At 37.9% G+C, this 288,358-nt stretch overlaps 2 protein-coding genes, 1 long non-coding RNA gene, 1 other non-coding gene and 2 pseudogenes across 8 annotated transcripts; 5 read left to right on the top strand and 1 right to left on the bottom strand.

Moving 5' to 3' along the window:
• Positions 1–21,154: 21,154 nt before the first annotated feature.
• On the top strand, positions 21,155–21,685 carry LOC100520415 (proline-rich protein 13 pseudogene; annotated as a pseudogene).
• Positions 21,686–22,955: 1,270 nt separating this feature from the next.
• On the top strand, positions 22,956–27,239 carry LOC100520879 (PWWP domain-containing protein 2A-like; annotated as a pseudogene).
• Positions 27,240–53,577: 26,338 nt separating this feature from the next.
• On the bottom strand, positions 53,578–54,610 carry LOC100520228 (small integral membrane protein 1). The gene has a single exon (XM_003135213.5). It carries the CDS (start codon positions 54,466–54,468, stop codon positions 54,229–54,231), a length of 240 nt encoding a protein of 79 aa, XP_003135261.2. The 5' UTR covers positions 54,469–54,610; the 3' UTR covers positions 53,578–54,228.
• Positions 54,611–64,118: 9,508 nt separating this feature from the next.
• On the top strand, positions 64,119–64,225 carry LOC146394673 (U6 spliceosomal RNA). Its single transcript, XR_014835960.1, has one exon. It is a non-coding gene; the product is annotated as a U6 spliceosomal RNA (small nuclear RNA).
• A 3,546-nt stretch (positions 64,226–67,771) lies between these two features.
• On the top strand, positions 67,772–234,517 carry BRWD3 (bromodomain and WD repeat domain containing 3). Of its 5 annotated transcripts, none has more exons than XM_085006785.1 (41): positions 67,772–67,995; positions 68,122–68,180; positions 68,384–68,413; positions 68,818–68,877; positions 83,427–83,577; positions 85,738–85,836; positions 124,802–124,962; positions 126,811–127,032; positions 130,153–130,253; positions 130,774–130,844; positions 133,161–133,261; positions 136,221–136,261; positions 139,275–139,379; positions 141,355–141,508; positions 152,051–152,185; positions 153,358–153,486; positions 154,543–154,768; positions 157,788–157,955; positions 160,764–160,947; positions 163,577–163,670; positions 166,032–166,181; positions 169,481–169,557; positions 170,148–170,316; positions 172,342–172,455; positions 176,571–176,678; positions 178,335–178,459; positions 189,567–189,649; positions 191,021–191,132; positions 206,269–206,330; positions 206,433–206,588; positions 207,236–207,356; positions 208,403–208,528; positions 208,616–208,694; positions 211,597–211,653; positions 213,475–213,615; positions 215,027–215,101; positions 217,040–217,192; positions 219,007–219,170; positions 219,781–219,878; positions 220,448–220,606; positions 234,400–234,517. In XM_085006785.1, the coding sequence occupies exons 1-41, from the start codon at positions 67,965–67,967 to the stop codon at positions 234,432–234,434; spliced, it is 4,686 nt and encodes a 1,561-aa protein (XP_084862911.1). In that variant the 5' UTR covers positions 67,772–67,964; the 3' UTR covers positions 234,435–234,517. The 5 variants fall into 5 exon arrangements, 3 of the variants coding, with proteins under 3 accessions (XP_084862911.1, XP_084862910.1, XP_084862912.1); XM_085006784.1 differs by lacking the exon at positions 234,400–234,517 and adding an exon at positions 225,998–231,994; XR_014834757.1 differs by lacking the exon at positions 191,021–191,132.
• On the top strand, positions 93,867–98,009 carry LOC146394672 (uncharacterized). The gene is made up of 2 exons (XR_014834760.1): positions 93,867–94,260; positions 94,633–98,009. It is a non-coding gene; the product is annotated as an uncharacterized LOC146394672 (long non-coding RNA).
• Positions 234,518–288,358: the final 53,841 nt, after the last annotated feature.

Genomic DNA, 288,358 nt, shown 5'->3' with positions numbered 1-288,358 from the left:
AGGTGCAAACATATCATTAAAATAAAAAAGAATCTATATTTTCTTACTTACCCACATTGTATGATTTTGATGTCTTTTTTTAATATCTTCATGTTTAGATCTGTATGCTGGCTTATTTAAGCGACTGCTTTCCAATTGCGGTTTCCTCCACCCTAGTTCTCCCTCCTTTTTTTTTTTAATTTAGAGAAAGACTTCCAATATTTCTTTTAGAATGGGTTTTTTATTGCTGTACTCTTTTAGCTTTTGTTTGTTGGAGAAATCCTTTATTTTCCCAACTATTTTAAATGCTATTTTTGCTGGGTAGAATATTCTAGGTTGCAAATTCTTTTCCTTTCAGCACTTTAAATATATCTTGCCACTCCCTTCTGGCCTGTAGTGTTTCTGTAGAGAAATCAGCTGATAGCCTTATTGGGGTTCCCTTATAATTAATGCTTTGCTTTTCTCTTTCTACCTTTAGAATCCTCTCTTTATCTGTAACTTTTGCCATTTTTATTATAATATGTCTTGGTGTGGGCCTGTTTGGGTTCAGTTTGTTTGGGGCCCTCTGTGCTTCCTGTATCTTGATATCAGTATCCTTTAGATTTGGAAATTTGTCAGCTATAATTTCTTCAAATATATTTTCAATCCCCTTTTCTTCTTCTTTTCCTTCTGGAATTCCCATTATACATATTTTGGCCCACTTTATATTATCCCATAGGTCTTTTATATTGCTTTTTTTTTAATTTGGTTTTCTGTCTGCTGTCCTGTTTGGGTGATTTCCATTATTCTATCTTCCACATCACTAATTCGTTCCTCTGCCTTATTCATTCTGGTCTTTATTGCCTTTAGCTCAGTTTGTATCTCTGAAAATGAATTTTATAGTTTTTCTTGGCTCCTCTTTATACTTTCTAGTTCCTTTCTGAGGGAATCTGCATTACTGTTCATATACTCTCTTAATTCCTTCAGTATTCTCACTATCTCCCTTTTGAACTCAATGTCTGTCAGACTGCAGAGGTCTGTTTCATTGTTGACTGCTTTAGGTGAATTCTCCTGTTGCTTTAACTGGGAATGGTTTCTGTGCTTCTTCATCTTGCTTGTGTTTTTCTTTTTCCATGAATTTGGGGAAGCCAAACTGTAGTTTGGCACAGAGCAGGACTGGCCAGTGGGAGGCCTCTCATGGGCGAGTGGATGTGCCTGGAGCACTGCAGGCCAGGGGGGTGCCTCCCTCAGGTGGGCATGGGTGCACAGAGTGTAGTGGGCCAGCAGGCAGCCTCCCACGTGTGGGCAGAGGTGCCCGGAGCACAGCAGGCTGGCAGGTGGCCTCCCACATGTGTGGAGGGGACTGGCCCACAGCAGATGGCAAGTGGCTTCCAGCCATAGGGGATGTTGTTGTGCCATGAATACTCCTCTGTCTGTGAGCCAGGAGGCATGCATGCACACTGGGGTGCAAGGTGTATTCTGTGTCAGCCTTCCCCTCCTCCTCTCCCCTTCCCAACAATGATGCCTTGTCTCTACTGTGGGTCTGGAACTTCTCCTGGGTTCCCTCTGCCATGGCTTTCCACTCCCCAGCCCTTAGCATACCACACCCCCCACCCATGGCTTACTGCTCCCCAGTCCCTTAGGCTGTCTCCACACAGCCAACCCCAGCCAGCTCCCGGGGACTGACCCCCAGAACCTAAGTCTCAGCATGTAGCTGCCACCTGAGCATCTCAGGCTGCAGTGTCTGTGCCAGTGGTTCAGATGATCTCTGTGTCTCTCACTCTGTTTTTTGGTTCTTAGACCTGCTGCTGCACTTTTCTCAGCATCTTGTAGATCCCTCTGACTCAGCTGTTTCATTAATAGGAACAAAATACTGGGATTCTTAGCAACATGGATGGACCTAGAAATTATCATGCTAAATGAAGTCAGTCATACAATGAGACACCAACATCAAATACTTGCACTGGTATGTAGAATCTGAAAAAAGGACAGGATGAACTTATTTGCAGAACAGATACTGACTCACAGACTTTGAAAAACTTATGGTCTCTGGAGGAGACAGTTTGGGGGTGGAGGGATGTGCTGGGGTTGTGGGTTGGAAATCCTATAAAATTGGGTTGTGATGATCATTCTACAACTATAAATGTAATAAATTCATTGAGAAATAAAAAAATAAAAATAAAAATGAAATAAAAAAGAATATATTATGCCCTAGATAAATGTTCCATATTCTAGAAAATGTGTCCACACCACCTAAGAATATTTTTTAAGGATATTACTAGGTTTAAGACTTTCTCCTATCCATCTTAATTTATTTTTCACTTCTATTATTCTGACCTCTGACATATTTATCACAAACTTTAGATCATAGCCCCTGACTTCAAAGAGATTGCAATATACCTGAAAGGATAAGAAATGCATTCAGAAAACTCTACTATATTATAAGTGCCATGAGGAAAAGATTCCTGTTCAGCTAGTTCAATATTGGGTCTCTTTCACTCAGTTCAACACCCAGCAATACATGAAAAAAGAATCTTGGAGAAAACCATAATTTTAAAAGATGCATGTACACCAATATTCATTGAAACACTGTTTGCAGTGGCCAAGACATGGAAGCATCCTACATGTTCATCAGCAGATGAATGGATAAAGAAGACATAGAATATTTGTACAATGGAATATTATTTACCCACAAAAATTAATTAAATAATGCCATTTGCAGCAACATAGATGAACCCAGAGATTATTATACTAAGTGAAGTAGCCAGAAAGAGAAAAATATCTTATGATACCGCTTATATATGGAAGCTAAAAAATGATATGAATGAACTTAATTACAGAACAGAAATAGACCCACAGATATAGGAAAAAACTTATGGTTACCGAAAGGGAAAGAGGGGATAATTTAGAAGCTTGGGATTAACATATAAACACTGTTATATATAAAATAGATATGGGGGAAAAACTGTAATTGTAATGTATACATGTAAGGATAACCTGACCCCCTTGCTGTACAGTGGGAAAATAAAAAAAAAAAAAGAAAATTGACAGAACACTGTAAACCAGCTACAATGGAAAAAATAAAAATCTTTTAAAAATGTAAAAAAAAATAAAATAGATAATCATAAGGGCCTACTGTATAGCACAGGGAAATATACTCAATATTTTTTAATAACCTATATGGGGAAAGAATCTGAAAAAATAGATATATAAGTTTGTATAACTGAATCTCTTTGCCTTAAACTGAAAATAATACAACATTATAAATAAACTATGCTTTGATTTAAGAAAATATTAAAGAAAATCAATGAACAAGGTACAAAGTATATGGTCATATGAAAAAATTAATGATATAGGATTGGGAGAAGGGAAAAATAAGTATACAATTCAGTATTGAAAAAAGTCAGGAAAGTTTCCTTTAAAGAGTTAAACATTAAATAAGCATGAAACTGAGCTGCTAGAGAGGAGGAGAGTGGATGTTTCAGAGTGGAAGCAATATACTCAAAAGCAAAGGAATAGAAATGATCTTGATAGTAGAAGACTGACATTAAAGTGTTAGTGTTCAGGGTTCTTGGCCTTCTTAATCAATAGAAATTGATAAGAGACCAGGCAAAAATTCAGAAAAGGCTTTATTGGAGCCCTGCTGCTGCGGAGTGAGGTGAAAATGAGCAACAGTTTCTCTTTTTTGCACAGTCCTCAAGGTGGCAGGGGGCAAGCTAGCTCCTTATATGTGGTGGAGGTAGGGACAGGTCCAGGGGTCAAACCAGAGGGATGACAAGTGGTTTGCCCACCCCTTTGGTATTACTTTATGCAGAGGGCCTGTGTAGTACCCTGCTTTTGCTCACAGCACCCCACTTCTGCTCTGAGATCCTCAGAAGTGGCAGTTGGTTTTTTTAGTCTTATTGCATCTTGTCCAAAATTTACCCCAACTGTCATGCATGCAGTTATTTTTAGTCCTTTGTGGTCTCTTTGTAGTTTGTTGCTCAAGTACATGTTTATTTAGGTACAAGTACTGCATCCACTGCAGCAAAAGGTCCCAGGTCCCAGGTCCCAGGTCCCAGCTTGCCTCATTCTCCCCTGAGAGATTCTACACCCCTTATTCCTAAGGAGTTAGGAGCTGAAGTTCTCTTCTGAAACTTTTTCCTGCTGGACAGGGGCTGTGGACGCTAGTCTGCCCTAGAGATGTAGAAATCCCTTGCTGACTGTTCTAAGGATCTGTAGGGACCTAAGCCACACTCTGCTGGAATGAGCTGAGTTCCTTAAGCCATCGTGAGTCTTAATTGAAATTGTTGGAACATAGAAGAAACAAGCTTAAGCAAATGTTTGAACAAACAAGGGCCAAAAAGGAGATGAACAACAGTAGTTAATAAAGGGCCTATAAAGGGAAGGAATCAGCTTAACTTTGAGAGAGCTTCCTTAATTATTGACCAGACAGTGGAAGTGATATTGCCCCTGATAAAACTGTGAAGCCAGTCAGCCTGGCTGTATGTTTCCTTAATATTAACCTCTATCTGTCCTATCTCATTAATTCAGATACAACAGGAAGTATTTTTATAGCACATATTCAACTTGTTCTGCCAGTAGATACTCAAATGCTAGATTATTGTCACTATAATATATATCCAAAAAAATAAGAGAGGTCTTAAGTCCTGTTAAGGCTTGTCTCATCTATTCTATCATATAACCAAGCTGTCTGATGAGATTTCTCATTGTTGCTTTATGATAAGTAAAGCTATCCCATGGAGCTTCCAGTCCTATGGCCAGTTCTGCCATGCTAAGATCTCTCTTAGTGCTTTCTGGGTTTGGTGGTGGCTAGAGTGATCCCGTTATAGATAAAAATCCCTCTTACCCCTATAGCACACTCTCATATGAAGTGAATATTATCAATGCATTTAGGGGCTGTAGCTTGGTTGGAAAAGAACAAGGCCTGGCCATAATTCCATAACATATGATGGTTTGGGTATCCACAGAGAAAAACAAACCCTTCAGGGATACAGATATGAATGTCTGTCTCATGGTTATTAAGAGCCAATAGCCCTTAGAGTTCCTGTTGTGAAACAGGTGGTTAAGGATCCAGCATTGTCTCTGTGGTGGGATGGGTTCAATCTCCAGCCTGTCATAGTGGGTTAAGGATCCAGCATTGCTGCAGCTATGGTGTAGGTTAGCTATGGCTCAGATTTTATCCCTAGCCCAGGAACTTCCATATGTTGATAGAGTGGCTAGAAAAAAAACAGCACACACAGTGCTTGAAGGACATAATTCTTAGTACTTAAACAGTTAGGAGGCAACAGACATTTATATTGATAATTTCGTGTATAAAGCTCTACAATATTTTTAACAAGATGTTCATGTATGTTCCTGCTGAGTACAAGAAGAATCACAACTAGGTGTCCAACCCACTACATCATTTTACTTATCTGTCAATGGTGCCTGTCTTTTTTTTTTTTTCACTTTAACCATTTTAATTTTATTTTATTGGAGTGTCATTGAATTACAATGTTGTATCAGTTGCAGGTGTACAGAAAGAGGATCAGAATACACATAAATATATCTATTTTTCCCATAAAGGTTATTGCAAACTATTGAGTAGATTTTTCTGTGCTATACAGCAGTTTCTTGTTAACCATCTATTTTATACAGTAGTGTGTATATGTTATTCCCACCCTCCCAATTCTTCCCTCTCCCAACAGTTGATTTTTTTAACTGTACGGTTCTGTGGAATTAAATATATTCACATTGTTGGGAATCACCACCATCCATCTCCAGAAATTTTTCATCATCTAGAGCTGAAACTCTGTTCCCATTAAACACCAACTTCCATTCCTCCCTCCCCTCAGCCCTGGCACCTACGATTCTCTTTAGGTCTCTATGAATTTGACTCCTACATACTTCATGTAAGTGGAATCAAAGAGTTTTTCTCCCTTTGTGACTGCCTTCTCTCATTTAGAATATTGACTTCAAGGTTCATGCATGTTATAACATGTTCCAGAATGGCTCTCCTTTTTAGTACTGAATAATATTCCATTTTATGTTTAGACCACATTTTGTTTATCCACTCATCTGTTGATGGATAGTTGGATTGCTTCTATCTTTGGCTATTGCGAATGTTAGGAACATTGGTGAGCAAATATCTGTTTGAATCTTTGTTCTCAATTATTTTAGGTATATGCCCAGAAATAGCATGCTGGATAGTATGGTCATTCTATTATTAATTTTTTGAGGAACCACTATATTGTTTTGCATAGTAAGTACACAATTTTACATTCCCGCCAACAATGCACAAGTGTTCTTATCACTCCACATCATCCTCACCAACACTTGCTGTTTTCCATTTTGTTTTTGTTTCTATAATAGTCATCCAAAAAGTATGATGTGGAGTTCCCATCATGGCGCAGTGGTTAATGAATCTGCCTAGGAACCATGAGGTTGCGGGTTTGATCCCTGCCCTTGCTCAGTGGGTTAACAATCTGGCATTGCCATGAGCTGTGGTGTAGGTTGCAGACACGGCTCGGATCCCGCGTTGCTGTGGCTCTGGCGTAGGCTGGCAGCTAGTTACAGCTCCGATTTGACCCCTAGCCTGGGAACCTCCATATGCCATGGGAGCGGCCCAAGAAATAGCAAAAAAAAAAAAAAAAAAAATACAAAAAGTATGATCATTGTGGCTTTTTTTTCCCCCCACTGTACAGCATGGGGATCAAGTTCCTCTTACATGTATACACTTTTTCTCACCTTTTGTTCTGTTGCAACATGAGTACCTAGACATAGTTCTCAATGCTACTCAGCAGGATCTCCTTGTAAATCTATTCCAAGTTGTATCTGATAACCCCAAGCTCCCAAACCCTCCCACTCCCTCCCTCTCCCGTCGGGCAGCCTCAAGTCTATTCTCCAAGTCCATGATTTTCTTTTCTGTGGACAGATTCATTTGTGCTGTATATTAGATTCCAGTTATAAGTGATATCATATGGTATTTGTCTTTGTCTTTCTGACTCATTTCACTCAGTATGAGAGTCTCTAGTTCCATCCATGTTGCTGCAAATGGCATTATGTCGTTTTTTTATGGCTGAGTAGTATTCCATTGTGTATATATACCACCTCTTCCAAATCCAATCATCTGCTGATGGACATTTGGGTTGTTTCCATGTCCTGGCTATTGTGAATAGAGCTGCAATGAACATGCAGGTGCATGTGTCTCTTTTAAGTAGAGTTTTGTCCGGATATATGCCCAAGAGTGGGATTGCGGGGTCATATGGAAGTTCTATGGATAGATTTCTAAGGTATCTCCAAACTGTTCTCCATAGCGACTGTACCAGTTTACATTCCCACCAACAGTGCAGGAGGGTTCCCTTTTCTCCACACCCCCTCCAGCACTTGTTATTTGTGGACTTATTAAGGATGGTCATTCTGACTGGTTTTAGGTGGTATCTCGTGTGCCTGTCTTTTGAACAGGTATCTTAGATCTTCCACTGGCTCAGAGGTGTATAGTCTTTCCGTTGTGACCTGCGGGGATTCTGGAGGTAAAAGCCTTAATCTGGACAAATGAACCCAACTAGATATGCCTTGTGGTTTGACAGCAGTGGGGTTAACTAAAATTACTTTATAGGGGCCCTTCCATTTTGGAAATAGTTGGGGGATGCCTTTTTCCAGGTTTTAAGAAGGACTTGATCCCCAGGGGTTATTGGTGAAGGAACTACTTCCTCTGTATTTTTATTGGGAGTGGGTAATGCCTGAGGGCATAGTCCTGGGTAGCCTTCTGAACTTGTCCTAGATTAATAATATATCTCAGAAGGCAGGATCAAGATGGTGGAGGACATACTACTCACTTTCTTCCACAAACACATCAAAAAAATATATATGTAGAACAATTAACACAGAACATCTACTGAACATTGGCATAAGACTCCAGACTTCCAAAAATGGCATGAAACCCTCCACATAACTGGGTAGAACAAAAGGAGAAAAAAAGAAAGAAGAAAAAAAATGAATTGGGATGGGACCAGCCCTCCAGAGCGGGAGCTGAAAAAGGAAAGGAATCTGCACTCGCTGAGGCCACTTAGCTGATGGGGAGATCAGCCAGGATGGAGAGAGAGCCTCAAATCTTCAGAGAAAAGCACATCAGATGGACTGAGAAGGGCAAAGCAGAGAGAGCCACACAGATGAGCAGAACCACTGCCCAGGGCACCACAGCCTGAGACATTCAGATGGGAGCTAGGTGCTAAGACTCAGGTTTCACAGGTCAGTTCCATGGAGAAGACTAGGACTGGCTATGTGGAAACAGTCTGAGGAGGCTAGGGATTGGTTCGCCACAGCTGAGGGAGCTCTGGAGGACTAGGTCCATAGGAGAAGTAAGGAACCATTGTTGGGCAGGGCAAGATGAGGAGGTGCAGGACCACCATAGGAATTTTTTCTTTTGCATGGGCTCTAGGGGCTGGCAGAAACCACTGCGGCCATTTTGGACTCCTGAGGTGAGTACAGCCTGCCACCACTAAGGGTCCAGTGAACAGGCCCTGCCACCGGCTTCAGTCACCTCATGTCACAGAGGTATTGCAACTGAGTACTACCCATTGCTCTCACCCTCCAGGAATGCACATGACCCACCACTGCCTTGGCCAAAGGCACTGGGTGCTACCCCCACCTCCATGAGGGTCACTGCCACTGCCCAGGGGCCTGCAACCAGGAGAAGCCTGCCACCCTACCTCCCTGTGAGTCCTCACCACTGCCAAGAGCCCAGCAACATGGTACCACCTAAAGGCACTGGACATTGCCCCTACATCCCTGGAAGCATGTGCAGGCCATACACCTGCACACCCTCCATCAAGGTGATAATGGCCTGTACACACTGAGTAAAGAGACAGCAAGCATACAAGTCAAAAGCAACCCTCAGAGTTCCCATTGTGGCACAGCAGAAACAAATCCAACTAGGAACCATGAGGTTGTGGATTTGATCCCTGGCCTCGCTCAGTGGGTTAAGGACCCAGCATTGCAGTGAGCTGTGGTGTAGGTCACAGATGGGCTCAAATCTAGCATTGCTGTGGCTGTGGCATAGGCTAGCAGCTGTAACTCCAATTCGACCCCCAACCTGGGAACTCCATATGCTGCAGGTGTAGCCCTATAAAGCAAAAAAAAAAAAAAGCAACCCTCAAGCCAAAAAAATAGTAAGCCCTCTCAAGTTACCTAGGGATATTCCTACATGTAAATAGCCTTCCAAGACTACAATAGATAATTGTTTTTCCTAAATTCACAGAATAAGAAAAATATAAGCAAAATGAAGAAGCACAGGAATCATTCCCAGTTAAAAGAAAAGGATAATTCCCCTGAAGACATGAAAAAGGAAACAAGACCTTTGCAGTCTAATAGACACTGAGTTCCAAAAGAATGTAATGAAAATACTTAAGGAATGAAGAACTAATATCAGGAATTCCTGCTGTGGCTTACCAGAAATGGATCTGACTAGTATCCATGAGGATGTGGGTTGGATACCTGGCCTCGCTCAATGTGTCAGGGATCCAGCATTGCTGTGGGCTGTGCTGTAGGTCACAAACGTGCCTCAGATCCCATGTTGCTGTGGCTGAGGCATAGTCCAGCAGCTGTAGCCCCAATTTGAACCCTAGCCTGGAAACTGACATATGCTGCTGGTGTGGCCCTAAAAAAGAAAAAAATAAAGAAATCAAAAGTAATGCAGATTACTTTAAAAAGGAACTAGAAACTATAAGGAGGAGTCAAGAAAACAGAAAAGTCATTTGCAGAGACAAAAGCTGAGTTAAATGCATTTAAGAGCAGAATGAATAATGCAGAGGAATGAATAAGTGATCTGGAAGAGAGAATAACTGAAATCACCCAATCAGGACAGCAGACAGAAAATTAAATGTAAAAAAAATGAGAGCAATATAAGACATCTAAGGGGTAATATAAGGGGTGCCAGTCTATGTGTAATAGGTTCTAGAAGGAGAAGAAAAACAACAGGGGATTGAAAATATATTTGAAGAAATTATGGCAAGATATATTCAAAGTTCTAAAAGGGAAAAATCTGAGGCTAGACTACTCTACCTAGCAAGATTATCACTTAAAATAGGATAAATAAAGAATTACTCAGACAAACAAAAACTAAAAGAATAAAACACTACTAAACCCATTCTAAAAGAAATGTTGAAAAGCCTCCTCTAAATAAGAAAGAAGGAAGAAGATATGGGATAGAGGAAATTGCAATTGGAAAGCAATCACTCAAGTAAGCCAGTATACATATTAAAAAAATTGTGCAAGTGATAATAAACACAAGGAACAGCAAAAATGATAGTTATTCAGAGGTCATAAAGGACATCAAAATCATAAAATGTGGGGAAGGAGATTAAGAAAATCTAGACTATTTTTATTTAGATCATGTTTGAGTCTATATGACTATGGGTCTAAAACAGATATAGGAAGGGATTAACATACATGGAAAACAGGGCAACAAAAAATCAGAACCAAACAATACATTCACAAAAACCAAAAAGTAGAGGACACAGGCATAAAATAAAAAGAAATCATCAACCAAAAAAAGTAAGGAACAAAGGAGAAACATAAAATCAAATAGAAAACAGTTTAAAATGGCAATAAATATGTATTCATCAGTAATTACCTTAAATGTCAATGGACTGAATGCTCCAATTGAAAGACATAGAGTGCCATACTGGATAATAAAAAAGCTTACAATATGCTGTCTATAAGAGACCCACGTTAGGGCAAAGGACACATATAAATTGAAAGTGAAGGGATGAAAAAAGATATTTCATGTGACTGGAAATGACAGGAAAGTGAGAGTCATAATACTCAAATCCAACAAAACAGACTTTAAGCAAAGACTATAAAGAAAGATAAAAGGACAATATTTAAGGATAAAAGGACCCATTCAATAAGAGGATATTACACTCATCAATATATATGCCCCAAATATAGGGGCACCCAAATACATACAACGAATACTAAAATACATGAGAGGAGAAATTGGTGGGAATACAATAATAGTTGAAGAACTTTAACACTCACTCACATCAGTGGACAGAATCTCTAGATGGAAAATCAGTAAGGCAACAGATGTCCTAACAATAGAACAAGGAGACTTAAGTGATATTTTCAAGACATTACATCAAAAAAAAAGTATATATATTCTACTCAAGTGCACATGGAACATTCTTAAGAACTGATCACATACAAGGGCATGAAACTAATCTCAACAAATTTGAGAGTATAGAAATTATATCAAGCATCTTTTGTGACCAAAACAGCGTGAAAGTAGAAATCAACCATAGAAAAAGAAATGAGAAAAAACTGACTATATGGAGACTAAACAACATGCTATTAAAAAAAAAAAAACTAATAGGTCAACAAGGAAATCAAAAAGGAAGTTTAAAAATAACTTGGGACAGGAGTTCCCTTCATGGCTCAGGGAAGAAGGTGACCCCAGGGCATTTGGCACCAAAGGCCAGTGGGGCTTGTGTGCAGGAGTTCCACAGGACTGAGGGGAGCAGAGACCCCATTCTTGAAAGGCACACATAGGCTCTCATGTGCACTCGGTCCCAGGGCAAAGCAGAGACTTCATAGGAAACTGGGTCAGACCTACCTGAGGCTCATGGAGGATCTCCTGAGAAGAGAAGGAGTGACTGTAACTCATTATGGGAGGAAGGACTTTGGAGGTAAGATCTCAGGAACAATCATCAGAGTGTGCTTCTATAGAGGTGACCATTTTGGAAAAAATCTGTCCCCACCCATCAGGGCTGAGAAGCCACAGGCCAAACAACAAACTGGGAGGAACACAGCCCCATCAATCAGCAAACAGGCTGCCTAAAGATCCCTCAGAGAAACAGCCAGATTCTACTCTCACCCAGACTCAATGCCCCACACACCAGAGGGATAAGAATCAGCTCCACCTACCAGTGGGCAGGCACCAGACCCTCCCATCAGGAAGCCTACACCAAGCCCCTTACCAACTTCAGTCACAAGAGGGCAGACAACAGAAGAAAGAGGGGCTACAACTGTATTGTCTTTAAAAGGAGACCACATTGAAAGTCTATACATAATGAAAGGTAGAGAATTATGACTCAGATAAGGGATCAAGGGAAAAAAAAAACAGAAAAACAGCTAAGTGATCTGGAGATTACCAACCTCCATGAAAAAGACATTAGATTGATGTTAGTAAAGATGATTCAAGATCTTGGAAATGAACTGGAAGCAAAGATTGATAAATTGCAAGAAACACTGAGCAAAGAAATATAAGATTTAGGGATTAAGCAATGAGAGATGCAAAATAAAATAACTGAATTAAACAATTCACTATAAGGAAACAACAGCAGAGTACAGCAGGCAGAAGAATAAAAAAGTAAGGTGGAGGACAGACTGGAGGAAATATCCGACATGGAACAGAAAAGAGAAAAAAGATTGAAAAGAAATGAAGATGGTCTAAGAGAACTCCTGGACAACGTTAAATGCAACAACACCTGTATTATAGGTGTGCCAGAAGGAGAAGAGACGGAGAAAGGGCCAGAGAAAATATTTGAAGAGATTAAAGCTGAAAACTTCCCTCACATGGGAAAGGAATCACTCATTCAAGATCAGGAAGCACAATGAGTACCATATAAAATAAACCCAAGGAGGAATACCCTGAGACACATATTAATCAAAATGACCAAAATTAAAGACAAAGAGAAAATCTTGAAAGCAGCTAGGGAAAAGAAACTAACAACATACAAGGGAACACCAATTATGTTATTGGCAGATTTTTCACTCTGCAAGCCAGAAAGGAGTGGCATGATATATTTAACGTGATGAAAGGAAAAAAACTCCAACCAAATTACTCTACCCAGCAAGGCACTCATTCAGATTTGACGGGGAAGCCAAAAGTTACATATACAAGGAAAGGCTAAGAGAATTCAGCACCACAATAGCAGCTTTACAACAAATAATTAGTGAACTTCTCTAGGTGGAAAAGAAAAGACCACAACTAGAAACAAAAATATTACTAATGGCAAGGCTGACTGGTAAAGGCAAGTAAAGGTAGGAGATAGTCCACATACAAATATGCTACCAAAAACAGAAATCATGAGAAGAGGAAGGTACAAATGCAGGAAACCACAAGATAAAAAAAACAAGAGAAGAAGGGAAAGGAAAAAAAACAAAATCAAATCAAAAACAGTTAATAAAATGGAAGAAAGAAATTATACATCAATAATTGCCTTAAATGTAATTGGACTAAATGCCCCAACCAAAAGACATGGATTGGCTGAATGGATACAAAAACAAGACCCATATATATGCTGTCTTCAAGAGACCCACATCACTTCTACGGACACATACAAATTGAAAGTGAGAGGATGGAAGAAAATATTTCACGGAAACTGGGATCTAAAGAAAGTTGGAGTAGCAGTACTCATATCAGACAAAATAGACTTTAAAATGAAGAATATTTTAAGGGACAAAGAAGGTCACTACCTAATGATCAAAGGATCAGTCCAAGAAGATGTTATAACAATTTTAAATATCTACGCAGGTTCACCACAATATATAAGGCAACTGCTAACAACCTTAAAAAGACAAATTGACAATAACAAAACCATAGTGGGAGACTTTAACACCCTACTTACATCAATGGACAGATCAACCTGACAGAAAATCAATAAGGAAACACAGGCCCTGAATGATGCATTAAACCAGATGGACTTAATAGATATTTATAGGACATTTCATGCAAAAGCAACAGAATACACATTCTTCTCAAGTGCACATGGAACATTCTCTAAGATTGAACATATCCTGGGCTACAAATCCAACCTCAGTAACTTTAAGAAAATTGAAATCATATCAAACATCTTTTGCGACCACAATGCTATACGACTGGAAATCAACAACAAGAAAAAAACTGCAAAAAACACAAACACGTAGAGACTCAACAACATGCTACTAAACAACCAATGGATCACTGAAGAAATCAAAGAGGAAATTAAAAAATACCTAGAAGCAAATGACAATGAAGATACGACACTCCAAAACCTATGGGATGCAGCAAAAGCCGTTCTAAGAGGAAAGTTCATAGCCATACAAGCCCACCTCAGGAAACAAGAAAAAGCCCAAATAAACAAGCTAACTTTACATCTAAAGCAGCTTGAGAGAGAAGAACAGACAAGACCAAAAGTTAGTAGAAGGAAAGAAATCATAAAGATCAGACCAGAAATCAATGAAATAGAAACAAGGAAAACCACAAAAAAGATCAATGAAACGAAAAGCTGGTTCTTTGAAAAGATCAACAAAATCGATAAACCCCTAGCCAGACTTATCAAGAAAAAAAGACAGAGGACTCAAACCAATAAAATTAGAAATGAAAAAGGAGAAGTAACAATGGACATCACAGAAATACAAAGGATCATAAGAGACTGCTCTACGCAACTATATGCCAATAAAATGGAAAACCTAGAGGAAATGGACAAATTCTGAGAAAAGTACGATCTTCCAAGACTAAACTGAGGTGAAATAGAAAAGATGAATGGACCAATCACAAGAACTGAAATTGAAACTGTGATTAAAAATCTTCCAAGAAACCAAAGTCCAGGACCAGATGGCTTCACAGGCGAATTCTATCCAACATTTAGAGAAGAGCTAACACCTCTCCTTCTGAAACTTTTTCAAAACATTGCAGAGGAAGGGATACTCCCAAACTCATTCTATGAGGCCACCATCACCCTGGTACCAAAACCAGACGAAGACTGCACAAAAAAAGAAAACTACAAGCCAATTTCACTGATGAACATCGATGCAAAAATCCTCAACAAAATACTAGCGAACCACATCCAACAATACATTAAAAGGATTGGACATCATGATCAAGTGGGATTTATCCCAGGGATGCAGGGGTTCTTCAATATCCGCAAATCCATCAGTGTGATACACCACATTAACAAATTGAAGAATAAAAACCATGTGATCCTCTCAATAGACGCGGAAAAAGCCTTTGACAAAATCCAACACCCATTTCTGATCAAAGCCCTTCAGAAAGTGGGCATAACGGGAACGTACCTCAACATGATAAAGGCCATATACGACAAACCCACAGCAAACATCATTCTCAATGCTGAAAAGCTGAAAGAATTCCCACTGAGATCAGGAGCAAGACAAGGATGTCCGCTCTCACCACTACTCTTCAAGATAGTTCTGGAAGTCCTAGCCACAACAATCAGAGAAGTAAAAGAAATAAAAGGAATCCAAATTGGAAAGGAAGAAGCAAAACTATCGCTATTTGCAGATGACATGATACTATACCTAGAGAATCCTAAAGACTCTACCAGAAAACTGTTAGAGCTTATCCACGAATTTGGCAAAGTCACAGGATACAAAATCAATACACAGAAATCGATAGCATTTCTATACACCAACAATGAAAGAGCAGAAAAGGAAATTAGGGAATCCATCCCGTTTACCATCGCATCCAAAAGAATAAAACACCTAGGAGTAAACCTACCTAAAGAGACAAAAGACCTGTACTCTGAAAACTCTAAGCCACTGATGAAAGAAATCAAAGATGACACAAACAGGTGGAAAGACATACCATGCTCTTGGATTGGAAGAGTTAATATTATCAAAATGACTATACTACCTAAGGCAATCTACAGATTCAATGCAATCCCTATCAAATTACCAAGCACATTTTTCACTGAACCCGAACAAAACATTTTAAAGTTTGTTTGGAAGTACAAAAGACCCAGAATAGCCAAAGACATCCTGAAAAAGAAAAATGGAGCTGGAGGAATCAGGCTCCCGGACTTCACACTATACTACAAAGAACAGTCATCAAAACCATATGGTACTGGCACAAAGACAGACATACAGATCAGTGGAACAGGATAGAAAGCCCAGAATTAAATCCATGCACTTACAGCCAGCTAATCTATGACAAAGGAAGCAAGACTATATATACAATGGAGAAAGGACAGCTTGTTCAATAAGTGGTGCTGGGAAAACTGGACAGCCACATGGAAAAGAATGAAAGAGGAACACTCCCTAGCACCATACACAAAAATAAACCCCAAATGGATTAAAGACCTAGATAGAAGACCAGACACTCTAAAACTCCTAGAGGAAAACATAGGCCAAACACTCGCTGACATAAACGACAGCAACATCTTCTCAGATCCACCTCTCAGAGCATTGACAATAAAAACAAAAATAAACAAATGGGACCTAATCAAACTTCAAAGTTTCTGCACAGCAAAGGAAACCCTAAACAACATGAAAAGACAACCCACAGAACGGGAGAACATCTTTGCAAGTGAATCCACTGACAAGGGATTAATCTCCAAAACTGGTAAACACCTTCTGCAGCTCCATACCAAAAAAACAAACAACCCCATCCAAAAATGGGCAGAAGATCTCAACAGACAATTCTCCAAAGGAGACATACAGATGGCCAAAAAACACATGAAAAGATGTTCAGCATCACTCATTATTAGAGAAATGCAAATCAAAACCACGACGAGGTACAACCTAACACCAGCCAGAATGGCCATCATCCAAAAGTCTACAAACAACAAGTGCTGGAGAGGGTGTGGAGAAAAAGGAACCCTAGTACACTGTTGGGATTGTAAATGGGTGCAACCACTGTAGAAAGCAGTATGGAGATTCCTCAGAAAACTAAACATAGAACTACCATGATCCAGCAATCCCACTCCTGGGCATCTATCCAGAGAAAACCACAACTCGCAAAGGCACATGTACTCCAATATTCATTGCAGCACTATTTACAATAGCCAAGACATGGAGACAACCTAAATGTCCATTGACAGAGGAATGGATCCAGAAGATGTGGTACATATACACAATGGAATATTATTCAGCCATCAAGAAGAACGAAATACCAGCATTTTTAGCAACATGGATGGACCTAGAAACTATCATGCTAAGTGAAGTCAGCCATACAATGACACACCAACATCAAATGCGTTCACTGACATGTGGAATCTGAAAAAGGGACAGACGGAACTTCTTTGCAGAACAGATGCTGACTCACAGACATTGAAAAACTTATGGTCTCCAGAGGAGACAGTTTAGGGGGTGGGGGATGTGCTTGGGCTGTGGGATGGAAACCCTGTGAAATCAGATTGTTATGATCATTATACAACTACAGATGTGATAAATTCATTTGAGTAATAAAAAAATGAAAAAAAAAAAACAGGAGAAGACAGGAATGGGAAAAAAAAAACATAATCAAATCCAAAACAGTTAATATAATGGAAGAAAGAAATTATACATCAATAATTACCTTAAATGTAATTGGACTAAATGTCCCAACCAAAAGACATAGACTGGCTGAATTGATACAAAAACAAGACCCAGATATACCCTTATCTTCATAGACCCACGTCTGTTCCAGGAATGCATACAAATTGAAAGTGAGAAGATGGAAGAAAATATTCCATGCAAATGGAAACCAAAAGAAAGCTTCAATGGCAATACTCATATCAGACAAATTAGAGCTTAAAGAATATTATAGGAGAAAAAGAAGGACATTACATAGTGAGCAAAAGGTGAATCCAAGAAGAGGATATAAAAACTTGTAAATAAATACACACCCAACATAGGATCACCTTAATATATAAGTCAACTGCTAACAACCTTAAAAGGAAAAATTGGCAATAACACAATAATAATGGGGGAATTTAACACTCCACTTACAACAATGGACAGATCATCCAGACAGAAAATTGACAAGGAAACACAGGCCTTAAATGATGCATTAGACCAAATGGACTTAGTATAAATTTATAGAACATTCCATCCAAAAGCATAAAGATCACATCAGAGATAAATGAAGTAGAAATGAAGAAAACCATAGTAAAGATCAATGAAACTAAAACCTGGTTCTTTGAAAAGATTAACAAGATTGATAAACCCTTAGCCAGACTCATCAAGAAAAAAAAAAGAGAGAATTCAATAAAATTAGAAGTGAAAAAGACTAGTTACAGTGGATAGCACAGAAATACAAAGGATCATAAAAGACTACTACAAGCAACTCTATGGTTCAGTGGAAATGAATCTGGCTATCATCCATGAGGATTCAGGTTAGATCCCTGGCCTTGCTCAGTGGGTTAAGGATCCAGCATTACCATGAGCTGTGGTGTAGGTTTCAGATGTGGCTCAGATCCCGTGTTGCTGTGGCTTTGATATAGGCCAGCAGCTGCAGTTCCGACTGGATCCCTAGCCTGGGAACTTCCATATGCCAAAGATGTGGCTCTAAAAAGACCAAAAAAAGGAGAATTTACAATAGACATTACATAAATACAAAGGATCATTAGAGACTACTAAAGCAACTATATGCCAGTGAAATGAACAACCTAGTAGAAATGGACAAATTCTTGGAAAAGTACAATCTTCCAGGACTAAGCCAAAACAAAATAGAAAAGATGAATGGACAAATCACAAGTACTGAAAATGAAACTGTGATTAAAAAACTTAGAACAAACAAAATTCCAGGGCCAGATGGCTTCATAGGTAAATTCTATCAAACATTTAGAGAAGATCTAATACTGATCCTTCTGAAACTATTCCAAAAAATTGAAGAGGGATACTCCCAAACTCATTCTATGAGGCCAACATCACCCTGACACCAAAACCAGAAAAAGATACCACAAAAAAGAAAATTATAGACCAATATCACTCATGAACACAGATGCAAAAATCCTCAATGAAATACTAGCAAACCAAATCCAACAATACATTAAAAGGATTGTACCTCATGATCCAGTTGAATTTATCCCATGGATGAAAGGATTTTTTCAATATCCACAAATCAATCAGAGTATTATACCACATTAACAAACCAAAGAATAAAAACCATATGATCCTCTCAATAGATGTAGAAAAAGCTTTTGACAAAATCCAACACCCATTTCTGATTAAAAAAAAAACCCTCAAGAAAGTGGGCATAGAGGGAACCTGCCTCAATATACCTCAACATAATAAAGGCCATAATGACAAACTCACAACTAACATAATTCTCTATGGTAAATAGGTGAAAGAATACCCACTGAGATCAGGAACAAGACAAGGATGTCCACTCTTGCCACTACTATTCAACATAGTTTTGTAAGTCCTAGCCACAGCAATCAGAGAAGAAAAAGAAATAAAAGGAATTCAAATTGGAAAGGAAGAAGTAAAACTATCACTGTTTGCAGATGACATGAAACTATATGTAGAAAATCCTAGACCCTACCAGATAACTGTTAGAGCTCATCAATGCATTTGGTAAAGTCACAGGATACAAAATTAATACATATAAATTGACTACATTTCTATGTACTTCCAACAAAAGTCCAGAAAGAGAAATTAAGGAAAAAATCACATTTACTATCACATCAGATATAATAAAAAACTTAGTAATAAGCCTACCTAAATATACAAAAGACTTACACTCTGAAAACTATAAGATGCTGATGAAAGAAATCAAAGATGATACAAACAAATGGAAAGACATACCATGCTCTTGGATTGGAAGAATCAATATTGCCAAAATGACTATACTACTCAAGACATTCTACAGATTCAATGAAATCCCTATCAACTTATCAAGGACATTTTTCACAAAACTCAAACAAAATATTTTAAAGTTTGTTTGGAAGCACAAAAGACCCGGAATAGCCAAAGACATCCTAAAAAAAAAAAAAAAAAAAAATTGAGCTGGAGGTATCAGGCTCCCTGACTTCATACTATACTACAAAGCTACAGTCTTTAAAACCATGTGATACTGTCACAAAAACAGAAATATAGATCAGTGGAACAGGATAGAAAGCCCAGAAATAAGGAGTTCCCGTCATGGCTTAGTGGTTAATGAATCTGACTAGGAACCGTGAGGTTGCGGGTTCAATCCCTGGCCTCACTCAGTGGGTTAAGGATCCGGTGTTGCCAGAAGCTGTGGTGTTAGTCGCAGATGCAGCTCGGATCTGGCGCTTCTGTGGCTCTGGCATAAGCTGGCGGCTACAGCTCCGATTGGACCCCTAGCCTAGGAACCTCCATATGCTGCAGGTGCAGCCCTAGAAAAGAAAAAGGTAAAAAAACAATAAACTCACACACCTATAGTCAACTAATCTATGACAAAGGAGGCAAGAATATACAATGGATGGACACACACACACACATCTCCATACCTAGTTCAAAAAAAATTAAAAAAAAAAAAAGAATATACAATGGAGAAAAGACAGTCCCTTCAGTAAGTGGTGCTGGGAAAACTGGACAGTCACATGTAAAAGAATGGAATTAGAACACTCCCTAACACTATACACAAAAATAAACTCTAAATGGATTAAAGATCTAGGTAGAAGACTGGATACTATAAAAGTCTTGTAGGAAAATATAGGTCAAAAACTCTCTGATATAAACCTCAACAATATCTTCTCAGATCTACTTCGTAGAGTAATGACAACAAAAACAAAAATAAACAAATGGGACCTAATCAAACCTAAAAGTTTTACACAACAAAGGAAACCCTAAACAAAACAAAAAGACAACTCACAGATTGGGAGAAAATATTTGCAGATGGAACAACTGACAAGTGATTAATCTCCAAAATATATAAACACCTCCTGCAGCTCAATACCAAAAAAACAAACAACCCCATCAAAAACTAGACACAAGATCTAAACAGACAATTCTCCAAAGAAGAAATACAGATGGCCAAAAAAACAAATGAAAAGATATTCAACATCACTAATTATTAGAGAAACGCAAATCAAAACTACTATGAGTTTTGGGATGGAAATGGTATAAAATCAGGTCATGATGATCATTGTACAACTATAAATGTAATAAAATTCATTGAGTAATTAAAAAAAAACTACTATGAGGTACCACCTTATACCACCCAGAATGGCCATCATCAAAAAGTCTGCAAACAATAAATGCTAGAGAGGGTGTGGAGAAAAGGGAACCCTAATACACCGTTGGTGGGAATGTAACTTGGTGCAACCATTATCCTCAAAAAACTAAAAATAGAATTATCATTTGAGTTTCTTTCTTTCTCCATTCCTGGGTGAGAGGTCCCTTCATTGCTGGGAGCCAGGGTCTCTACTTGTCCTTTTTAAAGGGGAAGAGGGTGTGTATAACTATATAAGCATTTGAAGATCTTTCCTGAGCTGCCTTACCTTGTTTCGCCCCCAGGCTGGAGAAAACCCCTGAACATGTGAACATGTGGAACCCCAATGCCGGGCAGCCAGGGCCAAATCCATAACCCCTAAGGTCAGGTACCCTGGAGGTTGCAATCCTGCCTATCCACCACCTGCCAATCCTCCCTTTCCTCCAGGCCCCTTTCCCACTCCCCTGGAAGTGCCCCAGGGGAATCCAGCTTTTCCACCTGGTGGGCCTTGTTATACTATGCCATATCCAGGGCATCCAGGATGCCAGCCCTCAGGTCCCTACCCACCAGCTGCCTATGGCAGGCCTCCTGTGAATCCATTGGCTCCTGGCATGGTAGGACCAGGCATGGTGATGGACAAGAAGATGAAGAAGAAAAAAGAAGAAAGCTCATAAAAAGAAGTACAAACACCACAAGCATGGCAAGCATTCCACCTCCTCCTCCTCTTCCAGCAGTAACTCTGACTAAATACAGGGCCTGGACCCTTCCCTCAAGTCTCTCCAGTTCTGCTCTCCCATCAAGCTTCAGATGCCATCTTGCCCTGGGGGAAATTAGCCCTCCTGTCCTACCCTTCCACCCTCACAATCTGGGCCTCACTCAGCTGTTCATCCCTCACTGGCTAGAGGAAATGGGGAAAGAATTGCCATAAGCTAGTTTGGATAGAACTTTTAGCTGATGAGTTTTGCAGGAGAACTATTTTCTGAAGATGGTGAGAACTTTGGGCTAAATGCAGAATACAAGTCTGAGATCTGTAAAATATGATTCTTTACTCTTCCTTTGTAATACTAACGATTGGGGAGATGCTGTGAAAATTTATTTATGGAAAAAAAGTCTGTACCTTTTTTGTGATTGTGGCATACTTGGGTGATTTAGTGGCAAATAAATGTTTTGCAGCAAAAAAGAAAAAGAAAAAGAAAAAAGAATTATCATTTGATCCAATAATCCTACTCCTGGACATCTATCCAGGGATAACCATGACTCAAAAAGGTACATGTATCCCAATGTTCATTTCAGCAGTATAAGTGATAGCCAAGACATGGAAGCAACCTAAATGTCCATCACCAGAAGAGTGGATAAAGAAGATGTGGTACATATACACAATGGAATATTACTCAGCCTTTAAAAGGAAAGAAATAATGGCATTTGCAGAAACATGGATGGACCTAGAAATTATCACGCTAAGTGATATTAGTCAGATAGTGAGACACCAACATTATATGCTATCACTAACATGTGGAATCTGAAATAAGGACATGATGAACTTCTTTGCAGAACAGATACTAAATCACAGACTTTGAAAAATTTATGGTTTCCAAAGGAGACAGTTTGGGGGGTGGGGGGATGTGCTGGGGTTTAAGATGGAAGTGGGTTGCGACCATCCTTGTACAACTATAAATGTAATAAAATTCACTGAGTAATAAAAAAAGGATACAATGAACTTCTTTGCAGAATGGATACTGATTCATAGACTTTGAAAAACATGGTTTCTAAAGGAGATAGGTTGTGGGGGAGGGATGGGCTGGGGGTTTGGGATGGAAATGTAAAATTAGGTTGTGATGATGATTGTACAACTATAAATGTAGTAAAGTTCATTGAGTTAAAAAAATAAAAAATAAATAAATCCAATAACACATAAAATGGTCATATACTACAACCAAGGGGGATTCATCCCAAATCTACAAGGATGGTTCAACATATGCAAATCAATCAACATCATATATCACATTAACAAAAGAGAAGTCAAAAACCACATGATCATCTCAACAGATGCAGAAAAAGCATTTGACAAAATCAACATCCATTCATGATAGACATGGTCACTGAAGTGGGTATAGAGGGAAGATACTTCGACATAATGAAAGCCATTTATGACAAACCCGTAATCAATACAGTACTTAATGGAGAAAAGCTGAAATCCTTCCCACTAAAATCTGGAACAAGACAAGGATGCCCACTCTCACCACTTTTGTTTAACACAATGTTGGAAGTCCTAGCCACAGCAATCAGACAAACAAAAGAAATAAAAGGCATCCAAATTGGAAGAGAGGTAATAAAATCATCAATATGTGCAGATGACATGATACTATACATAGAAAACCCTAAGGACTCCAGACAAAAGCTATTCAAACTGATAAACAAATTCAGCAAAGTAGCAGTATACAAGATTAACTTTCAGAAATAGGTTGCATTTCTGTATACTAAAAATGAAATATTATAAAAGGAATATTAAAAAACAGTACCTTTTAATATGCCACCCCACAAAAAATACCCAGGAATAAACCTACTCAAGGAGGTGAAAGACTCATATACTAAGAACTGCAAAACATTAATCAAAGAAACCATAAAAGACCCAAAATTGCCAAAGCCAATCCCGAGGGGGGGAAAAAAAAAGCAGGGCCGGTAATTCTCCCAGACTTCAGACAATATTACAAAACTAAAGTAATCAAGACAGTGTTGTACTGGTCCAAAAACAGTAATACAAATCAATGGAAGAGAACAGAGAGCCCAGAAATAAACCCACACATAGTCAATTAATCTTCAACAAAGGAGTCAGGAATACACAAAGGGAAAAAGACAATCTCTTAAGCAAATAGGGCTCAGAAAATGGATAGCTGCAAGTTAATAAATGAAACTAGAACACACCCTCACTCTACGCACAAAAATACTCAAAATGGCTTAAAGACGTAAACATAAGACATGACACCATAAAACTCCCAGAAGAGAATATAAGCAAAACATCCTCTGACATCAATTGTACCAATGCTTTCTTAGGTCAATCTCCCAAGGCAATAGAAATAAAAAATAAATAAATAAAGCAATGGGACCTAATCAAACTTACAAGCTTTTGCACAATAAAGAAAACCATAAAAAATAAATAAATAAAACATGCAAAACAAAAAAAGAAAAGACAACCTAAGTGTTAGGAGAAAATTGTTGCAAAGATGCAACCAACAAGGGCTTAATCTCCAAAATATACAAACAACTCATATAACACCACAACAAAACAACAACCCAATTAAAAAATGGGCAGGAGATCAAAATAGACATTCTCCAAAGAAGATATACGGATAGCCAGTAGGCACATGAAAAGATGCTCAAAATCACTAATTGTTAGAGACATACAAAAATACAAATCAAAAATACACTGAGGTACCATCTCACACTGGTCAGAATTTCCATCATTAATAATTCTACCAATAAAAAATTCTGGACAGGGGTGGAGAAAAGGGAACCCTCCTACACTGCTGATGGGAATATAAATTGGTACAACCACTATGGAAAACAGTATGGAGGTTCCTCAGAAAACTAAAAATAGCATTAGCATAGGATCCAGCAATCAACTCCCGGGCATACATCTGGGAAAATAAATAAATAAATAAATAATTCAAAAAGATACATTCAAGCCACTGCAGCGTCCCCCAGAGAGGGGGCACCAGAAAGGCCCAGATGGAGATGGAGCCCATTCCTGGCAGTGAGGTGGGCATTGACCCCCTCGTGGCCGCAGCCACTGAAGCATCTGTGCCTGACGCCAAGGCCAACGGGCAGCAGTCCTCACACCTCAGGCCGAGGAGTCCCCACTCCGGCTGCCACCGTCGCCGCCTGGAGAGCTCGCCCGCAGGTGGCGGGGCCAGAGCTGGAGGTGAAGGAGCTGCCTGCCTGAGTGGTCCAGTGGGCTGCAGCGGTGACTCACGAAGGGCCTGAGACCTTCCACCTTCCCCTGCGCCGCCACCCCAGCAGCTTCCGGCTCCGGAGGAGCACCAAGAACCACCGCTGCCCCAGCCCACAGTCCCAGCGCAGTGGGCAGGGAGTCCGGGGTGTCGCAACCAATCCCCCACTCGGAGGTGCAGGTCACGCTGGACCACCTCATTGAAGATGCGCTCATTGTGTCCTTCCGCCTGGGGAGAAGTTCTTCGGAGTCCTCATGGATCTGTCCAAAAGGTTTGGGCCACATGGGACCCCTGTGACGATATTTCCCAAAAGGGAATATAAGGATAAACCTGAAGCCATGCAGCTCCAAAGTAATACATTCCAAGAAGGAGCAGAAGTGAAGTGTGAAGTGAATGGTGCTGTTCCCAATGTCTCTTCTGTACCGCCTCCCAAGCTGAGCTTGGCTGAAAGCCTGTGGACTTCCAAACCACCGCCTCGCTATCCTCCCCCTTTGTTTATCAGAGACACATATAACTAATCAATACCTCAGCCACCTCCTGGGAAAAGTAAGCGACCCAAGCGAAGACTGTACACGGAAGAACCTACTGAGTTTAATGAATGCTATTAAACTACAACCCAGGCAAGTCTTGTGTGACAAATGTAAAAACAGTGTTGTTGCTGGGGAAAAAAAAGAAATTAGAAAAGGTAATAGTGCAAGTGACTTTTCTAAATATGAAGATAAAAAAAGGAGAAATGAAAGTGTAACTACTGTGAACAAAAAACTGAAAACGGACCATAAAGTGCATGGGAAAAACCAAAACGAAAGCCAGAAAAGAAATGCTATGGTTAAGGTTTCAAATATTGCTCAAGGCAGAGGCAGAATACTCAAAGTTTCTGCTCAGGCAAATTCATCAAAAGCTTGGTTAAGTACTAAAAAAGCATTCCAGGAGTTCCCGGCGTGGCACAGTGGTTAACAAATCCGACTAGGAACCATGAGGTTGCCAGTTTGATCCCTGGCCTTGCTCAGTGGGTTAAGGATCCAGTGTTGCCATGCGCTGTGGTGTAGGTGGCAGATGCAGCTCGGATCTGGCGCTTCTGTGGCTCTGGCATAAGCTGGTGGCTACAGCTCCGATTGGACCCCTAGCCTGGGAACCTCCATATGCTGTAAGAGCGGCTCAAGACAAGGCAAAAAGACAAAAAAAAAAAAAATTAAAAATTAAAAAAATAAAAATAAAAAAGCGCTCCAGAGCAAGAACATGGATCGTGCAAAATCTTAGGAAGTGTTGAAAATTGAAAAAAGGCACAGAAAAAGCAAAGACGTCTCTATGTCCAGAAATGTTCATTCAGGAGTTTCCTTCGTGGCTCGGTGGTTAACGAACCAGACCAGGATCCGTGAGGATGTGGGTTCAACCCCTGGCCTTGCTTAGTGGGTTAAGGATCTGGCGTTGCCGTGAGCTGTGGTGTAGGTCTCAGACATGGCTCAGATCCTGCGTTGCTATGGAGTAGGCTGGCAGCCGTAACTCTGATTTGACCCCAAGCCTGGGAACTTCCATATGCCTCAGATGCAGCCCTTAAAAAAAAAAAGGCAGAAATGCACATTCAAAAGTCCATTTAACACATGGTTATCAGAATCCTAGGTCAGGTTCCCTTCCACCCCGGGTTCATTTAAAACCACAGAGGTACAGGAATGAAGAAAATAACTCTTCTCTGAAGAAAGGAAGGACTGGAGAAAATGCAGAGTGGCAAGATGGCACACAAGCCCCAGTCCAGCTGCACCTCTACCTGCTTAGCCAGCAAGGCCCCTTCAGAAAATCAGAGTCCTTCCAAAGGCCCTGAGGTTCAGGACACAACTGAAGTGCTTGTCCCTGGTAAACATGATGAACCACAGACTCTGGTGAAAAAGGCCAATGAAAGCAATATCTCTGTTTACATGACCCCAAATCGAAAGCAATCTGACTCTTTCAGTGCTTCAGTGTGTAGCATTTATAGTACAGATGATTTGAAATCTTCCAACTCTGAGTGTAGTTGTGAAAGCTTTGATTTTCCTCCAGGGCATATGCATGCACCTTCCACCTCCTCCACTACCTCCTCTTCAAACGAAGAGAAAAAGCTCAGTAATTCCTTGAAAATGAAAGTCTTTTCCAAAAACATCTCTAAGTGCATCACACCAGATGGCAGAACCATATGTATAGGGGACATTGTTTGGACCAAGATATATGGCTTCCCCTGGTGGCCAGCCAGTATACTTACTATAACTGTGAGCCAGAAAGATAATGGCCTTTTAGTCTGACAGGAAGGCCATATTTCATGGTTTGGGTCTCCAACATCTTTCCTGGCTCTTTCAAAATTCTCCCCCTTTTTAGAAAACTTCCAGTCATGCTTTAATAAGAAGAGAAAGGGCCTGTATCACAAGGGTATCGCAGAGGCAGCTAAGGCTGCCAAGCAGCTGACCCCTAAATTTCGGGCTCCGTTGACACTGTTTGAAACATGAACATGGGAGTTCCCGTCGTGGCACAGTGGTTAACGAATCCGACTAGGAACCATGAGGTTGCGGGTCCGTTCCCTGGCCTTGCTCAGTGGGTTAAGGATCTGGCGTTGCCATGAGCTATGGTGTGGGTTGCAGACGCGGATCCCACGTTGCTGTGGCTCTGGCGTAGGCCGGTGGCTATAGCTCCGATTAGACCTCTAGCCTAGAAGTCTCCATGTGCCAAGGGAGCAGCTCAAGAAAAGGCAAAAAGACAAAAAAAAAAAAAAAAAAAAACCATGGACAGCAAGGTAGGCACGAACCTTTGGAAGGCACCACAGATTTTCTAGTCTATGAAATAGCTTGGCCAAACTGGAGAGAGAAATTGCACTCGGTTGGCTGCTTTTTTATTCTTAACCTTATAGCCATTTTTAGATTGAGAAGCTTAAACTGAACAAGCAATCAAATTTTGTCTTAAGGAAGTGAGGTTTTAGCAGTATTTTTCAGTTTTGAAATCTAAAATCATCCCAAGGCATAGGAGCCATAGCCTCAACTGAAAATGAATTTTTGCAGGGACTGTTAATTTCCATTTCTACCTAGTACTGTGTATATGTGTATATCTACACATAGATACATAATACACATACAAAATATAGCCTGTCACTGCCATGGCATATTTGGGATCATAGTAAGGGCAGGTGAGCTGGGGGGGAATAGTGTGGATGTTTAATGACTACTTGTTTTTTAATTAATGAACACTTAGCTGTTCTATGTGCTAATGGCACAAGAGTTTGATACTTTGTAGTTCCACGAACTGAGATGCTTGCTCTTGAGTTGCCGACTGAGGAAATAGCCCAGTATTGGGGAATTAAGGCTATCAAGGCTGGCTAGGTTTGAATTATCACTCTCTTTTGTCTAATGGAGGTTTAAAAACTTTCAAACTTCTGGGTTGGGAGTTTAGATAGGTTTGTCTTTGGATATGTTAATAGTTGACTGCTAAATTTGGTCAAATTTCTCCTGATGAAAGATAATATGAGAAAAAGAATGTGTGTGTATATACATATATACATACGTATATGTATGACTGGGTCACTTTGCTGTACAGCAGAAATTGGCATAACATTGTAAATCAACTGTATTCTAATGGGACTTACAGACTTCCATAGACTTTTCAGATAAGTTTTGGAAGGTTTCAACCCATCCTGTGAAAGTATCAACAAATACCAGAAGATATTTATATCCTGATGGTGGGGGCATTTGGGTGAAATCTAATTGCCAGTCTTCCCCCAAATATGCCCCTCAATGTTGAATTTGCCTGAGTAACAGAGGGGGGATTGGATGGGTCTGTGGGTTATTATGGCACATAAATTACAAGCAAGAATTTCTCATTTTCCTGTTCTTTTAAGCCCCTTTCCTAAAAAGGCCTTTTGCATCAAGTCCTATAGGGCATCTCTCCTGCAGTGAATGGCATCGTGTGAGCTCTTAGTGAATTTCCATTGTTGGGCCTCATGGATTAGAGCCTTACCCTCTTTTTTATACCAGCCTGTGTGTGCTTCCTTTAATATTGGCGAAGGCTAGGGAGTCGGGGTGGCAGGGGGCGGGGGAGGTGCATTTCCTAGGCCCATAATTTGCTCAAGCTCCTGCAATCTAAATATCTGTTTTGCAACTTCATCAGCTTTCCTGTTCCCTTGACACAAAAAAAGATCCATCCTCTGATTGCCCCTACAATGGATTACTGCTACCTGGGTCAGGAGCTGTACTATTTCTAAAAGAGCCAGAATCAAATCTTCACGTTTTATGGAGGAATTTCTATCAGTTAACATTCTTCTTTCTTTCCAGATGGCAGCATCAGCATGTAGCATTTAGGATCAGTAAAAAAATTTAATTTCTTATCCCTCCTTAAATTGTAAGGTTCTCATTAAAGCAATTAGTTTAGCTTTCTTGAGTGATGTCTGGGATGGCAGGGCCTTGGCTTCTATTACTTCATCTAGACTAACTATGGCATACCCTGCCTTTCAGATTCCCATTTCTATAAAACTACTCCCATCACTAAACCACTCGACCTCATTGTCATTTATTAACTATTTCAGATTTGTTTTTGTTGGTCTTTTTTTTTGCCCCTTATCTCTTATTCTCTTCTCTTGTGGTTTGATGACTTTTTTTTTTTTTTTTTTTTTTTTTTTTTTTTTGCTTTCTAGGACCTCACCTGCAGCATAAGGAAGTACCCCAGCTAGGGGTTGAATTGGAGTTATAGCTGCCAGCCTGCACCACAGCCTTGGCAATGGAGTGAGGCCAGGGATTGAACCCACATCCTCATGGATACTAGTCAGGATCTTAACCCACTGAGCCATGATGGGAACTCCTTCATGACTATCTTTAGTGTTGTATTCAAGTTGCTTTTTCTTATTTGTGAGTGTATCTATTGTGGATTTTTGGTTTGTAGCTACCCTGAAGTTTTGATATAGGAGTCTATAAATATACAAGATTGTTTTAAGATGTTGGCCTCTTAATTGCAAGTGCACCTCCAGTGTCCTGCATTTGCACTCTCCTCTTCTCATGGTTTCTGATGTTGGTAGCATATTTGTGTGTGGATGATTTCCTACCTTTGCTATATGTATCCCTTTACTGGTGAGCCTTGTCGTTTGTAATATTTTTGCTTCTAGTTGTGGTCTTTTCTTTTCCACCTAAAGAAGTTCCTTTAGTATTTGTTGTAAAGCTGGTTTAGTGGTGCTGAATTCTCTTAGCTTTTGCTTGTTTGTTAAAGCTTTTGATTTCTCCTACAAATCTGAATGAGAGCCTTGCTGGGTAGAGTAATTTGGTTGGAGGTTTTTTCCTTTCATCACTTATAGTATATTGTGCCACTCCCTTCTGGCCTGCAGAGTTTCTGCTGAAAAATCTGCTAATAACCTTTTCCAGGTACCCTTGTATGTTACTAGTTTCTTTTCCCTAGCTGCTTTCAGTATTTTCTCTTTGTCTTTAATTTTGGTCAGTTTAATTAATATGTCTTGATTAATATGTGTTCCTCCTTGGGTTTATTTTATATGGACTCATTGTGCTTCCTCTATTTGAGTGAATGATCCTTTACTTGTATTAGAGAAGTTTTCAGCTATTATCTCTTCAAAGGTTTTTTTTCTGTCCCTTTCTCTCTCTTTTCTTATGGCACCCCTATAATACAGATGTTGGTGCATTTGCCATTGTCCCAGAGTTCTCTTAGATTGTCTTCATTTCTTTTCTTTTTTCTCTTTTCTGTTCCACGTCAGTGATTCCTGCTAGTCTGTCCTCCACCTCGTTTACTCATTCTTCTGGCTCCTGTATTCTGCTGTTGTTTGCTTCTAATGAATTTTTTATTTCCATTATTTTATTTTGCATCTCTGCTTGTTTAATCCTTAACTCTTGCATTTCTCTGCTCAATATTTCTTATAATTTATCACTCTGTGCCTCCAGTTTATTTCCAATGTTTTGAATCTTCTTCACTATCATCAGTCTAAAGTCTTTTTCATGGAGGCTGATAATCTCCACATCACTTACCTGTTTTTCCCAGGATTTTTCTTGCTCTCTTATCTGAGTCATAATTCTCTGCCTTTTCACTTTGTATAGATTTCTGTCGTGGTCTCCTTTTTCAGACAAATAGAGTTGTAGCCTCTCTTATTTCTGATATCTAACCCCCCCCTTGTGGCTGAAGTTGGTATGGGGGATTGCTGTAGGCTTCCTGATGGGAGGAACTGGTGCCTGCCCACTGGTAGGTGTAGCTGATTCTCATCTCTCTGGTGGGTGGGGCTTTGTCTGGGTGAGATTTAAGGTGGGTATGTGCCTGGGGGGGCCTTTAGGTAGCTTGTTTGCTGATTGGTGGGCCTGTGATCCCTGGATTTTTTTTAGATTTTTGTTTGGCCTGGGGCTTCTCAACACTGATGAGTGGGGCCAGATTTTTCCAAAATGGCCACCTCTGGAGGAAAACATAATGATGATTATTCCCAAGACCTTTGCCTCCAATGTCCTTCCCCCACAACAAGACACTTTCACCCCCTGTTTTCCCAGGAGATCCTTCAAGAACTGCAGCCAGGTCTGATCCAGATTCCTATGGAGTCTCTGCTTTGCCCTGGGACTAAGTGCACATGAAAGCCTGTGTGTGCCTTTCAAGAATGGGGTCTCGGAGCTTCTGTCATGGCTCAGCAGTAAACAAACCCAACCAGTATCTATGAGGATTCGAGTTCAGTCCCTGGCCCCACTCAGTGGGTTAAGGATCTGGCATTGCTGTGAGCTGTGGTGTAGGTCGCAGATGTGGCTCGGATCTGGTCTTGCTGTGGCTCTGGTATAGGCTGGCAGCTACAGCTCTGATTATACCCTTAATCTGGAAACCTCCATAATGCCATGGCTGTGGCCCTAGAAGAGACAAAAAAAAAAAAAAAATAGAACAGCATTCCAGGAAAACTTTGTTCTTTTATGAGAGAAAGAAACCAAATCCAGTCTTGTATAGCCTACTCTTAATAAAATTCATTTAATACAACTTTAGAAAATCCTGGAGTTCCCGTCGTGGCGCAGTGGTTAACGAATCCGACTAGGAACCATGAGGTTGCGGGTTCGGTCCCTGCCCTTGCTCAGTGGGTTAACGATCCGGCGTTGCTGTGAGCTGTGGTGTAGGTAGCAGACGCGGCTCGGATCCCGCGTTGCTGTGGCTCTGGCGTAGGCCGGGGGCTACAGCTCCGATTGGACCCCTAGCCTGGGAACCTCCATATGCCGCAGGAGCGGCCCAAAGAAATAGCAAAAAGACAAAAAAAAAAAAATAGAAAATCCTGGCCACTTATGAAACTCTTTCCCCAATGTTCCTTTTCTGCAAACCTTCTGCAACTTCCTGTAGCATTATTTTGTCCCTTATTCTTTTCCCATTCAGAAACAGCCAGCTCTAGGACAAACTCACCCTTTTCCTTTCAATAAAATGCATTTCCATTCTTCATACCTTATTTTATGAAAATACACATCCTACTATCCATAAGCAACCATGAATTGTCTTTTACATTAGCATTCTGTAGATTGGAAGGGAACATCTCAAGGTGGCACCGAACATCTTTAGTTTTTCCCTCATAAGAAGACAAAAGCAAGAGTTCCCATGGCTCAGCAGGTTAAGAAACTGACTAGTATCCATGAAGATGCAGGTTTGATCCCTGGCTTCGCTCAGTGGATTTAGGATCTGGCATTGCCCCAAGTTGTGGTGTAGGTCGCAGTTGTGGCTTGGATCTCATATTGCCATGGCTGTGGTGTAGACCAAGAGCTGCAGCCCTGATCTGACCCCTAGCCTGGGACTTTCCATATGCCACAAGTGCAGACCTTAAATGGAAAAAAAGAAAAGACGAAAGTAGATAAATTTAGATCTTTTTAGCAATTAATGTTCCAATATTTTATCTTATTGAAATGGCTTGGATATTCAGTAAATTCTTATCATTTAACTTAATTTAGCTTCAAGTTATCAATAATTGGAGGGACTGTTTTTTTTTTTTTGGCTGAGTCCAGAGTTTATAGAAGTTCCCAGGGCAGGGATTGAACCCACAGCTACAGCAGCAACCTGAGCTGCTACAGTGACAATTTCGGATCCTTAATCTGCTGCACCACAAGAGAATTCCTGGAGGAAATATTTTAGATGGACATTTCCAAAACATAATTATTCCTGTAGAGTTTACAAAAAAAACCTCTTATCTCAGTAATATTTACTTTAAAAATTAATCAAATCAGATTATTTTCCTAGTTGAAAGATTTTATATCAGAAATAATATACACTTATTGACTTTCAGTAACCCTAGGTACAATTCAAATATTATACTTGATGATTCCAAAGATAGGTTTACATTAACTAAACCCACAAGCTTAAGCTAGCTTTAATACCAGATACTAATTCAACATTGAATATTTCCCATATCACATGAACCTGAGATGTACTCTGGTGAGTTATTTTTATATTTATTTCTGAGAGTTTATACAAATATTCAATTTCCTTTGTGCCAAATAAAAATAGATACAGCTCATTTACAAGTTAATTTTACCTAAAGACAGACAGAACCATTGTAAATCAAGTATAATAGAAAAAAATTAAAATCTTTTTAGAAAAAAAGACTATCAGAACCAGAGATCTCATAGTTTTTCCACTTGAATTTAAAAAGGCCTCAGAATTCCCATTATGGCTCATTGGTAACAAACCTGACTAGTATCCATGAGGATGCACGTTCAATCCCTGGCCCCACCCACTGTGTTAAGGATCCAACATTGCCATTAGCTGTGGTGTAGCTTGCAGATGCAGCTCAGATCTCCAGTTGTTATGGCTATTGTGTAGGCCGGCAGCTGCGGCTCCTATTCAACCCTTAGCCTAGGAACTTCCATATGCTGAGGGTGCAGCCCTAAAAAGACAATAAATAAATAAATACAAATAAACAGGCCTCTTTTTCCCCCTCAGTATAAGTACTACATACAGATGGATAAAATAGTTCCTGAACCCCCATGCAGAATAGTTTCATTGAAAAGGCAGAAGAGTAGGAGTTCCCATCCTGGTGCAGCGGAAGAGAATCTGACTAGGAACCATGATGTTGAAGGTTCGGTCCCTGGCTTTGCTCAGCAGGTTAAGGACCCAGCACTGCCGAGAGTGCGGTGTAGTTTGCAGACTTGGCTCAGATCTGGCATTGCTGTGTCTGTGGTGTGAGCCAGCAGCTGTAGCTCTTATTCAACACCCTAGCCTGGAAACCTCCATATGCCACAAGCGTGGCCCTAACACACACACACACACAAAAAAAAAAAAAAAAAAAAAAAAAAAAAAGTAAAATGCAAGTTCCTCATTTTGTTCTTTTTTTTTTTTTTTTTTTTTTTTTAAGGGCTGCACATGTGGCATATGGAAGTTCCCAGGCTAGGGGTTGAATTGGATCCACAGCCACAGCAATGCTTGCGGGATACCTAACCCACTGAGTAACACCAGGTATCAAACCTGAATCCTCATAGATACTAGTCGGGTTAGTTACCACCAAGCCACAATGGGAACTCTTTTTTTTATCTTTAAAATCCCATTAGGTAACCTAAGGCTGGAGTCTCAGGCAATGCAGGCTATGTTTGTATTTCAAGGCTTAAGTGCTCCACCGTGCCCACAGTCTTGGCATAGACTAGCAGGAGCAGTTGGACAAACAAAGTTACCAATGACGAAACTTAAAGACACAAGCAAGAAGTTTTCAGGATCAAGTGTATCAGAGTATAGGGTTGAGGAACAAGGGAGAGATAAAGGGAGGAGGAACAGAAAAGACTGAAAAAGAGAAAGAGACGTAAAGAAATTGCCATTTTAACCCACCCCCTGCAGGTGTCTATTCAAGCACCAACTTGTGTGCTTCCAGAAAGGGCCAGTGAAGGAGGAAGTACCCTGTCACTGCCCACCGGGGTGATCAAGCCAAGAAACCACCTAGTTGTATGTCACTTGTGAGACTGCAACCCGCAGGTGGGACTCTCATCCATGCATACACCTGTCACCAGTATATAGAAGTCTGCCATTTCAATCTGTTCCCAATGGAACTTCTCTTGGTGGTAGCAAAATACAAGTGAGAATATTAGGACAATCAGACTTCCAGCCAGTACACAAAATGAGGTTTGGACCTCTATCACTCTCATAAATCTCCCACCAGGGAGAGCCTCCTAGACCAGAATATGTATGCTGTAAGGCAAGCCTCTCCCATCTCTGTTTGTCAACCATCAATGTGAGCAGTTGCCAGCCAGAGTGAGCATGATCTCACAGGCTGAAAGGATTGATGCTGTAACTGCCCACTGTCCACTCGCTCAGAGTAGGACAGAAATAGGAGAAGAGAGAGAGAGAGATTTCAGGAGAGGAAAAGGGACCAAGGGGAAAGAGAAAATGGTGAGGGAAAGAAAGAAGAAAAAGGGGGTGGGGAAGTTCCCATCATGGCACAGCAGAAATGAATCTGACTAGGAACCATGAGGTTTCAGATTCGATCCCCAGCCTCGCTCAGTGGGATAAGGATCTGGTGTTGCTGTAAGCTGTGGTGTAGTAGCAGATGCGGCTTGGATCCTGCATTGCTGTGGCTCTGGTGTAGGCTGGTGGCTACAGCTCTGATTCCACCCCTAGCCTGGGAACCTCCAGATGCTTTGGATGCAGCCCTAATTAAAACAAACAAACAAACAAACAAACAAACAAAAAAAAAAAACAACGCAGGTGCAGGAGTTCCCACTGTGGTGCATTGGGTTAAGCTTGGGTCACTTTGCAGATGTAGATCCCCAGCCTGATGAAGTGGGTTAATGATCCAGCATTGTGATAACTGTGGCTCAGATTCCCTTCCCCCCCTCCCCGACCCTGCAGCCCAGGAACTTCCTTCCACATGCCCCTGGTACAGTCATTAAAAAAAAAAAAATGCAAGTGCAAAGGAGTTCCCTGGTGGCTTGGATTTGATCCCTGGCCCAGGAACTTCTGTATGCTGTGGGTGGAGCCCAAAAAATAATAATAATAAAAAGAATACAGGTTCAAAACCCCTAATTCAACAGTGTATTAAAATAATAATATATCATCCACAAATAGAGTTTAATACAAGAATGGAAGGATTGTTTTATCAGGAAATCTATTAATATGTAACATCATATCTATGTTATTCACAGAGTATCATGTTCCAGAAAGGTTTTTTGTGTAGCTCAAAAGAATACAGGTGATAAGATAAATGTAGAGGAGTTCCCATCATGGCGCAGTGGTTAAAGAATTCAACTAGGAATCATGAAGTTATGGATTCAATCCCTGGCCTTGCTCAGTGGGTTAAGGATCTGGCGTTGCTGTGAGCTGTGGTGTAGGTCGCAGACAGGGCTCAGATCCCGTGTTGCTGTAGCATAGGCTGGCAGCTACAGCTCCGATTAGACCTCTAGCCTGGGAACCTCCACATGCTGTGGGAGTGGCCCTAGAAAAGGCAAAAAGTCAAAAAAAAAAAAAAAGAAAGAAAAATGTAGAATGTGTAGGAAAAAAACACGAAACAAGGAATATAAAAATGACACCAACACCATCATTTTAAAAATGACTAAAAATAAAAATCTAGGAGTTCCCATCATGGCGAAGCAGAAGTGACTCTGACTAGGAACCATGTGGTTGCGGATTCGATCCCTGGCCTCACTCAGTGGGTTATGGATCCAGGGTTGCCGTGAGATGTGGTGTAGGTCACAGACATGGCTCAGATCCTGCATTGCTGTGGCTGTGGTGTAGGCTGGCAGCTACAGCTCCCATTTGACCCCTAGCCTGGGAACCTCCATATACCTCAGGTGTGGCCCTAAAAATACAAAGGCAAAAAAATAAAATAAAATAAAATAAAAATCCATTCCTGGTTTAAAAAAAAAACAAAGAAAACAAAGAATAAGTATGGCTTTTTTAATCTGACAAAGAATATCAACCTTAAATCAATAGTCAATATTATACTGAACACTAGACATACAATAAAACAATGGATTTTTTAAAGTTATAACCATTATAATGGTTGCAAAATTTTTACTAAACACAGTTAGGAATGTTTTGATAATTGAGATAAGACATAAATTAAAAATAAGTACAAAGATTGTAAAGGACTTTAAATCACTAATAACATGAATGAACACTCTACCTAGAAAGCCTATCAGTTGGAAAAGTATTAGAATGCCATTAATAATAAATATTTTGTTAGTGCTTACCATGTGCCAAGTACTATCCTAAGTATTTTACACCTCATCTTATTTAGCCCTCACAACAATTCTTTAAGGTAGATACTACTATTATTTGGAATGCACACAGGAAGAAATTGAGAATTAGAGATTAAAAAACTTGCTTCTAGAATACATAATAAGTATCTGATCTTAAATACAGCTTGATTTAAGACAGCTTGACTATATAGAAAATGCTCTTAATTTCTACATTATACTTCCTCAGAATTAATAGTTTAGAAATAAATATTTAGGCACTGTACACTAGGCTGTCCTCAGATATGTCTCTAGAGACATATGTCTTCAAAAGTGTCTGCAAGGAACAGCTGCAGTCTGGTGAACCTGCATCTCCCAGTTTCCTATAGCTATCTCTCTCTGGACTTTTTTTTTTTTTTTTGCCATGCTGGCAGCTTGTGGAAGTCCCTGGGCCAGAAATTGAATCCAAGCCACAGCAGTGATGATGCTGAGACCTTAACTGCTAGGTCATCAGGGAACTCCTGGACCTTCTACTTTGATCGAAAAGATATGGTGCCAGAGAGTGTGGACCAATTCCTCTTTTAATTTATTTTTTATTGTTATTTCCCCCAACACACTTTTTTTTCCCACTGTACAGCATGGGGGCCCAGTTACATATACATGTATGCATAATTTGCCTCCCAGTGTTGTGTTGCGATGTATCTAGACATAGTTCTCAATGCTACACAGCAGGATCTCATTGTAAATCCATTCCAAGAGCAATAGTTTGCATCCCTTAACTCCAAGCTCCCAATCTATCCCATTCCCTCTCCCCCGCTCTTGGCAGCCACAAGTCTCTTCTCCAAGTCCATGATTTTCTTTTCTGTGGAAAGGTTCATTTATTCTGTATATTAGATTCCAGTTATAAGTGATATCATATGGTATTTGTCTTTCTCTTTCTAACTTATTTAACTCAGTATGAGAGTCTCTAGTTCCATCCATGTTGCTGCAAATGGCATTCTTTCATTCTTTTTTTATGGCTGAGTAGTATTCCATTGTGTATATATACCATACCTGCCTCATCCAGTCATCTGTCAATGGACATTTGGGTTGTTTCCAGCTCTTGGCTATTGTGAATAGAGCTGCAATGAACATGTGGGTGCATGTGTTTTTTGCTTTTGTATTTGTGGGGTTTTTTTTTTGCCATTTCTTGGGCTGCTCCCATGGCATATGGAGGTTCCCAGGCTAGGGGTTGAATCAGAGCTGTAGCTGCCTGGCCTACGCCAGAGCCATAGCAATGTGGGATCTGAGTCGCGCCTGCGACCTACACCACAGCTCACGGCAATGCCATATTCTTAACCCACTGAGTAAAGCCAGGGATTGAACCCACAACCTCATGGTTCCTAGTTGGATTCGTTAACCACTGAGCCATGATGGGAACTCCCACATGTCTTTATTATGTAGAGTTTTGTCCTTATATATGCCCAAGATTGGGATTGCTAGGTCATATGGTACTTCTATGTTTAAATTCTAAGGTACCTCCATGCTGTTCTCCATAGTGGCTGTACCAGCTTACATTCCCACCAACAGTGCAAAAGGGTTCCCTTATCTCCACAACGCCTGCAGCACTTGTTATTTGTGGACTTATTAATGATGGCTATTCTGAGTGGTGTGAGGTGGTATCTCATGGTAATTTTGATTTGAATTTCTCTAATCATCAGGGATGTTGAGCATTTTTTCATGTGCTTGTTGGCCATCTGTATCTCTTCCTTGGAGAAATGTCTATTTAGGTCTTTTGCCCATTTTTCCATTGGGTTGTTGGCTTTTTTGCTATTGAGTTGCATAAATCGCTTTTATATTTTAGAGATTAAGCCCTTGTCAGTTTCATCTTTTCAAACTATTTTCTTCCATCCTGTAAGTTGACTTTTTGTTTTCTTTTTGGTTTCCTTTGCTGTGCAAAAGCTTGTCAGTTTGATTAGGTCCCATTGGTTTATTCTTGCTTTTATTTCTGTTGCTTTGGGAGACTGACCTGAGAAAATATTCATAAGGTTAATGTCAGAGAATGTTTTGCCTGGAGTTCCCGTCGTGGCGCAGTGGTTAACGAATCCGACTAGGAACCATGAGGTTGCAGGTTCAGTCCCTGCCCTTGCTCAGTGGGTTAACGATCCGGTGTTGCCGTGAGCTGTGGTGTAGGTTGCAGACACGGCTTGGATCCTGCGTTGCTGTGGCTCTGGCGTAGGCTGGTGGCTACAGCTCCTATTGGACCCCTAGCCTGGGAACCTCCATATGCCGTGGGAGCGGCCCAAGAAATAGCAAAAAGACAAAAAAAAAAAAAGAATGTTTTGCCTATGTTCTCCTCTAGGAGTTTGATGGTGTCTTGTCTTATATTTAAGTCTTTCAGCCATTTTGAGTCTATTTTTGTGCATGGTGTGAGGGTGTGTTCTAGTTTCTTTGCTTTGCATGCAGCTGTCCAGGTTTCCCAGCAAGACTTGCTGAATAAACTTTTTCCCATTTTATGTTCTTGCCTCCTTTGTCAAAAATTAATTGACCATAGGTGTCTGGGTTCTCTATTCTGTTCCATAGGTCTGTATGTCTGTTTTGGCACCAGTACCATACTGTTTTGATGACTGTGGCTTTGTAATATTGCCTGAAGTCTGGAAGAGTTATGCCTCCTGCTTGGTTTTTGTTCCTTAGGATTGCTTTGGCAATTCTGGGTTTTTCATGGTTCCATATAATTTTTGGATTGTTTGTTCTAGTTCTGTGAAAAATGTCATGGGTAATTTGATAGGGATTGCATGGAATCTGTAGATCACTTTGGGTAGTATGGCCGTTTTTACAATATTAATTGTTCCAATCCAGGAGCGTGGACTATCTTTCCATTTCTTTACATATTCTTTAATTTCCTTGATTAATGTTTTATTGTTCTCGGCATGTAAGTCCTTTACCTCCTTGGTCAGGTATATTCCCAGGTATTTGATTTTTTGACGTACAATTTTAAAGGGTATTTTATTTTTATATTCCTTTTCCAATATTTCATTGTTAGTATACAGAAATGCAACTGATTTCTGAATGTTAATCTTATATCCTGCTACTTTGCTGAATTTGTTGATCAGTTCAAGTAGTTTCTGGGTTGAGTCCTTAGGGTTTTCTATGTATAGTATCATGTCATCTGCATACAGTGACAGTTTTATCGATAGATGCAGAAAAAGCATTTGACAAAGCCCAACATCCACTTATGATAAAAACTCTCACCAAAGTGGGTATAGAGGGCACATTCCTTACAATAATCAAAGCCATTTATGACAAACCCACAGCAAATATAATACTCAATGGAGAAAAATTAAAAGCCTTCCCACTAAAATATGGAATAAAACAGGGATGCCCACTCTCACCACTGATGTTCAACATAGTATTGGAAGTCCTAGCCACAGCAATCAGAAAAAAAAAGAAATAAAAGGCATCCAAATAGGAAGAGACGAGATTAAACTTTCACTGTATGTAGACTACATGATACTATACATAGTGTGGACAAATTCTTGGTGAAGAAGCACAAGGGCTCCAAATGTCCCTTGAAGATATAAACCCAGTGTAGCAGCCAAGTATGTGCAGAAACCATCCTAAGACATGTGGGGTTGCATGCTGGATACCAAGGAATCTACCATGGCCCTGGAGAAGAACCTTAACCAGGTCCTGCTAGATTTGCATACCTTGGGTTCTTGAGCCACACATATCCCCATCTCCATGACTTTCTGCAAAATCACTTCCTGGTAGGAGCTGAAACTTACTAAGAAGTTGGGCCACCACATGATCAAGCTCCACAATCTGACCAGCCTCAAGTCTGTCTGGTGGAGAATCTCTTGGAAAAAGCTCACTCTCAAGTTTGGTAACTAGGAGCCTCCCAAGCCCAGTGTCCCCACCATCACCTAATTCCCTTAAAGTGGGGCTTCTGCCAGAGCCTCTTCCTCCAGCAGAAGACATCTTACTACCCACCATAGAACTCTCTCAGTCCATGGACCAAGTGGAAAAAATAAAGCTTGTTTTGGCTATCATAAATGAATAAATTATAGATAGATAGATAGATAGGATGGATGAAATATTTTTAAAATAGTTTTTCTAGCTCCCAGCAATAACCAATTAAAACAATAGAAAGCATATTTGGGAAAGACCACTTCCACAATAAGAAAATTAAATATTTAATCAAGGGAGTCCTGATATTAAATAGCTTTGTGGTCTTGGACAAGCCACTTAATCTCTCGGAGTCTTCGTTTCTTTATCTCTAAAATGGGGATGATAAATCCCTACTATGCAGGGTTCTTGTGAAAATTACTAATAATACATATGAACATATGGTCCAGTGTTTAGCACATAAGAGGTACAAAACAAAATGTATTTATCTGGATTCCAAAGGAACTAAGATTATAAACTGAATAATAATTTTAACAGGGACCATATAGAATCTTTATAAAGAAAACTTTACTGGAGTTCCCATTGTGGTGCAGCGGAAACGAATCTTAGTAGGTTAAGGATCCAGCATTGCCATGAGCTGTGGTATAAGTCGCAGACAAGGCTCTGATCTGGCATTGCTGTGTCTGTGGCATAGGCCAACAGCTGTAGCTCCAATTAGACCCCTAGCCTGGGAACCTCCATATGCCACAGGTGTGGCCCTAAAAAAGCAAAAAGAAAAAAAAAAAGAAAAATTTACTAAGAGGTATGAATGTGTAAATAAGTGAGTCAAGAAAAATGACATACATGGCACAATTGCAATCAATAACCCAATGTAAAATTTGGGAATAAAAAGGGAAAATGTAACAAAATTTTCCTGAAGTTCCTCTGAAAAATTAAATAGCTTAAAAATAGAAAAAAGGAGTTCCCTTGTGGCACAGAATGGTAAGGATCTGGCGTTGTCATTGCAGAGGCTTGGGTGGATCCCTGGCCCAGGAACGTCCATATCCCACAGGCACAGCCAAGAAAAAAAAATGGAAAACAGAAAAGAGGTGTGCAGGCTAGTCTTGTCAGATGTTACAATTTAATATAAGCTAAAAAATTAAATCAACTTGATATTAGCACAAGAATGAAAAGACAGATTAATGGAATAGAGCAGATACCAAAGAAAAAAATACTCTCATACCATACAAAATAAATTCCAATTAGGAAAAAAAAGTAGTGATATGTAAAAAAAAAATCAAATTATGGGAGTTTGCATTGTGGCTCACTGGGTTAAGAACCTGACTAGTATCCATGAGGATGTGGGTTAAATTCCTGTCCTTGCTCAGTGGGTTGGGGATCTGGCGTTACCCGATCTTTGGTATATGTAGATCACAGATATGGTTCAAATCCTGAATTGGCCAGCAGCTGCAGCTCCAATTTGACCACTAGCCCAGGAACTTCCATATGCCTTGGGTTCAGCCGTAAAAAGAAAAAAAAAATAAAATTATGAAAAAGAAACTAATGGAAGGAAATGTTGATTATGCAATAAATCTCAGGATAAAAGATTACTTTCTAATTTTAAGAACAATGGGAAATAAAGCATTAAAAATTAAGTTTGACTTTTAAATCATCCACCATTAAAAACAACAAATTGAAGTTCCCACTGTGGCACAGTGGATTAAGAATCCAACTGCAGGAGTTCCCACTGAGGTGCAATAGGATCTGCTGCGTCTCTGGAGCCCTGGGGTTCAGGTTTGATCCCTGGCCCTGCACAGTGGGTTAAAGGATCTGGCATTGCAGCAGCTGGGACATAAATCTCAGCTGTGGCTCTAATTCAATCCCTGGTCCAGGATTTCCATGTGCCACAGGTGTGGCCATAAAATTTTAATACATACATACATACATACAAGAAAAAACTTGCTACAAATATGACTGGATAATGGTCATATTCTTAACATATGAGTGGTTCATACAAATTGATAAAATTCCAAAGATCCAGTAAATAAATGGGTGAAGGATATAGATGATTAACAAATTCAAAGATGATGGAGTTGCCGTCATGGCTCAGTGGTTAATGAATCCCACTAGGAACCATGAGGTTGCTGGTTCAATCCCTGGCCTTGCTCAGTGGGTTAAGGATCCGGCATTGCCGTGAGCTGTGGTGTAGGTCACAGATGTGGCTCAGATCCCGCATTGCTGTGGCTCTGGCATAAGCTGGTGGCTACAGCTCCGATTAGACCGCTAGCCTGGGAACCTCCATATGCCGAGGGAGCGGCCCAAGAAATGTCATAAAAGACAAAAACAAAACAAAAAACAAAAACAAATTCAAAGATGAAACATCAATGGCTAATAAACAAGTAATAAATGTTTAATTTCACTAAACCAAGGAACTTCAACTAAAAATAAACGGTAACAATATCAACTAACAAATTAGCAAATTAGGTTGGTGATTAGGAACATTCATACACTGACATTCATGCACTGCTGGAAGGAATATTACAATTAGTAGGAGTATAAGTTAATACATTTCTGAAAAGTAAATTGGCATTTTGAAGAGCCTTTAAAAATGTTTATACTTTTCAGCCGGTAATTCCGGTTTTGTGAATCTATTTTAAGGATATAATCCAAAATGTAGATAAAGATTAATGCTTAAAGATGTAATGTTGCTTTAGTTTTGATAATGAGGATGGAGAAATCAAATATAGGATATTAAGGGAAAGGTTAAATTATTTATAATTCATCCAAACAATGTAGTTCTATACAGCTATTAAGATGATTAACAAATAATTTTTAATACATGAATAAACATTTATGCTATAATGTTAAGTGAAAAAAGCAGAAATTGGGCACCATTGGAAACAAAATTGGCAAAATGTCAGGTTGGAAAGAAACATGACAAAATATTAAAAGTAGCTGATTCAGGGAGTTCCTGTCATGGCACAGAGGAAACGAATCCAACTAGGAACCATGAGGCTGCGGGTTCGATTCCTGGCCTCAGTCTGTGGGTTAAGGATCCAGCCTTGAGCTGTGTGTGGTGTAGGTCGCAGATGTGGCTCAGATCTAGTGTTGCTGTGGCTGTGGCATAGGCAGGCAGCTACAGCTCCAATTCCACCCCTAGCCTGGGAACCTTCATGTTCCGTTTAGTGCAGCCCTAAAAAAAGGACAAAAAAACTGTGGCCAATTCTGAATAGTGAGATTTTTCTGTTTTCCAAAAAGCTCTGAAATTTTTATTCATATAAAAAAGGCAGGAGTTCCTGTCGTGGCGCAGTGGTTAAAGAACCCGACTAGGAACCATGAGGTTGTGGGTTTGATCCCTGGTCTTGCTTAGTGGGTTAAAGATCCGGCATTGCCGTGAGCTATGGTGTAGGTTGCAGACGCAGCTCAGATCCCACATTGCTATGGCTCTGGCGTAGGCCGGTGGCTACAGCTCCGATTGGACCCCTTCCCCATATGCCACGGGAAGTGGCCCTAGAAAAGACAAAAAGACAAAAAGACAAAAAAAAAAAAAAAGGGCAAACACACTTACTATTACAAATATTTTGAATAGGAGTTCCCATTGTAGCTCAGCAGAAACGAATCCGACTAAGAACCATGAGGTTTCGGGTTCAATCCTTGGCCTTGCTCAGTGGGTTAAGGATCTGGCATTGCCGTGAGCTGTGGTGTAGGTCATAGACATGGCTCAGATCCTGCATTGTGGTGGCTGTGGTGTAGGCCAGCAGCTGTAGCTCCAATTCTACCCCTAGCCTGGGAACCTCCATATTCTGCGGGTGCGGCCCTAAAAAGAAAAAAAAAAAATTTGAATAATCCAGAATATTGAAATAGAAAAGAAAAGTTTCTGTTCTACCTCTCATCCTACTACTTCCCAGAAGTTCTTACTGTAAGGCTTCTTGTATATAAAAAAATCATTACCCGAGTTCCTGCTGTGGGGTGGGGGGTTAAGAATCTGACTGTAATGGCTTGGGTCACTGCAGAAGCAACAGTTTGACCTCTGGCCTGGTGCAGTGGGTTAAAGAATCTGGCATTGCCCAGGTGTGGCATAGATCACAGCTGAAACTCAGATTCTATCTCTGGCCCAGGAACTTGTATAGGCCAAGAATGTGGCCATTAAAAATTTTTTAAAAAGAGATCATTACCTTATCATAAGTTTACTTTGAGACTATGGTACATTTATTTATATTTCCAGGTAAAATTGTAAACACAATATGTTCTATATGCTTAGATTACTGTATAGGACAGATTGGCATTGATTATTGCTCTACAGGAGTTTACAATTTATATTTCTACTGTTTCAGAGTACAGAACAATTGGTAATTATATTAATTACTACTGACAAAAGTGAAAATGTGTGTACTGAATTAATTTTATATACCAAGAGACAAACAAGTCTAGGTTCTGCTACTATATGTGTGATTTGAGCACTTAAGAATTTTAGACTCATTTTCTTTATCTGTAAAACTATAAGGTGTTTTGATTAGATGATTTCTACTGTTACTTGTAGCTTTATAATCCTTGATTTAACTAATCAAAAGATAGCAATTTATGCCTGTTTTCCTTGAACATAGAGACTCAGTACATTAAAAGAATTTAATTTTTAGGAGTTCCCATCATGGCTCAGAAGTTAATGAACCTGACTAGCATCCATGAGGACGAGGGTTTGATCACTGGCCTCACTCAATGGGTTAAGGATCTGGCATTGCCGTGAGCTGTGGTGTAGGTCGCAGACATGGCTTGGATCTGGCATTGCCGTGGCTGTGGAGTAGGCCGGCGGCTATAGCTCCAATTAGACCGCTAGCCTGGGGACCTCCATATGCCGCGGTGTGGCCCTAAAAAGACAAACAAATTTAATTTTTAAAAATAATCCAATTTTAGTCAACTGTAGGTTGCTTTTCCATTCTGTGTATTTCCCCTTGCCTTATTTCTTCCATTATTCAGTTGGGAGCACAAAGCAACATTAGTAGGAAAGGGCCAAAGTAAGATAGAGTAACTGTTACAGAGAAAATATGTCAATGTGTCCATGTATGTACTTGACTGGCTGACTGACTATGACTGAATAACAAAACCCAGTATAAATAATTTCTATATTACTTTCCTCTTTTGTTTTTCTGAATCTTGGATTCTACCTAGTATTTTAGACTTTTGGATAATATCTACTATTAGCAATAGAGGACAGCACGAACTATAGAATGTCAAGTTCCCATTGTGGCTCAGCGGGTTAAGAACATGATTAGTATACATGAGGATGCAGGTTCAATCTCTGGCCTCGCTCAATGGGTTAAAAGATCCAGCATTGCTGTGAGCCATTGTGTAGGTCACAAGAGGCAGCACAGATCTGGTGTTGCTGCAGCTGTGGCATAGGCTGGCAGCTGCAGCTCCAATTAGACCCCTAGCCCAGGAATGTCCATATGCCATGGGTGCAGCCCCCCCCCCCAAAAAAAAGAGTAGAATAGGTTTTGTCATTCTGTTGATTTTAAAGGCCATTTATTTTAGTTAGGCTGGGCCTGGCTTAATTTACGGTAATTAACTCCTAAATTAGGGTCTTTCTTTGAAGAGTCATTCACAAATTGCCCACTTGTCACAAAATTTACTATTACTTCTCAAAATTAAACTTGTTTTTCTTCTCTTTTCTTTTTTTAATGGCTGCACCCACGGCATATGGAATTTCCTGGCCAGGGACTGAGTCTGAGCCACACTGCCACCTTCGCCCTATCCTTTAACCCATTGTGCTGGGCCGGGAATCAAATCTGCACCTCCAGAGCCACCCGAGCTACTGCTATAAGGTCCTTAACCCCTGCACCACAGTGGGAACTCCAAACTTGCATTTTTATAATCACTATTATTCAAGTTTGAAATATCAGTAATCTATTTTCAAAATGGATGTAAATTTATTACTTTTAGTATAATCTTTCTAATTCTAAAATGTGCATTACATATTTATTCATTTATAAATTAATTTCCTATTTGTTCCAGAAAATATAGATACTGATACTAGTTTACTAACGTTCTATTTTTTTAGGAATATAAATGGATGATGTTCAAATATCCAAATTAACCAGAGGGTTTTGAACCAAAGTACTCATTTAGTTAACTGAGAATTTAAGTTTACTCTTCCACTACATGCCCACTAGGTTTTTTTGTTTGTTTGTTTTTTGTTTTGCTTTGTTTCATTTTGGCTGCACCCACAGCATGTGGAAGTTCCTGGGCCAGGGATTAAAATCAGGCCACAGCAGTGACAATGTCACTTAACCTGCTGAGCCACCAGGTAACTCCCCCACTAATTTAGTTTGACTTCTCTTTTACATTCTGGAAAATTATGTAGAAACACACAGTACATTATATATTGAATGTTTATCCTATATCAAAAGAAATGCCCTCAGGAAAAAATATGGCCAACAAAAAATATCAAAAGTTATTTAAAAATGCTTCCATTTGAAGATAGGTTCATTTGTGCCGTATTTTAGGTTCCACATATAAGTGATATATGGTATTTGTCTTTCTCTTTCTGACTTACTTCACTTAGTATGAGCATCTCTAACTGCATCCATGTTGCTGCAAATGGCATTATTTGTTCTTTTATATGTCTGAGTAGTATTATATTGTATATATGTACCATATCTTCTTAATCCTTTCATCATTTAGGTTGTTTCCATGTCTAGGCTATTATAAATAGTGCTTAAATTAACATAAGGGGTGCACGTATCTTTGTTGATAGACAACATTAGCTTAGCTCTGTTCTGCAGTGATAAGAGAAAGTTGGGATAAAAAAGTCCCAAAACAACTGGCATACTTACTAGTGTGTATGAATTTTAGAGACTGCTGTAGACATACTGAAATGCAACCAGTAAGACAGGTAAAAATTGGAAATTTTTTTTCTTTTTTTGTCTTTTTGCCATTTCTTGGGCCACTTCCCACGGCACATGGAGGTTCCAATGCTAGGGGTCTAATCGGAGCCATGGCCACCGGCCTACACCAGAGTCACAGCAACGCAGGATCCAAGCTGCGTCTGCAACCTACACCACAGCTCACGGCAATGCCGGATCCTTAACCTACTGAACAAGGCCAGGGATTGAACCCGCAACTTCATGGTTCCTAGTCGGATTCGTTAATCACTGAGCCATGACGGGAGCTCCTGGAAATATTTTAAATATTATAACTTAAAAGGGAAAAGAGTCTGAAAAAGAATATATATGTATGTATTTATAACTGAATCACTGCTGTACAATTGAAACTAAAACAACACTGTAAGCCAACTATACTTCAATAGAAATAAATACAGAAATGCTAGGGAGTTCCCATCATGGCTCAATGGAAAGCAATCCGACTAGTATCCATGAGGATGTAGGTTCCATCCCTGGCCTTGCTCAGTGGGTTAAGGATCTGGTGTTGCCATGAACTGTGGTGCCCCCACACTGACTTGAGGGCAACAGTTGCATTTTAGTTTTCCTAGAATCAATGTCAGTTCAGAGCCAGAGTCCAGTAGTTCCCAAAAGTTCTGATTATTTTCCTTTCCCCAATATGCAGTTACCTTGGTAAAATGCCATATGTCCCTTTATTTATGGCTGATAGAAAAATGAGCAGTATAATTTTTAGTAGTGTACCAGCCCTTCCTTGAAGCAATGTGCTCTCCCCTTTATACAAGGGTTTCTGGGTCTGTAAACTTGCCCATCTTAATTGACTGAATGACTGTTATCATATGTTTTTATGGGTTAGACTTTGCTTTACTTGACTTAGAACGTTGCTGCTCATATAGACCATGTAGGGTTTTAGTGGGCTTTCTCTCTTTCACTTCTAAGAACACCAGGATCAATTAGCCAATGCTATAGGTCTGGGCAAGTCATACTTTTGTAATTGCAGCTTTAATTTTTTTTTTTTACTTTTTGTCTTTTTGCCTTTTCTAGGGCCTCTCCTCAGCATATGGAGGTTCCCAGGCTAGGGGTCTAATCGGAGCTACAGCTGCTGGCCTACACCAGAGCCACAACAACACGGGATCCGAGCCATGTCTGCAACCTACACCACAGCTCATGGCAATGCCAGATCCTTAACCCACTGAGCAAGGCCAGGGATCGAACCTGAAACTTCATGGTTTCTAGTCGGATTCATTAACCACTGAGTCACACGGGAACTCCCTGTAATTGCAGCTTTAAGTCCTCTGTCCATTATGGAAATCATGCCCACATTCCCTTTAATGGTTGAGTGCAGCCACTTGGCTTCTGTCACCTGGGGATCCAATTATTCCCATTGCATTTAAGTTTCCTAATTCAGTGACTGTAGTTCCCACTCTGAGGTCTAGCCTGCAAAGAAAGAGTGCTCAGAGAGCTCTTTAAGGATGCTGTAACTCTCCTCACAAATGTATGCCTCAGAGCACTAGTGAAATGTGTCTTTTGGACCCTCCCAATTTGGGTGAGTTCGTCTTAATTGACAAATCCATTCCACCATTAAAATCTCTCAAAGCCCTAAACCTTTGTAGCCCTTCCTCTACATTAAAAAAAAGCACTTCCAATTCACTCATGCTGGTTACCTTTCATTCCTACTAAACCACAAACCTAACTGTTAGAGCCCTTCCTAAATCCTCAGGTTGCAACATTAAGCATAGGGTTTTTGTTTAATGAGCCCATATCAATAAATATGATCTGATTCATTATGTTTCATCCACCATTATCCACACACTTCATATCCATTCCCACATATGCTCCCAGGATTTCTGTTTGTATAAATTAGAAAACTCAAGTAGTTATTTTGGAATACATACACCTTCTCATGGATCACACATTGTACCTCTTCTTTAGGGGCTTGCAGGGACTTAAGTCTAGTTATAGGTCTAGAAGCAAAGAGTGGTGGTAGGGGTGGGTCCTAAGGAGAATCACCAATGTCTTGCATGGAAAGTGCCTCAGGGGAGGTCTTTAGAGTTTCCTTGGGCAATGCATGGTTAATCCCCTTAGGTGGAGGAGGAAAGCCTGATACTGCTATTGGTTGAAAAACTGATACCAATCAGGGTGGAGATGCTATTGCCTGCTGGAGGTGAAAGGCTGCTTAGGATGGGGGTTGAGAAGACAGTTCTGCTGAGATAATGGAGGAGTCTTTCCACTGGTGGTAAAAAAAGATTAATCAGAATTTGAGGGTCCAGTGTCCTCAGCTTCATCAGAGTTCTCCCTTATGTCCCCATCCCAATTTATTGGATCTCATTCTTTCACAGGCCATGCATTCACTTTATTTATTTATTTGCTTTTTAGGGCTGCACCCATGGCATATGGAGGTTCCCAGGCCAGGGGTCAAATCGGAGCTACAGCTGGTGGTCTACACCACAGCCACAACAACACAGGATCCTTAACCCACTGAGCAAGGCCAGAGATCGAACTTGCATCCTCATGGATGCTAGTCAGATTCATTAACCGCTGAGCCACAGACAGGAACTCCTAAGCCTTCACATTAACAATATATAACCTGAGGAGTTCCCACTGTGGCCCAACAGGATCTGTGGAGTCTCTGCGGTACCAGGACACAGGTTCTATCCCAGGCACAGAGGGTTAAAGAATCTGTTGTTGCCACAGCTTATTAGATCGCAACTGTGGCTCAGATCTGATCCCTGTCCCGGGGAACTCCATATGCTGTGAGGCCACCAAAATAAGAAAGAGAGTAGACACCCTGCAAAACTGGGAATTCCACTTGCATTGTAATTCAGCCAGTCACAGGATGAGATTCTGCTTTTGATTTTCAGCAATTTCAGCTCTGTAGATTCGAGATAAAGTCTCCTTCATGGCACAGGAGAAATTCTTAAGTTATTTCTGTGCCTCTTGACTGTGAATTTGAATCCCTGAGTTCATCCTTTTCTTTCACTGCGATGTCCAGTAACATTAGGAGCAATTAACCAACATCATTATATTTATTAGTTTTCTAAATATAGTGGAAATAATCATACACAGACTTATGTAGCTCCTTGCTCATTAGCATCTTTGAATCTAATCAGATTAGAGGGTCAATTCCCCAAACCCCAGAACCACTTCAGAAAAGAAATCCTTAAAATTATTTCCCTCTAAGAATTGGCTAACATGAAGTCCCATGATCTATTATCTCCAGCTTGGAGACAGTGATATAACACTCTAAATTTGAAGCCCTGAGAACTAGGGGAGCCAATGGTGTAAATCCTAGTCTGAGAACAGGAGACGATGAGATGAGATCTTGCAGCTCAAGGAGTGAAATGGGAAAAAAAAGGGCAATTTTCTCCTTTGTCTTTTGTTCTTTTTAGGACCTCAATGGATTGAGTAGTGCCTACCCACATTGGGAAGGGCAATCTACTTTACTGAGTTCACCAATTCAAATGTTAATCTCATGCCAAAACACTCTCAAAGACACACCCAGTACTGTTTAATCTGGATACCCTTGACTAGTCCAGTTGATACATTAAAATTAACTATCACAGGGATTTCCCCTTGTGGCTCAGCTGAAATGAACCCAACTAGTATGAGGATACGGGTTTAATCCCTGGCCCTGTTTAGGGGGTTAAGGATCCAGCGTTGCTGCTGAGAGCTGTGGCTCAGATCTGGCATTGATATGGATGTGGTATAGGCCAGCAGCTATATATACAATTCGACTCCTAGCCTGGGAATTTCCATATGCCACAGGTGTGGCACTAAAAAAATTAAATTAAATAACTATCAAAATATTCATGGGAGATATTATCTATAGTTTTCTTGTGATATGTTTGTTTGCTTTTGATATCAGTGTAATACTTCACAGAATGAGTTACAAAGCATTATTTCCTCTTCAATTTTTTTTGAGGAATTTGAAGAATTGCCATTAATTCTTCTTTAAATGTTTTCTAGAATTCAAGAGTGAGCTTAGTGGTGTCTGGGAAGTTTTTCGATCGCTTTTTTTCCTGTGAGCTTGGCAATAAACATCTCATCTTTCATTCTTGATTTTAGTAACATGAGTCCTATCTCATTTTTTTCTTGGTCTGCCTATCTAGTTTTGTCAGTTTTGTTGGTTGCTGCACATTATCAACTTTCGTTTTCATTGATTTTTTCACTATCATTTTTCCATTCTCTATTTCATTAATTTTTTCTTGAGTTTTCATTACTTCTTTCTTTCAATGTGTTTTGCAATTTAATTGCTTTTTTTTTTCCAGTCTATTATTGTGGAGGGTTAGGTTAGTGATTTTGGATCTTTTATCTTTTTTTTTTTTTTTTTTTGTCTTTTGTTGCCTTTTCTAGGGCTGCTCCTGTGGCATATGGAGGTTCCCAGGCTAGGGGCCTAATGGGAACTGTAGCTGCCCGGCCTACACCAGAGCCACAGCAACTTGGGATCCAAGCCGCATCTGCAACCTACACCACAGCTCACAGCAACGCCATATCCTTAACCCACCAAGCAAGGCTAGGGATTGAACCCACAACCTCATGGTTCCTAGTCAGATTCGTTAACCACTGTGCCAAGATGGAACTCCTCTTCCTTTTTAATATAGGCATTTACAACTTTAAATTTGCCTCTAAGAATTGCTTAGATGTGTTTCATAGTTTTTGCTTCATTGTCATTAATCTAAAATGATTTTTTTTGCTTTTTGGCATTTTCTTGGGCCGCTCTTGTGGCATATGGAGGTTCCCAGGCTCCGGGTCGATTCGGAGCTATGGCCACCAGTCTACACCACAGCCACAGCAACGTGGGATCTGAGCTGTGTCTGCAACCTACACCACAGCTCACGGCAATGCCAGATCATTAACCCATTGAGCAAGGCCAGCGATCAAACCCACAACCTCATGGTTCCTAGTCAGATTCGTTAACCACTGTGCCATGACGGGAACTCCAAATCTAAAATGATTTTTAAATTTCCCTGTTTGTTTCTTCTTCCTTGGTAATTCAGGAGTGTGCTCTTTAATTTCCGCATATTTGTAAGTTTCCCACTTTTCTTTGTTATTGACTTCAAAATTTATTCCATTGTGATCAGAGAACATAATTTGTATTACAGAATTTCCTTGACTTATGATGGAGTTGCATCCAGATAAACTCATAAGTTGAAAATATTTAAGTCAAAAATGCAATTAATACATCTAACCTACCAAACATCATAGCTTAGCCTACCTTAACTTAAACATGCTCAGAAAATTTGCATTAGCCTACACTTTGAATCAAAAGTGTTTCACTTCTAGACTGCATATAGTTGTATTTTTTTATGGTGACTATATATAATTTTTTTGTTATTTCCCCAATACAATTTTTTTTCTACTGTACAGCATGGTGACCCAGTTACACATACATGTACACATTCTATTTTCTCCCATTATCATGCTCCATCATAAGTGACTAGACATAGTTCCCAGTGCTACACAGCAGGATCTCATTGCTAATACATTCCAAAGGCAATAGTCTGCATCTATTAACCCCACGCTCCCAATCCACCCAACTCTCTGCCCCTCCCCAACCACAAGTCTATACTCCAAGTCCATGATTTTCTTTTCTATGGAAAGGTTCATTTGTGCCATATATTAGATTCCAGATATGAGTGATATCATATGTTATTTGTCTTTCTCTTTCTGACTTACTTCACTCAGTATGAGACTCTGGTTCCATCCATGTTGCTACAAATGGAATAATTTTGTTCTTTTTTATGGCTGAGTAGTATTCCATTGCATATATATAGCACATCTTCCTAATCCAATCACCTGTAGATGGACATTTGGGTGGTTTCCATGTCTTGGCTATTGTGGATAGTGCAGCCATGAATATGTGGGTGCATGTGTCTATTTTAAGGAACGTTTTATCAGGCTATAAGCCCAAGAGTGGGGTTGCTGGGTCATGCAGTAGTTCCCTGTTTAGATTTCTTTTTTTTTTTTTTTTTTTTAAGTTCAACAGCCGTTTAATGACTGGGTCTGGTCCTCCTGCGGGGTGTGGGTAGAGGGGCCGGGCGCCCGCAGGGCCCACCCCGCCAGGTGGGCAGCCCCAGGGAATATGCCCACCTTCCTGGATCCTGGAGGGAAGATGCAGCGGGGGTGGGGTAGAGACCCTCCCCATTTTGGTCAGGAAGGACTCAGCCCCCGGGGAGGGCGGATGGACAGAGGGACACGCAGCCCCCTCAGAGCCATCCTTGTACAACGGGGGTGTGTCCTGTAGCCCCACCCAGGCTGGGCCCCGTCTCCCAGCCAAGGGTGCCCCTGGGTGGTGGTGGGTGCCCCTGGGTGGTGGTAGGTGCCAGGCGTGTACGTGTGTCCGCGTGTCCTTGTATACCCGTGTCCCTGTTTGGTTGTAATGTAGGTGCCTGTGATACTGTGCCAGCTGGTGTCCCAGGTGCCCCTGGAGCCTTGGATGCAGGTTGGGGGGGGTCTGTGTACATGGTGGGGCTGTGAACAGGGAGAGGGGTCTGTGTACACGGGGGACAGCGTATACACGAGGTCTGTGCAGATGGGGCTCCGTGCACACGGAGGGCCTCTCGCGTCCCTCGGAGCCAGGCCGGGCGCGTGCTGAGCAGTGCTTATTTGCACTTGTGCACGTAGTAGCCGGTGATGTAGCCCAGGATGAACACGGCCCAGAAGAGGGCCACTCCGCCCAGCACCTTCAAGGAGATGCCCAGCTTGCCGGAGCACAGCTCCCGGGAGACCCTCGCCCAACCCGAGGCCTCCTCCGCGCCGGGCCCGCTGGCCACGCTGACTCCATCCCGGCTGCCGCCGTCCTCCCACCGGCTGTACTGGACGCTGCTCTCCTGGGGCTGCATCTGGGCCGCGGGGCTAAGGAAGAATCCTGGCTCGGGGACGAAGCCGCTGCTGCCCGGGAAGAAGGTCAGAGCCTGCCCAGTGGATCTCACCTCCTCCCAGCCTGCACTTCGGGGTCTGAGGGGCCTCAGATGCCTCCAAACTTAAAAAAAGAAGATAAAAGGTCCTGTTTAGATTTCTAAGGTACCTCCATACTGTTCTCCATAGCGGCTGTACCAGCTTACATTCCCACCAACAGTGCAGGAGGGTTCCCTTTTCTCCACACCCTCTCCAGCATTTGTTATTTTTGGCCTTATTAGTGATGACCATTCTGACTGCTGTGAGGTGGTATCTCATGGTAGTTTTGATTTGCATTTCTCTAATCATCAGGGATGTTGAGCATTTTTTCATGTGCTTGTTGGCCATCTGTATATCTTCCTTGGAGAAATGTCTATTCAGGTCTTTTGCCCATTTTTCCATTGGGTTGTTGGCTTTTTTGCTGTTGAGTTGTATAAATTGCTTGTATATTCTAGAGATTAAGCCCTTGTCAGTTGCATCATTTGAAACTATTTTTCTCCCATTCTGTAAATTGTCTTTTTGTTTTCTTTTTGGTTTCCTTTGCTGTGCAAAAGCTTGTCAGTTTGATTAAGTCCCATTGGTTTATTCTTGCTTTTATTTCTGTTGCTTTTGGAGACTGACCTGAGAACATATTCATGATGTTGATGTCAGAGAGCGTTTTGCCTATGTTCTCTAGGAGTTTGATGGTGTCTTGTCTTATTTTTATGTCTTTCAGCCATTTTGAGTTTATTTTTGAGCATGCTGTGAGGGTGTGTTCCAGTTTCATTGATTTGCATGCAGCTGTCCAGGCTTCCCAGCACCACTTACTGAAAAGACTATCTTTTTCCCATTTTATGTTCTTGCCTCCTTTGTCAAAGCTTAATTGACCGTAGGTGTCAGGGTTTATTTCTGGGTTCTCTATTCTGTTCCATTGGTCTGTAAGTCTATATAGTTGTATTTTTTAATTCAGTATGACAAATTGCCTTTCTATTGGCTTGTTTAATCTATTCTTATGTAATGGCATCATTGATATATTTGGATTTAAATATCATTTTATTTTCCCCCAGCTTTATTGAGATATAATTGACATCTAACACTGGGTACTTACAATGTGATGATTTGATACAAATATATACTGTGAAGTAATTATCATATATGGTTAGTTAACACATCCTTCACTTCACATTATTACTATTTTTATTGTTATTATGGTAAGAACGTTTAAGATTTAGTCTCTTAGCAACTTTCAAGTTAACTATAATCACTATGTTGTACATTACTGTTGAGAATTTAGCTAAACTACTCCAAAATATTGCTGCCTTAGGTTCCATTTTGCATGGGCAAGTGGCCTTCAAGGCTGTTGAACTGACATTAGCTCCTCTTGGGAGCATCTGCCCTAGAAACAACCTGTGAAGTCACAAGCAAATATAAGTTCCTGATGCTCCCCCAAAGCCCCTTATTATAAACAGTCCCCATCAGAGTCTTCCTCTTGTGTAACCCTTAGATGAAACCTCTCAAAAGCTTACCAAATACCTGCTTTTCTTGGTGCAAATTGATCAATCTGGCTTTAGTCTGGGAACCCCAAAGCACTTCACCCTCAGATCCTGATAAAGGTGTGTATCTTGGGTTCTACTGCTCTCTCGGCCTGCACCCTGCCTTGACCTACTTTCTCAGAGGCATGCTGTGAACCTCCTCCAGGATCTGTGAATAATAAACATGACTTTTTTTTAATTGATGTATAGTTGATGTACAAAACTTCTCTATTATATTTAATTTTTTTTCTTTTTGGCCGCACTGGCAGCATATGGACATTCCCAGGCAACACCAGATCCTTAATCCATTGCACCACAATAGGAACTCCAAAAAAACTTCTCTATTTTAATTCCCTTGTGGTTTTGTTTTTTTTTTTTTTTTTTTTTTTTTTTGTCACACCTGAAGCACAGGGAAGTTCTCCGGCCAGGGACTGAACCCATGCCACAGCAGTGACAACTCAGGATCCCCAACCTGCTGCACCACAAGAGGTCTTTTGTTGAACTGAAGCACACCATCCTACACCCTGGGATTCTACTTAAAAGCGAGAGCTTGGGGAGCTCCCGTCATGGCTCAGCAGTTAGCAAACCTGACTAGCATTCATGAGGACTCAGGTTTGACCCCTGGCCTCAGTCAGTGGGTTAAGGATCTGGCATTGCTGTGAGTTGCAGTGTAGGTAGCAGATGCAACTCTAGATCCCACATTGCTGAGGCTCTGGCATAAGTCGGTGGCTATAGCTCTGATTGGACCTCTAGCCTGGGAACCTCTATATGCCAGGAGTGTGGCCCTAAAAAGACAAAAAGACCAAGAAAGTAAAAAGATAGCCTGGAGTTCCCTTGTGACTCAATGGGTTAAGGATCTGGTGTTGTCACTGCTGTAGCTCTGGTTATAGATATGGCATGGGTTTGATTCCTGGCTTGGGAACATCTGTAAGCTGTGGGTGTGGCCGAAAAAAAAAAAAAGGTAATGAAACTCTGGTTCAATAAAGCTTTATCAAGAAAAATGGTAACGAAAATTCCCTTGTGGGAGTTCCTGTCGTGGCTCAGTGGTTAATGAATCCCGCTAGGAACCATGAGGTTGCAGGTTTGATCCCTTGCCTTGCTCCGTGGGTTGAGGATCCAGCATTGCTGTGGGCTTTGGTGTAGGTCATAGATGCGGCTGGATCCTTTGTTGCTGTGGCTCTGGTGTAGGCCAGCGGCTACGGCTCCGATTGGACCCCTAGCCTGAGAATCTCCATGTGCCATGGGTGCAGCCATAGAAAAGACAAAAAGACACACACAAAAAAAAAAAAAAGAAAAGAAAAAAGAAAATTCCCTTGTGGCACAGTGGGTTAAGGATCCAGCATTGCAGCAGCTGTGGTGCAGGTTGCCACCACGGCATAGGTTCTATCCCGAGTCCATGAACTTCCACATGTTGCATGTATGGCCAAAAAAAAAAAAAAAAAAAAAAGATAAAATTACAACAATTGCATTTCCAGAACTTCTTTATCTTGTAACTAGAAGTTTGTACCCTTTGACCAACATCTCCTTATATTCCCTTTGTCCCAGCAACCACCATTCCAGTCTATGTTTTTATGAGTTTGGCTTTTTTAGATTACACACACACACACGTTTTTGTTGGTGCTGCAACCACAGCATATGGAAGTTCCTGGGCCAGAGACTGAATACGAGCCACAGCTGCAACCAACAACACAGCTGCAGCAACAGCAGATCCTTAACCCACTGCACCAGGCTCAGGATTGAACCTGTGCTGCCTCAGAGATAATGCCAGATCCTTAACCACTGTGCTTCATCGGGAACTTCCCGTATACACATGTAAGTGATATCATATAGTATTTGTCTTTCTCTGTCTGACCTATTTCACTTAGCCAAATGCCCTCAAGTTTCATCCATGTTGTTGCAAATGGCAGGATTTCCTTTTTTATGGGTTAATAATATCTCTTCCTCTCTCTCTCTCTCTATATATATATATCCATATCACATTTTCTTTACCCATTCATTTGTTGATGGACACTTAGGATGCTACCCATGTCTTGACTATTGAGGATAATGCTGCTATGAACATGAGAGTGCAAATACATGTACAAGAGAGTGATTTAATTTGCTTCAAATATATATCCAGAAGTGGGATTGCTGGATCATATGGTAATTCTATTTTTAACTTTTGGGTAACCTCCATACTGTTTTCCATGCTGCCTGCTGCACATATTTACATTCCTATCAACAATTGTTATCATTTTACTTTTTGTTTCCTATATGTATGTTGACCTTTTCCCCCCCTCTATTCCTTATTTACTGGTTTCTTTTGCATTAGAGTGAATATTTTCTGATGCAGAATTTAAATTTCATTCATGATATTTCTCCTATATTTTTGGAAGTTATTTCCAGAGGGATTGTTCCGCAGCTTACTATATATACCATAATGCATCAAAATTGGCTTAAGATTTACACAAAATTAATTCCGCTAAGTTATAGATATATCACTTATAACTCTACTTCATCCCCCCACTTTTGTGGTGTTAATGTTAAACATATTACATTTATAAACTTGTCAATCCAAACAATGTATTGTTATGGCATTACTTTATATAATTTAATGTCTTTTTAAAAACTTAATGTCTTCTAGAGAAACTAAGAGAAGGAAGAGCTAGTATTATTTATAGAGTTTGTTACTATTATTATTATTATTATTTGCTTTTTAGGGCCATACCCATGGCATATGGAGGTTCCCAGGCTAGGGGTCTAATCAGAGCTACAGCTGCTAGCCTACACCACAGCTCATGGCAACACCGGATCCTGGATCCTTAACCCACTGAGCAAGGCCAGGGATTGGACCTGCAACTTCCTGGTTCCTAGTCGGATTCATTTCCTCTGTGCCCTGATGGGAACTCCTAGATTTTGTTATATTAACCTGATTGTCATTTCTTGCTCTCTGCATTTGTTCCTACAGATTTGAGTAACCACATGGTATCATGTTCTTAGCCTAATACAGTTTTGTTCTCTCTCACCTTCCTTTTACTGTATTGGCAAATATATTACATTTCTATATGTTATATGCCAAACAACAGATTACATACACATTATTTTATTTTATACAATTAAAAATAATTCAAGGAGTTCCCTTTGTGGCTCAGTGGTTAACAAATCCGACTAGGAACCATGAGGTTGTAGGTTCGATCCCTGGCCTTGCTCGGTGGGTTAAGGATCTGGCGTTGCCGTGAGCTGTGGTGTAGGTTACAGCCGCGGCTCAGATCCCGCGTTGCTGTGGCTCTGGCGTAGGCCGGCGGCTAAAGCTGTGATTCGACCCCTAGCCTGGGAACCTCCATATGCTGCGGGAGCGGCCCAAGAAATGGCAAAAAGACAAATAATAATAATAATTCAAGAGGAATTCCCGTCATGGCTCAGCAGAAACGAATCTGACTAGGATACATGAGGATGCATTTTTGATCCCTGGCCTCACTCAGTGGGTTAAGGATCTGGCATTGCCGTGAGCTGTTTAGGGCTGTGGCTGTAGCTCTCATTTGACCCCTAGCATGGGAACCTCCATACGTCAGGAGTGTAGCCCTAAAATAAATAAATGAATAAATAAATAAATAAATAAATTTAAGAATGTAGGAGAAATGTGATTTTACTTTTTTAAAATAATTACAATATTTATCTTTACAATTGCATTTTGTTTTTCATGTGGATTTGAATAATTTGAGTTTTTGTCTGGATTCAGTTGCTTTCAGCCTGAATAATTTCCTCTGATACTTCTTGTAATGTGGGTCTGCTAGCAACAAATTTTCTCACTTTTTGTTTATCTGGTAATGTCTTTATTTCACCTTCATTTTAAAAGATTGCCTTCTTGGATATAGTATTCTCCTTTCTTTGATTTTTTTTCTCTTTGAGCACATTAAATGTGTTTTCCCACTGCCTTCTGGCCCCCATCATTTCTGGTGAGAAATCAGCTTTTAATCATTCTTTGTAAGGTAGGAATAATTTTTCTTTTGCTGCTTTCAAGTCTGTCTTTCAGAAATTTTTTTGCTATTATATGACTATTTGTGGATCTCTGTGTATTTTTCCTACTTGCAATTCACTGAGCTTCCTGCAGAGAGTAATATTTTTCAATAAATTTGGAAAGATTTCAGTCATCATTTTTTTCTACTATTTTTTTCTACTCTCCTTTCCCACTTTTCTTTCCTTCTAATACTCCCAATCCACATATGTCAGTACTCGTAATATTGAGACATGTGTGTCTCTAGGGCTTTCTTAATTTTTAAAAATTTTTTCTCTATTCTTCAGAGTTTATAAATTCTATCATTTTCATGATGATTATTTTAAAATTATTTATTGAGGTATAATTGACATACAACATTATAATAGCTTCAGGTATACAACGCAATGATTCAATATTTGTATATATTGTGAAATGATCACCAAAATAAGTCTACTTAGCACCTGTCACCATCCAGTTACAAATTTCTTTTCTTGCCATGAGAACTTTTAAGATGCACTCTCTTAGCAACTTTTAGATGTGCAGTACAATATTATTAACTATTGTCAGTATGCTGTACATTACATTCCCATGATTTATTTATAACTGAAAATTTGTAACTTTTGACCACTTTCACCCATTTCACCCTCATCCCATCACCTGCCTCTGGCAATTCCACCAATCTCTTTCTGTAAGTTCATTTTTTGTTCGTTCTTTTAGATTCTACATGTAAGGTCATATGGTATTTACCATTCTGTCTGACATTTTACTGAGCATAATGCCCTCAAAGTTCAGCCATACGGTCACAAATGGTAAAATTTAATTCTTTTTATGTCTGAATAATATTCAAAAACACACGAAATTTCTTTATCCACTTATCTGTCTGGGGAGAGTTAGACTGTTTCTGCCATTAGCTATCGTATATAACGTTGCAATGAACATGGGGGTGCACATATCTTTTTGAATTAATGTTTTTATTTTCTTTGAATAAATATTCAGAAATGGAATTTCTGTATACTCTATTTTTAGGGTTTTTGTTTTCGGTTTTTTTGGCTGTGCTCATAGCATGTGGAAGTTCCTGGGCCAGGGATCAAACCTGAGCCATACCCCATACCTGTAACCTGAGCCACAGAATTGACCACAGAAGTGGTGGCCTTAACTTCTAGGCCACCAGGTAACATTGCCTTTTTTTTTTTTACTATTACTATTATTATTATTTATTACTATTTTGTTATGTATATTGTAGCTATGCAATATGTTAAAATATATTAACATATTATAATGCAAATAATATATTTACAACCCAATAATACATTGTTTTAATTATTACACGATTTTGTTATTTTAAGAAACTGACACAGGGAAAGTGAGCAACTACTTATTTACACAACTTATTATATTAATCTTATTTACCACTTTTGTCACTCTTTAGAATTTTATACATTTTTTTTTGTGGCCATCTTGGGGAGAACTGTTAAATTTTCAACTTTGATCTTCCATTAAAATGTGATTTTTTGGTGTTCCTATCCTGGCTCAACAGTAAAGAACCTGACTAGTATCCCTGAGGACTCGGGTTCAATCCCTGGCCTTGTTCAGTGGGTTAAGGATCCAGTATTGCCATGAACTGTGGTGTAGTTTGCAGATGCGGCTCGGATCTGGTGTTGCTGTGGCTGTGGTATAGGCTGGCGGCTCTAGCCTGGGAACTTCCTTATGCCATGGGTATGGCCCTGAAAAGACAAAAAAAGTGATTTTTTAAAGCATTGAATTAAAATAAATGATTTAGTGATTTAATTATGTATCTTCCAAAAGATATGTCCATGTCTTAACCCCCAGTACCTGTGAATATGACCTTAAATGAAAATAGGATCTTTGCAGACATAACCAAATAAAGGTTCTCAAGATGAGTTCATTCTTGGAGTTCCCATTGTGGCACAGCAGAAAGGAATCCGACTAGGAACCATGAGGTTTTGGGTTTGATCCCTGGCCTTGCTCAGTGGGTTAAGGTTCCGGCGTTGCCATGACCTGTGGTGTAGGTCGCAGACATGGCTCAGTTCTGGAGTTTCTGCGACTGTGGTGTAAGCCAGTAGCTGTAGCTCCGAATAGACCCCTAGCCTGGGAACCTCCATGTGCTGCAGGTGTGGCCCTAAAAAGACAAAAAGACGAAGAAGAAAAAAAAAAGATGAGATCATTCTGGATTTGGGATGAGCCAAAATCCAATGATTGGTGCCCTTATGAAAAAAATAACAAAAGAAAAAAAAAAGGAAAAAAAGGACAGAGATTTAATACAGGGACAAACAAGGAAAAAGACCATGTGAGGAAGAGATTTGAGTTAGGACACCACAATTTCCAGCAATTTTCAGGAATGCAGGAGTCACCAAAAGCTGGAAGAAGAATTTTTCACTAGAAATTTTGAAGGGATTCTGGCCTGTGTTTGATTTCAAACTTCTGGCCTCTAGAACTGTGAGAAAACAAATATCTGTTGTTTAAGTCACCCAGTTTGAATACCCCTATCAGGCAAACATTCCTGATTTTTTTCTACATAAATCCATATCTGCTTTAGTTTATAAACATTTCCTTCCCCTCGGAGTTAAGCCTTTGGCCACAGGGTTAAGACTGGTGATCTTGTTTTCTTTTTTGGTTGCCTCATGGTATATGGAGTTACCATGGCCCAGGGATCAGATCTGAGCCGCAGTCACAACCTACAAAGCAGCTGCAATCATTTAACCCACTGCATTGGGCCAGGGATTGAACCTGTGTCCTGGTGTTGCAGAGACACCATTGATCCCTTGTGCCACAGTGGTGATTTTTTTTTCAGCCACCTCTGCTGCATATGGAAGTTCTTGGGCTACAGGTCGAATTGCAGGTGCAGCTGCAGGCCTATGCCACAGCCACAGCCACAGCAACGTGGGATCCGAGCCACGTCTGCAACCTACACCACAGCTCACGGCAACGCCGGATCCTTAACCCACTGAGTGAGGTCAGGGCTTGAACCTGCAACCTCATGGTTGTTAGATTCATTTCTGCTGTGCCAGGACAGGAACTCCATACATATATTCATTTTAATAAGTTTCTTTTTATCAAACTCATCATTACAGTAAAGAAAATAGTAGGGAAGTTGTGCCAGTTTATTGACTTGTTTATCATCTCCAAATCCTTCCTTATCAGCTGCTCTTTGAAAGTAGATACTGGGCCATTTAAACATTTTCCCTTTGGTTGGTGAAAGCTTAAGCTTTGTCAGTAGAGGGAACTGGAAATACAGTTTAGGAAGAAAGGGTTTTGCATCCTGTTTCTGGTGTGCTTACTGGGTAGGCTGCTCCTGAAGCTTGTTCAGCTTTCTCTAGTGCCTGGCTCCTTTGGTGCATGGTTTTGGTAGTACCTAGCAGCCTTCTCTGGTACCCTCCCTCTGGTGCTTTTGTAGTAAAATGCCTCTGGTGAGACACTTCTCTGTGAACATATTTCCCAGGTACCTTAGAGGATTGATGCCAGAGGGTATAGGCTTCTAGAAAATTCTAGAAGTTGGAGTTTCAGCAAGTTCTGCCTGCAAGGTACCATAGCATCTTTCCTGTCATTTAATGAGCCTTAATGGGTGTGTCCTCTCCAACAAGATTTGGATCCTAGCCCTGGATGGGCAGTAGGAATTGAGAGTACTCTATCTCAGCAATAGGGGTAATGGCTATTATATTATATATTATGTCTTCTATTCCTATATTATTTAGAGTTCTCTTTGTGCCTTACTAGGTATTCCTCATTATTCCAATCTCCTGTTATTGTTAATAATTCTGTGTCTTAAACTTTCTTGGAGTGGCAGAGCAGGATAGGATCCAGCATTGTCTCTGCATAGGGTATGGGTTTGATCCCTGGCCTCATTCAGTGGGTTAAGGATTTGGTGTTGCTGCAACTGTGGTGTAGGTCATGCCTGCAGCTCAGATTCTGTCCTTGGCCCAGGAACTTCCACATACCTTGGGTGGGGCCAAAAAAAAAAAAAAAAACAAATGAAAAACACTTAAACCTTCCTCTATTTGAATTACTATGGGGCTTTTTCCTCTTGATTGCACCAGAATTATACTGAAGTGATCCCTGGAAAAACAATGCCCTAGAAAGTTTGAAATATGTGCTTGCTTCAGCAGCACATATACTAAAGCTGAAGCAATACAGAGAAGATCAGTATGGACCCTGCACAAGAATGACATGCAAATTCGTGAAGCATTCTATATTTTTAGTTCTATTTTTTGAAATGCTTTTCACGAATAGATTATATTGGAGTTCCTGTTGTGGCACAGCGGAAACAAATCCGACTAGGAACCATGAGGTTGTGGGTTCGATCCCTGGCCTTGTTCAGTGGGCTGAGGATCTGGTGCTGCCCTGAGCTGTGGTGTAGGTTGCAGACTCGGCTTAGATCCTGAGTTGCTGTGCCTCTGGCGCAGGCTGGCGGCTACAGCTCCAGTTGGACCCCTAGCCTGCGAATCTCCATATGTCATGGGTGTGGCCCTAAAAAACATAAAAAGACAAAATAAATAAATAAATTATATTAAGTTCTTTATGGTTATCATGTGAGTTTCAGGAGGAAAGAGCTTGGGAGGCTAGGGAAGAAGAAGGTTTCTTTTCTGTCTGTGATTTAGCATTTGAAATTAAATGAAAACTAGAAAAAGTGTCAATAATTTATCCTAAAATGTTATGAGTACTAGTTGGTGGGTTAATGCATTTATAATGTTCTCTTATAGTAGAATTAATGTGTGGAAAGCTGTTTTAGAAATTGTTTACCTCAAACTTAATAAATATACTTTTTCCTTAAAAAAAGTTTGAAATATGACACAAATATATTCACAAGACTTTTACAGCAATTCCTGTCAAGTAGGAATGGCAATTACTATTACTCACATCTAATAGATGAGGAATAAAGTTCATGGAATTTAAGTGAGATGAAATTCCCTGGTGGCTCAGCAGATTATGGATCTGGCATCATCACTGCTGTGGTGTGGGTTCAATCCCTGGCCTGGGAACTTTTGCATGCCATAAAAAAAAATCTGAATTTAAGTAAGTTGTCCGAAGTCATATAGTCACTTTTATCATTGGTAAAATGCAAATAACAATAGAGACTACCTCCTAGGGTCATTATAAAGATTAAATAAAGTATGTAAAGTATTTAGTACATGGTAATGGCTTAATGTATTTTGGGCGGGGCGGGGGGGGGGCTGCATCTATGGCATGTGGAAGTTCTTGGGCCAGGGATCAAACCTATGCCACAGCAGTGACCCAGGCCACTTCAGTGAACAACACAGGATCCTTAACCCACTGCACCAAAAGAGAACTCCAGTGATGGCTTAATGTTAACTGTTGTATATATTATACTTGACCTGTAAAGTATATTCAGTCTGGTGTTTTGCTAACCTACTGTCAATGAGTTATCTAGGTTTTCAATATCTAATATTTTTCAGTTGATGGCATTTGTTTCATCAAGTACTATAGCATAATGACCAAAGATAGACCTATCATATCACAAATATGTGTGGTTATTTTTTCTGAGGGGAAAATGTTGACTAGAGTGAGAGCTAACCAACCTAGGCTAAGTTTATGTCAATGTAATGCAATTCTAGGCCCACTATGGTCAATGACTGAGCTCTGAGTAAGGAAATAAAATTCTTAAGAATCCAGCCATAACTTTTTTTTTTTTGTCTTTTGTCTTTTTAGGGCCTCACCCAGGGCATATGGATGTTCCCAGGCTAGGGGTCAAATCTGAGCTGTAGCTCCCGGCCTACAACCACAGCTCACTGTAACTGTGGTGACAGGAACTCCAACCCTAACTTTAAAGGGGAATCTTCAAATCAGAATGTAAATGTACAAGCAATTTAAACATTTTTGGTCTCAACAGGTTCAGCTTTTATGAATTACTTTTTTTTGGTCAGAGCTTGAGGGAACAGGTATTAAGTAAGGGAAAGTAGGGCATGTTTACTATATGTGTGTAAACTACTCTACAAATGCTTCAATCACTTAAGTTATCGGTAACCAAATACTGAAAGTCAATACCAAGCTTGGAGTTATATATTAAATAACATGTTGCCCCACACCTGCATAAAACTCTCTTGCATACAGATATGCAATAATACATAAAAACCCATGGTTAACATAAAATACTTATTTACGTTTATGCCAGTATTTGAGGACACAATTGAAAATTCCTATAAGAATGGACAAATATGGCATGTTAAACATTCAGAAGGGGAAAAAATAATATGCTTCATGTCTGATCTGACTGAAAATTCCTCCTGAAATTTTTTTTTTTTTTTTTTTTTGGCTTTCAGGGCAGCACCCCCACGGCATATGAAAGTTCCTAGGCTAGGGTTTGAATTGGAGCTGCAGCTGCCAGCCTACACCATGGCCGCAGCAACACTGGCAGCCATGTCTGCGACCTACACCATAGCTCATCTCAAAGCCAGATCCTTAACCCGCTGAGCAAGGCCAGGGATCCGACCCGTGTCCTCATGGATACTAGCGGGGTTCTTTATTCTTCAACCACTGAGCTAGATGGGTACACCCCAGGGGATTTTTTTTTTTTAATTTTGTCTTTCTTGGGCCGCTCCCGTGGCACATGGAAGTTCCCAGGCTAGGGGTCTAACCAGAGCTGTAGCTCCTGGCCTACGCCAGAGTCACAGCAACGCGGAATCCGAGCCGCGTCTGTAACCCACACCACAGCTCATGGCAACGCGGGATGCTTAACCCAGTGAGCAAGGCCAGGGATCGAACCCAAAACCCCATGGTTTCCAGTCGGATTCATCAACCACTGAGCCACGACGGGAACTCCCCCAGGGGACTTTTTAAAAAACTGCTGCGCCGCGGGGCTTCTTCAAGTTCTAGGGCCAGCTGCTGGCAACTCCAGATCCTTGTACCCACCATCTGGCTTCAGCACCTCAGCAGAACCGAGCTGCTGCAGCAGGATTCTTAACTTACTGTACCACAGCGGGAAGGAACTCCAGGTGACGTTTTGAGAACAGGTCTTTTTCTTTAACAATATGGACCCTGCACTCTGGACTGCTAAGTATCACAGCATTTTCATCTGGTACAAAAATCATTTTTTTTTTTTTTTTTTTTTGGCTGCACCCGGGGCATGCGTAAGTTCCTGGGGCCAGGGATCAACCCACGCCACAACAGTGACCCGAAAAACAGCAGTGACAACCTCGGATCCTTAACCTGCTGAGCCACAAAGGAACTCCACAAAGACCATCTTAAAGAGAAGCAAGAGACAACGAAGTAGGGGCTCCTTTTTCTTTCTCAGTCACAAGATCCTTTAGCGGCTAGACTCCTCTCGGTGCAAGACAGACAAAAAACCCAAAGCCTCTTCGGTGCCGAGAGGAAATAGAAGCAAGCAGCTAATTCAAGTCCGCTCCTCATCTATTCCTCACCACCACGCCAGACGGTAAGGTTCTCCACAGGAAAGGGCCTGGCTACCCTCACAGGAAGGGCAACCCACTCTGGAGTTCGCGGAAGGGAACGTCACCACCGAGTTCTACTGCGGCTGCCAGAGCGTCAGCCGTCAGTTAGCACCTCCCCTTCCTTCCTGGAGTGGTAGCTAGGCAACCGTCGGCCTTCTAAGAGAGCTGGAGACTGGAGGGTGCATCAGTGCCTCTGGCGGCGAACAACGAACTCTGCAGGCCTCTCACATTTTTTACCCTCCCCTCTCTCCACCCCCTTTGCCCCCGCCCACCCCTCCGCCACTTCGGCTCCTCCCTCCTCTTCTCTCTCTCCCTCTCCTTCCTCCTCCGCCTCCTCAGCTCTTGGGCTAGAATATCTATGGGTCGAAACGTGATGCGATGAATCCGAGAGAGACCGAAACTGGGACGGGGAGTGCGGCGGAAGCGGCGGGACTCCTGGGCATGGGGGCTTCACCACAATAGAGGCAGCGCCCCCACCCGCTCCCGCCAGCCCCTCCAGAACGAAGCCCCCAAAACCCCTCGGGAAAAGGATGGCGGCGGCACCTACCCAGATTGAAGCCGGTGGGTAGCTGTGTCCGGAGGCTAAGGGGATGGGGGCTTAGCGCGACGACTGTCAGTTTCTTTTGAAAAAGCTTCTATTTCTCTTCTTTGCCCCCTTCTCAACCTCTTTTTCCCCCTCTTCTTCAGAGCTGTATTACCTGATCGCTAGATTCTTGCAGTCCGGACCCTGCAACAAATCTGCCCAGGTGAGCAGGGGAAGGAGATCTAGAGTCTTGAGGAACGGTCCCAAAGGGGAAATCATGTCAGCGGGGAGTACGGTTCCGCTGTGGGTGAGGGAAAGGCCGTCCTTGACTAGCCCTACGGTCAGCAGCTGGGTTCGAACTGGGGAGGGAGGAAGGAATGAGTTGGCCTGAGCTGCTCCTCATATCCGTGTTTCCCTTTTACTCAGGTGCTAGTGCAGGAGCTCGAGGAGCATCAGGTACGGAGCCCCTTCGGGAAGAAGTGGGGAGGGTTGGGGTGAGACTGGAGGAAAGGAAGGGCAGGTCTGGGGCGGAGGGCAGGGGCCGGGAGGGAGGCTAGGATCTGGGCACTCTTAGCTGTGGTAACGGGGGTGAACCGGTTTCTTTCCTCAAAGGGGCGGATATCGCAGGGGTCTTAACAGGTCCCCTCTTTATGCCTGTGGGAGGTGGTTTTTCAGGATTTTCTCCTCCCCAGCCTCCTTTCCCCACACTCTAGCTCTGAGACAACAGCTATCAGGCCAAGAAAAATAAAGACGCTAAAGGGTTGAGGACCAGGACTCAAGCTGGGTCGGTTGATGGGGAGCAGAGGCTTGGCCTTTATCGTTGGCCACCACCCTCCCCCTTTCTTTTCTCCGGTCCCCAGCTTATTCCGCGCCGCTTAGACTGGGAGGGGAGAGAGCACCGAAGAAGCTTCGAGGATCTGGTGAGTAAAGTTTTCATTTCAACTTAACCCAACTCTTTCTCCACTCCCTCCCCACCTTGTTCCCCCAACCCGCCCCCGACCCCTCTACCAGCAGGGCTCTAGTGATCTCTGTGCTAAACTGAAGAACTGCCCCCTTCCCCCCTCCCGGCGAGTCTGAGAAAGGGTACCCTTGGCCTTGTTTGTTTCCACCCGAAAACTTTGAAGAATGTGAGCTGGTTATCAGAGATGCTGTATTGTGGATTATGAATATGTTACAAACATCGGGAAAGGCCCATTGTAGGGGGAAAAGGGAGAGAAACCAGGGGGTTATCTTGGGGCACGTACCAAGGACTGACGCTGGCCAATGACAGCGTTGGTAACAGCCCGGAGTTCCGGATTAGTGGAAGAAAACTGGTTTCTGGTTGGTCCTGGATTGAAATACGGGAACTGTGGCCAGGCTTAGTCTTTTTTTTTTTTTTTGGGGGGGGAGTGGGGGGAGCGGCACGGGAGGAGGGGGGTTCTGGAGGGGAGTTGACGGACCTAGGACTAGGGAGAAAGGACACAATTAAAATAATAGGGAGCGTCGAGCTAATTCCAAAAATTGCCAGGTTTAGACAATCGGCTATGTAATACAAGCGTAATCGTTGTATATCAGATTTTAGAAAATAGATCATCAAATCATTATTAAATCGCATTTGTGCAGTTAAAATTTCACTAGTAATAACTATGCATTATGACCTTTTTGAGAATTGATGAAACACGATTTTGGATTTACAAGGAGACAACAATGGTCATATTTTAAAACAGAATATACTTTATTAAAGAACCAAAAGCACTAGATTGACTGTTTTTCCTCCTATAAATATAATTCGTAATGTAAATGCATTTTCTGTTCATCATTGACACACAGAGAAAGGTGATCCTTTTTATTTTTAGGAGGATGTTCCCTTGTCTTAGCCACTGGCACAGTGAATTGGAAGGAAATGAAAGGAGAAAGGGGTGATGTTACTAAAATCTAAAATCAGCTATCTTTCCTTCAAATAAGATCCAACGGGAGGAAAATCAGACAAAAGTTAAGGAAAGTTGGAAGGATATGATAGGCTGTAAATAGAAATAAAATGATTTAAAATGCCTTTCAACAGGACAATATTTAAATTGCTTTGGTGTTCATTTGATATTTTTCTTTTTATTAAATTACAATAATGTGGCCATGCTAATTATTACATTATCTCCTGATCACATTTTTTATTTTTGCAAATCCCAGGAAATGTTATAATAATTGTGATAAGGATAAACTCGACCATCTGTACTATTAATGATAAAAAATTCTCAAATGGATATAAATTATTTTTGAAAAACTGCATGTATTACCAATTTATTTAATTTGTAGTCAGACTTTTTGTTGGACTGCTGTTCTACCAAAAAAAAAAGGGCAAATACAACAGTGCCTACCAATATGTTTTAACACTTTATGACTAATGTGGTTTTGAAGATAGAGAGTTTTATTCTGAGGCATGTTGAAAATGTTTTTGTTTACATTTATTTGTCTCTAAGTGGAACATTTTAAGCATGTGGCGGAGGAGACTTAAAAGGAAAAAGCTTTTTATTTTTTTTTTGTCTTTTTGTCTTTTGTTGTTGCTATTTCTTGGGCTGCTCCCGCGGCATATGGAGGTTCCCAGGCTAGGGGTTGAATCGGAGCTGTGTAGCCACCGTACACCAGAGCCACAGCAATGCGGGATCCGAGCCGCGTCTGCTACCTACACCACAGCTACCTACACCACAGGTCACGGCAACACCGGATCGTTAACCCACTGAGCAAGGGCAGGGACCGAACCTGCAACCTCATGGTTCCTAGTCGGATTCGTTAACCACTGCGCCACGATGGCAACTCCCGGAAAAAGCTTTTTAAAAATTAGCTTCACAGTGGTAAAATGTAAATGAGCATCAAAATAATTAAAAATACAGTGTGCTAACCACACACATTCTTTCTCTCTCTCTCTCTCTCACACACACACACACACACACACACACACACACACACACACACACACGAACCCACTTGTGCGCACACACAAAGCCCAGTTTACTAAATTTCCTTTCCTTATATTGTAAAGGCATGTTTTCATGTAATTGTTATCATTGTCCACTTTATGCTTTATACTTTCTTAACACTTTACATATAATTACCTGTATTTGAATAGTTATTGTTATTTTAATGGTGATGAAAAATTCAATTGTATTTGTAAGTTGATTTGAACTCAATTGCCATTTGAGCATCTTTAGGTTACTTCCATCTTTGCATAAAGTAGTTTTTCTGCTTTTTCCCTGTTTTTTAAATTGTTTTCCTGGGCTATATTTCTTCCATCTTTCTTTCTTTCTTTCTTTCTTTCTTTCTTTCCTTCTTTCTTTCCTTCTTTCTTTCTTTCTTTCTTTCTTTCTTTCCTTCCTTCCTTCCTTCCTTCCTTCCTTCCTTTTCTTTCTTTCTTTGGCTTTTTACCCGAGGCATAAGTTCCCAGGCTAGGGTTCAAATCGGCAATGAGGGATCCAAGCCAAGTCTGTGACTTACAACAGCTCATGGCAGGATCCTTAAGCCAGGGACTGAACCTGCATCCTAATGGATACTGGTTGGGTTCCTAATCCACTTAGCCACATCTGGAACTTTCCTGGCTATATTTCTGTAGTGGAGTTATCAGGTCAAGGGTCTCATCCATTTTATAGCTTTGGTTATATATTGTAAGATTGCTCTTAAGAAGATTGTACTAATTTATAATGTCACCATCTATGTATTTATAATGAATTTTTAAAATATTTAAAAATTTTTGGTGGCTTTAATAGATGAAAATAGTCCTTAGTTGATCTAATTAGTGCTTTCCTCCATTATTAGTGAAGCTTAAACTTTAAAAAGTTTTTTTAAAATTTTTAAATCCATTTGTATATCCCTCCATTACTTGATTTCAGCTTATTTTTAAGTTTTATTGTTTTTTTATAATTCCTTATACATCTTTAATTTTTACATACACAGAATTTACTCTATTGTTCGATTTTAGCTATAGTTTACATAAATATTTTGGTGTTTTTGTTTTTAATTTAATTTTTCGTTTGGTCATGCCTGCCACTTGTGGAAATTCCCAGGCCAGAACCTATGCCACAGCAGCAACCCTAGCTGCTGCAGTGACAATGCCAGATCCTTAACTCACTGTGCCACAAGGAAACTCTTTAACTTTTATATTGTACACTTAGGTTTTTATTTTTCCACATGGGCTCCAATTTTTTTAGGGATTTTGCATTTTGATAATATGGTCTTATGCTAAGTCATGTGTCTGTACGCTACCTATAGATTCCTTTGTAAGGGAACAGAAGACAGGGTTGAGTAAGAATTTGAATAGAAGGAAGAAAAGTATAGTGGCTGAGGGAGTTTCTGTCATGGCTCAGTGGAAACGAATCTGACTAGCATCCATGAGGATACGGGTTCAATCCCTGGCCTCGCTCAGTGGGTTAAGGATCCAGCGTTGCTGTGAGCTGTGGTGTAGGTCGAAGACGGCTCAGATCTGGCATTGCTGCAGCTGTGGCATAGCCCAGTGGCTGCAGCTCCAATTCGACTCCTAGCCTGGGAACCTCCATGTGCCACTGGTGCAGCCTTAAAAAGAACAACAAAAAAAGAAGTATAGAGGCTGCAAACTGAGTGTGCAGTGTTTGATTGCTAGATTCATGGGTTGTATTTTTTTTTCTTGTCTTTTTGCCTTTTCTAGGGCCTCTCCCACAGCATATGGAGATTCCCAGGCTAGGGGTTTAATCAGAGCCGTAGCCACCAGCCTACGCCAGAGCCACAGCAATGTGGGATCCCAGCCGTGTCTGCTACCTACACCACACCTCACCGCAACACCGGATCCTTAACCCAGTGAGCAAGGCCAGGGATCAAACCCACAACTTCATCGTTCCTAGTCGGATTTGTTAACAACTGAGCCACGACGGGAACTCCCATCAGTTGTATTGTTGATAAATGTTTCAAATCTGATTTGAGATTTTGAGCAGCTTCATTGTGGGAGAGGTGGATTTTTTTCTTGGGCTAGGCATTTTTCAAAGTGCTATTACAACAATGGATTTATACAGTGTGATTTTTTTTTTTAGGGCCGCACCCATGGCATAGGGAGGTTCCCAGGCTAGGGGTATAATCAGAGTTACAGCTTCCAGCCTATGCCACAGCCACAGCAACGTCAGATCCGAGCCATGTCTAAAACCTACACCACAGCCCACGGCAACACCAGATCCTTAACCCACTGAGCTAGGCCAGGGATCAAACCTGCAACCTCATGGTTCTTAGTTGGATTTGTTTCTGCTGCACCAGGAAGGGAACTCCTGTCAAAAAGTGTTATCTTTGATTTAGCTATGTGTTTTGGATTGAAATTTAGGGCAAAGTGTTAATAAGTAGTACAATCTTAAATGTTAAATTATATAGCAGCACTTCAAACTTAAGATGTACTGGGGTATAAAAAGGAAAGAATACAAATGTATAATGAGGTGTAGGACTATAAACAAAGATATCAAAATACTGAATTGAAGTTGCATAGTCATGTATACTATATATTTGAAACAAAAATCCTGCCTTTCTGTCCTTATGTTTACTTTTTTTTTTTTTTTTTTTTTTTTTTTGTCTTTTTGCTATTTCTTGGGCTGCTCCCGCGGCATATGGAGTTTTCCCAGGCTAGGGGTCTAATCGTAGCTGTAGCCGCCAGCCTATGCCAGAGCCACAGCAACGCGGGATCCGAGCCGCGTCTGCAACCTACACCACAGGTCACGGCAACACCGGATCGTTAACCCACTGAGCAAGGGCAGGGATCGAACCCGCAACCTCATGGTTCCTAGTCAGATTCATTAACCACTGTGCCACGACGGGAACTCCTATGTTTACTTTCACTTGAACTTCTATATTGCCTAACTTGATTTATCCAGGAGAATTTAAGATAATTGGATTTCTTCAACACTTCATTACTATTATTACTATTACATATTTTAGAAATCCCTATTTTCCCTTTCTTAAATCTGATTTATTCGTGTTTTACTTATGATTTGGAGCACAAGGGAAAATGTTTTTTTTTTTTTTTTTGTTAAAGCTATTTGCAGCCAAGACATAGCAAGATCTGAAGTGCATGAGTCCGTGAAATGTTCGTCAGTTTATATTGAATTGTAAAAAAAAAAAGTCTTTTCATGAACTGTTTATCAGTTTATGCTGAACTGTAACATTTTAGATTATAACATTCAAAAAAATTCTAAGTTTGTAGTTCCACTCTGATGCAGTGGGTTAAGAATCTAACCGCAGGGAGTTCCTGCTGTGGCTCAGTGGGTTATGAACCCAACTGGTATCCATGAGGATGCAGTTCAATCCCTGGCCTCCTCAGTGGGTTAGGCGTTACTGTGGCTGTAGTGTAGGTTGGTAGCTGCAGCTCTGATTCGACCTCTCGCCAGGGAGCTTCCATGTGCCCTGGCTGCAGCCCTGAAAAGCAAAAACAAAATCTGACTGCTGCTGCTTGCTTCGGAGTTTGGGATTTGATCCCAGGCCTGGTTTCAGTGGGTTAAATAAAGGGTCTGGCGTAGGTTGCAGCTGCAGCTAGGATTCAGTCCCTGTACTGGAGGAACTTCCATATGGCAGGGATTCAGCCATAAAAATATTTCTAAATTAATTTTCAGAATTTTAAGTAGTGATACAGGGAGAGATTTGAAGTCAGAGTGATTGTTTTTGAATTTTGATTTGGGAGTTTTTCTTTATACTTGAATTATTTAAAACATAATAGTATTAGATTTTCTTCTTTAATCTCAAGGTAGATTAAATAGTTACGGATGTCCTTTCATTTGTGGTGATCCTGTTGAATTGGTGACTGTTTTATTGCTTCCTCCTTAGAGCTTTATAGAGGATGACAAACAGTAGTGAGGGGTGTGTGTGTGTTTAAATGAACAGTTTTTGTTAATATACCATTTCCTGTGTGGCTCACAACAAATTTTATATATTTGAATGGTGACTTGGAAACATTTTTTAAAGACGTGCTTTAAGTTTTTTTTTTATCTTTTTGCCATTTCTTGGGCTGCTCCTGAGGCATATGGAGGTTCCCAGGCTAGGGGTCGAATTGGAGCTATAGCCACTGGCCAACTCCAGAGCCACAGCAACGCGGGATCCAAGCCGCGTCTGCAACCTACACCACAGCTCATGGCAATGCCGGGTCCTTAACCCACTGAGCAAGGCCAGGGATCAAACATGCAACCTCATGGTTCCTAGTCAGAATCATTAACCACTGTACCATGATGGGAACTCCAGGGTGAATGTTTCTTATAATTTTGTCAAAGCGCCATTGTCACATTTGAAGATTAGTTTAGTTTATCTGTTTTTTTTTTTTTTTTTTTTTTTTTTTTGTCTTTTTGCCTTTTTGAGGGCTGCTCCTGTGGCATATGGAGTTTCCCAGGCTAGGGGTCGAATCAGAGCTATAGCCGCTGGCCTACACCAGAGCCACAGCAACACAGGATCCGAGCTGCGTCTGCAACCTACACCACAGCTCATGGCAACGCCAGGTCCTTAACCCACTGAGCAAGGCCAGGGATCGAACCCACAACCTCATGGTTCCTAGTCAGGATCGTTAACCACTGCGCCACGACGGGAACTCCAGTCTATCTGTTTTTGTTAAAGTTTTACTGATGTTGGTTATTGTAGGAAGCAAAATAGTAATTTGAAGTAAACTTAGTGACGTTTCTCACCTAGGATTTTGTAGGTACTAGAAAAGGCTATAAAATTTAGTTGGGGGAGATAGTCATTACTTGCTGAGCCATCCTGGGCAAGTTGCTTTACCTTTCGGAGATTCAGTTTTCTCATTTGTAACATAAAAAAAAAAACCCTGCATGTTTTACAAGGTTATTTGGACCAAATTAATTAAATATAAAAGAATACATTTTCTTAATTGAAAATGCTGGTCAAATGAGTTGGTTACTACATTTTACAAATAGGACAGAGAGGAGTTCCCATCGTGGTTCAGTGGTTGACGAGTGAGCTGTGGTGTAGGTTGAAGGTGTGGCTTGGATCCCGAGTTGCTGTGGCTCTGGTGTAGGCCAGCAGCTGCAGCTTCAGTTGGACCCCTAGCCTGGGAACCTCCATATGCCATGGGTGCGGCCCTAGAAAAGACAAAAAAGGCAAAAAAAAAAAAATAGGACTGAGAGATTAAATGGCTCCCATGAAAATCTGAAGAACTATGACTCCAGAATTTATATTTTCTTAGCTACCTAATTATCACCACTCAGTTTTCTTAAAGTATTTTTATAAGGGACATATAAAACTACCATATTAAGAATATTTTATTTATTTATTTATTTTTGCTTTTTAGGGCTGCACCTGCAGCATATGGAAGTTCACAGGCTAAGGGTCAAATGAGAACTGCAGCTGCCAGCCTGTGCCATCCTTCATTGCAGCTTATGGCAACACCGTATTCTTAACACACTGAGCAGGGTCAGGGATCTAATCTGCATCCTCGTGGATATTAGTTGGGTTTGTTACCACTGAGCCACAATGGAAACTCCATTTTTTGTTTGTTTGTTTTTTTGTTTTAAGGCTGCACCTGGAGGTTCCCAGGCTACGGGTCTAATCTAATCAGAGCAGTTGCTGCCAGCCTTTGCCAGAGTCACAGCAAAGCCAGATCCGAGCAGTGTCTGTGACCTACATCACAGCTCACAGCAATGCTGGATCCTTAACCCACTGAGCAAGGCCAGGGATCAAACCCGCAACTTCATGGTTCCTAGTCAGAATCGTTAACCACTGTGCCATGACGGGAACTCCTTTATTTTTTATTTATTTATTTTTTTAGTCTTTTTGTCTTTTTAGGGCCATGCCTATGGCATATGGAGGTTCCCAGGCTAGGAGTCCAATCGGAGTTGTAGCTGCTGACCTACGCCAGAGCCACAGCAATGTAGGATCTGAGCCATGTCCTCGGCCTGCACCACAGCTCATGGCAATGCAGGATCTTTAACCCACTGAGCAAGGCCAGGGATCCAACCCCTGTCCTCATGGATGCTAGTCAGGTTCGCTAACCACTCAGCCACAATGGGAATTCCTATTTCTTGTATTTTAAATGACCTTGTTGAAGGCATTTTCTTATGCCTTTAGTGTCTACCATGATGCTTTATAATTAGCTGGTTCTTAGTTACTGTTTGTTCAGTTTTGTTAACTTTTGTTAGAAGCATTTCATGATATATATTTTTTTGGATTAGTAATCTGCTAGCTGGTATGGAGGTCCGTTCCCCCTAGCCTGTCCCCGTACCTATGGTATGAGAAAGTTCTGGGGCCAGGGATCAAGTTCCTGACATAGCTGCAACCTAAGCTGCCACAGTGACAATGGCAGATCCTTAACTTGCGCACTACTAGGGAACTCCGCGGAGTTCTTTTATTGAATCTTTCTCTACTGAGTAACTTCTAGAATGTGGGTTGGCCCCTTGTTCTTTTTATGATATCATCTGGCCTCAAGGTTATAGTACTTTTTTTTTTTCCTTTTCTGACTGCACCTGCAGCCTGTGGAAGTTCCTGGGCCAGGGATCAAATCCTAGCCACAGCTGTGACCTATGCCTTAGCTGTGGCAACACTGGATCCTTAACCTGCTCTGCCACAGCAGGAACTCCAAGATTATAGCACTTTCATTGCTTTCTTGAGACTGTATAACCCAGAGATATTTGAGCCCTAGGTGGATTGCTCTGCCTGTCTTATTCCTGAGGAAATCTTAAAATTAATACAAAGAAAAAATGCTATAAGCAGTGATTAATATTTTCAAAAGAAAGTGATAGGAAATCTTAACATTTTACAGCCCACCCTGTTAACCAGTGGTATTACAGCAACAGAGAGGCCAGGCCTATTTTCTTTCCCTTGCTGCCCAGTTTTTTCATTCTCCTCCTTCAAATTCAGCAAACATTAAAACTCAGTATTTAGATTATACAGATATTATTGGATTATCACAGACATTTATATTTTACCAAAAATACCAAGCAGAAAATAAACTTACTAATTTTTAAATGTTTTCTTCCATTCTTATTTATTTATTTATTTATTTATTTGCTTTTTAGGGCCATATGGAGGTTTCCAGGCTAGCGGTCTAATTGGAGCTACAGCTGCTCGCCTACACCACAGCCACCGTAACGCCAGATCCCAGCTGTGTCTGCGAACTACACCACAGCTCATGGCAACACCGGATCCTTAACCCACTGAGTGAGGCCAGGGATCAAACCTGTAACCTCATGGTTCCTAGTCAGATTCGTTTCTGCTGTGCCATGACAGGAACTCTGTTATTTTTTGTACAAATATTTGCACTTTTTCCTTTCAAAATCAGATAATACTTTGGGTAGTCTTTTTATTGTTTTTTCTTAACTTAATATTGCAGAAAAGAATCTTAAACATTGAGAAGATAGTATGTAATAATCAATTGTGCAAAGTATGTTTATAGGCTGGGGATGCCTTTCTTTTTGCTTGGAATGCCTTCTCTTCCTTTTGTCTGTCTTCTTAAATTTCACTTAGACTTCAAGTGTGAAACGGGACATGAACCCCTACCCCCAGGCCGAATTAGATACTGTACTTATTTGTTTCCTTAGCTCTTTGTACTAAACCTCTAGGCACTGGTAGCTTTGACTTTTTTCTGTGTACTAATTTGTTTTCCCCATTGGGATTATGGGTTCTCATAGGGCAGCAGTTTAATCTTTCCATTGTATCCCTGTACTTCAAATGTCTGAATAAATAAATGCATGAATGAATGATTTTCTTTTTGTTTTCCAAATAATATGAAGTGGTTATCATTACTCCCTGTTTTATTGATGAGGAAGTTTGGGCTCAGAGAGACTGAGTAACTGCAGGTCACGTAAGTGGGAACCAAGTGATACTGGAAAAATTCAAATCTAAGTCTTCTACTGTATCACACTGCCAGAAGGAGTAACAGCTAGTAAATTTTAGAGCCTGAGTTATCTAGGCTCTTAGACTTCACAGTACCATGGTTATCTCTGTACTATGCCTATATTGATATAAAGCCTTGCTATATTTTTCAAAATCTGTTTTCTGTCCCTAAATATCAAAAATTCATGTGACTAACTTTATGTATGTGCTTCTTTTTTTTTTGTTTGTTTGTTTTTTAGGGCCACACCCATGGCATATGGAGATTCCCAGGCTATGGTTCTAATCCGAGCTGTAGCCGCCAGCCTATTCCACAGCCACAGCAACACAGGATCTGAGCCATGTCTGTGATCTGCACCACAGCTCATGGCAACACCGGATCCTTAACCCACTGAGTGAGGCCAAGGATTGAACCCACAACCTCATGGTTCCTAGTCGGATTCGTTAACCACTGCTCCACGATGGGATCTCCCTCCTTTTAACTAATTTTGATGAGTAGGATCATCTCAGTGAGCTCTCTGGTATTCTCAGTTGGTATTCTCGTAATGATTCTAAAGTATGGTAATTTCAGTTGTATTTGCTCTTTAGGTTAGCCAAGCTTCCTGTGAAGATGGTTTATAATCTAGTATTCATGTAATTTCTTTCAGTTTATTCAAATTTATAGGTTTTTCTCGTGTCTTTGTGTTAATTACCTTCATTTGTCAGCTACCTTAATAGGACAGTGATAGAAATAACAGTGGTCAGGGAGACCCAGATTCCTGTCCATTCATTGTGACCACTGGGCTTTACTTCTCTGGGTCTGTATTTCCTATTGTAAGAATTAGGTTGATTATATATAAGGATCCTTCCAGTTCAAAGGTTCTGTAATTTAACTCCTTGGAGCTGTTTTATAGAACAATACAAAAGTTTGAACTATACTTTTAAACTTTGTTTTTAGAGATTTCGTTAGATCTCAAAGGGCTTATTCTGTTACTTATTGGCTTTATGTTTCAGAAAGAGAAATTTGGTTAAATAACTGAAATTAAAATATTTTGAGTTTTAATTGAAAAGAGTGGCTTATAATAAGCCATGAATTTCACAGAATTTCTTTTTTCTTTTCTAGGGTGGCACCCGCTGCATATGGAGGTTCCCAGGCTAGGGGTCTAATTGGAGCCTCAGCTGCTGGGCCTGTGCCACAGCCACAGTAACGAGGGATCCGAGCTGCGTCTGTGACCTACACCACAGCTCACCGCAACGCCAGATCCTTAACCCACTGAGCGATGCCAGGGATTGAACCCTCAACCTCATGGTTCCTAGTATATTCGTTTCCGCTGCACCATGACGGGAACTCCAATAGAATATTTTTAATACATACTTTTTTTAAATACATACTTCTAATATTACATTTTATTTACATATAATTCTTTTTTTTTTTTTTGTCTTTTTGTCCTTTCTAGGGCCGCTCCTGCGGCATATGGATGTTCCCAGGCTAGGGGTCCAATCGGAGCTGTAGCTGCCAGCCTATGCCAGAGCCACAGCAATGCCAGATCCAAGCCACGTCTGCGACCTACACCACAGCTCATGGCAACGCCAGATCCTTAACCCACTGAGCGAGGCCAGGGATTGAACCCAAAACCTCGTGGTTTGTAATCGGATTCATTAACCACTGTGCCACAATGGGAACTCCCTCACATATAATTCTAATACAGAATTTTTACAAACTTAGAAATGTAATTACTGAGGGTAGGTAAGGGTTTTCATGCTTGAAAAGGTCATCGTTTCCAGCTTTGGAGTTCCCATGTGTCTTAGTGGTAATGAACCTGACTAGTATCCATGAGGATGCAGGTTCGATCCCTGGCCTTGCTCTGTGTGTTAAGGATCCCATATTGCTGTGGCTGTGGCTGGCAGCTGCAGCTCTGATTTGACCCCTAGCCAAAAAAAAAAAAAAAAAAAAAATCCAGCTTTATTGAAAGCAGATGGGTGGAAGTAAATGTTAATTAACACTTAATAAGTCCTGAAGTTTGACTTAGAAGAAACTATTATTGCAAGAATTGTACTGATATAGTCTAGACGCCTGTTAATGTTGTTTAAAAGAGAAGAGCCCCTTCAGACTCAAAAGTGTTATTACTAATGTATTGATAGAATCTATGTTTTTCTAGTACTGGTTTTTGTTTTTTTTTTTTTTTTTTTGGCTGTGCCCACAGCATATGGAAGTTCCTAGGCTTGGGATTGAATTCAAACCGCAGCTGTGACAGTGCCAAATGCTTAACCACTAGGCCACTAGAGAACTCTAGTAGTTTTTCGGGTTTTTTTTTGTCTTTTGTCCTTTTTAGGGCCACACCTGTGGCAAATGGAGGTTCCCAGGCTAGGGTCTAATTGGAGCTGCAGCCCCCGGCCTATGCCAGCGCCATAGCAATGCCAGATCCAAGCTGCATCTGTGACCTATACCACAGCTCACGGCAAGGCTAGATCCTTAACCCATTGAGTGAGGCCAGGGGTTGAACCTGCAGCCTCATGGTTCCTACTTGGATTCGTTTCCACTGTGCCACAATGGGAACTCCTCTAGTAGTGTTTTATAATCAAATTTTTATTGATTTTAGAGGAATGGATTTTTGAATGGGCTGCCTAGAAATTTTCTATTGCATAGAGTGAAAATCAAACTTATGACCTTTAATAGTTTATAATATAAATCTTCAAGGGGGGAATTTGAGAGTACATGAGCCTTGTTTTAGTTGCTTAATTAATGATTCTGAATTTTTAAATGATTACTGAGGAATTGATAAACAATATATATTATTAGCTGAAGTTTAGACATCTTTTTTTTTTTTTTTTTTTGCTTTTTAGGTCCACACCTGTGGCATATGGAGGTTCCCAGGCTAGGGGTCAAATTAGAGCTGCTGCAGCTGCCGGCCTACCCCACAGCCACAGCAACATGGGACCAAGCTGTGTCTGTGACCTATGCCACAGCTCATGGCAAAGCTGGGTGCTTAACCCACTGAGCGAGGCCAGGGATCAAACCCAAATCCTCATGGATCCTTGTGAGGTTCATTACCCACTAAGCCACAAAGGGAACTCATAGACATCATTTTTTTTGTAAACTGAAGTAGCCAGTGGACCTAAGAGCTCAGTTTAAGATTTAATTTTGGGAGTTCCCTTGTGGCTCAGTGGTAATGACCCTGACTAGGATCCATGAGGACACGGGTTCTATCCCTGGCCTAGCTTAGTGAGTTCGGGATCCAGCATTGCTATGATCTGCAGTGTAGGTTGCAGATGCAGCTCGGATCTGGCATTGCTGTGGCTTTGGTGTAGGCTGGCAGCTGTAGCTCTGATTGGACCCCTAGCCTGGGAACTTATATACTCCTCTTGTGCAGACCTAAAAAAAAGCAAAAAGAAAAAAAAGATTTAATTTTGACAGGTTTTCTATAAGATGTTAATTCAGAAAATTCATATTAGAGAACTCCCATTTTCTGGGTTATATATTGCTATATATCACAAATTCTAGGGGAATTAGATTTTGGTAATAAGTGAATAACTTTTGGGATGATAATGAAATGAAGAAAAGAAAATTGATTAAAAAAAAAGAGAAAATGCCACTAAAGATGTCAACTACCATCATGTGTAAAGCCTTATAACATTTACTTTGTGAAAAAATAGTGGCTGATATCAAAAGCCTAGTTTAATTTTTTTTTCTTTTTAGGGCCGCACTTGCAGCATGTGGAGGTTCCCAGGGCAGGGGTCCAATCGGAGCTACAGCTGCTGGCCTATGCCAAAGCCACAGCAACGTGGGATCCGAGCCGTGTCTGCAACCTACACCACAGCTCACGGCAATGCCGGATCCTTTAACCCACTGAATGAGGCCAGGGATCAAACCGCAACCTCATGGTTCCTAGTTGGATTCGTTTCCACTGCACCATGATGGGAACTCCTTAAAAATGATTTAAGGAGGTCTCTTGAGGTGCAGCAGGTTAAGGATCTGGTGTTGTCACTGCAGCGGCTTGGTTCACTGCTTTGGTGCTGGTTTGATTCCCTGTTCCAGGAATCCAATCCACATGCTTCAGGCACAGCCAAAAGAAAAATGATTTAATATTGCAATGAGTTTTGAGTACATAGCTTAGTTGTTTAGGATGTGATATTTGAAATAATCATTAATTTGATACTCTTTTGAAAACCAGTTAACTTTTTTTAGGAAAAACAGTTCTTATTAAGCAAATATGTCCTGTTAATCATAAAGGGACCTCGGTGAGAGTTTGGTGCCAGTATTATCTTTTATTTACATTCTTATCATTTATACAGAATCTTGTTTCTGTGATTCTTGATCAGTTTATCACTACTGATCAAGTACTAATGGAGTTTACTCATCATCTTCGTATGTCTTTGCTTTTAGGCAGACTCATTTTTTTGCTGTTTTTGTAATGCTTATTGTGTAAGATTAACAGCTAAGCAAATGATTTAATCAAGGCACGTAAAGTTAAACTACGGTGTTATTTACATGTTATCATCTGTTTAAATGTGCTTAATTTTTGTAGCTGTTTTTTTTTAGATTTAGTTGAAATATTACGTATTTAAAATAATTATTTTCCTTATTGCATATTTTAAAATTATGCTTTTTTCCATGATGGAACAGTATGATAATAGACTAGATTAGTGTTTTTAAACCAAATTTGTTCTACTATATTTTATTTATGCTTTTTAGGTGGCAGCCAATGCACACATTCCTCCAGACTACCTCCTTAAAATTTGTGAGCGGATTGGTCCCTTACTAGATAAGGAGATCCCTCAGAGTGTTCCTGGGGTACAGACTTTACTAGGTGTTGGTCGGCAGTCTCTGTTACGGGATGCCAAAGGTAAGATTTTTATAGTTTTCAGAGGAAAGAGTAGAGAGCAGCCTATTTTTTTGTTAAGTAAATGTTCCCATGCTTTTCTAAATACTAATTTTCTTTTACTTTTTCTTATTTTGCCAGTCTTGTTTTTATTTTCCTAGTGCACAAGTAAATTTTTAGAGGCCTAAGTGGAATCCTTTTCTTTAAAAGAGGCAATATTGTAGCGGTAAAGGATATAAACTCTCAGAGTTCTCACTGTGGCACAACGGGATTGGCAGCGTTTCTGCAGTGCCAGGATGTAGGTTTAATCCCCAGTGTGGCACAGTGGGTTAAAATAATCTGGTGTTGCTGCAGCTCTGGCTTAGGTTACAACTGCAGCTTGGATCTGATCCCTGGCCTGGGAACTCCATATGTTGGGAGGTGGCCAAAAAAGAAAAAAAGGATGTAAAATCTCTGTAATCCTTTGGAATAGAGATCTCAAAAGATCTCTGCTTTTATTAGTACAGTATAAATGTTTTATTCTTTCATTACACTTTGATGTTCTTAATCTTTGTGAGTCTTAAGATCATCCTAATCACATTGCATGTTTAGTAACAGGTAAGTGAAATATATGATACATAAAGATGTTTATAATTGAAGATAAAAATATCAATCCATTTAGTGTTGTTTTTCTACTCCACTATTTTTCAGTCTTACAGATTAGCCTCAAAGTTTTACATGGAACCCCAATATGTAAATCATGTAGAGACTTTTCTAAATGTAAAAATGTAAAATTATGCATTAAATGCCTCAATGAATTAAATATTTTAGGTCTGGCAAGCAGTTTATTTCCATGTTTTTTGTTTGTTTGTATTTTTAGGGCTTCACCTGCTGCATCTGGAAGTTCCTCAGCTAGGAGTCCAATCAGAGCTGCAGCTGCTGGCCTACACCACAGCCACAGCCACAGCAATGACAGATCTGAGCCTCATCTGCGACCTACACCACAGCTCATGGCAATGTCGGATCATTAACCCCCTAAGCGAGGCCAGGGATCGAACCTGCAACCTTATGGCTTCTAGTTGGATTTGTTTCTGCTGCACCACGACGGGAACTCCCATAGCATAATGTTTTTAAAATTCTAATTCATGGGAGTTCCTGCTATGGCACAGTGGTTTAAGAATCTGACTGCAGCGGCTTGGTTTGCTGCAGAGGCGCAGGTTTGATCCCCGGCCAGGCGCCATGGGTTAAAGAATCCAGTGCTGCCACAGCTGTAGTGTAGGTTGCAGTGGCTTAGATTCAGTCCCTGGCCTGGGAACTTCCATATGCTGTAGGTGTGGCCATTAAGAAAAAAATCCTAATTCACATAGAAATATTTACATAAATGATACCAGTTTTTTTTTTATTGTGGTTGATTTACAGTCTTCTCCCAATTTCTTCTGTACAGCAAAGTGATCCAGTCATATACATTGTTTTTTTCACATTATCTTCCGTCATGTTCCATCACAAGTGACTAGATAGAGTTCCCTGTGCTATACAGCAGAAACAGTTCTTAAATATTTTATAATTTGGGGAAATCCTTCAGTTCAGTTAATTTGAAAGCTTTCAAGAAAATATTAGAATATTTTTGTTTCAAAGTTGAATTTTTAGGAATATTTCATATTTGCTTGTATTTTTTAACATAAACATTTAGACAAAAAAAACAAAACTATATATATACTCAATTATCATCTGATATTGTTGTTTCCTGTTGTGGCACAGCTGGCAGGCACACCATAACATGAGCATGCACAGAGTATAAATGTTTCTGAAGTTTACCTGGCATAATTTGCTATATTCATTTCTTTGCTTATACAGTTTTATATAAGCAGACATGCATAAGCCTAAAGATCAAGAAGGGGACCAATGTAATGGTAAAACTGTATTAATCCATGACATATTTGTGTAAGATTCAAATATATGTATAATAAAAACTTTAGTTCTAGATCAGCACAGAAATAAAATATTCTGATGATAAGATTAAGTTGTTAGTGTTTACCTGTCTATAATATAGATTATAACATTTAAACATATGCATGTTTTTATTATAGTTTTAATAGTTTAAAATGTATTTTGACAAATGAAATAGAAAACCAACATTTGCCTCTCAAGTACAGTTGAAAAAATACTTTCCTCTGCCTTGATTAACTTTTGAATCTTTTTGTATAGACTGTAAGAGTACACTATGGAATGGATCTGCTTTTGCAGCTCTACATAGAGGCAGACCTCCAGAACTACCTGTAAATTATGTGAAACCTCCAAATGTGGGTGAGTAATGTCCGTGTGAGTTATAAACATATTTTTGATTTGTTCCTTCCTGAACTCATTTATAAAGTCAAAAATAGGTACCAGAATTAAATTTAAGTGTAAACCAACTGCTTACATTCTTGAGGAGTTTCATGGTTAGTTTTAAAGCATTTTTACTTAAAGCAAATATAATCATGGTTTTGTAAATAGTGACCTTTTCTTTTAAAATAATTAATTTTTTTCTTTCTTCTCTCCTCTCTTCTTCTCTCTCCTCCTCCCCTCCCTCTCCTAGCCTCCCTCCCTCCCCTTCTTCCTTCTTTCCTCCCTCCCTTCCTCCCTCCTTCCCTTCCTTCCTTTTTTCTTTCCTCCCTTCTTTTTTCTTCTTAGCAGAAGCATTTCCTTTTTTATATGCTTCAGGTGTTTTTAACCATATGGATGTCTATTAACATACTTCTATGCTGAGCTCAAAGATTTTACAGGAAACTATGTAAAGATAGATTTCAGAAGGAAACAAAAGTACATTTTGCTTATAGCTGCTTGCCAAACTTATAATGATGTAATAAATTTTATATATCTTTCTTAAAACAAATCACATTTCCCACTTAGAGTATGCTGAAATTCACATGTCCCATTCATATTATTCTTGGGATATCTCTTTTTCTTTTTTTGTCTTTTTGCCTTTTCTAGGCCGCTCCCGTGGCATATGGGGATTCCCAGGCTAGGGGCCTCATTGGAGCTGTAGCCACCAGCCTACTCTAGAGCCACAGCAATTCAGGATCCGAGCCGTGTCTGCAACCTACACCACAGCTTACGGCAATGCCAGATCCTTAACCCCCTGAGCAAGGCCAGGGATCAAACCTGCAACCTCATGGTTCCTAGTTGGATTTGTTAACCACTGAGCCACGGGAACTCCTGGGATATCTCTGATCAGACCATTATGAATCACCAGTAGTGATTCCTGAGGAGATCTAGCTAACAGAACCATTTATACTAAAGTTAATTCTTACAAAGAATGTATAGAACCAAACAGCTAGATGAGTAACTGCTACTGTTTTCCTATTTTCTCACTCTTCTGAAAAGTCAGATTTTATGTAGTGCTTAGTGCCTAGAGACTATGCCTTAAATTCAAGTAGAAAAATACAAATATTTTTGGTGCTGGACAAAAAAAGGAAAACAAGAAAAATATGAATTTTTTAATGAATACTATTTTATATGATTAGATTACAGAACTTATTTACCCAAAGAAGTTAATAAATTTAGACTAGAAATAATTTAAAAAGATATTTAGGTGAAGTCATTGATAAAGATTCATAAGCATTATTATTATTATTATTTTTTTTTATTTTCCCACTGTACAGCAAGGGAGTCAGGTTATCCTTACATGTATACATTACAATTACATTTTTTCCCCCACCCTTTGTTCTGTTGCAACATGAGTATCTAGACATAGTTCTCAATGCTATTCAGCAGGATCTCCTTGTAAATCTATTCTAAGTTGTGCATAAGCATTATTAAGACAAATTAGATTCTTTTTGTTAACAGTGTTCTTCTATAAGCTGGTTATTACTGGAAAAAGTAGACTACTGAGTTGTGACCAGGTATTTTTAACTTTTTTTTTAATTTTCAGGGGTAGTTTGCTTACCATCTAGAATTTTCCAGTGTTTACTTTTCCCTTAAGCCGTAGTCAAAATTAATTTATTGAATTGAGATAGCTTTTATTATTCATGCATTTATTTATGCTCAAGTGATGTAATAGTTTAAGCCATACTGTCAACATTGTTTGTAATGCTTGATACTTCCTTCAGTGGTCACATGTGAAGTGCTGAGGAGCAGCCTTTAGAGTATTTGGTTTTTAATATTTCTTGATTCTTTCTTTTTCATTTAAAAAGTTCTTATTACTATGTATACATATACATTCAAACTTCTGTTGGTTTTGTCCAGTGCACGCTTTACATTCTGATTTAATCACTGTTATTCGTAACAGTAGTTGCTTAGAATTTTAGTGTCCCTGGCATTGATGCTTTTATGTTCTTAAATTTGCCATGTTATTTGGGGAAGATCTATTAGAATAGAGATAATTCAATCATGATGTATTTTCATGTAATGTATTCTAGTAAAGATACTTAATTTCAAAATATTTAGAATTCAGAACCTGATAAAAACTCAGGAGAGTTGACTAGGAAAGAAAACAAAATGAATAGAAAATCTTTTTAAAATTATTTGAGGCACTTTTCTCATTGTGGAGTACAGGCTTTAAATTCAATCAGTTTTATAGTTTTCTAGTGTAAATAAAACTTAATCATGAAAGTAAAAATTTGAAAATTTTAGCACTAGGAAGAACTTTAAAGAGTTCCCATTGTGGCTCAGCAAGTTAAGAACCCCACATAGTGTCTGTGAGGATATGGGTTTGAATCCTTGCCTTGCTCAGTGGCTTAAGGATCCTGCATTTCCGCAAAATGCAGCACAGGTCGCAGATAAGACTGGAATCTGTTGTTGCTGTGGCTGTGGTGTAGGCCAGCAGTTGAAGCTCCAGTTTGACCCCTAGCCTGGGAACTTCCATATGCCGCAGGTGTGGCCCTAAAAAGAAGAAACAAAAAAGAGGAAGAACCTTAGGAATACTTGGTAAAAGAGTTCCTTGGTCAAGTAAATGTGGGAAATAGTGTTAAAAAAAAAATGTAGAAGTTCCCATCATGGCTCAGTGGTTAACGAATCCGACTGGGAACCATGAGGTTGCGGGTTCAATCCCTGGCCTTGCTCAGTGGGTTAAGGATCTGGCGTTGCCGTGAGCTGTGGTATAGGTTGCAGACGTGGCTCGGATCCGGCGTTCTGGTGGCTCTGGTGTAGGCCGGCAGCTGCAGCTCCAATTGGACCCCTAGCCTGGGAACCTCCATATGCCACGGGAGTGGCCCAAGAAATGGCAAAAAAAAAAAAAAGAAAAAAAAAAAGAAAAAAATGAATGGGAGTTCCTGTCATGGTGCAGTGGAAATGAATCTGATTAGGAACCATGAGGTTGGGTTCATTCCCTGGCCTCTCTCAGTGGATTAAAGATCCGGTGTTGCCGGGAGCTGTGGTATTAGTTGCAGATGCGGCTCGGATCTGGCATTGCTGTGGCTGTGGCATAGGCCGGCAGCTACAGCTCCGATTAGACCCCTAGCCTGGGAACCTCCATATGCTTCGGGTGTGCAACCCTATAAGGACAAAAAGACAAAAAAAAAAGAAAAAGACAAAAACGAATGCATGTAGGACTGCTCAGAGTCATGTAGGAATGTAGGACTCCTTTCATCGGGTAAAATGCATTGTGAAATGCCTTATTGGGAGCATTATCTAAGTAATTTGACAGTGAATACCCATAACATTCTAAAAGTTTCTGGAACAGATTTGGGAAACTGGATTGTAAACCCATTTTTACAGCAGAAAAACCTAAAATCCAAAGAAGTATGTGACTGGCATATGTTATACTGCTTGCCTTCCAGTCTATTTCTTTTTCTTTTTTTTTTTTTCATATTTTAAAGTTTTATTGGAGTATAGTTAATTTACAATGTTGTGATAACTCTGCTGTACAACAAAGTGATTCAGTTATACATGTACATACATTCTTTTTCAGATTATTTTCCCATACAGATTATCACAGAATATTACAGTCTATTTCTACACCATTTCGTGGTCAGATGTTATCAATATTTTCTTGGTATAACAGATGTACAGTCAGAGAACTTGAAAAGATAAAGTATTAGCCACATTACTTTTATTCTTTAAGTCAAATATAAGTCACATAAAAGTTCTCCCTTTTTAAGTGTGCAGTTCAGTGAGTTTTGACAAATGTATACATTGTATATAACCACTAGCACAATAAAAATATTGATCATCTTATCACCCTTTACATTTCTTTCATGTCGTCTCATTGTAGTAAATCCCCTCTTCTTCAATCCCTGGAAACTACTAATTTATTTGTCATTTGCCCTATTTAGTTTCATCCGGGTGAAATCATACAGTATGTAGCCTTTTGTGTCTGTCTGATTTCACTTAGACCTAATTTTTTTTTGATTCATGTGTATCAATTCATTTATTAGTGAAATGCCGTGGGTGCTGCCCTAAAAAGACAACAGACCAAAATAAATAAATAAATAAATAAATAAATAAATAAATGCCTAGAAATATTTTTGTACAGGTTGTTGCATGAACATCTATTTTCATTTCTTCTGAGTAAATATCTAAGTAGTCGATTGTTGGATCATATGGTAAATGCAGGTTTAACTTTAAGACACTGTCAAATTATTTCAAAAGTGGCTATCCCATTTTTTATTCCTACCAGCAATTAATAATTTTAGAATTAGTTTCTCAATTTCTATAAAAAAGTGACTGGGATTTTTCTTGGAATTACATTGAATCTGTAGATAAATTTGGGAAAAATTAATATCTGAACAATATTGAGCCTTCCAATCCAGGAACATAGTATAATTCTCCATTCATTTATTTAGGTGTTTTAAAATATCTCACAGTAATGTTTTGTGAAATTTTTCCCTAACGATTTCATTGGTTTTTGATGCTGTTTTATTTTATTTTATTTTTTTGGCTTTTTAGGGCTGCACCCATAGCATATGGAAATTCCCAGGCTAGGGGTCTCATCAGAGCTACAGCTGCCGGCCCACACGAGAGCCAAAGCAATGCAGGATCTGAGCTGCGTCTGTGACCTACACCACAGCTCATGGCAACACCGGATCCTTAACCCACTGAGTGAAGCCAGGGATCGAACCCGCAACCTCATGGTTCCTAGTCTGATTCGTTTCTGCTGTGCCACAACAGGAACTCTCTCTCTCTCTCTTTTTTTTTTTTTTTTTTTTGCTATTTCTTGGGCCACTCCCGCGGCATATGGAGGTTCCCAGGCTAGGGGTCGAATCGGAGCTGTAGCCACCAGCCTACGCCAGAGCCACAGCAACGCGGGATCTGAGCCGCGTCTGCAACCTACACCACAGCTCACGGCAACGCCGGATCGTTAACCCACTGAGCAAGGGCAGGGACCGAACCCGCAACCTCATGGTTCCTAGTCAGATTCGTTAACCACTGCGCCACCATGGGAACTCTTTTTTTTTTTTTTTTTTGATGCTATTTTAAATTGTATATATATATTTTATGGTCACACTCATGACATATGGAAGTTCCCAGGTCAGGAAATGAATCCAAACTGTAGCTACGACTTCTGCCACTGTAGTTGGTTTCTTAACCCACTGTGCCACAGTGGGAATTCCTAAATTGTATATTTTTATTTATATAATATTTTATTTTTTATCTTTTTTTTATACCATGCCTGTGGCATGCAGTTCCTGGTCCAGGGACCAAACCCAAGCCACAGCAGTGATAACACTGAATCCTTTACTACTGTGCTACCAGCGAACACCTAAATTGTATATTTTAAAATTTCAGTTTCCAGGAGTTCCCGTTGTGGCCCAGCAGGTTAAGGACCTGACATTGATTCAATCCCTGGCCTCACTCATTGGGTTAAGGATCTGGCATTGCCACAAGCTGTGGCATATGTCGCACATACCATTTAGATCTGCTGTTGCCTTGGCTATGGCATAGGCCCAACTCGACCCCCTAGCCTGAGAACTTCCATATGCTGTGGGTGTGGCCATAAAAACAAAACTAATATAAAATTTCAGTTTCTAGTTGTTGCTAGTAAATAGAAAGTCTTTTAAAAAATATATTGACATTGATAGATTCACAGTTTACTAATTAGATATAATATCCTTTTTTTTGAAATTCTTTGGGATTCTCTACATAGATGATCATGTTGTCTGCAAATAAAGATAGTTTCACTTTTCCTTTCTAATCTTGTCTCCCTTATAGTGCTTTTTTTGCATTGAACTGCTAGTACCTCAAGTACAATTGTGAATTGAAGTGTTGAGACTGGACGTCCTTGCTTTGTTCCTGATCACAGAGGGAAAGCAGGCAATCTTTCACCATTATGTATAATTATAGATGCCCTTTATCTTCAGGTTGAGGATATTCCCTTCTATTCCTACTTTGTGTAGAATTTTTTATCATAGATATGTCCCACGTTTAAAATTTTATTCAGTATAGTTGGATGTGTACCAGTTATTTCTTGGCACTCATTTTATTTATTTATTTATTTATTTTTATTTTTTTGTCTTTTTCGTCCTTTTTGTTTTGTTTTGTTTTGTTTTGTCTTTTTGCCTTTTATTGGGCCGCTCCTGTGTCATATGGAGGTTCCCAGGCTAGAGGTCTAATTGCAGCTGCAGCTGCCAGCCTACACCAGAGACACAGCAACGCAGGATCCGAGCCGTGTCTGCAACCTGCACGACAGCTCATGGCAATGCCGGATCGTTAACCCACTGAGCAAGGCCAGGGACCGAACCTGCAACCTCATGGTTCCTAGTTGGATTCGTTAACCACTGCGCCACAACAGGAACTCCCTTTGTCCTTTTTTTTTAGGGCCGCACCAGCGGTATATGGAGGTTCCCAGGCTAGGGGTCTGATCGGAGCTACAGCTGCCAGCCTACACCAGAGCCACAGCAACACCAGATCCAAGCTGCGTCTTCAACCTATGCCACAGCTCACAGCAGCGATGGATCCTTAACCCACTAAGCAAGGCCAGGGATCGAACCCACAACCTCATGGTTCCTATTCAGATTAGTTTCTGCTGCACCACAAGGGGAACTCCTCTAAGCACTTGTTTTAACTGATATTTTATGTAGAATAGTGCTACCCAATAGAACTTTCAGTGATGATGGAGATGCTCTGTCCTGTGATATCCAAAACAGTAGCTGCTAGTCACATGTGGCTATTGTATCTTGAGGTCTAAATTTTTAATTTTATGGAATTTTAAGTAAATTGACATTCAGTAACCACATGCTTAAGGAACAGTACAGATCTAGGCCAGTGTGGAAACCAGTAAGCAACCCTCTGGTTCATAATTTGGTAATAATATATTGACTAGTCATTCACTTTACATACTTAACCTGGAGTATTTCCAATTTTTGTACTTGGAAACCACCTTTAGCTTTTCCTATTATGATTTTAATAACTCACTTCAAAGATCACATTGTGGCACTTGTTTCCAAAGAAAGTTTTGTTTTATTTATTATATTTTATTTATTTATTTATTTTTTGCCTTTTAGGGCTGCACCCACAGCATATGGAGATTCTCAGGCTAGGGGCTGAATCGGAACTGTAGTTGCTGCATACAGATCTGAGCTGCATCTGTGACCCACACCATAGCTCACACAAAACCAGATCCTTAACCCACTGAGCGAGGCCAGGGATTGAACCCGCAACCTCATGGTTCCTAGTCGGATTTGTTTTCACTGTGCCGCAATGGGAACTCCCAAAGAAAGTTTTATAATTGTCTTTTGCCAAAACCAAATTCTTACCTTATCTGGACTCTCCACTGTATTGGATTGTTTATTCAGTATTTCCATCTTTTGTACAGTTAATTAATATGAAATAGAGGGGAGGGAGTTAATTCCCAGATTCCATTCTCCAGACAATGGTATTACTTTAAATATACGTGTACTTTACCAAGAGTGAATCTCCAAATTCCTAGAAAGCAGAAGCCTGTATTTACATTATTATAGGTCTAAGCTTGAGTCATGCCACTTCATTAGCTGTATGCTTGACTAATCAAGTTGATTTTGCATTGTGCCAAATCAAATCAGAGGAAGAAAATTGAAGTAAATTCAAACAGTATATGTTTTTTTTTCATATTAAGTCCTTGTCATTTTTTTAACCATTTCTTTTTGAAGTATAATTTACAAAGTTGTGTTAGTTTCAGGTGTATAGCAGAGTGATTCACTTATACACACAAACACACATATTTTTCTTTTTCAGATTCTTTTCTGTTATAGGTTATTCCAAGATACTGAATATAGTTCCCTGTGCTATATAGTAGGTTCTTGTTATTTATCTATTTTATAAATTGTAGTACGGATATGTTAATCTCAAACGCCTAATTCATCCCTTACACTCTTGCTATCCCCTTTGTTAAACATAAGTTTGTTTTTTATGTCTATGAGTCTATTTATGTTCAAATCAGTTTTTTTTTTTTTTTTTTTTTTGGCTACACTCGCAGCAGCATGCGGAAGTTCTTGGGTCAGGTATTGAACCCCACCATAGCAGCTACTTGAGCTGCAGCAGTGATGATGTTGGATCTTTAGCCCACTGACCCACAGGAAAACTGTTCAAATCAGTATTAATACCTAATACCACTCAAAGAAATCCTAAAGCATATGTAATTAGTATTTGTAGTATTATTTGAAATCTTCACTATAAACACTACACATTGTTATTTCTTCATTCCTTTAAAAATTAGTAGTTGTTGGAGTTCCCTTTGTGGCTCAGCAGCTAACCAATCTGACTAGCATCCTTGAGGACACAGGTTCGATCCCTGGCCTTGCTCAGTGGGTTAAGGATTTGGCCTTGCTGTGAGCTGTGGCGTAGTTCACAGACTTGGCTCAGATCCTGTGTTGCTGTGGCTGTGGTGTAAGCTGGCAGCTACAGCTCTGATTCGACCTCTAGCCTGGGAACCTCCATATGCGGCAGGTGCGGCCCTAAAAAGCAAAAAAGAAAAGAAAAGAAAAGAATAAAAATTAGCAGTTTTTTGAAAACTTTGTAGTGGTCACCCTAAAATTTGAAAATAAAATTTTTCACAATCATTAACTCTGCTATGAGCTAGTTTCTAAAAAGCCTGTTTTGGAGTTCCTGTCGTGGCTTAGTGGTTAACGAATCTGACTAGGAACCATGAGGTTGCGGGTTCGATCCCTGGCCTCACTCAGTGGGTTAAGGATCCGGCATTGCCGTGAGCTGTGGTGTAGGTTGCAGACATGGCTTGGATCCTGTGTTGCTGCAGCTCTGGCATAGGCCAGCGGCTACAGCTCTGATTAGACACCTAGCCTGGAAACCTCCATATGCCATAGGAGTGGCCCAAGAAATGGCAAAAAGACAAAAAAAAAAAAAAAAATTAAAAAAGCCTGTTTCATGTCTGTTCGAAATCTATTATTTGGAAGAACTAGTGTTATAGTTATTATCCATTATGGTAATAGTTTTAGATATTGTCCTAATTATCACATTTTAACAATTTTTGTAAAATTATCCATTGAAATGGCAGCAGGATGGCTTATTCATTTTAGTTTGAGACTTAACATTATACCCAAGGAACAAATGCACATGCTTTTATTTCTAAGCTGAGTCAAGGGCATAATGAGATAAAACTCTCTAAACCTTTTCCCCCTCTTTTATCTTTAGTACAGTTGACGTATAGCTTGTGTCCTGTAATTTACCTAGTAGACCTGTAATTTACACCTTATATAGGTCAGGAGGCTTGCATTAACTCTGTAGCCAAATTAATATTTATATGTTGCCATAAACTTCCATTCAGTATTGATTGGCTCTTAACTTATTGGAATTGTATGTGTCACACATACAATTGGAATTGTATGTGTCATACAGCCAGAATTCACATGGAAGTGAGAAATCTGCCTCTTGTTAATATGTAAATATAAATTGTAAGAAAGTAGTCTAATTGGAACTGTATTTGGCTGAGGTGACTGGGCTTCTGCCAGGAATATTTGTCATCCTCCCTCTCTAATTTTATGTAGTTCTCATCTCTCGTCCATGGATCACACTTTTGCCAGGCCTCGCATTTTGCCTGCTCCCTCCACTTCACCTTCCTCCTTTTTGTACTCAATAATTGTACATAAAGCAAGTTGCTTCTAAAGTTATTACTTTTTTGTGTCTGGAGAGGAGCAAGGGATTCTTGTCATACCTGCAAGTAATTAGAACTAGAATATAAACTCAGTCTTTTGTATGCTACATTGTGAGTGCTCACTAAATGTTAAATAAATGGAAGTGCTATAATTGCTGTCACATGGAAATGGAAGCATCCCTTTTAAAGGCATTTATATGTTGTTTACAGCTCAACTGAGTTTGTAGCTCCTTGTATCTGTTTCTGGAATCAATATTGTATTAATATTAGGATAAATAATTCTAGAATTTTAGAGAACAGATTTTATTATATGAGTCTTGGTATTATCATGTAAAATATAATGAAAAAAATTCATTTAATCCTATTATGAACATTTTTTCGTTTCCTCATTATCCTTTGTCATTTCTTCAGCTTTTTCTTTCAACATACATCAAAGTGTTCAAAAAGGATCTTTTAGTATTTGTTCTATACATTTTACTCAGCACCTTATTGAAATAGAACTTTATATTTATCATTCACAAAGGCAAGTTGTAAAACAGTTCCAGATTTATTTAGTTGGAGGAAAAGGCAGTTTAAAACATCTATGTATAATAACCAAATCAAGTTAAGTGATTTAGAAGATAGTAAAATAAATATTTTAGGTATTCTCAAATTATAGGTGAACTTTGCAGGAGAAAGGCTGAATGAAATTAGAAATATTATTTCTTTGCCATAGCTTAATATTATCCTAGCAATAAGACATTCAATGACCATGAATATTAATAGCCTGTAGGACTTACTAGTTTTGTGTAAATTGCCCTGTGGATAGGTATTAAGCAGTGGGAATGGCATCAGCCTTAAAGATTGTAAAGCTGTCCCTCTCTGTGGTTAAAGTTTCATAGTAGCATCAAATCCATGAAATAAATAATTCTGTTTTGCTTTAACTACAGTTTTCAGGTTTTATTAAAATTGATTTTTGCTCTTTTTCTTGGCTTCTTTTAAGATTTTATATTAATTTGTTGTTAGACCTTTTTTTTTAAAGGCTAAACCAAGCTTCACACAGAAAATACTATAGTTGACACTGAATTTCATAAGTCACTTTGCAGTATTCTTGACAAGAATTTTTTCTTGGTCTGTTATTGTCCTTTCTTGATTGATATGTTCAGCTGCATTTTAACCAATTAGAAGGTTGTATATTTATGCTATTTTATTTTCTAATTAAAATTAAGAAAATAAAATTACAAATGTTGATCAAGTGATTTTTTTGTAAAAGAGAAAAGACTAATCCAAGAATATTTTATCCTCTGAATACAGCTTGTTTCTTAAAAAACCTCTTTTTTGGCCATACCTACAGCATGTGGAAGTTCTCAGGCTAGGGATCGAACCTATGCCACAACAGCAACCTGGGCCGCTGCAGTGACAACTCTGTGTCCTTAACCTGCTGTGATGTAAGAGAACTCCAAGACAATTGTTTTTGAAGACAATATTGATGATGATGCGCATGGTGTAAGAAGCCTGATCTTTGAACAATAGTCCTTTCTGCCTTGTGTGTATAAAGGTTTGAGGCTTTTATTTGGTTAGCAGTTATTGGTTGAGCCTGATAGTGTTTTTGATTGTCTTAAAAGGCTTTTGCTGAAAGCACCCCTTTTCCTGCTCATCCTCTAACTTACCCCCACATTCCTGAGGTTTATCTTTGAAGTAGATGTGTAGTTACTGTTTCTTTGAAGGTCAAAACTTCATTGTTATGAAGTTGTTTTAGTGGATTTTAAAGCATTTCTTTGTGATACTATAGGTATCATATTAGAACATGCTTGTGATAGTAATGTCCTTTGTAAGGACATTCCGCTCACGAGGCTGGCCTAGCAAAATTAAGTTGAGATTATTCTTTAAAATAACTAGACGCACTATTTGCAAAGTGTTATTGGTCAAGAGGCACCTATAAACTCTCTAGGTTGTTCATGGCTTCTATGGATATGAAGTTAGCTTGACCCATATTTAGAACAATTCCGTTTATCTTTTAATGCCAGTTGCAGAAGAATTAGAAATAATCTATTTTTATATAATCTATATTAAAGTTTAAAAATGAAAAGTTAGCAAATTATGCAAGGATTTCAAGAACAGTTTGTATAGGGGACAGAAAATGTGGTATATATACACAATTGAATACTACTCATCCATAAAAACGAATGGGATAATGCCTTTTGCAGCAACATGGATGGAACTAGAGGTTCTCATACTAAGTAAAGTAATTAAGAAAGAGAAAGACAAATACCACATGATATCACTTATATGTGGAATCTAAAATGTGGCACAAATGAACCTATCTACAGAACAGAAACAGACCCACAGACATGGAGAACAGACTTGTGGTTGCCAAGGGGGAGGAGGGGGAGAGTGGGATTGACTGGGCATTTGAGGTTGGTTAGTAGATGCAAACTATTATATTTAGTATGGATAAGCAACGAGGGGACTACATCCAATCACTTTTGATAGAACATCATGGAAAATAATAGAAAAAGAATGTATATCTATGTATGATTGACTAGGTCACTTTGCTGTACAGCAGAAATTGACAGAACATTGTAAATCAAGTATAATACAAAAATTTGAAAACAAAATAATAACACCAATTTGTACATTTCTGTTTTTCATATGGAGCTTGATGTCAAGTAGTTAATATACTCTTTTTCCCAGTGGGTAGTTACCTGACTTTGGTTAAGTAGTATTATCTCTTAGCATCACTGATTAGATATTTCTTGTGATATAAGCAGTAGAATTCAGTAAATTCATCTTTATTGGCGGTGAAAGTTTCTCATTAGTGATTTTCTGGATTAGGGACAGGTGTTTTTTGATTTTTTTGTTTTGCTTTTTTTGGGGGGGTGCTTTTGTCTGTAGTTAACTGCTGAATGTATAGGGTTTTTCAAAAAAACTTGCCTTGTTAAAACCTCATCAGGGAATCCCCATTGCTGCTCAGCGGAAGTGAACCCAATCAGTATCCATGGGGATATGGGTTCAATCCTTGGCCTCACTCAGTGGGTTAAGGATCCAGTGTTGCTGTAAGCTGCAGTGTAGGTCCCAGTCACAGCTCGATATGTGTTGCTGTGGCTATGGTGTAGGCTGGCAGCTGTAACTCCAATTCAGCTCCTAACCTGGGAACTTCCTTATGCCATGGGTGTAGCCCTAAAAAGAGGAAAAAAAAAAAAAAAAACCTCATCAGAGACCATTGGGAATAAGCCTATAGTCTAACAAAATCAGATTTATTGATTCATAGTGGAGAGTATACTCCTGAGAACTGTGGAAGGCCTCTGGATAAGAGGGAGGAGGGAAGTGTCTTTTGTAAGTTTTGGCTTACCACTGAAGAATTTTGAGGAGGGTCTGAAGGAAGCCAGGATTATTCCTGGATTGGTGGCTGCTTCTGAAGCAAATTGAGAGAAGTGGGGATCAACTATAAGTTGGGTGCTGTCATGAAGCGGGGTCCCAGTTTAAGAATTGTGTATCTCCAGTAATAAATGAAAATAGCAAAGTGAGGATGGGGGCATCATTGGTGAGAATGCAGTCATCACCCAAAGAAGGGGTTATTGTGATATTTTACAATTGCTGCCTGACCTTGGGAAGAACAGTGTTTCCTATTAACTTTGTAGCTGGCTTTATCTGTGGCTGTCCTCCCAGCCTGATTAATTGCAGGGCTGCTTCTTTCTTTTTCTGTCTTGGCTGATATTTACTCTTTCACTCCTGGATAGGTTTTGATTCTCTCAACATATGTTCTTACAAGTCTTTAAAACATGTGATCAATATATAACAATTTGTTAATAATTGCATTTAAGGGCTTTTCTAGTCTGTTGAATTGAAAACCTTTTGTTTTAGCCTATAAATACTTTTCTAATACCAGTTTAAAGTTCCATACCAGTGTAAAATAATTTTAAAGCAAATAAGTTTTCCTTCACTATATATAGAGAATGAATGGGGTAGATGTGTGGTCTAACAACTCTGATGTGGCCATCTCAGAATACTCTTTGAATCTTGGTGAACTTTCCAGTAAAACTCAATTTAGTAGATACAAGAATCCCTGCTGATTTTGTTCTGTCTTTTGTGGGTAGAGGAAAGATTGAGGAATATGATGTAGAATTTTTGACATTAAAGTTATTTCCTTTTTCAGGCTCATGGCAGATTGTATTTTCCTTAAATAGACAGCATTGAAAGAAAGGAAGGCTATTGAGCTAGGATGCCGAGAACTAAGAATTGAACCAAGGCTCTGCCATCTACTGGCTGTGTGATGTTAGGAAAGACACTTGGTTTCTTTGGGTTTTAATTGCCTCATTCACAAATTGAAGGAAATGCTTGCCTTCAGATCAAGATTACTATAAACTCAAATGAGATGTCTGTGGAATTACTTTATAAGATTTAAAATGTTATGCAAATGTAATTTGTAATTATAATAGTGAGTCACAGATGCTGATAATAATTTTTGTTGTTGTTGTTGTTGTTGTTGTTGCTATTTCTTGGGCCGCTCCCGCGGCATATGGAGGTTCCCAGGTTAGGGGTTGAATCGGAGCTGTAGCCACCAGCCTATGCCAGAGCCACAGCAACGCGGGATCCGAGCCGCGTCTCCAACCTACACCACAGCTCACGGCAATGCCGGATCGTTAACCCACTGAGCAAGGGCAGGGATCGAACCCGCAACCTCATGGTTCCTAGTCAGATTCGTTAACCACTGCGCCACGACGGGAACTCCAGATAATAATGTTGATAGTGATAATGACTCATAAAGATCTGGTATTCAAGTTACTATCATTTAAAGATTATCTAGCTCACATGCAACTGTACTGGGGTGCTTTTTTAGTATCTAAACTTAAATGTCAGGAACTGTTCTTTGTCTCCAAATCCAGTGTCCTTTCCACAAAATTCTCAGCAAAGTAAATTCTGTATTTCCTAGTTGCCATAATAGAACCTCTTGTGAAAAACAGTAGGTGCTCTGAGATATGTATGATACTCATATTTATTATCACTTTTCCAAATAGTTTCCAGCCTCTGATTTAGTTTTGAATCATAGTTTTCACATTGTTATATGTGTTTTGAATAAGACATGAGAGAATATGGTGGAAATTTTATTCAATACTTTGAGGTCCAACTGTATCAAGCCCCTTGAAAAATGAGTAATGGTTTTATTTAGAACGTAATTGCCTGTTTGATATAATAAGAGCCTAGAGTCTGTGGCGGGAGATGAGACTAGAAAGGAAAGTTGGGGCCCAATTATTTCGGGAAAGGTGGGACAATTTTTTTTTTTTTTTTTTTTTGCTTTTTAGGGCCGCATCTACGGCACATAGAAGTTCCCAGGCTAGGGGTCAAATCGGAGCTGCAGCCGTTGGCTTACACCATAGCCACAGCAACGCAGGATCCGAGCTGTGTCTGTGACCTACACCACAGCTCATGGCAACACCAGATCCTTAACCCACTGATCGAGGCCAGGGATCGAACCCACAACCTCATGGTTCCTAGTCAGATTCATTTACGCTGAGCCATGACAGGAACTCCGAGACCATATTAACTAAAGAAATACTTGAGTGTCTTTTGCTTCCAAGGGACTGTGAAAGGTCATTATGTGACACATTAGTCATTAATCCATATCCTTGAAGTGCTTATAACTTAGATCAGAGATATACACAAATAACTAATACAAGGACCATGTTAAGAATGAAGCAGGAGGAGTTCCCCTGTAGAACAGTGTGTTAGGGATCCAGCATTGTCACTGCATCACTTTGGGTTGCTGCTGTTGCTTGGGTTTGATCCCTGGCCTAGGAACGTCCATATGCTGTGGGCGTGGCCAAGAAAAAGTGAAGCAGAAGGGTTCGCTTTGGGCTGAAATGATTGAGATGGATTTCATGAAAATGTATGTGGTTTTAGGCTATTCCTAAGGAGAAGAAGGATATTGACTGACTGAAATGGCGGAGGTTATACCTAAGGCTAAGGGAATAGCATAAGCAAAGGTGCTGGGTGGTAAACTGGGAGAAGTTTAGGTTTGAAGTTTAAGTGGAAGTTCATTATTTTTTATCAATGAATGTCTAGTTTCTCTAGCACCATTTGTTTAAAAGGATATCCTTCCTTCATTGAATTTCATTTGCACTTTTTTCAAACATTAGTTAAGAATATTTGTGTGGCTCTATGTGTTGGTCCTCTATTCTGATCTGTTGATCTATGTTTATCTCTTCACCAGTACTGAATTGTTTTGATTACTGTAGCTGCATAGTAAGCCTTAACATTAGAAAGAGTAATCCCTCCAACTTTATTGTTTATTGAAATTGTTTTCAACATTCTAGGGCCATTGCCATTTCATATAAGTTTTAGAACAAAGGTTCTTAATCTCTATAAAAGCCTTTTGAAAGGAATTGCTTTAAGCCTATAATTTCAGTTTGGGAGAATTGATATGTTTGCTATGTACCTATTTAGGTCTCCTTTGATTTCTTTCATAAGCATTTTATAATTACAGCATACAGGTGTTGTACATGTTTTGTTAAGTGTATAACCAAGTATTTAATTTTTGGAGTGATTATAAATGGTATTGTGTATGGTTTTTTTTATACTTTATTTTTTTATTGAGGTATAGCTGGTCTACAATATTATGTAAGTTTCAGGTGCACAACATGGTGATTCACAATTTTTAAAGATTATACTCCATTTATAGTTATTATAAATATTGGCTATATTTTCTATGCTGTATTATGTATTCTTATAGCTTATTTATTTTATATGTAGTAGGTTATTTCTTAATCCACTACCTGTATCAGTTGTATTGGTTTTTAATTAGTTTCTGCATATTCATTGCTGGTATATAGAAATGCATTTGATTTGTTTGTGTTGAACTTGTTTCTCATGACCTTGCTGAACCCACCTTTTACAGTTTGGGGGTTGGATAATTTGGCAAATATAATCATATTCTGTGTTGGTTTGGGCTAGAAGTTGTTTGGGATGAAAGCTTTTTGTAGTCATTGGAGCATAGTTTACATATTGAAGCAAATGATAATTTGTATAACTTTTTCTCATATTTTCAAAAAAGCTATTATAGAATATTGGTTAAGAGATCACCCTCTGATGTCAGATTGCCTGAATTTGAATTCTGGTTCTGCTGCTTACAAGCTTGGGATCTTGGAGAAATTATTTAACCCCCTTATGCTTCAGTTTCCACATCTTTGAACATAGGGTATTAATAGTACTCACTTCATAGGGTTATAGGTAAATTAAAAATATAGAGTGCTTAGCATAGTGCCTGGCCTAATACCAAACTTCTCCCCTTCCCTCCACCCTACCCATTTTGGAATGTGAGAGCATCAGGATTCCAGAGAGGAAAGGAAAGGGAAGAATAATAGGAAATAAGCTTCATGGAAACTAAGCCTACTGGGCTAGACATTCTACAAAATTCACAGCACTTAATTTTCAAGTTAGGTGGTATTAGGCCTGTTTTATAGATTTTTACAGTTAAGGAAGGAGCTACGTCACCTGTTCTTTATTTATTTTACTTATTTTTTTGGCTGCATCTGTGGCATGTGGATGTTCCTGGGCCAGGGATCAAACCCATGCCACAGCAGCAACCTGAGCTGTTGCAATGACAACACTGGATCCTTAACTCATTGTACCACAAGGAAACTCCTAGGCTACTTATTCTTTTCTCAATGCTGTGTGCCTTTTCACTATACCATTCTGCCAAAATAGGGGGAATTGGTAAAGTAAAAATTCAGTCTGTCAACACCTTTTGAGCTACTTGCCTGGCTCACTGATTTTTCCCATAGGATTACTAGTGTATATGTCCTTTGCTCTGTTCTCCTTGCCCCTCCAATACATGTCCTCATAGTTTACTCTTTTGTATTGAATAGTGACTTGGTACCCAAAAACAGGGGGGTAAGTTCACTGCTTTAGACCCATCAGTATATTTTATTTGATAGGAGGCAAACCATTGCTGATATATTTAAACATAAAGCACTGAGAGGCAGCTATGATAGAAGTAAAAGAAGATTGGATGCAAGTTTCAAGCATCTGCCTACTCTGTTAATTATCACCTGTATGTCTTTGGAAAACTTGCTTCTCCAACCTGGATCATAGTTTATTTATATGTAAGATGAGTGGTTGGATTAAAAATTAATCTTTAAGGTCCTTTCAAGCTCTAGCACAATTCTACAATAGACTCAAGTTCAAAGAGAGAAAGGCAAAACATGGTTGCTTGTAGACTACTTTCTAGGATCTAGAAATGGTGATTAGCCTCTCAGAATCGTCACTACTGGAGGTTTGCATTTTTTCCTTTTTATTTTTGACAGATACAAATTGGGTACATTTAAGTTGTACAATGTGATGTTTTGATATATGTCTCTGATGTGAAATGATTCCAACAGTAAACAATTGACATGTCCATGGAGTTCTTTTGTGGCACAAGGGGTAAAGGACCCAGTGTTGTTACAGCAGCCACTTGGGTTGCCTCTGTGGCGCAGGCTCAATACCTGGCCTGGGAACTTCATATACGGTGAGCGTGTCAAAAAAAAAAAAAATTAGGGTGGGGAAAAAATGCAATTGTAATGTATACATGTAAGGATAACTTGATCCCCTTGCGGTACAGTGGGAAAATAAAAAAAAATTAACATGTCTATTACCTATTATGTTACTACTTTTTTTTTTCTTAATGGCCACATCCATGACATATTGAAGTTCATGAGGCAGAGACTGAAACCAAGTCGAAGCTGGGGCAACACTAGATCCTTTAACACACTGTGAGGGGCCAGGTATCACACTTACACCTCTGCAGCAGCCCTAGCTTTGTTTTTTAAAGGGCAGCACCTGCTGCATACAGAAGTTTCCTGGCTAGGGGTTGAATCAGAGCTGCAGCTGCCAGCCTATGCTACAGCCACAGTAATGCCAGATCTGAACTGTGTCTGCGACCTATACCACAGCTTGCAGCAACTCTGGATCCTTAACCCACTGAGTGAAGCCAGGGGTCGGACCCGCAACCTCATGAATACTAGTTAGGTTCATTTCTCCTGAGCTACAATGGGAACTCCTGCAGTCGATTCTTAACCCACTGTGCCACAGTGGGAACTTCTCATGTTAACATTTTTTGTGTGTGATGAGAACACTTAAGATCTACTTTCTTGGAGTTCCCGTTGTGGTGCAGCAGAAACAAGTCAAACTAGTAGCCATGGTTTGTGGGTTTGATCCCCAGCCTTGCTCAGTGGATTAAGGATCTGGCATTGCTGTGAGCAGTGGTGTAGGTTGCAGACGCAGCTCATCCCACGTTGCTGTGGCTGTGGTGTAGGCCGACTCGACCCCTAGCCTGGGAACCTCCATATGCCCTGGGTGTGGCCCTCAAAATAAAAAAAAAATCTACTTTATTAGTAAATTAAAACTGAATGTTTGTACTACTTTAACAGTATCTTCCCCATCTTTCTCACATTTGGCAACTACCATTCTACTTATTGTTACTATGAATTCAAATTTTAAAAAAAGATTCTACCTATAAATGAAATAAGGCAGTATTTATTCTTCTCTATCTGGTTTATTTCACTTATCATATCTAACAAATTCATCCATATTGTCATAAATGGCAGGTTTACATTTTCTTATGCGGAATGCAACTGTTTTTCCTATCTCTTGCTTTTCCTATATCTAGAATTAAAGAACACAAAGCTCAGTTTTATTTTATTTTATTTTTTATTTTTATTTTTGATTTTTAGGGCTGTACCTGTGGCATATGGAGGTTCCCAGGCTAGGGGTCCAATCAGAGCTACAGCTGCCAGCCTACACCACAGCCACGGCAGAGCAGGATCCAAGCCACGTCTGTGACCACAGAAGGTCACCACAACTCGCAGCAATGTCAGATGCTTAACCCACTGAATGAAGCCAATGATCGAACCTGTAACCTCATGGTTCCTAGTCAGATTCATTTCCACTGCACCATGACGGGAACTCCTCAGTTATATAAATATATATATATTTTTCAAAATGAATATGGGCTTTTATTTATTTATTTTTAATGAATTTTGTTACATATATAGTTGTACAATGATCATCACAATCCAGTTTTATAGCATTTCCATCCAAAACCCTCAGTGCATCCCCTAACCCCCAAACCTGTCTCATTTGGAAACCATAAGGTTTTCAAAGTCTGTGAGTCAGTATCTGTTCTGCCAAGAAGTTCATTGTGTCCTTTTTTTAGATTCCATTTGATGTTGGTGTCTCACTGTCTGATTGATTTCACTCAGCACGATAATTTCTAGGTCCATCCATGTTGCTAAAAATGCCATTACTTCTTTCCTTTTAGTTGCTAATATTCCATTGTGTATATGTACTATATCTTCTTTATCCACTCCTTTGTCGATGGACATTTAATTTGTTTCCATGTCTTAGCTATTGTATATAGTGCTGCAATGAATATTGGAGTACTTGTGTCTTTTCGAGTCATGGTTTTCTCTGGATAGATGCCCAGGAGTGGGATTGCTGGGTCAAATGGTAATTCTAGTTTGAGTTTTCTGAGGAATTTCCATACTGTTTTCCACTGTGGTTGCACCAATTTACCATCCCACCAACAGTGTACTAGGGTTCCTTTTTCTCCACACCCTCTCCAGCACTTATTGTTTGTAGCCTTTTGGATGACGGCCATTCTGGCTGGTGTTAGGTTGTACCTCATAGTGGTTTTGATTTGCATTTCTCTAAAAATGAGTGATGTTGAACATCTTTTCATGTGTTTTTTGGCCATCTGAATGTCTTCTTTGGAGAATTGTCCGTTTGGATCTTCTGCTCATTTTTTGATGCTTTTTTTTTTTTTTTTTGAATTGAGCTGCAGAAGGTGTTTATAAATTTTGGAGGTTAATCCCTTGTCAGTTGATTCATTTGCAAATATTTTCTCCCATTGTGTGGGTTGTCTTTTTGTTTCGTTTAGGGTTTCCTTTGCTGTGGAGAAACTTTTAAGTTTAATTAAGTCTCATTTGTTTATTCTTGTTTTTATTGTCATTACTCTAGGAGGTGGATATTAGAAGATATTGCTGTCGTTTATGTTGGAGAATGTGTGGCTAACGTTTTCGTCTAAGAGTTCTGGTCTTATATTTAGGTCTTTAATCCATTTTGAGTTTATTGTTGTATATGGTGCTAGGAAGTGTTCTAATTTCACTCCTCTACATGTAGCCGTCCAGTTTTCCCAGCACCACTTGTTGAAGTGACTGTTTTTTCTCCATTATGTATTCTTGCCTCTTTTGTCATAGATTAGGTGCGTGGGTTTAATTCTGGGCTTACTATCCTGTTCCCCTGATCTATATTTCTGTCTTTGTGTCAGTGCCATACTGTTTTGATGACTATAGCTTTGTAGTATAGTCCGAAGTCAGACAGCCTTATTCTTCCAGCTCCATTTTTCTTTCTTAGGATGCTTTGGCTATTCTGGGTTTTTGTGCTTCCAAACAAATTTTATTTTTATTTTTATTTTTATTTTTTGCTTTTTAGGGCTGCACCAATGGCATATGGAAGTTCCCAGGCTAGGGGTCCAATCGGAGCTATAGCTGCAGGCCTACCCCAGAGTCACAGCAACTCATGATCTGAGCTGTTTCTGAGACCTACACCACAGCTCATGGCAACACCAGATCCTTAAACCACTGAAGCGATGCCTGGGATCGAACCCGCAACCTCATGGTTCCTAGTCAGATTCATTTCTGCTGCACCAGGACATGAACTCCTAAACAAACTTAAAATATTTTGTTCTAGTTCCGTGAAAAATGTCCTTGGTAATTTGATGGGGATTGCATTGAATCTGTAGATCACCTTGGGTAGTATAGTCATTTTGATAATATTGACTCTTCCAATCCAAGAGCATGGTATGTCTTTCCATCTGTTTGTGTAATCTTTGATTTCTTTCTGCAGTGTCTATTATAGTTTTCAGAGTATAGGTCTTTTGTCTCTTTCAGTAGGCTTATTCCTAAATATTTTAATCTTTTTGATGTGATGGTAAATGGGATTGTTTCCATAATTTCTCTTTCTGATTTTTTGTTGTTAGTATATAGAAATGCCGTCAATTTCTGTGTATTAATTTTGTATCCTGTGACTTTACCAAATGCATTGATGAGCTCTAACAGTTTTCTGGTAGTCTTTAGGATTCTCTAGGTATAGTATCATGTCATCTGCAAATAATGATAGTTTTACTTCTTCCTGTCCAATTTGGATTCCTTTTATTTCTTTTACTTCTCTGATTGCTGTGGCTAGGACTTCCAGAACTATCTTGAAGAGTAGTGGTGAGAGTAGACATCCTTGTCTTGTTCCTGATCTCAGCAGGAATTCTTTCAGCTTTTCACCATTGAGAATGATGTTGGCTGCGGGTTTGTCATATATGGCCTTTATTATGTTGAGGTAGATTCCCTCTGTGCCCACTTTCTGAAGGGTTTTTATCAGAAATGGGTGTTGGATTTTGTCAAAGGCTTTTTCCGCATCTATTGAGAGGATCATATGGTTTTTCTTCTTCAGTTTGTTAATGTGGTGTATCACCCTGATGGATTTGTGGATATTGAAGAGTCCTTGCATCCCTGGGATAAATCACACTTGATCATTATGTCCAATCCTTTTAATGTACTGTTGGATGCAGTACGCTAGTATTTTGTTGAGGATTTTTGCGTCTATGTTTATCAGTGAAATTGGCCTGTAATTTTCTTTTTTTGGGTATCTTTGTTTGGCTTTTGTATCAGAGTGATGGTGACGTCATAGAATGAGTTTGGGAGTGTCCCTTCCTCTCCAATTTTTTGGAATAGTTTCAGAAGGATAGGTGTTAGCTCTTTTCTAAATGTTGGATAGAATTCGCCTGTGAAGCCATCTGGTCCTGGACTTTTGTTTGTTGGAAGTTGGTTTTTTTTTTTTTTTCTTTTGGCTTTTGTCTTTTGAGGACTGCACCTGTGGCATATGGTGGTTCCCAGGCTAGGGGTCGAATTGGAGCTACAGCTGCTGGCCTATGCTAGAGCCACAGCAATGCCAGATCTGAGCCGCATATGCAAATTGCACCACAGCTCACGGCAATGCTGGATCATTAACCCACTGAGCGAGGCCAGGGATCGAACCCTAAACCTCATGGTTCCTAGTAGGATTCATTTCCACTGCACCACGATGGGAACTTCATGTTGGAAGTTTTTTAATCACAGTTTCATTTTCAGTATTTGTGATTGGTTCATTCATCTTTTCTATTTCGTCTTGGTTTAGGCTTGGAAGATTGTAGCTCTAAGAATTTGTCTGTTTCTTCTAGGTTTTCCTTTTTATTGGCATATAGCTGTATGTAGTATTTTTTTATGACCCTTTTATTTCTGTGATGTCCCTTGTTGCTTCTTCTTTTTCATTTCTAATTTTATTGATTTGAGTCTTCTCTCTTTTTTTCTTGATAAGTATGGCTAAGGGTTTATCAATGTTGTTGATCTTTTCAAAGAACCAGCTTTTAGTTTCATTGATTTTTTTCCTATGGTTTCCTTTGTTTCTATTTCATTTATTTCTTCTCTGATCTTTATGATTTCTTTCCTTCTGCTAACTTTGATTCTTGTCTGTTCTCTCTCTAGCTGCTTTAGATGTAAAGTTAGGTTGTTTATTTGAGCTCCTTTTTGTTTCCTAAAGTATACTTGTATTGCTGTAAACCTTCCTCTTAGAACTGCTTTTGCTGCATAACATAGGTTTTGGAGTGTTGTATCTTTTTTTTTTTTTTTTTTTTTTTTGGTCTTTTTGCCATTTCTTGGGCCACTCCCATGGCATATGGAGTTTCCCAGGCTAGGGGTCGAATCGTAGCTGTAGCCACTGGCCTACGCCAGAGCCACAGCAGCACGGGATCCGAGCCGTCTCTGTGACCTACACCACAGCTCATGGCAACGCCGGATCATGGCAAGGCCAGGGATCGAACCCGCAACCTCATGGTTCCTAGTCTGATTTGTTAACCACTGAGCCACGACGGGAAATCATGGAGTGTTCTATCTTTGTTGTCATTTGCTGCTAGTTATTTCTGAATTTCTTCTTCGATTTCATCAGTGATCCATTGGTTGTTTAGTAGCACGTTGTTTAGTCTCCATGTTTTTTTCCTGCAGTTTTGTTCTTGTTGCTGATTTCCAGTCATATAGCATTGTGGTCGGAAAAGATGCTTGATATGATTTCACTTTCCTTAAAGTTACCGAGGCTTGATTTGTGGCCAGAATGTGGCCAACGCGGATCAATCCTAGAGAATGTTCTGTGTGCACTTGAGAAGAATGTGTATTCTTTTGAATGGAATGTCTTATAAATATCCTTTAAGTCCATCTGGTCTAATGCTTCATTCAGAGCCTGTGTTTCCTTATTGATTTTCTGTCTGGATGATCTGTCCATTGCTGTAAGTGGGGTGTTAAAGTCCCTTGCTATTCTTGTTATTGTCGTTTTCTCCTTTTAAGGTTGTTTGCAGTTGCCTCATTCTATTGAGGTGAACCTATGTTGGGTGGATGCATATTTACAATTGTTATATCTACTTCTTGGATTGATTGATCCTTTTGCAGATGTTTCCGAGCCAGGGATTGAACCTGCATTACAGCTGTGACCCAAGTCACAGAAGTGATAACTCCAGAGCCCTAACATGCTGGACCACCAAGTGTTCTTGTTATTGATTTTTGGTTTTTTATCACCATTTAATATTTGAGGGTCTAGCACTAACTTTTGAAGTCCAAATAATAAATAGTACTGATCTTGGTAGTTGTGGCTTAGTGGGTTATAAACAGGACTAGTATCCATGAGCATGTGGCTCATATCTGGTGTTGGCTGTGGCTGTGGTGTAGGCCTACAGCTGCAGCTCGGATTCAACCCCTAGCCTGGGAACTTGCCAAAGGTATTCCTAAAAAGCAAAAACATCTCGGAGTTCTTTTGTGGCAAGCAGGTTAAGCATTTGGCATTGTCACTGCAGTGACTTGGGTTTGCTGCTGTGGCTAAGGTTCTGTCCCTGGCCTGGGAACTTCTACATGCCATGGGCAGGTTCCGAAAAAAGATCATTAATAGTAAATCTTGTGCTACACTCAACAAATGTTTTAAAATATACACTGTTTTTTTCTAACACTAGAATTTTACAGGTTATTGGTAGTTTTAAAATTTTTTCCTATAAAATGACACGATGGGTCACTAATGGAAAGGACAGTGATGAAAAGAATAGCATAATCCTGCTGTATAGCACAGGTAACTATATCTAGTCACTTGGATGGAACATGATAGAAGATAATGTGACAAAAAGTATGTAAATATATATGACTGGTTCACTTTGCTGTACAATAGAAATTGACAGAACATTTTAAACAACTACAATGGAAAAGATAAAAATCTTTAAAAAAAAGAAATATACAGGGGTACAATGATAGATGTACAAGGATATACATTGAAGCAATTATATAATAGCAAAAATTTGAAACAACTTGTCTATCAATAATGATGTGGTTAAATAAATTTGGCATATTCATGCCGTGTAATACTATGCAGCCATTAAAAACAATAAACTTGGAGTTCCCGTCGTGGCGCAGTGGTTAGTGAATCTGACTAGGAACTATGAGGTTGTGGGTTTGATCCCTGGCCTTGATCAGTGGGTTAAGGATCTGGCGTTGCCATGAGCTGTTGTTTAGGTTGCAGACACGGTTTGGACCCCATGTTGCTGTGGCTCTGGTGTAGGCCGGCGGCTCCGATTAGACCCCTAGCCTGGGAACCTCCATATGCCATGGAAGCGGCCCTAGAAAATGGCAAAAAAACAAGAAAAAAGAAACTATATAAAATACATAGAAAGGTATTGATTTCTTATTAAAAATATGAGATTGGATATAAATGGAGATAAAAGGAAATACGGGATTATATTACAGACTGGACAGTATAGATGATGATTTCCTAATGGAGAGGTAGAAGAGCATGATATCTAGCTCAAACTAATAATGTCCCCCCATTACTCTCTGCTCCAACTTAGCTATTATGTTGAACCATTTAAAATTACTACTACTATATGCTGTATAGGACAGGGAACTATATCCAATCTCATATTATCTTCTATCATAAAACACGATAGAAGATAATATGAGAAGAAGGAAGTATATATATTTATAACTGGGTCATTTTCCTGTATAGCAGAAACTGACAGAACATTATAAACCAACCATAATAAAAATTTCAAAAAATAAAATTACTATTTCTATTTTTAGAATATAGTTGAATTTCAGCACTTTCATATGGTTCTACTCATATAGGAATACCCCCCCTCCACAAACACCTTTAAAGTTCCACATGGGGAATGAAACTATAGATTTGTTAAATCTATGGAATAAATTCATAGCTAAAATATAAGTGCTAAGAACAGTCATATTTTGCTTTAGTATTCTCTGTCAAAGAAATTGATGTCTAAACTGTAAAGGATAGAACAAGCAAGGTTAAAAGAAAAGAAAACCCAAGATACATGAGTACTCAGATGCTTTAAGAGGCCCAAATGAATAATGTCTGGTATACTGAAATAGTTTTCACTGGCAAGTATTCTTTGTGAAATCAGAGTAGACAAGAAGATTGGAAGTGACCCAGTGGACAAGCATATAAAAGGGAACAAAGAATAGATCTAGAAATTATTGACTGGTCAACTTAGCTTTATCTCCATGAAAATATTAGACAGGCTTACTTAATAGGTAGTTTGTATACTTTTGGAAAAGAAGGAGATGATACAGAAAAAATGTCAAACCCACTTTATTTCTTCTTTAATGTGACTAATAGTATATGGTAGCTGTTTTAGAAAACTAATGTAGTTATTGTAATCTTTATTTTTTGTCTTTTTTTTTTTGCTATTTCTTGGGCCGCTCCTGCGGCATATGGAGGTTCCCAGGCTAGGGGTCCAATCGGAGCTGTAGTCACTGGCCTACGCCAGAGCCACAGCAACGCAGGATCTGAGCCGCGTCTGCAACCTACACCACAGCTCACGGCAACGCCGGATCCTTAACCCACTGAGCAAGGGCAGGGACCGAACCCGCAACCTCATGGTTCCTAGTCGGATTCATTAACCACTGCGCCACCACGGGAACTCCAGTTATTGTAATCTTAAATTGTATTTTAAAAAATTCCATTTATAGAAGTGTAACTGGAAATAATCCATTGTACTCTGTCCTGATCGGACCACTGGGATGATTTGCTCAGTCTTTATTGTTTAAAGAGGCTCAAACATTGATGATCTAGAAACTTCCCAGAAAAAAAGCAGCCACAGTAGTGTTTTTGGTGAAAGTGTTTTTCTTATAGGGGATGGTAGGAAAGAGAGGTGTTTATAAATTATGGCAGGGAGTAATGTAGAGGGAACCTCACGTGTTAAGAGAAGGCTTAAGATAAAAATGATATCTATCTTTATTTTGTGGCTTACTATATAACAAAGAGATTTGACTTTTTTTTTAGTGTAGCCCCCAAGGACTGAACCTATATGATACTGTGGAAATTACAGAAAAGAAATTGAACTCAAAGGTAGAGTCTTCAAAAATTTGAGCAGCTCAACATATAAATTGTTCATTTTTGAGAAATGACAATTTTTGCTTTACTAGAAGTGTATAGGCAGAGGCTGAATGGCCATCTACCAGATATTTTATAGAAAAGATAACTTTGTGGGGAAGAAAGTTAGACTAGAATTGGTAGTTCCCAAAATTGACACAGTTACTTGCAGAGCTTATTAGAAAAACACATTTTGAGGGCTATGTATATTTCTGTAGATAGATAACTTTCTCCACTAAAGTATTTTATTCATTCTTGCAATTGAGTAAATAATAAAGCTTTTGCCCAGTGGAATAATATAAATTGCAAAAGGATGGGGATCTTGTTCCTAAGTTGTATTTCGAGTGTCTGTATTGGCGCTTAGCTCATAGTAGGTAGTCAACATATATGTTTTAAAGAAGATGATTATTCCATTTATAGCTGTTTATTAATCTCTGTTACTTAATGAATTGGTAAAATACACAAATAATTCTTAGCCTGTTATTACCTGAATCTTTAAGCATTTTGGTTTCTTCTTGAGTTAGTTTGTATATATTTTTTCAAGAACAATTTGGAAGCTTATCTTACAAAATATAAAAAAAAATTTAGGAGACAGTGGATTCTGAATATAATATTTTGTATTTAAATACATTGTATACACACACATATATTTGACTAATTTATCTGCTAGTTGAATTTGTCAACATTGCTAAATACAAAGAAATTATTGTGACGTCAAGGATATTTCTCTCAAAAGCAAAGTTCTTAAAATATTTCAGGACAGAGTTGTCATGTTCAAAGTACTGCTCAAGACAAAATGCTGTCTAGTTGATTGTTCAAAGTTGATTATAACCATCTCAGCTTCCCAGATAGAAAGGTGTAATACTTAAAGAGTACTATTCTTCAAAGGTTGCCAAATCCAAAACAACACTGAATGGAGAAGCAGGCATTTTGTTCTAAAATTATGTTGACTGGAGTTCCCCTTTTGGCCCAGCTGAAACCTGATTAGAATCCATGAGGATGTGGGTTCGGTCTCTGGCCTTGCTTAGTGGGTTAAGGATCTGGTGTTGCCATGAGCTGTGTAGGTCTCAGACTTGGCTTGGATCCTGATTTGCTGTGGCTTGGCATAGGCCAGCATCTGCAACTCCTATTCAACCCCTAGCTTGGGAACTTCCATATGCTGCAGCTGTGGCCCTAAAAAGCAAAAAAAAAAAAAAAAAAAAAAAGTTCATTGATGCCCTATTCTAACCAGCATTTTGAGAGTTGTATTGTCATTTCACTTTTGTAATTTTGATTTTTTTTTTTTTTTTTGGTCTTTTTAAGGCTGCACCTGGGGCATATGGAGGTTCCCAGGCTAGGGGTCAAATTGGAGCTGTAGCTGCTGGCCTGCACCACAGCCACAGCAATGCCAGATCCAAGCCGTGTCTGCAACCTACACAACAGCTCATGGCAATGCCAGATCCTTAGCCCACTGAACAAGGCCAGGGATTGGACCTGCATCCTCATGGATACTAGTCAGATTCCTTTCTGCTGAGCCATGATAGGAGCTCCCTTACTTTTGTAACTTTGAGAGCTAAATTCCTCAGTAAATAGAGTCTGAGGTAACATTTACTCTTTATAGCGTTTTTGAAATACTGAAGTAATCAAGCTAATTATACATACTAAAACTTATTACACATTTTTGAAATACTGTAGATTTTATTAGAAGGCTTAATATTGAGAATGCAGTAATGAATAGTGGATATATTGGTATAGGACTTGGGAATTTTTTCTTATTTATTTGTAGTTCTTTCTCATTAATACTTCATTCTGCTTTGTTAGGGTGAAAATTTAAATTGCTCATTTCTAATCTTGCATTGTGCATACAATAGAAGAAATGATACATAAGTAGTACATTTGATATAGATACTTTTTAAATTTTATTTTTGACTTTTTTTTAACTCAATGAATTTTACATTTATAGTTGTACAACAGTCATCACAACCCAATTTTATACTTTTTTCATCCCCAAACCCCAGCCCATCCTGCTCCCCACCCTACACCTGGTCTCCATGTTTTTCAAAATCTGTGAGTCATTGTCTGTTCTGCAGAGAAATTCACTGTATCCTTTTTTTTAGATTCCACATCTAAGTGATAGCATATGATGTTGGTGTCTCACTGTCTAACTTCACTTAGCATGGTAATTTCTAGGTCCATCCATCTTGCTGCAAATGCCATTATTTCATTCCTTTTAATGGCTGAGTAATAGTCTATTGTGTACATGTACCACATCTTCCAGATCCACTCCTCTGTCTATGGACATTTAGGTTGCTTCCGTGTCTTGGCTATCATATATAGTGCTGCAATGAACATTGGGGTACATGTATCTTTTTGAGTCATGGTTTTCCCTGGATAGATGCCCAGGAGTGGGATTGCTGGATCAAATGGTAATTCTAGTTTGAGTTTTCTGAGGAATTTCCATACTGTTTTCCACTGTGGTTGCACCAATTTACATTCGCACCAACAGTGTATGAGGCTTCCCTTTTCTCCACACCCTCTCTAGCATTTATTGATGATGACCATTCAGGCTGATGTAAGGTGGTACTTCATAGTGGTTTTGATTTGCATTTCTCTAAAAATGAGTGATGTTGAACATCTTTTCATGTGTTTTTTGGCCATCTGTATGTCTTCTTTGGAGAATTGTCCGTTTGGATCTTCTGCTCATTTTTTGATGCTTTTTTTTTTTTTTTTGTATTGAGCTGCAGAAGGTGTTTATAAATTTTGGAGGTTAATCCCTTCTCAGTAGCTTCATTTGCAAATGTTTCCTCCCAATCTGTGGGTTGTCTTTTCCTAGGCTTTTTCATTTCGCTCACATTTTCTTTTTCTGTGAGTTTAGGGAAACCAACTGTTGTAATCTTGGAGGGCTATTTCTATGCAAGAGTGCCCCTTTGTATTTTGTGGGGTGTTACTATTTATTTTTGGCATGAGAGTGGATATTTTCTGTCTCTTTGTTCGGTGTGAACAGTATATCTTCTTGATAGGATGCTGAGTGTGTTTCCATGGGCATGGGTAGTAGTGCCTGGTTGCTGGGCTCTTGGTAGTAGCAAGGACCTACAGGAAGGTGGTGCAGGTTATTCCTAGTTGCTGGGCCCTGGGGAGTGATAATAAGCCTCAGGCAGATTTAGGCAGTGCCTGGAGCATTTCACAGTGGTAATGGCAAGATATCTGAGTTCCCAGGGGATGTGAGAGCAGCAACAGGTGTTGTTTGGTCATAATGCCCTCCTCTGTGGTGCCCTCTGAATTTATTGGGGCCGCAAGTGGTGCCTGTTCATGGATCCCTAGTGGTGGTGGGCCATGGCCACCTCTGGAGTCAGAGATACCTGCAGTGGTTTGCCCCCGCACCTGTAGACCATGCATGACACACTCCATTCCACTTTGCCCACTCAGGAGGTGCTGCACAGGCTGCTCCTAGTTGCAGGGTCCTGGGAAGTGACAGTGATCAGGCATGTGTGGGTGCTGCTTGAGCCTTTGGCAGTGACAGCAGCAGGGCAGGTGTGTTCCCAGGGGAGTAATAGCAACAACGGGTGTTGGTCAGTTGCAGTGCCCTTTTTTGCCAACCTCTGAGGTTACTGGGTTTATATGTGGAGCCTGTTCACAGACCCCTATTGGTGGCCAGCCACGTCTCCCTCTGGTTTCTGAGATGACAGCTGTAGTTTGTCCCTGACATTCATAGATCATGCAAGAGGTGCCGAGTTATGATTAGCCTCCCTCTGCCCTTAGCTCACACAACAGGTACCCGGTCACCTATAGCCTGAACAAGAGGCATCGGGTCTCCCGTAGCCTGAGCAAGTAGCCTCTCACCACCCATACCCTGTGCCAGAGGCACCCTGCCCTCTGAGAGTTGAAGTGTGCCCGGGGAAAGAGATTCCTATGGTGGTCCACCCCTCCTCCTCTCACCCGCCCCAACAATGGTGCATTGCTTCTGAGGCCCAGACCTCCTTCTGCTCCGTAGCTTGTGGCATACCACTCCCTAACCCCTCAGGCTATCTCAATACAGCCAACCCTAGTTTTCTCCTTGGAACTGACCTCTGGAGCTTGAGTCTCAGTGCCCAGCCCCCACCTAAGCATCTCAGGCTGTGGTGGTCAGAGCTCTGATGCAGATGATCTGTGCTGCTCTCGCTCTGCTTTGCCCTCCTCAGTCCAGCTGCTGAGCTTTCTCTGTGACTTCGACATGCCTCCCTCTCAGCTGATCTCCCTTTTGGTTAGGTGTCTTCCCAGGGTGTGCGTTCCTTTTCTCTTTCATAGCTACCTATCAGGGTGCTAGTCCCATCTTGATTCATTTTTTCTCTCTCTCTCTCTTTTTTACTTTTGTTCTACCCAGTTATGTGGAGGGTTTCTGGCCCGTTTTTGAGGTTTAAGTTATGCCAGCATTCAGTAGATGTTTTGTGCAATTTTTTCTACATGTAGATTTGTTTTTTTGATGTGTTTGTGGGAGAAGATGAGCACCATGTGTTACTCCTCTGCCATCTTGATCCTCCTCCCTCAAAAAACCAGCTTTTAGTATCATTGATCTTTTCTATGGTTTTCTTCATTTCTATTTCATTTATTTCTGCTCTGATCTTAGTTTCTTAGTTTCTGCTAACTTTAAGATTGTCTGATCTTCTGGTCTCACGCATCATTTAAGGCCTGTGTTTTACTTTTTTTGGGGTGGGGGCCACCCCAAGGCATATGGAGGTTCCCAGGCTAGTGGTCAAAATGAAGCTGTAGCCACTGGCCTACACCACAACCACAGCATCATAGGATCCAAGCCACGTCTGTGACCTACACCACAGCTCATGGCAATGCCAGATCCTTAACCCACTGAGCAAGGCCAGGGATCAAATCTGTGTCCTCATGGATTCTAGTCAGATTTGTTTCCTCTGAGCCACGATGGGAATTCTCATAAGGCCTGTGTTTTTTGTTGATTTTCTCTCTGGATGATCTGTCTATTGTTGTAAGTGGGGTGTTAAATTCCCCCTCTATTATTGTGTTATTGTCAATTTCTCCTTTTAAGGTTGTTAGCAGTTGCTTTATATTTTCAGGTGATTCTATGTTGGGTGCATATGTATTTACAATTTTTATATCTTCTTGGGTTGATCCTTTGATTATTATGTAATGTCCTTCTTTTGTCTTTTATAATATTATTTATTTTAAGGTCTATTTTGTCTGATATGAGTATTGCTACTCCAGCTTTCTTTTGATTCCTGTTTGCATGGAATGATTTCTTCCATCCTATCACTTTCAGTTTGTATGTGTCTCTAGAACTAAAGTGGGTCTCTTGAAAATAGCATATATATGGGTCTTCTTTTGGATCCAGTCAACTGGTCTCTGTCTTTTGGTTGGGGCATTTAGTCCATTTACATTTAAGGTAATTATTGATATGTATGTTTTTACCGCCATTTTATTAACTGTTTTGGATTTGTTTTTGTTGGTTTTCTTCTTCCCTTCTCTTGTTCTCTTCTCTTGTGGTTTGATGTCTATCTTTCGTGTTGTATTTGGTTGGATTGCCCTTTCTTATTTGTTTGTGTATCTATTGTAGATTTTTGGTTTGTAGCTACCCTGAAGTTTTGATATAGGAGTCTATAAATATACAAGATTGTTTTAAGATGTTGGCCTCTTAATTGCAAGTGCACCTCCAGTGTTCTGCATTTACACTCTCCTCATGGTTTCTGATGTTGGTAGCATATTTGTGTGTGGATGATTTCCTACCTTTGCTATATGTATCCCTTTACTGGTGAGCCTTGTCGTTTGTAATATTTTTGCTTCTAGTTGTGGTCTTTTCTTTTCCACCTAGAGAAGTTCCTTTAGTATTTGTTGTAAAGCTGATTTAGTGGTGCTGAATTCTCTTAGCTTTTGCTTGTCTGTTAAAGCTTTTGATTTCTCCTTCAAATCTGAATGAGAGCCTTGCTGGGTAGAGTAATTTGGTTGGAAGTTTTTTCCTTTCATCACTTATAGTATATTGTGCCACTCCCTTCTGGCCTGCAGAGTTTCTGCTGAAAAATCTGCTAATAACCTTATTTGGGTACCCTTGTATGTTACTAGTTTCTTTTCCCTAGCTGCTTTCAGTATTTTCTCTTTGTCTTTAATTTTGGTCAGTTTGATTAATGTGCCTTGGGGTGTTCCTCCTTGGATTTATTTTATATGGACTCATTGTGCTTCCTGTATTTGAGTGAGTGATTTCTTTCCCATGTTAGGGAAGTTTTCAGCTGTTATCTCGTGAAATACTTTTTCTGGCCCTTTCTGTCTTCTCCTTCTGGTACCCCTATAATACCAATGTTGTTGTGTTTAACATTGTCCCAGAGTTCTCTTAGATTGTCTTGATTTCCTTTCAACCTTTTTTCTCTTTCCTGTTCTGCATCAGTGATTTCCACTAGTCTGTCCTCCATCTCATTTATTCGTTCTTCTGCCTACTGTATTCTGCTGTTGTTTGCTTCTAATGAATTTTTTATTTCAGTTATTGCATTTTGCATCTCTGCTTGCTTAATCCTTAAATATTGTATTTCTTTGCCCAGTGTTTCTTATAATTTATCAGTCTATGCCTCTAGTTTATTTCCAATGCCTTGAATCTTCTTCACTATCATCAGTCTAAAGTCTTTTTCCTGGAGGTTGTTAATATCTAGATCACTTTGCTGTTTTATGTTTTTTTTTCTTCTTCCCTTGTCTGAGTCATAATTCTCTGTGTTTTTATTTTGTATAGATTTTTGGCGTGGTCACCTTTTTCAGACAATAGAGTTGTAGCCTCTCTTGCTTCTGAGGTCTGCCCCTCTTGTGGCTGAAGTTGGAATGGGGGCTTGCTGTAGGCTTCCTGATGGGAGGGACTGTTGCCTGCCCACTGGTAGGTGGAGCTGATTTTTATCCCTCTATTGGTTGGGTCTTTGTCTTTGGGTGAAATCAGAGCCTATCAGTGTGCCTGGAGGGGTCTTTAGGCAGCCTTTTTGCTGATGGTTGGGGCTGTGATCCCACCCATATTATTGTTTGGCCTGGAACTTTTTAGTCTTTATGAGTAGGGCCAGATGTTTCCCAAATGGCCACCTCTAGAGGACCGTTGCTTCCAATGTTCTTCTTCCACACCAAGCCCCATTCACCCCTGTTTTCCCAGGAGATCCTCCTAGAACTGCCGTTAGGTCCAACTCAGATTCCTATGGAGTCTCTGCTTTACCCTGGGACCCAGTGCACATGAAAGCCTGTGTGCGCCTTTTTAGAATGGGGTCTCCATTTCTTCCAGTCCCGTGGAGCTCCTGCACACAATCCCCACTGACCTTCAATGTCAGATGCTCTGTGGGCTCCTTCTCCCAATTCCAGATCCTCAGGTGTGGGGACCTGACCTGGGGCTCAGAACTCTCACTCGCATAGGTGAGTCTTTGTGATATAGTTGCCCTCCAGTCTGTGAGCTGTCCACCCAGTGGTTATGGGATTGCTTATATCACATAATCAACTCTCTTACCATCTTGATGTGGCGTCCTTTGTTTTCCGGAGTAGGATATCTTTTTTGATAGTTTACAGAGTCTATTTGGTTGAAGGTTTTACAGCCTGGTTGTAATTTTGTTGCTTTTATGAGAGAAGGTGAGCTCCAGCCCTTCTACTCTTCCATCTTAATCCCATCTCTGACTGCTTTATTTTTTTTTTTTTGTCTTTTTGTCTTTTGTCTTTTGTTGTTGTTGTTGTTGTTGTTGTTGCTATTTCTTGGGCCGCTCCCGCGGCATATGGAGGTTCCCAGGCCAGGGGTTGAATCAGAGCTGTAGCCACCGGCCTACGCCAGAGCCACAGCAATGCGGGATCTGAGCCGCGTCTGCAACCTACACCACAGCTCACGGCAACGCCGGATCGTTAACCCACTGAGCAAGGGCAGGGACCGAACCCGCAACCTCATGGTTCCTAGTCGGATTCGTTAACCACTGCGCCACGACGGGAACTCCTGACTGCTTTATTTTTATTTATTTATTTTTCAATTGAGGTATGGTTTGTTTACAATATTAGTTTTGACTGTACAACAGTGATTTAAAGTTTTTATAGATTATACTCCATTTATAGATATTATAGTATAATGGCTGTATTTCCCCATGCTGTATAATACATCCTGTAGCTTTTTCATTTTATATATAGTAGTTAGTACCTATTAATCCTCTACCTCTATCTTCCCCACTGTCCTTTCCTCTTACTGTTGGTAACACTAGTTACTGATGGTGTCCATATTTTGTTTCATTTTGGTTCAGTCTTAGGAGATTGTACATTTCTAAGAATTTGTTCACTTTATTGGAACATATTTTTCATAGTAATCTTTTGTTTGTTTGTTTGTTTTGTTTTTGTCTTTTCTATGGCTGCTTCCGCAGCACATGGATGTTCCCAGGCTAGGGGTCGAATCAGAGCTGTAGACTCTGGCCTACGCCAGAGCCACAGCAACGTGGGATCCGAGCCGTGTCTGTGACCTACACCACAGCTCGTGGTAACGCCGGATCCTTAACCCACTGAGAAATGCCAGGGATCAAACCTGCAACCTCATGGTTCCTAGTCGGTTTCATTAACCATTGTGCCACGATGGGAACTCCTTTCATAGTAATCTTGATAAAGATGTTTAAATACGGCATGATGATAATTGTGTGTGTGTCCCTTTATTTTATTATTACCCTTGAGGAAAGGAATATGTACTTTGAGCATCCCTCTCCCCCGGAGGAGCTATATAATATTTATGCCAGAAAATGAGATCCACTTTTTTCTAGTAAAATACTCAAGGATTATTCATAAGTGAACTCTTTTTATTTGTATCTTTAGTCATCAGCCATTACCATTTTTAGAAAATGTTCCTGATAAAGGGCTCTTTAGAGATGTAAGTAAATCAGAAAGCATCAGTATTGAAAAATAGTGGCTAAATGAAGAATACATGCAAAAGAGTGTTCACAGAACTCCTTACTATATAGAGCCTATGGCCTCTTGACATTACAAAATGAATATTTGATAATCCTACTGTCAAGTTTGCAGTATACCTTATATTGGAGTTTTTTTTTTTTGAATAGCTGTTAGTGAAGACCAGAACGTAATAGAAAACTTAAATTTATAATAAAAATGTATTGTTAAAACAGTGTTCAGAGAATATTTAAAAATCTACCTATATTTTTATCACAAAGGAATTGATTTCATTTCTCTTTTTTCTTACTAGTCTTAATACATCTATGCTTTTTTACATAATTTAAATCACATCATAGACTTACCAGTTCATACATTATATTTTTTGCTTTGTAATTCCTAAATTGCTCCATGCTGATGAAGTTTTCATATTTTATTTATTAATTTTTACAGAATAGTCCATCATATATTCTATAATTCTGATTCTCCATTTCTGCTTTTCTTTTTTTTTCTTCACGTTGTTTTTTGTCTGTTTGTTTCTAAACTTCAAAATGGTTTTCAACTAGGGGCAGTTTTTTCCCCAGGAGATGTTTGGCAGTATCTGGGAATATTTTTGTTTGTCATGAGTTGGTGGTGGTGGGGTGTTAACAGCATCTAGTGGGTAGAAGCAAGATTCTGCTAAACATCCAGCAATAGACAGAGAGTCCCCCACAACAAAGAATCATTAGTCCCAAAGTTCCAAAGGTCAATAATTCCAAGGTTGAGAAATCTTTCCTTAAAGTAACCCACCTTTTCCTCTCCTTACTTAACAAAGTATGAATATAAAAAGGCAAAGGAGAAGTAGTGGTTGATTATTTCAAGGAAATCAGAGCAGTAAGAAATGTTTGACTGGAGAAGAAAGATTACTAAAGTCTAAAAGTTATGGTGTCTGTGTTTCCCATCTTAGAGTTTTGGAAATTTCTAGAGATTGGGATGGAAAAAGCAATTGCCAAAAAGAAATCCTTTTACCTAATACTGGTGCTTATGGGTTTCCCATTATTTACTCATCATCTTTACATAAATACTCAGATCTTTAATGTGTTCTTATGATTTGCATTCAAAATTGGATTTTGTTATTCATAATTCATTTTTTTTTTCAGTCTAAAGTAGCTAGTAAATGGACCTTTGCCTAAAAAAAGACTTCATTGCTCTTAAGATTGAGATGTTGAAAGGTTTCTTATTTTTGATTGTGGCATGTTTCTAACTGTAATTATCTAGCTGCAACTCAATTCTTGCTGTAATTTTGCCTTGCTTCAACATAACACTATTATTTTTTGGGGGGAGTGGCTTAAACAACAGATATTTATTATCTCACAGTTCTGGAGGCTTCCAACAAAGACTGATATATTTTCACTTTAAGTTCTAAGAGCTTTCTGATTTCTTTTTTGTTTCTTCTTTGACCCATGAGTTATTTAGAAGCGTGTTTTTTCACCCCTTTGGCTGTGCCCACAGTGCGTAGAAATTCCTGGGCCAGGGACAAAACTCACGCCACAGCAGTGACCCAAGCCACCACAGTACTGCAGTTACAACACCAGATCCCCAACCTGCTGCACCACAAGAGAACCCCCAGAAGCATGGTTTTTTTTTTGTTTGTTTGTTTTTTTTTTTTTTTTTGGTCTTTTTGCTTTTTCTAGGGCCTCTCCCGCGGCATATGGAGGTTCCCAGGCTAGGGGTCTAATTGGAGCTATAGCCACTGGCCTACGCCAGAGCCACAGCAACTTGGGCTCCGAGCCGCGTCTGCAACCCACGCCACAGCTCACGGCAACGCCGGATCCTCAACCCAGTGAGCAAGGCCAGGGATCAAACCCACAACCTCATGGTTCCTAGTCGGATTCGTTAACCACTGCGCCACGACGGGAACTCCCCAGAAGCGTGTTATTTTGTTTCCAAAAAATAGCAGTTTTTCTATAGATCTTTCTGTTACTGATTTTCAATTTAGTTCCATTATTTATAGATATTATTTATGCAGTGTGGTAAAATTTTGCCTCACCTGAAGGGTACTTTGAACTAATAAGTAATAAGGCTCCTGTGATTTGATTAGTACATAATATGTGGGATGTTAAGTATTTTCAGTGTAAAAGGGAAGACTGGAGGAATTTCACAGAGTAAGTAGGTGCTTGTGTATCCTTACATGGGGAACGAGATCTTCATTTTATGGAAGTGAGTAGAATCTAGGTGGTATTTAGAGGAGAATTGTGGAGATTTATGTTTTATTCTGGCTGCTTTTTAAGAAAATTAAGAATACAAAAGAAACAAAAAAAGGAGACAGAAATCTAAGATGACATCATAGAAGATGAAGCCTCAAAAACCCATTGATAATTAGAGGGAACGTCTGTAGTTTCTGAAACCAAAAGGAGAGAATCTATAAACAAGCCTAGAAAGGATTGTTACTGAAAACCTATGTGGTATCATAGCTTCCTTTCTCTTTTTCCTGATAGATCTCTTGTATTACTCTTGAATTTTTAGGGGCTGTTTATGGGGTTGATGGGTGTGAAAAAGTAGGACAGGAGTTTATGAAATGCCTTATAAGATTTTTAAGATGTTTTATACCTAACTAAATACAGTCTTTATTCTAAAATTCTTTCAAGTTATAGTCAGATTTACCTATATATTTAGTTACAGTGTCTTTGACTGTAGTATACCAAGAAAGGCAAAGTGGAAGTGGACTTAAGAAACCATAGTAAGGCAAACACAAAATCAGACTTCTGGGATTTCAAAGAAGTTTATTCTTAGTGCTTTGTGGTGGTGAACTTGAGTTCATAAAATCATGAAATATGTAATGGAATTTTAGACTTCTCACAGTGCAGAATTGCTATGGTCTGTGTACCTTATTTTGTTTCATCTTAATATTCATGATTTAACTTCATGCTAATTGTAGGTTTCACTTTTAGGCTTTAAGAAGTGAATCTCCTGTTTTATGTTTTCCAGTGAATATCACTTCTGCCAGGCAATTAACCGGATGTAGTCGCTTCAGCCATATTTTCCCTTCATCTGCTTACCAGCACATTAAGATGCATAAGAGAATTCTGGGACACTTGTCATCTGTCTACTGTGTAGCATTTGACAGAAGTGGGAGAAGAATTTTTACAGTGAGTTTAAAATTTATGATACTGTAGCATGTTAGAGATTTATAACAATTGAAGCTAGGCTTCATTGCTTTGACTTAATGCTTTGTAAGCAGTTCATCCTTTTTAGACACATGAATACAAAGATGAGTAGAAATTGAAAATCTTTCTTCTTTCTATATAAGTAAATGGATGAAATATAATGACCTCTATTATTTGTGAAATTTAATTAAAAATTAAATCTTCAGAAGGTCTTATATATTCTAGAGGTGGTTAATTTATGTGAAACAACTTTACTCAATTTGATTTCATTCCATTTTAGCAAAATTTATTAAAATGCATTTTCCAGGAGTTCCCACCATGGCTCAGTGGAAATGAATCTGACTGGTATCATTCTGGTTTGATCCCTGGCCTCTCTCAGTGCATTAAGGATCCAGTGTTGCCGTGAGGTGTGGTGCAGGTTGTAGACGCAGCTTGGATCCTGTGTTGCTGTGGCTGTGGTGTAGGCCAGCGGCTACAGCTCTGATTAGACCCCTAGCCTGGGAACCTCTACATGCTGTGGGTGCCGACCTAAAAAGTTAAAAAAAATGCATTTTTCATTTGTCTCGTAGAGTAATTAGTGTCAATTCTGGTTAATTAATGATTACGTCATCCTCATGTTGAGTAGTTGAACTACACAGTAATGAAGATTATAGTTATTGTATATATCTTTCTTTGAATTCAGAACTAATTATATTTAAAATTGAATTTTTATTAACCAGAGCATATTTTGTGCTTCTGAGTACAAAATTGTAGCACACTGATATTTCCAAGTAAAGGTTTAGTCTCATTTCTTCAGTACCAATTTAAATAGAAGTAATGGCATAATTTTCTTTTTCTTTTTAAAATTTTTTTTTGTCTTTTTATATTTTCTAGGGCCACACCCACAGCATATGGAGGTTCCCAGGCTAGGGATCTAATCAGAGCTGTAGCCGCTGGCCTGCGTATGCCATAGCCACAGTAACATGGGATCCGAGCCACTTCTGCAACCTACACTACAGCTCATGGCAATGCCAGATCCTTAACCCACTGAGCGAGGCCAGGGATCGAACCCACAAGCTCATGGTTCCTAGTCGGATTCGTTAACCACTTATCGATGACGGGAACTCCTAATCTTCTTTTTAAATGCCTATGTTACAACAAAGGAAGTGATTTGTATTTTGAGAAGCTCAGCTTCTTGCAGTTCATTACAGACTCTTCCACTGATGTTTTTATGACTCCGGAATTCATCTTAACTAAATGGATGTTGATGATAATGATTATTTTCATCTTGTTATAAACAGATAATTATTAAATAGCTTATCTAACAGAGTAGAATTGCTTTTTATTATTTTAAAGCTCTTGAAATTCCCAGTAGTAAGTTCAACCTAATATTTTCACCAGAGATTACTAACAAAGCTTCATGTTCACTGAGAAATACATGTAGACTTAAGGTTAAAGTTTTAAGTATCTGTAGAGAAAAATATATTCAAGCAATTAAGAAAAAAGCCTGTCAGGTGTAAGGAAAGAAAAGAGAAATAATAGCAGAGATACTTAATGCCAAATCACTTAAAAATGAGTTAAAATATTTTGAGTTGTCAGAATTGGTAGTAGTTTTGAGTTCTTTACATATGCCATTATAATTTTGGATAATACTTTGTTGGTGCCATCATTTGGGTATCTTTTATATATGCTACTAGATCTATTTTATATGAAGAAAAGAGACCACAAAGTAAAGGCTTAGAAATAACTTAATAAAATCCTCACTTTGTCTTTTTGTGTATTTTTTGAGGGGGGAGGAGGCGGTGAATTTCTGCTTCATTTTAAATCTTCTGTCCTTTCGTATTACTATAGGGCTCAGATGACTGCTTGGTGAAAATTTGGGCAACGGATGATGGACGCCTCCTTGCTACACTTCGAGGGCACTCTGCTGAAATTTCTGACATGGCTGTTAACTATGAAAACACTCTTATTGCCGCAGGCAGCTGTGATAAGGTTGTAAGAGTGTGGTGTCTTCGAACTTGTGCGCCAGTTGCAGTCCTTCAGGGACATTCAGCTTCTATTACTTCCATACAGGTAAAAAAAAAGAAAAGATACCTGTAATACATGTAATAAGGATGAGAATCATCTTGGTTTTTTGTGTTACATTCTATGAATAATATAAAGAATGACAACATAAAAATGTTGATCTCTTAAGGGCTTTGTCGCTACCTTGCAGACAGGTATGTTTTAAAGTTCCCTTTTCATATAAATCTGTTCCATTTAGAAATAAGTAAAAAGGTCGTTGAAAAGTTTTTTTCATAGTCAATGTATGTCACTGTATTTATCTCATTCGTATTTGTGAAGAAGGGAAAAGACTTGTAATTGCCTTAAGGAACAACACTAATACTTTTTAGAGAAGGTATAAATAGGTTCTAACTTGAATATTGGCATACTTTGTGTTAATTTCAAGATGTTGGTCAGGTCAGATTTAGTGTGGTTTAATGTTAGGGAAATTGTTATTCTTCAGCTATTTTGTATTTCAACTTGATGTTTGACATACAACCTATTGACTTCTTTTTTTTTTTTTTTTTTTCTTTTGAGGGCCGCAGCACGGCATATGGAGGTTCCCAGGCTAGGGGTTGAATAGGCTGTAGACGCCGGCCTACGCCAGAGCCACAGCATCTCGGGATCCGAGCTGCATCTGCAACCCACACCACAGCTCATGGCAACACCGGATCCTTAACCCACTGAGCGAGGCCAGGGATCGAATCCGCAAGCAACCTCATGGTTCCTAGTCGGGTTCGTTAACCACTGAGCCACAACAGGAACTCCCCATATTACTTCTTTTAAATACTTGTCTATATAGTGTTTTTACCAGATGTTGGTAGTGAAAATCCTTGAGACTTCTTAGGACTTTACTCTCTTTGTGTTGAGAGCAGAATACAGGAATCCTTTTGAAACTGTCTTTTGTTTTGGTCAAGGAAGCCACTTTGATGGATGAGATAATTACTCCCTTTTCTTTGTTCTTTAAGTTGCCAGTCAACTTTTTATGTGTTATTTAAATAATAATCACCTATTCATGAGGCGATAACAAGAATTGGATTCAATGTGTATTGAATTTGAAAAATTTTACGTGAAATTTTTATTAGTTGAAATTATTTTTTGAATTTTGTTTTGGGATATTACCGGCTACGTGTGTTCCCACCACCCTGACAGATTATTTCTGGAATGTGGACATAGTCTCATAGAACATAAAACCATATGAGTATTTGTTCATACTGAAAATGTTAATGATACTGTTCGGCTCCTTCATAGCTTCATTTGTTGGTTTCTGTCTTAGTTTGTTTGCATGAAAGAGATCCAGGGATCGCTTTCTTTTTTGTTTGTTTGCATATGTATCTCTTTATAACATTCTTTCCCTTAGTGATATCATTAAGTTTCATGGCTTTAAATTTCATCTGTAGGCTGATGACTCTAAGCTTAAATTTCCATCTTGGGGTTATCTTTTAGCTCCATACTTGTACATTCCACTATCCACTTAGTGTCATCATATGAATGTCTACAAGGTATCTCAGACTCAACATTTTCAAAATTGACTCCTATCTTGCTTCCTCAGATCTGCTCCTACCAAAGCTTTCCTCATTTAAACAAATGACAATTTCATCCTTCCAATTTCTCAGAGTAGTCACCCCTAACTTCCTTTCTCATATCCCATATCTGACTTGTTAGCAAATCATGCTGGCTCTACCAACGTGAATATGTATCTAGGTTTTGTGTGTAGGCTGTAATTTGCAGACTCATGCCATAGATTGTGGATTAAGCTTTCTAATGTAAGCTTCTCTATCTCAAATGAAAATATAAGTGTGCTGAGTACTGGATTCTTTACTGTCCATCAACTGTTAGCGGATAATATTAATTGATATTTTTTTGTTTGATTTAAACTCTAGTCTTTAGAAATTCCATGCTTCCAAACAAGAAAACTAAATAAATACTTAAAATATCTCTAACGATCATCTTCTTTTTGAGATTAAAATTTATTCAAATCCTATTCATCTTGATCCTTAATCTTCATCTCAATGGAAAGTACTATGTTCACTTGGGATTTTAAAGACTCATGGGTATGTTAGAGACCCTGGTTTGATTACCAATCTTCTTCTATACTCCAGTACCACAGTGTCTTTTCTCTTCTCTCTGATTGGCTTCTGTGGATATGTACCATACTGAGAATTAGAGCCTAAGAATCCTAAATGATAAAGATCATCCATGGTCCATCTAGGATAGTAGTCATAATTTACATTGGCAACTCAAGTATATTTTTTAATCTCTTTTTTCCACAATGATACCTACGGAGATTAGACCAATTTTTTTTTTGTCTTTTAGGGCCACACCCACGGCATATGGAGGTTCCCAGGCTAGGGGTCCAATCAGAGCTGTTGCTGCAGGCCTACATCATAGCTCACAGCAATGCCAGATCCTTAACCCAATGAGTGAGGCCAGGGATCGAACCCATAACCTCATGGTTCCTAGTCGTATTTGTTTGCACTGCACCACGATGGGGACTCCGAGATTGGACCTATTTTTTTTTTTCCATTGAAACACATGAAAATTATTTAAATTTAAAAATGACAAAATTGGATACAATACTTCATTGAAGTTAAAGTTTAAAGTAAACTGTTAAAACCCAAATACTTAGACTTTAACTTTCTAATCACTTTTTTTAGATTAACTTCTGATACCTTTTTCAGGTGAAACTATAAAAATTTTATATTATTGCTTTGTAAGCCTGTATTCAACAGATTTGTAGTGGTTTAACTAGTAATGACTTTGTGAGTTTTTTCTTCATTAAAAGGAGTATAGTAATCTTAAAGTGTGATGTTGAATAATTTAAAAATAATTGTTTTAAGGCTAATTTTTTTTCTGAACCTGTGGCATGTGGAATTTCCTAAGCCAGTGATCAAACCCACCCAACAGCGGTGACCAAAGCCACTGCAGTGACAACACCAGCTCCTTAACCTTCTGTATTAAAAGGGAACTCTCAGAACTAAAATGTTTTATCCTAAATTCAATGACTGACTTTTTTATACAGTTTTTTTGAGTTTTTAAATATTTATATAAGGTATTCATTAATCCAGGACATTTAAATAACTAATTTCTTGAAACTAATTAAATTTGAACCTGAAAATTTTCTAATTTAATTAGATTTTTTTTTTTCAGTTTTGTCCATCAACTAAAGGCACAACAAGATACCTCACTTCTACTGGTGCTGATGGAACAATTTGTTTCTGGCAATGGCATGTAAAAACAATGAAGTTTAGGTAAGTTTAGAATTGGGTTAGAAATTTTGTGAAAAGTCAACTACGTTCATTTTTCTTTATCACCTTAAGAGATTCTTAATAGTCTACATATTTAAATATATAAATGTATGTATGCATGAGTGTATATATATACATCCATACTTACTTCAGTTAATTGAATTTTAGAGATAGAGATTTTAGAATAAATTTTTTATGAAACCAGTGTTGAAGAGACTAATTTATACAAAATTTTGATGAATATTTATTTCATTTCTTACTCTGGCAAGAGCACTTTGAACTTCTTTTAATGATAATAGTAAGTAGCATGGTAATTTATAAAGTTAAAATAGTAGTACTAATATCATAAAGTATATTTTTAAATGCATTTTAACTTCAATAATGGGAATAATACTTATTGACTACTTCAGTTTTGTGGTTTCTATGATATTGATGGTAAATCTGTCAAATCTAGCAGTGTACTAAAATTATTAAACATTAAATGAACATGATGAAAAACATAAACATCTTGCTTTTCTCTTAGAGATCGCCCAGTGAAATTTACTGAAAGATCTAGACCAGGAGTTCAGATATCTTGTTCATCTTTCAGTTCTGGTATGTGTAAAAATGGAATGTCTTGAGTAGCTAAAATATTGAATAATCCAGTTATAAAATGTTTTTCAGTTGTAATATTTTTTTAGTTTTGTGGAGAAAAATGTATATATTTGGGTATTAATGGAAGCATACTAAAAACATAAACCATATGTTAGAGGGAGCTTTGTAGACTCTAACATGTGATAGATATTGATTTTTTTCTTATTTATAATTAGTATATTTTTATATAATGAAGAATTTAGTTGGTAAAAAGTATAGCCTCCTCCCAGTACTCACGCATAATTCAACACTAAAATCCTGCCCTGAGTTTTCAGAAAAAAAATGTACTGTGAATCCATATAGAAGACACATTCAGTGTGTAAACAGTGCTTTTCTACTGATAAAAATTATATGCTTTTTAACCTTTTCTTTTTTACTGTGGTAAAATATAACATTTGCCATTTTAAGAACCATTTTTAAGTGTATTGTTCTGTGGTATTAAATATATCCATATTGTTCTGCATATATTACCACCATTCATCTGTAGAATTATTTCTTTTTTTTTTTTTTTTTTTTTTTGTCTTTTTTGTCTTTTGTCTTTTGTTGTTGTTGTCGTTGTTGTTGTTGCTATTTCTTGGGCCGCTCCCGCTGCATATGGAGGTTCCCAGGCTAGGGGTTGAATCGGAGCTGTAGCCACCGGCCTACGCCAGAGCCACAGCAACGCGGGATCCGAGCCGCGTCTGCAACCTACACCACAGCTCACGGCAATGCCGGATCGTTAACCCACTGAGCAAGGGCAGGGACCGAACCAGCAACCTCATGGTTCCTAGTCGGATTCGTTAACCACTGAGCCACGACGGGAACTCCTCTAGAATTATTTCATCATCCCAAAAGCTGTTGAGTTTTTACACTCAACTGCTATAGCCACTATAAAGAGAATTATGTCTTTTTTTTTTTTTTTTTTTTGCCATTTCTTGGGCCACTCCCATGGCATATGGAGTTTCCCAGGCTAGGGGTCGAATCGGAGCTGTAGCTGCTGGCCTACACCACAGCCACAGCAACGTGGGATCCAAGCCGCGTCTGCAACCTACACCACAGCTCGCGGCAACACCGGATCCTTAACCCACTGAGCAAGGCCAGGGATTGAACCCATAACCTCATGGTTCCTAGTTGGATTCGTTAACCACTGAGCCATGACAGGAACTCCTATAGGTCATTTTATAAATAATTTTGGAACATTATGTTTTTAGATAAAATATAAAGAAATGAATTCCTCAAGGCTGTGACCTTTAATGTTTGTGATCCATAGGCTTGTATTTAGTGTATAGTTGGTGGGTTTTTGTTAAGTGAATGGTATACTTGTCCTTTAAATATTCCTCTTGTTTTTCTTGAATTTTACTTATTTTTCTTTTTTTTTTCAGATATTTCTTTCCATTTTGTATTTCACGTAACATGTGAAATAAATTCCATTTATTTATGGTTTATTCCAAGTATTTTTCTTTTTTTCCTGTTTTTTTTTTAAATTATAGTTGATTTACATTGTTCTGCCAATTTCTGCTATACAGCAAAATAACCCAGTCATACATCTATACACACTCTCTTTCTCATACTATCTTTCATCATGTTCCATTACAAGTTATTGGGCATAGTTCCTTGTGCTATTCAGCAGGACCTCATTGTCTATCCATTCTAAATGTAGCAGTTCACATCTGTTAATCCCCAACTCTCAGTCCATTCCACTCCCTGCCTTTCCCCTCTGCCCTTGGCAATCACAAGTCTGCTGTCCATGTCTTTAAGTCTGTTTCTGTTTTGTAGATAGGTTCATCTGTGCCGTATTTTAGATTCCATGTATAAGTGATATCATATGCTATCTGTCTTTTTGACTTACTTCACTTAGTATGAGAATCTCTAGTTCCATCCATGTTGCTGCAAATGGCATTATTTCATTCTTTTTATGGCTGAGTAGTATTCCATTGTATATATGTATCACATCTTCTTAATCCATTCATCTGTTCATGGACATTTAGGTTGTTTCCATGTCTTGGCTATTGTGAATAGTACTGCAATGAACATAGGGTTGCATGTATCTTTTTGAATAAAAGTTTTGTCTGGATATATGTATGCCTAGGATTGGGATTGTTGGATCATATGGTTTTATTATTCTTTGAAATGTTAATAGGTCTTTAATGAATAGCAGGTAACCTTGTGTTTCTTGAAGTCTTTTTATTAATAAGGTAGTGTATAGCTAAGAAAGCAATCAGGTTTTTTTTTTTTTTTTTGCAATCAAGGTTTTGAAAGTTCCTTGGTATAATATTTGTTTGTTTTTTAACCCTCTAGGTGGTATGTTCATTACAACAGGTAGCACTGACCATGTAATTAGAATATATTATTTGGGTTCTGAGATCCCTGAGAAAATTGCTGAATTAGAGTCACATACGGTAAGAACAAAATGAGAATCTTAAATATGTTGCTTTCTTTTTTTTAATACCCCTGGAAAGTTGCTTTTATTTCTTCTTTTCTGATCTCTACCCTAATTTAATATAGATTGGTACTAAAACCTACATGGTAAGATATCTCTTTAGACTTTTAGTGTAGAAGTATGGATTTAATGTGGTTGTAGTATTTAATAAAACAAGTTATATCTGACTATATGGGATGGGAAAATATAATATTACAGTAGTAATTTGTGAAAATCCTCTTTTAGCCTGCTTTATTTTATTATATAAGCTGTTTGTTACTTTAAAGTCTATATACTTATTAAAAGACAAATTAAGGTATGTCTTAGGAAAAAATTCTTTTTAGTGAATTTAGCTTGTTAGTCTTAGTTTGATTATTTTCAGAATGCCATCAGACTCCTGAAATCTAATCCCACTTAGTTATCAATAACAGCCTTCCATACAGGTTACAGTTTTATCCTGGGGTGACAGCCATTGCTGCCAAGCTACCTACACTCTCTTGTGACATTTTCAGGAATCTTGGAGCCACTATTGTTTATTCATATCCTTGTGCACTTTTTATTTCTTTCTCTTCTTTACTTCTTTACCTTCTTCTCCAGATAATTATTTATGGTAGAATATAGGAGTGTAATGTTTCAGCTTACTCTATTTTTCATGTGCCTTATTGTCAGCTTCACAAGTCATGTTCTTACTGTGCCTGCTACTGTTGACACTTCATTTGGAATTGTATTGGTACATATCAATAAAACACACACAATTTGCCTGAAAGATGACTTTTTTAAAAAAAGATATTTTGTGAATTTCAAAGTCAATCATATTACTAAAATTTGTAGTAAAAGAGATCCCCATTAACAAAAGCTTCTCATTGAGCTTTTGAGCCTTCTACTTTTGTTTTATCATGTAAACATAATTGGACATCCCCTTTTTTTTTTTTTTCTTTTTAGGGCTGCACCTATGGCACATGGAAGTTTCCATGCTAGGGGTCGAATTGGAACTGCAGCTCCCAGCCTATGCCACAGCCACAGCAATGCCAGATTCGGGCCATGTTTTTGAGCAAGGCCAGGGATTGAACCTACATCCTCAGGGATACTAGTCAGGTTTTTTTTTTTTTTTTTTTTGTGTGTGTGTGTGTGTGTGTGTGTCTTTTGAGGGCTGCACCCATGGCATATGGAGGTTCCCAGGCTAGGGGTCAAATCAGAGCTGCAGTTGTTCGCCTACACCACAGCAAAACAGCAACGTGGGATCTGAGCCACCTCTGCGACCTGCACCACAACTCACGGCAACGCAGGATCCTTAATTACTAAGCGAAGCCAGGGGATCAAACCTTTGTCCTTATGGATGCTAGTCAGGTTTGTTTCTGCTCAGCAAGGATGGGAACTCCAGGTTCTTTTTTTTTTTTTTTGGTGGGATGCACCCATGTCATCTGAAGGTTCCCAGGCTAGGGAACGAATCAGAGCTACAGCTGCCAACTATGCCACAGCCACAGCAACACAGGATCTGAGCCTCATCTGCGACCTACACCATGGCTCATGGCAACACCAGATTCTTAACCCACTGAACAAGGCCAGGGATTGAGCCCGCAACCTCACGGTTACTAGTCCAATTCGTTTACACTCTGCCACAATGGGAACTCCCACTAGTCGAGTTCTTAACTCACTGAGCCACAACAGGACCTCTCTGGACATTCCTCTTACGAAGAGTTACTGAACCAAGCTGAGCTGTCACCTTGCTCTTACTTATTCCTAGATACTCAAATCCTGGAATATTATTTAAATTGCGAAAGAAAAAACTTAGGAAATACATAAAGATCTCAGCCTGAGACTATCCAGTGGGAAAAATCCACTTGTTCTAGAGCACACAAAGGAGGCATCTTTATAGTTACTACCTTAGCAAGGTGTGTTTCCAGTGTAGTCAGATTTATTGAGAACTGAGAGACAAAGGGGTAATAAGCAAATGGGAAAGAAATGAGGAGGGAAAAAATGAAGAAAAATTGATTAGTAGAGTATTTTTTTTTTGGCAGGGGCCAAGCTAAGGAAAAAAGTCAGAAAACTTAAACATTCTGTCATTGAAAGTAAGATGTCCTTCCAGAACATCTAAAACCAGTTATTGCAACTGGCAGTGAGAATCCCAAATCTGTCAGATACTCAGTGAAATCATGGAACAGTGTGAATCACAGATAAGTCTGAACATATGAAGACAGTTTAATAATTTTTTAAAATGAAAAATAAACACAAAAACATAGAATATCTGAGCTTTTTATTAAAAATTAAGTTCAAATAAAACATTTTTTTAAAATTAAGTTCAAATGCTGTTCAATAATTGAGTGGTTTGTGAAAATGTCTATAGCATTTGAAGGTACATTACTATAGTACAATCACTGAAATAACACATTATGTTTGTAAAAGTATGGTTTAATCATTATAAAGGAAGATTCAAAAGCAGTATCTAAATTATAGTACCTAAAGATGGTCAGATGAATTAATTGTAAAATAATTGATTAAGCCATGTAAGAAACAGGAAAAAATTGATTTGTTTTCTGAAATTAAAGAAAGTTAAGTGAGAAATTTAATTCAACTGCTATTAAATGAATTATTTTAAGGCGGTATTTTAGATTAGTGTGCTGGCTTTATTGGGGGTTATAATAAACTAATACCTATTCTGAACTATCTATCTATCCTTGAGATTATGGTTTAGAAACAGGTTTGCTTATGTCTGGTTTGTCTCACATTACTGCTTATAGGTATTTATCCTTAGGTAGTGTGTTGTTTCAGCTTTTATTAATTTTTTTAAAGAAAATTAGAGTTTTTTTTTTTTTAAAGAAAAGTGTAGCATTAAAAATGTCTACTCCATGATGCTTTTACATGTGAATTGGGAGGGGAAGAGTATTTTATCCATTTTAAAAATAAATTAATTCTAACCAAAAATCTGTTTTGTGTCTTAGGACAAGGTTGTTGCTGTTCAGTTCTGTAACAATGGAGACAGGTAACTATGTAGTATATATCTGTATAAACAGATGTCTTCACATATTTTACCTTTGTTTCCTCAGAAGACACTACTTCTACTTATGTTCAGTCTCTTATGCTGAAATCCCTAATCTATTTTTGATAATATTCTTACCCCAGTTCTTCTGAGCTCCCATCCAAGTAGTATCTATAGTCTATCATTTTTTTCCTTTCTGAGTGATTTTTTTAATTTTTCTTTTTCCATTTGTTATCACCCACTTTAGTGAAGAATTCTATTATTTGACCCATTACCTTCATTTTTCTTCTCCCTTCTAAATATATCTCATCCATCTCTGTCAGATAATATTACTCTGTTCAGAAATCTTTAGTATTTCCTCTTTGTCTATAGAATAGAATTTACATGTTTTAGGCTGGTATTCAGAACTCTCTACAACTTGACTTAGACCCATGTTCTTTTCTCATCTGCTATTCCCCATTTAAATATTTAGATCCAGACTAATTGATTTAGTCATTGTTACTGTTATATCTCATATACATTCTCTCATCCATTCTTTTGCTTATACTTTGCCTCACACCAGAAATAATCATACCCTACCTCCCTTTCACTCCTTCTCTATCCACCTGTGTCTTTCTTCTCCCTTTTGTTCTCCTTCCTTTTATTTTCCTTCTCCCCCCTGTCTCTTTCTTCTTAAGTTCTGTCATCCTTTACAGGCTTACACCCTACCCAAGTCTCTCCTGACTGCTTGAGATTTTAGCTATATGTCTTCCTCTGAACTTGTGATCACTTACTGTCTCTATTATTCATATAATACACATTTCCTATGTCTGTAAACTCAGAAATTATATACAGGTATTCATGCACCATCTCAAATGCCTAGTCCCCAGAAGGTGATAATCTTCTGCCTTAGCTTACAAATTGACTTAGAATAGATTTAAAAACTTAACTACTTAGCATAAATTTGTATCCATATATGTCTGTAAGGACATATATCTGAATTTTTAAATTCCTTGCCTTTTTTCTTAAATAAGAAACATTTTATCTTAGTTATATGTCTAATAAACATATCACAAGATGTCCAATTTTACTAATGATAAGAGAAATGTAATTTAGAATAATAGTAACAATTGTTTTCTTTCAGAATGACAAGATATTGAAGAATGATAACACCTAATATTGCTAAGGGTTTAGACACTCTTTCTCCCACAACTTTGATGCTGATGTAAATTGTTTTTTTTTAAAAAAAAAACTTTACAGGGAAATAATTTGGCAGTATTGCAAAGACTTTAAAAATGTGCCTACACTTTGACTCAGCAAAGATATGTATAAGGTTGGATAAAGACATATATAGAGCTATTTATCACAATATTATTTACAATGGTGAAAACTGGAAATAGTATAAATATTCATCATTGGGAGGTTGATTAAATAAATTTTGATACATCCCTATCATTAAACATTTATTAAAAGTGATGGTAGTTTAAACATAAATATATATCTACAAAATACAGTTGACCCTTGAAAAAACATGAGTTTGAACTGTATAGGTCCACTTATATGCAGATTTTTTTTTAATAAATACATGAGGATATTTTTTGGAGATTTGTGACAATTGACAAAACTCAGACAAACTGCATAGCCTAGAATTATCAAAAAAAATAATAAAAATTTATGTCATGAATGCATGAAATATAAGTAGATATACATATAACATACAAAATATGTATTGTGAAATGTTAATGTCATTGGTAATTCTGGTCAACAGTAGGCTAATGGTATTTAAGTTTTGGGGAATCAAAAATTACATACAAATTTTTGATTGTGTGGCAATGTGCAGGCCAGTGCCTCTAATCCCTGTATTAGCCAAGGGTCAAACTGTACACTTAAGGAAAAACATTCTAAAACATTATATATAGTGTAATTTTATTTCACATAAGTGGAATGTAGAAGTATATATATGTCTTCAATAAAATCTGAAAGAATAGATAAAAATGATAAGAATTATAGGTGAATGAATTTGTTTTTTGGCCATACTTGTGGCATGCAGAAGTTCCCAGGCTTGGGATCCAACCTGTGCCACAGCAGTGACAATGCCAACTCTTTAATGACTTAGCTAGTACCAAGGAACTCCTGTTTTTTTATAGCAGTTTTATTGAGATATAATCACATAAAATTTAGTGTTTTTAATATATTCATAGGGTTTTGCAACCTTTACTATGATTAATTTTATTTCATTATTTTAATTGAAATATATTTGATTTACAATTTTAGTTTCAAACGTACAACATAGAGATTTGATATTTTTATAGATTATATTCCATTTAGTTATTACAAAATAATGCCTGTATTTCTACATGTTGCACAATATATCCTGTTGCTTATCTATTTTACACATAGCAGTTTGTCTTAATCCTATATCTCTAGAACATTGTCATCACCCCAAAATAAGCCCCATATCATATCCTTTAGCTCTCAATCCCCAGTCTTTTCACACCCCCACACTCAGCTCTGAAGAACCATTAATCAGGCTACTTTTTGATTAGCTTATTAGCTTGTTGCCTATTTTGAACATTTTGTATAAATGGAATCATAACAATATGTGGTCTTTTGTGATGTTTTTACTTAGCATGACATTTTCAAGATTCATCAGTGTTGGAGCATGTATAAGAATTTGGTTCCTTTTTATGACTGTCAAACATTCAATTGTATGGATATACCATAATTTGTTTATCCGTTTATCAGTTAATTGGCATTTGAGTTGTAACCACTTCTTGGCATGTAATGAATAATGCTTAGAATATTCGTGTACAAATTTTTATGTAGACCTCTGTTTTCATTTCTCTTGTATATTTACCGAGGAGTAGAATTGCTGAATCTTATGATACTGTTTTATCATTTTGCGGAACTGCCAAACTGTTCTCCAAAGCGTACCATTTTCACTCTCCCCAGAAGTGAATGAGTATGAATGTATTGCTTTTATAATTAGAAAAGTTTAAAGGAAGGTAATAAGGCTATTTTAACTGTTTCCTTGCAGTTTAAGATTTGTTAGTGGAAGTAGAGATGGAACAGCAAGAATTTGGCAATATCAGCAACAAGAATGGAAGAGTATAGTGCTAGATATGGCTACTAAAATGACTGGGTAAGATTGGATGTTAGATATTTTAGTGGTTCTCATATGATGTAGTATCTTTTACCTTACTGAATTCTATTTAATAATTTAAATATCTTTTTAGTTTGGAATTAATGGGTAGATGTGAAATTTGCATCTGTATTTAATCTCTAAGCACATTACCTTTTGCTGTTGATTGACAGATTGGATGATAGGAACATAACTGACTCATTCAAAATTCTGGTCTCTTGTGATCCAAAGATCTCTGTGCTTTACTAATGCCCACAGAGTCATTTTCTGCCTTAATTTTCTTTTTTTTTTTTTTTTTGCCTTTTCTAGGGCTGCTCCCGCAGCATATGGAGGTTCCCAGGCTAGGGGTCGAATTGGAGCTCTAGCCGCCGGCCTACACCAGAGCCACAGCAACACGGGATCCAAGCCGCATCTGTGACCTACACCACAGCTCATGGCAATGCTGGATCCTTAACCCACTGAGCAAGGCCAGGGATTGAACCCACAACCTTATGGTTCCTAGTCAGATTCGTTAACCACTGTACCACGACAGGAACTCCCTGCCTTAATTTTTTATAGGTTTTTGAAAATTTTATGGCCACACATGGCATATGGAAGTTCCCGGGCCAGGGATTGAACTTGTGTCTCTGCAGGGACCTGAGCCATGCAGTCAGATTCTAAACCCACTGTGCCACAGCAAGAACTTCTATAGGTCATTATTTATATCTATTTGTACTGTTTCTACTTTGAAGGTTGTCCCTATTAAATGTCATCATGTTTAGATATTTCTCTTACTTACTAAGGATGCCTTTATGTTTCATATTGTTAGCATTCTTACTCAACATTATAAGTACACTTAATCAGAATTCTGTTTCATCATATTCACTGTTCACTGGAAGATACATAGTTACCTCTTTAGGATACTATAGTTTCTTTAGGGTATGACTCTGAAATTAATTATCTTCCCATTAATAACAGTGTAGAATGGACTTTGTAGTCCTAGTCAGCTAATGATGATGTCATTCTATAAAATCAAAGGTTACTCAATTTCCTGCTGCTTTTTTGTAAGATCTATTAGTTTCAAAAAAATGCATATTAAGGAAATAAAGTATCTATTATATTTTCTGATAGCCAACGTAATTGTACTTTTTCAGGGTATTTGCAGATTTCTTTCCAGTTTCACTTCTATGTTGTTCTCATATAACTAACTACAAAATTTTTGTCATCTTTGTAGGTTTTTTTCCTCCCTATAATAAGCTTATAGGTATTACCCTATGTAGTTACTTTTTTTTTTTTTTGTCTTTTTGCCATTTCTTGGGCCGCTCCCGCGGCATATGGAGGTTCCCAGGCTAGGGGTCGAATCGGAGCTGCAGCCACGAGCCTATGCCAGAGCCACAGCAGCGCGGGATCCGAGCCACGTCTGCGACCTACACCACAGCTCACGGCAACGCCGGATCCTTAACCCACTGAGCAAGGCCAGGGTTCGAACCCACAACCTCATGGTTCCTAGTCGGATTTGTTAACCACTGTGCCATGACGGGAACTCCTGTAGTTACTTTTATTATTTTATTTCATGACTATTTAAAAGTATAGTTTAGGATTTTTAAAATCTAAAACATTGCTGAGTTCCCGTTGTGGCGCAGTGGTTAACAAATCCTACTAGGAACCATGAGGTTGCGGGTTCGATCCCTGGCCTTGCTCAGTGGGTTAAGGATCCGGCGTTGCTGTGAGCTGTGGTGTAGGTTGCAGACGTGGCTCAGATCCCACGTTACTGTGGCTCTGGTGTAGGCTGGTGGCTGCGGCTCCGATTCGACCCCTAGCCTGGGAACCTCCATATGCCGAGGGAGCGGCCCTAGAAAAGGCAAAAAGACAAAAAAAAAAAAAGAAAAATCTAAAACATTGCATACTCCTGGGGAAATTTTGGTCGTAATTTGCTATGTTAGATGTTCTTTTTTCAAAATGTACAGTGTATGAATCCTGAAATTATTTTGTTTAGGAATAATTTACCATCTGGAGAAGACAAGGTCACTAAACTTAAAGTGACTATGGTGGCCTGGGATCGCTATGACACCACAGTCATTACTGCAGTGAATAATTTTCTTTTGAAAGTATGGAATTCTGTCACAGGCCAGCTTCTTCATACTTTATCTGTAAGTATTCTATTTTTGTGATAATTTAAATGGTGAGAGTTGGCATTATTCCAGAAGACAGGAAATATAAGTGTTCTAGTTTACATTCTATGACTTACTATCCCTTGGAGAAGTAATTATTAAAGGTACCTCTATTGACATATCTGCAAAGCAGGGATCATAGTTTAGCTTCTAAAAGCAAGTATGAGAAGTTTTTCAGGATAGTTTCCAGTTCTTGTATTTATTTTTATCTATAATGTAATCATATGCGGTCAAGGGGATATAAGCTTTTTTTTTTTTAAGCATGAGTTGGGATTTTTTTATTGTTAGTGTTTTAAGGGTAGAGTTGACTTTATTTTGACAAGGGTATGTTGTATATTCTACCTTCAGGGATTAGTTTATGCAAGAAGTAGAGTTAAGAAGAAGAGGAAGGAGAAAATGATACCTTTTATTGATTGATTGATTGGCTGTGCCATGAAGTTTCAGGACCAGGGATCAAACCCAAGCCACAGCAGTGACAATGCCAGATCCTTTAGTTGCTAGGCCACCAAGAAACTGCTTTCTTTAAAAAAATGTCATAGTTAAATTCCACTCATGAGCCTTATTTCCTATCTGCTTCAATTATTGATTCAGAAGTAGTTTAGAAAGGGCCAAGTGATTGCCATATGGTTTACACAGTAGTAAATGATAGGCACTAGAAACCAATTCTCATGACTCAGTTCTCTTTGTTGTATACCATAGTATCATTCTTATTAGACTCCTATATAAGATAATCTTTTCTGAGGCTTCTGAAGTTTCTAAAGGTTTATTTAATTTTGGGAGGATTTGCAGTTTATCTTTCATACACCTCCCAGGTCTTCCTTCCTAAGTAAAACCTTAATACTGTATTAGTGGAGTTTCAGATTCTTCCTTTTACTGGTTAAACCAATGCTTATCTCATTCTGACCTTTCCTGTTCTTTAATATAAATTTTTATTAATATGTATGGAAAAATATGTTCTGTTTGTTTGATTACTTATATTAGGAATACTTTTATTAGGAAATGCTTGTCTTTGTCAGCACAGTCTAATAAAAAATATAATGCAAGCCATATATATAAATTATCCTTGTGACCACAATAAAAATAAACTATAATAGATGAAATTAATTTTAGTAGTTTGGGTTTTTTTTGTTTGTTTGTTTTTGTTTTTTTGTTTTTTTTGGCTTTTTAGGGCTTCACCTGAAGTTTTGGGGCTAGAGGTTGAGTTGGAGCTGCAGCTGCCGGCCTGTACCACAGCCACAGCAATGCAGGATCTGAGCTGCATCTGCAACACTGGATCCTTTACCCACTGACTGAGGCCAGGGATTGAACCTACATCTTCATAGATACTAGTTGGGCTCATAACCCACTGAGCCACAACCGGCACTCCAATTTTAATCATATATTTTATTTAACTTAGTATATCCAAATGAGTAGCATTTCAGCATGTAGTTAACATACAAAATATTTATGGAATAGTTGACATTTTTTCATACTAAAATTTTGAAATCTAGTGTGTATTTTATACTTATAGAATGCCTTAATTTGTATTAGCCACATTTCGGATGCTTAATAGCCACATGTGGCCAGTGGTTACAGGTCTTTATTTCTAAAAATCACAATTTCAAAGACCTTGTTGTAGCCATTGGTTTTATAAATCCATGTAAAAATCTGTCCTAATAAGTACCTTAATTTAGAGTTCTCTTTAGTAGTACTCTTACAGTGGGCTGGCTCCTGGATCCTCTGTTTTCAGTGAATTTTACTGAAGAAATTTTAGAATAGACTATTTTTTTTAGTCTATGTAGCAGTGAAATCTACCTAGTTGTGCTATAGCATTTATATTTTATATGTTAACAATTTGTATGACAGGGTCTTAGTAGGGCATAAAGTTCTTCCATTTAGCAAGTACTGAGTACTACGCCAGCCATTGACTTAATTGTAATGGTAAGTCAAAGAGTCCCTGTCCTTCTGGAATTTATATCCTATTAAATAAAACTTAAAAAGAAAGGTGCAAAACACAATGCAAGTTTCTAATAGGATGACCACCTGGTCTGGAAGGGTCAGAGAAAGCTTCCAGAGGAAGTGAAGATTTGGTTAAGATTTGTAAGATAGATAAAAATTACCCATCTCTCAGCCTAAATGTTATCTCCTTGACAAAGCCTTCCCTGATCAAACAGTCTAGAACAACCTTCCAGTCATCGTCTGGCTTTATTTTCATGATGTTATTTATTATAACATATAAAATAACCTGTTATTTTCTTGTTATATTTTCTTGTTTGTGCTTTTCTGTCTCAGTGTGGTAGGGGATCAGTAAATACAAGGTCAATTACATATGTGAGGAGGTTGGAAGGTCCCTCCAGGAAAAAAGAAAAGCATGAAGTAGAAAGGAGTTGAAAGAAAACCAATTTTTAGCTAGAGCACAGACAACAGAAATAATATCACCAGATAGGACTGGAGAAATGGATAGGGGGCAGACCATTCAAGGTCTTGGAAGGTCTGTTCTGAGACCACCAGGACACCATGAAAAGGTTTAAAAGCAAAGGAATAACATGTGAATTTTGTTTTTGAAAAATACCTTGTAATTCTAGTAAAAGAGTAGAGAGAATATATTGGAATGGAGATAAGACTGACTGAGTATATTGTAAGATTCTATGATAGGGTGGGCCATGATGATAATTTGGATTAATGTGATGGTAGTGGTGGAAATAAGGTACTTAATAAATAAAAATAGGGCAGATAATAAATCTGAAGACATTACTGAATTTGACTAGATTTTGTTTACCATAATCCAGTAATTAAATCATTTTCACCAAAAATATAACCACCTATTTAAAAGCTTCTCTTTCCTAACTACACTAATGTAGTCATATCATTATTTGAGTTTACAGAGTATTTTTATTGTTTACTGGTTAAGAATTTGAGTATTTACTAGTTCAAATTGTAAAAAAAAGTATTTACTATATCAAAGTGATTATTCAGCAGGAGATTTTGTTATAACAAAGAAATTTTTTTTTTTGTCTTTTTGCCTTTTTCTAGGGTCACTTCCCTCGGCATATGGAGGTTCCCCGGCTAGGGGTCTAATTGGAATTGTAGCCACCGGCCTACTCCAGAGCCACAGCAACGCGGGAACTCAGCCATGTCTGCAACCTACACCACAGCTCATGGCAATGCCGGATCCTTAACCCACTGAGCGAGGCCAGGAATCGAACCCGCAACCTCATGGTTCCTAGTCAGATTCATTAACCACTGTGCCACAATGGGAACTCCAAGAAATAATTTTTTGATAATCAGTTGGGGAAAAAGTTTTGTGATGGTATTTAGTGTAATGAATTTTACCTTCTCATCTTATGCTTTACATTTTGAACTAGTCTGCAATTTTTTTTTTCATTTTTTTTATTACTCAAATGAATTTATCACATCTGTAGTTGTATAATGATGATAACAATCTGATTTCACAGGATTTCCATCCCACAGCCCAAGCACATCCCCTACCCCCCAAACTGTCTCCTCTGGAGACCATAAGTTTTTCAATGTCTGTGAGTCAGCATCTGTTCTGCAAAGAAGTTCCGTCTGTCCCTTTTTCAGATTCCACATGTCAGTGAACGCATTTGATGTTGGTGTGTCATTGTATGGCTGACTTCACTTAGCATGATAGTTTCTAGGTCCATTCATGTTGCTAAAAATGCCGGTATTTCGTTCTTTTTGATGGCTGAATAATATTCCATTGTGTATATGTACCACATCTTCTGGATCCATTCCTCTGTCAATGGACATTTAGGTTGTCTCCATGTCTTGGCTATTGTAAATAGTGCTGCAATGAATATTGGAGTACATGTGCCTTTGCGAGTTGTGGTTTTCTCTGGATAGATGCCCAGGAGTGGGATTGCTGGATCATGGTAGTTCTATGTTTAGTTTTCTGAGGAATCTCCATACTGCTTTCCACAGTGGTTGCACCCATTTACAATCCCAACAGTGTACTAGGGTTCCTTTTTCTCCACACCCTCTCCAGCACTTGTTGTTTGTAGACTTTTGGATGATGGCCATTCTGGCTGGTGTTAGGTTGTACCTCGTCGTGGTTTTGATTTGCATTTCTCTAATAATGAGTGATGCTGAACATCTTTTCATGTGTTTTTTGGCCATCTGTATGTCTCCTTTGGAGAATTGTCTGTTGAGATCTTCTGCCCATTTTTGGATGGGGTTGTTTGTTTTTTTGGTATGGAGCTGCAGAAGGTGTTTACCAGTTTTGGAGATTAATCCCTTGTCAGTGGATTCACTTGCAAAGATGTTCTCCCGTTCTGTGGGTTGTCTTTTCATGTTGTTTAGGGTTTCCTTTGCTGTGCAGAAACTTTTAAGTTTGATTAGGTCCCATTTGTTTATTTTTGTTTTTATTGTCAATGCTCTGAGAGGTGGATCTGAGAAGATGTTGCTGTCGTTTATGTCAGCGAGTGTTTGGCCTATGTTTTCCTCTAGGAGTTTTAGAGTGTCTGGTCTTCTATCTAGGTCTTTAATCCATTTGGGGTTTATTTTTGTGTATGGTGCTAGGGAGTGTTCCTCTTTCATTCTTTTCCATGTGGCTGTCCAGTTTTCCCAGCACCACTTATTGAACAAGCTGTCCTTTCTCCATTGTATATATAGTCTTGCTTCCTTTGTCATAGATTAGCTGGCTGTAAGTGCATGGATTTAATTCTGGGCTTTCTATCCTGTTCCACTGATCTGTATGTCTGTCTTTGTGCCAGTACCATATGGTTTTGATGACTGTTCTTTGTAGTATAGTGTGAAGTCCGGGAGCCTGATTCCTCCAGCTCCATTTTTCTTTTTCAGGATGTCTTTGGCTATTCTGGGTCTTTTGTACTTCCAAACAAACTTTAAAATGTTTTGTTCGGGTTCAGTGAAAAATGTCCTTGGTAATTTGATAGGGATTGCATTGAATCTGTAGATTGCCTTAGGTAGTATAGTCATTTTGATAATATTAACTCTTCCAATCCAAGAGCATGGTATGTCTTTCCACCTGTTTGTGTCATCTTTGGTTTCTTTCATCAGTGGCTTAGAGTTTTCAGAGTACAGGTCTTTTGTCTCTTTAGGTAGGTTTACTCCTAGGTGTTTTATTCTTTTGGATGCGATGGTAAACGGGATGGATTCCCTAATTTCCTTTTCTGCTCTTTCATTGTTGGTGTATAGAAATGCTATCGATTTCTGTGTATTGATTTTGTATCCTGTGACTTTGCCAAATTCGTGGATAAGCTCTAACAGTTTTCTGGTAGAGTCTTTAGGATTCTCTAGGTATAGTATCATGTCATCTGCAAATAGCGATAGTTTTGCTTCTTCCTTTCCAATTTGGATTCCTTTTATTTCTTTTACTTCTCTGATTGTTGTGGCTAGGACTTCCAGAACTATCTTGAAGAGTAGTGGTGAGAGCGGACATCCTTGTCTTGCTCCTGATCTCAGTGGGAATTCTTTCAGCTTTTCAGCATTGAGAATGATGTTTGCTGTGGGTTTGTCGTATATGGCCTTTATCATGTTGAGGTACGTTCCCGTTATGCCCACTTTCTGAAGGGCTTTGATCAGAAATGGGTGTTGGATTTTGTCAAAGGCTTTTTCCGCGTCTATTGAGAGGATCACATGGTTTTTATTCTTCAATTTGTTAATGTGGTGTATCACACTGATGGATTTGCGGATATTGAAGAACCCCTGCATCCCTGGGATAAATCCCACTTGATCATGATGTCCAATCCTTTTAATGTATTGTTGGATGTGGTTCGCTAGTATTTTGTTGAGGATTTTTGCATCGATGTTCATCAGTGAAATTGGCCTGTAGTTTTCTTTTTTTGTGCAGTCTTCGTCTGGTTTTGGTACCAGGGTGATGGTGGCCTCATAGAATGAGTTTGGGAGTATCCCTTCCTCTGCAATGTTTTGAAAAAGTTTCAGAAGGAGAGGTGTTAGCTCTTCTCTAAATGTTGGATAGAATTCGCCTGTGAAGCCATCTGGTCCTGGACTTTGGTTTCTTGGAAGATTTTTAATCACAGTTTCAATTTCAGTTCTTGTGATTGGTCCATTCATCTTTTCTATTTCACCTCAGTTTAGTCTTGGAAGATCGTACTTTTCTCAGAATTTGTCCATTTCCTCTAGGTTTTCCATTTTATTGGCATATAGTTGCGTAGAGCAGTCTCTTATGATCCTTTGTATTTCTGTGATGTCCATTGTTACTTCTCCTTTTTCATTTCTAATTTTATTGGTTTGAGTCCTCTGTCTTTTTTTCTTGATAAGTCTGGCTAGGGGTTTATCGATTTTGTTGATCTTTTCAAAGAACCAGCTTTTCGTTTCATTGATCTTTTTTGTGGTTTTCCTTGTTTCTATTTCATTGATTTCTGGTCTGATCTTTATGATTTCTTTCCTTCTACTAACTTTTGGTCTTGTCTGTTCTTCTCTCTCAAGCTGCTTTAGATGTAAAGTTAGCTTGTTTATTTGGGCTTTTTCTTGTTTCCTGAGGTGGGCTTGTATGGCTATGAACTTTCCTCTTAGAACGGCTTTTGCTGCATCCCATAGGTTTTGGAGTGTCGTATCTTCATTGTCATTTGCTTCTAGGTATTTTTTAATTTCCTCTTTGATTTCTTCAGTGATCCATTGGTTGTTTAGTAGCATGTTGTTGAGTCTCTACGTGTTTGTGTTTTTTGCAGTTTTTTTCTTGTTGTTGATTTCCAGTCGTATAGCATTGTGGTCGCAAAAGATGTTTGATATGATTTCAATTTTCTTAAAGTTACTGAGGTTGGATTTGTAGCCCAGGATATGTTCAATCTTAGAGAATGTTCCATGTGCACTTGAGAAGAATGTGTATTCTGTTGCTTTTGCATGAAATGTCCTATAAATATCTATTAAGTCCATCTGGTTTAATGCATCATTCAGGGCCTGTGTTTCCTTATTGATTTTCTGTCAGGTTGATCTGTCCATTGATGTAAGTAGGGTGTTAAAGTCTCCCACTATGGTTTTGTTATTGTCAATTTGTCTTTTTAAGGTTGTTAGCAGTTGCCTTATATATTGTGGTGAACCTGCGTAGATATTTAAAATTGTTATAACATCTTCTTGGACTGATCCTTTGATCATTAGGTAGTGACCTTCTTTGTCCCTTAAAATATTCTTCATTTTAAAGTCTATTTTGTCTGATATGAGTACTGCTACTCCAGCTTTCTTTAGATCCCAGTTTCCGTGAAATATTTTCTTCCATCCTCTCACTTTCAATTTGTATGTGTCCGTAGAAGTGACGTGGGTCTCTTGAAGACAGCATATATATGGGTCTTGTTTTTGTATCCATTCAGCCAATCCATGTCTTTTGGTTGGGGCGTTTAGTCCATTAACATTTAAGGTTATTATTGATATGTATGTTCTTATTTCCATTTTAGTAATTACTTTAGAGTTGTTTTTGTTGCTCTTTTTTCTTTCCATCTTCTGTTGTTATTTTCTGCCTATAGAAGTTCCTTTAGTATTTGTTGTAAGGCTGGTTTCATGTTGCTGAATTCTCTCAGCTTTTGCTTATCTGTGAAGGTTTTTATTTCTCCTTCAAATCTGAAGGAGAGCCTTGCTGGGTAGAGTAATCTTGGTTGGAGGTTTTTTCCTTTCATCATGTTGAGTATATCATGTCGCTCCCTTCTGGCCTGCAGAGTTTTTGTTGAAAAATATGCCGATAGCCTTATGGGGTTCCCTTGTATGTTACTTGTTTCTTTTCCCTAGCTGCTTTCAAGATTTTCTCTTTGTCTTTTATTTTGGTCAGTTGGATTAATATGTGTCTCGCGGTGTTCCTCCTTGGGTTTATTTTGTATGGTACTCGTTGTGCTTCCTGGATTTGAGTGAGTGGTTCCTTTCCCATGTTAGGGAAGTTTTTGGCTATTATTTCTTGGAATATTTCTTCTGTCCCCTTCTCTCTCTCTTCTCCTTCTGTCACCCCTATAATACAGATGTTGGTGCGTTTCATGTTATCGCAGAGTTCTCTGAGACTCTCTTCATTTCTTTTCAATCTTTTTTCTCTTTTCTGTTCTGCATCTGTAATTTCCACTAATCTGTCCTCCACCTCACTTATTCGTTCTTCTGCTTCCTGTATTCTGCTGTTAGCTGCTTCTAGTGAATTTTTTATTTAAGTAACTGTATTTTGCATCTCTTCTTGTTTCAGTTTTATATCTTGTATCTCTTTGCTCTTTGTTTCCTGTAAATTATCCATCTTTGCCTCCAGTTTATTTCCAATGTCTTTTATCTTCTTCAGCATCAACAGTCTAAAGTCTTTTTCCTGGAGGCTGAGCATCTCCTCTTGGCTTAGCTGTTTTTCTGGAGTTTTTTCTTTCTCCCTCATCTGAGTTATAGTTCTCTGTCTTTTCATTTTTATAGGTTTTTGGTGTGATGACCTTCTTACAGATAATAGAGTTGTAGGGTCTCTTACTTCTGATGTGTGCCTGCCTGTGGCTAAAGTCAGTATGGGGGCTTGCTGTAGGCTTCCTGATGGGAGGGGCTAATGCCTGCCCCCTGGTAGGAGGAGCCGATTCTAATCCCTCTGGTGGGTGGGGCTTAGTCTCTGGATGGAATTAGAGGCAGCGGTGTGCCTGAGGGGTCTTTAGGCATCCTGTTTACTGAGGGGCAGTGCTGTGATCCCACCTGGGTTGTTGTTTGCCCTGGGGCTTCTCAGTGCTGACTGATGGATGGGGCCAGATTTTCCCAAAATGGCCACCTCCAGAGAAAGGCCCTGCTGCTGAATATTCCCGAGAGCTTTGCTTTCAATGTCCTTCCCTCACAACAAGCCACATTCACCCCTGTTTTCCCAGGATGTCCTCTAAGAACATTGGTCAGGTTTGACCCAGATTCCCTTGGAGACTTTGCTTTGCCCTGGGGCCCAGTGCTCGTGAAAGTCTGTGTGTGCCTTTTAAGAATGGGGACTCAGTTTCCCCCAGTCCCGTGAAGCTCTTGCGCACGAGCCCCACTGGCCTTCAATATCAGATGCTCCGGGGCTCTTTCTCCCTATGCCAGATCCCCACACGTGAGAGTTTGATGTGTGGCTCAGAACTCTCACTCCTGTAGGTGAGTCTCTTTCTGTGAACCAGTTAGTTTTCAGTCTGTGGAGCTTCCCACCTGGGAGGTATGGGGTTGTTTATATTGCGAAATCACCCCTCCTACCTCTTGATGTGGCCTCCTCTTTTTCTTCTGGAGTAGGGTATCTTTTTTCAGGTTTCCAATTCATTTGGGTGAAGAATGCTCAGTCTTTAGTTGTGAATTTTGTTGTTTTTAGGAGAGAAGTTGAGCTCCAGTCCTTCTATTTTGCCATCTTAATCCCGTCTCCCTGCAATTTTTTTGTTTTTTTTTTTTTTATTTTTTGGGGTTTTTTTGCCTGCACCGTGCAGAAATTCCCGTTCCAGGGATCAAATCTGCTCCATGGCAGTGACCCAGGACACTACAGTGACAACACCAGATCCTTAACCTGCTCTGCCACAAAGGAATTCCCTGCAGTTATTTTTTTAATAAGCTATATATTTGTCCATAACGGTAATATGGTAGGATACTTTATTTTTTTATACAAAGATTTTGGATAAAATGCACTTTTTGGATTCACAATATTTAGATTCACAATAATTTCTAGAAGCTCGTGATGTGTAATAAGTGGACGTGTTCCTAAATGAAATGCAACTTCAGGATGTCCTGCATGCTTTTCTAAGACTTGGAGCCTGTTGTTAATCATGTCCTCTCTAGCCAGGAGTTAAGGAGAATCAGCAATGATCTAAATTAGATGTTGAAAAACTTTTTCGTTAAGAGGCCAGACAGAAAATATTTTAGACTTTGCAGGCCACATATGGCCTCTGTTGCATATTCTTTTGTTTTTTACAACCTTTTAAAAATGTAAAAGCCATTTTTAGCTCACAGGCTGTGTGTCCAGAAATGTTGGGAAGCTATATTTGGCCTACTTGACTCCTAATCTAAGGTCTATAGAGATACTCATTGGTTTATTGAAGAGGAAATGCATACATAGAGCATTGGTTTTAAAACTTTTTTTTTGAGCAGCAAACCCATTTTTCAGATAGCATATTAAAAGAAACTTTCAACTATAAAGTTGATGAAGGGCAGAGCCACTATACTTTGTTGTTTGAATGTATCATCGAGCCTCCCAAGATACAGTATAAATACCAGTGATAGAGAATGCTGGATGGACAAAAATGAAGGTTTGTCCGTTATCACTGTGGCAGAATTGGGTGTTACTAAAAGATTCTGTTTGTTACTTACTCTGTGGCCTTTTAATAAGAATTCCACTTCAGGGGCCTGGTTAATGAACTGTAACTATTTTGGACTGAAAACACCTTTTCAGGTCTTCTGTCTATTGAATACTTTATGAAATCAACATTTAAACATATAAAGAACTCTAACTGAACTATTTCTTGTAGTTTCCATGTAGTAAATGCTGTTAAATTTGGGTACATGAATTCATCTGAACCAGATTGATAGCATACACCTAAGATCTTTTAACCGAATAAACCAGATGCTTGGTGTTGCTTTTCATTTTTAATATTGATTTTCTCACAGGGGCATGATGATGAAGTATTTGTTTTGGAAGCACATCCATTTGATCAAAGGATCATACTTTCGGCAGGTCATGATGGGAACATTTTTATTTGGGACCTTGACCGGGGGACCAAAATTCGGAATTATTTTAACATGGTAAGGAAATCTAAACTTAGCTTTATTAAAACAGGTTTCTCTTCATATGACAGCTTAGTAATTAAAGTATTCTTAGTGCTGAGGAATCTCTTGTTATCTCTTTAAATCCATATCATAACTTAAAGAATGACTCAAGATCTGAGAGTAAGTCCAGTTGAGAATTATGCCTTTCAGGGTGTCTCAGTAATTGTAATGTTAGCATTTTCCAGTTTTTGGTTCCCAGTTCTGAATTCTAGAAACTCAAAATAGTAAGATTTGGAGCTAACACTAACCAAAATCACACACAAAAAGTTAATGTTTAAACTGTAATCCTAATTAATGAATCACAACAGTGATCATATTGTGTCTGTTTCTGGTAATCCTCGTATAGCTTAGTTAGTAAATCAGGAAGTTGTTTGGCACACATGGAATTGGAGATATAATACTTGTAAGATACATTTCATACAAACTTCAGAAAAATCTGGTGAGCTTTCTCTTCTCCTAGTAGAACACCCTCCTGTGGTAATGGGAATGTTGATATTCTCCATGTTTAATTTTCCTTTCTCTTTTTTTTTGATTTTCCTTTCTGAAGAATGGTTCTGACTAAACATTTCTAAATTGTTGGCTTTTGAGACCCCTTTTGTAGACTTTATACAGATTCAGAACATTTAAAATATCCTTTGTCTTTTATTAGTGAGACTGATTTGTGTGCTTTAATTTTAGGATGGTTAAGTCTTATATTACAATTTAAATATGGAGATAATATCTTGACTTTGCTGAGGTAGTACCTTTGTCAATTTGGTTGTGTTTAGGTCTTTTTTATTCTACTCAGCATTCATTAAGTCTTATATTACAATTTAAATATGGAGATAATATCTTGACTTTGCTGAGATAGTACCTTTGTCAATTTGGTTGTGTTTAGGTCTTTTTTATTTTCCTCAACATTCATTTAGTTTATCTTCAGATATGACATTGCTAATAAAGTTTGATGACATCCATTGCATTTTGAGTCTCCCTAATTTCTTTCAGAGAGAACTTTACTGTTACAGTAGGGTTCTGTCTACAGAAATCAGGAAGTACATTGGAATGTTGATGCATCACAGAATCCAAGATATTAGCAAGCAGAAGCTATTGCCTACTTATTATTTGAAAATTACCTCTTAAGATAACTTAAAATTACTTCTAAATTTCAGATTGAAGGCCAAGGCCATGGTGCAGTGTTTGACTGTAAATTTTCACCAGATGGAAACCATTTTGCCTGCACTGATTCTCATGGGCATTTGCTGCTTTTTGGATTTGGATGCAGTAAATACTATGAAAAGGTTAGTATATTTTTGTTGTAGATTGAAATTTTTGATTTTGTCATTCATAAATCTTATTTGAAGTATTCCAGTTAATGAGGATTATTATGAGCCAATAAGATATAAAATAACAAAAATCATCTCTTTTGGTAAAATTTTTTTATCACTGCCAGAACATAAGGATCGACAATGCAAATTACTATCAAGATGGAGGGTGAAGTAGATATAAAAATTCATTAGGAAATCCTTTTGTTTAGAACATGTTCTCTGTACTGCCTTTCAGATATAATAAGAGAATAACTTTACCAGATTATATCCTTTACTTATCCTAAATTGGGAATAAACAGCTGGGGACTGAATTTTTATTTTCTTGCTTGGCTTCTTTACCTATTACTGATCTTGTTAAAATATTTTCGAAGCTAACTTAATTGGTTCCTTATATTTTATTAGTTGTGAATTTAGGATTCTAGAATATTGGAGTTGGTAAAGAACTCTGAGTCTTTGAGATCAGCTCAAAACTTGAATCACCTTTGAGTGTATTTGATGCAATTGATATTTACATGCCTCACCATTTATATTATACTGCATCTATGCTTTTTTAATTCTTTTGCCACACCCATGGCATTTGGAAGTTCCTAGGCCCGGGATTAAACATGTGCCGCAGCAGCAACCCAAGCCGCTGCAGTAAAAATGCAAGATTCTTAACCCACTGTGCTACAAGATAACTCCTCTATCTATTCTTATTTGAATAAAAATGAGAAAGAAAAATATTTATAAAAGTTTGTTAGGTTTTTGCAACTTAAAAATAGCTAACTTTATCTATTCTCTTCTTATCCTAATTGAAGAAATACGATGTAGGAGGGCCAGAAAGTAATAGATTGTAAGGTTTTCTGGGGGAAAAAAAGGATTATGACCTAGATGATTCAATTCTACCTAGAGGAAATATACAGCCATAGAGGACAATAAAGATAATGTAAAAATTGTCTGATTTGAAAAACGCATATGCTCTAAGAGTGGAAATAAATGCTTATCTATGAATTTCCTGTGCACATTAAATACTAAAAATCTGTCATAAAGATTCCAGATCAGATGTTCTTCCATACGGATTATCGACCGCTTATCCGTGATGCCAACAACTATGTATTGGATGAACAAACCCAACAAGCTCCTCATCTCATGCCTCCCCCATTCTTGGTGGATGTTGATGGAAACCCTCATCCCACAAAATTCCAAAGGCTAGTACCAGGACGAGAAAATTGTAAAGATGAACAACTTATACCACAGCTGGGATATGTGGCTAATGGTAAGTTATCTTCAAAATTTAATTTAAAACATTTTTCAAAATATTATACTTGATGCTATTCTCTCTATATTACCATGCTAAAACTCTGTAGTAGGTTATAATGTATTTTACCTAATACTCCTATTAATTTTCAGTTGTATAGACCTTTATACCTTACCAAAGTACTTTTACATTATTTATCTCACCTGGAAACAGATAAATGGATTAGGACAAACAAGAGTATACTCAAGCAGAGAATGTGTTGCCCTGCTTCCTTAGAACCTGAACATATATATGATCCTATTGTTTATAGTATTGACTTCTAGTGATGATTAAATGTACTAACTTTAATGTGTCCATCTTTTATACTTGGTGAAATTCTATTGCTCATACATAGTATTGCTATTTTAATTTGAGAGTCCATAGTTAATAGTCTGAAGAAGAGGAAATTTAAAAAACTACAGACTGGGAAGTGGCAATTTACCTATCCTCCTGTTTGAAATATAAAGAATTATTAAGTGTTGGGAAGCATGATTGTGAGTGTTTAACACTCAAACTTCGAAGATAATGAAGAAGCGGTGATGAATGTGAAGCACGATGGGAGGATTGTGGAATAAGATATTGAAAGAAGCTATTCTCTATTAAAGAAGCTCCTCTGGTTGGCATATTTCCTTGGGTATACTGCCTCCACTGTATGCTCACACAGCAGAATGTCTTCATACTTTAGTTTGTTATTTGTAGGTTTTCTTCCAGGTGGAGATAGTGTGTTATTTATTCGCAAATGGAATTTTTAAAATTTTTGTTTTATTTTATTTTTTTAACAGATTTTTTTTTGGTCTTTTTTTGTCTTTTCTAGGGCCACACCATCAGCATATGGAGGTTCCCAGGCTAGGGGTCAAATTGGAGATATAGCTGCTGGCCTATGCCACAGCCACTGCAGCATGGGATCCGAGCCACGTCTGCAACCTAAACCATAGCTCATGGCAATGCCGCATCCTTAGCCCACTGGGCGAGGCCAGGAATCGAACCCACAACCTCATGGTTCCTAGTCGGATTCGTTAACCACTGAGCCATGATGGGAACTCCAGCAAATGGAATTTTTTCAAATTAGAGTAGATGATTTACAATGTTGTGTCAATTTCTGCTATACAGCATAGTGACCTAGTCATACATATATATATATAATATAGATTCTTTTTCTCATATTATCTTCCATCATGGTCTATCCTAAGAGACTGGATAGAGTTCCCTCTGCTATACAGTAGGGCCTCATTGCTTATCCATTCTAAATAATAGTTTGCATCTACCAACCCCAAATGGAATTTTATTTTGTTTATTTTTTATTTTTTTGCTCTTTAGAGCCATATGTGTGGCATATGGGAGTTCCCAGGCTAGGGATTGAATTGGAGCTGTAGCTGCCAGCCTATGCCACAGCCACAGCAACGCAGGATCTGAGCCATGTCTGTGACCTACACCACAGCTCCTGGCAATGCCAGATCCTTAACCCACTTGATGAGGCCAGGGATTGAACCTGCATGCTCATGGATACTAGTCAGATTCATTACCGCTGAGCCACGATGGGAATTCCCCCAAATGGAATTTTATATCATTGTATGTCCTTCATTCTGACTTGAGTCGACCTTTATGGAATGAAATATTGCATTTCCTTTTATGTTCTCTCTCAGAAAGATTTGTAGAACAACGAAATGCTGTTACACGTATGCCAATAGTTACTTTGTTGATATCATATTTATTAAATGAGGTGGGAAACATGAATATTAAATAGATAAAACTGAAAACATATGAATACAAAATATAATTCATAATAGCTTAAATAATTCACCATACTTTATTTCCTGTAAGACTTGATCACTTGGCTACTCTATCAGATACCATTTAACCTGACTAGAGGACAAGATGAAAAACAGTTCTAAGATGTATTTAAGAAAGAAAAAGATCATAGAGGTAAATAAAGGTTTTATTCAGATATAATTATTAAATTTCATTATGTCATAAGAAATAGTTTCTATACTTACCAATATCCTGAGGTGTTATCAAATGAGACAATATTTGAAAGACCGTAATTTTGATTTCTTTCTGAAAGTAGATTCTCCTGAAAGACACAAAGCATTTTAGGTATTTGCAGTTGAACTTGTAATAACCTTACTCAGATCTCTACTCCCAGCTTTTAGCTTGGAATATTCCATAGAGAATATTCATTTTTAAATGAATAATTTAATAATTTTTCTTTAAGATGAGAGGGCCCTCATAATAGTGTCTAATTTGGAGATATTGGTTAGGTCAAACATAAGAGCTGATATATGCTTTCTTTTTTTTTTTTTTTTTTTTTTTTTTGTCTTTTCTAGGGCCACACCCACAGCATATGGAGGTTCCCAGGCTAGGGGTCTAATTGGAGTTGTAGCCACCAGCCTATGCCACAGCTACAGCAACACCAGATCTCAGCCACGCCTGCAACCTACACCACAGTTCACGGCAATGCCGGATCCTTAACCCACTGAACGAGGCCAGGGATCGAACCCACAACCTCATGGTTCCTAGTTGGATTCGTTAATCACTGCACCACGGTGGGAACTCCCTTTATTTTCATTTTAATCCTTTTAAAATTATTTGTTTAGAAATTTATAGATTAAGCACAATCTTACTATATATATATATATATACATATATATATATATATATATATATATATATATATAATTTTTTTTGGTCTTTTGTCCTTTTAGGAACTGTGGCATATGGAGGTTCCCAGGCTAGGGGTCGAATCAGAGCTGCAGCTGTTGGCCTATGCCAGAGTCACAGCAATGCCAGATCCGAGCCGCGTCTGTGACCTACATCACAGCTCATGACAACACCGGATCCTTAACCCTCTGAGTGAGGCCAGGGATCGAACCCACAACGTCATGGCTCCTAGTCAGATTTGTTTCCATTGTGCCATGATGGGAACTCCACGATCTTACTATAATTATGGTATACTAAATGTAAATAATTTTGTGGCTTTTATATCTTTGGTCTCATTAAGGTGATGGTGAAGTAGTAGAACAGGTTATTGGGCAACAAACCAATGACCAAGATGAGAGCATTCTGGATGGAATAATCAGGGAGTTACAAAGAGAACAAGATCTGAGACTAATTAATGAAGGAGACGTTCCACATTTTCCAATTAATAGATCATATTCTGCTAATGGTGGTAAGTATGTATATATTTGTAAAAGGTATGACAAATGTACTTTCATTATTTTACATGTACCAAATAATTACATGTGAGGAACATTTTATGTTTTTAAATAAAAGCATCATTTTTTTTTTTTTTTAAGGCTGCACCCACGGCATATGGAGGTTCCCAGGCTAGGGATCTAATCAGAGCTACAGCTGCTGGCCTATGCCATAGCCACAGCAATGCCAGATCCGAGCCGTGTCTGCGACCTACACCACAGCTCATGGCAACACCGGATCCTTAACCCACTGAGCGAGGCTGAGGATCAAACCCGCAAACTCATGGTTCTAAGTCAGATTCATTTCCACTGTGCCACGATGGGAACTCCTAAAAGCAGCATTTTTATTAATTTAGAGTTATGATATCAGATACAGCAAAATGACATAAAGTCATTGTCATTTGTGGCTGAAGTGTTTTACCATCTCCTCTAAAGAATACAAATGATGTATTTTAATATTCTGTTTCTTTTTAACTCAGTAATGTATTTGCAGTCTTTACTTTTGTTCTCTTATTCTAATAAGTAAAGGTACTACAATAAGTCCAGCCCCTTTGTAGGGGAACAACCTATAAAGTTTTCAAACTTAAAACCATTCTAAGTTTAAAAATCACTTCCCCCAAATTTTACCCTTCTTTGTTGAAATGGAAGCAGCATATCATTTGTCTCTCTTGAGTTTACAAAAACACACTGGAAGACAAGAAGCCCTCTTTTGGGGGGATACAGATACAACTTTTGTTTTGGTGGCACCTGTGGCAGGCAGAAGAACCTGAGGCACTGCAGTGATAATGCCAGATTCTTGATCTCCTGAGCCATCAGGGAACTCCTGGATGCAACTTCTTAATCAACTCTCACAAGTTTGATCTTAATTATAAGTATTATTCTTCGTTTTATAGGAAGATACTTTCTAGTTTATTTACTTATTTGTTGCGTTATAGGGCTGCCCCTGTGGCATATGAAAGTTCCCAGGTTAGGGGTCGAATTGGAGCTACAGCTGCTGGCCTACGCCACAGCCACAGCAATGTGGGATCTGAGCTATGTCTGTGACATACACCACAGCTCATAGCAATGCTGGATCCCTGACCCACTGAGCAAGGCCAAGGATCAAACCTGCATCCTCGTGGATACCAGTCAGGTTCATACCACTGAGCCACAATGGAAACTCCTCTGGTTTATTTGTAACTGATACATAGTTTGTTAATTACCAGTATTATTCAAACCTACGGTATGTCTTCCTTTACATTACATGAAATGCATTTGAGTTTTGTATAGTTCTTAACCTGTATCATTTTTACATTTATCAAGAACTATTAGTCCTACTTTAAAAGGCAGTCCTTGGAGTTCCCATTGTGGCTCAGGGGGTTAAGAACACAGCATAGTATCCATGAGGATATGAGTTTGATCCCTGGCCTTGCTCGGTGGGTTAAGGATCAAGCATTGCTGCAAGCTGCAATGTAGGTTGCAGATGTGGCTTGGATCCAGTGCTGCCATGGCTATGACATAACCCACAGCTGCAGCTCTGATTTGACCCCTAGCCTGGGACCTTCCATATAGCTGCAGGTGCGGCAGTAAAAAGAAAAAAAGAGAAAAAAAAATAAAAGAATTAAATCCAATCCATTAATGGAATTTTGGCCAGCGTGTTTCCTTTTAACATGTACATGATTGAGGCTATTTACTTGGGTATTGTGGCATTTTGGAGTCCACAGAAATGAATAAGATGATTTAAATTTGAGGTGATTTACAGGTTATTCATATCCTTATTTCTTTAGTATCCTATGAAATTAAAATAAAAACATTCTTTGTTCCTGTCATTTGGAACAGCTAGCTCAGATGAGCTTTCCTTGACTTAAAACAAGATAAGAAATAGGCTTGTAATCAATCCTATATACCTAGGACTTTTGTTCCTAAGACACAAAACTTTCTTAGAACCCTGATTTAGGGATCAATACCTTCAGTATTAGGTTTCTGTGGATAGAGTTGAAATGCTGTTAGTCAAAGTGACCCCATTGACTTCTCTTTGCAGTGCTCAATTGTTTTGAGTTTTTTCTGGTGCTTATTTTAACAGTTTAATGTTTCAGTTTCCATTTTTTAAATTTTCAAATATAGCAAAAATAAATGGGAACCTTTCTAGAGGATTAAAGGAAACTTTCATTCCTTATTAATTTTGAAAATGAAATTTCTGATAATTTAAAAAAATTTATAATTCTTCTCTTACTGTTTTTGTAAACATTTATGGATCTACCAAATATGTTAAATACACTTTTTTTTTTCCTTTTTAGGGCCACACCTGTGGCATATGAAAGTTCCCAGGCTAGGGGTTGAATCAGAGCTACAACTGCTGGCCTTTGCCACAGCCACAGTAACTCCAGTCTGAGCCTCTTCTGTGACCTGTGGTGCCGCCCACAGCAGCACCAGATCTTTTAACTCACTGAGCAAGGCCAGGGATCGAACCCACATCCTCATGGAGATTGTGTCAGATTCTTAACCTGCTGAGCCACAACAGCACTCCCTTAAATACACTTTGTGTATTTACTGGGCATTAAGTAGATGACAGATGTGAAAATGCTTTGAAAAAAATGAAAAGAGCAATGGAGACATCAAAGATTTATTGAGTGCCTGCTTTACTTATGAGACTATAAAAACCATAAAGAGTGTCTAGAAAATGTGTTAAATGGGGATAGCAATATTGTCCAGCAGTACTATCTCTAAATCTCCTATTTTATTTATTTATTAGAAGTTTGGCATCTTTGCTCAGAAAGTTCTGCTTTCCTTTGTTTTTGTGTTAGCTCTGAGAAATCCAAATATGGACATATCTTCTTCCCCAAACATTGGACTCCGACGTAGTGGTCAAATTGAAGGTGTCCGACAAATGCATAACAATGCTCCTCGAAGCCAGATGGCCACTGAACGAGACCTCATGGCATGGAGCAGAAGAGTAGTGGTCAATGAACTAAATAATGGGGTTAGTAGGTGAGTTATTATGGTAACCTTGATAAGAAAATCGAGGGCTTTCTTTTTTAGTGAGTAAATTAAAATGTACTATGTTGGCCTAATAACTAAGGTTTTTTTTTTTCTTAAATTTTAGCTGAGTAATTCATTAGTTTGTCCACATTATTCCATTAGTTCATTCCCTAACACCTATTTTGAGATTATCTTAAATTTGCTTAGCTTTGTGATAAATTGTTTAGGGAACACTAGAAAATGATAAACATGGTCTCTGTCTTCTATGAGTTCATAGTCTAAAGATAAGAAAAAATACTCAAGTAAGAACATGAGGCCATATGTGATTAAATATGTCAATGATACATAGACCCAAAATTCAATATTATCTGAGGAGAAGGTGATCCATACAGTATTGGAGTAGTTTGGGAATGCAATATAGATAAGTAATAGACCCCACTGTTTTGAATATATTTAGAAATGTCATTTAAGTACACTTCTTTGGAAGAAAGGATTCCGTTAGGATTAATTTCAAACTTTCAAACTTTATCTCCCTAACAAAACCTTTTTACTACCTTTCAATAAGCGGTAAAATTAATTTGGTTTCACCATTTCTTTCTTTAGCAATAAAAAAAGGAGACATAGCTAATTTATAAACTGAATGCTACCCACTGGCAGTAGAGCAATTTGAAGTAATTCTTTTCTCAAAATGTAGCATTGTCTGTCAGCAGATGAAAGGGTAAACAAACTGTGATGCATACATATAGTGGACTATTATTCAGGCATAAAAACTTATCGTACTTGCTACAAGAATAAATATTGAAAACATTATACTAGAGTTCCCTTGTGGTACAACATATTAAGGATCTGGCGTTGTCACTGCAGTGGCTCAGGTTGCTGCTATGGCGTGGTTTTGATCCCTGTCCTGGGAGCTTCTACATGCTACAGGAACGGCCAAAAGAAAAGAAAGAAACATTATGCTAAGTGAAATAAGCCAGACACAAAAGGACAAATAGTGTTTTCTTATGATTTTTATTTTTTTCCATTATAACTGGTTTACAGTGTTCTGTCAATTTTCTACTGTACAGCAGGGTGACCAAGTTACACATACATGTATACATTCTATTTTTGCACATTATGATGCTCCATCATAAGTGACTAGATACAGTTCCCAGTGCTACACAGCAGGATCTCATTGCTTATCCATTCCAAAGGCAATAGTTTGCATCTATTAACCCCAAATTCCAAGTCCATCCCACTCCCTCCCCCTCCCCCTTGGCAACCACAAGTCTGTTCTCCATGTCCATGATTTTCTTTTCTGTGGAAAGGTTCATTTGTGCCCTATATTAGATTCCAAATAGAAGTGATATCATATGGTATTTGTCTTTCTCTTTCTGACTTAACCTCACTTAAGTATGAGAGTCTCTAGTTCCATCCATGTTGCTGCAATTGGCATTATTTTGTTCTTTTTTATGGCTGAGTAGGATTCCATTGTGTATAAATACTACATCTTAATCCATTCATGTCGATGGCATTTAAGTTGTTTCCATGTCTTGGCTCTTGTGAACATGTGGGTGCATGTGTCTTTTTCAAAGAAAGCTTTGTACGGACATATGCCCAAGAGTGGGATTGCTGAGTCATATGGTAGTTCTGTATATAGTTTTCTAAGGTACCTCCATACTGTTTTCCATAGCGGTTATACCAATTTACATTCCCACCAACAGTGCAGGAGGGTTCCCTTTTCTCCACACCTTCTCCAGCATTTATTTGTGGACTTATTAATGATGTCCATTCTGACTGGTGTGAGGTGGTATCTCATGGTAGTTTTGATTTGCATTTCTCTAATCATCAGGGATGTTGAGCATTTTTTCATGTGCTTGTTGGCCATCTGTATATCTTCTTTGGAGAAATATCTTTTCAGGTCTTTTGCCCATTTTTCAATTGGGTTGTTGGCTTTTTTGCTGTTGAGTTGTATAAGTTGTTTGTATATTTGAGAGATTAAGCCTTTGTCAGTTGCATCATTTGAAACTATTTTCTCCCATTCTGTAAATTGTCTTTTTGTTTTCTTTTGCTGTGCAAAAGCTTTTCAGTTTGATTAAGTCCCATTGGTTTCTTTTCGCTTTTATTTCTGTTGCTTTGGGAGACTGACTTGAGAAAACATTTGTAAGGTTGATGTCAGAGAATGTCTTGCCTATGTTTTCTTCTAGGAGTTTGATGGTGTCTTTTCTTACGTTTAAGTCTTTAAGCCATTTTGAGTATATTTTTGTGTATGGTGTGAGTGTGTTCCATTTTCATTGATTTACTTGTGGCTGTCCAGTTTTCCCCAAACAGTGTTTAATTTTACTTGTTTGAAATACCTAGAATAGGCAAATTCATGGAGACATAAAGGAGATTACAGGTTAACAGGGTCTGGTGGAAGGAGAAAGAAAGGGTTATTGCTTCAGTGTTACAAAGTTTATGTTTGGAAGAATGAAAAAGTTTTGAAAATAGCGATTATGGTTATATAATATTTTAAATGTCATTAACCCCACTGAATTGTATACCCAAAAATGGTTAAAATGGCCAATTTTACATTTAAAGGTGTTTTTATGTGACTTTTAAACCATTAGTAATGGTTTTTGATGATCTTCTGTTACTTTGACGTTTGATTTGTTAATAGGGTTCAGGAGGAATGTCGAACTGCAAAAGGTGACATAGAAATCAGTCTTTATACAGTTGAAAAGAAGAAAAAGCCATCTTATACTACCCAAAGGGTAAGTTTAGCTTTATAGTACTCTGGGATACATTGTTTGCCAATATTTGCAGATACCAGGTTTTTGAAAAGTGACAGTTATGTATTAAGGGATTATTTTGATAGGTGTTTATATATATATATATATATATATATCTTGAACCCCAAATTGAGATAGATGGCTATGATTAATAAAAATAAAATTACACAAAGCTAGCACTGTCCCCAAAAATCTAAGACCTGTGGTCTTTGTACATATAAGATATTTGTATTAAAATACCATTTTCATGTGGTTAAAGTAGAACCTTAAAATTATTGCCTGGTCACTAATCAAAATGTAAAACAAATGCTCAGATACACTAGGCCAGAGGTTGGCAAACTACTGCCCATGGGCTAAATCTGGTCTAGTGCCTATTCTGGTTAATAAAGTTTTATTGGAACACAGCCACACCTATTCATTTACATATTATCTGTGGCTGCTTTCATGCTATATGGAGTTGAATAGTTGAAATAAAGGTCATATGATCTGCAAAGCCAAAATATTTATACTCTGGCTCTTTTCAGAAAGTTTGCTGACTCCTTCCCCTCTCCTAATTAGACAGGAACAAAATCTGATTTATACATTAGGAAGATTCATATTCTCAGTAGAAACTGCTTATAAGCAGGGAGTAAGAAGAGTCCTGCCCCTTTCCTAGTACTTTGGAATTGAACTAACTAGTGGCATGAGAATGTGTAGTTTTGTTTCTAGATCTAATAACTATGACTTCTGAATAGTATGGCAAATTGGAAAGTCTAGGTTAATTTTAATTTTATAAAGGAAATATAGTCAATGGATACTGAATTTTAAATGATTTTTTCAGTATTGATAAACACAATTTTTGATGATTATCCAATGAATATCTCTAAATAGTCTTAGACCATTTTTGTACCCACTTTCTTAATTTCCATTCAGGTTTTTTTTAGCTTATTTGATGTTCTCTAATAAGATTATTTTGTTAGAGATTTTTTTTTATTTTTTTATTTTTATTTTTTCCATTATAGTTGATTTACAGTGTTCTGTCAATTTTCTTAGAGATTTTTTAAATGACCCAAGATTTATCTTTTTCCTGCTAAACTGCTTTATCAAACATTAGACTTGTCTGTGACTAGTAAACAGGGTAATTGGATCTGTAAACATTTTTATTTATTGAAAATGAGAAACATTTACATAAAGATAAGAAGTAGGCCCTTGATACTCATAAGAACTTTAAACTTGTTTACTCCTGATGACATTATTAAGGTTGTAGGGTTTTTTTATTCCTTTTTTTTTTTTTTTTGGCTATACCCACAGTATGCAGAAGTTCCTGGGCCAGAGCAGTAACCCAAGCCACAGCAGTAACACCAGATCTTTAATCCACTGAGCCACCAGGGAATTCCAGGATTGTAGTTTTGACATATGGTATATCAGTAATAATATTTTATACTTTTTAAAGATTAGAATAAAACTGTTTTCCTTTACATTTTAGTTGTTAAAATTTAAATCTTTATTTTGACCAATTAACTAATGTAGCTTTTTTTTCCTTTGTTGTTTTGTTTTTGGCCATACCCTTGGCATGTGGAAGTTCCCAGGCCAGGGATCAAACCTGGCCTCAACAGCAACCTGAGCTGCTACAGAGACAACATCGGATCCTTAACTTGCTGTGCCACAGCAGGAACTCCTAAATGTAGTTTTTATAGAACTCAAGAAATAAATGTTACATTAAGAATTACATATACATAGATGTGATATAGATCTCTTGCTTCATCCTGTAATAAATTATATATAATATGGCATATGTAAATTCTAATTGGGCAAATTCTCACAGCTTAGAATTTTAGCGCTGTCTTTAATTTGATCACAAAGTTTTCAAAATAAGAAAGTAATCAATATTAATGGAAGTGGGTCAAATATATAAAAATAAATTTTTTTTAATTTTTATTGTTTTTACAGCCACACCTGAGGCATATGGAAGTTCCTGGGCTAGGGGTCAATCGGAGCTGCAGTTGCTGGCCTACACCACAGCCGCAGCAATATTGGCTTCTAGCCACATCTGCAATCTACCACAGCTCGTGGCAATACCGGGTTCTTAACCCACTGAGCGAGGCCAGGGATTGAACCCACATCCCCTCAGACACTGTCAGGTTCTTATCCTGCTGAGCAACAACGGGAACTCAGAAAAATACCTTTTTTTATATAAAAAATGTGGTATAAAATGTATCTTGGGTTTTCTTTTGGGGATATATTCCTATCCTCACCTCTACCCTCACCCCTCACCTGCCCAATTGATTTGCTTTATATACGTTCTTTTGTGTATATTCACTGAGCCTTTCATTTTTAAAAATCTGTTTTCTTTCTGTTTTATAGAATGATTATCAGCCTAGCTGTGGGCGTTCTTTACGAAGGACACAACGTAAGCGTCAGCATACATACCAAACACGGTCCAATATAGAGCATAATTCACAAGCATCATGTCAAAATTCAGGTGTACAAGAAGACTCCAATAGCTCCTCAGAGGTTAGATATTTGCTATTATTTATTCAGTGTAGTTTTTTGTTTCCTTGTTAGTATTGTCACTGGGATTATGGGGGTTTTTTGGATTTTTTTCAATTAGATTTAATAACATGAGACTATCAGTGAGGTCAATATCCATGACTTTGTAAAATCTCAAATAAGTTAAGGCACATCTGATACTTAGATTCTTTTTCAAAGTTCTTTTTTTCCTTTGAAAGGCTGAAAATGTACACATCATGCAAAGAAATAGCAATTTGATAACCTTTTTTTTTTCTTTTTGCCTTTTTAGGGCTGTACCTGCTGCATATGGAAGTTCCCAGGCTTGGGGTCAAATCGGAACTATAGCTGCTGGCCTATGCCGCAGCCATAGCAATGTCAGATCCAAGCCACATCTGTGACGTACACTGCAGCTCACGGCAACTCTGGATTCTAAACCCACTGAGCAAGGCCAGAGATAGAACCCATATCGTCATGGATACTAGTCAGGTTCGTTACAATGGGAACTCCAGAAAATTATTTTAATGACTTTCTTATAGGAAGATTATTCAATAAGGCATTTAATAGGTAAATTTGAGCATTACATTGAATTCCTTTAGATACTTTCTCAAGTTTCTTTTTTTTTTTTTTTTGGTTGCGCCTGAGGCACATGAATGAATCCATACCAGCAGCAGCCCATGCAGCTGCAGTGACAATGCTGGACCCTTAACCTGCTGCGCCACAGGAGAACTCCTCTTATTTGTACCTAAGTTATTATCTTGGTTGAAGGTATCAAACATGGCAGTAAAAGTTTGGCTTTGGACAGTGAGAAAATAGAGTGAGAGCAAATCTGCCTAGAAATGGAAAGAAGTGAAATATAAACAGTGATAATTAGTTATTCAGGCCCACAGCTTGTTGACTATGTAATCAGAATATACATGTTTTCTGTTATTGTTGATTTTACCAGTTGTGGAGATTACTGAGTGATGATTTTTCTAAGACCTACCCTTTTCATGGTAATGGAACAAAGACTATAGCGCTTTTCTTCATGTTCTTCTATTCTCCAGTACTTTTCTTTTGTTCTTTGTAACAACTCTAGTTGTTAAGTGAATAATGAGGGTTTAGTTATGTGTGGACCATGTATGGCATCTCCATTCTTTATTCTTCTCTCACCATTCATAATTCTTTAACTTTTTTTTTATTGTTTTTTTAGTGGTGCACTAGTGGCATATGGAAGTTCCCAGGCTATGGGTTGAATTGGAGCTACAGCTGCCAGCCTACACCGCAGCCACAGCAATGCCAGATCTGAGCTGTGTCTGCGACCTGCACTGCAGCTCTCCACAATGCTTGATCCTTAATCCACTGGTCAGGGCCAGGGATTGAACCTGCATCCTTATGGATATCTGATGGGTTCGTTACTGCTGAGTCACAAGGGGAACTCCATAGTTCCTTAACTCTTATCAACCCTCCTCTCCCTACCACCCATGAAAATCTTGATCCAAAAAGAATTATCTTGTATTCAGGAAGTGATGTTACCTTTTTAGTGTAATAATGGTGTTGTGGTTGTGTTTTTTAAAAAATGAATCCTATTTTTTTTTTTTTTGGCTGCACCCATAGCACATGGAAGTTCCCAAGCAAGGAACCAAACCTGTGCCACAGCAGCAACCCAAGTCACTACAGTGACAATGCCAGATCCTTAACCTACTGTGTCACAAGAAAACTCCAAAAAGAATCCTAATCTTAATAAATATTTATAGTGGAAATGCTTTTTTTTTTTTTTTCCAAAATAATCCCTGGGGTATGAGGCAGTTGGTAAGCATATATATAAAATAAAATAGGCAGTGAATTATTGTCTAAAATAGATATTGTGTGCACAAGGGTTATCTGTAAGGGTTATCTGTTTCCTCTGCTTTGGTATGTTAGATCTTACATCATAAAAAGATCACCAATTTTTTCATGGAAAGTAATAATAACTTGGTAGGGGCATACAGGTATTTTTTTAATGCATTTTTTCTTCTTAGCTCTGCTTTATTGTTATTATTATTATTATTATTTTGTCTTTTTGCCTTTTCTAGGGCCGCTCCTGTGGCATATGGAGGTTCCCAGGCTAGGGGTTGAATCAGAGCTGTAGCCGCCGGCCTACTCCAGAGCCACAGCAACTCGGGATCCAAGCCGTGTCTGCGACCTACGCCACAGCTCACGGCAACACTGGATCCTTAACCCACTGAGCAAGGCCAGGGATCGAACCCACAACCTCATGGTTCCTAGTCGGATTCATTAACCACTGCGCCACGACGGGAATTCCGGGGCATATAGGTATTTTTAAAAGAATGGTTTTAACAAAATTTATGAAGGTTATGTTTGGGAGTCTTAGGAGTCTTTGAAATAATCAAAAATATCTCCTATCAAGATATTTGGGTGCTAGAAATCTTTAAATACCTGGTAGACTTAGTTGTGAGTTACAAGTATATACAGAAAAATGATTACAGAAGTTCCCGTGGTGGCTCAGTGGTTAATGAATCTGACTAGGAACCACGAGGTTGCAGGTTTGATCCCTGGCCTTGCTCAGTGGGTTAAGGATCCAGCGTTGCCGTGAGCTGTGGTGTAGGTCGCAGACACAGCTCGGATCCCGAGTTGCTGTGGCTCTGGAGTAGGCCGGCGGCTACAGCTCCGATTCGACCCCTAGGCTGGGAACCTCCATATGCCGTGGGTACCGCCCTAGAAAAGGCAAAAAGACAAAAAAAAAAAAAAAAAAAAAAAAAAAGAAAAATGATTACATACATTTTATTTTATTTTATTTTTTTCTTGTTTTATTATTTAGTATTTTTCCACTGTACAGCATGGGGACCAAGTTCCTCTTACATGTATACATTTTTCCCCCCACCCTTTGTTCTGTTGCAATATAAGTATCAAGACATAGTTCTCAATGCTATTCAGCAGGATCTCCTTATAAATCCATTCTTAAGTTGTATCCAATAACCCCAAGCTCCCGAACCCTCCCACTTCCTCCCTCTTGGGGAAGCCACAGGTCTATTCTCCAAGTCAATTATTTTCTTTTCTTTGGAAAGGTTCATTTGTGCTGTATATTAGATTCCAGTTATAAGTGATATCATATGGTATTTGTCTTTCTCTTTCTGACTCATTTCACTCAGTATGAGAGTCTCTAGTTCCATCCATGTTGCTGCAAATGACATTATGTACATTTTAACTGGAACTTTTTTTGGGAGGAAGGAATGCAAAAAGTGTTATAAAACAGATAATATATGCTAATTAATAATTTGCTAGTTAATAATAACCATATCTCAATTGCTGGCTTTTTGTTGCAGGAAGATGAAACAGTTGGCACAAGTGATGCTTCTGTAGAGGATCCTATTATTGAATGGCAAAGTGAAAGTTCCTCCAGGTAGTTTTAATGGTTTTTATTTGATCAAAATTATTTGATAGTTTTAATGTGAAGTTAAGTTCTTGTAGGAATTTGGTACAGTCTGAGTAAAAATAGTATTTTATAGTAGAAAGACTACTGAGGTGGAAGCCCAGAGATCTTTTATTTTCTCCTGAATCTACCAGTATCTTTTTGGGCACCATGGGCTTTAGTTTCCTAATCTGTAAAGTAAGGGTTTTTTTTTGTAAATCCAAAATCCTACATCTTGGCAAGCGTGTGTATTTATTTCAGGTTTAAAACAACTATATTTAACCATTTTCAGGGATAAGGAACATCATTATTTAAAGAAGCTTTTGTGATTTGGACAGGAATTTTGAATTTTAAATCCTGTTATGAGAAACTAAACATTATACTTTATCCAAGAAGCATTTCACTAAAATCACTTAGGTAATGATCAAAATTCTATATTGATTTTTTTTTAAATCTTTGGCTAGAACAAAATCAAACCATGTCATTTATAATGCTATTTGATTAAAAATGATCATCTTTTAATTGAGGCAAAATTATTCCTTTTATAAATTTACATATTCATAATTTTGATTTATTTACAGTGACTCATCAAGTGAATATTCTGATTGGACAGCAGATGCCGGAATAAATTTGCAACCTCCAAAAAGGCAAACCAGACAGGCAACAAGGAAAATATGCAGCAGCTCGGAGGAAGAGAATTTGAAGTCACTAGAAGAAAGGCAGAAGAAACCAAAACAGACTAGAAAGAAGGTTTGTAAGTTTGCAGGTTGTTTTTGTTGTTTTTTGGTTTTGTCTTTGACAGTTGAATATTTAACAGTAACACATCACTTTTCTATAAAAATAATACTCCACCTGAGAAATGAAGTAAAATTGTGTAAAATGACTTTAAAATGTAAAGATTTTTTTGAAATTTTTCTGTTATCAAAGGTAGAAGTTGTAATATTTTCATTATACTTTTGTAATTAAAACGTATTAACAGGGGTGTTCCCGTCGTGGCGCAGTGGTTAACGAATCTGACTAGGAACCATGAGGTTGCGGGTTCAGTCCCTGCCCTTGCTCAGTGGGTTAACGATCCAGCGTTGCTGTGAGCTGTGGTGTAGGTTACAGACGCGGCTCGGATCCCGCATTGCTGTGGCTCTGGCGTAGGCCGGTGGCTATGGCTCCGATTCAACCCCTAGGCTGGGAACCTCCATATGCCGCGGGAGCGGCCCAAGAAATAGCAACAACAACAAAAACAACAACAACAAAAAAAAAAAAAGACAAAAAAAATAATAAAACGTATTAACAGTTTGTTAAAATGTAGTAGGTTTTTTTTTTTCCTTTGCTTCTTTTTTTCTTATTTTTTTCTTTTTTCTTTTTGCTTCTTTTTCTTTTGCTTATTTTGCACCTGAGGCAAATGGAAGTTCCCAAACTAGGGGTTGAATTGGAGCTTCAGTTGCCAGCCTGTGCCACAGCCATAGCAATGCCAGATCTAAGCCACATCTGTGACCTACATCACAACTCATGGCAATGCTCAATCCTTAACCCACTGGAAAAGTCCAGGGATCAAACCCACAACCTCATGGATACTAATTGGGTTTGCTACCACTAAGCCACAATGAGAACTCCTGTAGTAGAGTTTTAAATAAGACACTATAATATAAAAGTGTTATTCTTGGAGTTCCTTTTGTGGCTAAGTGGGTTAAGAACCCAACATCGAGTCCATGAGGATGTGGATTCAATCATGGCCTCACTCAGTAGTTTAAGGATCCCGCATTACCATGAACTGTGACATATGTCACAGATATGACTTGGATCCGGCATTGCTGTTGCTGTGGAATAGGCCTGCAGCTGCAGCTCTGATTCAACCTATGGCCTGAGAATTTCCATATACAGCAGGTGTAGCCCTAAAATAAAGAAAAGAAAAAGAAAAGGTATTATTCTTGTCATGTCACCAGTCATAATATTCTATATGTTTTTGACTTGTAAAATGGATAGATATGGTAAATTATTTAGGGCTCTTCTTCCATTTCTTTGTATTTATTTCATTCCAGTGATTTTCTTTCTTTCTTTTTTTTTTTATCTTTTTTGCTATTTCTTGGGCTGCTCCCGCGGCATGTGGAGATTCCCAGGCTAGGGGTCCAATCAGAGCTGTAGCCACTGGCCTACACCAGAGCCACAGCAATGCGGGATCCGAGCCGCGTCTGCAACCTACACCACAGCTCACAGCAATGCCGGATCGTTAACCCACTGAGCAAGGGCAGGGACCGAACCCGCAACCTCATGGTTCCTAGTTGGATTCGTTCACTGCGCCACGATGGGAACTCCAGCCAGTGATTTTTTTTCCCCGTCGTGATTTCATTGGATGATATAAAGACTTAATCCACATAGTTCTTTGAATATTAATTTAAAATATGTTATATATGTGTTCTCTAGCCTTTGCTTTAGTAGGCAGAATTTTCTTCTTGATGGTCACCATTTTATTCGCAAAAATTTATTGTTACTTGTATTTGAATTCATGTGATATTCTAGAGACATGTAAAGTAAAATATGTGGTTTTTAGATAGTATGTAGTGTTATATTATCTGTCAGCCAAAATTGAGCAACATATCAAAGAACTTACTTGATTATTTTATTGGTACAATATTTGTGCATAATTAATTGGTAAAAGAAAATATTTAAAATTTGTATATTTATCTTTTATTATAACCTGATGTTTTTAACTTTTTCTACCTGCTGTTTTTCATGCAACTGTTCAAATATTTATAGTTTGTGTATTTGTTAACTATATTTTAGAAAGGAGGACTGGTTTCTATGGCAGGTGAGCCCAATGAAGAATGGTTTGCTCCTCAGTGGATCTTGGATACCATACCACGACGTTCCCCCTTTGTCCCACAGATGGGAGATGAGGTAATTGTTACCTGTTATAATGTTTTCCTCTTGGAACGTCAAGATCACTCACTTTAATCAGTCTTAGGGTATTTATATTCTCAATTTTATTATAGTTATATGTAGACTATCTTTTTTCTTTGTATGTATACACACACACACACATTTTATATTGCCATGGTGTGCAGCAGCATGAGTGGGATCTCACTTTCCTGTCCAGGGTTGAATCCAGGCCATAGTGGTACAAGCTTTGAATCCTAACTACTAGAGCACCAGGGAGCTCCCTATATATATACTGTCTTAACTATGCTGCTCCATTATATACTTCCTGTGGATAGTGACTGAATCTTAACTAAATTTTGTGCCCTTTGTAGGGCCTGACACAGTCTTTAGTATAGTAGATGCTTAATGAACACTGAAATAAATTGGTTGGCTTTTGATGTCATGAAAATAATTTATTTTTATCTTAATTGTCACATAGTAGAAGTGAGTGGTATTTTGAGGCCTAATTCAAGTCCTAATTTTTTTTTTTAAAGAAGAAGCCCATGCTCAGCCTGATAGAAAATATTCCAGGAGTTCCTATTGTAGCTCAGTGGGTTAAAGACCCCACATTGTCTCTGTGGTGACGCAGGTTCGATCCCTGGCTTCGCTCAATTGGTTAAGGATCTGGCTTTGCCACAAGCTGCAGTGTAGGTCACTGATATGGCTCGGATCCTGTGTTGCCATGGCTGCGACATGCCTGTAGCTGCGGCTCCAATTCAGCCTCTAGCCCGAACCTTCATATGCTGCAGGTGTGGCCATAAAAGGGAAAAAAAATACTCTAGAGGATGATTACCCCTTTCAATGTTAAGTGAATGTTATTTCACTAACAAGGACTTCCTACTGAACTTATGATTGTATTACATAGCCATATTTATGATTGGTCAGTCAAAAATTTATTTAAATTCTATACAGTGGAAAATTGAGTTTCTTATGAAAATTATGGTAGCAATGTAATATTTGATGCCTGGTTGGATTGTATAGTCTCTAGTATATTGACTAATCATTTATTTATTTATTTATTTATTTATTTTGGTATTTTTGCCATTTTCTTGGGCTGCTCCCGTGGCATATGGAGGTTCCCAGGCTAGGGGTCGAATCAGAGCTGTAGCCGCTGGTCTACACCAGAGCCACAATAACGCGGGATCCGAGCCGCGTCTGCAACCTACACCACAGCTCACGGCAATGCCGGGTCCTTAACCCACTGAGCAAGGCCAAGGATCGAACCCACAACCTCATGGTTCCTAGTCAGATTTGTTAACCACTGAGCCACAACGGGAACTCCTAATCATTTATTTTTGAGTTAGTGAATGCTTACCCATGGTTTTCAACTTAAGAATGATAGTAAAAATGTAATATTATCATTATAATGAAAGAAGAAGCAAAACCTTGAAAATGACTAAATAAAAGTCTTGAGACCAATAAAAATTTCACCAAATTTTTCTATGATTGCCTTTTATAGAAACTTTCTATCAGAGATAGCTACCAAGTAGCCTTACAATTAAGCTATAACTTGCTGATTATCTTTTGATATTATTAAAGTTTTTCCTTTCCTAAGAAGTGTATCTTCTTATAAGTGTTGGACTTTTGAGCAATGCTTATTTCTCTGGTCATTTTGCTAAAACATGCTCTGAATGTTTTTGGGGGGCATTTCCAAAAGTCAAGATTTCTTGTACTTATTGCCTATTTTGATAGAGACTTAAGAGGAATAATTTTGAATTAATCTTAGAACAAAATATGAATCTGTATAGTCTGTGACCTAATGACTCCTCTCAACTCTGAATCAAAGTCAAAAATGACCCATATTTACCTTTCCTTCTGTTTTGTGAAACTTAGCACCTGCTTATATGCTTTGAGACTAGTGTGTATTAGGTAATGATAGTTGTTTAGTTAATGGAAAAGGTATATAAGTGAATCAGACAGTGAAATATGTGAATTAAAGAATGTTTTTAATGAACTCATTAAGGCAGAAGTATACTTTTTATATAATCAATCTCTTAATGACAGCATTACTTTTTACTTTAAGTGTTAGACAGTCTTTATTTTGCCTGGAATGCCCCTACCCACAGGTCATTGCCTCTCAAAATGCTTATCCTTCAAGGTTTAACTTAAATTCCAGCGTTTTCTGCACGTTATCCCTACTTTGCATTTACTTGCCACTCCTTCTTTATGAGCTTTCCTGTTTAAATTATTTCTCTCTTATGATACTTTTGACATTCTGCCTTGTATTATACTCATATATCTACATGTCTAACCATACACTTAAGGGAAAGGATTATATTTGGATGTGTTACAACAACACCCAGTGCCTTGTATTTGAATAATATTTGTTGAGTACAGGAATAAATATATAATAAAGGATATCTGAATAACATGCTCATCATTGATTTTTAATACCTTTAATATTAAAATATTTTAAATTGTTCACTGGTATTTTTAGCTATTAGAAATTCTGACTTAGACCTTGTTGCTTGGTAGAATATGTCAGTGTATTTTTAAAATCTCATAGTATTTTTTTAATGTTACTTTCTTCTATTTATCTCTACCACCACTTTAAAATTATTGTGGGAAACATAAGATTTTGACAAATTACTTAACCTCTCTTTTGCCCTGGTTTCCTCCACCATCCAGTGAGGATAAAGGTATCTACCTTATACCTCTGGGAAGTATTAAATTAATACATATTTGTAGGGCACTTAGGATAGTACCTGAGGCTTGCTAGTCTCTCTGTCCCTTGTTATTGTTGTTAATCTTTAAAACACCCCTGCTAGCAGAGTATTCTCTTCATTTTACAAGTAGAATGTAGAATACCAGAGTCACCTGATCTATAAGGGTAGCACCAACAGCAGTCAGGTCTCCTGACTTCTCTCCTGTCCTCATATTTGCCCTTGTGTATTGATTGTGGGGCGTTTAGATTAATAATAAATCAAGGAAGCAGAGAGGAAAAAACTCCTTCGAAGTAGGCCTGTTTTTTGAAAGTACCTATGTGTATAAGAAGGGCAACATGACCTATATATTCTACTTGCAAGTTGATCTTTAGCTTCCCAGTGATATTTAGGGAACATTATTGCAAGACTGTTTACACTGACATTGTTCCACCTTGGTGGGCGTATGCTTGGGACAATTAGTTGTATCCAGGGTTGGCACTCCCTTGGGAAATATTTCTAATTGTTTAATCAGATCCATAGTCTGAGCTTTAGAGGAAATTAAGATTTTTGTGGTTAGGAGGTGATCTGAAGCTATCAGTACAATGTGGAGTCATAAAAAAAATTGTGGGAAAGAAACCTTTTTTTCTTATTTTTTTAAAAGGGTCATACCTGCGGTATATGGAAGCTACCAGGCTAGGAGTTGAATCAGAGCTGTAATTGCCAGCCACAGCCACAGCCATAGTCACAGCAATGTGGGATCCGAGTCATGCCTGCGATCTACACCACAGCTCACAGCAACATCGGATCATTAACCCACTGAGTGAAGCCAGGGTTCAAACCTGCGTCCTTATGGATACTAGCCAGGTTCATTACTGCTGAGCCACAACAGGAACTCCAAAGAAAGCTTTTTTTTAATGAGTCAGAATATGGCAGTGAATACTGTCTTAAGGAGGTAAACGGTTTTACTGAGCACTTGAATTCATTTTCCTTCCATACCATGCCTGTTCTGATGTTAATTCTTGCAAAAGAAAAAATTTGATTTGCCTGGAAATTACTATGTTTAGTAGCCTGTGGTTAGAAATAGGCTGACTATTAAATTGTTGATGCTTTAGAATGTCAATTACAGTTTGAAATATATTGCTTTAAAATATGACCACTTTTGTGTACATTTGTTATTAGTCTGTTTCTTCAGAAATTTATTGAGGTTCTGGGGAAAAAAAGACTACGTGCTTTTATTGTGCAATATGTAGTGCAGGACTATATAAGCATGAGTACTGAATGAACATTATTTGATGATAAGTACCTTTAGTTTATAATTTTTTTTAAATTATAATTTATGTTTTTTGTAAGCAAAAGAGATCATTTGTAGGAATATATTGTGATGTCTAGAGTTGCTAAAGGGGATGCTGCTGTTTAATACCTCATGGTTTTTTGTTGTTGTTGTTTTAGCTCATCTATTTTAGGCAAGGCCATGAAGCTTATGTACGAGCTGTAAGAAAATCAAAAATATACAGCGTTAATTTACAAAAACAGCCATGGAATAAAATGGATCTCAGGGTAAGTTTGCCAAATTAATAAGTTATGCAATTGAAGAAGTATCTTCAGAATTAAGTTATTTGCCTGTAGGCTTATTCTCAGTTTCATGGATATTTCACCATTGATTGTGGATCCTGGATAAGGTGATGTACCATACTCTTATATATAGCTGAGTGTTATGGATCACTTTTATGTTTACCAAAATGTGTATGCCACCTACTGTCATGATTATTTGACCTAATTTCCTTCAAACTTCAGGTCCTCTAGTGTATACCATTCTATAATTGGAGCAAAGCAGTAGTTTCGTGGTATGGATATTTTCCTCACTAGCTTTGAGCATTTTGTAGTCTCTATAAATGGTGATTTCGTGTGTGGACCACAAACACTCTCAAGATTCCTGCAGCTTTAGAATATAGTAAATATCATAAATCTCAAGTAACTCATGACTTTGTGTGAGATATATATATTTGGCCATGCTTGCAGTGTGCAGAAATTCCTGGGCCTTGGGATCAAACTCCTGCCCTAGTGGCAACCGTGCCAGATCCTTAACCCAATGAGCCACCAGAGGACTCTGTATACTACAATTATATATTCATTCATTCAGTCATACATAATGTATATAAATACAGACAAAGAGACATAGGGATACATATATCATCATTTCTACCTAGGTTTATGTGTGTTTGTTGTTTTGTTTTTTCTACTTGGAGAACAAGAGACTGAAGGGCAGTTTTATGATGGTTTTCCAGGTAAACTAAAGGTTGATATATAATTATGCTTACTTAATAGGAAGGATAGAAGAGAATGTGCATATTTATTGAAACAAGATTTAGACAAGATTGTATTAAGGTTATAAGGTGCTAAAATGTCTTGCTAAAATATCCAGCAATGCCGGATTCTTAAACCACCGTGCCAGGCCGAGTACCAACCTGGGTCCCAGCACTCCCATGACGCTGCCGATCCTGTCGTGCCACCGTGGGAGCTCCAAAACGATATGATTTCTTATTTTAAATTCTGACTCTGGGTTCTAGAAAATTTTAAGATGAAGCAGGTGTAAGAGCCTGGGCTTTGCAATAAAACCTGAGTTTCAATCCCAGCTCTGCTATATACTAGTGTATACCTTTAAGCAAGTCACTGTACTCATGAGGCTCAGTTTTGTCATCTATTAAGTGTAACTAATAACAATGTATAAGGATGGTATTATTAAATAATATTGTAGGCATTCAAAAATGTAAGTCCTTTCCCCATATACATAAGATGTCCACCTGCCTACTTAAAAACTGTATTTCTGCTAGAGGAGGAATTCTTAACCAGCAGCCTAATTCTTAACTCTCCAGAGAAAAACCTGGGGAATTTTTTCAAAATACATATGAGTGAGCTTTGCCCCAGACATAGTGAACATAACTCTATAGTAGCAGGGTTTAGGAATGTGAATTTTAAAAATGTTCCCAAGAGAATTCTGCAGCTTAACCTTGGTTTCAAGCCCTGCACTAAACTACAAATTTGCTATTAAGGAGTAAAGAGCCATTGTCTTATTATTTAACACTTAGTAGAGTGACTAGTATTTGGTAGGTATTCATAATGTTTAAATTGTTCAAATAATAAGGAAATAATATGCAAATATGTTAGTCAATTATTTGTATTGAAAGTAATAATTATTTGTATTCTCATGAATAGGAACAAGAGTTTGTTAAGATTGTGGGTATCAAATATGAGGTTGGACCACCTACACTCTGTTGCTTGAAGCTTGCATTTCTGGACCCCATTTCCGGCAAAATGACTGGAGAATCTTTTTCCATTAAGTAAGTATCTACCTCTGGTCATGGGTGTGTGTGTGTGTGTGTGTGTGTGTGTGTGTGTGTGTGTGTGTGTGTGTGTGTGTTTTAATACCTTATTGTATATTCTGTAGAGTTCAATGGGAGAGAAAATACCACAGCACTGCAGGATTTAGAGGTTTGTTTTTTTCCTTTTTTTTTTTTTTTAGGGCCGCACCCACGGTATATGGAACTTTTCCCAGGCTAGGGATTTAGGGGTCTAATCAGAGCTGTAGCCACCGGCCTATGCCACAGGCACAGCGATGCCTAGATCCAAGTCGTATCTGTGACTTAACACCACAGCTCACAGCAACTCCAGATCCTTAACCCACTGAGTCCAGGGATCAAAACTCGCATCCTCATGGCTACTAGTCAGTTCATTATTGCTGAGCCATGATGGGAATTCCAGGCTTTAGAGTTTTAAAGACCAAGATTTAATGTTTAATTCTTGCTTTGTTTCTCCACATGATAGCTCTATATGTATATATAAGTATGTCAGTGGAAATAATGATGCACAATATGAAAGCTGTGAGTTTCAATTTTATTTGAGGACTTACTGAGGACTATAACCTGGGAGACAGCCTCCCATATAGCTCTTACAAACTGCTCCGAAGAGGTAGGGGAGGAGCCAATATATATATGAATTTTTTTGGCTGGGGAACACATGTAATCAAGCCTACATCTTGATAAAAGGTTATTGCTAGTTACGAGGGTAAGGTATGTCTGTTAATGATTTTAGTGCCTTTCTATGTGTGGGAGGATGCGAGAATCTGGGGTCACTGAAATCCTTCCTTAGATATGCATCTTAACCCTCTAGAGACCCATATATCCAAAACACAGAAAACTTCATCCTGAATTCCTTTTAGTGTGTGCTTTAGGTCAGCAACTACAGTGGCAAATGACTTGATAATTGTAGAACTGGAGCAGTAGGCAACATATTTTTGTTTTCAGTGCCCCTCGTTGGTCATAAATTCAGCCAAGGTTTCTCCCATGGCACTAGGAAAGCTAATTCTTAGGTCAGGCAAATTCTTTGTTGATAGGCCACTTAATGTGCTATTTCCAGATTAGGCCTTACTAATAGAAATCCTCCAGATCATTTGTCTTAATAGTCTCTTATAATCCAGGAAATGTTCTCTTTTATTGCTTCTTCCCATAGCTAGAATTGCACTATTACAATTAATTTTATATAGAGCAATGTATGTGATCAATTTTCTCAAGACATTTAGCCATGATTAGTTTTGTTGGAGACCTGGTTATGCATTGGTAAGAAACAATCTTAAGAGATAGTCAGGATATGGGAGTTCCTGTCGTGGCGCAGTGGTTAACGATTCTGACTAGGAACTGTGAGGTTGCAGGTTCAATCCCCGGCCTCACTCAGTGGGTTAAGGATCCGGCGTTGCTGTGAGCTGTGGTATAGGTGGCAGATGTGGCTTGAATCCTTTGTTGCTGAAGTCCTGGTGTAGGATGGCGGCTACAGCTCCGATTAGACCCCTAGCCTGGGAACCTCCGTATGCTGTGGGAGTGGCCCTAGAAAAGGCAAAAAGATAAAAAAAAAAAGAAAAGAGGATATAATTAATTAGCTAGTGACATTAATAAGGTCATAGTAAATATTTAAGCCAAAAACATCCATGTGACCCAGTCTGTTCCATACCAATCACTATCTTTAAGGGAAATGATACATTGGCATTGTTCATAAGGCACCCAGCCCAATTTTCTAGTGATATTAGACTGATTATCCTTGGTATGATTTAATTGTTTCCAACATAAGGGCCTTTAAACTTAAATGACCATAGCGTCGTGTCGCCCATATAAATCCATCCTGTAATTGAGGGAAAGTTCCTCCTAATAATCAAGAAGTTATAGTCTTTGACTGAAATTTAGTTTATTTTCTGATTGAGCTTAAGTATCTTTATTTATTTATTTTGAAGCAGAGAAAGATTTATTGAAGAGCCAAGGAGAATGGGCAGTTCATGCTAAAAAATCTTGAATTCTGTGCTTGAGTAACTTGAAAAGCAAATTCATATTTATGGCCAAGGTCAGAACAAGTATGATTCATTGGCCAAGTGAGGTTATCCTATTTAGTAATAGCAATAGTGGCCCAAACAGAACTATAACTTCTTTCTTTCAACAAAAATTTTCTGCGGGCTATCCAGTTAGAGCCTTGGAGAGAAGAAATCCACCAAGGTAAACCAGAAATACTAGATACAGGTAATTGACCTACAGTTGGATGATTTCTGAAATTTGGATTGTTTGTTTTGTTTTGTTTTTGTGGGGCCATACCTGTGGCATATGGAAGTACCCAGGCTAGGGGTCAAATTGGAGCTGCAGCTGCTGGCCTATGCCACAACCACAGCAACGCCTGATCTGATCCACATTTGCAGCCTATACCACAGCCCATGGCAACGCCGGACCCTTAACCCACTGAGCATGGCCAGGGATCGAACCTGCATCCTCGTAGATATTAGTTGGGTTTGTAACCTGCTAAGCCACAATGGGAACTTCTTTTTTTTAAAATTACTCAATGAATTTTATTACATTTATAGTTGTACAGTGATCATCACAACCCAATTTTATAGCATTTCCATCACAATGGGAACTTTTGATTTCTGAAATTTGCATAGGATTTGTTCCCATGATAGATGACTTTTGCATAAATCTAAGAAACCAACACTATAAAATAATCATACAGGTCAGTCTGGCATCTTGGGATAGCTGTCTACTTCTGATGTTACTTTCTTTTCATCTTGGGGTTGGTGTTGTTTCTTCTCTGAGCATTATTCGGAGGTGTATTTGAGGTCAGCAGTAGGTCATGGGGCACCTGATCTTCATCCAAAAGATAGATTATTGTGGTAAACTTCAGAAACAAGCTTAGAATGTCCTTTTAATTATTCAGTTAAATGTTCAATAATGTAACTACAAGGAGCCATCTTATAAGTGAATCTTAGGCAATAAATATAAAACCCGAAAGACAATTAACAACACTAGAACTTAATATCCATTGAAACATAATTTTTCTCTCTGAAATTTCCCTAATTTCTACCAAATATATTAATGCTAATTTGTTTGCAAAATGAGTCTGGTTTCAGACTTTGCCTGATTATTTGCAAAAAGTAAAATTGATCATATAGGCTTTTTTGAATTGGATGTACTGGAAATTTTCATAAGAAATCTCAAATTGAACTTTTAAAAGGCCTCTCAAGGCTTAAGAAAGCCACACCGAGGACTTGCCATTCATTAGATTCTGCCACAGTACTTATAGTTTTGGGTGGATTCATTTCTCCCTGAGATCCCCAGAATATTTTGAGGTTTCTGTGTCTGCCAGGTAGTATTTACCTATTAATGCTGCTGGGAACCTTGTATTCAAGGTACCAGGTTATTTTTCCAAGGAGCTTTATGATTCCATGAAGTCTGCCCTAGTTATTTAAAGCTGTCTGGTAATATCTGGTTCTATGAATGTTCTCAAATATGACATTCTGGTCAAATTCATTGTTTACAATTATGATCTGTTATAGGAGAACAGGTTCTTATTGGACTTATGCAAATACCTATATTGACAAAAAATAAGAATACCGAGTTTCCAACTTTTGGAGGGATTAGATAGAGAAGAGATAATTTTTTAAAATTATGTTTAAAAAGATATAATTTACCAAATCACTGTTAAGTCATAATTAGCTTAAGGGGAAGGGTTAGTTGCTTTGTATCTAGAAAACAAAGATTAAAAGCCAGTGATTTTTCAGACAAAAAATAAAATAAAAATCTATCATTCAGCTCTATGTTACTAATTCTTGTTGATCTTTATCTTCCATTAATAGTTTTATGAAGCCATTGAGTTTCCCATTAGAATTCTTTCATTTCTGATTAAGTGGTATGATATGAAAGTTGTCATAAACCTGTACTTGTCGAAAATTTCTTTGAGAATTTTTGAAGATGAACCATTTTTGCAAAAGTACCAGAATACAGCAATAACTGTCTATAAATGACAGAAGGCTTAAAAACCATGGTTAAAGATCTGATTATAATTCATTGATAAGAAATGTGGTTATTTCTATAACATAGAAAATTTTAAGGTAATAGCTAGAATTATGACTGCTAACATTCTAGGACATATCTGAATTTTAAGAATTTTATACAATTTCTAGAATATTTCTACTTATGACATTTTCCCTTAAAACCATAGGAAGGTTTATCATCACTCATTTGACAATGCTTCCCATGTAATTTAGCATACCAGCTAATCCTAATTAGGTTAATAAATCCTTTGAGATTTTCCAGATGCCTTCTGAAGTGTCTCAAAGTTAGCTACAGATAGAAAGAACTTCATTTAGAACTTGATTTTGGGAATTTCATCAAAGACTATCAAAAGGTTTTAAAACACTTCACCAAATCATAGATCACTGAAACAATACTTAACCACACAAAGTTACAGAAGATTTTAAAGGCAAATACAGAAAGTTACAACAGGTTATTAAAAAGGTAAAGAAACTTAATCTGTTATCAAAAGTAGATAAAGTATTCCAAGAAAACTTTATTCTTTTAACAGAGAAAACCAAATCCAGGCTTTGCTCCACCTTTAATATTAAAAGTCATTTACTCATTTAAACTTATTCTAATCTTAGTACTGACCATATGTAGAATTCCTTTCTAAAGATTCTTTTCTCACAAGACTTTTACAACTTTCTATATTGATATTAGTTTGTCCCTTATTTTCTTTCCCACTTAGAAATAAATAGCTTTAGGACAACAATCAATTTTCTTCTTCCCTAAAAAATGGATTTCCATTTCTTATACCTTCTTTTTCCTTGCAGAGAAAGATGTTGCCCTATTAATATTTAGTAGTTTTATTTATTTTAATTTTTAATTTTTTAATTTTTTTTGTTGTCATTGTACCTTGGGCCAGGTATCAAATCTGAGCCACAGCTGTGGCAATGCTGGATCCTTAACCCGCTATGCCAAAATAGGAACTCCCTTTAATTATATATTTTATTTAGAATTCTTAACCTTTAAAAACTTTAATTCTAATAAAAGCTAAAAAACAAGTATTATGAACTGTCTTTTACATTAGCATCTGTAGAATGGCAAAACTTATAAATACTATAAATTCTAAAAAAATTGTGCTTTCTTATAGATGATGTCTTAGTGTGGCACCAAACATAAGTTTATCTGTGGTTTCTCTGAAAAAAGAAAGCCTATGTTCAATAAATAATGTTTCAGCATCTTATTTTATTTGGGAATAATCTAGATATTCAGTAAAGTTCCTTCATTTAACCTAATTTAGCAAAATTCTAAAGTTTCAAGTTACCAAAAATGTGGAGAAACTATTTTTAAGTAGACATTCCTAGAACTTAATTATTCCTAAAGAGTACGTAATTATTCCTAAAACCTCTCATTTCATTAGCATTTAATTGACTCATAAAAATTTTATTATACCAAATTATTTTTCTTGCTGACAAGTTTTATTACAAATAGTAAGATTTAGAATTCTTTTTACGAACCAAAAAGAAAACAAAAAGACAACTTTCAGAATGGGAGAAAATAGTTTCAAATGATGCAACGGACAAGGGCTTAATCTCTAGAATATATAAACAACTTATACAACCCAACAGCAAAAAAGCCAATCAATCAATGGAAAAATGGGCAAAAGACCTGAATAGACATTTCTCCAAAGAAGATATACAGATGGCCAGCAAACACATGAAAAAATGCTCAACATCGTTGATTATAAGAGAAATGCAAATCAAAACTACCATGAGATACCACCTCACACCAGTCAGAATGGCCATCATTAATAAGTCCACAAATAACAAGTGCTGGAGGGGCTGTGAAGAAAAGGGAACCCTCCTGCACTGTTGGTGGGAATGTCAACTGGTACAGCCACTATGGAGAACAGTTTGGAGGTACTAGAAATCTATCCATAGAATTTCCATATGACCCCGCAATCCCACTCTTGGGCATCTATCCAGACAAAACTCTACTTAAAAGAGACACATGCACCCTATAATAGTTCATTGCAGCACTATTCACAATAACCAGGACATGGCAACAATGCAGATGTCCATTGACAGATGATTGGATTCGGAAGAGGTGGTATATATACACAATGGAATACTACTCAGCCATAAAAAAGAACGACATAATGCCATTTGCAGCAACATGGATGGAACTAGAGACTCTCATCCTGAGTGAAATGAGCCAGAAAGACAAAGACAAATACCATATGATATCATTTATAACTGGACTCTAATACCCAGCACAAATGAACGTCTCCTCAGAAAAGAAAATCATGGACTTGGAGAACAGACTTGTGGCTGCCTAATGGTAGAGGGAGGGAGTGGGAGGGATCGGGAGCTTGGGCTTATCAGACACAACTTAGATTTATGAGGAGATCCTGCTGAGTAGCATTGAGAACTTTGTCTAGATACTCATGTTGCAACAGAACAAAGGGTGGGGAAAAAATGTAATTGTAATGTATACATGCAAGGATAACTTGATCCCCTTGTTGTACAGTGGGGGAAAAAAAAAGAATTCTTTTTAGAATTGGCGTACCTTGGCGTAGGTCACAGACATGCCCTAGGCTTGGATTTGGTGTTGCCATGGCTGTGGTGTAGGCTGGCAGCTGCAGTTCCGATTTGACCCCTAGCCTGGGAATTTCCATATGTCACATGTGTGGCCCTAAAAAGCAAAAAAAAAAAAAAAAAAAAAAAATTATTGAGATTTTGTTTGACTTTTAGTAAGCCTAGGTACAATAAAAGCATTATACTTAATGATGACTCAATGATATCTGTACTGAATGTTCCAGTTAACTTAAACTCACTTTTACTATAAAATATCCATTTAATAGTTAATGTTTCCCAAATCATGTGAACCAGAAATTCATTTGGGTTAGTGTTTTTATATTTTTGAGAATTTAAATAGGCATTTAGTTTCCTTTAAGCCAATTAAATATAAATAGAGCTCATTTACAAATTAATTTTGACAGTATCATCCAGAGGCAGAGACATATCACATCTATAGCAGGTATACATATAGGTAGACACAACCAGAGATCTCATAGCTTCATTTTTTTCACTTTTAAAGTTTTATTGAAGTATAGTTGATTTCAGTGTTGTGATAATTTCTGCTGTACAGCAAAGTGATTCAGTTGTATATGTACACACAACCATTATTTTTCAGATTATTTTACCATGTAGATTATCACAACATACTGAAGTTCCCTGTGCTATATAGCAGATCACCGTTGGTCAACCATTCCATATACCACAGTGTGCATATGCCAGTCCCAAACCCCTAGTCCATCCATCCCCCATCCCCATTCCCTTTTGTAACCATAAGTTTGTTTTCAAAGTCTATGAGTCTGTTTCTATTTTGCAAATAAGTTCATTTGTATCCTTTTTAATTTTTTTTTTTTTTGTCTTTTTAAGGCCACACCCCCAGCATATGGAAGTTTCCATGCTAGGGGTTGAATCGGAGTTGTAGCTGCTGGCCTACCCCACAGCCACAGCAATGTGGGATTTGAACCGCATCTGCGACCTAAACCACAGCTCACTGCAACGCTGGATACCTAACCCACTGAGCGAGACCAGAGATCGAACCTGCATCCTCATGGATGCTAGTCAGATTCTGTATCCTTTCTTTTAGATTCCACATATAAGTAATATCATATTATGTTTGTCTTTCACTCTTGACTAACTTTACTTTATGATAATCGCAAAAAACTTGGTCATGAATCAAGTATTACAATATAGAATTCACTAGTTCATAAATATCTGTTAGAATGAATTTACTTGCTTGAGTTTGAAAAGGCCTATCCCCCTCCCAGTTTTCTCATTCTCAGGAATTGGAGATGGTCTAGGTAAGTGTAAGATAGTTCCTAAGAGCCCTGGTGGAACATTTACTTTTCAAAGGGAGAGGAACTTGCATTTTCCTCTTCAAGAACTTTTGTTCCTTTAGAGTCAGAATTTTGAAAAGATTTTTTTTATCAAGTCATCTTTCTCTGTGTCCTCAAAAAATCAGTTTGGGAATGTCAAAAGAGCCCCATTTTGGCCATTCAGTGTGGAATTTCATTATTTCCCAAATAATTAAGTATTTGCAAATAAGTTCCATACACACATAAACCCTCCTGTGATGTTAGAGGCTATCTGGCACACCTCCTTTCTCTCCTTGGAAAACTTTACTCCTCATTTTAAAGTTGGTTTGCTGGAAAAAAACTGCCAGTGAAATTGTGTGGTTGGCCAGTGTGCTGTTTGTGTGAGCTTAACTCCCCTAGGCTTCACCCCTAGAGTTGCTTAATTTCTTTTATGTGTCTTGGTTTCTCTTTCTAGCTGTCTAAAACCATCATGGGTGCTCAGAGCACTGAGTGTCCAACTCTTAACTCATGTGTCCCTGAATGAGCAAGTTATTAATTAATGAGGGGTTTACCTATGGGACGCCTGCAAGCCTCCACCACTTCTATAAATTTCTCAGTTGCCCGAGAAAGCCATAACTGGCAGGGAGGAGCTGTGTCCCTTTTCCAAAGAGCTGAGGGCCCTCATGTAGTATCTTCACTTTTATTCTTACAAATTCTGTTAATATTGCCAAATTTAGGAAAGAAGTTAGGTCAACCTACCTAATCACACAGTTGAAACTGTTGCCGAAATCTGGCCTCTATCTATCAGTGCCAAGTTGAAACACAGACACAGAGTTTTGGGTAAAGGAGAAAAAGGTAGCTTTTATTGCTTTGCCAGGCAAAGGAGGCCACCTCAGGCTCATGTCTTAAAAGACTGCCCGCCATTGGGAAGAATTGTGGAAAGTTTTATAGTGAAAAGGAGAAAAACAGGTTTCTGGATAAGAATCAGGGTTGAGGGCAAATATACATTCTTCTCTCTTGGGGGGAATCTTTAGCATCGAGGTTGGTGTCATGAGATCTAAGTGTGACCCTGGTGATTTTCTGGGTTATCATGTCTGGATCTTTCCTAGAAATAAAAATATTTGTGAGAAGGGCATATTGATTAGTGATTAGGGCAATTTAGGAAGGTCCTCAAAAGAAACATCATGTGCTTATAATTTGTGACTCACAGGCAATTGTGCTCAGGGTGCCTAATCTATAGCTTGTGGTTGATTGTGTTTAGGGTGCAGTTAAGCCAGGGAGAAGGACAAGGAAGGACTCTAAGCTGTTCAGTTTTAAAATATTCATTTCTAAAAGAAGCATAAGGAATATAACTCTTCTCTTAATTGTATAAGATGCCTATTTTATTATGTATTCTCCCTTGTCTTTGCATCCCCTTCCTTCCCTGATCAGCAACTGTCTGAACCTGTCCCTAGGAACTCAGGGAGGGCTGTGGAGGCTGAATGAGGCCCACTTCCTGAAAATAAGAAATGGGGGGCATAGAAAGGCTTTTGTGCCCAAGTGCCCCACAGGGCCCCACTCAGTTACAAAACCCCTCAATGTCTTTAAACTGAGCAAATTTTCCCACTGTCTCTCAACCAGGCACTTTTTCCCTGTGACTCACAACTGGGCAAATCCTCTTTAGTGTCTCTCAACTGAGGAGTCAGGTACCTTTTTACCCACTCAGGATCATCAACCAAGAACAGGTGATCCAATACCAGGAGAAACTTACACAAATTCGTTTGGTCTCACCAAGGAGGCAGATGTGCCCAAGGGGCCTTTGCTGATACCAAGGCTCCAGATCTATGTAGGTTCGGGCAAAGAAGAGAAGTCTGCTCTGGGTCCTTTTGTGATTGCCAAAACTGTCAACATAAATAAAAATGCACAATGTGAGAGCTATGATTTTCAGTTTTATTTGGAGACTTTTTGAGGACTGTAGCCTGGGGGACAGCCTCCCATATAGCTCTTACAAACTGCTCTGAAGAGGTAGGGGAAGAGCCAATGTATGTGTATTTTTTTATGATTTTTAATTTTCGGCTGGGAAATATAGGTAGTGAATCATCTATCTTGATTACAATTTATTGCCAGGCACAAGGATCAGATATCTCAGTTAATGATTTTAGTGCTCTTCTGTGTATGGGAAGATGCAAGAGTCTGGGATCATTGAAATTCTTCCTTAGATATGCATTTTATCTAGGAACCCATATATCCAAAACACAGAATGCTTCATCTTGAGTTCCTTCCAGGGTGTTCTGTAGGTCAGCAACTACAGTGGCTAATAACTTGATAATTGTAGAACTGGAATGGCAGGCAACATTTTTTTTGGTATACACACACAACATATATCACTATTAATGGGTATGGTTGTATGTGTAGGTATCTCTACGAGCTTTACTTAACCTCTCTAAATTTATGCCTTCATCTATAAAGTGGAAATGTTAATATGTTCCTTAGGATTGTTGTGAGTTATAAAAGGGAAACCTTGAGTTCCTGGACTTCCCATGTGGCTTACAACAAGAGAAACCTGGAGTTCCCATCGTGGCACAACGGTTAATGAATCCGAGTAGGAACCATGAGGTTGCAGGTTTGATCCCTGGCCTAGTTTAGTGGTTAAGGATCCAGTGTTGCTGTGAGCTGTGGTGTAGGTTGTAGACACTGCTCGGATCTGGCGTTACTGTGGCTGTGGCGTAGGCCGGCAGCCGTAGCTCTGATTCAGCCAACTAGCCTGGGAACTTCCATATGCCGTGGGTGTAGCCCTAAAAATAAAAAATTTTAAAAATTTAAAAAAAAGGCAAAAAGAAAAACCTTTATAAGTACCTAACAGTTTGCTTGAAAAATGGTGGTTGCATTTATTTCTGTTAATAGTAATAGGTGTAGTCAATGACATATTTCTTTTTTTTTAATGACACGTATCTTTAAGTTGAGTTTGAAATCTAAGGACATGAAAAAACTTAAATTCCTACTGTTGTTAAAAAGTCCTTAATTTAAAATACCTTATATTTAGCTTTAGGTACCTTCATTGGCATGTTTATATTATTAAGGTATACAACAATAGGCAGGACACTGCCAAAAAGATGAGGTTTAATTTAAGTAAAGACATTTGTAGGGATCTTGAGGTTTGCAATGTTTTACTTAATGGCTCCACATTAAGCATTTATTCCTGGATATTTAGAAAAGAATATATACTATTATATCTGTATATACTAAATCATATATACTTTATTTTCTCTACAGGTATCATGACATGCCAGATGTCATTGACTTCCTTGTGCTACATCAATTTTATAATGAAGCCAAAGAAAGGAATTGGCAGATTGGTAAGTATAGAATTCTCTCTTAATAATTATCATTTTAAGTAGAGTCAATAACTTTTAAACCCTGATTTAACAGAAAGAAACTGGTTTAACATGTACCCTGAAAAAGCTGTTAGCCAAATTAGAAAAATTAAATGAAAAATTTCCTTTTACTTATGTTTAGCTGACTTTATGCACATTGTGTGTAGCATAAATACTTTTCTGTGAAAACCTACTCTATCAGAATACAAGTCTGAATTAAAAAGAAAATCTTCAAATGTCAGTTGCCCTAAAATAGAGTATTAACAGTAGGACTCTTAACAGATCAACAGACTTTTACTGATTGTGACCTTCTCCCTCTATCTCTATCTCTTTCTCTCTTTCTCTCTCTCCTACCTCTATCTGCTCCTCCACCCTCCTCCTCTCTCCCTCTCTGTACCTTTATCCCTCTCCCTTTTTTGTCCTCCGCCCCCACCTCATTCTCTCCCACTCTATTCCTTCCCCTTTTCACTGGCTATTTAACCTTGGGCAAGATTTTAACCTCTCTGTGCCTCACTTTAATTATTTATAAAATGAGAATCACATTAGTGCATACCTATAAGGTTAATGAGAATGGTAAATGAGTTAATATACAGAAAGCATTTGAAATGTTACCTAATATAGAGTAAACATTATGTAATTATCTGCTATTAGTACTTTTAAATTCTCCTTTCTTATATGGAAGAAACGTTTTGGTCCACAATAGTTGGCTTTGTATTCCTTAGCTATTTAGAAGCACAAAGCTAGTGAGAGGAGATTTTTCAAAACAAGAAGGTGAAACAAAAAATAAGGTGAAGAAACAACTGTAGTATCATATGTACAATACAAAAAGTAGTATGCCTAATGATGATCCCAAGTAATTGATAAAAGTTAAATTATATGTGATAATATGTGATTTGTTTCAAAACGATTATTAGCACTTGGAAATCAAAATTCTTTTTTTTTTTTGGTCTTTTTTAGGGCAGCACCCACTGCATATGGAAGTTCCCAGGCTAGGAGTAGAATCAGAGCTGTAACTGCCAGCCTATGCCATAGATCTGAGCTGTGTTTGTGACCTACACCAAAACTCATAGCAATGCCAGATCTTTAACCCACTGAATGAGGCCAGGGATCTAACCCACGTCCTCATGGATACTAGTTGGGTTCATTACCACTGAGCCACAATGGGAACTCTCCAAAATCAAAATTCTTGAAGAGGGCGAAATGTAAAATTCACTTAGCTGGAAAACTCAGATTAAAACTTCTAATAATGCTGGCTACAATGCTACTTCTGTATTCAACAGCAAGTAGCAGCTTAAGAACAGAGCTATTATGCTCAAGAACACTCTTTTTTAAGAATTTGTAAAAACATTGTAGGTGATAGATTCCGCAGTATAATAGATGACGCCTGGTGGTTTGGGACTGTGGAGAGTCAGCAGCCTTTTCAACCAGAGTATCCTGATAGTTCTTTCCAGTGTTACAGTGTTCAGTAAGTACAGTTATCATCCTTTATACCTTACATAATACGTTAATACTATATGGATTTTCTATAAACCTACCAGGAATAAGGCCTTTTTACCTGACTTACCTGGTCTTATAAGACTTGTACCTGTAAGGAAATAATCATAGTACCTTTAAAGAAGGAATCTGATGACAAACCTTTTGTTCTAATATGCATGCTAAAACAAACCTTTTGTTCTAATATGCATGAACCGAGGACCTATTTTTGCCTCCCTTATTCTTGTATTTTATCCTAAGTTTTTTCTATTTTAGACAAGAATTGCAACTATTATTTCATGAAGAATACTGAAATTAATCCAGTGCTTAAAATAATTGTTATACTATTTACCTAGTCTTTAATAGTATGAATTCTAGGCAGAGGTGACTGCAATATGTTCAGATGTACTGTTCGTCTACATTTACTTCTTTTTAAAAATTTTTATTATAATTGATTTACAATGTTCTGTTATTTTCTGCTGTTCAGCAAAATGACCCAGTTATACATTTATATACATTCTTTTTTTCACATTATACTCCATCATGTTCCATCACAAGTAATTAGATATAGTTCCCTGGGCTATACAGCAGGATCTTATTGCTTATCCACTCGAAACACAAAAGTTTGCATCTACTAACTCCAAGCTTATACTCCCTCCCTCTGCCCCTCCCCTTGGCAGCCACAAGTCTGTTCTTCATGTCCATGAGTTTGTTTCTTTTCTGTGGATAGGTTCATTTGTGCCATATATTAGATTCCAGATATAAGTGATATCATATTTGTCTTTCTCTTTCTTACTTACTTCACTTAATATGAGAGTCTCTAGTTCCACCTGTGTTGCTGCAGATGGCATTATTTTGTTCTTTCCCATGGCTGAGTAGTATTCCATTGTGAATATGTGCTACATCTTCTTAATCCATTCATCTGTCCATGGACATTTAGATTGTTTACATGTCTTAGCTATTGTGAATAGTGCTGCAGTGAACATATGAGTGCATGTATCTTTTTGAATGAAAGTTTTTTTCTGGATATATGCCCAGGAGTGGGACTGCTAGATCATATGGTAGTTGTATATTTAGTTTTCTGAGGGACTCCATACTGTTTTCCATAGTAGTTGTACCAATTTATATTCCCACCAACAGTGTAGGAGGGTTCCCTTTTCTCCACACCCTTTCCAGTATTTGTTATTTGTAGACTCACTAACAATGGCCATTCTGACTGGTGTGAGGTGGTACCTCATTGTAATTTTGATTTGCATTTCTCTGATAATTAGAGATGCTGAACATTTTTTCATGTGCCTGTTGGCCATCCATATGTCTTCATTGGATGAATGTCTATTTAGGTCTTCTGCCCATTTTTCAATTGGTTGCTTTTTTGCTGTTGAGTTGTATGAGTTGTTTATATATTTTGGAGATTAAACCCTTGTCAGTTGCATCATTTGAAACTGTTTTCTCCCATTCTGTAAGTTGTCTTTTTGGGTTTTTTTTTATGGTTTCTTATTTTGTGCAAAAGCTTGTTAGTTTGTTTAGGTCCCATTGATTTATTTTTGTCTTTATTTCTATTGCCTGGGGAAACTGACCTAAGGAAACATTTGTACGGTTGATGTCACAGAATGTGTTGCCTATGTTCTCTTGTAGGAGTTCGATGGTGTCTTGTCTTATGTTTAAGTCTTTAAGCCATTTTGATGTATGCTGTGAGGGTGTGTTCTAGTTTCACTGATTAACATGCAGTTGTCCAGTTTTCCTAGCCCCACTTGCTGAAGAGACTTTTCCCATTTTATATTCTTTCCTCCTTTATTAAAGATTAATTGACCATAGGTGTCTGGGTTTATTTCTGGGTTCTCTATTCTGTTCCATTGGTTGGTATGCTGTTTGGTACCAGTATCACACTATCTTGATTACAATAGTTTTGTAGTATTGTCTGAAATCTGGGAGAGTTATGCCTCCTGCTTGTTTTTTTTTCCTCAGGATTGCTTTGGCAGTTCCGGGACTTTCACCTCCTTGGTCAGGTTTATTCCTAGGTATTTAATTTTTGGGGGTGTGGATTTAAAAGGTATTGTATTTTTTGTTTTCGTTCTCTAATATTTCATTTTTAGTATATGGAATTCAACCGATTTCTGAATGTTAATTTTGTATCGTGCTGTTTTGTTTAATTTACTGATCAGTTTGAGTAGTTTTTGTGTGGAATCCTTAGGGTTTTCTGTATATTGTATCATGTCATCTACTTAGAGTGACAATTTTATCTCTTCTCTTCCAATTAAACTTAGAAGTTTAAGAAGGATGGGTATAAATTCTTCTTTGTATGTTTGGTAGAATTCACCTGTGAAGCCATCTGGTCCTTGACTTTTGTTTGTAGGACGCATGTTTTTTTTTGGTTTTTTTTTTGTTTTGTTTTGTTTTTTGTCTTTTTAGGGCCGCACCCACAGCATATGGAGGTTCCCAGGCTAGGGGTCTAATTGGAGCTACAGCTGCCATCCTACACCAGAGCCACAGCAAATGCCAGATCCGAGCCATGTCTATGACCTACAGCACAGCTCACGGCAACGCCGGATCCTTAACTCACTGAGCGAGGCCAAAGATTGAACCTACAAGCTCATGGCTCCTAGTTGGATTCGTTTCTGCTGTGCCACAATGGGAACTCTTGTAGGAAGCATTTTTATTACATATTCAATTTCAATTCTAGTGATCTGTATGTTCAACTGATTTATTTCTTCTTGATTCAGTTTTGATGGGCTGTTTGTCTCTAGAAAGTTGTCCATTTCTTCAAGGTTGTCAAATTTTTTGGCATGTAATGTTTATAGTATTCTCTTATGGCTTTTTGTATTTCTGCAGTATCTGTTGAGATTTCTCCCTTTTCATTTCTTAATTTGTTCATTTGAGTTCTTTGTCTCCTCTTCTTGGTGAGTCTGGCCAGAGGTTTGTCAATTTTGTTTACCCTTTCAAAGAAGCAGCTCTTGGTTTTATTGGGTTTTTTTCTATAGTTTTTTTAATTTTTTCTCTTTTTTTAATTTTATTTATTTATTTTTTCCACTGTACAGCATGGGGACCAAGTTACATAAACATGTATACATAGTTTTTCCTCCCATTATTTGAATTTCTATTTTATTGACTTCCTCTCTGATCTTTATGATTTCCTTCATTTTGCTGACTTTAGGTTTTGTTTATTCTTCTTTTTCTAATTCATTTAGGTAGTAGATTAAATTGTTGATTTGAGATTTTCTTTTCTGAGGAAGGCCCATATTGCTATGAATTTCCCTCTAAACACTGTTTTTGCCGCATCCATAGATTTTGAGTGGTTTTGTTTTCATTATCATTTGTCTTGAGGTATTTTTTAATTTCTCTTTTGATTTCCTCATTGACCCATTGGTTTTTTAGTAGCATGTTGTTTAGTCTTTATGTAGTCATTTTTTTCACATTTCTTTTCCTGTGGTTGATTTCTAGTTTCATGCCATTGTGGCCAGAAAAGACACTTGAACTAATTTCTATACTCTTAAATTTGTTGAGGTTAGTTTTTTCCCCCAATATGTGGTTAGTCCTTGAGAATGTTCCATGTGCACTTTGAAAAGAATGTATATTTTGATCTTTTTGGGATGCAATGTCCTGAATATATCAATTAAGCTTACTTTTCTATTGTGTCATTTAGGATCTCTGTTGCCATACTGATTTTCTGTCTAGAGGATCTGTCCATTGATGGGAGTGAGGTGTTAAAGTCTTCTACTATTTTTGTATTCTTATGAATTTCTCCTTTCATATCAGTTAGTATTGTATGTATTTGGGTGCTCCTATATTAGGGACATACATATTGATGAGTATAATTTCCTTTTCTTGATTTGATCCTTTTATCATTAAATAGTGTCCTTTTTGTCTTTCTTTACAATCTTTGTTTTAAAGTCTATTTTATATGATATGAATATTGCAACTCATGATTTCCTGTCTTTTCCATTTTCATGTAATGCCTTTTTTCAATCTCCTCACTTTCTTTTTTTTTTTTTTTTTTTTTTATTTTCCCACTGTACAGCAAGGGGGTCAGGTTATCCTTACATGTATATATTACAATTACAGTTTTTCCCCCACCCTTTCTTCTGTTGCAACATGAGTATCTAGACATAGTTCTCAATGCTATTCAGCAGGATCTCCTTGTAAATCTATTCTAAGTTGTGTCTGATAAGCCCAAGCTCCCGATCCCTCCCACTCCCTCCCCCTCCCATCAGGCAACCACAAGTCTCTTCTCCAAGTCCATGATTTCCTTTTCTGAGGAAATGTTCATTTGTGCTGGATATTAGATTCCAGTTATAAGTGATATCATATGATATTTGTCTTTGTCTTTCTGGCTCATTTCACTCAGGATGAGAGTCTCTAGTTCCATCCATGTTGCTGCAAATGGCATTATGTCATTCTTTTTTATGGCTGAGTAGTATTCCATTGTGTATATATACCACCTCTTCCGAATCCAATCATCTATTGATGGACATTTGCATTGTTGCCATGTCCTGGCTATTGTGAATAGTGCTGCAATGAACATGTGGGTGCATGTGTCTCTTTTAAGTGGAGTTTTGTCCGGATAGATGCCCAAGAGTGGGATTGCAGGGTCATATGGAAGTTCTATGTATAGATTTCTAAGGTATCTCCAAACTGTTCTCCATAGTGGCTGTACCAGTTGACATTCCCACCAGCAGTGCAGGAGGGTTCCCTTTTCTTCACAGCCCCTCCAGCACTTGTTATTTGTGGACTTATTAATGATGGCCATTCTGACCGGTGTGAGGTGGTATCTCATGGTAGTTTTGATTTGCATTTCTCTTATAATCAACGATGTTGAGCATTTTTTCATGTGTTTGCTGGCCATCTGTATATCTTCTTTGGAGAAATGTCTATTCAGGTCTTTTGCCCATTTCTCCATTGATTGATTGTTTTTTTTGCTGTTGAGTTGTATAAGTTGCTTATATATTCTAGAGATTAAGCCCTTGTCGGTTGCATCATTTGAAACTATTTTCTCCCATTCTGTAAGTTGTCTTTTTGTTTTCTTTTTGGTTTCCTTTGCTGTGCAAAAGCTTTTCGGTTTGATTAGGTCCCATGGGTTTATTTTTGCTGTTATTTCTATTGCTTTGGGAGACTGACCTGAGAAAATATTCACGATGTTGATGTCAGAGAGTGTTTTGCCTATGTTTTCTTCTCGGAGTTTGATGGTGTCCTGTCGTATATTTAAGTCTTTCAGCCATTTTGAGTTTATTTTTGTGCATGGTGTGAGGGTGTGTTCTAGTTTCATTGCTTTGCATGCAGCTGTCCAGGTTTCCCAGCAATGCTTGCTGAATAGACTTTCCTTTTCCCATTTTATGTTCTTGCCTCCCTTGTCAAAGATTAATTGACCATAGGTGCCAGGGTTTATTTCCGGGTTCTCTATTCTGTTCCATTGGTCTGTCTGTCTGTTTTGGTCCCAGTACCACACTGTTTTGATGACTGTGGCTTTGTAGTATTTCTTGAAGTCTGGGAGAGTTATGCCTCCTGCTTGGTTTTTGTTTCTCAGGATTGCTTTGGTGATTCTGGGTCTTTTGTGGTTCCATTTAAATGTTTGGATTGTTTGTTCTAGTTCTGTGAAAAATGTAGTGGGTAATTTGATAGGGATTGCATTGAATCTGTAGATTGCTTTGGGTAGAATGGCCATTTTCACAATATTGATTTTCCCAATCCAGGAATATGGAATATCTTTCCATTTCTTTACATCTTCTTTGATTTCTTTGATTAAAGTTTTATAGCTCTCAGCAAATAGGTCCTTTACCTCCTTGGTCAGGTGTATTCCGAGGTATTTGATTTTGTGAGGTGCAATTTTAAAAGGTATCGTATTTTTGTATTCCTTTTCTAATATTTCATTGCTGGTATACAGAAATGCAACTGACTTCTGAATGTTAATCTTATATCCTGCTACTTTGCTGAATTTATTAATCAGTTCAAGGAGTTTTGGGGTTGAGTCCTTTGGGTTTTCTGTGTATAGTATCATGCCATCTGCATACAGTGACAGTTTGATCTCTTCTCTTCCTATATGGATGCCCTTTATTTCTTTTGTTTGCCTAATTGCTGTGGCTAGGACTTCCAAACTATGTTGAAGAGCAGTGGTGAGAGTGGGCATCCCTGTCTTGTTCCAGATTTGAGTGAGAAGGCTTTCAGTTTTTCCCCATTGCGGATTATCTTTGCTGTGGGTTTATCATAAATGGCTTTGATTATATTCAGGAATGTTCCCTCTGTACCCACTTTGGCGAGGGTCTTGATCATGAATGGATGTTGAACTTTGTCAAATGCTTTTTCTGCGTCTATTGAGATGATCATATGATTTTTGACTTTTCTTTTTGTTAATGTGGTGTATGATGCTGATTGATTTGCGTATGTTGAACCATCCTTGTGAACCTGGGATGAACCCAACCTGGTCATGGTGTATAATTTTTTTGGTATGTTGTTGGATTCGGTTGGCTAAGATGTTGTTGAGAATTTTTGCATCTATATTCATCAATGATATTGGGCGATAGTTTTCTTTTTTGGTGGTATCTCTGCCTGGTTTTGGAATGAGGGTGATGGTGGCCTCATAGAATGTCTTTGGGAGTATTCCTTCTTCTTCAACCTTTTGAAAGAGTTTAAGGAGGATGGGCACCAATTCCTCTTTATATGTTTGATAGAATTCACCTGTGAAGCCATCTGGTCCTGGACTTTTATTTGTAGGGAGTGATTTTATGACCTCTTCAATTTCATTTCTAGTGATCGGTCTGTTCAGTTGGTCCGTTTCTGCTTGATTCAGTTTTGGCAGGCTGTAAGATTCTAGAAAATTGTCCACCTCTTCCAGATTGTCAAACTTGTTGGCATGTAGTTGTTCATAGTATTCTCTTATGGTTTTTTGTATTTCTGCTTTATCCGTTGTGATTTCTCCTTTTTCATTTATAATTTTGGTTATTTGAGTTCTTTCTCTCCTCTTTTTAGTGAGTCTGGCCAGGGGTTTGTCAATTTTGTTTACCTTTTCAAAGAACCAGCTCTTGGTTTTATTAATTTTCTCTATTGTTTTTGGAATCTCTATTTTATTGATTTCTTTTTTGATCTTTATAATTTCCTTCCTTCTGCTGACTTTAGGACTTTTTTGTTCTTCTTTTTCTAATTCGTTTAGGTGGAGGGTTAAGTTGTCCATTTGGGATCTCTCTTCTTTTTTGAGAAAGGCCTGTATTGCTATAAATTTCCCTCTGAGCACTGCTTTCGCAGCATCCCATAGATTTTGAGAGGTTGTGTCTTCATTATCATTTGTTTCAAGGTAGTTTTTAACTTCCTTCTTGATTTCCTCATTGACCCATTGGTTTTTTAGTAGCATGTTGTTTAGTCTCCATGTAGTAGGTTTTTTCTCTTTCCTTTTCCCATGGTTGATTTCTAATTTCATGGCATTGTGGTCAGAGAAGATACTTGAGATAATTTCTATGCTCCTAAATTTATTGAGATTCGCTTTGTGTCCCAATATGTGGTCGATTCTTGAGAATGTTCCATGAGCATTTGAGAAGAATGTGTATTCTGATGTTTTTGGATGTAGTGTCCTGAAGATATCAATTAAGTCTAACTTTTCTATTGTTTCCTTTTCTATTGTTTCCTTTAGGATCTCTGTTGCTTTATTGGTTTTCTGTCACATTGATGTGAGGGGGGTATTAAGGTATCCTACTATGATTGTTTTCTCGTCAGTATCTACCTTTATGTCTGTTAATATTTGTTGTATGTATCTGGGTGCTCCTGTATTTGGGGCATATATGTTGACGATAGTAACATCCTCTCCTTGGATGGATCCCTTAATCATTAAGTAGTGTCCTTCTTTGTCTTTCTTTATGTCTTTTGTTTTAAAGTCTATTTTGTCTGATATGAGCGTTGCGACTCCTGCTTTTTTGTTATGTCTATTGGCCTGAAATATTTTTCCCCACCCTTTCACTTTCAATCTATATGTGTCCTTTGTCCTAAGGTGAGTTTCTTGTAGGCAGCATATTGAAGGTTTTTGCCTTTTTATCCACTCAGCCACTCTGTGTCTTTTGATTGGGGCATTCAGTCCATTGACATTTAATGTGATAATTGATAGATGATTAGTTTTTGTTTCTTGGAAAAAATTTTTATTTCCCCTTCTATTTTAAATGATATCCTTGCTGGATAGAGTATTCTAGGTTGCATATTGTTTCCTTTTAGCACTTTAAATATTTCTTGTCATTCCCTCCTGGCCTGTAGTGTTTCTGTAGAGAAATCAGCTGATATTCTTATGGGGGTTCCCTTGTAGGTAACATTCTGCTTTTCTCTTGCTGCCTTTAGGATCCTCTCTTTATCACTAACTTTTGCCATTTTTATTATGCTGTGTCTTGGTGTGGGTCTGTTTGGGTTCAGTTTGTTTGGGGCCCTCTGTGCTTCTTGTATCATGAATCCAGTATCCTTTAGATTTGGGAAGTTTCCATTGATAATTTCTTCAAATATATTTTCCATTCCCTTATCTTTTTCTACTCCTTCTGGGATTCCTATTATGCGCAGATTGGCCTGCTTTATATTATCCCATAGATCTCTTATATTGCTTTCCTGTTTTTTGATTCGGTGTTCTGTCTGTTGACTGGATTGAGTGATTTCCATTATTCTATCTTCCATATCACTGATTCGTTCTTCTGCATTATTCATTCTGGTTTTTACTGCCCTTAGTTCAGTTTGCATCTCTGTAAATGAATGTTCTAGTTTTTCTTGGCTCCTCCTTATATTTTCTAGATCCTTTCTGAGGGTATCTGCATTACTGTTCCTATCTTCTCTTCATTCCTTCAGTATTTTCACTATTTCTCTTTTGAACTCCAGGTCTGTCAGACTGCAGAGATCTGTTTCATTGTTGACTGTTTTAGGTGAGTTCTCCTGTTGGTTTGACTGGGGGTGGTTTCTCAGCTTCTTCATCTTGCTTGTTGTTTTCTTTCTCCTGAGGGAGTTGTACTCTCCGTGATCGGGCAGTGTTTGCCTAGTCACTGCCATGGAATGTTTCCTGAGGGCTGGTGTTGTTGGTCAGTCTTTTTTGAGGCAGTGTGGCTTTTCTGGAGTGTTGATGGGGCTAACAGTGTTTCTTTGAAGCAAAGGAGGACTTCCTGAGGGCAGACAGGACTGGGAGGTCCACACCACGATGGTAGCAGATTTCACTCGGTCATGCAGAGCTTACTCTGGTGTTTTTAGGCTGTGGGGTTCTTGCAGGGGGTTGGCGGTGTTGGTCAGCTGCTCCTCAGGAGTGCAGCACCCCCTGGGGGCTGGAGCAGCTATCTGGGTCACTGAGAACCTAAGAGGCTCTTCCCTAGTGCTGCCCGACTCAGAGGGACGGCCTGAGAATATAGGCGGATCTTTTCACAGTCTGGCCAAGCTTGTTGCAGCTTTTCTGGGCTGCAAGGGCTCTTCCAGGGGGCTGGTGGTGCTGAGCAGCTATTCCGTGGGAGTGGGGCACCCCCTGGGGGCTTGGGCCGGTAGCAGGGCCCTTGGAGACCCACGAGGCTCCTCCCCAGGGCAGCCCGACTCAGAAAAACCGTCTGAGATCTTTTCCCGACTCGGCCACGCTTTTTGCAGCTTTTCTGGGTTGCAGGGGGTCCTGCCTGGAGCTGGCAGTCCTATGCAGCTGGTCCACTAGGGCACCCCCTGGGGGCTTGGGCGGGTAACACGGCCGTTGGAGACCCAAGAGTCTCCTCCCCGGTGCAGCCTGAGTCAGAAAAACCGTCTGAGATCTTTTCCCCACTCGGCCAGGCTTGTTGCAGCTTTTCTGGGCTGCAGGGGGTCCTGCCTGGAGCTGGCAGTCCTATGCAGCTGATCCACTAGAGCATCCCCTGGGGGCTTGGGCAGGTAGCAGGGCCGTTGGAAACCCAAGAGGCTCTTCCCCGGGGCAACCTGACTCAGAAAAACCGTCCGAGAATTAGGCCGATCTATTCACAGCCTGGCTAAGCTTGTTCTAGCTTTTCTGGGCTGCAGGCCTTTTCTCGGGGGCTGGTGGTGTTTGGTGCTGCTCTGCAGACGTGTAGCCCCTCCAAAGGGCAAGCAGGCCTGTGCAGGGACAGCCCCTGCGGTGGTAGGCTTCAGGCAATTGTTGAGGCCAGCCCTCCTGGATGGCAGGCAGCCCCAGGTCCAGTGAGAGCGTGGGGGTGGCGGGGGTGGGGGGAGGGGATGCACTGGGAAGCACAGCTTTCAGCTAGCTAGCGGGCCTGTAAGCTTGCTGTGGCGTGGGGGGTATTCTCTGGGGACCCACCCCTTCTTCTCTCCCCTCCCCAGCACAGGCGCAGACCAGGCTCTTCTCCCAGGTTCCCTCTGATGCGGCTTTCCACTTCCCCGCTCCTAGAGTATTGTTCCCTTCCTCTGCGACAGCTTTGTTTTCTAGTCTCCCAGGCAGTCTCTGCCCCGTCAAATGGTTTCTAGACCTCCCAAGCAGTTTCCGCTCTGCCCCGCCCCCCAGCCTGGGGACTAACCTTTGGAGGCGAGGTCTCGGTGTCCAGCCCCGCCCCCAGTCGTCTCCCGGCCCCCTCTCCGGGACTAACCTTCAGAGGCGAGGTCTTGGTGCCCAGCCCCCACCCAGGCGTCTCAATTTTTGGTGACTGTGCCCGTAGTTCAGATGGTCCGTTGGGTTCTTGATCGGCTTTTCCGTACTCCAACTTACTGCTACACTCTTCTCTGCATCAGGAGATTCCTCCGGTTCGTTTGATCTTTCCCCCGGTAGGTGACTTTCCAGGGTGCGGGATCCCTTTCTCCTCCGCAGTTCCCTTTCGGGAGCGCCCGTCCCGCTTGGATTCACCTTCTATCACTCTCCTCTTTTCTCCCGTTCTGCCCAATAATGTCACGAATTTCTTGCCGTTATTGGAGTTTAGGTTCCTCTGCCAGCGATTGGTTGCTGTTCTGTGCGAGTCATTTCTTCTGTAGATGTGCTTTTTTTGTTGTGTTTGTGGGAGAGGGCGAGCGTGTCCCCCTACTCCTCCGCCATCTTGTCCTCTCTCCCCTCACTTTCTTTTTTTTTTTTTTTTTTTGTTTGTTTGTTTTGTTTTTTGTCTTTTTGTCTTTTTTTGTTGTTGTTCTTGCTATTTCTTGGGCCGCTCCCTCAGCATATGGGGGTTCCCAGGCTAGGGGTTGAATCGGAGCTGTAGCCACCAGCCTACGCCAGAGCCACAGCAACGCGGGATCCGAGCCGCGTCTGCAACCTACACCACAGGTCACGGCAATGCCGGATCGTTAACCCACTGAGCAAGGGCAGGGACCGAACCCGCAACCTCATGGTTCCTAGTCGGATTCGTTAACCACTGCGCCACGATGGGAGCTCCTCCTCTCACTTTCAATTTATGTGTCCTTTGCCCTAACATGAGTCTCTTGTAGGTAGCATATTGTAGCTTCTTGTTTTTTTATCCAGTTTGCTACTCTGTCTTTTGATTGGAGCATTCAGCCGTTGACATTTAAGGTAATTATTGATAAACATGTATTTACTGCCATTTTAAACCTTTTTTTCCAGTTGATTCTGTATTTCTCCTTTGTTCCTTTGTTTTTTTGGTTCAATGATTTCCTTTTATTTTATGCTTGTGTCCACTTCATTTTAGTTTTTGTTAATGTATTATTTGGTTTTGACTTGTGGTTGCCCTTTTTTTCAAAAGGACATGTTAACCTCTTCCTATATCTGCTTATTTTAGCCTGATAGTCTAATAGGCGCAAACACATTCTGAAAAAGTCTAGATTTCCTTATTGCCCTTCCCCACATTTTATGATTTTCACATCCTTTTTTTTTAACATCTTCATGTTTGTCCTTTTGCTGTTCCTTGTGTTGTCACTTTTAAAATAGTTTTTTTTTTCCTTTTAGATCTGTGTACTAGTTTATTTGAGTGATTACTTTCCAATTGTGATTTCTTCTGTCCTATAACTTCTTATTTCTTTCCTATTAGAGGAGACCTTTCAGTATTTCTTTTAGAATGGGCTTGGTATTGCTGTATTCTTTCGTTTTTTTGTTGTTGTTGTTGTTGCTGTTGGAGAAATTCTTTACTTCTCCTATTTTAAATGATACTCTTGCTGGGTAGAGTAGTCTAAGCTGCAAATTTTCCCTTTTAGAACTTAGAATATATCTTGCCACTCTCTTCTGGCCTGTTGTGTTTCTGTAGAGAAATCATCTGATAGCCTTATGGGGGTTCCCTTATAATTAAGGCTTTGTTTGTCTCTTGCTGCCTTTAGAATCCTCTTTATCTGTAACTTTTGCCATTTTTATAAAAGTATGTCTCTGTGGGTCTGTTTGGATTCAACTTGTTTGATACTCTCTATGCTTCCTGTATCTTAAATATGTGTTTCCTTTAGATTTGGAAAGTTTCAACAACAATTTCTGCAAATATATTTTGAATCCCCATTTCTTTTTCTTCACTTTATGGAATCCCTAGTATTCAGAGATTGGCCCACTCATAGATCTCTTATATTGCTGTCATGTTTTTTCATTTGGTTTTTTATCTTCTGTCCTGATTTGGTGATTTCCATTATTCCATCTTCCAAGTCACAAATTCGTTGTTCTGCACTATTCACTCTGCTCTTCAGTGCCTTTAACTCAGCTTGCATCTTTGCAAATGAATTTTCTAATTTTTCTTGGATCCTCATATTTTCTAGTTCCTTTCCAAAGTAATCTGCATTACTGTTCATATGCACTCTTAATTCCTTCCATATTTTCACTATCTCATTTTTGGATTTGTCTGTTAAACTGTAGAGGTCTGTTTCATTGTTTGCTCCTGCAGGTGAATTATCCTGTCCTTTTAACTGGGGATGGTTCCTGAGCTTCTTTATTTTACTTATATTTTTCCTACTTTGTGAGTTTAGGGAAAACAACTACTGTAGTCTTTTGGGGCTATTTATATGTGTGAGTGCACCTGGGTATTTTGTGAGTGCTTAGCACTGCATTTGCTTCCAGGGAGATGGAGGCAATGGTCAGGGCTAGTAGCCAGTGCCTGGTTGCTGGGCCCTTGACAGTGGCAAGGAACTGTGGGAAGGTCGCATAGGCTGCTCCTAGTTGTGGCGCCCTGGATAGTGGCAGTGACCCTCAGGTAGGTATAAGTTGTGCCTGAGTTGTTGTTGGTGGTGGTGGCAGGGCTCGTGCATTCCCAGGGGAGTGAGAGCAACATCAGGTGGTGCTTGCTTTCAGTGCTCTCCTCTGTATCTACCTCTGAGGTGACTAGGGCCATAAGTTCATGGACCTCTAATGATGGTGGGCTATGCCCACCTCAGGAATCTGAGGTGACTAGACTTTGCTCCCACTGCCTGTAGACCATGCAAGAGGCATCCCATTGTGCTCAGGATGCGCCGCCACCTGTAACCCATGCAAGAGGGGCCTGTTGCTCATAGCCTGCACAAGAGTCACCTCACCACATGTAACCCCACCCTCCAAGAGTCCATGCATGTGCATAGAAAGATATTTCTATGGTGTTCTACCTCTCTTCCTCTTGACCTCCCCAGCAATGGTACCTTTCTTATTTTGTAGGCCCAGACCTCATGATGGGTTTCTTAGGCTCTGGCTTTTGCCTCCCCAGCCCTTGGCACACTGCTCCCTAGCCCCTCAGGCTGTCTCCACACAGTGAGCCCTAGTCCTCTCCCAAAACTAACTTCCATAGCCTAAGTGCCCAACCCCCACCTGAGTGTCTCAGGCTGTGGTGTCCTGGGAGGCGGTACCAGTGGTTTGTGCAGCTCTCTTTCTGCTTTGCCCTCCTCAGTCCAGCTGCTGCACTCTTCTGTGAGGCTTTGAAGTCTCTCTGTTTCTGCTGATCTCCCCATTGGTTAGGTAGCTTCCCGGGGTGTGGGTTCCTTTCCTCTTTAACAGTTCCCTCTCAGAAGTGCTAGTCCCATCCTGATTCCTTTTTTCCCCCTTCTCTTTTTTCCTTTTGTTCCACCCAGTTATATGGAAGGTTTCTTATGCGTTTTGGAAGTTTAAGGTCTTTTGTCAGTGTTAACTAGATGTTCTGCGTGTATCATTCTACATGTAGATTTTTTTTTTTTTTTGATGTGTCTGTGGGAGAAGGTGAATGCTACATCTTACTTCTCTGCCATCTTGATCCTACCCATCTGATCAATATCTCTTATTTATGAAACTGTCTCTTTTGATGGATGTTCTGCTATATACTCAATGCCCTCTTGTTCCAAAGGCAAAACAGGCTTCCCCTGAGTAGAATACTTGGTTTTTGCTGACCAAAAGGTGGCTTTTTATTATGCAGTAAGTTTGTCTTTTGTTGTTATGATTGCTATCTTCTTTCTTCTGGTCCAAAAATATGTTTAGCAGCTTATTAAACTTTATGACAAAGGATATAGGTGAACAACCAATGGAAGAGGAACATAGGGAAAAGTATGGGGGAGGAGCACAGAGCTTTCATGTGCTCTCCAGATCTACAACTCTGCCCAAATCTACACGTTCACTGACCTAGAAGTTCTACATTCACTTTTATTCTTTTTGAAATACCAGAGTTATAAGATTCCAAATAAATGATGCTTTAGTCTCAAGAATGTTAGAACATGTTTTAATCTCCATAGTGCAGATCAAAAGGGAATAATAAACTTTTAGAGAAGCTGTAATACTCAGTCTGTTGGAATAAAGTAGATCATCTCACAGAAAGAAATCTAGAAAATTGACTTTTTTAACCTGAAAGGAATTTTCCAAAGAGATCTTTTCATTTGTACGCTGGCTTAACATTGAATGTATGTTTGGTTGGAATTTTTTTAAAAAGCCAGGCAGACCTAAGAGTAGTCTTATGATTAAGTTTCATATTGGTAGACCATGTTTTCTCTATTGGAGATTTATTATCATCTTTGTTGAATTGTAGTTCAAGAAAAATGTATTGCCCTTTCCAAGTTTTACCCCCCAAAAGTCATGCAAATAATGCAAGTATATAAAACTGTCATGTGAATTTGATTTGTTTCTTGTTATTTTGTTTATTAGAGTATAGTTGATTTACAGTGTTATGTCAATTTCTGCTGTATAGAGTAGTGGCTCAGTCATACATATATACATACTCTTTCTCTCATACTATCTTCTAGCATGTTCTACATCAAGAGATTCTACATAATTCTCTGTGCTGTACAGTAGTACTCCATTGCTAATCAATTATAAATGTAACAGCTTGTATCTTGTTATTTTTTAATAGCTGGGACAATAACGAGAGAGAAAAGATGAGCCCTTGGGATATGGAGCCAATTCCAGAAGGAAGTAAATATGCTTTAAAAAATGAATTATAATTTTTCTAGAAGAAAAGTGGCAATACTATGATCCTGGAAACTAATTACTTCTGATTTGTCATCTTATTCATAGCTGCCTTTCCAGATGAAGTTGGCGCTGGTGTTCCTGTATCCCAAGAGGAACTAACTGCTTTGCTATATAAACCCCAGGAAGGAGAGTGGGGGGCTCATTCCAGAGATGAGGAATGTGAACGAGTTATTCAGGGCATCAACCACCTTCTTTCCTTGGGTATGGTGAATGTGAAAGAATATTAGGAAGATGGGAAGGAATAATGAAAACCAGCAGAATTTAAGTTCTATGAAAGGAAATGCATTTTTTACTATATACCTTCACCTCAAGAGGCACAGTAATTCTAGTTTTAATAATAGCATTTTTTTATGCTTGGCCAAAGTATTGGCGGGCAAACCTTTTCAGTTCTGGACTTATAATAGTGAAAGCAGGCATATGGGTGTCTTTGACTTTTAATTATTTTGGCTCTCATGCTATTCCCTGAACCTGACTTTGGATGGGTTCTTTACTAAAGACAGTGGGTAGAATAATATATTTTACTCTATGACTGCTTATATTTTCTGAAGCATGTCACATGAGGCATTTGGCATTTATAGAAAATACATAAATTTGAAGTTAAACACAGTTCTCCTTTAGTTTGGTCTTATTGTACCTGATTTGAACTAGTGTATCATACACGATTCACAGATGGTATGTCCAAATAACAATAACTTTACAATAGCATTAATCTAATATTTGCATAATGGATCATTTTAGAAATGTAGTATTATATTGCCCACCCTTCTTGCTTATATGTGTTTTTGTTTGTTAACATGAAATGTTAGTGCTCTTTATAACTCCCTTTTTTGATTTTGGAAACATTATAGATTTTGCCAGTCCTTTTGCTGTCCCAGTGGATCTCAGTGCCTATCCCTTGTATTGTACTGTAGTTGCTTATCCAACTGACCTCAACACTATCAGGCGGAGACTTGAAAATCGCTTTTACAGGTCTGTTTAGTTTTTATCATTTACTAAGAAGCTTATAGCTTTCTTATGTCTTTTGCTTTCCTTTTTGCATAGTGATATACTGAGATGTGTATTTTCATAGCGTAAAATAACTATTCAAAAGACCTACCCCAAAATTTCTTCTGAAAATTTGGAACACTAATTTCTCTTTATTCAGTAGATTCTCAGTCTTCCAGGGTAAGAAGAGTTACGGACAGGGAGGAAATTATGACTAGCACAAGTCACATATGAAACAAAAACTGCAGTTAATTTTAGTTTATTAAGAGCAGATTAAGTAGTTTTTGGATTCATCATGAATATGGTGCTATAGAGACTTGGAGCATGTTTAAATATCCTGTTGGGAAATTAGGCAGCAGTTAATTAGATTTAATACCATCCTCCAAATGAGTATCAAAAAAGCCAAGTTATTTTTTCCTTGGTTTTGGTTGGGAGTAGAGTGATTATGGAAAGGTGATAGAGGACAGATTTTTTGGTACTTCTCTCATCCCAGAGTCTACAGTGTCCTAATCATGGTTGTTCCATGAAATGGTTATAAATATAACCAGTTGGGTATATTTTATAACATTACCTATGATTTTATTCAATAATATATATATCATAAAAGTAACTAGATAAACAAGATCTGTCCTTTTATACAATCTGATTTTTTTCTTTTTTCTTTTTATATTTTTGCTCTCTTTTGAAAACTAAATATTCTTTTGATCTTACCAAAACAGTGTTTATTTGTTTTTGTTTCTTTGTGCTTGGTCAAATCACTCTTTACCCATAATGTCCTAGGTCAGTTCTTTTCCAAGGTTTAATATATGAGTTTATAGTCCAGTGGTTCTAAACTCTTGCCTGTGCTTCACATACTGTAACTATGTACCTTTATTAGTCCACATTAGTCACATACATATTTTGAGTCACATACATATATTGGAACACCTTTGACTTATCATTAATTAATGCCTAGCTGTTCTGTGTTGTCTGTTACTAGAATAGATTTTAAATGTATCAACCAAGAATAATGGTATTTTTTTCTTTCATAGGAGGATATCAGCATTGATGTGGGAAGTACGCTACATTGAGCATAATGCTAGGACTTTCAATGAGCCAGACAGTCCTATAGTGAAAGCAGCCAAAATTGTAACTGATGTCTTACTTCGATTTATTGGGTAAGAAGCAGTTTTGTCTCCCATAGGAGCTGACTTCTAATTTTTTAAAATTTATTGGAATGTATTTTAATTTATCTTGTTTCATAGGGATCAGAGCTGTACTGATATACTGGATACTTATAATAAGATTAAAGCAGAAGAACTAAACAGTACTGATGCAGAGGAGGTAAGAATCGCAGATGATTAGTAGGCAGGAATTTCTTTTCTGTTGTTTAAAGTACAATAAGTATTATATGTAAGTGTTATAATTGTCTATAAGCAGTGAAGCTAAGATTTCTAAAAGCTAGCTGAACACCTGCATCTTTTTGTTTTAAATTCTTTAACTTGTATTTAGACAGTATATACAAAAATATAGTGATGCTACAGTGTTTAGTCAGGGAGAGGTGGTGAGTCATCCTTTTTGACACTGGTTTTCAGTAACACTTAATTTTCCAGCCCTTGAAATAGGACAAAGCACTAAATTGTGTTTTAAAAGAATGGTTAGTTGATGCACATTTTAGTAGGGATTCATTTTCTACACATATATATTAAATATTGAAGTATTTTATAATTTTAGGTTTAAAAGTCTACATTTTTAGTAGTTTTGCAGAATTGCTATTAGATTTCCTTTATGGAAATTTGCAAGTAGAAACCAGTTTTTCATAAAGAAATATTAGTATTGTCAGCAGACCTTCTGATTTCCCAACCCAGACATATCCCTAATTCACATTAAGATATTTTTGACTAGTGATTTTCTTTCTTTCCTATCTTTGGATTTTGTCAAATCTGAAAAAATCATTGCCAAGACTGATGTCAAGCAGCTCACCCACCCGGTGTTTTCTTTTAGGAGTTTTATGGAGATTCCCAGGCTAGGGGTCTAATCAGAGCTGTAGCTGCCGGCCTACGCCAGAGCTGCAGCAACTCGGGATCCGAGCCGTTTCTGCAACCTACACCACAGCTCACAGCAATGCCAGATCCTTAACCCACTGAGCAAGGCCAGGGATCGAACCCACAATCTCATGGTTCCTAGCTGAATTTGTTAACCACTGAGCCATGATGGGAACTCCTTGAGTTGAGTTTTAAGTATGGTATAAGATAGGGGTCCAGTTTCATTCTTTTGCAAGTGCATATATAGTTTTCCTAACACAATTTATTGAATAAACTAACCTTTCCCCATTGCACAGTCTTAGCTCTTTTGTTGTAAATTCATTGACCAGTATGCATGGGTTTATTTCTGTCTATTCTGTTCCATTGATCTATGTGTTTTATGTCAATATCATACTCTTGATTACTATAGCTTTATAATACAATTTCATATCAGAAAGTATGATACCTCCAGCTTTCTTCTTCCTCACGATTTCTATTAGGATTCTTTTACAGGGTTCCATATAAATTTTATGATTGTTTCTTATATTTCTGCAAAAAAAAATGCTGTTAGAATTTTGATACAGATTGCATTGAATCTGTATATTACTTTGGGTGATATGGACATTTTAACAATATTAATTCTTTCTAATCTATGAGCATGGAATATCTTTCCATTTACTTTGCATTATCTTTGATTTTTTTCATCAGTGTCTTTTATAGTGTTCAGTGTACAGATCTTTTATCTCCTTGGTTAAATTTATTTATAAATATTTTATTTATTTATTTTTTGTCTTTTTGCCTTTTCTAGGGCCACTCCCGTGGCATATGGAGGTTCCCAGGGTAGGGGTCTAATCGGAGCTTTAGCTGCCGGCCTACGCCACAGCCACAGCACCCCAGATCTGAGCCGTGTCTGCAACCTACACCATAGCTCATGGCAACGCTGCATCCTTAACCCACTGAGCAAGGCCAGGGATCGAACCCGCAACCTCATGGTTCCTAGTTGGATTCGTTAACCACTGAGCCATGACGGGAATTCCTATTTATAGATATTTTATTCTTTTTGTTGCGATTATAAATGGCATTTTCTTAATTTCACTTTCCAATAGTGCATTGTTAGTATATGGAAACACAGTTTATTTTTGTATATTGATTTTGTATCCTGCAACCTTACTGAGTTTATTTGTTCTGCTTTTTGGTGGAATATTTAGGGTCTTCTACATGTAATATCATGTCATCAGCTAATAGAGATAGTATTACTTCTTCGTCTTTGATTTGGATGTCTTTTGTTTTTCTTGACTATTTGTTCTAGCTAGGACTTCAAATACAATGTTAAATAAAATTGTCTAGAATGAGCATCCTTGTCTTCTTCCTAATCTTAGAGGAAAAGCTTTTAGCTTTTTTCTATTGACTGTGAAGTTAGCTGTGGGTTTTTCATATGTGGACTTCATTGACATGCAACATTCCCTCTATACCTATTTTGTTGAGTGTTTTTATCATGGATGGATGTAGCTCTCCTTAAAGTAATACTCTTTGGATTAAATTAGAAAATTAAAAGTAAAATGTAATTCAACAACTTAATTTTATTAAAAAGGGGCAACAATTGCTCATGAGCTACTTTTCTTTTTTTCCTAGGTATTACCTGTATTTACTATCACCAGATTAATTGTAGTGCATGAACCTTGCCTTTTTGTATTAAAAATCTATCCCTCAGAGGGATACTTAACTAAATTTTATGTTTTAATACTCATTCATATTTTCCCTATAGGAAACAAGTATTTCTTAAAATAGCAAAAGATTAATTATGAGTGATCCATAATTATAGTATATTAAACTAGCATGTCACATAAAATAATTTTTAATACTAACATTTAGGTACAACTTTAGATACAAGTCACTATACTTTTCACTTCATTTCCTATTCTGATTTAAAGAGAAACCTTGTTTACTTTTCTTCTCCCAATTTATTTTCCAACCTACACACAGCATTTAGGCAAAGTTTGGAGTGAGTCTCCCACATTTGTTCACTATTATCTTCTACTGTGAAAAAAACAAAACTAATTTATTCTCCCTAAATTCACTACAAAACAAAACAAATCAAGCTTTGTTGAACATAATTTTGTTTCTTATTTAAATGATATTTGCCATTTCTTTGTAAATGTTTATCTAATTTTAAGACTGAATATAACAATATCATTTCTCTCACTCTTCCCTTTTAACTTTAGGATACGGAAATAGTTGACTTAGATTCAGATGGTCCTGGTACTTCATCTGGAAGAAGAGTAAGTGAATAAATGAATTGCTGATAAGAAAAACTGTCAGGCTTCCCATGTCAGAGATTCCTAAGAGCAACTCCACATATTTGGATAATTGCTAGAAAGACTTACGGAACTCAGTGTATATAGTTGTTAACTCATTGCCAAGGTTTATGACAGTGATACAGTAAGGATACAACAGCTAGATCACAGGGAAAAAGATACAGGCAGAATCTGGAGGAATCCATGTTCAGATTTCATTATGTTCTCTCTCTCCTCTGAGAGACCACACAGAATACATTCTTCTTCCACAATGAAAATGTAGCAATATCTGTGTGATTAGAACTGCCAAGGAATTTATTGGAGGCTCTTATGTAGATACCATCTGACTAGCACATGCCAAGATTCCAGACTCTCAGAAAGCAGGAAAGCATAGGAAATATACAGGAAAGTGGGTATTCACCACAAATCATACTCATTGTACAAACAGTGTGGGCACAGTAAACCACCTTTATTATTTAGGAAAGAGTTCAAGTGCCAAGTTCCCATTCCCAGATGCCATTCATGGGCCAACCTTGCAAGCAGGCCCTGCTAAAGATATTCTCAGATGTGTTATGTTAACTGTGTTCTGCACAATTCCTCTCTATGATAATTAGGCAAACATAAATGTATATAAGGGAAAATTTCCTTTCAAATACTGAAAGAGGAGTTCCCATCATGGCGCAGAGGAAAAGTATCTGACTAGGAACCATGAGGTTGCTGGTTCAATCCCTGGCCTTGCTCAGTGGGTTAAGGATCCGGCATTGCCGTGAGCTGTGGTGTAGGCCACAGATGCGGCACTGATCTTGTGTTGCTGTGGCTGTGGTGTAGGCTGGCAGCTGTAGCTTTAACTCTGATTAGACTCCCTAGCCTGGGAATCTCCATATGCCGCAGGTGCGACCTTAAAAAGCAAAAAAACAAACAAACAAACAAACAAAAAAAAACCACCAAATACTTTTAAGAGATCGTATAAAAATGCGTAAAATAGTAAAGGTCAAAATTTGTTGTGACCACAAGGAATTTACTTAAAAATATTGTTGTTCCCTGGTGGCCTATGTTGTTTGTTGAGGATCTGGTATTGTCACTACTGTGGCTTAAGTCGCTGCTATGCGATGAGTTTGATCCCTTGTCAGGAACATCCACATGCTGTGGGCAAATATACATATATATGTATACACCTTTGTTCAAGTGTTATTTTGAGATGATTATGGTGCCATTATCAAACATTCTTAACTACCAGCAGAGATTAAGATACTAAAATTAGGAGTTCCCGTTGTGGCTCAGTGGTTAACGAATCCGACTAGGAACCATGAGATTGCGGGTTTGATCCCTGTCCTCTCTCAGGGGGTTAAGGATCTGGCATTGCTGTGAGCTGTGGTGTAGGTTGCAGACAGGGCTCGGATCCCTTGTTGCCTGTGACTCTGGCATGGGCTGGCAGCTACAGCTCCGGTTAGACCCCTAACCTGGGAACCTCTATATGCCCCCGGTACCGCCCTAGAAAAGACAAAAAAAATATATTAAAATTATTGACCTTGTATAGTAAAAAAATTGTTCTTCTTTGTTATATTTGAGATTTAAATTTTCTCAAAATGAGAATTCAGAATACTAGTATTCTGTTTCCATGAATATAATATCTAGTTTTTATTTGTTTATATTTTTGCCCAAGAGAATGATGTTTAATCTAAAGTAAGAAACTTTTAATTAGCAGCCACTGTTTTATGTAGATAATATTCACATTGGAAAGACAGGGAAAAATCAATGAAGACCTAAGGAAAGAGCTTTTAGATATAATTTTTTTAAAATCTACAGGTCAAATGCCGAGGCAGGAGACAGTCTTTAAAGTGTAATCCTGATGCTTGGAGAAAACAATGCAAGGAACTTTTGGGCCTAATTTATGAACGTGAAGATTCAGAGCCATTTCGACAGCCATCTGATCATCTTTCCTACCCAGTAAGCATACGGTTATTTAAATAATTATCAATATCTAATCTCTCATAAATGTTCATGCTGAGATCTAAGAGCCTTTCCCCCCCTTTCTCCCTTCCTTTGTCCTTCCGTTTATGTGCCTTTGAATTATGAAATAGGTAGTGTGATTAGTCATGACTTTTAAAAATGCCTGACATGTACTTTGTGTGTAAATTACACGGGTATAAACCAAATTTATTTATTTTTGCTTTTTAGGGCTGCACATGCAGCATATGGAAATTTCCAGGCTAGGGGTCAAATTGGAGCTGCATCTGCAGATCTTTGCCACAGCCACAGCAACGGGGGATCTGAGCTACGTCTGTGACCTATATACCACAGCTTGCAGCAACATCAAATCCTTAACCCACTGAGCAAGGCCAGTGGTCAAACCCACATCCTCATGGTTACTCGCTGGGTTTGTTACCACTGAGCCACAGTGTCAACTCTGTAAACCAAATTTAAATCTAAATATCTTTGCAGTTCCTTCCTGCTTTTATTTTGGATATTTGTTTAATGCATTTTACTAACTTCTAATATACTTCTCTACACGCTGGAGACCTTTGGTAGCATGTGACAACACTGTTTAATTTATACATATGGAGTTCCCGTCGTGGCTCAGTGGTTAATGAATCCGACTAGGAACCATGAGGTTGCGGGTTTGATCCCTGGCCTTGCTCAGTGGGTTAAGGATCTGGCATTGCTTTGTGCTGTGGTGTAGGTCGCAGATGCGGCTCGGATCCCATGTTGCTGTGGCTGTGGCGTAGGCTGGTGGCTACAGCTCTGATTAGACCGCTAGCCTGGGAACCTCCATATTCCGCAGGTGTAGCCCTAGAAAAGACAAATAGAGAAAAAAAATTATACATATATTTGATATGATCACTTAGTGTAACCAATATACCCTATTACTTTTAACGAAAGATGAAAACATGAATCTTAGATTATAGGATTCCTTTTCTAGGAGTATATCTGCATGTTAAATAACCTTTAGTATAGATAGCACATCTCTCTTAACTTTTCAGAGAAAAGGTCCAGCAATATTTCAGAAATACCTCAGACCATCCTCTGAAATTAGTAAATATCAATATTCTTTGTATACACAGGTTTCAGTTGGAAAAAATATCATTTAAATAAGAAACAAAATTATGTTCAGCAAAGCTTGATTTGTTTTGTTTTGTAGTGAGTTTAGGGAGAATAAATTAGTTTTGTTTTTTTCATAGTAGAAGATAATAGTGAATGTAGAATTCCTTCAACTTAAATTGTAGTGAGTAAAAAAAAAATGTAGTCAGTAAAAACAAAATTCCTATTTATGGATCTTTAAGTATTAAATCATAATTGCATTGCAAGTCTTGATATTTTGTTGCGGTGATCTGGAAATATATCTTCTTTACCCTAATAGGGCCATCAAGAGCAAGAGGATGAATCCTCTGAGTCAGTTATTCCAGAACGCCAACAAGATCCACCTGTTGGTGAGGTAAGCCTAGTAGTCTCTCAAAAGATATATATGTTCTTTTTTTTTTTTTTTTTTTTTTTTGGCTTTTTGCCATTTCTTGGGCCCCTCCCGCGGCATATGGAGTTCCCAGGCTAGGGGTCAAATCGGAGCTGCAGCCACCAGCCTACGCCAGAGCCACAGCAACGCAGGATCCGAGCCGCGTCTGCAACACACAGACGCACACAGCTCACGGCAACGCCGGATCGTTAACCCACTGAGCAAGGGCAGGGATTGAACCCGCAACCTCATGGTTCCTAGTCGGATTCGTTAACCACTGTGCCACAACGGGAACTCCTGTTTTTGTGTTGTTTTCCTTTTTAAAATCTCTGTACTGTAAATAAAACTTTAATCATTTGTAAAGCTATTTTCTAACTCTGCTCACTCTCTTTTTACCTTTGAGTTTTTGGTTGTTCATTTTTTGTTTTTTAAATCAACATGTATTCTCAAGAGTTCTTTGTAACGTCTGGGTAGATATTTGTTCTGTAGATCTAAAGCTACTGTTGCAGAGTAGAAAACATTAACTATACAACATAATTATGTCTGTAATTACAGCTGATCATTCTCACTCAAATTTCATTCAGCAGAGTGACTGGATCTTTTGGTCATCATATTACACAAAGTTACCAATATTTTTCTTCTTTGAAAGTCTTTGTTTTATAAGCCATATTGTGTTGGATTACACTTTTCGTTATTTTATGATTTATGTACAAAAATTTAAAAGATACATTACAATCAATTATAGTGTCTCATACTTTGAAAAATATTATCTGTCTTTTTGTAATATCTTTCTTCTGTCCCTCTGGCCCTTTGACTTTTCCTTTGAGTAAATGCTGTGCTTTTACTTCTTTTTTGGGGGATGGGGGGTTTACTTCTTAATGATTCTAAATAGGAGGAAGGATCTAATACCAACTATGGTTTTCACTCTACAACATGTTTATCATTGGTGGTTGTGGTATATATAGATATAAATTTCAGATGTAATTTCATATGATAACTCTAGGAATATCTTAACTTGAAAGATTTGGGTTAAAAATCTAATAAAAATCAAACTAATTATGAATCTATAAGACCAATGACTTTGGATGATGCAAAACTGTCACATTTATTAAAAAGAAGATAGGAAAAAGGCACAGACATGGTCAGTTTGACTTTGACCTTCAACTAATGACAATTTAGGTAGAATGCTGTCATGCCAACTCCCTGGCAAATTGCTCAATGAAAGTAGAAGATTGGATTATTCACATAGAATTAAATAGTCCCATGTCACAAATTAGCTATATATTTCCAAGATATTTCCAGCTATGTAGAGATGAAGCCAGTGGCTGTGGATTTTCTGTTCTGTCCCTTGAGAGAGTCATATGGTTTTCCATTGAAGAATGAAAGCTAAGGTCCTCCTATAGGCCCCTGCTCTTTCCTCGAGCCATCAAAAGAGCTCTATTAAATGGATGATTTGGAGTTGCTTTTACTTCTTTTTTGGGGGATGGGGGGTTTACTTCTTAATGATTCTAAATAGGAGGAAGGATCTAATACCAACTATGGTTTTCACTCTACAACGTGTTTATCATTGGTGGTTGTGGTATATATAGGTATAAATTTCAGATGTAATTTCATATGATAACTCTAGGAATATCTTAACTTGAAAGATTTGGGTTAAAATAAAATCTTCCTTCCCTAACTAATAAAAATCAAACTAATTATGAATCTATAAGACCAATGACTTTAGATGATGCAAAACTGTCACATTTATTAAAAAAAAAGAAGATAGGAAAAAGGCACAGACATGGTCAGTTTGAGAGATAGTTGGCAGATTGAAGAGCAGTGTGTTTTTTTAATGGTTGATTGGTGATGGAAATCTTAGTCCCATTGTATTATATAGTATTGTTACTCAGCCTGTGTGTTTAATAACATTCTTCTTTGTAGGATTATCAAGATGTTATAGACACTCCTATGGACTTCAGCACTGTGAAAGAAACTTTGGAAGCAGGAAACTATGGTAGTCCTCTGGAATTTTATAAGGATGTTCGCCAAATATTCAGCAACTCCAAAGCTTATACCTCTAATAAAAAGTCAAGGGTATGAAAAACCAATAATATTAGGTGGATTGATTACATAAGCATTTAGTAATATATATCAAGCAGTTTTATTTTATCAGTTTTTAAATTGCTGAACAAGTATGTACTAACATTCTGCCGTAGTTACTGAAGTTTGATTCTCAGTGCTTTATTTGAAACAGTTTATTAGGCATAATATTTACCATTGTCATTCTAAAATTAGCCCCCCTCTTCCCTTCTCCTACATGCTTCTTCTTTACTCTTTAGTAATAACTATATTTGCCAGCGATAAGTCAAGGAAAGGAATTCTAGAAATTTGAGTACTCTTTAATATGTCCAATAAATAATTTGATAAATAAAAATGGTGGACAGGATTAATTTATATGAAATATCTGGATTAGCTCTGAATATTTATGTCCCCTTTATTATAACAAATAGTGAACCATATTGGGAAATTATAACTGTTTATTCATACATTTAATGCTTTCCCTATGTTTTCTCACAACTTAAATATCTTGAGAACAAGAAAATAGTAACAATTTTTGTCTTTTGTTGTCAGTAGTATCTGATTAACTTTTTTTTTTTTTTTCTTTTTAGCACTACAGGTGTGGCATATGGAATTTCCCAGGCTAGAGGTAGAATCAGAGCTACAACTGCCGGCCTACGCCACAGCCATAGAAACTCAGGATCTGAGCTGCGTCTGTGACCTACACCACAGCACAGCAACAAAAGATCCTTAATCCACTAAGCGAGGCCAGGGATTAAACCCATATCCTCATGGATACTAGTTGGGTTCATTACTACTGAGCCACAATGGGAACTCCTGATTAACTTTTTTTTTTTTTTTTTTTGTCTTTTTGCTATTTCTTTGGGCCGCTCCCGCGGCATATGGAGGTTCCCAGCCTAGGGGTCGAATCGGAGCTGTAGCCACCGGCCTACGCCAGAGCCACAGCAATGCGGGATCCGAGCCGCGTCTGCAACCTACACCACAGCTCACGGCAACGCCGGATCGTTAACCCACTGAGCAAGGGCAGGGACCGAACCTGCAACCTCATGGTTCCTAGTCGGATTCGTTAACCACTGCGCCACGACAGGAACTCCTGATTAACTTTTAAATTAATTATGCAATAGATATGTACATGCTCACTTTCACCTAATATAAGATGAATTTTCACTGATTTCTGCACACATAATTTTTGCACATTTGATTTCTGTATTTACATATATACTTATAAGTGTTTATATATTTTAAAACAGCAAATTTTATATTTTGAAACCTTTTTTATTTTCCCATTTTGTTATTACTCCCTGAAAACAGAAGTGTTAATGTCTCTGTATATGTAGCTTTCTGTTATTTCACCAGTGTTCTGGTGAAGGGAGTTAGGTTGTTTTTAGTTTTTCACTTTAAATAAATAATACTGTGGCTAATATATTAAGCATCTTTGAATATTTTTTTGTGTGTATAATTCTCTGATATTTCCTTAGGATATTCCTAGAAATGAAATTATTAGCCAAAGAATTTATATTTTAAAGTTTTTGGCACATACTGCAAATTATCCTTAGACTGTTCTAGTTAAAATACCCACTGGAAATCTATGAGAATCTTTTTTCCTACCTTTCCCAACATTAGTTACTATCTTTAAGAAATCTTTATTAATTTATAGGTGAAAATGGTATTTTGTTTTAATTACTCAGGATGAATTTTTAAAGTGTAGGAAATAGCATATATATATTTATTTGTCTGAAAGGATAATGCTGGTATTGTTTAGCCATGTTTATACCTTTTATTTTTATATAATTAAAGTAGTAAAACAAGACTAACTTCTACCTTTTCAGATCTATAGCATGACACTGCGATTATCTGCCTTATTTGAAAGTCATATTAAAAATATCATCTCTGAATATAAGTCAGCAATCCAGAGTCAGAAGAGGAGAAGGCCACGGTACAGAAAACGTCTAAGAAGCAGCAGCAGTTCATTATCTAGTAGCAGAGCTCCTAGGTATACTACACTGATGTAGAGGTTTATGTTTTTTGTATTTTGTATGTATTACTTAACTTCTTAAAGTTTATTGACTGCTTTGAGGGGATCCTAAGACTCAAAAGATTTTTTAAGAACTTTTTTACACCTGTGTAAAGATGGAGCTGATAACCCAAAGCTTTGTTTATATGGTTTTTCCTACACTGAAACCTTTTTGCTTTTTCAGGGTTGCATCTGCAGCGTATGTAAATTTCCAGGCTAGGAGTTGAATCGGAGCTGCTATTGCCAGCCTATGCCACAACCTTAGCGATGCAGGATCCAAGCTATGTCTGTGACACAGCTCATACCAGATCCTTAATCCACTGAGTGAGGCCAGGGATCAAACCCACATCCTCATGGATACTGTTCGGGTTCGTAACCCACTGAGCCACAACTGAACTCCACCAAAACCCTTTTTTTTTTTTAATTTTAGTGATTGAAATTTAACTTCGTCCTGTTACCGATTTGAAGCATTTCACTTATAATATACTGCATTTCTTTGTTGCTTCACTTAAGCATTTTGTATCATACTCTCTATTGTAATATGTTGCTAATAGAAAAAGTGTTCATTATTACATATTTTTACTTATAGTCCAAAAGGGAAACAGAAACTAATGAAGTTGCAGCCCAAAAATGACCAGAATACCTCAGTGTCTTATGCCAGGACTAGCTCTCCTTTCTCATCTCCTGGTAAATATGTCCTTTTTTTGGTGTTCTGTATTTTAGTTTAATACTAATTTTTACTGCTTAAGGATATAGAAGAGGCAGCAGGTTTATAATGTAGAGAGAAGTGGATTTGGGTGTAGAAAGTTGTGTTTTATCCCTAGTTCTTCTATCTGTGTGGCCCTGGGTAAGACATTAGGTCATAAGATTCAGTTTCCTCATTTTTAAAATGAGAGTGTTAAGATTAGATGGATTTTAAAGTCAGGTAGTTTTTAAATTATGTGACTTATGATTTTTAACATCAGCAATATCTAAGACCACTCATCTATAATATATTTGCCAACATAAGAATTAAAGATTCATTATGTGGGGAGGTGGTCTTCTTAGATAAGTTTTTCTCACATTCTCTGCTTAAAAGCTTATGGTGTGATAAAACATTTGTTCTCAAAATATTCATATTTCCTCCTTCAGACAACTTGTAATTTTGATGTTAGAGTAATAAAATAACTGAGTGAAATATAGTTTTTTAAAAAGGCTGTTTAATTTTACTGAAAACATGATAAATATGTTAACATTACAGTCTTTTTAAATATAAGTTTCAGATGCTGCTGAAGGACTTTCACTGTATTTACTTGATGATGAACTAGATGGGCCATTTTCTTCATCCAGCTTCAGTGGATATAGCCGAAATGGAAATAGCCATGACCCTGGGAAAGCCAAATCATTTCGAAATAGAGTTTTGCCAATTAAACAAGGTAAGAAATAAATATGGACAGGGCATTTATTCTTTGTCCCTTTATGATGGCAGACAAATCATTTAAAAGCTGATTATTTAGGTAGTAAAAATTATTGTGTCCATATAGTTAATGAAGAATTCTACATTGTTGAATTTGAGTCAAATAAGGATTTCATATCAACAACTAGGAACAGGCCATCAGCAGATTTCCAAACGTATCTTAGTCTTTTAAAATAAAATTTAAAATGAGTAGAGAGGAAAAACTAAATAGATCTTTCCCCAAAATAAGACTGTTAGACACATTTGGGATTTTGTGTGTGTGTGTTATTAAGCTATATTGAGAAGAAAGGAGAAAATTTCCAAAATCATCTTTAAATAGGCATCATATTTTTAGGGGCTACTCCAATTTTACAAAAGGATTTGTGTTGAAAAATGAGCCTTCTTTCAGTCAACACCTACTTCTACTATCTGCCTTTGGTTTTCCATTTATATAAAAATAACTCAGATATTCTCTTAGTTCAGGCCCACTGTCTCAATAATTCAGGGGCTTTCAGACTGCCCTATTTCTGGGTAATCCACAAAGGTACTTGAAAAATTCTCAGAAGAGGGAGTTCCCATTGTGGCTCGCTGGGTTATGAACCCAACCAGTATCCCTGAGGATGCAGGTTCGATCCCTGGCATCACTCAGTGGGTTAAGGATCCAGCATTGCCACCAGCTGTGGTGTAGGTTGCAGAAGTGGTCAGATCCCACATTGTGGGGCTGTGACATAGGCCAACAGCTGCAGCTCTGACTGGACCCCTAGCCACAGGTGTGGCCCTAAAAAGCAAAAAAAAAAGAAAATTTGAGAAGAGCTTTCTTCATTCAACCAGAACAACTCTGGTTTTTATTTCATGTAATGAGCTTTCATGAAGCTTTTATCTGAAGAATAATTTTTACTGCTTAAAAAGAAGTAACTGACCTAATAATTCATTATCAGGTGCATCCATTTGGTCCATGTCTAGCAGCATTGATTATAAGTACTTTAAGATTTTTTTTTCTTTTCGCCATGCCTGTGGCATGTGGCCAGCCATTCCTGGGCCAGGGATTGAACCCCTGCCATGGCAACAACCCAAGCCACTGCAATGGCAACACTGGATGTTTAGCCTGTTGAACTACCAGGGAACTCCTTATACTTAATCCTATGTTATGGACCCTGAACATGTTCAAAGAAAGTTCTAATATGTTCATATATTTAAAGTTTGTAAAAAATAGTTAATATTCTTTTGCCAATATCTTTATTGGAATAGATATTTCTATTTTATATAAGTTTTATTGGAAGATTAAGTAGCTTATTGTTACTGAAGTATCAAATAACAAAAATAGACATTCTAGATATATATTTTGTGTCAGTTATGTGAGAAATATTGAAATGTATCTGATTTGGAGTTCCCTTCGTGGCTCAGTGGTTAACGAACCTGACTAGCATCCATGAGGATGCAGGTTCTATCCCTGGCCTCACTCAGTGGGTTAAGGATCCGGCATTGCCGTGAGCTGTGGTATAGGTCACAGACACAGCTCGGATCCTATGTTGCTGTGGCTGTGGTGTAGGCCAGCAGCAAAAGCTCCAATTGGACCCCTAGCCTGAGAACCTCCATATGCTGCAGGTGTGGTCCTGGAAAAAAAAAAAAAAGAAATGTATCTGATTACTTTTAAAATAATTAGTGCCTTCATTTTTCCCAGTCTATATCTTTACCCTCTCCTCTGATCCTGCTGCCCATTATGTACTCATGCCACTTCCTTCTTCTTTTTGCCCTTCTCTTCACTGTCAATTTTCTTTCCATCTGAACATTCCTTTTTCCTTTGTTGTCTGGCCTCTGCCCTCACCACTCACCCCACAATTATCCCAGTATCACCAGTAATCTTCAATGACCAACCAGTGTCCTTTTTTAGTCCCCATCTGCTTAATCTCTCTATGTCATTACATGATATTGAATGCCCCTCTAGGAGCTCTACTGCCTGGCTTTTATATGCTACTGATTCTCCTATATCTCTGTTTCTCCTATATTTTGTATTTTCTTTGGTCCTTCATGCCTTCTATTTACAGTTTACCACTTTTTTGTCTTCTACAAATAAAGGAATCTAATAACTACATCAGTCATCTTTATGCTGATGACTCTCCAAATTCATATATCATAAACATCTCTTTATTCTACCAATCTCATTTATAGTACTTCCTAAAATAATTTTCCCTGGGTGCATCTTTCTTTCTCAAGTTTGCTTTTTTTTTCTGCACTCAGTCTTTTAGCTAATGGCACCATCACCTTCTGAGTCATCCAACTTAGAATTTTGCAGTGTTCTTTGACTCACATTTTATCCCTCATAAGTGTCAGTTGCTAAGTTTTGTGAATTCTACAACTCTAATATGACTTAAATTTATTGTGTACAGTATGTATTGCTATCCCTGTAATCTCTAGCCTAGTATAGCAGCCCTCTTGGGCTGTCACAAGATACCACAGACTGGGTAGCTTGAACAACAGACATTCATTTTTTTAGCAGCTTTCTTGAGATAGCATTGACATATAAAAATTGTATGTATTTAAATAACTTGATGGTTTGGTATATGTGTAAACTGTGAAATAGTCACCAGAGTCAAACTAATTAACATATATATCACCTCTACATAGTTATTGTATGTGTGTGTTTTTATGTGTTGAGAAGATTTAGGGTTATCTTCTTGGCAAGAAGTATACAACACAGTATTGTTAACTATAGTCACCATGATGTTCAAGTATACAACACAGTATTGTTAACTATAGTCACCATGATGTACATGTGATATCTAGAATAACTCAATCTTTGTACCCTTTTGACTGATACCTCCGCAATTTCTCCTTCAGCCCCTGGCAACCACCATGCTACTCTCTGCTTCTTTGAGTATGACTGTTTTAGGTTACACATATAAGTGATATACAATATTTCTTTTTTTGTGTCTTGCTCTTGCTTAGCATAATGTCCTCCAGTTCCATGCATGTTTTCCTAAATGGAAAGATTTCTTTTTTATCCATTTCATCTGTACAGGTTGTTTCCATGTCTTGGCTCTTGAGAATAATGCTGTATTAAACATGAGAATACAAACATCTCTTCAAGATCCTGATTTCAGTTTCTTTAGATATATACCCAAAAGTGGGATTGCTGGATCAAATGGTAGTTCTATTATTAATTTTTTAAGGAACTTCCATACTAATTTCCATAAATAGCTATACTAATTTATTTTCTCACCATAAGTGCACAAGGATTCCTTTTTCTCCACATCCTCTCCAATGCTTGTTATCTTTGATCCTTTTGATATTAGCCATCCTAACATGTGAGAAGTAATATCTGGTCATGGTTTTGATTTGCATTTCCCTGATTGTTAGAGATGTGGAACACCTTTTCGTATACTTAGAACAGACATTTATTTTTTCATTGTTCGGGAAGCTCAAAATCCAAGATTAAGGTGCCAATAAAGGTGATGTCTGGTGAGGGTTTTCTTGCTGGCTTTCTGATGCCCACTTTTTCCCTTTCTCCTCATGTGGCTTTTTCTCTGTGCATATAGGCAGGGAGAGAATGAGCGAGCACTGGTGTGTCTTTCTCTTCCTATAAGGACATCAGTCCTGGTGCATTAGGGCCCACCTACCCTTATGATTTCATTTAACTTTAATTACTTCCTTAAAGGCCCTTTGTCCATATACAGTCATATTGGGAGTTAGAGCTTCAACATATGTATTTTGGGTAGGCAGGAGGACACAGAAATCAAAACCTAACACCTAAACTATTAGATTTATCTTGTAACTGTGGTTACCAAACAGCCCTGCTGTTTGCTCTCTCCAATTTTTCCAGTCCATACTTGCTTGTTTTTCTCCTTTTTTACTTATCTTTGCCAATTATTCTTCATCTTTAAATGATGGAATATCCCAAGTCTCAGTCCTCAGCCACCTTTTCTCTTTACTTGTTCTCTCAATGAGTTCTCTCAGTTCTCTTCACACTAAATGTTATCTCTTTAATGAAAATTTCCAAAATTATATCTCAAGCTTTCTCTACGTCTCCCCTGAGTTCTGAAATGGTATATCCACTTCCTTTTTTCTCTTTTTTTTTAAATTTCTTTGCTTGGATTTCTAGTAGTATTTAAAACTAGAATCTTGAATTTTTTTTTCCCCACTAGCTTGCCCAAACCTATTCCTCCTCCATGGTTCTCTAACCTTGCAAAATATCTCTACCATTCACCCCGTTATTCAGGCCATAAAACCTAGGAGTTGACCTTCATTTTATGCTTAACACTTGCCATCCAATCCGTCAGCAATTCCTGTAGTTAGAACTTTAAAGATTGGTTCTGGTAACTCCTGCAGAAGGAAATATTCTGAATCTAATCACTTCTCATCACCTCTATTGACACATCCCTTATTATATCTTACCTAGAGTATTACAGTGTACTCTCAACTGATCTCTGCTTTCAATCTTACCCCTTCTATATTCTGTTCTCTATATAGCAACCATAACATTCTTTCAATAATATGAATCAGATTCTGTCATTCTCTAGCTTTAAAACCCTCCACTGCCAGTCATCTCCTGTTATTCCCTGTTTTTCTCTTTTGCTCTAGTTACAGTGGGTTTCAGTACCCTCCACTGGATGTTCTTTCCCAAGATCTAACTTTATTCAGTTCTTTTCTCAAATACCACCTCAAAAGAAAAGTCTTCCCTATCTAAAATATATCCCCCTTGCATATATTTGCATTCTTTTTTATCCACCTTTCTTTTCTTTATAGCTCACACTATTATTTGAAATTATATTATTTGTTCACTTCATGGTCTATCAAGTTTTCCACACTAAAATATAAATTCAAAGAGCAAGGACTTTGTCTCATCATTGCTATATTCCAAGCTCCAAACAGTGCCTGGCTCATATTAGCTAATCAATAATATTTGTTGAATGAATGAGCAAAATTATTCTGATATATGTTCCCAGATAATTCCTTCTAGAACTTAAGCCCTTAAAATTTCTGCCTAGCTACCTTGCCACCCATCATCCCTCCATACTTCCCTCATCACATGAAAAAAGTAGACAAAAATTGAAACTTTAGTATCTTCCATTTCCCACAAATTTAAATTCATACACCAGGGAGTTCCCTGGTGGCATAGCAGTTAAGGATTCGACATTGTCACTGCTGTGGCTCAGATTCGATCCCTGGCCTGGGAACTTATGCATGCCACAGGCAAGGCCAAAAATAATAAAGCACAAAAATTAAACAATAAGTTCATATTCTCAATGATTTTACCACATCCATCTTTGGGCACCAAATAGTTTTGATAAACTGTTTATTTTACTTTTGAACCTAAATAACCATCTTATCAATGTCAAAACTTAACTTTTAAAAACCATTCATCTTGATTTAGATCACTCCCTTGATGGACCCCTTACAAATGGTGATGGCAGAGAGCCCCGGACAGGAATCAAGAGAAAACTACTTAGTGCATCAGAAGATGAAAGCATGGGAAGAGAAGAGAAAGAGAAAAAAGAAACAAAAGAGAAATCGCATTTATCTTCCTCAGAGAGTGGAGAGTTAGGATCCAGTTTAAGTTCTGAAAGTACCTGTGGTTCTGATTCTGACTCTGAATCAACTTCCAGAACAGATCAAGATTACGTAGATGGAGACCATGACTATAGCAAATTCATACAAACTAGGCCTAAAAGAAAACTCAGAAAGCAATATGCCAATGGAAAAAGAAACTGGAAGACAAGAGGCACGGGAGGAAGAGGCAGATGGGGCAGATGGGGTAGATGGAGTAGAGGAGGAAGAGGAAGAGGAGGCAGGGGACGAGGTAGTCGAGGAAGGGGTGGAGGTGGCACAAGAGGGAGAGGGAGAGGGAGAGGAGGAAGAGGTTCTTCTAGAGGAGCCACCAGAGCCAAACGTGCACGTATTGCAGATGATGAATTTGATACAATGTTTTCAGGACGTTTCAGTAGACTGCCTCGAATTAAAACAAGAAACCAAGGCAGGAGGACTGTTTTATATAATGATGATTCTGATAATGACAATTTTGTGTCCACTGAAGATCCTCTGAATCTTGGTACATCCAGATCAGGCAGAGTGCGTAAAATGACAGAAAAAGCCAGGGTTAGCCATCTCATGGGATGGAATTATTAACAGTTAATAAATTTAGAATAATTTAAAAAATTCAATGGCCTTCTACTGCAGGGAATTTACCAGGAAATCTACAAAGCAAGTTGTGTGGGGACTTCTGCTTCCTTTCACATTGGTGCTTTTCCATTATGCCAGTATACATTTGTTTTCAAGACTTTTGATCTCCACACTTCATTTGTTCAAACAAGCCTTACTCATTAGGCCTTAAATTAAAAAAAAAATTCTACACACACACACACACACACACACACACACACACCACAGACACTACAGATATACTACATAAAGGAGCATTCAGCTTCTTAGAGTAGCATGACATTTTTATCTCAATGGAATATCCCTCTTTTGCTTTTGTATCACAGAAGTATAGCACCTTCTTACAGAGTTTTATATAGTTTGTTTTTGCCATTTTGATTCCTGTACCAGTAATAATAACTTTTGCACAATACACCAATCCTAAAGGCAGCTATTAAATGTTTACAGTTTCTATATTGTAAGAACGATCTGGATTATTTTACTCTTCCCAGGCCAAACTTTCATGAATTGTACTGAACTGAAGTATATATTTATACTACAGTTTTTTTTGGGGGGGTGGGGGGTTCTTAATATGCTTTTCATTGATTTGCTTAATTCATGTTAAAGGTGAGAAAGGGTTGGTGCCTTGTAAATATGTAGCAAATCTTTGTGGTGTGTCCTGATGTGTGCATTAACTTTATTAAAAAAGAATACTTGAGGTATCAATCTAGATAAGGTGCCAAATGCAAAAGTTTCTTGCATCCATTTTCTTTTCCCTGTTATGTTTTATTGCATTAATAGAACTTGTATAGCTTAAAGAATAACTTAAACATTTGAAGAATCCTCATCCACAAAGAATAACTGAGTAGTAGCTCAGCTACCTCTATTAACTACAACTACTGGAAACATTAAGTAAAATTGATGCTGTTATTCCTTACTGACTAAGGAGAAATAGACCAAGCTTGGTGGGAATTAATACTCATAAATTATAAGCTGAGAGGTTGTTAATAATTGTATCAGCTCTCAAATTAATAGCTGTAATTAAACTTTCTTAAGTATAGTATGTTCTACCTTATTAGGCTTTTCTTAGAACATATTTGTGTAAGTAGACATGATCAACTGCTTATATGTCTCTTCTACCACTTACTCTTTAACAGCTGTGGGTGACTGGTTTTGAATTTTAAAATGTAACACAGCACCTAGTTTGAGTTGGAGTGTTTTGGCTAGCTAATATTTTGAATCAACTTTAATACGTTCTGCTCATACCATTCCAAAGGGTTCTTCTGTTATAATCTTTCAGAAAAGAACCTCGTTGCACTGTACACTGATATTTTGAGTTATTATTATATAAATGAAAAAAAATCTTTTAAAACTATGGTCTTGTTTACAGCAGTAGAGTGCACATGGTTCCGTAAGTGAACTTGAGTTCCAAAATCAATTTTACTCCTCAAATTTGAAAGATTGTAAATTCGCTAATTCATTAGATACTTAGATTTTTGAGGTAAGAAGGATAATGCTGATACCTGTTTTTGTAACAACAGATTTGTTGTACATAGATCAGACTTGTGGAATGAAAGAAACTTCTTAATGTATGCTTAGTAATCCCAGGATATTTCTTAAGCTAATGTATTTGTCCCATTCTTTCAATCATTTCATGCATCTGAAAATCCTTAAGTGCAGAGGGAAGGAGTACACACATAACTTTGCTTTTTTGGTTGGGCTGGGTGGAGGTTATTCTTAGATCAACATCTTTAAGCAATTTTCACTTGCAGTAGAAATGATGTTCAGGCTTTAAGAAAGTATTGTGAATTATTAATGGAACTAACTTATGTTACTGGACAGTAGATCAAGCTGATTTTTTGGTTGTTGTAGTCTTCTTGTCACTAAACCAAAACTGCTTCTGGTTGTAACTGCCACTTTTACCCATAATATAGATTCAAAAATGTTCATGTTTGAAATTCTACACTTGATTTTTGCTAAAGTGTACTATTTTAGTTATTCATCTCTTGGACATTTAGACTAAATTTTTGTTTGTGTTTTCCTGGAATTGATAACACTTTGGCCTACCCTATTCAAGGTAACATGTTCCTTAAATTCATAGATATACCCAAATGTGTATCATGTGTATCATTTTAGCGTGAAAAATTTTTTGACATTCTTCTATGAAGAGCTGAACTCTTTAAATGTAGAAGAATTGCCATTTGTGTGATTTAGCTATCTCAAGCTTTATTTATAATTTATTTTGAAAAATAAAAATGGCACATTTATTTCCCAAATGTCAAGATTTTCTAGGTTTAGATAGAGTACTAAGGTTGAAGACATTTTTAAGCATATTTTATATGTAGTGAAATACTGTGAAAATACTAGTAAACAGCATTTTGCTGTAATGTTGATTTCTGTTATTAGAATTTAAAGAGTTAGTCACCAGGGTATGTTATATGAATGTAGTTATCATTTAATATAAAACAAACAGATCATTTTCTGTTTGCATGCAAATTATTTTAGTAAGTGTGAAAATAAAAGTTTGGAAGACAATATTTTTACTTTTATATCTGGACTCCCCATCCCCCTCCAATTTATACTTTGCTTTTTTTGTAATACGGCCTCCAGTGAATGTGTTTGTAATTTGTATTACATTGAATAGTTTATCACTTTAATTTTTTAGAAATCCTTTAAACCTAATTAAGATCTGGGTTTAGCCATAGTGAAGCAAGTAGAAAATGAGCTAAGAATTTTGAAGAAAAGTCTATAAATCTTAAATGAATTAAAACAAAAAACACTGTTACGTTTAGATCCATGCGAGCATATACATGTACAAATCTATTCCTATGCCAGATACTAATTGTCAATGAATTGTAATATTTCTCATGAATGCTAATAATATTTTAATTCCAAGCTTTAAAATTTTAGCATGTATATCGTTTATGAAAACAGAATTGTGTGTTATGGCTTACTGTGTATCTTTCAGCAATAGGATGCTCTCCAAAACATTCACTAGCTTATTAACATACTGACTAAATTTGTGTGTGTGTGTGTGTGTGTGTGTGCGTGTGTGCGCGCGCGTGTGTGGGCTTCTCTATGTAGATTTTTTCATCAACTGGACAGTTTATCTCAGACATTAAAAAAAGAAGTTGGTATGGATAGTTGTATTCACTGTCTACCAGTTCATTGCTTCTGTTGTAAAGTGCTTAGCCTGTATATATACTGCTTAATCATCCATATCATTATGCCTTTTAGATAAACTAGCTTTTGTCGTATACATGTGTCCCTCTACTTTTTAAAATTTTTGCCCTTCTTTCATGTGTTTCTTTTTATGTTTCCTTTCCCAGAGATCAGGCTTGTGCTAGAATTCTCCCATACAACACTTTGTTTCACCCAGAGGCTAAGAAACTGAGTAAAAAAATAAATATTCCACACAATTGCATGCTCAGATCTCTAACTCAGCCTTCTAACACTTTGAAGTAAATTTGAGTGATTTATCTTTGTCTTTCTTTCTTTCTTTCTTTCTTTCTTTCTTTCTTTCTTTCTTTCTTTCTTTCTTTGCTTTCTTTCTCTCTCTCTCTTTCTTTCTTTTTGTCTTTTTGCCTTTTCTAGTGCTGCTCCCATAGCATATGGAGGTTCCCAGGCTAGAGGTCTAATCGGAGCTGTAGCCGCCAGCCTACCCCACAGCCACAGCTCACAGCAATGCCGGATCCTTAAGCCACTGAGCAAGGCCAGGGATCAGACCCGAAACCTCATGGTTCCTAGTCAGATTCGTTAACCACTGAGCCACAATGGGAACTCCTGTTGTTCATTTTCTTGTAGTCCTAGATTGTCAGCAGACAACAGCAATGATTAAGAGAAAGATGTGAATGCCACTTCTAACTTTTTGATAAAAACTTTTGAGAATTTTTCAAAATTTGTATGTTGTGACATTGAAAAATTAAACACCTTATTTCTTGCTTATATGACTCGGGAATGATTTTATCCACATTTTCCAACTGGTACTTATCTTTAAAGTTGGAATTTTCACATCCACAGAAAGGAGACTTCCATCCTATATAATTTTCAGTATACTTTGATAACCAGTCTTTTAAAAAATTACTAACATTTTGAGTTCTGAAGTAGTTTACTTCTGGGGGAAGAAAAGGAACTTTCAACTTTTAAAGTTCATTGTTTTAAATGTTAACTCCATCCTCAACATTTTGTGTTATATGAAGCTTTATGAAAGTTATATTGAAAATAGAATATTCTAAAATCATTTTTAAGGCTTGTTTTAAAAATTAGTGTGAAAATATTTGCATGCTTTTTTGCTTTTTACCTCTCAGTAAAGTTTCTTTACCAAGTTTAATTATCTAATTTAATAGGTTTTGGTGAAATTCTAATTATGAAGTTAAATTATTTTCATGGTGCTATATTTTGTGAATATGGATTGCCCTCAACTTTCTTGACATTTATTTCTTATATAGTCTTATCATTGATTGTTTCCTTTTCCATCATTCCTCTCCTGCTTGCTTTTATCCTCATTTCTCTTTCTGCAATGAAGATTACACCTAATATTGCACACTTCAACAAGACTGGCAATTTATGATTCATTGACAGGAGAAGTACAGTAGAAAGGCCCTGCAGTTTAGAGTTTAGGTGTGTTTGTTTATTTATATGTATGCCCATTTGTTATTCTTATACCTATCTTAAATAAATCTAGAATATGAGACTTTGACATAAAAGCATTGTAAGTATTTTCTAGAAAATAAAACTATTGATAAATATTAAAATTGCCATTGGTATTTGACTTTTAAAATCACATACAAAATATTTAGAAACCCAGTTGGGAAATGTGTTTCTACATATGTCACCAGATACATATTTAAGCAGTACTACAAATGTTAATTCTTTCAACAATACTGTGGTGATGGCAATCAGTAATTTATTTCTTTGTCCTGTAACTTATCATCCTTGTCTTTTGTAATCCCTTACAGAGTATTAACAAAACTGTACCTTATGTTTGTTATTAGTATTCATAAATTTTAAGACAGAAAATCACTTAGTTAATGTGATGTTGTATATGGACCAAATGTCCATTAAACTAAAATTCAGTAAAGAAAGGTAAACTAAACTGGCTTGGTTTATAAAAGATGTTCTGTTTGGCAGTTGTTGGACATTATAAGCAATTATCATCAAAGATAGAAAAACTGGACTAATACATTGCCATTCTTTATGGGATGTTTACAATAAAATTCCAAGTTGTTTGGAATCAGTTGCACTTTTGCTGCTTTATACCTCAACTCAGGTACTGGAGATAAATTAACAAGAAGAAAGAAATATGGAGTTACCTTTCTATTAGCCAGCTTTAGAGATTGTAACATGTAGCTCTTAGGCCTTTCTTTTTCTTTTTTTCTTTTTGGTCATATAGTATTTTATTATTACTATTTTAATCTGAGAAATTAGGGTGCTTCTTCCTATCAAAGAAAATTAAGTTGTTTCTTTGTTTTCTTGGTTTTTGTTTTTTGCCTTAGTTGTTGCAGATATACTTTGGGTTACTTTTATGTAATAAATGTGTTAATGTTTTAAATATGGGCTGCTTGGTACATTAAATAAGAGCCTCCAACATTTTGTTTTGAAGAGAGCTCTTTGAAATGAATGGATTTCAAATGTGTTTATGGCTTATAAATTTTAAGAGCTGAGCTATGAATCTCTGGAATTCTTATTTATAGTAATATTGTCCACAGAAGCTTAACTATATTATAAATGGTGTTTTAATTCAGTGTAAGTGAAGGAGGGAGAGAAGTAAGGTGAGACATAACTTTTAAGCCAGGAAATGAAAGCCCTAACAAGAATATTCATCGCACTTAACACAACTAAAAGGTTGCTCAGAATTTTCTTCCCAGTGAAGGTTAAATATAAGTAAGCTGGCCAAAGACTGGACTGTCTATTTTATGTATTTTGAATTAAGAAATAAGGTATTTAGAATAAATATCAGCTTTGCCTTCTGGCATCATATCCTATGGCTATGAAAGTCCAAATTTTTATAATTTTTGGAGATTGACAGGGAGATACATTGTTTGGCATTTGTGTGCAGTTACTTGATTGGTTAAAGATAGCCCTCTTTGGCCTATCAGTGGGTCAGGGATCCAGCCCCCAACCCACTGATAGGCCCTGAGCTGTGGTGTAGATCACAGACGCGGCCCCTATCCCACCTTGCTATGCCTGTGGTGTAGGCTGGCAGCTGTAGCTCCAATTTGACCCCTAGCTGGGGAACCTCCATATGTCTCAGGTGTGGCCCTAAAAAGCAAAAAAGAAAAAGTAAAGATTTTTATAACAAAGTATTGCAGCATTACTCAGAACGAGATCCTTTTTTTCTTGGTTGAGAAGGTCAAGGACAGCCTCGCTCTCTACCCTCTTAATTATATGCCCTTGACAATTTAAAACTGCACAAAGTAAATTGAAACCAATATATTGAGCCTGTGAGTTGGTTTTCTTTAGATATTTAAGCCTGTAAACTTAGAGTTACTTTCTTAGATCTTCTATATGAATACTTAAGGGATTTATTTAAAATGCTACATATTGCTAGTAAACCAAATACAACATTAAATAAAATGAACTTTTTATAGTGTTAATGTTTTCCTAAAGTTTTGAAGTATTTTTTTCTTTCTTTGTAACTTTAGTATGTTTTTCCTTTGCCAGTTGTGGCAGTTGCCATAACAAAGTTACTTCTCATCTGTTAATTATGAACATCTAATAGATAATTTTGTTATTAATTAACAAATTAAAGTTTAATTTGACATTGGAGGATTTTTAAAAACAACTTCCTGAAGCTATTATGCTTTCAGTAATTTGTATATTTTGTATAGCAAATTGTCTGCCCAGCATCTTTATGATTCTCTTGAGAAAATAAGTTTTGTAGTAAATATATAAAGAAGTCAAAATATTTTTAATTGCTTGATTTATGTTACTAATATTACTTGGTGGAATTTATTCATCTTTAGAATGTTTTTAGTTGATTTTTGTCACATTACAGTTCTAAGTAGTATTTGTTTAGCAACATGTTAATTAGGAATTTTGCATAGTCAATTAATTTAAGACAGTGAAACTATCTTAAGGTTTTTTTTTTTCAAAAAAAAGTTTACAATATCATGTTAAAATGAGATTTGCCGCCCAAATTATATATAGCTCATTTTTAGGGAGGATTCTTTTGTTACCCATGGGTATTGTTCATCTAAGACATTAATATTGAGGTATTGGTGGTTCTGAATTATTTCTATTTGTTAGATTTTTAATTTGTAAGTTAGAACACACCTTGTGTATAAAAACATAAGTTTTAATTTTATCTAATCTGATCTTGTGGAACAGAAAATATCATCTGTTTGATCATAGTCATATTGCCAGTTAGTCCTCTCAGTTTTGGAGGTTGCTGTTCATTTTTATTGTAATTGTGTTGAGTAGTTATAATATAGAAAAACAGTTATTAAGGCAAAATAGTAGTTTAAGTTTATGCTAGATATATTTTTCTCTCCAGTTACCTCAAAAATATGACTAGTGAATATAATGACAAATATTTAACACTGTCAAAATACTAATCTTTTATCACTTTGCTTATGATTATTCAAACTGAAGTTGTCAGAAAACAATCTGAGATAATGGGTTACATTCTTTTTCCAGATGCATATGGAGATCTCCTCCATAGAAGAAGATAATTATCAGCAGGAATCTGTAGCCTATGCTCTTAATGTCAACAAAAAGAAGTGGATAAAGGAAGACTAGTCTATTCCTTCTCAGACTTGGTCATTTGTTCATTTTATTAATTTCTTCAACATTTTTTAATTTCAATGTTTACTGAGTACTTGTTTTGTTTCAAACACTGAATTTTTTTTTCTTTTTAAGGCTCCACCCATGGCATATGGAGGTTCCAGGCTAGGGGCTGAATCAGAGCTGTAGCTGCCGGCCTACACCACAGCCACAGCAACACCAGATCTGAGCAGCGTCTGCAACTTGTACCACAGCTCATGGCAACACTGGATCCATAGCCCACTGAGCGAGGCCAGGGATAATAAAACCTGCATCAGATTTGTTTCCACTGCACCACGATGGGAACTCCCAAAACACTGTAATTTTTAAAAGGGCTTTGCAATTTACAAATTTCATCTTCAGAGATATTATCAAGCACCAGAATGACAATATCAGTAAGTTCCATTTTTCGGATCAGAATAATAAGTTTCAGTGAAATCTAATTTGCCAAAGGTCCTATGGCGAATAAATAGAAAAGTTTTGATTCATTCAAAATATCTGCTCCAAGGTTTCTAGTCTTAGCTTTTATATTTTATTATTACTGGGGTGATGTTTGGTTCAATTTCCTTTTTTTTCATTATCCACGAAGACTCCAAAATCATGCATTCTGTACTTTGAAGATCACATTTCCTTTTGCTTCTGGCTAAGATGATTTAAGTAAAGACACTGAGATGTGTATCTTTATGCCTCTCAGTATTTTGGGGAGGTGGTAGTTAGGAGCTAAATATTTTGAAGATACCAGATTTAGAAGTAGAAAAGAGTACATATCTTATGCATACTTAACACAAAGGTAACCAAGAAAAATGAAGAGAATGTACTTATATTTTAATTTGAGAATGAACTCCGCTAGTAATGTACACAAGTATGCCTTACAGTCCATGATACAAAATTTCCCTTGCATACTCTGTGCTCTCTTGTCAGCTGCGAAGCCTAGAATTTTTTTTTCCACTTTTGAGTTTAAATGGGTTTTAAGTACAGTTCTCAGAGAATACAGCAAACTTCCTGTCTTAAGTCATAGGTTTAATATAGTTTAGAGTTTTTGTTTTGGAGGTTTTTCTTTTTACACTCCTTGAATCGCCTCTTGAGTTTTACCCATTATTTATCACTCGTCTTTTGCACCCTCACTTAAAAAAAACTTCCTGGAGTTCCCATGGTGGTACAGCAGTCAGGAACCTGACTAGTATCCATGAGGATGTGGGTTCTGTCCCTGGCCTTGCTCAGTGGGTTAAGGATCCGGCATTGCCATGAACTTTGGTGTAGGGTGCAGGTGCAGCTTAGATCTGGTGTGGCTATAGCTGTGGCATAGGCCAGCAGCTGCAGTTCCTGATTTCACCCCCTAGACTGGGAACTTCCATATGGTGTGAAAGTGGCCCTAAAAGACTAAATAAATAAATATTTAAAATTTTTCCCTAAATCCAAAATGTCTGGTGTGAATTAGACCAGTCTATAAAAGTAAGCTTTTCCTAACCCAATTTTCATATACAAATCCTTCTTTGGTATCATTTAATTAATTAATTTATTTATCATTTTATTTTGTCATTTGTCGTTTTAGGGCTGCACCTGCGGTATATGGATGTTCCCAGGCTAGGGGTCCAATTGGAGTTACCGCTGCCGGCCTACACCACAGCCACAGCAATGCCAGATCCGAGCCACATCTGTGACCTACACTACAGCTCATGGCAACGCCGGATCCTTGAGCCACTGAGCGAGGCCAGGGGTCAAACCCGCAACCTCATGGTTCATAGTCGGATTTGTTTCCACTGCACCACAACGGGAACTGGTATCATTTTAATTTGGATTTTTTTTCCTAGGTAAGACTGGTTCAGGGATGGTATTTCGTGGAATTTGAGTATCCCTATAAATATAGTAAAACTGAATTTGAACCCCTGCTAATGTGAATTTTATAACAATTCTATTAGTTTATATTGTTATTGGGGAAAAAAGCTTCAAGTAATTTAATTCAGAACTAATGTGTTTGTTACATGGTAGATCTCCCCTCTTTATTCTTAAATAAGGGGTTTGCAGTGATTTTTTTTTTAATTTAACTGTTGTATTAGTTTCGGGTATACAGCAAAGTGAATCAGTCAAAAATATAAACATATTCGTACTTTTTCCCATATAGGTTATTACACACTATTGACTAGATTTTCCTATGCTCTACAGTAGTTTCTCATTAATCATCTACAACTATGGTAACCATAAGATTGGTTTTGAAATCTGAATTTGTTACTGTTTATAAATAAGTTCTTTTGTATCATTTTTAAATTAGAATCTACATATAAGTGATATCATATGATATTTGACTTACTTCACTCAGCATGATCACCTCTAAGTCCATTCATGTTGCTGCAAACGTCATTATTTCATTCTTTTTATGGCTAATATTCCATTGTATACATGTACCACATCTTCTTGATCCATTCCTTTTTTTGTGGACATTTAGGTTGCTTCCATGTCTTGTTTATTATAAATAGTGCTGCAATGAATATTGGGCTGCAGGTATCTTTTCAAATTAGGGTTTTCTGCAGATAGATGCCCTGGAATGGGATTGCTGGATCATATGGTAGTTCTATATTTAGTTTTTTAAGGAAACTCCATAATGGTTGTACACACCAACAGTGTAGGAAGGTTCCCTTTTCTCCACACCCTCTCTAGCATTTATTGTTTGTAGACTTTTTGATGATGGCCACTCTGACTGGTGTGAAGTGATACCTCATTGTAGTTTTGACTTGCCTAAGTTTATAGCAATACAATTTTATCTCAGGAAACAAGAAAATTCTCAAACAACCTAAACTTTTACACCTAGAGCAACTAGAGAAGGAAGAACAAAGCTCAAAGTTAGAAGGAAAGAGACAAAATGATAGAGAAGATCAATGAAAAAAAATTGGTTCTTTAAAAAGATCACAAAATTGATAAATCTCTAGCTAGACTCATCAAGAAAAAAAAGAGCTCAAATAAAATTAGAAATGAAATTACAGCTGACATCACAGAACTATAAAGGATCATAAGAGACTACTATAAGCAACCATTTGCCAATAAAGTGGACAACCTAGAAGAAATGGACAAATTCTTACAAAGCTACAAACTTACAAGACTGAACTAGGAAGGAATAGAAGATTTGAAAAGACCAATCACAAATTCTGAAATTGAAACTATGATTAAAAATCTTCTAAAAAAACAGCCCAGGATCTGATGACTTCACTAGTGAATTCTATCAAACATTCAGAGAAGAGTTAACACCTATCCTGAAACAGTTCCAAAGATTTGCAGTGGAAGGAACACTCCCATGCTCATTCTATGAGGCCGCTATCACCCTGATACCAAAGCTTGAGAAAGATACCACACACACACACACACACACACACTCACACTCACACACACACACACACAGAAATTGCAGGGCATTATCACTGATGAACATAGATGAAACAAAATTAGGCTTGCTTACAAATTTCTAGTAAGTCAATTCTTTGTTTTGGACTTCAGAATAGGAGAGTTTATTATTCTAGCTAGTTAGAGGAATTCAGATTTAGCTAACTGATGATTTCTACACTACTTTTGATTGTATTAAGAGAATATGACCAGAGTTTCCATTGTGGCGCAGCAGAAATGAATCCAACTAGGAACCATGACGTTGCGGGTTCAATCCCTGGCCTTGCTCGGTGGGTTAAGGATCTGGTGTTGCCGTGAGCTGTGGTATAGATCACAGACGTGGCTTGGATCTGGTGTTGCTATGGCTGTGGCCATGGCCAGCAGTTGTAGCCCTGATTAGACCCCTAGCCTGGGAACTTCCATGTGCCACGGGTGTGACCTAAAAAGAAAAAAAAGAGAGAGAGAATATGACTTAGAAATCTAGGTGGGATCATTACGCTATGGTTGGACACCATTCTGTGGCCTGGCCCACATGCTTGACAATGTAGGTTTCAATGGAAGTAGTCTGACCTAGAGTCAGGTACTGTGATTAATGGTGCAGGATAAGGGGAGAAAGGGAAACTAAGAGGAACCTGATACCTCTCTGAGATTTATCTTAACTAGAGGAAAGAGAAGAATGGGGTTTGGGGGGTTAATGAGGAATGAAATCCTCCAGTGTTCAGGATTCCTGTGTCAATGCCTTCAAGCACAGCAGCTTCAGAAGCAGGTTAGAGAAAGCCCTATTTGAATTTTTTTTTTGAGGGAAAATGTGGTTGCAATGTGATTGTTGGTAATGGTGGGATTTTAACATCATAAACAATGTGTTAGTAAATAGTTATACTTCTTGAGAGCGCAACACTATTAAGAAGGTATTACTGGCTCCACTTTGTACATGAAGCTGAGGTGTAGAAATGCAAAAAAAAAAAAAAAAGTGCCCACTGCTAATAAATGGCAGGATTTACACCCAGATCTGTTTCCAAACCCTGTATATCTATTATGCATGCTACTTCCCATTGGGTTAGTTTTAGCTGCAGTTATGTCATAGATTTATTGAATGGCACTGGCCAATTCCATTTGCTTTTTGGTTTTGGTTGTCTGTAGCTATACAAGCCTGAAGATAATTACAGGGTGAGGGTGATTTCTAAGGTCTTTATGATTTTATTCTCTTAAATTTCTTTTTTTGGAGATATTTTTTAATATAATGATTTTTATTTTTTTTTATTATAGCTGGTTAACAGTGTTCTGTCAATTTTCTACTATATAGCATGGTGACCCAGGTACACATACATGTATAGATCCTTTTTTCTCACATTATCATGCTCCATCATAAGTGACTAGATACAGTTCCCAGTGCTACACAGCAGGATCTCATTGCTTATCCATTCCAAAGGCAATGGTCTGCATCTATTAACCCCCAAATCCCAGTCCATCCTTCTCCCTCCCCCTTGGCAACCACAAGTCTATTCTCCAACTCCATGATTTTTGTTTCTGGGGAAAGGTTCATTTATGCCATATAATAGATTCCAGATATAAGTGATATTATATGGTATTTGTCTTTCTCTTTCTGCCTTAATTTTCTCAGTATGAGACTATAGTTCCATCCATGTTGCTGCAAATGGCATTATTTTGTTCTTTTTTATGGCTGAGTAGTATTCCATTGTGTATATATACCACATCTTCCTAATCCAATCGTTAGGAACATTGGAGTTTTTTCCATGTTTTGGCTATTGTGAATAGTGCTACAATGATCATGTGGGTGCATGTGTCTTTTTCAAAGAAAGTTTTGTCCAGACATATGCCAAAGAGTGGGATTGCTAGGTCATATCGTAGTTCTATGTATAGTTTTCTAAGGTACCTCCATACTCTTTTCTGTAGTGGTTTTACCAGCTTACATTGCCATCAACAGTGCAGGGGAGTTCCCTTTTCTCCACACCCCCTACAGCGTTTGTTATTTGTGGACTTATTAATAATGGCCATTCTGACTGCGGTGAGGTGGTACCTCATGGTGGTTTTGAAATCACGGATACTGAGAATTTTTTTCATGTGTGTGTTGGTCATCTGTATATCTTCCTTGGAGAATAGTCTCTTCAGGTCTTTTGCCCATTTTTCCATTGGGTTGTTGGCTTTTTTGCTGTTGAGTTGTATAAGTTGCTTGTATATTTTAGAGATTAAGCCCTTGTCAGTTGCATCATTTGAAACTATTCTCTCCCATTCTGTAAGTTTTCTTTTTGGTTTCCTTAGCTGTGCAAAAGCTTGTCAGTTTGATTAGGTCCCAGTGATTTATTTTTGCTTTTATTTCTGTTGCCTTGGGAGACTGACCTGAGAAAACATTCATAAGGTTGATGTGAGAGAATGTTCTGCCTATGTTCTCTTCCAGGAGTTTGGTGGTGTCTTATCTTATATTTAAGTCTGTCAGCCATTTTGAGTTTATTTTCATGCATGGTGTGAGGGTGTGTTCTAGATTCAGTGATTTGCATGCAGCTGTCCAGGTTTCCCAGCAATACTTGCTGAAAAGATTTTTTCCCATTTGATGTTCTTGCCTCCATTGTCGAAGATTAAATGCCTCGAAGTGCCTGGATTTATTTCTGGGTTCTCTATTCTGTTCATTTTTTCTGTCTGTTTGTCTGTTTTGGTCTGTATTTCTGTTTGGGTACCTGTACCACACTGTCTTGATGACTCTGGCTTTGTAATATTGCCTGAAGTCTGGGACAGTTGTGCCTCCTTCTTGGTTTTTGTTCCTTAGGATTGCTTTGGTGATTCTGGGTTTTTTGTGGTTTCATATAAATTTTTGGATTGTTTGTTCTAATTCTGTGAAAAATGCCATTGATAATTTGATAGGGATTGCATTGAATCTGTAGATTGCTTTGGCTAGTATGGCCATTTTTACAATATTAATTTTTCCAATCCAGGAGCATGGACTATCTTTCCATTTCTTTACATCTTCTTTAGTTCCCTTGATTAATGTTTTCTTAGTTCTCAGCATATAAGTCTTTTACCTCTTTGGTCAAGTTCATTCCAGGGTAACTTATTTTTTGGGGTGCAATTTTTAAAAGTTTGTATTTTTGTATTCTTTTTCTAGTATTTCATTGTTAGTATATAGAAGTGCGACTGATTTCTGAATGTTAATCTTATATCCTGCTACTTTGCTGAATTTGTTGATCAGTTTGAGTGGTTTTTGGATTGAGTCCTTAGGGTTTTTTTTATATATGGTATCATGTCATCTGCATACAGTAACAGTACATCTTCTCTTCCTATTTGGATGCCTTTTATTTCTTTTTTTTTCTGATTGCTGTGGCTAGGACTTCCAATACTATACTGAATAACAGTTGTGAGAGTGGGCATTCTTGTCTAGTTCCAGAATTTAATGGGAAGGCTTTCAGCTTTTCTCCATTGAGTATTATATTTGCTGTGGGTTTGTCATTAATGGCTTTGATTATGTTAAGGGATGTTCCCTCTATACCCACTTTGGTAAGAGTTTTGATCATGAATGGATGTTGGACTTTATCAAATGCTTTTTCTGCATCTATTGAGATGATCATGTGGTTTTTGACTTTTCTTTTATTAATGTGGTGTATGACGTTGGTTGATTTGCGTATGTTGAACCATCCTTGTGAACCTGGGATGAATCCCACCTAGTCCTGGTGTGTGATATTTTTTTCTATGTTGTTGGATTTGGTTGGCTAAAATTTTGTTGAGATATTCTCTTAAATTTCTTGCATGTCTGAAACTCCAAAACAAATTTTCATTGGAGGATTGATTTTCTTAGAATCTCAATAAGTCTTTCATTCTACAGATTAAAGTTCTTTATTTGAAGACAAATATCCTATCTGATCTGATTTATTTTATTTTATTTTATTTTATTTTATTTTATTTTCCCACTGTACAGCAAGGGGGTCAGGTTATCCTTACATGTATACATTACAATTACAGTTTTTCCCCCACCCTTTCTTCTGTTGCAACATGAGTATCTAGACATAGTTCTGAATGCTATTCAGCGGGATCTCCTTGTAAATCTATTCTAGGTTGTGTCTGATAAGTCCAAGCTCCCGATCCCTCCCACTCCCTCCCCCTCCCATCAGGCAACCACAAGTCTCTTCTCCAAGTCCATGATTTTCTCTTCTGAGGAGATGTTCATTTGTGCTGGATATTAGATTACAGTTATAAGTGATATCATATGGTATTTGTCTTTGTCTTTCTGCCTCATTTTACTCAGGATGAGATTCTCTAGTTCCATCCATGTTGCTGCAAATGGCATGATGTCATCCTTTTTTATGGCTGAGTAGTATTCCATTATGTATATATACCACCTCTTCCGAATCCAATCATCTGTCGATGGACATTTGGATTGTTTCCATGTCCTGGCTATTGTGAATAGTGCTGCAATGAACATGCGGGTGCATGTGTCTCTTTTAAGTAGAGCTTTGTCCGGATAGATGCCCAAGAGTGGGATTGCAGGGTCATATGGAAGTTCTATGTATAGATTTCTAAGGTATCTCCAAACTGTTCTCCATAGTGGCTGTACCAGTTGACATTCCCACCAGCAGTGCAGGAGGGTTCCCTTTTCTCCACAGCCCCTCCAGCACTTGTTATTTGTGGATTTATTAATGATGGCCATTCTGACTGGTGTGAGGTGGTATCTCATGGTAGTTTTGATTTGCATTTCTCTAATAATCAGCGATGTTGAGCATTTTTTCATGTGTTTGCTGGCCATCTGTGTATCTTCTTTGGAGAAATGTCTATTCAGGTCTTTTGCCCATTTTTCCATTGATTGATTGGTTTTTTTGCTGTTGAGTTGTATAAGTTGCTTATATATTCTAGAGATTAAGCCCTTGTCAGTTGCATCATTTGAAACTATTTTCTCCCATTCTGTAAGTTGTCTTTTTGTTTTCTTTTGGGTTTCCTTTGCTGTGCAAAAGCTTTTCAGTTTGATGAGGTCCCATGGGTTTATTTTTGCTCTAATTTCTATTGCTTTGGGAGACTGACCTGAGAACATATTCATGATGTTGATGTCAGAGAGTGTTTTGCCTATGTTTTCTTCTAGGAGTTTGATGGTGTCCTGTCGTATATTTAAGTCTTTCAGCCATTTGGAGTTTATTTTTGTGCATGGTGTGAGGGTGTGTCCTAGTTTCATTGCTTTGCATGCAGCTGTCCAGGTTTCCCAGCAATGCTTGCTGAATAGACTTTCCTTTTCCCATTTGATGTTCTTGCCTCCCTTGTCAAAGATTAATTGACCATAGGTGTCAGGGTTAATTTCCGGATTTTCTATTCTGTTCCATTGGTCTGTCTGTCTGTTTTGATACCAGTACCACGCTGTTTTGATGACTGTGGCTTTGTAGTATTTCTTGAAGTCTGGGAGAGTTATGCCTCCTGCTTGGTTTTTGTTTCTCAGGATTGCTTTGGCGATTCTGGGTCTTTTGTGGTTCCATATAAATGTTTGGATTGTTTGTTCTAGTTCTGTGAAAAATGTCATGGGTAATTTGATAGGGATTGCATTGAATCTGTAGATTGCTTTGGGTAGGATGGCCATTTTCACAATATTGATTTTTCCAATCCAGGAACATGGAATATCTTTCCATTTCTTTACATCTTCTTTGATTTCTTTGATTAATGTTTTATAGTTCTCGGCATATAGGTCCTTTACCTCTTTGGTCAGGTGTATTCCGAGGTATTTGATTTTGTGTGGTACAATTTTAAAAGGTATCGTATTTTTGTATTCCTTTTCTAATGTTTCATTGCTGGTATACAGAAATGCAACTGACTTCTGAATGTTAATGATCTGATTTATTATGTTTTAATTTTCATAAAAGAAGGCTTACAAAATGAAATTGAATTATAAAAAACAAGTTAGAAAGACTTCTAGCATGACAATGGGAGAAGCTCTGATAATGTTTGCTGTTTAAGCTACCCACTCCATGGTATTTTTGTTATAGCAGCCTGAACTGATTAAGACAAGTACATTCAATTCATAATTGCAAAAGATCCCCCAAAGAAGACCCCAGGCCTAGTGGGGTCACTGGTGAATGCTACCAAATAACACTAATCCTTCAAAAACTATTACAGAAAATAGAAATGAAAGGGACACTTTCCAACTTATGCTGAGCCTATTGTTACACAGGTATCAAAATATGACAAAGACAGCACAAGAAAACCACAGATTAATATTTCTTGAGAGTATCATTAGGTACGAAAATACTAGCAAACTAAATCCAGCAATATATATAAATGTACATAAACCTCATGAGCAACTGGGATTTATCCCAGGAAAGATTGGCTTATAATCTGAAAATCAGTTAATGTAATGTACCATACTAATAGACTATATGAATGAATTAATATTATTATTTTTATAATAATTATGTGAATGAATGGATTATATATGAATGAAAACTATACAATCTTGTCATGTAGACTTAGAATTAGAAAAATCATTTGACAAAATTTAACACCAATTTTTGATAAAAATATGCAACAAACAGAAGGTAACTTCCTGAATCTGCTAAAGAGCATCTATGAAAACCCAGTCAATATGATACTTAATAGAGAAATATTCAGTACTCTCCCCAGGATCAGGAACAACATTGTCCTCAATGTCCTAACATGGATATTTAAGCAAGAAAAATATCAAGATTTCAGAGTGGAAAATAAGTAAAATTGTCTGCAAATTACACTATTCTATATGTTTAAAGTCTTAAAGAATGCATGTTAAAAGTATTAGAACAAATGAATGAGTATAGCAAGTTTGCATGATACATGATCAGTATTCAAAAATCATTTATATTTTTATACACTATCAGTGAAGAATCTAAAATTAAAATCAAAAAAGCAATTCTATTTACAACAGAATCAAAAGTAGGAGTTCCCATCGTAGTGCAGTGGTTAATGAATCCGACCAGGAACCATGAGGTTGTGGTTTCAATTCTGGCCTTGCTCAGTGGGTTAAGGAGCCGGCATTGCTGTGAGCTGTGGTGTAGGTTGCAGACGCAGCTCAGATCCCATGTTGTTGTGGTTCTGGTGTAAGCTGGCAAGTACAGCTCCGATTTGACCCCTAGCCTGGGAACCTCCATATGCCATGGAAGTGGCCCTAGAAAATTGCAAAAAGACCAAAAAAAAATCATTCTTCAAAACAAACAAACAAAAAACACAATAGAATCAAAAGTAATAAAATACTGAGGAATAAGTTTAACAAAAGAAGTTCAGGACCTGTACATTGAACAGGTACACTGTACATTTAACAACAAAATAACTGTTGAATGAAATTAAAGAAGACCTAAATAAATGGAAAGATATTCTGTGTTCATGGTTTGGAAGACAAAATTAAAAGGGAAATACACCTGAATTGATCTACAAACATAACACAATCTTTAGCAAAATTCCAAATGGCTTTTGTGCAGAAACTTCAGAAATTCATATGCAAATGCAAAGGACCTGGAATAGCCAAAACAATCCCCAAAAGAACAAAGTAGGAGGACTCAGGGTCCCAAATTTCAAGGCTTACTAAGAACTACTGTAAGTCTGTGGTACTGATATATAGATAGACATATAAGTCAGTGGAATAGAATTCAGTGTCCAAAAATTAACCATACACCTATGATCAATTGATTTTAAGGCCGCACCCGTGGCATATGGATAGTCCCAGGCTAGGGATCTAATCAGAGCTGTTGCTGCTGGCCTACACCAGAGCCACAGCAATGCCAGATCCGAGCTGCATCTGCAAACTACACCACAGCTCACAGCAACTCTGGATCCTTAACCCATTGAGTAAGGCCAGGGATTGAACCTGCAACCTCATGTTTCCTAGTTGGATTCGTTTCCGCTGAGCCACGATGGGAACTCCCAGATCAATTAATTTTAATGATTATTCCAAGACTGTTCAATGGAAATAGTCCTTTCAGCAAATAGTGCTGGGATGACTGCATATCCACATGCAAAAGAATGAATTAGACCACTACATGACACCACTTAGAAAAGTTAAAATGGATCGAAGACCTGAAGGTAAAAATTATAAAACTCTGAAGAAAATCTAGGTGTAAATATTTCTTACCTTAGATTAGGTAATATTTTCATAGCTATGACAACTAAAGTACAAGCAATGAAAGGAAGAACAATAAATTGTTCAAAAGTAGCCATTTTTGGAGTTCCCATGGTAGCGCAGAGGTTGACGAATCCGACTAGGAACCATGAAGTTGCGGGTTCGATCCCTGGCCTTATTCAGTGGGTTAACGATCCGGCGTTGCCATGAGCTGTGGTGTAGGTCGCAGACGCGGCTCGGATCCCATGTTGCTGTGGCTCTGGCATAGGCTGGTGGCTACGGCTCAGATTTGACCCCTAGCCTGAGAACCTCCATATGCTGGGGGAGCGGGGCCCTAGAAAAGGCAAAAAGACCAAAAAAAAAAAAAGTAGCATTTTTCCCTCAAAGAACATTATCAAGAAATTGAAATAAAACCCATAGAAAGGAAGAAAATAGTTGCAAATCATGTAGATTGGTCTAGAATCCAGAGTATATGTAAAGAATACTTATATCTCAATAACAAAAATATGAGAAACCCAATTAAAAAATGGGCAAAGGATTCAAATAAGTATTTATTCCAAGAACATAAATGGCCAATAAGTACATGAAAAGTTGGTCAACAACATTAGTCATTAGGAAAATGCAAATCAAATCTATAATAAGATACTACTTTCCATCTACTAGGATGGCTATAATAATAATACAATAACAAATATTAGTGAGGATGTAGAGTGATTAGAACCCTCATACATTGCTGGTTTGAATGTAAAATTGTGTGCCTACTTTGTAAAACAGTTTGGCATTTCCTCAAAAAGTAAAACATAGTGTTTGCATATTCTGGCAAACCCACTTCAAGATATATATATATATATATAACAGAATTGAAAACGTATATTTACACAAAAGTTCACAGAAGTATTATTCGCAATAGCCACAAAGTAAAAACAACCCAAATGTCTATCAACTTGTTAATGGATAAAGAAATATTCATTCATGCCATGGATTACTGAGCCAAAAAAAATTAATGAAGTACTGATATATACTACAACATAGATGCACTTAAAAATATTATACTAAGTTAAGACAGTTACGAAAGGCCACATATTGTATGATTCCATTTATATGGAATGTTCAGAATAGAAATTGAAAGTAGATTAGTGGTTACCTAGGGTTTGGGTTGAGAGGGCAGGTGTGTGCTAATGGGTATGGTGGTTCTTTCTGGGGTCATTAAATGTTCTATAATAGATTATGGCAGTGGTTGCACAACTCTGTACATATACTGAAAAACCATTGAATTGTGCATTTAATACAGTGAACTTTATGTTATGTAAGTTATATCTTAAAAAACTCTTAAAATATATAGTGCCTTGAAAAAGAATAAACCAGTAAAATCAAATTTTCTTTAAAAATTAAAATGTTTTTGTTTAATAAGTTTAAATCACAATTATAACATCTTAATATTTTTATTCTTCCACACACAATTGAAAAATTCAAAACAATAAAATGAAAGTGACAGTTTAGAGAAATGCCCTTTCCTGCTGATGGTTTGCTGCTATCTCTCTAAGCAATCCCACGTCTTTCTCTAGATCTGAGTCAACCGAGTAATAGGGTAAAAGAAATATGAGTGGTATCTAGAGATAGATGTGTGGAAGATAGAAATGTGTTCTTGGCTACTGCAATTCGCTTATCCCTGCATGTTCAAATCTGGGACAAAATGGCTTGAGTGGGAAATTTGCCCGAATGTATCATCTTTTAGTTGCAAGATGGAGACCTAGTCCCATGACTAGGAGGCTACCTTGAGTTTTGTGAGCCGTTTCCATCTCTAGCTTCCCAGGGAATACAGCAGTGTCATCACCTGAAGTAACACCAAGGCCTTCTTGGATGAGTCACTTCTGTATCCCACTCTTTGGAAATATTGGGGGAAGGATCCTCGTTCATTGTGTAATGTGATGATGTGAGATTCTAATGAACTTCATCAAACAGATGAACTGACATTTGATTAAAGCCTACACTCTTCCATCATCCTTCTGGTTACTAAGAATTGTCTCCCTTTTCTAAGATCACATTTTGACCTACAAACACTTATTGTCCATCTTTTCTCTTGAAGCAGTATTGGAAGCAGACTTGGGGGGAAAGGTAGGGGAGTGGACATAAAAATAGAAAGACCCCAATTACTGTCCAGATTTCCTTTCAGTTACTCCAAACCTCATGTGTTCCAAAGACTAAGAATTATCTGTAAATGATGAGGGCTTTAGGTTTGTATTGCAATTTATAAGTGGTTTACTACTGAGGCAGAATAATAATTCAGGTAGTTAGTGTAGGAACGTGGGCTTTGATATATTCTTTGATATGGTTATTGATTAACATCTGTAATTTAAGGGTTCCAGGGAATAACATCCCCACTGGGCTTGTTTACTGCAGAGAGTATATCTGTTTTATGTCCAGATGGACATTAATCTCTAATGCACTCCTTAACTGATAGAAAAGGAATGAGAAGAATGTCAACTCCCAGTCTAGGGAAAACAAGAACAAAGAAACCATAAAACTTACTGGACATATCCACCTCTAAGACCCCTATTGGACAAGGACTGATATAGGTAAGGCCAATGGGAAAAAGAACTGATATCTGGACCCCACATTGATACCCCTGTACTTAAGAAATAAAAACCCCCATAGAACAATAGAAAGGGGACTCCTCCTCCCCCTCCAAGTGTCTGTGCTTGGAGCTATTTACTTTCATGTAATAAAGACTTTTGCTTTGTTTCTGCCTGTGTGTTCGTGAATGTCATTCCTTGGCTCTGTGAACAAGAACCCAGATTCCGGTAATATCTTTCTGGTAACACTACCTCCCTTCTGGTCCAAAGTGTTTCAGGCTTGAACGATAAAACCATGTGGTTTTAAAATTCTTTGAAATCAAATTCCTTTTTCTCCCATTTTTACACACTTCATTTGAAAGTATCACAAAAATGCAGTAACATCACTGCTTTTCATCAGTAGTGTCCAACCATAAATTTGTATTTAAAAAGCTACATGTGATCCAGCAATCCCACTCCTAAGCATATGTCTGGAGGAAACCATAATTCAAAAAGATACATGAACCTCGATGTTAATTGTGGCACTATTTATAATAGCCAACATATGGAAGTAACCAAAGTGTCCATCAACAGAGGAATAGATAAAGATGTCTCTCTCTCTCTCTCTCTCTCTCACACACACACACACACACACACACTAGAATATTCCTCAGCAATGAAAAATAATGAAATAATTCCATTGTAGCAATATGGATGGACCTGGAGATTATCATACTAAGTGAAGTAAGTCAGACAAAAAAAGACATATATCTTAAGAGATCAGTAATATGTGGAATTTAAAAAAAGAATGATACATGGGAGCTTGTTAACAAAACAGAATTAGACTCAAAGATTTCAAAACTATACTTAAGGTTACCAGAGGGGAAACTTTGGGGAGAGGGATAAAATGGGAGTTTGGAATTGATGTATACCCACTACTATATATAAAATAGATAGGTAACAAGGACCTACTGTATAGCACAGGGAAATCTACTCAATACTCTATGGCGACCAATATGGGAAAATCACCTGAAAAGGAATGGTTATATGTACATGTATAGCTGATTTGCATTGCTGTACACCTGAAACTAACACAATGTTTTGTATCAACTATACTCCTAGAATTTAATTTAAAAAAAGGAAAAAAGGTACAGACATATGATCACTTATTGGATTTATAATAGGCTTTACTTCCAGTGGCTTACTTTCCATCACAGAAATGAGGAAAATGTCAATTCTGTGAAATTCTAAATCAAAGTTTAGAATTTTTCATAGTAAATTATACATGTTGCTTTAACTGTATTGACATAAGCTGAACTGAGGATAAAATCTAAATTCCTTATCATAACTTTCAAGACCCTACACAATCTGGTATATACTTACCTTTCTTCCTCATGGCCTTTGCACTTTCTGAAGGATTATATTTTGCATGGGTGCCCCATACTTGCCATGCAGGTGTCAGCTTAAATATCTCTTCAGAAAAGTCTTCCTTAGCCACCTTATCTAAAGAATAATGCTTTCCATCTAGTCTTGGTCACCATTTGAATTTATTTTTGCTTATTTTTGCTTTGTTTGTCTGTGATACTAGACTGTAACCTCCCTGAAAACAGGAATCTTCTCTCTCTTGTTTAATTTAGATTAGTTGGCATATAGTAGTTCTGCTTGTAAATATGCTCGAAGCTGTCAATATGTTGGTACACTTGTCTTTAGAAACCAGTGTATATAAGAATACTTCCTTCAAGTGAATTTATTTTTGTCATACTCACTTTAAGTACATTTGACTCCGAAAGGTGGAAGAATAATAGATGAATTTATCATGCCATTTTGAAGATGTTCCACATCAATTAAATATCCTCTCCTCAGTGTTAAACCTTCATATTTCCCTAAAGCATAATTTTCAAAATTAAAAATTTTTAACTTGTCAATTAATTAATGAACTGAATGATCAAATTACAGCATCATGTTACAATGTCTCTTTTATCTGAAATAACTTTGCAGTACAGATGAAATGTGGAAAGGACCCAGCAGATGCATAATGTTAAATCAAATTGACCAGGATTGTCCTATTGAGGAAGAATAATAACTCAGGTAGCCAGTGTAGGAACATGGGTTTTGATTCATTCTTTGATAGGGCTATTGATTAGCATTTGTTGCTTAAGGGCTCCAGGGACTAACATCCTTACAGGCCTTGTTTACTATAGGGAGTATACCTATACCCAGATGGACATTAATCCCTAACCCTCTGTGACTCAGTTTATAGGAAGAAAAGGGCAAAGAAACCATGAGACTTAGGCAAGGCCAATGGGAGAAAACCACAACTTTCTGGATTCTACCTTGGTACCCCCATATCTTTAAGGGATAAACCCCCCTGTAATACAATAGCAGTCCTGGGAGCTATTTGCTTTCCTATAATAAATGTCAGAATTGACATTAGATTTTGGCCTTGCCAAAAATAGGTTAGGGAAGGTAGACAAAAAAGAAGAAATTCTAAAGAAATGTGCTTTCACAGACAACACAGGACTTCTTAATATCAGCATTAACTATCAGCAAAAATGTCAATTCATTGTAACTATATGGAGAGCAAGAGAATCTTCAGTATAAGAAGTGGTTAAAACTTATAAGGTTTTCTTGATTATGGACAAAAATGGTCTATGAAAAACTTTGGGGGGTGAAGGAGAAAAAATTAGCTTTATTGCTTTGCCAGGCAAAGGAGGCCCTAGCAGGCTAATGCCCTAAAAAATGTGCCCTCCCTTGGGAGAGATTAGGATGTAGCTTTACAGTTTGGGAGTAGAAAATAGGCCCACAGCTAAGGATCAGAGTAGATTCAAACTTTCATTCATCTTCAAAGTTCATGTTTAGTGGTCCCAGGACTGGTTCTGGTGGTCTTCCTCTCTGTTTTCATTTGTTGGGGGTTTTAGTTCTGCAGAAGGGCTCAAAGATATTGTTATGTGTATTCCTTGAAGAACCAGGATCCTGCCCAAAGGCTGCACTATTGTTTTTTGACTGCTCCTCCCTTGTCTCTGCATCCCCTCCATTCCCTGATTAGCAACTGTTTGAACCTGCCCTTTGGAACTCAGGGAAGGTCTTGGAAGCTGAAGCTTATTCCCTAAAAACAAGGAATGAGGGACATAGAAATGCTTGTTCCCAGGAGCCCTCCAGGGCCCTGCTCTGTTTCATTCCCACCTTTTCTTTGATACTCCTCAATTTTGAGGAGAAGAGATGTTAGACAGGAAAGGGAATATTTTTTTTTCTTTTTTGGATAGAGATGTTAATCATAAACTCAACAGAGGAACTCAGTTTTATGGGTACTTAGTTCTAAATCCCCACTTTTTTTTTACATTTAAAAATTGATAGTTCTTTTATGTATTCAAGTGATAAAGTTAAATGTTAATACACAAAGTTAAGAACGTGAATAAGTAGTAACTGTCATATATTGGTGACAAGAATATGTACATTATATAAATGAACAATTTAGTAATATGTCAAGAGTGTTAAAATGTTCATAATCATGTCTCAGAAAATTCCATTTACAGTAATTTATCATAAGAAACTAAACAAGAGATTAAAAAGACAATTAAAATGTTAATTTCCAAATTATTTACAACAGCAAATATTTGCAAACACCATAAATGTCTAATGAGAAGGAAGGTTAAATAAATTATGGTATATAAACACAATGAGATATTAATAAGTCAACTATATATTTCTTCCAATAAACTTTTTTTCTTTTTAGGGCCAGACCCATGGCATATGGAAGTTCCTAGGTCAGGGTTGAATTGGAGCTGCAGCTGCTAGCATATGCCACCACCACAGCAATGCCAGATCCAAGCCATGCCTGCAACCTACACCATAGCTCATAGCAATGCTGGATTCTTAACCCACTGAGCAAGGCCAGGGATAGAACCTGTGTCCTTATGGATACTAGTTGGGTTTGTTACCACTGAGCCATGACAGGAACTCCTCAATAAATATTTTTTTACATGGATAAACATTGAGGATTTAAAGTGAAAAACTAAGAATTCCAACAGTTAATACATTTTGATCCAAATTCTGTTTATGTATACGTCTATTTAAATATATAAGTGTATTTTATTAAAAATATAATGAATTTGAATTATGTAGCCTAAAATACTAATAATTATTATTTCTGAAGAGTTTATTTATAGGATCACTGGTATTTTTTTCTAATTTTATTTTTATGTACTTTATAAAATGGGTATATTTTGTAATTAGGATATATACACACTTGCATGCATATACGTCCATACAGATAAATATGTATGCCCTAATTTGTCTTTTTTTTTACCATTTTTTTATTACTCAAATGAATTTATCACATCTGTAGGTGTATAATGATCATAACAATCTGATTTCACAGGATTTCCATCCCACAGCCCAAGCACATCCCCCCACCCCCCAAACTGTCTCCTCCAGAGACCTTAAGTTTTTCAATGTCTGTGAGTCAGCATCTGTTCTGCAAAGAAGTTCCGCTTGTCCCTTTTTCAGATTCCTCATGTCTGTGAACGCATTTGATGTTGGTGTCTCACTGTATGGCGGACTTCACTTAGCATGATAGTTTCTAGGTCCATCCATGTTGCTAAAAATGCTGGTATTTCATTCTTTTTGATGGCTGAGTCATATTCCATTGTGTATATGTACCACTTCTTCTTGATACATTCCTCTGTTGATGGACATTTAGGTTGTTTCCATGTTTTGGCTATTGTAAATAGTGCTGCAATGAACATTGGAGTACATGTGTCTTTGTGAGTCGTGGTTTTTCTCTGGATAGATGCCCAGGAGAGGGATTGCTGGGTCAAATGGTAGTTCTATGTTTAGTTTTCTGAGGAATCTCCATTCTGCTTTCCACAGTGGTTGCACCAATGTACAATCCCACCCACAGTGTCATAGGGTTCCTTTTTCTCCACACCCTCTCTAGCACTTCTTGTTTGTAGACTTTTGGATGATGGCCATTCTGGCTGGTGGAAGGTGGTACCTCAGAGTGGTTTTGATTTGCATGTCTCTAATCATGAGTGATGCTGAACATCTTTTCATGTGTTTTTTGGCCATCTGTATGTCTTCTTTGGAGAACTGTCTGTTTAGATCTTCTGCCCATTTTTGGATGGGGTTGTTTGTTTTTTTGGTATGGAGCTGCAGAAGGTGTTTACCAGTTTTGGAGATTAATCCCTTGTCCGTGGATTCGCTTGCAAAGATTTTCTCCCATTCTGTGGGTTGTCTTTTTGTGTTGTTTAGGGTTTCCTTTGCTGTGCAGAAACTTTGAAGTTTGATTAGATCCCATTTGTTTATTTTTGTTTTTATTGTTAATACTTTGATAGGTGGATCTGAGAAGATGTTGCTGTCGTTTATGTCAGCGAGTGTTTGGCCTATGTTTTCCTCTAGGAGTTTTAGAGTGTCTGGTCTTCTATCTAGGTCTTTAATCCATTTGGGGTTTATTTTTGTGTACGGTGTTAGGGAGTGTTCTACTTTCATTCTTTTCCATGTGGCTGTCCAGTTTTCCCAGCACCACTTATTGAACAAGCTGTCCTTTCTCCATTGTATCTTCTTGCCTCCTTTGTCATAGATGAGTTGGCTGTAGGTGCGTAGATTGAATTCTGGGCTTGCTATCCTCTTCCACTGATCTATATGTCTGTCTTTGTGCCAGTACCATACGGTTTTGATGATTGTTGCTTTGTAGTATAGTATGAAGTCTGGGAGCCTGATTTCTCCAGCTCCATTTTTCTTTTTCAGGATGTCTTTGGCTATCCTGGGTCCTTTGTGCTTCCAAACAAACTTTAAAATATTTTGATCTAGTTCTGTGAAAAATGTCCTTGGTAATTTGATAGGGATTGCATTGAATCTGTAGATTGCCTTAGGTAGTATAGTCATTTTGATAATATTAACTCTTCCAATCCAAGAGCATGGTGTGTCTTTCCATCTGTTTCTGTCATCTTTGATTTCTTTCATCAGTGGCTTGTAGTTTTCAGAGTACAGGTCTTTTGTCTCTTTAGGTGGGTTTACTCCTAGCTATTTTATTCTTTTGGATGTGATGGTAAACGGGATTGCTTCCCTAATTTCTGTTTCTGATCTTTCATTGTTAGTGTATAGAAATGCCTGCGTATCAATTTTGTGTATCAATTTTGTATCCTGCGACTTTGCCAAATTCATGGATGAGCTCTAACAGTTTTCTTTTTTTTTTTTTTTGCCTTTTCTAGGGCCGCTCCCGCGGCATATGGAGGTTCCCAGGCTAGGGGTCCAATTGGAGCTGTAGCCGCCGGCCTACGCCAGAGCCACAGCAACGTGGGATCCAAGCCGTGTCTGCAACCTACACTACAGCTCACGGCAACGCCAGATCCTTAACCCACTGAGCAGGGCCAGGGATTGAACCTGCAACCTCATGGTTCTTAGTCAGATTTGTTAACCACTGTGCCATGACGGGAACTCCAGCTCTAACAGTTTTCTGGTAGAGTCTTTAGGATTCTCTAGGTATAGTATCGTGTCATCTGCAAATAGCAATAATTTTACTTCTTCCTTTCCCATTTGGATTCCTTTTATCTCTTTTACTTCTCTGATTGCTGTGGCTAGGATTTCCAAAACTATGTTGAATAGTGTTGGCAAGAGTGGACATCATTGTCTTGTTCCTGATCTCAGTGGGAGTTCTTTCAGCTTTTCAACATTAAGAATGATGTTTGCTGTGGGTTTGTCATATATGGCCTTTATTATGTTGAGGTAGGTTCCATCTATGCCCACTTTCTGAAGGATTTTTTTTTATCAGAAATGGGTGTTGGATGTTGTCAAAGGCTTTTTATGCATCTATTGAGAGGATCAAATGGTTTTCATTCTTCAGTTTGTTAATGTGGTGTATCACACTGATTGATTTGTGAATATTGAAGAACTCTTGCATCCTTGGGCAAGGACTTTCTTAAGTTATTGAAATAGCTACAGATTATGAATTACCTGTGAATGAAATGTTTCATGAGATACAAAATGAAATCCAAAAAATATGAGTAAGCAGCAATATACAAGGCAAATTTGAAAATGAACCAAATGGAATTTATTATACTGAAAAAAGCAATTAAAAAATCAATGTATGTGTGAAAGTATTGATGAATGGTTTTTTTTTCTGTGGGAAATTGCTAAAATTCATTAAATAAATTATATATATGAAAAAATCAAAAAAGAAATCAATGTATGTTCTAAAGAGAAGATTAGACAGAATTAAAATATTAGCAAAATAGATCAATCTAGTGAAATTACATATAATGCAATAGAGTAAGGAAAATAAAAAATATGAAAGAGGAGTTTATACTACATCAAACTAAAGTTTCTGCATAGCAGAAGAAACCATCAACAGAATGAAAAGTCATCCTACTGAATTGGAGAAAATATTTGAAAATTATATATCTCATAAGAGGTCCTAATTGGAAGCCCTAGCCAGAGAAATTAGGCAAGAAAAAGAAATAAAAGATATCACATTTGAAAGGAAGAAGTAAATCTTAAGTATTCTCACCAACACACAAGATTTACCTATGTGAGATAATGGATGTGTCAATTATCTTGATCTTGGTAATCATTCCACATTGTTTAGTTATACCAAATTTCCATGTAGTACATTGAAATTATACACGATTACATTTGTCACTTATTTCTTGATAAAGTTGAAAAAATATAGATGTCACACTGTAAACCACCTATAATGGAAAAAACTAAAAATCATTAAAGTAAAAAAAGATATCATTTCATTGTGAGGCTTATTGTTGTTTATTTGAAAGTAAATTACTAATGTCAGTTTTTTTCTTGTTTCTTTAAACATGTCTCTCTGTCTTTCATTTTGCTCAGTTTTGCTATGATGTGTCCAGTGTGACATTTGAATTTATCCTTTCTTGGTGTTTTTAGAGTATCATGATTCTAGAGCTTCCTGACTTCCATCAGTTCTGTAAGTATTTAGCCTGGTCTCTCCAGATATATTTTGTGCCCTGTTCTCTCTTTTCTCTTTACAGGATAATAATTACACATATGCTAGATCTTTTTAAAGTATACTACATTCCGTATTTTTTTCTATATTTTCCATCCTACTTTACCCCCTTGCTCTCCATTCAAATGACCTATCTTCCAATTTACTAATCTTCTCTTCTGTTATGTTTAATATGCTGTTAAATCCATATATTAAGATATTCATTCTAAATATTTCATTGTTTGGTTTTATAATCTTCATTATATTTTTAAATATAAATTCCAGTTTCTAGTGAGCTTTCCATATTTTGCTCTATTTTCTTGAACATATTAATCATAGTTATTTTATTTTCTTTACCTCTTTATTGAGCTTTCACATTTATATATTAAATACATAAAGTACACTAATCTTTTTTTTTTTTCTTTTTAGGACTGCTCCACGGCATATGGATGTTCAAAACAAAGACTAGGGGTCAAAACAAATCTGTACCACTGGCCTACACCACAGCCACAGCAATGTTAGATCTGAGCCACATCTGCAATCTACACAATGGCACACAGCAATGCCAGATCCTTAACCCACTGAGAGAGGCCAGGAATCGAACCTACATCCTCATGGATGCTAGTCTGATTTGTTTCCATTGAGCCATGGCAGGAACTCCAAGTACACTAATATTAATTGCTGATGGGCTTATGGTTCATTTCTATTTTGTGTTATGATGAATAAAAATGGTGTGAACATTATGCATGTCTTTTGCTAGATATGTACATTTATATCTCTATAATGATAGGGTAGGCATAATCAGAGTTATTTTAAAGTGTCTATTTTTTTAGTGTCTCCACTACCTAGATCACCTGTTATGTGTTTCCTTTTTTGATATTTTATTTAAAAATTTTTTTAAAAAAAATTTATTTCCCCAATACATAATTTTTTTCTACTGTACATCTGTACAGCAGAAAAAAATAATGTATATGTTTCTATTTTGTGTTTTTTATCCTTGTTTTTCTCTCATTTTGTCATAAGTTCTTGAAAAAAGACTTTTTTAGATTACATGTTGGGCATTGTGTATAAAAACTGCTGGGGATCTGGATGTTATTCTACATAGAATTTAATTTTGTTCTAGCCTGCAGTTAGGATAGGGACAAAACGTCTTGGTTACATAAGAGATTGAGATTGTTTTAAGTTTATCAGGCATTTCATTTTATTTTATTTTATTTTGTCTTTTTTGCCATTTCTTGGGCTACTCCTGGGGCATATGTTAGTTCTCAGGCTAGGGGCTGAATCGGAGCTGTAGCTGCCGGCCTATACCAGAGCCACAGCAGCGCAGGATCCAAACTGTGTCTGCAACCTACACCACAGCTCATGGCAATGCCAGATTCTTAACCTACTGAGCAAGGCCAGGGATTGAACCTGCAACTTCATGGTTCCTAGTCAGATTCGTTAACCACTGAGCCAGAACAGGAACTCCTATCAGGCTTTTTAAATGCCAGTCTATTTCTGATTTGCCCTTACTCATATGGTGCATCTCTTCAAAGATTTCAACTTCAAGCCTTTAGGTTTTCCAAGGCCTCCTCCCCTTTGGCAAGCCTTGAATTTTAACTTTCATCTTTTTTGTTTTGTGACCATGCTGAAAGTTCTGCATAATTTCTTAGCATACCTTTTTGCTTGACTTCTCAGGCTCTTGCCCATTTCCATTCCCATCTCACTGGCAATATAGCTAATTTCTCTGCAGTTTTCTCCTCAAGTTTTTAACTCTGATTTTTGTCTCTCTAACCTCTTGAGACTACAGAAAACTTTATGTTACCAATTTATGTTCAAATTCCAGGCCCTCTATCTGCTATAAACAAATATCCCCAAAGAAAAAAGGATCAGTTATGGTTTGCCTCAACTGTTTCCCTCTCTAAGATCTTGACCTCTCAAGTACTAAATGCCTTGATTGCTCTATGGTGCTTTCAAACAAGCAATTTAAAAAGTGTAATCCAGTCTTTATAACTGTTCCTGGCGGAAGGGTTAATATGATACAAATTATATCATCATAGCCAGAAGTGGAAGTCCTTGGCTTGTATCTATTTTTTTCCTTCTATTATCTTTTTTTTTTTTTTGTCTTTTTGCCTTTTCTAGGGCCACTCCCAGGGCATATGGAGGTTCCCAGGCTAGGGGTCTAATTGGAGCTATAGCCACCGGCCTAAGCTAGAGCCACAGCAACATGGGATCCAAGCTGCATCTGTGACCTACACCACAGCTCATGGCAATGCTGGATCCTTAACCCACTGAGCAAGGCCAGGGATCAAACCCACAACCTCATGGTTCCTAGTTGGATTCGTTAACCACTGAGCCGCAACGGGAACTCCTCCTTCTATTTTCTTAATTTGACTCTTTCTCTATGTTACATTTAATTATCCAGGTGATGAAGTAAAGTGAGAGGTTTACATCTGGATATGTAACATTAACAAAGCCATTGTGCATTCTCATTTTGCATTCCAGAGTTCTGGCATCATGCAAAGGTATGAGTAATATCACTTATCCATTATTTGGAATAAGCATTAGTTGAGTCAGTTTTGAAAATGTGTTTACCCAAAGGATTCCATTGTTTTTCTTTCCCAAGTTCCTAAGTTTAATTAGCATAGCTAAAGAAGTAGGTATGTAAAAGCAGTTCTTGATAGGATGAGTATGAGTCTAGTTTTTCACATCATATTGCAGTAATTGAGAACACAACTTCTTCTTTCAGACTGCCTAGGTTAGAATTAAGCTTTTAAAAAATCTAAGCTTTTCAATGTGCTGGTTGCATGACCTTGGAAAAGTTACCTCACGGCACTGTGTCTCATTTTCCTTATTCCACACTTAAAAAATGGGGATTAATTATTATAACAACCTCTTTGAGTGATACATGAGTTAGTGTATTTAAATTACTTAGAACTGTACCCAGCACATTAAAAACAGTCAATAAACCTTTTAGCTATTATTATTTTGTGTCCTGCACTCCCCTTGGGATAGAGTAGCTTATACACTGTTCATCTCTTTCCTTTTTATGCTCTTCAGCTTTTTATTCCTTCTCAGTTTTTGATATCTTCTTATGTTTATTTCCATTCTTTTACTCAAATATAATTTTCTTTTCTTCTGGAACAATTTTTGGTAGTTTTTCATTTTTTTGTATATTCTTTCATCATCTTAACCATAGACACAGATGTTCAAGCTGCGGCTAATTTGTTCATATAGTCCCTGCAACAACAACAACAAAAATCCTGCCACTAGATTAAAAAAAATAGACACAGACACTTTAAACAATTCTTCAGATTGATAGTTCACAAGCTCTTGGTCTTTTTAAAATTTATGTTTTGATAAAAATCATGCACATTCATTCTTTTCTGTGAATGTAGAAAATTTATTCAAACTCCATATTCCTCCTATACTTGCAATGTAATTAAATAAAAATAAAGTACAAATAAGACTGACTCTGACCTGTTAATCCCAAGGGACAAAATAGGCTTCTATATAAACAAGTTATGTTTTCCCTCCAGCCTTAGACCAATATATTTTATTGTTCATTTAGTTTTTCTCAGAAATCAAGAAGGTTATTAAAATGCCTGCCCTGCCCCCAAACTTGTATATGGATTCAGCAGCAGAGAGCAGGAACGCTGGCCAGAACATCTTTACTGTTATGGTGACAATCAGCAACAATTTATCATCTTTTACTTTCTTTTCATCTTTCCTCTCCAACATTCCATTGTGCAGAATAAATGCATATCTCTACTCCCAAGTCATATTCAAGGCTCGAATTATATACAGGCAGAAAATATAACTACCTCCAGGTAGGTGATGGTAGGTACAAAAATATTTTGTACCCAAATATTTCCCTTGTGCCCCCTAATAAAATGCCTAGAATTGCTCCTTTCCAGATTAATTCCTTTGAGTTTATATTCTCTGTTATTGAAATCCCCCTGTGAAACTGCAACGCCCTCTTCTCCATCTAGGGAGCATGAAAAACTATCCTCAGCCAACAACACTCTTTTGTTACTCAGTACTGAAGATTAGTTAGTTATTTGTTGGAACTGACAGGACAACAGATTGGAGGGCAACAGGTTCAGATAGAAGAAGCTATGAAAGCAAGGCCAGCCAGGCTGGATAATGGAGCCTGAGGTCCTTAGGAGGAGGTGGAAGAAGATATATGCAATTTTACAGTATTTCCAAAGGTTGGGGCTAGGGATTTCAACTCCTTTCTGTTCCATCACCAAATTCTGGTTTAATTGGTCTGGAGAAGGGTCCAGTTACCTGTAGGTTTTAACACTTTCTAGGTGATTAAAAGTGTAGTCATGTTCAAGAATTGTTGTCTAAATAGGACTTCAGAGCAGTTTTAGAGCATTAATGTGAAGTTTGTCAGCAGAATTCTACAATCCTCTTCACATACAGCTTAACTCTGTGCAAGACACAGTGGTTCAAAATATTCTTTTTTTTTGGCCATATCTGCAGCATGTGAAAGTTCCCAGGCCAGGGATCAAACCCATACCACAGCAGTGACAATGCTGGATCCTTAACCTACTGAGCCACCAGGGAACTCCCAAAGCATTCTGTTCTTATTCACCCAGCTCTAAGAGGTTGTAGAAAACCAGCATCAGGACACTGATGATTATCCAGATGTTTGAAAGCAGTTACCACCTCTTACAATTTTGTTAGTTATCTTTTGTGTCTATTAAAAAACCATAAAAAAGACAATGGCACTTTACTGTTTATAAACTAGAATGTTTTATTATCTAAAAATCTACATTGACCTGTAAGAGTCCACCACTGTTCACCTGCCTAACTTTCTGCACTCTGATAACTTAATTTTTCTGTCACCTGTTTTTTTGTTTGTCTTGTTCTGTTTTCTGCAACCATGGCATGTGGAAATCCTGGGGCCAGGGATCAAACCCATGTCACAGCAATGACAATGTGGGGTCTTTAACTCACTGTGCCACCAGGGAACTCTGTCAGCTCTTATAAAATTTATACACTCTTTTATATTATATGCCCTTGAAATTTTGCTATGCGTACTTTACTCAAAATATCTAAAAGTAATATCTTAATCTGTTTTGCAAAAAACTTAAACAATTTTACTTAAAACATTTTGCTCCAGTTGCACACTTTTTAAATTATTGATTTGCTCTTATTTTAACATCCCACAAATTAAAAAAATTCTTTTTTGTTGTTTTTTTTCTTTATTTTATTATTTTTATTTCCCCAATACAATTTTTTTTCTACTGTACATCATGGTGACCCAGTTACACATATATGTACACATTCTATTTTCTGACATTATCATGCTCCATCATAAGTGACTAGACATAGTTTCCAGCACTACCCAGCAGGATCTCATTGCTAATCCATTCCATAGGCTATCTAGTTTGCATCTATTATCTTAATTTTACAAAGTGCTTATTTAGATTTATCTACTTATTTGCCAGATCCCTTGATTCTCATTCCTTCTTGCATTACTGATCCACTTCTGGGATTACTTTTTTTCCTACCTGAGTTATATTCTTCAGAAGTTCCTTTAATAAAGGCATATTAGGGTAAATTATTCAGAGGTCTTTATTTCACAGTTGAGATTAAAAGATAATTTTGTTAGCTACACAATTCTATGTGGGAAGTCATCTTCTCCAAACACTTTAAATATATAATTCATCTTCTGTTTTCCCTTATTGCTTTATGAGGTAGGCTATTAGTTTGTTTTCCATTTTACACAATCTGTCTTTACTCTCTGGTTTCTTTTAAAATTTCTTCTTGTTTTGAGAATGTCACCAAAAGTATGGATATGCAGTTTTATTTTTTGTTTTTTATTTTTATATATTTTTAGGGCCACGTCCATGGCATATGGAAGTTCCCAGGCTAGGGGCTGAATCCAAGCTGAAGCTGCCAGCCTATGCTATAGCCACAGCAATGCAGGATCCAAGCTGCATCTGCAACCAACTACAGCTAATGGCAATGTCATTTTCTTAACCCACTGAGCAAGGCGAGGCATCAAACCCAAGTCCTCAGGGATACTCATTGGGTTTGTTACCACTGAGCCACAATGGGAACTCCTGGATATGCATTTTTTTTTTGTCTTTTTGCTATTTCTTCGGGCCACTCCCGCAGCATATGGAGGTTCCCAGGCTAGGGGTCGAATTGGAGCTGTAGCCACCGGCCTACGCCAGAGCCACAGCAATGCGGGATCCAAGCCACGTCTGCAACACACAGCTCACAGCAACGCCGGATTGTCAACCCACTGAGCAAGGGGCAGGGACCGAACCCACAACCTCATGGTTCCTAGTCGGATTCGTTAACCACTGCGCCATGACGGGAACTCCCCTGGATATGCATTTTTAAATTGGTATATACCAGTTTTAATTTGAATTTACCTGATGATTAGTGGTGTAGAGTACTTTTCACGTAGTTATTGACCATTTGTATGTTTTCTTTGGAAAAATATTTATTCAGGTCATTTGCCTGTTTTCACAATTAGTTATTTGCTTTTTTTTGCTCTTGAGCTGCATGAGTTTTTTAAAAAAACATATATTTTGGATATTAACCCATTATTCAATAAATTATTTGCAAAAAATTTCTCCTATTATGTAGATGACTTTTTCAGTATATTGATTATCTCCTTTTCTTTGCAGAAGCTTTTTAGTTTGACATAATCCCACTTGTTTATTTAGCTTTGTTCCTGTGGTTTTGTTGTCTTATTCAAAAAAATCTTTTCCAAGACCAATGTCATAGAAAATTTTTTTTATGTTTTCTTTTAGGAGATTTATAATTTCAAGTCTTACATTTAAGTCTTTAATCCATGGTATGTTAACTTTTGTCAGTAGTGTAAGATGATGGTTCAGTTTCATTCTTTTGCATATGGATATTCAGTTTTCCAAATACTATTACTATTCTTCACTATATTTATTGAAGAGACTATTATGCTCCATCATGTGTTCTTGGCATCTTTGTCAAAGATTGTTGACTGTAGATAATTGTGTTTATATCTGGGCTCTCTATTTTGTTCCAATTGTCTCTGTGCCTGTTTTTATGCCAGTACCATACTGTTTTGATTGCTATAACTTTGTAATATAAGTTGAAATCAGGAAGGATGATCTCTCCTACTTTGTTGTTCTTTCTCAGAATTGCTTTGGCTATTCAGGGTCTTTGGTTTCACACAAATTCTAGTATAGTTTTTTTTCTTTTTCTTTGAAAAATTCCATTGGAATTTTGATAGTGATTGCATTGAATCTGGACATCACTTTAGATTGTATGGACATTATAACAACATTAATTTTTTTCAATCTATGAGCATAGAACATTTTTCCCTTTATTTGCATCTTCCCCAATTTCTTTTACAAATTTCTTATAGTTTTCAGAGTACAGATGTTTTACCCCTTTAGTTAAATTTGGAATGATAGCTTTACAGTGCTATCAAACAAACAAACATAAAACCTCAGCTAAATTAGAAATTTATACTCTTCAAAATATCTTTAAAAAACAAATATAACTGACACTTCTGCTTCTATGCATGAAGGAGTAAGGCAACCTATAATAACATTCTTGTAGTAAACAACTAAATATAGTGAACAAAATATAGGAAAAAAAACCTTTAGGCAAAAGAGAGAACAAGACAATGACCACTAGAGAACATAAATAAATATGGTGAACCTAAAGTCACCAAAGTTTTCTGCTTTGAAATAATTCCAAGACTACTTCATATGCAGGGACAACCCAAAGAGAATTTGAGAATCACATTGAGTTGAAGAGAAATAGAAGAGATCAGGGAGGTGAGAAATTAAAGGATACAGTGTTTGAGGGATGAGAGCTACACAGACCACAAGCTCTGTAATCAACATGAGGGTCCCTTAGGTCTTTGGCCAAATTCCAGTCTTTGCATGCAGAGTATAAAGCCCCAAACATAAAGTAAGAACAACTTTTGAAGAAAATTCATTACCAAGTATCTGTCAAACAAAACATTTTCCTTAGCTTACAGAGGGCTGAGAATAATTTTGTTACTTCCAGCTAAATGAGAAAAATCTTGTTGAATACATGGGACATCAGTAGAGACCCAAGAAAGGCTATACTTAAGAAGTAAATAAAAATTAGAAGTAGAATAAAGGTAACACTAAGCCTGCCACAAAGAATTTATGAATATTAAAATTATCAAATTAATTCCCAATTTATTTAACTGCCTGACAGAAAAAGTTTAATAGTATTAGAAAAATGACAGCAAAATCTAACACTCAGCAAAATAAAATTCACAATGTTTGGCATTGAATCAATATTTCCTAGCTATATAAAGGAGTAAGCAAAATATAATCCCTAAGAGGGAGATAAATCAGTCAATAGAATCAGAATCAGAAGCAATAAGGAATATAAAATTATAAGAACACTAAAACAGCTATTATAACTATACTCTGCATTCTCATACATGTAGAGGAAAACATGAACATGAAAAGAGAAAAAATAGATACATGAACATGAGAAGAGAAAAAATAGATACAAAAAAGAACAAAGTGCACCTTCAAGAGAATACCATATCAGAAATGGAAAAAAAAAAAAAAGAAAACAACAAGCCATGATGGGATTGATAGCATGTCAAGTGTTTGGCTCAGCTACTCCATGGGATGGTATCACTGCCTTGGCAACCATTTTGTTTGGCAGTCTATAGTGACCCTAAACTGATGTCAGCCCCTTCACACAAGTGCATGACCTAAATAGCAGCCTGCAGAGTCATAAGCAAATGTAAATTCCTAAAATGACTTCTCCGACAGCTCTTGTGATTAGTCTCCCTTGTCTCCTGGAGTCTTCTTTTGTGCCCCTTAGATAAAAATGCATGTAGAGATTACTAAACCATGATCTTTTGGTTTGAATTGACCTATCTGACCTTAGGCCAAGAACCCCAAAACAATCTACCCAGAGGCCCTAATAAAGGCATGTGCCCCATGTCCTATCTTCCTTTGCACTTGGCCTTGATTTCTCCATGTGACCCCTTGATGTGTGACAGGAACTTTCTCTAGAACTCATGAGTAATAAATTTTATTTCAATTTATCTTGTTTATTTTTTAACCATGGCTCATCATCCACCACCCTGTGCTCCACTTTAGAAGTGATAATTTGACAAATTCACAACAGAGAAGATTAGACATTTCAAAAGAAAAGATTAGTTACCTTGAAGATGTAGCAAAAGAAATAATCCAAAATGAGGCACAGAAGTAGAAAAGAAAGAAAAAAATGAACAGAAATTTAGTGAGCTCTGGGACTATATCAAACTGTCTAAATATGTGTAATTTGATTCCCAGAAGGAGGATGTGATGTACAGACAATAACTTGAAAAAATAATGGCTGGACTTTTATCAGGTATAATACATATTATAATCCAAGAGAGCTAAGAGTCTATACAAACCAGAGGCAGAAGAAATATTGGGAAAGATACACAATGCATATGATAGACTGAAAATATTGGTAAAAAAGAGAAAATGTTAAATGCAGCCAGAGAAAAAAAGTCATATTAAGGGAACAAAATCAATGACAATCATCCTTCATCCAAAACAATGAAAACCGTAAGACAATGGAATAACATCTTTAAATGTACTGAAAGAAAAAAATCAAACTGGAGCATAATACCCCATATAATTTTTTAAAAAATAAAGTAAAATAATGACATTTTCGTACAAAGGCGGAAAGTATTAATATCAGATGATTTGCACTACAAAGAATGTTAAAAGTTCTTCAGGGAGAAGGAAAAGGACTCAAGATGGAAATTTGGATCTTTACAAAGAAATGAAGTGGGCCAGAAATGGTAAATATGTAAGTAAATATTACATAATAAAATTAATTTATAAATAATAAAATATTAATTTAAATATGTTCAAATATATGAATGTTTACTGAATAAACTGTTAAAGATTAATTTTCAGAAATATTAACTCACTGCTTTCATATAAATATAAAAACGACACGTCAAAGATTTTAGTTAAATAATTAGTGAGAGATCCAGAAAGATAGTAAAACCAGTTCATTTGAGAAGCTAATTATGTATAGGGAATTTAATAAAAAAAATTGTTAGGATAAGATTGTTATTTTAGATACAAAACATGTTGAGTCCTACAAGACCATAAAATGTAACCCTTGGGATTATCTGTTTCAACAGAAATTATTTTCATCTCTACTATGCAAAGTCTGTAAGCTAGCATCTAACTTTACTAAGTCTGAGATTTTTAATTAATAACAGTGTGTCAAACTAGGGTCATTTTTCTAAGTAGTCTTGGGAGGACTTTGCCCCATATAATATTAAAAGACATAATGCCTCTATATTTTACTTTCAAGTTTTGTATAATATTTCATAGTAGAATGGATAGATAAATAAAATTTTCTTCTTAGGACAAAGTAGATTTTTTAATATCTATCAGAATGAGACTTGGATTGGTCAGCTAACAAAAAAGGAAAATATTAAAAACCTGAGGATTAAAGCGGTGTCTCACCAAATAAAAGAAAATATAGAACTACTATAGGATTTGAGAGAAAGGTAGAGTTTAGATGAAATTCAAAAGAAGTTATTTCATGGGCTAAGCAGGACCAACATCTGACCTGGATTTTAAAGTGGACTTATAATACTTTTTCCTTGGGAAAATAGAGTCAATATAGATATACTGTGTTATATCTAGAAACTTCTTATCAGAGTCTCTGCACCTTGGTTGGAAATAAAATTGTCTTATCTGTTTCAAACTGATATACTTCCTCCAGGTAGTATTACAGTATTTTATTCTTCCTGATAGAGGCTCAAACAGTGATGTTTCTGATAGTCTATGATCTTAGAGGAAGCAGTAGTCACTCAAAAGAAAATGATTTTTATGATCCTTCGCAGCTGCAATGAGTCTTTGGGGAAAATATTGTTTCCTGATATATTTTGAATGGTTTTATTTGTGGCTATTAAATAGCAGTCAGATAAAGAGCAACAGCAGATTTTTTTTATGTAAAACTGATTTTTAATTCATCAGGGCCATTTGGACAGTTTCTTTTCCGAAGTTATGTATTAGTATTAAAAGAGTGCTTGGCTTTCTTTCTTTCTTTTTTCTTTCTCTTTCTTGAATAGAAAACACCATTTATTCTGGAAGCAGTGTGAAACCACAGTTGACATGCATCACAGGTGACATCAGGGGGAGATGAGAAGCTGCAGATCTGGAAGAGTGCCACCTTTTGTGCACCTGAGCAGAGACCACCTGCTCCATCTATGCCCCCAGATAAATAGACATATTTTCATCATGGTGGAGGTGGGTTTGTATTTTGAGCCAGACTGGGTGCTAAAGTCAGGTTCTCCTCCCAGGAGCTGGGAATTGGATGTTTCCTTCTCCATTGCAGTTGTTTGTTTCAGGGACAATTTTAATACATTTATTTTGTAAAACTGTTGACAGTTTCAAAGGTTCATCCAAGAATTCTGGGGTCAGGTGGCCTGGGATTAAAAACCCAGGGAGTTTCTGCCATGGCTCAATGGGTTAAGGACCTGACATTTTCTCTGTGAGGATATAGGTTCAATCCCTGGCATCACTCAATGGGTTAAGGATCCACAAGCTGCAGTGTAGTTCACAGACATCCATGGATATGGCATTGCTGTGGCCATGGCATAGGCTGGCAGCTGCAGGTCCGATTGGACCCCTAGCCTAGGGACATCCATATACCATGGATGTGGTCCTCTTGATGTGGCCTCCTCTTTGTCTTCTGGAGTATGACATCTTTGAAAGTTTCCAGTCCATTTGGTTGAAGGTTTCTCAGCATTTGGCTGTAATTTTCTTGTTTCTATGAGAGAAGTTGAGCTCCAGTCCTTCTATTCCACAATCTTAATACCCGACTTGGCTTTCTTTCTTTCCTTTTTCTTTTTCTTTTTTTTTTTTTTTCTTTTTAGGGTTGCACACATGGCATATGGAGGTTCTCAGGCTAGGGGTCAAAACAAAGCTGTAGCTGCTGACCTACACCACAGCCACAGCCATACCAGATCCAAGCCCCATCTGTGACCTACACCACAGCTCATTGCAACACTAGATCCTTAACCCACTGAGCAAGGTCAGGGATTGAACCTACATCCTTGTGGATTCTAGTCAGATTTGTTTCCACTGCACCACAACAGGATATCCAAGAGTGTTTGACTTTCTACAACCCCTTTAGTCAACTGAATTTCCAACACAACCTCAGTCTCTACCCTTTTCCCCCTCTGCCAAGAATGATGAAATCTATGATTTCATGACTGGTTTGGTATCTATAATGTGGTGATTTCAGACACCTCTATGTAGATAAATACTTCTGTCTTAAGAGGAGAACAGTATGCTAAGGAAGAGTGAGTGAGAGTCAGAGACATGTTAATAAAAAAGATGGTGTCCCAGGTGTTGCGGCGGCTGTCAGCAGCCCAAAGCCGGAGTGTATCAGCTCTGGTGGCAGCCCTATGGCCAGTGTACCAGCGCCAGTAGCTCTGTGGCCGCAGTGTACCAGCTCCAGGAGTTCTGTGGCTGCAGTGTACCAGCTCCAGCAGCTCTTTCACCTGGCAAGAAACAAAGCGAGCACTCGGAGAGTTGGAGAACTCAGGTTTATTACGCCGGTGGGCTCAGAGGAGATTGCTCTCCAGAGTCTGAGTCCCGAAGAGGGATTTCACAAGGCTTTTATGGGCTAGTTCTTCTGGGTCCGTGCTTGGCGGACCAGAGTGAGAACTGGCAAAGTAATAGATGCGGAAAAAAGTTTACAGAAGCAGATGTGTGGGGGAGGGGTGGTTAGGGCAGTTGGCTGGACTTTGCTTGGTCATCATGGCCGGGGTCTCTCCTTTCTACATTTTTATTGGGAGGTTTTCTCCTACACAGGCAGTAATAGTTGATAAGTGGTGGCAAACAAGTGCAGAGGGTACAATTGCCCACCTGTCCTGAAGTTTGCAGTAGATAAAGTTGTTTACTAGGAAGCTGTTTTAGGGGCCATGGTTGCATATATTTGGAGAGGCAGTGCAAAGTTATACCAGAAAATAAATGTATGCAATAGTGATTGGGTGAGGACTTGTGCATTAGTATCATCTGAAGAACTTTTTCTTACCTGCCTGTCACTGACAATTACTTATTTATCTTGTCCTTAATTATGCACTTGGTTGAGAAAAAAAAAAGATTAAGAGAAAATGATGAAAAATTTCAGAATTATAAATATGGCTAAAATATAACTAATTTTTTTTGTATTTGATTACAAATCTTAGACTGCTACAATATTAAACTTATGAGCCCATTCAACTGTTATGGAAGATAAAATTTTCCACCACCCTCTTATATATGTTGCAGGAACATGCAGGTTAAACTGACAAAAGACAGATTAACAAGAGAAAAGACATATTAATGTTTTAAATTTTCTTGTAGGTGAGGGAGCTTCACAGAGAAAAAAGTAAAAATCCAAAAAGGCATTTATACCTGGTAGATTATATATCACTTCAACAAAGGATGATAAACTGTGGAAAAGTGACTAGAAAAAGGAAAAAGTGGGTTTGGGATCCTAAGATTGGTAAATTGTGGAACATTAACTGGACAGTGTATGGTAGATAAGGGTTGTTTAGTACATCTTGTTATGCAGATTCAAGTCCTTATCTTTTGGTGAGAGTTGCTCTTTTCCTGGTAACACTTTTGTAACACTTTTACAAATGGAAATTTCTGCCCTGCTTTTAGATATGGGAGGGTAGATAGTTCCATCAGTGTTTGGGCTTTCTTGATTGCCTTCAACTCAAAATAATCCTCATGCCACAGTTGCATATTTTGAGGTGGTATATTCTGATCCCCTTCAGTAATTTCCAAAATGTTAACTTTCAAGTAACTCTTTATTCTTGCAAGTTATTCCATTATAGAAATAATATTCCAAATGATAGTGAAGTTTCTGATAGCCCACAAAGTTGACTAAGTACTTGAAATAATGTGCATTTGTAACAGAAAATAATATAAGCCAAATCTCCCAGAATATACAGATGAAATGAAAAAAAAACCCTCTCCCCAGCAAAAGGCAAATTCTTTTTTAAAAAAATTATCAAAGTATAGTTGATTTACAATACTGTGTTAATTTTTGCTGTACAGCACGGTGATTCAGTTAAATATGTATATACATTCTTTCTCATATTCTTTTCCACTATGGTTTATCATAGGATATTGAGTATAGTTCCCTGTGCTACACAATAGTACCTTGTTGTTAATCCATTCTATATTTAATAGTTTGCATCAGTTAATCCCAAACTTTGAATCCATTCCTGCCTCATCCCCTTCCCCTTGGCAACCACAAGTCTGTTCTCTATATCTGTGAGTCTGTTTCTGTTTAATAGCTGTTATTATGTGTTATATTTTATATTTCACATATAAGTGATATCATATAGTATTTGTCTTTGTCTGGCTTACTTCACTTAGTATAATAATTTCAAGGTCCATTCATGTTGCTGCAAATGACATTATATCATTATTTTTATGACTGAGTAGTATTCCAGTGTGTGTGTTTGTGTGTGTGTGTGTGTGTGTGTGTGTGTGTGTGTGTGTGTTCTTTATCCATGCATCTGTTGATGGACATTGGACATTTAGGTTACTTCGATGTCTTGACAATTTTAAATAATGCTGTTATGAACAGTGGGATGCATGAATCTTTCTGAATTAGATTTTTTTCTGGATAAATGTGTAGGAATAGGATTGCTGGATCATAGGAAAACTCTATTTTTAGTTTTTTCAGAAACATCCATCCTGTTTTCCATAGTGGCTTCACCAATTTACATTCCCATCAACAGTGCAGGAGGGTTTTTTCTCAACATCATTTCTAATATTTGTTATTTGTAGACTCTTTAATGATGGCCAATCTGGCTGGTGTGAGGTGGCACCTCATTGTAGTTAACAAATTATTTATTTTGAACTCTTATGCTTGTCCTTGAGGAAAAACAAATTTAGAGTAGTATGAAGCCCAAGATACTATACTACTTTTGATATTCTATAATATAAATTATGAAATTTATATTATAAATTCTGGTCATTGCAAGTGTCTTACAATAGAACATGATTTTGTTGATGAAAAGTTAATCAGTCAATCTAAGAAGAATGAAAAATTTTATTTGACCCAAATTGATGATTATAACCTAGGAACAGCATCTCAGAAAACTCCAAAAACTGTTCCACCCATTATAAATCAAGGCACAGTGGTCCCTTACAAGATTAGGAAGGAATGTTATCTTTTAAGGAGTTGTCTTTTTGGTGCCAGGAGAATGTTGCTCTCTATGATGAGCAGGTATTTTTGCCAATGTAGGGGGGGTTGGCTGATACATAATGTAGGTATACAATGCATAATCTGGGGGATAGAGGAGACCAAAGGGTAGAGAAAAAATTTTATGTTTAAATTTTTCTTGCTTTGCCATAAAATATGAATCTTATTTCACAATGTCTAATTTTATTTCAATACATACATTTTTTATTATTCATTACTTACAATACTCTTATGCATATACAATTTGATTCAGGTCTTTTTTTAACCTATGAGAGAAATAATAGAAAGGAGAGAGAGAGATTTTTTAAAGAAAATAATTGGGAAATATATAGAAAAGAGAGAAAAAGAAAGGGGAGAAAACCAAGTTATTAAGAACTTACTTTATGGAAAACACCATACTAAGTGGCCAAAACAGTTTTATATGGACAAGTGGGCAAGAGATTGTAGTAAATAGGAGTGATCAAGAGGTGAGGCTAAAGATAGAGATAAAAGAAGAAATGATGTATGTGTATGATCATGTTGGAGAGAAAGAATATGCCTAAAATGAAAGCATTTACAAAAACAAGTTCTGAGTATGTGGGAGAGGAAAAGAAGTCTAAGAAAAAAGTTATGAGCAGTTTGTTTACAACATAAATACTGCCTGGTTGATCATTTCGTGTCTAGCAAGAAATTAGCCTCTTTAAGAGAGTATTTTGAAAAAGGTGATGGGGGTGGGTGCTGTTGAGCAGGAACTAGTTACCTGCTTTTGCCCATTATGAGTACTGTAATTTTTTCCCTAAAATAATTTAGAAAGAGCCACCTGTCCTAGGTACCTATAAATAATAATGTCTGAAGGAATTTTTAAAATTTGGGATTTTATGAATACAACACAAGAATTTATAGAATACCTTAAAACTGTTTAGAGGCAGAGCAAGATGGTAGAGGAGTAAGAGGTCACACTCACCCTCTCCCACACACTTAAAAAAAAAAACACATCTATGTGTAAAACCCCTAGCACAGAACATCAACTGAATCCTGGCAGAACTCAAACCTCCAAAAATGGCAAGACACTCTCAATATAACTGGGTAAAACAAAAGAAAAAAAAAAGAGAGATAGAGAAAAGGAATCAGGATGGCACTAGCACTCCAGAGAGAGAGCTGTGTAGGAGAAAAGGAACCCACACACTGGGAAGCCATCTAACCAATGGATAGATCAGCTGAGCCAGAGGGACCTCAAAGTTGCTGAAAAAAGCTCAGCAGTAGGACTGAGAAGGGAAAAGCAAAGTGAGAGCCACACAGGTCATCTGAACCACCAGCCCAGAAACCACAGCCTGAGATGCTCAGGGTGGGGGCTGGGCACTGAAACTTAGACTCCAGAGGTCAGTCCCCGGAAGAGGGCTGGGGTTGGCAGTGTGGAGACAGCCTAAGGGGATAAGGTGCAGTGTGCCATGGGCAGGGAATGGTATGCCATAGGCTTGGGAGTGGAACACCACAGCAGAGAGAACCTGGGAGAAGTTCTGGACAGGGACACACAGGAGAAGCAAGGCACCACTGCTGGGGAGGAAGAGAGGAGGACGGGCAGACTGCCATAGGAAACTCCTTGCCTTGGAGCATGCATGCCTGCCCTCAGGCTCACAGAGGGCGGGGTAGTTCCAGTGCAGACTGCCTGGGGCAATAAGCCACTTGCTAGTCTGCAGCAGACCAGGTGTCTCTGGCGCAGGCCACCCATGGTGTGAAGCCGCTTGCTGGTCTGCACCACACGACATCTCTGGCACAGGCAGCCCATGATGTGAGGCTGCTTGCTAGTCCGTGGCAGAATGGGTGTCTCTGGTTCAGGGAGCCCACAGTGTGAAGTCGCTTGCTAATCTGTGGTGGACTGGGCATCTCTGGTTCAGGCAGCCTGCGGTGTGGAGCCCTTCACTACTCTTCAGAACATCAGACGACTCTGGCGCAGACTGCATGTGTCAAGAAGCCTCTTACTCATATATGAGGGGTTGGGTGCTTCCTATGCAGGCTACTGGTGGCCAAGCACCTCTAGTGTGCTAAGAGCATCAGGGGGCAAAGTGCGACATGGTGCCCACCAAGCACCATAGCTGTTGCTCTCACTCCCCTGGAAACATGCTGGCCCTGCTGCTGTCACTGCCAAACACTCTGGATGGCACCCAGACACTTGGTCACTGTCCCTTCCCAAGATCATACAACTAGGAGCACAGAGTACAGCACCTCCTGAGTGGTCTGAGTGGGACAGGGGTCTTAAATGACTTGGAAGTGGTGGGGGGAAACCACCATAGTTATCCCTGACTCTAAGGATGGTCATGGCCCACTACCACTAGGGGTCCCTGAATAGGCACCATCTGTTGTTCCAATCAACCCAGAGGAGGGCATTACAATTGAAAACTAGCTGTTGTTGCTCTCACTATCCTGGGAACTCATGCACCCTGATGTTGCTACTGCCAAATGCTCTGGTCACCTTGTAGATTGGCCTAGAGCTCATTATCACTTCCCAGAATCCTGCAATTAGAAGTAGCCAGTGCCAACTTCCTGCAGGTCCTTGCTGCTGGTGAGAGCCCAGAAACCAGGCACAGATTACTTGCCCTACCTATTGCTTCTTTCTCCCTGAAAACACACTGAGCATCCAGGGGATAGCAGCCTGCTCACACTGAAGAAACAGACAGGAAATAATCAACCTCTGACACCAAAAATAAATAGTAACCCCACCAAAAAGTACAAAGGGGTGCTCTAGCTCAGAATTAGCCTTACAAGACTACAGTTTGGCTTCCCCAAACTCACAGAAAAAGAAAACCACAAGGAAGATGAAGAAGCTCAGAAACCACTCCCAGCTAAAGGAACAGGAAAATTCATCTAAAGCAGTCAACAACAAAACAGACCTCTGCAGTCTGAGAGACATTGAGCTCAAAAGGGAGATAGTGAAAATGCTGAAGGAATTAAGGCTGAATATCAAGGAATTAAGAGGACACAAACAGTAATGCAGATTCCTTTAGAAAGGAACTAGAAAATATAAGAAGGAGCCATGAAAAGATAGAAAAATAATTTCAAGGGATGAAAACTGATATAAAGGCAATAAAGAACAGAATGGATAATGCAGAGGAATGAATTAGTGATGTGGAAGATAAAATAATGGAAATCACCCAATCAGGATGGCAGACAGAAAACCAAATGAATAAACATGAATGCAATATAAGAGATCTATGGGATAATATAAAGCAGGCCAATCTATGCATAATAGGAATTCCAGGAGAAGAAAAAGAAAAGGGGATTGAAAATATATTTGAGGAAATGATGGTTGAAAACTTTCCAAATCTATAGGATACTGATATCAAGATACAGGAAGCACAGAGGGCCCCAAAAAAGCTGAACCTAAATAGGCCCACACCAAGATATATTATAATAAAAATGGCAAAAGTTAAAGAGAGGATTCTAAAGGCAGCAAGAGAAAAGCAAAGCATTAATTATAAGGGAACTCCAATAAGGCTATCAGCTGATTTCTCTACAGAAACACTACAGGCCAGAGTGAGTGGCAAGATATATTTAAAGTGCTGAAAGGAAAAAAAATTGCAACATAGAATACTCTACCCAGCAAGAATATCATTGAAAAGAGAAGGGGACATAAAGAATTTCTCTAACAAATAAAAGCAAAAAGATTACAACAGTACTAAACCCTTTCTAAAAGAAATTCTGAAAGGGCTTCTCTAAATTAAAAAATAAAAGAAGAGAAAAGAAATAGAATGGAGGAAACCACAATTGGAAAGCAATCAATTAAATAAGCCAGCATAAAGAAATAAACATGAAGATGTTCAAAATAAATAAACAAATAAATAAATAAGACATAAAAATGTTACAATATGGGGAGGGAAAATAAGAAAATATAGATTCTTTTATTAAAATTAAAAAAAAATTTAATGATATGTTTGAGCCTAATGGCTATCAGGCCAAAGCAAACATATATAGGAAGGGGTTAAAATACTTTAAAAACAGGGCAACCACAAATCAAAATGGAACATCAATTCACAAAAACTGAAAAGAAAAGTACTCAAGCATAAAATAAATGGAAATCATCCAACCAAAAAAAGAAAAGAAGAAAAGAGAAACAAAGAATCAACTGTAAAGCAAGGTCTAAAATGACAATAAATTCATATCTATCAATAACCACCTTAAATGTTAATGGACTGAATGCTCCAATCAAAAGACACAGAGTGGCAGATTGGATAAAAAAGCAAAAACCTACAATCTGCTGCCTTCAAGAAACTAACCTTAGGGCAAAGGACAGATATAGTTTGAAAGTGAGGGGATGGGAAAAGATATTTCATGACAATGGACAAGATAGGAAAGCAGGAGTTGCAATCTTCATACCAGACAAAATAGACTTTAAAATGAAGGCCATAAAGAAAGACAAAAAGGATGCTATTTAATTGTTAAAGGATCCATTCAAGAAGAGGATATTACAGTCATCAATATATATGCCCCTAATATAGGAGCACCCAGATAACTACAACAAATACTAAAGACATAAAAGGAGAAATAGGTAGAAATGCAATAATAGTAGGAGACTTCAACACCCCATTCACATCAATGAACAGATCCTCTAGACAGAAAATCAATAAGGCAACAGAGATCCTAAAGGACATAATAGAAAAGTTAGACTTAATCGACATTTTCAGGACATTACATCCCCCAAAAATCAGAATATACATTCTTCTCAAGTGCTTATGGAACATTCTCAAGAACTGATCACATCCTGGGGAACAAAGCCAACCTCAACAAATTTAAGAGTATAGAAATTATTTCAAGTCTCTTCTCTGACCACAATGACATGAGGAAATCAAGAAGGAAATTGAAAAATACCTCAAGACAAATGATAATGAAGACCCAACCACACCAAATTTATGGGATGCTGCAAAAGCAGTGCTCAGAGAGAAGTTCATAGCATTATAGGCCTTCCCCAAGAAAGAAGAAAAATCTCAAATTGACAACTTAACTCCCCACCTAAATGAATTAGAAAAAGAACAAATGAAACCTAAAGTCAGCAGAAGGAAGGAAATCATAAAGATCAAAGATGAAATCAATAAAATAGAGATTAAAAAAACAATGGGAAAAAAATAAATAAAACCAAGAGCTGGTTCTTTGAAAAGGTAAACAAAATTGACAAACCTCTGGCTAGACTCACCAAGAAGAGGAGAGAAAAAACCCAAATAAACAAAATTAGAAATGAAAAAGAAGTCACAAGAGACGCTACAGTAATACAAAAAACCATGAGAGAATATGATGAAAAATTGCATGCCAACAAATCTGACAACCTAGAAGAAGTGGACAACTTTCTAGAGATTTACAGCCTGCCAAAACTGAATCAAGAAAAATAGATCAACTGAAGAGACCGATTACTAGAAATGAAATTGAAGATGTCATAAAAACACTCCCTACAAATAAAAATCCAGGACCAGATGGCTTTGCAAGTGAATTCTACCAAATATACAAAGAGGAACTTATACCTATCCTCCTAAAACTTTTTCAAATGTCTGAAGAAGTAGGAACACTCCCAGGGACATTCTATGATGCCCCCATCACCCTAATTCCAAAACCAGACAAAGATACTACCAAAAAAGAAAACTATTGCCCAGTATCTTTGATGAATTTAGATGCAAAAATTCTCAACAAAATTTTAGCAAACCAAATTCAACAACATAAAAAAGATCATATATCATGACCAAGTAGGATTCAACCCAGGGTCACAGGAATGGTTCAACATACTCAAATCAAAAAAAAAAAAAAGTAATACACCACATTAACAAAAGAAAAGTCAAAAACCACATGATCATCTCAATGGATGTAGAAAAAGCTTTTGACAAAGTCTAACATCCATTCATGATCAAAACTCTTACCAAAGTAGGTATAGAGGGAACATATCAACATAATCAAAGCCATTTATGACAAACACACAGCAAATATAATAGTCAATGGAGAAAAGCTGAAAACCTTCCTGCTAAAATCTGGAACAAGACAAGAATGCCCACTCTCACCACTTTTATTCAACATATAATTGGAAGTCCTAGCCACAGAAACATAAATTTGGAAGTCATAGCCATAGAAAAATAAAAGAAATAAAAAGAAAATGTATCCAAATTGGAAGAGAGGAGGTAAAATTGGCACTGTATGAAGATGACATGATACTATATATAGAAAACCCCAAGGACTCAACCCAAAAACTACTCGGACTGATCAATGAATTCAGCAAAGTAGCAGGATATAACATTAACTTTCAGAAACCAGCCGCATTTCTGTATACTAACAATGAAATATTAGAAAAGGAATGCAAAAATACAATACCTTCTAAAATTGCACCCCAAAAAATCAAATACCTGGGAATAAACCTGAGAAAGGAGGTGAAAAACTTATATACTAAGAACTACGAAACAGGGGAGTTCCTGCCATGGTGCAGTGGTTAACCAATCCAACTAGGAATCATGAGGTTGCAGGTTCGATCCCTGGCCTTGCTCAGTGGATTAAGGATCCCGTGTTGCCATGAGCTGTAGTGTGGGTCACAGACATGGCTCAGATCCTGCATTGCTGTGGCTCTGGTGTAGGCCGGCAGCTACAGCTCTGATTAGACCCCTAGTCTGGAAACCTCCATATGCCACAGGAGTGGTTCAAGAAAAGGCAAAAAGACAAAAAAAAAAAAAAAAAAAAAAAAAAAAAAAAAAAAAAAAAAAAAAAAGAACTATAGTACATTAAAGACTATGTGAAGAAATGGAAAGATATTCCATATTCCTGGGTTGGAAAAATTAACATTGAAAAATGGCCATACTACCCAATGCAATCTACAGATTCAATGCAATACCTATCAAATTACCCATGACGCTTTTCACAGAAACACGACAAACAATCAAAAAATTTATATGGAACAACAAAAGACCCAGAATTGCCAAGATATCCTGAGGAAAAAAACCAAGCAGGAGGCATAACTCTCCTAGTCTTCAGGCAATATTACAAAGCCACAGTAATCAAGACACTGTTTACTTGTACCAAAACAGACAGAGAGAGCAATGGAATAGAATATAGAATGCAGAAATGAACCCAGAAACTATGGTCAATTAATTTTCAAGAAAGGAGACAAGACCCTAAAATGGGAAAAAGAGTTTTTTCAGCAAGTATTGCTGGGAAACCTGGAGATATGCATGCAAATCAGTGAAACTAGAACACACCCTCACACCATGCACAAAAGTAAACTTAAAGTGGCTTTAAGACTTTAAGGCAAGACACCATCAAACTCCTGGAAGAGAACATAGGCAAAACATTCTCTGACATCAACCTTATGAATGTTTTCTCAGGTCAGTCTCCCAAGGCAATAGAAATAAAAGCAAAAATAAACCAATGTGACCTTATCAAACTGACAAGCTTTTGCACAGCAAAGGAAACCATAAAAACCTCAAAAGACCAATTTACAAAATGGGAGATAATAGTTTCAAACTATGCAACTGACAAGGGCTTAATCTCTAGAATATACAAACAACTTATACAACTCAACAGCAAAAAAGCCAACAACCCAATTGAGAAATGGGCAAAAGACCTGAATAAACATTTCTCTGAAGAAGATATATAGATGGCCAACAAGCACATGACAAAATGCTCAACATTGCTGATTATTAGAGAAATTCAAATCAAAGCTATTATGAGGTACCATTTCACACCTGTCAGAATGGTCATCATTAATAAGTCCAAAAGTAATAAATGCTGGGAAGGGCGTGGAGAAAAGGGAACCCACCTGCACTGTTGGTGGGAATGTAAATTGGTACATCCAGTATGAAAAACAGTATAGAATTACCTCAGAAAACCATATACAGAACTACCATATGACCCAGCAAGCCCACTCTTGGGCACATATCAGGACAAAGCTTTCCTTGAAAAAGACACAGGCACCCTCATGTTCATTGCAGCACTATTCACAATAGTCAATAAATGGAAACAAAAAAAGTGTTCATCGACAGATGATTGGATTAGGAAGATGTGGCATATGTATGCAATGGAATACTACTCAGCCATAAAAAAGAACAAAATAATGCCATTTGCAGCAACATAGATGGAACTAGAGACTTTCATCCTGAGTGAAGTAAGTCAGAAAGAGAAAGACAAATACCATATGATATCACTTATATCTGGAATCTAATACATGGAACAAATGAACCTTTCCACAGAAAAGAAAATCATGGGCTTGGAGAAGAGACTTGTGGTTGCCAAGGGGGAGTTGGATGGACTGGGAGTCTGGGGTTAATAGATGCAGACTCTTGCCTTTGGAATGGATGGGCCATGAGATCCACTTGTATAGCACTGGGAACTTTGTCTAATCATTTCTGATGAATCTATGCTTGTATGTGTAACCAGGTCAACACACTGTACTGTAGAAAGTTGACAGAATGCTATAAACCAGCTATAATGCACAAATAAAAATAAAAAGGGAAAATAATAAAAAACTGGCTCAAAAAACTCTATTTAGTAAAAATTAGATACAATTTAACATAACTACATTAAATGGATATAATTACTATAAAGATACTGAGTGTACGTTTGAAATGGTCTTCAAGTTCTTTCTCTAAAAATCTGGTGAGAATCTAATCTTGTAAAATTAAGAGAAGACGGCCTGTTTGGTCCAGTCTGGAATATTTTTCACCCTTTTTCTCCTGAAGCTTTTTCATGTCCCTGGATTTCATAGTCCTCAAATTTTGTGTTAGAATTTCTCAGATAATTTGCATACTATTCTCAAATTTTAATTAGGTTATCCCTCAAATTTTCCTGTAATGACATTTTAAAAAATAAGTAGTCTTTCACAAGAGATTTGTTTTTCCAATTCCTTGTGCAAAATTGTTACCTCCTTTTTTTGTAAACCAGGGAAATAGCTCAGGTCTTTGCTAGCTTGGCAACTCTCTAACTGGAGTAACTCTTTCTGCCAAAGTTACTCTAAAACAGTATTCTTTTGTCACTGCTATTAAAATGCTCTGAGAATGGGGTAGTATGGAGTCAAGTGGGAGTGTAATACATTTTATTTATTCTCCTTTGAGTGGGAGGTATCACTACTTGATTGGAATCCACACTAGATAAGGATTCCCTCCTTCCCCTGTATTGAGCAGTACCACTAAATATGCTTCCTCTGCAGTACTAAATCCAATTCTTTTTACTGATATATACCCATACCTGTATACCATATATACTGATATATACATTTATGGTGTATCAAGGCAATTTTTCAGAGTGTTATAATGTTCAGGGCTTACCATGCACTTCTTTTATTTTACCATTTGTCTTCTGTCAACAAATATACTTTCTGAAAAAAATAGGATTCATCTGCTCTGCCTATGTACTTTGAGTCTTAACTTAGCTCAGAACATGGAGGGACTAGTTGAGGAGGTAAGGGTAGAGAAACTTTAATTAGAACTGGGATGGAGATTCTAGGCTCTGGTGTCCTCCTGATGTCTGTGTAAAACTACCTTGTCTAGGAAAGCTCACTATAATAGAAGATAATGTCACATCTGGAAAAAAGACATCAAGTATGAAATAGTATTTACATTGTTCTAGCAACTGTACAGTGTACACATTTTAATAAACTTAGAGTTTGATAGGCTGCAAAAACAACATATGGCTCCTGTTTATAGAATGGTATTTTTAATTAAAGCACATTGTTCCTTTCTTCTGTTTTGTCATTTTCTAAACCCACAAAATCTTTAAAAATATGTAATCACATAAGCTAGTATTTTTCATCATTCAGTATCTGTTTTACTGATGTTTCAAATTTGAGATGAAAATAATTTTTTTGGTATTTTTAGGGCTGCCCCCATGGCATGTGGATGTTCCCAGGCTAGGGGTGAAATCAGAGCTGTAGCCACTGGCCTATGCCAGAGTGACAGCAATTCAGGATCCAAGCCACACCTGCGACATACACCATGGCTCACAGCAATGCTGGATCTTTAACCCCTGAGCAAGGCCAGGTATCAAACCCACATCCTCATGGATCCTAGTTGGGTTAATTAATCACTTAGCCACGATGGGAACTCTGAGATGAAAATAAATTAAAAAAATAATTTTAAGCTGGAGTAATCTGTTTAATTTCTTGTATTTTCACAATCTCCTGTCATATTCTCTGGGAACTCTTTTGGCTTGGGAAAAAAATGTTTAAATTTTTAATATATTTTGTTTCAACAAACTTAATTACTCTACAGATACTTAAACAATGTAAGTGTTCCAGTTATAATATTTAACAGTAGAACAGTAAGAACATGTTCACAGAGCTGAGAGGTGTGATTGACAATTTGCCAATAAGTGAAAATATTTCCATCTTCTTTGGGGCCAAACATATTATTCAAGATTATATGAGCTATTGTTTGTTTGAGAGAACATAGTTTGTTAGGTTTAACTGAGGGAAAAATAGAGTTCATGTGTTTGCTTGGAGTATATGGAGTTACCAGCAAATTCCCTAGAAAATGAGGAGACAAGAGTGAGTAAATTATTGTCGTTTCATTTCTTAAAAATTAAAAAAAAATTTCTGATATTTATTTATTTATTACTCAAATGAATTTATCACATCTATAGTTGCATAATGATCATCACAAACCAATTTCAAAGGTTTGGCATCCCATAACCCAAGCATATCCCCCCACCCCCCAAACTGCCTCCTCTGGAGACCATAAGTTTTTCAAAGTCTGTGAGTCAGTATCTGTTCTGCAAAGAAGTTCCGTCTGTCCTTTTTTCAGATTCCACATGTCAGTGAAAGCATTTGATGTTGGTGTTTCACTGTATGGCTGACTTCACTTAGCATGATAGTTTCTGGGTCCATCCATGTTGCAAAAAATGCTGGTCTTTCGTTCTTTTTAATGGCTGAGACATATTCCATTGTGTATATGTACCACTTCTTCTTGATACATTCCTCTGTTGATGACATTTAGGTTGTTTCCATGTCTTGGCTATTGTAAATAGTGCTGCAATGAACATCGGAGTATATCTGTCTTTGAGAGTTGTGATTTTCTCTGGATAGATGGGTCAAATGGTAGTTCTATTTTTAGTATTCTGAGGAATCTCCATACTGTTTTCCACAGTGGTTGCACCAATGTACAATCCCACCTACAGTGTCATACGGTTCCTTTTTCTCCACACCCTCTCTAGCACTTCTTGTTTGTAGACTTTTGGATGATGGCCATTCTGGCTGGTGTAAGGTGGTATCTCATAGTGGTTTTGATTTGCATGTCTAAATTTATATTCACTCCTTGGAGTTCCCATCATGGCTCAGTGGTTAACAAATCCGACTAGGAACCATTAAGTTGTGGGTTCGATCCTTGGCTTTGCTCAGTGGGTTAAGGATCTGGCATTGAGGTGAGCTGTGGTGTAGGTTGCAGATGCAGCTTGGATCCTGCATTGCTGTGGCTCTGGTGTAAGCTGGTGGCTACAGCTCCAATTCGACCCCTAGCCTGGGAACCTCCATATGCTGTGGGAGTGGCCCAAGAAATGGCAAAAAAATAAATAAATTTATATTCACTCCAGATTATGAGGTATTTCTGGAAGTGGTGGGAAAAGAAATATTAATAACACATTTTGGAAAAATTGGAATAGCTTTGTCTCTGTTTAGGGCATTGCTGGGTATATAAATAATTTGGTTCTGTCTCTATTTTATGCATTATGATATTGAAACCCCTTCCCTCCTCACCCTAAAAAGGAGAAATATGGCTTGCATTGTGACAATGCTAAACTTTAGAAAAGACCTGTGCTTCCAGATAGTAGGGGCAGTTGAGAAATTCCCTCATCTCTTTACATTCCAAACAACTAACTACAAAGAACCACCCTGTTCTGGTGTATTCTGAGAACTTAACTACCTCTGTCTTTCAGATAAGCCTCACTTTTCATCCCCGTCATGATCCCTTTTTCTACCTACTTCATAAAAGCTCATACACCCTTCCTTTTCTTTGAGGTGCCCCTCATTAATGAATGTTCTCCCTATTGCAATAACCTGAAAAAAAAATCATGTCCTTAATTTTCCAGCATTATGTCTTTGACAGTATTGTGCCATGACTCAGAAGGGATTTCATATTGCTTTTAGATCCCTGGTTATTCCACCCAGTTAATCAGGCATCTCAGAACATTTTTGTGCTCTGTTCCTGACTGATGATCTAGGTATCCAATGATGATTCTGATCCTTCGTCCTGTATTCCACTCTCTTGTCCACTGATACTTCAATAAGTGTTTGAATTTTTTTCTGACTACTCACCTGATTTTTGGTTCCAGCTTCTTTTGCTTTGTCTGGCAATTCAGTGATCTTTGTAAATATGTGCTGTATATTAGATACCAGATATGAGTGATATCATATGCTATTTGTCTTTCTCTGACTTACTTCACTCAGGATGAGAGTCTCTAGTTCCATTAATGTTGCTCCAAATGGCATCATTTTGTTCTTTTTTATGACTGAGTAGTATTCCATTGCGTATGCCACATCTTCCTAATCCAATCATCTGTTGATGGACATTTGGGTTGTTTCGATTTCTTGGCTATTGTGAATAGTGTTGCAATGAACATGCAGGTGCAAGTGTCTTTTTAAAGTAGAGTTTTGTCCAGAGATATGCCCAAGAATTGGATTGCTGGGTCATGTGGGAGTTCTATGAACAGATTTCTAAGGTATATCCATACTGTTCTCAATAGTGGCCGTACCAGCTTACATTCCTACCAACAGTGCAGGTGGGTTCCCTTTTCTCCACACCCCCTCCAGCATTTGTTATTTGTGAACTTATTAATGATGGCCATTCTGAGTAGTGTGAGGTGGTATCTCATGGTAGTTTTGATTTGCATTTCTCTAATAATCAGGGATGTTGAGCATTTTTTCATGTGTTTATTGGCTATCTGTATATCTTCATTGGAGAAATGTCTATTCAGGTCTTTTGCCCATTTTTCCATTGGGTTATTGGCTTTTTTTTCTGTTGAGTTGTATAAGTTTCTTGTATATTCTAGAGATTAAGCCCTTGTTGGTTGCATCATTTGAAACATTTTCTCCCATTCTGTAAGTTGTCTTTTTGAGGTTTTTTTTATGGTTTCCTTTGCTGTGCAAAAGCTTGTCAGTTTGATTATGTCCCATTGGTTTACTTTTGCTTGTCTTTCTGTTGTTTGGGAGAGTAACCTGAGAAAATATTCATGAGGTTGATGTCAGAGAATGTTTTGCCTATGTTCTCTTCCAGGAGTTTGATGGTGTCTTGTCTTAGATTAAAGTTTTAAGCCATTTAAGTTTAATTTTGTGCATGGTGTGAGGGTGTGTTCTAGTTTCATTGATTTGCATGCAGCTCTCCAGTCTTCCCAGCACATCTTGCCAAAAAGACTTTTTCTCATTTTATGTTCTTGTCTCCTTTGTCAAGGATTAATTGACTATAGGTGTCAGGGTTTATTTTTGCATTCTCTATTCTGTTCCATTGGTCTGTCTGTTTGTTTTGATACCAGTACCACACTGTCTTGATGACTGTGGCTTTGTAATATTGCCTGAAGACTGGGAGAGTTATGCCTCCTGCTTTGTTTTTATTTCTCAGGATTGCTTTGGCAATTCTGGGTCTGTTGTGGTTCCATATGAATTTTTGGATTGTTTGTTCTAGTTCTGTGAAAAATGTCATGGGTAATTTGTAGGGATTGCATTGAATCCGTAGATGGTATTGGGTAGTATGGACATTTTAAAAATATTGATTTTCCAACCCAGAAACATGGAATATCTTTCCATTTCTTTATTCTACTTTAATTTTCTTGATTAATGTTTTATAGTTCTCAGCATATAAGTCCTTTACCTCCTTGGTCAGGTGTATTCCCAGGTATTTGATTTTTTGGAGTGCAATTTCAAAAGGTATTTTTGTATTCCTTTTCTAATATTTAATTTTTTGTATACAGAAATGAAACCGATTTCTGAATGTTAATCTTATATCCTGCTACTTTGCTGAATTTATTAATCAGTTCAAGTAGTTTTGGGGTGGAGTCTTTTGGGTTTTCTATACATAGTATCATGTAATCTGCATACAGTGATAGTTTTACCTCTTCTCTTCCTATTTGCATGCCTTTTATTTCTTTTGTTTGCCATATTGTTGGAGCTAGGACTTCCAGTACTATGTTGAATAACAGTGGTGAGAGTGGGCATTCTTGTCTTGTTCCAGATTTTAGTGGGAAGGCTTTCAGCTTTTCTCCATTGACTTATATTTGCTGTGGGTTTGTCATAAATGGCTTTGATTACATTAAGATATGTTCCCTTTATACCCACTTTGGTAAGAGTTTGATTGTGAATGGATGTTGGACTTTGTCAAATGCTTTTTCTGCAGATTTTGTAAATTAATTAATGATTTATAGAGATATTGTCTCTGTTTAGTGAAAGACTGTAAGGAATCTGGATTGTTAATCTTTTCTCTTTGTCTATCTCTTTTAAGCTCAAACAAATTTAAGTTTGAGCTTAATGAGAAGAGAATGCCTCCATGGTAAGAATTGGTAAGTTATGTAATTTCGTGTTTACTTTTTTTTTAAAGGCTACATCTTCTGCATATGGCTGTATCCAGGCCAGGGTTTAAATCTGATCTGTATCTGCAATCTTAAAGCTGCAGCAGTGGCAATGCCAGATGCTTCAGTCTCCAGCTTGCCAGACCGAACTGCACCTCCATAGTGACCAAGCCTCTGCAGCCAGATTCTTAACCCATTGCACCATGGAGGGAACTTCCTGTGTTTACTTTTGACTCAGGGATGAAATAGAATTGGAACTATATTATTTATATCTCCATGTGTGTTATGTAATTCAGAAAGGCTTTTACCTCTCATTGTGTAAGTATGTAATATTTTCTTATCTCCAGATAGTATTACCAAATTCAGCTGTAAAAATGCTTAAAGATCTGCTTTGATTGATTTAGAGATAAATAAGTGCTTATATAAAAGGAATATTCTTAAAATTCCCAGAAAATAATGACTTTGAATTGCAAATATTTTCAGTGTGTTAAGAAATAAAAAGTAAACTTACATAAATATATTAAGAAATGTTTAAGAATTCAGGTTAACACAATTTATGTAAATCTTTGGAAAGTGAGATTAGTTTCATATTTTTATTTTTAGCTATTTCTTCTTTGTTAATAAATGTTAATATAACATATGTCGATTTTTACTCTGCTAGGGTTATGCTCTTCCTAAGAGATACAGGTTTACTGACTGAATCAGCTATTATCAATTTTACAAAATGTTTAAGATTATGAAAAATGTAAACATATGCTTAACAAAATTAAACCGTTATTCTGACAAAATTTATTTCAACAATAATTGTGTTTTGTCATGTTAGCTAAAAGATAATTTCCAAGATCTTTAGGTAATTAAAACACCTTAACAAATTTTAAATTAATTAATAGAATTAAATGTTTAGATCATTTTCAAGAAGCAGAATACTGAAATATTATGATGCATAATTTAATTTTAATAGGTTAGTTTTTTTATTACTCAAAGGAATTTATAACATCTGTAGTTGAATAATGATCATAAAAATCTCATTTCACAGGATTTCCATCCCATAGGCCAAGCACATCCCCACCCGCTCCAAACTGTCTGCTCCAGAGACCTTAAGTTTTTCAATGTCTGTGAGTCAGCATCTGTTCTGCAAAGAAGTTCCGTCTGTCCTTTTTTTCAGATTCCACATGTCAGTGAAAGCATTTGATGTTGGTGTCTCACTGTATGGCTGACTTCACTTAGCATGATAGTTTCTAGGTCCATCCATGTTGCAAAAAATGCTGGTCTTTCGTTCCTTTTGATGGCTGAGACATATTCCATTGTGTATATGTACCACTTCTTCTTGATACATTCCTCTGTTGATGGACATTTAGGTTGTTTCCATGTCTTGGCTATTACAAATAGTGCTGCAATGAACATTGGAGTACATGTGTCTTTGTGAGTCATGTTTTTTTTTTTGGATAGATGACCAGGAGTGGGATTGCTGGGTCAAATGGTAGTTCTATTTTTAGTATTCTGAGGAATCTCCATACTGTTTTCCACAGTGGTTGCACCAATGTACAATCCCACCCACAGTGTCATAGGGTTCCTTTTTCTCCACACCCTCTCTAGCACTTCTTGTTTGTAGACTTTTGGATGATGGCCATTCTGGCTGGTGGAAGGTGGTACCTCAGAGTGGTTTTGATTTGCATGTCTCTAATCATGAGTGATGCTGAACATCTTTTCATGTGTTTTTTGGCCATCTGTATGTCTTCTTTGGAGAACTGTCTGTTTAGATCTTCTGCCCATTTTTGGATGGGGTTGTTTGTTTTTTTGGTATGGAGCTGCAGAAGGTGTTTATCAGTTTTGGAGATTAATCCCTTGTCCGTGGATTCGCTTGCAAAGATTTTCTCCCATTCTGTGGGTTGTCTTTTTGTGTTGTTTAGGGTTTCCTTTGCTGTGCAGAAACTTTGAAGTTTGATTAGATCCCATTTGTTTATTTTTGTTTTTATTGTTAATACTTTGATAGGTGGATCTGAGAAGATGTTGCTGTCGTTTATGTCAGCGAGTGTTTGGCCTATGTTTTCCTCTAGGAGTTTTAGAGTGTCTGGTCTTCTATCTAGGTCTTTAATCCATTTGGGGTTTATTTTTGTGTACGGTGTTAGGGAGTGTTCTACTTTCATTCTTTTCCATGTGGCTGTCCAGTTTTCCCAGCACCACTTATTG

The sequence above is a fragment of the Sus scrofa genome, chromosome X, assembly GCF_054392235.1.
Source record: "Sus scrofa isolate SSC_HxYL_T2T_F1_AM1 chromosome X, Sscrofa_HxYL_maternal_Yorkshire_Landrace_v2.0, whole genome shotgun sequence".
Lineage (NCBI taxonomy): Eukaryota > Metazoa > Chordata > Mammalia > Artiodactyla > Suidae > Sus > Sus scrofa.
The sequence above is the reverse complement of the archived record's forward strand: the minus strand, read 5'-3'. Positions and strand labels throughout refer to the sequence as shown.

Excerpts from the sequence above, each read along its gene's own strand:
- LOC100520228 (XM_003135213.5), bottom strand. The coding sequence starts at position 54,468 with ATGCAGCCCCAGGAGAGCAGCGTCCAGTACAGCCGGTGGGAGGACGGC.
- BRWD3 (XM_085006784.1), top strand. The coding sequence starts at position 67,965 with ATGGCGGCGGCACCTACCCAGATTGAAGCCG. Across the intron at positions 208,529-208,615 it reads GTCTTACTTCGATTTATTGG|GGATCAGAGCTGTACTGATA; the intron begins GTAAGAAGCAGT and ends CTTGTTTCATAG. Across the intron at positions 211,654-213,474 it reads GTACTTCATCTGGAAGAAGA|GTCAAATGCCGAGGCAGGAG; the intron begins GTAAGTGAATAA and ends TAAAATCTACAG.